The 288,358-nt window shown below is 36.6% G+C and overlaps 1 protein-coding gene and 1 long non-coding RNA gene across 4 annotated transcripts; both read right to left on the bottom strand.

The window, feature by feature from the left end:
* Positions 1 to 39,121: 39,121 nt before the first annotated feature.
* LOC145690715 (uncharacterized) lies at positions 39,122 to 49,423 on the bottom strand. The gene is made up of 3 exons (XR_014132263.1): positions 49,274 to 49,423; positions 44,500 to 44,631; positions 39,122 to 40,032 (listed from the first exon to the last, which is right to left on the bottom strand). It is a non-coding gene; the product is annotated as an uncharacterized LOC145690715 (long non-coding RNA).
* A 303-nt stretch (positions 49,424 to 49,726) lies between these two features.
* Positions 49,727 to 213,191, bottom strand: LOC145690714 (uncharacterized). 3 transcript variants are annotated; one of them, XM_081765882.1, is made up of 22 exons: positions 213,108 to 213,191; positions 194,513 to 194,683; positions 191,737 to 191,891; positions 188,194 to 188,282; positions 169,981 to 170,066; positions 165,866 to 166,117; positions 157,828 to 158,173; positions 134,377 to 134,523; positions 129,427 to 129,566; positions 126,292 to 126,464; positions 119,757 to 119,851; positions 112,153 to 112,294; positions 100,347 to 100,425; positions 95,085 to 95,205; positions 91,603 to 91,779; positions 87,713 to 87,819; positions 82,299 to 82,926; positions 77,666 to 77,829; positions 72,665 to 72,830; positions 59,436 to 59,626; positions 51,978 to 52,260; positions 49,727 to 50,364 (listed from the first exon to the last, which is right to left on the bottom strand). In XM_081765882.1, exons 2-22 carry the CDS (start codon positions 194,630 to 194,632, stop codon positions 49,742 to 49,744), a joined length of 4,284 nt encoding a protein of 1,427 aa, XP_081622008.1. In that variant the 5' UTR covers positions 194,633 to 194,683; positions 213,108 to 213,191; the 3' UTR covers positions 49,727 to 49,741. The 3 variants fall into 3 exon arrangements, with proteins under 3 accessions (XP_081622008.1, XP_081622009.1, XP_081622011.1); XM_081765883.1 differs by having other exon boundaries at positions 213,012 to 213,148; XM_081765885.1 differs by lacking the exon at positions 213,108 to 213,191 and adding an exon at positions 212,295 to 212,696.
* Between the last annotated feature and the right edge of the window lie 75,167 nt (positions 213,192 to 288,358).

Genomic DNA, 288,358 nt, shown 5'->3' on the forward strand with positions numbered 1-288,358 from the left:
ACTGGATTTACGGGCTACTGACTTCTGGTTCCTTCTCCTACGCTGTGCTCGTTATCAGCTCTGTAAACCACCTTGGGTGAACTGACCTGTAGTATATGAAGGACTCAATGGGAGGGGTTACAAACCCCCCCTCTTCGGTACGCCACTGCCTAGGTATATGACATATTTAAACGGGATGTGTTGAGTAATAGAAAAGATCTTTTCGCAAACTCTCTCTAGTGCATTTTCTATTTACAAATTGTGGTTAGGTCATTATTAGGTAAGTAAATGTAGGCTCAGAAATATGTCTCCATCATGAGACATAACAAAATGGAACGAAACTTTATTCGGCAGGCCTGTACACGGCATTGGACCAGAAAACAGAAAGTCAGCACCAATATCGAATGGTAATATTTAAACTAAACACATGTGAGCATTGACATTCATTTATGAAATACTAGCTGAAATGCCCGGTGTGCACAGGGAAATATAGTTATAGGAAGGTCTCAAGGTATACTTGAACTTAATTTCTCCTTCCTGAAATATTTTATTTTTGACAAAGTTTAAACCACTCCCCATTGAACCCCGCCCTAGGATCCGCACCCAATAAAATTAAATATAGGCCTACTACAGTCTTTTCCAGACTATTATGTCCTTGATGAATTTACCTAGAAGGAACTTATATATTAAGTTTAATCTTCCTAACATAAGTGTCTCGACAGATATTCTCCCGAGTTCGATTTCCGGTGGGGTAGATCCACGTCTTACATAGAGTCGCTGCTGAAAGAGACAGTATTCTATACACCACCCCACCTCGTAAGATATAATTTTTCATTACTTCTTACCCCCTTTTCCGTTTTTAACCTTTTCCTTCCCCTCTTTTTCTCCTCCCCGCAAGATGCGCACCAAAAATTCTATATAGTCTACGTTTTCTTCCAGACTACGATATCTTTAATAAAGCTAGTAGAAAGGAGCTTATATATCAAGTTTCATCAACGCCTTAACCTTTGACCTTGAATATCTCAAAATACCCCCTCTTCAATTTATTTGAAAAAAAAAAACATTTTATAAGTCCAATATAGTAGCACCGACATGACAAATATAAAGATGGCACGCCAGGGGCATCGTACAAAAAATATTTATCCACATCGCTGCATCACCGAAAATCACGAAAAAAGCACTTTAATGCATCTTAAGTACCATTTACTCTTATAAGCTTGAAAATTAATTTTACTAACAAGGGATGTATCTGGACTCGGATGGAAGAATCTAAATGAAACCATGTAGGTTATATAAATTATTGGACACAAAAACCGTGGGGTCAGCCATTTCCATGTAAAAGTCTGTGTTTGTCGACAGGCGGCATCTTTGTGTTCGGATATGGGGTGAACTATTCATCTTGATACGCCTTTATAACTTTTAAGCGAATAGATATATAACGCTGGGATTTTGCACATACAAATATCAGCAGGGTGACATTCTCTGCCATACTCTTCAATACCACCAGATTAACAGTGTTGCCAACCCATCACAAAGTTATTTTTTTAATGGCACTACGTCAGGTTATTATAAATTTCAAATCTACATTCAAAGCAAAAACAAACCAAACCAAACTTGTTGTTCATTGTTGCAAACCGAGGACGCTACAGCATCACCAGTATTCAGGAACGTGAAAATTTTGGAGGCCTCTACAATGCTAATAACTGAAGTAAGACGGACGGAACAGTTGCAAGGAATTGAAAATTGCATTTCCAAGGACTATTTCGAAAAAAAAAATAGTGCTTAGATATGTACCATGTCTAATTACGTAGATTCTTTTTAAAGGTTGTGAGGATCATAATACTGTTTACGGCAATTTGATAATTCAAACCGTTCTGGAGGTATAATAATTATTGTTAAAGTTATCAATATTTCCTAAAATAACGTAGTCCTAGTTGCGAGAAATTTTGAAAATAACATTTTTCTTCCCGATCAAAATGTAATGTTGAAAAGCCTGTCAATAATTTTCAAAATGTACAAAATATTCCTTTCACACACAAATTCCACATAAAAGTTGTGCAATTCAAATTTCCTTTTCTCAATTTAAAAAAGCATTACATTCACCACATTAACAAAATATTGTTCACGAAACCAGTCAATTAAAAAAATAATAAAATTTACAATATAATTAACCATATTTGCAGTGTAAAAAAACATATTTACAATATTTACCATAGCCAATTACATTCGGCATCATTGCTCATAATTAGGGATGCGCACGAGACGAGTCGAGACAGGATTTTCCTTACAATATTCGAGTCGAGACACGGCTCTTCTAATAGAGAAATATACATTTTTGAGTCGAGACATCACTTTTACAGCACATTTTCGAGATGAGACAGCCACAAATCTTGTCTCGTGCGCATCCCTACTCATAATTCAAATACGTATTAAAGTAAAATAAATTGAAATGTCCCTTAAATTTTTTAAAAATCCACATAAAATATACATTCACTAACATAATTAAAATGGCAATTTAACATTTCAATCGTAGACTTCAAAGCAGCAAAAGCAATTTTCTTTTGGGTGAATTTAGGCACCCCAAGTTTTGTAAACACGTTTCTTGCAACATGTGTTTTAGCTCCCCTGGATCCTATGACCAAGGGGAGAACCTCAAATCGCTTGTTATCATAGACCTAATGTTTAACCCTTTGGGGATCCTATGGTGCAATTTTGTACCATACGCGTTTTTCATGGTACATTGCGTTATTTCTCTTCTATTAGAGCTTTTTCGTCCGGTTTTTTTTGTTTTTGTTTTCCAAGTCCAGAGGCCTTGTAGAAGACATTACGTATGGTTTCAGACCGTCCTGCGTCCAGACATAGGAGGTGATGACGTCATAAGTCAAAAATTTCTTTTCTTATTTTCTAAGCCTATGTTCAATATTTTTTGGCGGGCTTATTTTTCTACGTAGAAGATTGAAATTTTGCACAAACATTCAGTCCACCGAGTAGTATTTACTAGATTTTTTGTTCCGATGTCAGTGCTAATTCAGGGGGGAACCAGAGGAGCAAAGTGGTAAAAAAAGGGATTTTTTACCCCCAAAATCCCGTTTTTCGTCATTTTCCCGCCTTACATACATGATGGGGACAAGTAAGTCATACCGTCTGAAAGGCAGTTCCATTCTGAAGAGAATGACGGTCGAGTTATTATTCTAGGGTAATTAGGGACGCCTCAGTGATTTTTTGAAAAATATACTTCTATATAGGGAAAAATGGGACATGGTGGGTATATTTATTTTTTGGCGGGCTTACTTTTGCACCTAGAAGATTGAAATTGGGCACAAATATTCAACCCACCTAGTAGTATTTCTCAGATTTTTTTCAGATCTCTGCAATAAAACAAGGGGGGTCCAGAGGGGGAAAAATTGAAAAAAGGTATTTTTAGACAAAAAATCCCGTTTTTCGCGATTTTCCCCCCTTACATACATGATGAAGACACGTGAGTAATACCGTCTGAAAGGCAGTTCCATTCTGAAGAGAATGACGGTCGAATTATTATTCTAGGGTAATTAGGGACGTCTCAGTGAATTTTTTTTCAAAATATACTTCTGTATAGGGTAACATGGGGGAATTTTCTGAATTTTTTTTGGCGGGCTTATTTTTGCACCTAGAAGATTGAAATTATGCACAAACATTCAGTCCACCGAGTAGTATTTAACAGTTTTTTTTTCAGATTTCTGCGTTAAAACAGGGGGGTCCAGAGGGGCTAAAAGTTGAAAAAAGGGAAATTTAGCCCCAAAAATCCCTTTTTTCAGGAATTTCCCGCCTTAGATACATGATGGAGACATGTGAATGGTACCGCCTGAAAGACAGTTCTATTCTGAAGAGAATGATTGGCGGATTATAGTCCTAGGGTAATTAGGGATGTCTCAGGATTTTTTCCCTGAGATCATAGTGTTTTATGGTAATTTGGGGCATTGTGGGAATTTTTGATAAAAATACTCCCGCCCTTACTATTCAAGATAGAAACTTGAAATTTGACACATACATTCAGTATACCAAGTACTATTTCTCAGATGTTTTTTAGATGGCTACGATCACACAGGGGGGTCCAGGGGGGCCAAAGTTCGAGAAAAAATTTTTCCCTCCGAAATTTTCACTTTGACATTTTCCCCCGCTTCTGGTATATGGTATGTGCATGCAAGTGGTACCATTTGAAAGCCAGCTTCATTCTGAAGAGAATGAGGTATGAACCATGATCCTAGGATAAATAGTGACGATACAGTACCTGCTTGTCTGAAAGTCTAAAAAATAGCCCAAAAAGCCAGGATCCGGAAAGGGTTAAGTCTTTCATACTTAGTTATTTTCTCTTCTTTTGCCCTTACATCCATGTCATTTCCTTCAAACGTAATGATAATGTCAATTACATACTAACACAGTTATTCTCAACTATTAGGTCTTGTTTCAATTGTACATTCTCAATATCAAACTCTAGCTCTTTACCCGTCTGATAGCCTCTTAACGCGCAATATCTTTCAATAATTTGAACAATCTGGTTATGCCTGACTATACGTCTGTTGGCATGATAAGTGATTTGGAGATACGCTCAATTTTTTGAAATTCTTAGAACCCCACTTCCTACCCCTCTTCCCCATCGAATTTCCAAAAACCCTTCCTTAGTGGTACCCTACGTCATAAATTATACATACTGTGCACATTTCAAGTTCCTACCTTAAGCGATTTGGCCTGTACGAGGAACAGTCAGTCTGGGGGGGGGGGGAGGTTGTTCATGCAGAACACCAATGTAATGTATTTCTATAAAACTGCATATAAGACAAAACAACTGGAAGTTCCAAACAATAAGTAGAAGAAATTTAAATTCAAACAGATGTACTGATGCCATTAAAAATTAAAACAACATTACACTACTACAATTATCCATATTTACAGTGATCTCCATACATATATATATATATATATATATATATATATATATATATATATATATATATATATATATATATATATATATATATATCAAAGGCGCCGACTCAATGGGGCTTAGGGGGGTCGGAGAGCACCAATGTTAATGATGTGGAGGAAGAGCCCCCTCAATATTAACGGTGTCGGAGTAGGGCTCCTAATAAATTTGCTTAACATATTATTTCTCTTTTATTATAAAGTTTACTTTGAAATGTGCTACATGAATTTAACTTTAAATACGCATTTCAAATGTTATTAGGGATGGTATCGAGACGAGACGAGACGAGACTTTGTACAGTCTCGGTCTCGTCTCGGTTGAAAAATAGCTGTCTCGGTCTCGATCTCGTCTCGAGTCAAAAATCGCCGTCTCGGTCTCGGTCTCGTCTCGGTCAACAAATGCTTGTCTCGATCTCGGTCTCGGTCTCGAGGGCCAAATCTCGGTCTCGTCTCGAAAGTCTCGAAATAAATAGGTGAAATTAAAATTGTAAAAGTATTATTATCGTACAGTCTGTCGTTTCTGCTTCTTATTTTTGGCCTTATTCTTGACTTAGAATTATGGTGTACTTCTTCAGAGCTAATTTGCTAGCGCTGATGCCTTCCATGTGTTGTTCCAGGTTCAATAATCAGTGGGGATATCATATCTGGGATATAATTCTAATAGTAACCCATATTTCACTTTCAGCAAAAGACTTTCTCATATAGCCTCAGGTCAGAAGTGCCTATACAATTAAATTAACTTCAGTACTATACAGTAGCAGGGTTGAAAAAAAAACGATTTAAAAAAAAGATCGTTTTTTATGTTTAAAAAAATGTTGTTTTTGTTTAAAACGTTTTTAACGTTTAAAACAAAGTACTTTGTTTTAAACAAAAAAAAACATGTTTAAAATGTTTATTTTGTTTAAAACTATAATCTAAATAGGCATATATATTACATTTTTACACTCTTAGATATTGCTTGCCATCTATATTCAACCGCTAGATCAAATTTCGGGAACTTCCCTAATCTCGATCCGCCCAAATGTTCAATTCCGGAGAAAAAAATCGGGAATTTCCCGATCTTCGTTCACAGAATATGTAGTTTAGTTTCTTTGTGTTACGTTCTATCAGGACTTTAAACCTCAAATTAAGGCTGGAAGATGGTTTTGATACCAATTCATTCCTGAAAGATGCAGCTTTGCTGATGTGCATTTTATGTATGTGGGAGGAGGGTAAATATCGTGTTTTTTTTCTTGTTTTTGTTTTTTCAACAGTTTTCTGGGGACCATTCCCCCTCTTGGGAGATAGATTCATAAAAATTGTTACGTGAAGCAATGAAGTAGGCCACTACATGGTAACAGGAAGGGGGCAAAGTTAGCCAATTTGTGGAGTTTTTTGACGTAAATTACATTTATTTTTACAACAATCAATAGCTCAGTCCTTAATTAAACTAGAAAGATGATTTGGTACCAAAGAATTTTTGAGGGATGAAGCTTTCCTCAGTTGCATTTTATGTATATAGGGGGTACGTATGTACGGCCGAGTGAGGGAGGATGAATTTTTTTTTTTATTTTTCATCAATTTTTCTTTCATCAGGTTTTGGCGGGTATTTCTTCCCCATTTGTGGTACATCCATAAAAATTGGTATGTGAAACAATGAAGTAGTCCCCTACATGATATTAACCTGTATGTGTACTTGTTGTTTATAGAGGAAGAGATGGTCAAATTTGGTTAATTTACATTGATTTTCGGGACGGTCCCATATAACACAAGATATATTTCACTGAAGTGGTCTAGAAGCATAATTCTTGTTCGTATACATGATGTGTGCAGCAAAAATGATTTTTATAAGGACGTGGTATTTTAGTGGGGGAGGGGAGAGAATGTCTAATTCAATGAATGTTTTTCTGCGTATATTTTCTTTAAATATTTCCTACATAAAACGAATTCATTACGCAATGGCAGCAATGGCTACCATTTCTTATATTATTGTCACAAGTATGTGGCCTACACACTAGCATCATTTTGTCAGCGTAGGGAGACTTCAAGGGTTGCCAGGGCCCCGCAAAGTCAATATTTTCATATTTCATATTTCATTCATAATCTTCACTGTGAAGTAACAATCAATCATACCAAATAACCAAAAACCAACTATTTTCCCTTGAATTCACTTTCCCGCAATGGCATTCAAACGACTCAACGTTTGGTAGATACCACAGAGGATCGAGTAGCTCAACAGTTGTACAAGATTATGTGGTTTGAACGCCATCAATCAGCGCTCAAACAAATACCCCAAAGACATGGTAATAACACTGAGCGAGTTGCCTAGCAAAGTTCGACTTTGATATTTTGGAATGTAATTTAATTCATTTAAATTAAATTATTGATACAATTTTTTTTTATGCTTGTTAATGCCCAAATGTTAATCTTAAAATATCAATCTCTTTAGTAAGGATATTGCATAATAACAGTCTTACAACAACCAAACAATTGCATGGTTACTTTTCTGTCCCGTGCGTAACGGTGAGTCGGAAAAGAAAACTTAATATAAAGGTCATTAAATTCTATTTTCCAATTTAAAAATATAATGCACAGTAAGGAGAATGAATATAGAACATAAGCGATGGTATATAAAATGCTGATGCTGCCAAAAAACGAAGAGAATGTCCAATGAAATTGAGGTTGTCAAATGAGCTTTTTGTCTTAGTCCCGTGCGTAACGCTTAATTTTGGCTTATAACTCAAATTTGCAATTGTTTAGTATGTTTTATTTTATTTAACTATGCAGTAATAATTTCCCCCCTAATTTTGACATACTTTTCATTTTATTTGAAAATAGATTTTGTTAAAAAAGTAGTTTTTGTGTACAAATGTCCCGTGCGTAAGGTTGAGAATCGTGTATGTATATATATATATATATATATATATATATATATATATATATATATATATATATATATATATATATATATATATATATATATATATAATGCCTGCCACACGTCCCGTAAAAAACGGGAGTCCCGATTTTGGACTCAAGTGTCCTGCGTCCCCATCAATTTAGACGGGACAGGCAAGTGTCCCGTATTTTAGTTCCGTCCCATTTCAGCTCTCAATATCAGCTTATCTATATCAATATGAGCAAGATGCAACATTCATTGTTTAAGAAAAGAAAATTATATTTCGTATAATACATGAATAAAATTTCTTGTACTAATATTCTTTGTGAAAATCCATTAACATTTTTTTTTTTTTTTTTTTTGGTAAAGGCAATTAATTTTCTTGAGATCCTAGAATGGGTACTATTGTGTCTATGTAGGACATTGTAGATTGATGATTTTTTCGTCTGCTAGATTCTTAAATAACATTATTTGGGTAGCATTTTCAAATAAAAATCTCATGTAAATGAAAAACACTCTACAGAAGCATAAAGTTTCCTGAGAACGCATTGCGTTAAAGATTGTTCGCTATTTCTTTGTATCCATTTCAAATATTGCAGTGAAAATGTTTCCAAAAAATGTATTGCGTTGTAAAGTTCTTTAAGTGGGGGAAGAGATCGAAGGTTATATATATATATATATATTATGAAGTAGTATTTGAATGAAATTGCGACGTATATTGTAATGTATGAATGAAAAAGGATATTAAAGTAATTTTTATATAGGGGAAAGTGGGGTAGAAACGGGTAACTAAGGTTTGATGTGTTGTCAAAGTCAAGATTGGCAACAAAATGTAATGATGATCAGAACAATTACTCTTGACTTATAATTCGTGAATACTACAAAAATGTGATAGGTTCTGTCTATTGTTTTGCATGTATGTTTTTCACAAAAAAGCGAATCACCCGGAAGTACCCTAATGGTGGGGTAAGACCAGGTGTACATGCTAATCGGGTTTCACCCCACATGTATCGAGTATGAAAAACGTGGCATCGCTAAACTAATACAATTTTATAGTTTATTTTATGTATGTATTAGTATGTTCATTTGTGTTACGTAAGTCCTCATGAAATGTGCAACAAGGAGTAATAATTACCTATTCAGTCACTAACAATCATTGTAATCCCGTCGACCACTGAAAGAAAAACTACAGTAAGCACGATACAAGACGCTGACGGTTGTAGCAGCGGGGCGAAATGGCCGTTCCTTCTTTACGTGTTAAAGGCTGCCGAAAACATGAAAAAATGAATTCTAAAGGTCCATAGCTCCAAAACTATGGGATCTACTGTTGTCGAGTCAAGAGTTCACTAAGGAACTAGTATGTGCTCTATCCAAAAATACATATTTTAGATTCCTAAGGTACTCACGCAACAATTTTTATGGAGGTAGTTGGAGAATACTCTATATCATAGGCCCGTAGTTAAACTCCCTCTATAAAAATTGTTGTGGAAGCACCTCGGGATTCTGACACACGCATTTTTGGATAGGGCACATACTAGTTCCTAAGTTAAGTCTTGACCCGACTGCGGTAGGTCCCATAGTTTTGGAGCTATGGACCTTTAAAATTCATTTTTTCATGTTTTTGGCAGCCTATAACACGTAAACGATGGGGTTTTTGCCCTATGTTTATTGGAACGTTTTTGTTTGTTTTACTCTCAGGAATAACTCCTCTGCTTTTGTACAATGAATTTAGTGCCATACTGTATATATATATATATATATATATATATATATATATATATATATATATATATATATATATATATATATATATATATATATATATATATATATATATATATATATGGGTGCACCGAAAAAAATATTTTTTCTTTTAAATGCTACACTGCGGAAAACTTGCCTGTATGGTAGATAAATAAAATACAAAAGAAATATATTTTCTTGTTTACGTATGACGGTACGCAACGACCCTAAACTTTAAAAAAATATACGATTTTCATAACTTTTTGAATACATTGAGAAAATTCAAATAACTTCTATAACAAGTACCTATAGTAATATCAATAGAGAAAATTGTATAAAAGATAAATAAATGGAAAAGGAATACATTTCACAATTTATTAGTAGTGTATTACACTTATAAAAACACTTTTTTATATACAAAAAATGACATTTTGAAATATATGACTGATCGAAACCTACAAACTGTTTAGTGATTTCATTATATTAACCACTGTGTCGTGGCTGTTTACAAGAAAATTACTCGCAGCCAGTTTTACTGCCCGTTATTTGGCAACCCAAAAGAGTTATCATTGAATAAACTTCCAACTTATGAAGATCTTCTTAAGCGTTTTCTTTCATTAACATTACAACTTAGTAGTGAAAACAAACAGCAGGTCAGTTAGTTTTTCTTAAGTTTCGAATATTGTGGCAGACAAGTTGAATCTGTGTTTGATAAAGCTTCAATACCAACAGCAACGTCTTACAGAACTGTTCAGTTAATAAATGCATACCAGGTAAGTTATCATAATCTTATGAAGTAGTTTAAGCGGGATAACATTTCAAAAGAACATTTAAGTTGAACATTTCAAAAGAAAATGTTTTTTACTGTTTGATGTCTTTGCATGTAAGTGCAAAATAACATTTGACTGCAATAGCCAAAAGGTCACTAATACTGAGGTCTGTGAATTCCCTGTGTCTATTATCTATAATTGTGAAAAACTGAGAAAAAAAATACCCATCATTGAATTAAATTCTTGTACCCCGAAAGAAATATTGGCACAGGTAATATTGGAAGTGTAACGGTACAAAAGAGATTACCCAAAGACATGAAAGGAAGTTGGTTGAACATAAAAGAACTCAGTCCAATGTTAATTTATTTTCACAGCCATCTTGTTCAAAATACACAAATGCAGAAACTCTCCTGTCAAAAGAGGTAGGCAGTGATTTGCCTGAAGACAGTAAGTACGCCAGAAATGTTTACTTGGGGGTGGTGTTCAAAATAAAAGGGGGTGTGCTCTCAGAATAGTGATATAACTTTTAAACAAACTCAAACAAGAAAACAGTATATTTTGTTACGCAACTATTGCAATACTACTACTACTACTACTACTACTACTACTACTACTACTACTACTACTACTACTACTAATAATAATAATAATAATAATAATAATAATAATAATAATATCAACTCTTCGCAGTGGTAGGTTCAATAAAGTAAGTTCACACATTTGAGCATTTATTATTATTATTATTAAACTAAGTAATACAGTGAAACCTCTCAAAACGGACACCGATGGAACCGATTATTTGTCCGTAAATGAGAGGTGTCCCTAAAAGGAAGGGTTCTCTCTTTTTTATAACACAACACCACACATATTTATGGCATGGAAGAATAAGAAAGTTTGTCCTCTTACGAAGATGTCCACTATTGAGAGATGCCCGTTAAGAGAGGTTTCACTGTATTAGGAATTAACCTCCACTATTTTACCCAGTAGTTACATGTGAATTCATTACATACGAATTATTGTAGTCTAATTATTTTGCAAAATTCTGCTATTATTTCAATTTATTCACCCCAGCAAGTTTTAGTGGGTGATTTTTTTTAAAAATATTAATTGGGAAAAAATTCCCTCGTCCCATTCCAATTTCATTATTTTAATATTCTAACCCTGTTATTAACGTTAATTGTTGTATTATTGATCTCTTAATCTCTGTTCCTGCCCCTTCCTAGCTACGTTATTGGCTCTGAATATCTTTCATAAGCAATTATTCATTGATTTAGTTATTTTCCGGATATTCAGTTTTTCAATTTACAAATATGTTGTATCTGTCTGTTTTGTCTTCTTTAATATACCCTAATTTTAATAATCCCAGGGCTCATAGTGGTCTGATCTCTTGTAAATAGTTGAAAAGTGACCAAAAATGGCCAAAAGCACACGAAAAAGTGACTAAAATCTCATCATGCCTCTTTTCCTTTGTCAATTTCTCCAACACCTCTCTCTTTGTTTGTTATTTTGTTTCTTCTTTACTTCTTCTTTTTGAGCTTCCTCCTTTCTTAGGGTTTCAAAGTATGCTTTGTAGTTACGGTAAGCAGACTTAGCAGATGTAAAAAGCTTCTGAGTAAGTGAAACCAGTTCTGGCCTATTTCCGAATTCGTTCATCCCAGACATTATATTTAACTTCGCATTAAGAGTTCTCAAAAACGTGAAGTATTCGAATTCATCACCTACTCTTAAGAAGAACATACAAGAAGCATAACACAAGACGAACATGATGAACCACACAAACACACACGCACAACGTTGAATGGGGCATTAACTATTACGAGAGAAAACTAAAAGATTATTATGATAGAAGGAAGAATAGACACAGAAGAGCTCTCAACCTCACTTTGAGAGCTTAAGCATTCACCAATTGTCCACTGTGCTTTAGAAAGAATAGAAGCTGAAGTGAGAATAAAGCTGACTGTTTCACATGTGGCAGCAAGTACTGAAGCTTTCAGAAGAGTAATGAGTAACAAGTTTCTGCCTTTTTCCATTTGTTTTTATATTTTTTTTCTTAGAAAACTGCCAATGCGAAACATAAATCACACGAAAAAGTCACTTTACCTCTCAAAAAAAATGTAACTGTTAGTGACAAATTTGAAAAAAAAAGTAACTTTTAGTGAGGAACTTGAAAAAAGTAAATTTTAGTTTAAAAAAGTGACTCGCTATGAGCCCTGTTCCGCTCAATGAATTTACATAAATAAAAATATACTTTACAAAAATTAAGCTAGCGCCAAATGCATTCCTGCATAACACTAGACTCAGTCTAAAATATATATAATTCTTACTTCGATCGATCTCTTCATTTCTAAAAACGTTTTGACCACACCCTTCTAACGTCCGCCCGTTGATACACCACTTGAAGAGCAGGCTCGAGACCAGCAACAGAGCTTTGGGGTCCATGAATATGTTAGGAGGGGCTAAGTCATTAAAAATTTTCTTACAAATATCTAAATTGTGCATTTTGTATTGAGGTCTGGAGAAGACATGAAAAATTTAGGGGGGCCAGTCCCTCTTTACCTCCCTCTGTTTGCGAGCCTGTTGCAGAGTAGCACTTACCAACTGAATCTGGTATAGGCTTATTGTCACATTTTTCCTTATTGAGGAGGAGGTAGGTGAATGACCGCTCAAGACGTTGCCAATTTTTGTTTTGTTTTTCAAGTCCTGGGGCATTGTAGAAGACCTTACGTATGGTTTCACACCTTCCTGCGTCCAGACATAGGAGGAGATGACGTCATAATTTTAAAATATATATTTTCTCTTATTAAGCCTATGTTCATTATTTTTTGGCGCGCTTATTTTTGCACGTAGAAGATTGAAATTCTGCACAAACATTCAGTCTACCGAGTAGTATTTACCAGATTTTTTTTTCAGATTTCTGCGTTAAAACAGGGGGAGTAGTATGGGCTGTACTTCAGGAAACTTTTTGGCCCCTGGGTCCCTGCCTCAGGACCCATGGTCCCTGGCCGGGGTCAATGACCTAGGGGTACCTAGGACCACCCCTAAAATTTGGCAGGGGTACATAGGACCACCCCCAGGACCCATGGTCCCTGGCCCGTGTCAATGACCTAGGGGTACTTAGGACCACCCCTCTAGATTTTGGCAGGGGTACATAGGACCACCCCTTAAATTTTGGAAATTGCCAAATCTAAAAATTGGGTGTGGTAGCCTAGGACCACAGTATGTACCTCTATCAGTATTGGGTGTCTATGTCGTTCCCTTTTATGGGTAAAAAATTGCCAAAAATTCAAATTTCGGGGTTTTTTGACCTAATTTATCCCCTTTGATGAGGTATTATTATCCTATATGGTTATATGTGCATATAAATGGATTCATTACCTTTCATAAGACATGGGTATATTAATGCACCCCTTTAAATTTTTTGGGAGGTGTACCTTGGCCCACCCCTTCAATTTTGGAAATTGCCCAATTTCAACATTTTGGTACAATAGTATAGAACCCTAGTATGTATTACTATAAATTTGGGTGGTCCACTTCGTTTCCTTTTAGGGGTACAAAATTGCCAAATTTTTAGTACAACCACATGTTTGGGTTTTTGGCTCATTTTATTCCCTTGGATGAGGTCCTATTACCTTATATGGGTGTATACAGGTGTTTATTTCCTATTGTAAGACATAGGTACATTTGTGCACCCCGGCAGGAGTGCCTTGGCCCACCCCTTAAATTTTGGAAATTGTCCAATTTAAACATTTGGTATAATAGTATAGAACCCTAATATATATTACTACAAAATTTCGGTGGTCTATCTCGTTCCCTTCCAGGGGTACAAAATTGCCAAAATATAAACGTAAGCAATACGTTGTACCACGTGTTTGGGTTTTGACCTAATTCATTTCCTTGGATGAGATCCTATTACCTTATATGGTTATATGGCCATGTATAGGAGTCCATTCCCTATTATGAAACATAAGTACATATGTGCACCCCGGGAATGGTACCTTGGCCCGCCCCTTAAGTTTTAGAAATTGCCAAATTTAAACATTTGGTATCATAGTACTGGACCCTAATATATATTACTACAAAATTTGGGTGGTCCACCTCGTTCCCTTTTAGGGGGCATTTTGTTCCGCTTTAGGAGTGAACCTTGCAATCGTCCCGAGTTTGATTCTTGGAAATGTTGAATTTAACGTCCCCGCGAAAACGGTGAGAGATGATAGGACGAAACATGAACTTACTTGACTGAGGATTGAAGCAGGGACCTCATACAGTAGAGACAAGCACTGAGCCATCGTACACGTGTGTTGATTACTATGCAATGGTCCCGAGTTTGATTCTTGGTGCTAGTTTCAGGAAATGTTAACGTTCCCTTGAAACGATGATGAGAAATGAGAAAACATCATAAACTTACTTGCTTGCGGATTGAAGCAGAGACCTCACACATCAGAAATAAGAGCTGAGTCACCATGGCCCATTGAGAAGTTCAGTTTGTTGATTACTATGTCATGGTCCCGAGTTCGATTTTTTTTTGTGTGTGTTAGTTTAAGAAATGTTGAGTTTAACGTCCCCTTGAAACGATGATGAAAAATGATAGGAGGAAACATGAACTTACTTCGTTGTGGATTGAAGCGCTGAGCCGCCGTACTCCATTCAGTGCGAACAGTTTCGCGTATGAAAAGAAGACGAGCAGATTATGTTACATTACACATTTCAGTGCGAGCAGTTTATACTAGGTTTATGTTTCATATAGAAAGATAGAAGATCTGCGTTGTCATCTTTTTTACTTCGTGTGCAACTTTGACCTTGAAGAAAACCTTGTTGACTCAGTGCAAAGCATTGACGTATACACATAATCTTATTGTTTAGTTGGCTGTATTTAGAGATGAATCAGACATGTAAGGTTGCTGGTTCGAATCTAGTTGTGTTCGCTGTAACTCAGGGTCTGAGCGATACTTACCGAAATTTTTCCAGTGTTGCCAACACTATCAGAATGAATCGATTCATTTAGTCGGAGCAGTTTCGTGACGAAAACTGATTTTTGTTTTGCACACAAAAATTTTTCTGAAACAGAATTTTGTTTGTACATAAAAATTTTTCTGAAACAGAATTTTGTTTGTACATAAAAATTTTTCTGAAACAGTTTTTGTTTTGTACACACAAAAAAATTTCTGAAACAGAATTTTGTTTTCGTACACAAAAAATTTTTCTGAAAACATTTTTTTTTTCGTACACAAAAATTTTCTGAATCAGTTTTTTTTTCGTACACTAAAAATTTTCTGAAACAAAAATTTAGTTTGATTTTTTTCGTAAAACATTGATTTATTTTACCGGTAAACTGATTCAGAAAAAAGAAATTGAAATCGCAGTACAGGAAAAAGAATTTGATTTTAGGATGTGAAATAAAAGACACAGAATCATGTTTTTGTACATTTATTTTTAGCATGTGAAAATGAATACAGAATTTCTTTTTTCTTCAAAGGAAGACGTGTCCGTGACGGGTACAAATTCTGTAAAGAGAAAATAAAACATATCAATATACATGGTAATATTTATTTTGTTTCCTGTGAAAGAAGAAAAACAGATTATTAACATCGAACTAACTGATCAAGAGAGAGTGAGGTGAGAAAAGAAACGCAAATGTGACGTACCTGAATTCCTTTTTTTTTTTCTCCACGGGTTTCTGCAAGGTGATGTCATCTGAGTTTTGTTTCCGCTGTGGCCTCGTTGAAGCATGTCCCGTGCTGCGTTGATTCTTTGCCCCGTCTTTGGGAGGCGTTGATTCTTTGCCCCGTCTTTGGGAGGTGATGTTGGTGGGATTAGGGGAAAATATGGCTGTTATACTGTTCTGGCTTTTTTATACCCATAGGGCAATGTCTCGTATGTGTCTGGTATTAATCGGCGTTTTTTATAGTTGAAACTGTACTTCTTTTCTTCAGGTTTTGTGACAAGATGATGATCGTGGGTTCTGTAAATTTTGTGCGGCGTGCTAATGGAGATTTTTTCACTGGATTGATTTATGATCATTTGCTCCAGACTGTTAAAATTTAGCTTTTGACTTGCAGTATAATTGAGTGAATCCACGAATTTTGCATACATAACTGGTTGATTTCGTGTCGGGGTTGTAGATTTCCAAGGCGTACTGTTTTGGGCCACCAGACACGAATTTTTTAATGTATGCTTTTGGTCCAATTGATTCCAGTTCATTTGACATTGAACCAAGAAATACTTCTGGTTCTATTGTGGGCTGTGATGGTCGCTGCGTGAATATTACGGAATCTGTATCGAAATATAGTACTCTTTCTTGCAGCAGTTCTAAATATTTGTAGAGTTCCAGACGAGCTTGACACGTTGTAAATGCTCCAAGGACAACATTAGCATTGTGATTTTGTACTGGAACATCATCTTCATACTGCCAATAAAGGTATAACATCGAATCGTTAACAGGTAAAATTTGGTTGACTTTTATATCTGGAGCAGTTAATTTCTGATACAGTTCTTTGGGGTCGTTAATGATGGTCGTTTGGCTGAAATTGTCTCTTATAGCGAGTCGTCCCCAGAAGGCATTCAAACAGAGTTTTGCAAGACTACGACGTGCTGAATTTGTCATTATATTTGCTGCATCTAAAGTTATGCCTTCCCGTTGTTGTACCACTTGAATATACTGCTGCTTTTCTTCTTCGGTGACGCAATTGGCAGGCCATCCAGAAGCTTCCAGCTTAGATTTCAAAAATGTGTTAATGTATTCGCTGAATAATCCGCCAGTCTTGGTTTCTGGATCATATACGGTGATGTCGTAATCCCAAATTTCGTAAATTTCAATGACTTGATACCCAAGTTCAATGGCTTTTTGAATTTCATAGGACACCCATGTTCCTGTTAGACTTCGTTCACTGTCCGAATGTGTACAATCAGAATCTTGATTTAATGCTGTGGCACAGGCAGCACAAAGTGGAAACAACAACTTCTTATTTGAGCGAAATGGCAGCACTGGATGAAACACATTTCTGCTAGGCAAAATCTTCAACTTGACCAATCCGTTGACATCTTGAATGTCGGGCATTTCTGGATCCCCCTGTAGATATATTCGTGGATGCCCTATTGGATACCGTCCACATTTATTCACATAAGGATACAGGGAAACGATATCCAAGAATTTTATTTCTTCGCCTTCATTTTCATTTGCGACGTGATACAATTTAATGGCATTAACACGGCCACCATAGAAGCTGTCTCTTGGATTTAATGGTGTCTTATTAGTATAAGGATGTGTGCTTAAAGAAGAGGCCAATGCTGGATTGGATTTTAACACTTGACGAAATTCACATTCCCACATTTCATGTACTTTATATCCCATGGATCGTAATAACTTCATTTTACGCTGTGTTCTCTCGTAGCGATAGTTCATTGTTTCTTCGGAGTTCTCATAAATGGGTTGATCACGGCCTGTAGGGACACATAGAGGACATCCATGGAATCTGCAGCCTTCAAATTCATACACGTGTTCCTCTTTAGTGTCGGGATCTTTGTAGTAGCCGTCCAGATGAAAACCAGCAACATAAACTTCTTTTCCTCTCGCAGCATGTAGAATTGAATGACCCTCTTTTTCTTCCATGTAGGCAAGCCACTGCAAAGCAATCCGTGACTGATTGTTTCTGTGACGGTATCCTCGTGCAGGAAGAATGCTAATAGTATTGGGTTTTAAGAAATTTCGTCGAAATACTAAATTGCACGCACTCGCCAAAGTGATAGTCTCCAGGAAAGGATTGACGTGAGTTTCTTGTTCAAAAGTGGTCATGAAAGATATACAAGCCAATCGAAGTACGTTGACGTCCTGGACACAATAGTTCACCAATTCTTCTTGGAAAATAAACGTATCGTTCTGGTGTTCGTTGTACCATGTCATGAATTTTTCTCGTTCATCCACTTTCATTTCATCTGCACCATAATAATGGATGTCCGGTAATTTTCCCACATACGTTTGATTTGCAGCAGTATTAAAAAAGTGTGGAAAATATCCTTTGGTCGCGGGTAAATGAAATGCCTTGGATAATTTACTTAAAGCCATTGGCATGAAATTTAAGGAGTCAATAAACGATAAGTGATTCACTTTCATGCTTAAAATTTTTGCTCCGTTCAAGATCAAAGTAGGTTTCAATTCATGTTCTTCCACTAAAGATTTAAGAATAAAATGACCATCATAGCCCTTACAGTTATGTGCCAAAGATACAATAAGTTTGATGTTGGGTCGTGGTTGACGTAAATACGCAAGAAAGGCATTGATCGGGTCATCTTGAAAAATATGTTCCCGCTGTCCACAAACTTCACACGGATGATGTATATCTTCATCTTGAACACAGTTGTAACATACTTGTTGGGCCACCAGTAAATTGGGCTTATGAATGAACGTGTCTTCATCGAAGAAAGTATCCTGTGTGGCTTCGATATCATAGAAGACAATCATAGCCTTCTTGGCATGTAACACTGATGGAACTCCAGGTTTTAATTGAGTCGTATCAGGCTTCATGTAGCATTGGTGGGTAGATGTAACGTGTTTACGACACACATTACAAAAATAATCAGTACAATCATGTTGTCTTTCCCCTGTACGGACAAACGAATAAATGCGTAGACATTTGGCACACTGTTTCACCATCTTGCATATTGGCTGGCCCTTATGATATGGTACAGTCAGATGATTTGTATAACATGTTTCACCATAAAATTCACGATTGCACTCTGGGCACTGCTTCTCCGTATTGGTCTTACTGCATGGCGGTTTCTGCAAACATTTCTCACACATGGCCGAACAGTTCTTGACGTGTCTATTAAGATGATCATATTTTTTGTGGCATGCAACACAATAATACACAGTAGAGAAAACGGCTGTTAATGACGTGATGATGTCATAATGTGAATTGATGCACATTAAATTGATTGGAATCTTGTCTTCGCCACCAGGCCCTTCATACAGAATATCTTCTCCGGAAAAGCTGGTGTATACGGTAAGTTTATAATCGGTTAAGTAGCGTTGCAATTGTCGTAATTCTTCCACAGATCCCCCATGGTCTAAATTCACTGATGATCTGGACAAAAGTTCATGTACGTCAGGGAGAACGACACACTTGCTCTGTTTGCGATATTGATCGTAAACTTTTTTATTTGTATCCTTATATTTCTTTAGACCAATAGCAATCACAATTGCATACGCTAAACATTTCTTGTCGGTGTTTTTTACACGTAAAATGCCTTTCTTGCGTTTTAATAATTCGTTGTTTGATAAAAGACCTCGACGCACCAATCCAAATCCACGGGGCACATCCACATGATGAAAATGGACAATGAACGGTTCGTTCATGAGAAAACTATCGTTACTTTGAAGGATGCGATCAAAGGAAGCCCATAAAGTCTCCAGTGTCAAATTACTTGCATGCCGGAAAGATAAATAAAATGGCTTGTTCTTTTCATCGTGGGATAAAATCGACAATCCAACCATCGATGATTCGTCGACGTTTTCCAATAAATAATCCAACATCTGTTGAAAGGAGGCCTGAACCCACTCCACAATATCGGTGCCACTGGCCGGAGCATTAATTTGAATTTCCAGCATTCGTCCTTCAAGATTAAAACGCCGATAATGTCTATTGATTTCTCGCAAGACAGTAAAGCCAGAAGTAGCCATATTCAAATAGGAAAAAAGGTAAGGTAAGCAAAAAGGAATAGGCAAAGAAAACAAATATCTAAAACGAGAAAAAAGCACGAATTAAAATTGAATTCAGAGATCACTACATTATCAAAATGACTACACGATCAATCCTAAAAGAATGATCATATCTCAAATAGTTTTACTGTTAAAATTTTTATTGTCGTCATACTGGAAATCAAACCCGGACCAACATCAACATGTAAATGACCTAAGTTTCTGTAGTGATAAAAAGAATGAATGAAATTGTTTTTCTAACTGTGCTGAAAGAATCATTGTAGTAGTAAGCATTTTTCCTCTGACACTGAACTTTAAAACGTATGACGAACATGAAACGAAAACAACATCTCATGCGCTTGCTTTTTTTTTTTCGAGCTAAGACAAGAAAGACTCGAATTCGTTTCTCGGCGGGAGATCAGATCCCACATTAAACTGTAGGTCCACGTCTCACGTTGTAGGGAACAAAATCGTGCGTAGTTTCTTTGTTTATTTTCAGAAACTGAGCTAAGTGGTTAGCGTTACGTTCCTCTGGCACGGGTTCAACACCCAGTATGCGATCAGATTCAACATTAAGCTGTATTCCTAGCCCCCCACTACTGAAGGGACGCTAAAACCAAAATCAACAATTTTCTCGTGCCTACTTCTAATGTGTGGGATGTGGCCCGGGTTCAACACCCAGTATGCGCTCAAATTCAACATTAAGCTGTATTCCTAGCACCCCACTACTGAAGGGACGCTAAACCAAAATCAACAATTTTCTCGTGCTTACTTCTAATGTGTGGGATTCCTAATTCGATCCCCGGTCAAGTAAGTGAGGGTTATTCTTCCATTTGCTAAATATTTCGTGTTAAAATAAAACAATGATAACAATGTTATCCTCATGCAAAAACACTCCATTGATGTTAAGAAAACGTGGTCGATACTTACCTCAAATTCAAGGAACGGAGTAAAGTCACGCTGTCACTAGAGGTACACCTACGTTCATTCACGATCTTCGTGGAAGTAGGACTTCAAAAATGAAATTAAGAAATTTATTTAGATCTAAAACGTGTTCAACTATAAAGTGACATCACTATCAGCCAATCAGAAACGAGGAAAATGAATCAATGACATCACGGAGAACCAATAAAAACACAGCTTTCATCATGTATCATGAGCCGAAACGTGATGTAAGAAGCAATCTGATTGGTTGTGACATTATTCACGTTTTTTCTCCTTACACATCAATCGTTACGACATCTAGTATCGCAATTTTGATAATGACATCATACCGTTGACTCGTTAGTTTCTTACGACATTCAAATTACCACATCTAAATGTGATTCATTTTTCTTAAACTTGATTGAAAAAATGTAACACTCATCGATATGTTACGAAACTGTCTTTGACATAAATGTAAAGTTGAGCTTTAAAAGTCCGTCAGCTGAGAAAAAATGCTGATGTAGTATAAGCAGATTCTGCAATTTCACAATAACAAGCTTCTATGCGTAACAACGAGCAGAAATGTGTAGTAATGTAACATAATCTGTTCATGTTCTTTTTTCATACGCAAAAATTGCTTGCACTAAAGTTGGCATGGTGCCTCAGCGTTTTTTTTTCTGATGTGTGAGGTCTCTGCTTCAATCCGCAAGCAAGTAAGTTTATGATGTTTTCTCATTTCTCATCATCGTTTCAAGGGGACGTTAACATTTCCTGAAACTAGCACCAAGAATCAAACTCGGGACCATTGCATAGTAATCAACACACGTGTACGATGGCTCAGTGCTTGTCTCTACTGTATGAGGTCCCTGCTTCAATCCTCAGTCAAGTAAGTTCATGTTTCGTCCTATCATCTCTCACCGTTTTCGCGGGGACGTTAAATTCAACATTTCCAAGAATCAAACTCGGGACGATTGCAAGGTTCACTCCTAAAGCGGAACAAAATGCCCCCTAAAAGGGAACGAGGTGGACCACCCAAATTTTGTAGTAATATATATTAGGGTCCAGTACTATGATACCAAATGTTTAAATTTGGCAATTTCTAAAACTTAAGGGGCGGGCCAAGGTACCATTCCCGGGGTGCACATATGTACTTATGTTTCATAATAGGGAATGGACTCCTATACATGGCCATATAACCATATAAGGTAATAGGATCTCATCCAAGGAAATGAATTAGGTCAAAACCCAAACACGTGGTACAACGTATTGCTTACGTTTATATTTTGGCAATTTTGTACCCCTGGAAGGGAACGAGATAGACCACCGAAATTTTGTAGTAATATATATTAGGGTTCTATACTATTATACCAAATGTTTAAATTGGACAATTTCCAAAATTTAAGGGGTGGGCCAAGGCACTCCTGCCGGGGTGCACAAATGTACCTATGTCTTACAATAGGAAATAAACACCTGTATACACCCATATAAGGTAATAGGACCTCATCCAAGGGAATAAAATGAGCCAAAAACCCAAACATGTGGTTGTACTAAAAATTTGGCAATTTTGTACCCCTAAAAGGAAACGAAGTGGACCACCCAAATTTATAGTAATACATACTAGGGTTCTATACTATTGTACCAAAATGTTGAAATTGGGCAATTTCCAAAATTGAAGGGGTGGGCCAAGGTACACCTCCCAAAAAATTTAAAGGGGTGCATTAATATACCCATGTCTTATGAAAGGTAATGAATCCATGTATATGCACATATAACCATATAGGATAATAATACCTCATCAAAGGGGATAAATTAGGTCAAAAAACCCCGAAATTTGAATTTTTGGCAATTTTTTACCTATAAAAGGGAACGACATAGACACTCAATACTGATAGAGGTACATACTGTGGTCCTAGGCTACCACACCCAATTTTTAGATTTGGCAATTTCCAAAATTTAAGGGGTGGTCCTATGTACCCCTGCCAAAATCTAGAGGGGTGGTCCTAAGTACCCCTAGGTCATTGACACGGGCCAGGGACCATGGGTCCTGGGGGTGGTCCTATGTACCCCTGCCAAATTTTAGGGGTGGTCCTAGGTACCCCTAGGTCATTGACCCCGGCCAGGGACCATGGGTCCTGAGGCAGGGACCCAGGGGCCAAAAAGTTTCCTGAAGTACAGCCCATACTACTGGGGGGATCCAGAGGGGCAAAGAGTTGAAAAAAGGGATATTTTTACCAGAAAATCCCTTTCTTCGGGATTTTCCGCCTTAGATACATGATGGTGACACGTGCGTCATACCGTCTATTCTGAAGAGAATGATGAGCGAAATATGACTCTAGAGTAATTAGGGATGTCTCAGGGAATTTTTGTAAAAATATACTTCTGTATAAAGGAATATTGGACATTTTCGGTATTTTTTTTGGCGTGGTAATTTTTGCACGTAGAAGATTGAAATTGTGCACAAACATTCATCCCACAGAGTAGTACTTACCAGATTTTTTTTCAGATTTCTGCGTTAAAACACGGGGGTTAAGAGGGGCTAAATGTTGAAAAAAGGGATAATTAGACCAAAAAATTCCTTTCTTCGGGATTTTCCGCCTTAGATACGCGATGGAGACATGTGAGTCATACCGTCTGAAAGGCAGTTCTATTCTGAAGAGAATGATGGGCGAAACATGTCCCTAGGGTAATTAGGGATGTCTGAGGAAATTTTTTACCTGAGATCATGGTCTTTTGCGGTAATTTGGGCCATTGTGGGGATTCTTGATAAAATTTCTCCCACCCTTAGTATTCAAGATAGAAGCTTAAAATTTGGCACACACATTCAGTCTACCAAGTACTATTTATCAGATTTTTTTGAGATCTCTACGTTCACACAGGGCCGCTCCAGAGGGGCCCAAAGTGTGAAAAATTCTCCCTCCGAAATTTTCCCTTTCGCATCAATTTTCCCTCTTCTGGTATATGATATGGGCATGCAAGTGGTACCATTTGAAAGCCAGCTTCATTCTGAAGAGAATTAGGTATGAACCATGATCCTAGGATAAATAGAGACGATGCAGTAGCTGCTTGACTGAAAGTCTAAAAAATACCCCAAAAACCCCGGATCACGTAAGGGATAACAGACTTAGGGTTCAGAAGAATTACAAAGGCTAGAAACTTAACTTCTAAGAGGAAGTCAATAAGGAATTTCCAACTACCTAAGATCAATTTCCTAGCTAGAGACTACACCGAAATGATTCACTGGAACATTGTTACACTTTCACCTCAGCCTTTGCTGCGGAAATTTACCGATCACGAGATTTGGTCTAAGGTCCAATCAGGTGAAACAGCGGCTGAGTGGAACTTTGATAAATTCCCGTGTCACACCAAAGCATTAGAACGATGCGTGTAGGTGGTAACTGAGGCGTCACAAAAAGTTGTCGGTTTCAATTCCAGGGATGGTTTTATAAGATATTTAATGCCAAGTTTTCAAGCAAATCATTTTTCAAACTAACAAAAGAAACTAAAGACAAGTAAAAGACTGTATTACATTACAAACTTAAGTATTACACAATCAGGAAAAATGTCTATTTCAATGGAAATTTGTCTTTTTTAAGTGTTTTTATAAGTGTAATACGCTGCTAATAAATTGTAAAATGTATTCCTTATACATTTATTTATCTTTTCTATAATTTTCTCTATTGAAATATGACTATAAGAACTTGTTATAGAAGTTATCTGAATTTTCTCCATGTATTGGAAAAGTTACGAAAATCGTATATTTTTTTCAAGGTTTAGGGTCGTTACGCTACAGCCAGACGTAAAAAAAAAGACATATTTCTTTTGCATTTTATTTATCTACCATAGGGGCAAGTTTTCCGCAGTATAGCGTTTCAAACAAAGGAAAAAAATATTTTTTCGGCCCACCCTAATATATGAGGGTCACTACGAAAGTTTTGAGATGTGCAATAACTTACATACTTAAAATCAATTTAACACTTACATTTTCTCAAAGTATTCACCATTACACTGTATACATTTTTGCATCCTTGAAAACCACTCTTGGAAGCAATGTTGACAGTATTTTTCTTCAAGTTTTGAAAGTTCATTCTCGTAAGCCACTACAGCTTCTTCAGGGCTGCAAAATCTCTTCCCACGCATGCGATCTTTGGTCCTGGGGAATATAAAAAAAATCACACGGGGCGAGGTCAAAGCTATACGGCGGATGAGTCATAAGTTTGACCTCCGTAGATTCTAAAAACTGAATTGTGATGTTGGCCGTGTGTGCGGACGCGTTGTCATGATGAAGCAGGATCCCACGCAATCCAGTTCTTGGACGCCTTTCCCGAAGCTTCTGGATGGAAGTTCTTGGACACTTTTGTTAGGCAAACAGTGGTGTGCCACTGAACAGTAACAGTCCTTTGTTCTTCAAGTGGAACAGTTGCAACATGGCCAAATTTGGAGAAGAAAGTTGCGACCATCTTCTTCCCCCACATCGCGGTCGCTTCACTTTCATGGGTGGATTTTCGTCTGGAAATATCAAACTGTAGACTGGCGTATATTTTCAGGGTGAAATTGATAGATCCAAGTCTCATCACCAGTAACTATGTCAGAGACGTGTCGAGAATTGCCTCCATCAAATCTTGCAAGCATTTCTTCACACCATTCCACACGCATGCGTTTCTGCTGTTCAGTCAAAGTGTGAGGCACCCAACGAGATGAAACCTTCCTGAGCCGAAGATGATCATGAAGAATTTTTGTTCTGGCTGGCAATCCAACGTTCACTGTAGATTCAATATCCTTGAAAGTTGTTCGAGGATTTTCTCGAATCATTTGTTTCACATCGGCAATGTTTTCATCTGACACAGCTGTTGCCGGACGTCCAGCTCTCTCTTCATCTTTAAGCTATGTCCGGCCTCTTCTGAATTCACCAAGCCACCGAAAAATTGTAGAAGGGAGGGGCAGGGACCACCAACCTTTCAATTACTAGCCGCGTGCTCTTCCGACTTGGCCACGGATGCGATGAAGAAACCGTCGCTTGTAGAGGGATAAATTCTTAAGGTCTTTTGAATTTGGCTAATCAGAGTGCTCCTTTAACCCGCGTATATTCGACGATAACCGTTCGGGATAAAATCTGCTCGCCATGTAGACCTAATTTTATAACAAAATGACGACTGTCTATTTACTTTATTTTATAGTTCTTCCATATTCACTTTCAAATGATCGGCGCCAGTTGCCATCTAATAAAGTTGATGCGTTTGTTGCTTCTAGTACACAACCGCTTTGAAAAAGAAGCAATAAATGCATCAAATGTGGGAGATGAATTTAGAACACCTAAATGGTACATGCCTAGCACATCTTGTGCTGTTAGGGTTTCTTCAGAAACATTTTGTAAAACAATTGAAAACACATCGCGCGGTTTATATTTTGAAATTTTGCGTATACTTGTATTTGTTTAAGTATTTCTTTCTACTGTGTTTGCCTGTAGCTTCAGTTCATAAGCCTTTATAATTATATACCCAACATATTTGGCAATCACGCAGAAAACAACACCGAAGATTCTACACTTGTGTTAATTTAACACACAGGCTGTGTGTCATTTCAACTAGCGGCATTTGACACACAACTCCAAACGGAGAGTGAGTTGTTCTAACCACTTGTTTGTGTTATATTTTAACACAATCGTGCTAACACATAGACATGTCGTTGAAATAATACAACGATTTTTTATAGTATAGGCACTTCCAGTAGAACTACAACGATTAAATTTGGCAAAGTTTTTAGCCTCCTGGGACTATATAGAAAATTTCCAAAAGTGAATATTTTCCAATTTTAGCAGCTTTAAAGAGACAAAAAACTGTGTAATTTAAATAGACTTTTTAGATGTACAAAATCTCATATTTTAGGTACCGTAATTGAAATCGGAATAAAAACTAGGAATTTTGGTATGTTAGTAGGTTTATGAGGCGCGAGGCCGTAGGATGAGAAATTTTGTATCTGGCGACAAATTCCCACTTACTTAAAACTAAACTGATTATATAAACATTCAATTGTGCCAATTGCCAAGTTCATAAAGAAATTGAAAATCACAGCAACTGGGTAAGTAAGAAAATGCTAATCCAAATGTCAATTGAAAGAAACGGAAGTCTTTTAAGTAAATATTGGCAACAACGCATTCTAATTTTCCAACTTGGTCAAAAGTTAGCAGGGTTGGAAAAAATACAGTTTTTTTTATAAAAAAAAGAACAAAACGCGTGTTTAAAACATGAAAAAAGTGTTTAAAATGTTTTAAAGATGTTTTAAAACACACACGAAAAAGTACATGTTTTAAACATTTTGAAGTTTAAAATATGATTTTAAACATATTTCAAAATCGTGTAATCACGTATTTATTAAGACTTTTTGCTCTTTCAACCGATCTTTTCATTTATTTTATTCTCTTTAAGACTACACAGTGTTGGGTACAGAACATTTCCGTATAGATTAGTAATTCTCAACTTATTTCATATAACGACCCCTTTTATTACACCCTCTTGCAAGTGACTCTCATACAGTAAGTATTTTCTTGGATATAATAAGCTTTTAAGGTAGATTTTAAAATTTACCAACTATAGAGGTTTCACACAATCTATCAATATACATGGCAAAACAAAAGTCCTCACCATCCTTGTGCGTTGAGAACGGGTTGAGAGAGAATGATGAAACTTGGAAGTGGTCTGACACACCAGATGGTGCTATCAAGCATCATGGCGAACATCTGTGCTTAGCATTCGAAATTTCAAATGCAAATGGTGTCATGTTACATGAGGGCTAGAATTTTACCAGAAATGCTGTTGTGCGGTTATTTTAACCATAAAGAAAATCATTTCGAGTTACCGCTTCTAAAAATTTTGTAGTTATGCCTTTAGGGGCTAAGCTAGCGTTTCGTGGAGACGGGTGAGATTTTTGTTGCAAAATTTGATTACTATTTCATAACACTGGTGCTAATAAAATTATTTTATAATAATAGGGCTACGTTTTCGAAAAGTAATGTTTGAAGCACACTTCATATTGTGCTAACTTTATATTTTCTGCAAGTCTATGTAATTGGTTGGTTTTTGAGTCAAAAATTTATTGACGAAAGGTAATATTTGGGGCGTTCAGAGCACAATATACCCAAATCCATTTTTAATAAACTTCAGTTTTCCTCAGCAAATGAACTCTATTTCAAAAAATAATACTTCGCAGTCAAGAATCCAAAACAAATGTAACTAAAACCATGCGAAAAGGCGTGGGATAGTTTCATATGACAGCCGCTAGTAGAGGCGTCAGTGGAATAGGAGGGCAACCACCCTCATCCGCACCCTGCATTTCAGTTTTTGGGGACAGTAAGACAGTTTTAGAAATCTTTTGATAAGCAAAGTCCAACAGAATAAGCCTGAGGTAATTACACCGAATAAATACGAAGAACATACAGATGATTAAAACTGGGAAGTTGCTTAGGTCCAATTTCCTGAATTTTAAGCAGGCCCGAAACTCGAAAGTAGAGCCACCTTTGAAATCCTTGGGTAAAAAAAATATACAAGAAAGCAATATAGGCCTATAGCTCCTTACAGCCAATGATCAAAATCCGTATTTATTCGGTGCAAGGACTTCAATTTTTAAATGTTGGACTTTGCTAAGCAAAATGTTTCTAAATCTGCATTACTGCCCCAAAAATCTGAAATTCAGGGTAGAAGACGGATGACTTCTAAACGAACGCCCCTATCTAGCGGCAATCATACAAAATTCTAGATTCCTTTTTTTCAGGTAGTTTTTCTTTCTTTCATCTCGGATTCGTGGTTGTGAAAATATGACATTTTACGTCGATGTATTCTTTTGAACACATTCTGCATTTATGTAACGTAATTATGCATCATTGACTATGACATTCGGAGCTTGACTTGTTAATCATTCCAACGCTGCAACATACACAATACAAGTATAATGTTAATATCTTAAATGTATGAGCAAGGAGGGGGAAGGGAAAATTAGCCCTCCTCCCCATTCCGTCGACGCCCTTGTCTAGCGGTTGTCCTATGAAACTCTAGTCCATACGCTTTCCCGTGGTTTTTGTTTCATTTATTTCATACCCTATGCTACGAAGATATTACGTTTGCTGAGCAAAAGTGAACCTTTCTGAAAATGAACTTGGATCCCTTGTGCTCTAAATGTTGAGTTGAAGCCAAATTTATCCTGCAACCCAAGTTTGTTCGAAACATATAAAATTAGTTTGTTTAGTTTGATTGATTACAACTTGCATCAGTAGCAAGGCTATATGAGACAGGGCTTTTTGTTTAAAGTGGGATCTGACCCACTAATTTTGAAATTTTACGTGGGATCGCAGTCAAAATCTATACAGCAAATTCCGACGCCTCGTGTCTCTATCCTCAAAAATTAATGTTAAAAGACTGAATATTGCACCCTGTAGCGTGGTACATACATACAAACAAACAAATTGAGATCAAATTGTCCCAGACCTTGACGTTCAGCACTAACGTTATAATAAGTATCACACTTGGTTAGTTACACGATCGACTGCCATACCTTGCGTTTCTCACCTGGTCTCTTCATACAAGCTATGCCAAGTTGTAAAGTTTCAAAGAAAATTTAGAACTGTGGTAGGGAAGAGGTACGAAATAAAATTTTCATAATATAATGTAAAAGATATTGTTGATACAAAATTAATTGTTACCTGAAGTTTCCAGTTGCATCTCAGCCACACCACTGACGTTAGATTCATCAGAAGCAATTTTCGGATCAACATTTTTACCATTTGTTTGGGTTTCCATTTTTACCAAGCATTGTATTTTTCATAATGATTTTCGTTCTTGGAACTAAACCACCCATTTCTTTCTTACACGTTTTGCAACAAACTCATTTGATCGTTTACTTACCTGATTGAGTTTGAGTTACTCTAATAAATTTGTACCAAATCATGTCCTTTTCTTCACGTATAACCCATGTTAAACGATTCCATGTTGTACGGAGACAGAACTAACATGTACTGTACAAACGAATGCTTGCGATATTTTAATTTCAGAACCTCAACGTCGCAATGAATACAACACAACAGTTTGTTTCCGTGATAATTATTTTATTTATTTTTTAATATCAGTTCTATAAGTAGTCCAACCTTCGACTACTACACTTTCTCGCAAGTTAACTGAGAAGCATTTAAACAATACAATATACGTTAAAAATAAGGAGGAAAAGAGACAAAATAAATTGTAGATCACCACATTGACCTGCTGTAGCCACGAGAAATCAAACCATTCACATGGGAAGAAAATAGTCTTCTGATTGGGGAGCACTTTTGGACAGTTCTCTTGCTCTGGAAGATTTTTTTTTTTACGAACATAAAATAAAATGCAAATAAACATATGTTTAAGACAAGTCTTCAAAATACACGTGTTTAAAACATAAACAAAATTTGTTTTAAACAAAATCAATTGTTTAAAAAAAGTTTTAATCATTTGTTTTAAATATTTTGTTTTAAACAAAACAACCCTGGAAGTTAGTAAATTTGGGACGAAGCCCAAACTAGCAAAAACTTGAACTACATGAACCTTCGATTGTGCCACCTGCAAAGTCTATAAAAGAAGTGACAATTCACAGCAACTAGGTAACTAAGAAAATGTTAAGCTAAGTCAATTGAACTTAACGGCAATCTTCTGAACAAGGAATTTGCCAACTTGATCAGAAGTAGTGGCTTTTGGGGGGAGGCTTCTCCTCTCTCCCTGCTGAGACAAGACTTAGCTTTTTTGGTCCTCCTGAATAAGTCATAGTCCCCCAAGAAAAACTTCCTGGGTACACCCCTGTATGATTATTTAATTATATTTGTCACTATTTTATTTGTCAGTTTCGTTTCTATGCAGTTTCGATCGTACGCAGTTTCGACGCTATGCAGTTTCGGTCGTATACAGTTTTGATCCTACTCCGGTTTTTCCCTATATAACTTCAAAAAATTACTATTACTTAATATTCTGTGATTATAAAATAATTTTTTTATTGCTTGATCATATGACCTTATCTGTTTTCGATCCTACGCCGGTTTTAGTTTCGATCGTACGCAGTTTCGACGCTACGCAGTGTCGATCCTACGCATGTAACCCTGGACGACTACTATAGGTAGGTCGACTATAGTCGCAACCACCCTATATTGGCATTACTCGAGCAGACGGTTTTTACCAAATTTGGACACATTTCTTATATTTTCAGGTTAGGTTAGAGCTTTGTATTTCTTTTAGCAGAGCATGCACTAAATGAGGACCTCCATTACTACTTGTAGATTGACTTCAGGAGGGCTCTGTATAAACACATTGTAAACTTATAGCATAACAATTACAGTGCATAAAACACGAACTTGTGGTAGGTGGCAACCAAAACGCACGAATGCTATGTAACCCAGACAGGTCAGAAGCTCAGCAGAAGGCACGAGCGGAAGCCAAGGGGTGCGCAAGAAGGGAGCAGGCGCGTCAGCGACGGAGGGCGTACGCATAAACGAGGATATACACATACAATAATTAACTAGCCCACCATGTGTACTATGAAAATTTACAGGTAAAATACGATGTGAAATATTTTTCGCGAAGGAATGGAAGTATGAATATAAGTAATTACCATCACTGCACAGCAAATTGAAATGAATTTTGAGTGATAGTGAAAGTATTGTATGTGCGTGCCCTTCCACTATCCTTGTTTATGCGTATACCCTCCGCCACTGACGAGCCTGCTTCCTACGCACGCACCACATCGTATACCGCTCGGGCCACCTGCTGCGCTCCTGCTCTGACTTGGTTGCATAACCTAGAACAAATTTGTTCCGTTTTATGCACTGTAGTGTTTATGTCATACGTCCACTCCGTATTATACAGAGCCGTCCTGAAGTCAATCTGGAAGTAGTAATGGTGCTGCTCATTTCATGCATGCTCTGCTAAAAGTAATACAAAGCTTTAACCTACCCTGAAAATGTAAGAAATATGTCAAAATTTGGTAGAACCGTCTGCTTGAGTAATGTCAATATAAATTTTCAATTTGGTAGAATCGTCTGGTAAAGTAAACGTGAATCCATTTGCAAATATACTTTTTGTACAGAATATCGATAAATAACGTACGATTTGTATAATTGATAGGGCTATTGTTCCTTTAAACAGTGACTGAGGATTATTTTATGTAGTAATTGACATTATTAGCAATTTTTAACGTAGGCAAAGTAGGCCTTCTCCATACAGTTGCGTTGCCAAGGTGCCACAGAACACTTGTAGGTTAGATAATTTTGGCAAAATTACCAACAACTCATAAACATACAGTTTAATAAATAAGCAAATTTAATAATGGTTTGACAATTCTCTAGGTAGTAGTCTTTACGAGCTTTTCGACAGTATAAATACAATGCATATGCCTATTCAGCCAGTATTATTACAAGTACACAACCAAGTTTTATTATCGATTTAAAAGTTAAGGGAAGGAAGAAAAGGACTTAAATTTGAAATAATATGAAATTACAAAGAAATTTCAAAGAAAGCTGATTTCATTCGCCCTTAATTTCTCTTCGCAACACAGATAATCAACAAATAACACAAATATGATTTATTATTCAGCTTTACGTGAAAACGTCTCTTTTTCCCTACGTAATATGGCAGATCGATTCGATATATGCGAGTTCGATACCATCAAAGATCTTGAGTTAGGGCACCTCTAGGTCATTATCTCGATGGGTAGGGCAGACCACTTTTAATTTTTATGGTTAACGTCCCACGATTATACTCCGGGCTAAGGAATAGGGTCATGAGGCAATGAACAAAACGGTGGTATTAAGAATGTGGATGAAAACAGAATAGTCCCAAAAAAAGAAAAAAGAAGAGAGAAAAGAAAGAAAAAAAACCCAATGTTTATCCACCACAACACTCAATTTGGCGGAGCTGTGATTGAACTAGCAACTCAACTCACTACGTGAGCGCTCTACCACTGAACCACCGCGACCCAAGGCCACTCTTAAGTGTTATAACTAAACATAATGCACAGAAACCTTGTCTACAACTCACACCGCCAACGAAATCGCCTTTGAAGAGGGCGTCAGTGAAAATCACAAGAGCTGTGCTAAAGATTGGGGAAATGGCGGCCTCTGAGAATCCATTACAACTGTCTTCAGTGTGTTATGGGCAAACGATCAGATATGGCCCAATCAACAGTTAATCATACAAACTATCCGCAAGGCTACTGTTCATGCGTTATCGCAAAGCGAAATCAAGGGCTGAAGGCTGAGCGAGCGCCACCTAACTGGTGACAACACTGGACGAATGTCCATTGTTGTGACAATGGATGAAGCCTGGATCTACCTGTCTTATGAAAATGTTCCGGCTATAACCTACAGAGATGTTCATAAAAAAGACCGAAAAAGTGCATCAACGCAAAGAGAGTTTCTCCAAAAATTTAGTGGTTGTTACCGCTTTTAGCTACAGAGGTCCGTCAAGTCGAAAAGAAAGAAAAAAAAAACTGTCAATGTTGTTTATCACGAAGAACATGTCCATCCCCAATTTATACAAACTAAATACTAGCATTATATTACAAAACGACACCCAATGACAAAGTTTCAAGCCACACGGGCAAAACATCACTGGCCTTCTACCATTGCAGATGCAATTGAAACTTTAGAACGCTTCCATCCTCTACACATTCTGCAAATGTCGGGTCATCCCGCTACTCCCTTCTTATGTTACATTTTTATTGTCCAGCAGTGTCGTTTACTCGCGCCACTTAGTTGAAACAACAATCATGTCTTTCTTGGTCTTATCTCCAACTGTAATCAATCAACTCTGGTTGGTGGGGGCGTAATTGTCCGACCAATCACCTCTTACTTATGATCTTCTTTCCAAATATCTATTACTTGCCTTTTAAAAACTTTCATAAACTAGATTCGTAATAAGTTGAATTACGTATTGAAAATTTCAAGTATTTAATTTAAAGCGCTCTTGTCTCATAGTCACTCTTAAAGGTAATTGTTAGGAGTGACGATAAAATAATTACTATTAAGTATTTAATTTTTTTTACGTATTTGTTTCTGCTTGCCAAGACTTTAATTATATTAAATTTATTTACTAACACAAGAAAATTTATTCGCTTTTCCCGTAAAACCCCGCGACCGACAAGATCAAGAGAAACAAGCAACTAAGTACAATATATATATATATATATATATATATATATATATATATATATATATATATATATATATATTGACTTACCGTCCAAGGAATTGGGTACTAGAAAACTGGGAAAATGCAAATAAGGTAAATTTCCGGGTAATTGTTTCTTTAGGTCATTATAGCCACGAGTATTTGGATTAGGCGAAATAAATTATACACACAACATTTTCGCAAAATGTATTACAGTAAGGGAATAAATATACAAAAATAGTTTATCTACTATAAATGAAACGAAAGAAAAAGAATTTGGCACATTAAAATATTGTGAAGATCTATCCTACACAACCTGAAGTCCACTTGTGTTTACCAATAATAATGTATACAAATTTACATTTCCAAATTTATGTTTTATTTAAAGGAAATAAAAACACTTAAAAAGAAATCACATGAACTCGAGTGCTTTGAGGTGTTTATTTATTTTTAAACCACAACAGTAGATACATTACAGGTATAAGAAATACGCACTAGCACTCAATATTACGCACTACCAATCTTAAATCCTACTATAGCGCTTTAGTTTTGTCTAATATTTGTATTACTAGCTGCAATAGTGTACTAGTGGTCATAGTCTGTCAAAAAACTGAAAGCAATATTTACATAAACAGAATTCAACAATATTAAGCAAATACGAAAACACTAACAGATTCAAATACCAGGTAAAATACGTAACAGTTCTTAGCACTTAAATTATTCTACACAATACATAAATGAATAAAAAATAAACACAACACAGTTGAGAGATCAAAATTACCCACCAGCTTAAAATAAAAGTCAGTATACCCCGAAGTCAAATGAGAAAGTTCAACTGGGAAAGAGAACAGTTCATGTAAATTTGCGTTAATTTCATGATAATGTTTCTAGTTAATTCAGGGTTACTGCATATAAAATATACATTTGAACATATGTGGTAGCGACGCGTGAAGATGGATGACAGGAATTTAAGTCAGCATCAGCTGTGGCGTCCCATAGACAGTTAAATTTGACGGAACGTTATCCCGAAACGCTTATTATATGACTGAAATAGGGACGGAAAACTAACTGTTGAACATCATTTTAAAGCAAAATTAGGTAAAGTGCGCCTGACTAGCTAACTATTTAACACTGACCAAGGTATTTTAGGATAAGGGACAAACCACTACGCTCCGGTCGGTGCTAATAGATATCGACACGCTCTGACGAGTTGAGTACCGATTGGATTACTCTATTAACATCTATTCAAGTTTTAAATAACGTATCAGTAGTATAATTGTAGCCTGCTGATACGAATGTAACAGATTATCACAAAACAATGTAGAAAAACTTCTAAAACAATAAACTCAAAGATATTCAATTATGCTTGTCCAAATTATTATACATTGATCAAAAAATAATACTGAGCGTCGAATTTTCGCTGATAAATGTCAGCATTTTCAAGACTAAGACAACAACCAATATTTAAGGTTGGTTTTACTTTATTCTCGAAAATGCGAAAATTTGACGCTCAATATTATTTTTTGCACAATCTATAATAATTTGGAGAAGCAAAACTGAGTACCTTTGAGTTCATTGATACGACTGTTCTTAAAAAAGATTTGAAATTCTATGATAGTTTAATTTGTACGCATTTGTAGTTAACTCAGCATAATTCAAATAGCAGTCGTTGAATTCATGACTAGATATACATGCACTCACTCAGAATATTCAAGTGCAGATTTCCATAAAAGGAAGAAGGTCCAATATTTAAGCAACTTCATTGCTAAAATGAAGATCCCAAAACATATGTAACTTTTATTCCAATAGTAGCCAAACAATTTATACGTCAGTTCAACAAACCTATCTAAGATTATTAAAATTCCCAATAAAACTAAAAATTATTAAATAATATCATTTTTTAATATTCTCCTAAGCTAGTAAGTTTAACCAACGGATTTTGTGCATAACAGGATGGAAAAATGTCCGTGTAGAGAAATGTTACTACATATTTGGGTGCACTTACAAATAATAAGTTGTGTTTATAAGCTGACAAGTTGAAACCAAGAAACTTGTAAGTCTATTCTAGGGATTTAATTTCTTTCAAGTTTATAAGTCTGATCAAACATATATCGGTACATTTCTATGAAAATCTAATGAATAAATATTCAAGAAAAATAGAAACATGTAAATTCGCAATCTGTTGCTGCCAGAAGAAGACCGATTAGCCTTTGAAATACTGAGGATGTTCAAAAGTATCAGTCGTCAGGAAACATACAGGTGAACGTTAAGAACATAAATAAGTGTTTCTTACGTTCTTTAGGTGAAAATAATATTACAAAACCAACAGAATAAATACATATACAAATGTGAACAAAATAAATACAACCGAAAAAAATATTCAATGCGATTGGTGCTAATGACTGTAAGTTAACTTCTTCCCAGAAGAATACTTATAATATGTTTTATTTAATTTTACACACACACGAAAAACATTTTATATCTAAGTTCTATAAAGAGGATGTCTTCAGGGTCCATAGGAATCTCTTAATAGCACAAAAATATAAATATCGTTGTAAGGAACCTTTCGATGCAAACTTCATTGCGGTATCTTATTATGTGATGAGATATTGATTTTAAATACCTAAGAAACATTCAAAGCTTTGTTGAAATATTTGTAGCTTATTACCATATGTAAATTCCGTAAAGGACAAGTTTTGATGTACTTCGATGAGTCGTTTCTTAAGTCTTTACTCAATAACTGTGAACAATTAGTTCGCACTAAGTATTACATTTTCTGAAGCATTTATTGAACACGTTCCCTTGTGGTATTATGAAGCTCTTAATGATTACTGTTAAATAGGCTGCTGCCAATGGCACATCACTTGCCATACATTAAGATGTTACCAAGCACCACAATGTTCACTTTTGTTTTTATATTTTTTTAAAAAAATAGATAACATAAAATAATACAAGAATTTTTGAAAGTAGGCTATTTAATACTTATAAAATCCTAATAAGCGAACTAATTATGTCTTTTAAGATCCTTTTCATGCATAAATTAATTTTGGCTTACATCAAAGATCTAGACATATCTATTAGCTTAATAATAATAAAAATGAAATTATACTAACTGAAGCACTCAAATGTTACCGGCAAATTGATTCTACGTTTCAATAATTTCTTGTCATTTTCTTCATCTGTGTACAGGGTTAGCATAAATGATTCATTCATTTTGAAAAGGCTATATTTTCAAAAGTATTACACGTCCACATATGAAAGATGAAAAGTATTACACGTCCACATATGAAAGATATATGAAATCGCAAACTCACCAAGTTTATACTGGTGGCAGGATGAGTCCATTATTTTTTCGATCGGGTGTGACAGTGTGGCAGCACGAAATTAGTATCTGTCGAAAATGGAGGAAAAATAAATAAATAAATAAAAAAGTTTTTGTGTGCTTGAATATACCAGATGTTCGTCTGTTATATAGCTGTGCAACGCACTTTCAAAAGAGAGTATGGAAAAGAACCGCCACGTAAACAAAGCATTTAGCAGTGGTATCGGCAATTCAAGGACACTGGTTGCTTGTGTCAAGGGAAAAGCACCTCGCCTCCCAGATTTCCTGATTTAACGCCCTGTGACTTCTTCTAGTGGCGGTACGTTAAGGACCTTGTTTACGTATCGCTACTGCGGCAATCCTTAGTCGAGTTCAAAGAACGCATCAGTGCTACAGTGGTTCTTTTCATATATTTTTCATGTATGTATGTGTAATATTTTTGAAAATATAGCCTTTTCAAAACGAATGGATCATTTATGCTAACCTTATATTTTGTAAACAATTACACTCCTTGTAAAACTATATATTCTGGCCAGTTTCCTCCACTGTAGAGACAATTTAAAGATTCCTTAGATCACCGCTTTTAAAATTTCCTTATCGAAAATCACTATTTCCTTTTCTAAGTTTCCCAAAACCATGTCGTCAACAATTCATTGTAGTGTTTGTAAATAATGATATTACTTTTCACCAATATTTTCCAAACTGTGTTAAAAGTAGGTAGTTCCTAAACTGCGATACAACATTAAGGATGATTGTAAAACTACAGACTCATTTGCAGGTTCCGAAAGACAACAGGAGTGTGAGTAAATAAATCTGAAGTATGTAAAAACCCTATTTCTTCACCACATGGAGATCGGTTTACAGAGTTGAATAATTTTTACTACAGGAAAACAAAATAGAGAAAGTTTAATTAGGAGTAGAGACTCGGATATGCTAACATTTTAAAACTAAGTTGTGAGGACAAACTGATTCACAGTTCAGTCAGTTTGAACAATATTGCTGAAAAGTAATGCAAATAATTATAAACACTGTAATGAGTTGTTAACATGTTTTTGAAAAATGTTACAAGAAACTTTTAACCGTCTCTACAATGGAGGAATCTGACTAGAATAGTAATGTAATTTCAATTTATAATTATTAATATGCATCCTACTACGTCATTAAATTATTAGTTTAATTAATAAAATTTTGCACATACTACATTACTCACTTCCTAATTTTTGTATATCCTTTATTATCTTTCGGTTATTAATTAAAATAAAAAAAGTAAAATGAAATTAGTGGCGTGTTACCATATTCTCTCCTTCATCTTCCATGTTTTCTTTCTATTATAGTTCTACAACATCCCTCACTTTATATATATATATATATTAAAGTCCGGTTTAACTGAATTTAACAACACCGATGGTGCTTCGGTTGAACGAAAATTCAGGGAAACCAGGTAATGTTTCCTTTAATATAAAGTAAAATCAGCTGCACCAAATTGAATACATATCCCAACTAGCAAGTAAATTTGACCATTATAGTACATCATCATACATGTGCTAAAAATAGGCGGGAATGGGGAGCAGATAAGTGCAGCTAATCCATCGTAACACTGAACTTACTCTTTGCAAAATAACTACTGTACTGTACTCATTGCTAATGATTTTAAGTAAAAGTCGCGCACGAGTAAAGGCTTCGTTGTTGTTTTTTTTAAAGTGATTCAGTTAACCCAGAAATTGGGTTAATCAGGATTTGATTGAACGGGACTCTCGTGTACATGTATTGCAATGTCCTAAATTTTCTCCTATCAACTAAATATTTAGGGAAATGATATTCGAATCCCACCCATCGGAAACAGATGATCTACAAGAAATTTTTCATCTTCACATGCACTCCTACAGCAACGCCACCATTAGAAAAAGCTCTCTCGATTGTTTCCGAATTTGACTTTTCAGTTTACTCAGCTTTTTATCTTATTATGTGAGATCGCGAGTGTATTCAGGAAAAAGTAAATAATTCCTATCGGAGCCTGGACATCCTCTTTAATCCAGGATATTAATACAGGAATACTACCTTGAAATGTAAAAAATACCTCCAATTATACTTTTTCAATTTAAAACAAAATATCCATATATATAAATTAAAAGAAAAAACTCTTTTCCACTAACATAAATTTGTCTTGACGAAGTGTAAGCAAAATTACTCCGTATATGTATCAAATAATAATTACACTAAAAAATTTTAAATAAGGAAACAAAACTATATAGAATGAAAACATTTACTTTTATGAAATAATTATTGAAGTTTCTATGAAACAGAATGATCTGGATTTTTTGTCTAAGGGTTTATAAAGTTATCTTATTTACAGCTGCTTTCATTTCGGAATCTAATTGTCTATTGATGTACGAAGTACACACAACGATCTTCATATAATAACACAAATACCGTTACGCCCACCACATAAACACAATGCAATCTTACTACCACCGGAAGCGATGGGGCGTACATATCCTCGAGATTTGTCCTCGTTATCTACGCATCTCTTTTGCTTCATCCAGTTCCAATTGCATCAATATGTTCCTGACGATGTCTTTCGACCCAATCTTTTACTGCAAAAGTAAAGTGTAAGTACAAGTTAATCCCAATTCTGTATCAAATAATAAAGGTAACTAGTCTTATGGTTTATTTTACACAATGCGTCTACTTTTTAACATATATGATTATACCTTCTTTTCACATACATTAAACACGTCCCCTAATGCAAAAATAGTATTTAAAGCATGATTTAAAATTTCATGTTCACTTAGCAAGCTATCTACTCCCTACATAGATAAAATATAATTTAAAGTAGCGCAAAATATAGCCAGTCAACATAAACGAAAAAGTACAGTAGAGAAAAAAAAGAAAATATTAGTTAAAGTCCGTAGAAAAAAAAAAACTTACTGTGGAGGAATCACGAGGCTTGTATTCATGATGTGTCACTCCTTTCCTTAAGATGTTGGGGGTATATATGATACTAGTATTATTATTACTAAATGTTTAGTATTCTCTGTGTAACTACCCTGGACTTTAAAGTCATACAGCGATTTGGCATACTGTTCACAAAATAGTTACGATATGCCACTGCAGTGTTGCACAAACGCTTCCCATAAAAGCTTCCCATAGAACACGTGCATGACTTCCTAACAAACCCACTCCACACTACGACCCTACTTCTCTCATAACTGTACATACTCGGATATTGGAGGGGCTGTCGCGGGTTTTAGATTCTCTCTAGCTGAGAACACTCCCACAGTCACTTTGCGCAACAGAACCTAGACTCATTTCTCAACAATGTAAAACATATTTTCCTGTGTCCAGTAACGGCGTACGGTATACATGCTTACGCGATTCCTGTGAGCGGTGATCAAGGTACCACATACTGCAGGTTTCTGCATATATAACCCATTTGATGTTACCGTCTATATACTGTATGCTCGGAAACAGTGGTCCCACGGCGGCGAAGAGATACCTAGCAAATGTCGCCGTTGTTTCCCTTGGACGTCCACCATCGAAACGTCGTGGCCCATTTAGTCCCGCTGGAAACACAACCACAATCGAGAAATGATTCATTGTGGCATATTTAGCTCCTCCAACATTGACATTTGTGTTTGGCCTCGCTCTAGTCCTTCAATAATTTTAACTGGTTGGAAGTACACCAAATGCAGTCTTGTACCAGTTTTCAGAGCTAACACACACTCACGTCCACCACCAGAAACTACTCTGCGCTGCCAGCAAGATACAAGTTGGTTTTCGCTGTTCTACAATGTGTACAACTTTGTTTCCGCCGTTTTTTTCCAAAATATGACGTTTTAATGAAACAAATTGCTTACCCAGGCATTATTCAAAGTACTGTCCATCACTGGCCACTACTTTCTCCCATCTTTCGGGCAGCGTACGAATGCCGATTCGAAAAAATGTTTCATCTTTGGAGGCGATCCACGAATCGGTCCACTTTTTGACTTCTTCATAAGATCGGAAGTGCTAGTCAGCCAGGCCATGCGCCATTGATCGAAACAAGTGATAATGAGAGGGAGCGATGTCTGGAGAGTACGGCGGGTGGGGTAGGACTTCCCATCTTAACGTTTCCAAGTACGTTTTGACCACTTTTGCAACGTGGGGTTGAGCGTTGTCGTGCTGTACAATCACTTTGTCGTGCTTCTCGCTGTAATGCGGCCGTTTGTCCTTTAATGCTCGCCTCAAACACATTAATTGCGTTCGATAACGATCACCTGTGATTGTTTCACTTGGTTTTAACAGCTCATAGTACACGACGCCAAGCTGGTCCCACCAAATGCAGAGCATGATCTTGAAGCCATGAATATTCGGTTTGGCCGTCGACGTGGAAGCATGGCCGGGATATCCCCATGATTTTTTGCGTTTAGGATTATCGTAATAAACCCATTTTTCGTCCCCGGTCACAATGCGATGCAGAAATCCCTTCCGGTTTTGCCTCTGAAGCAACTGTTAACAAACACACATACGCCGTTCAACGTCTCTTGGTTTCAACTCATCCAGGACCCAAGTTCCTTCTTTCTGAATCATACCCATGGCTTTGAGCCGTTTTGAAATGGCTTGCTGTGTTCCTCCCAATGATCGTGCCAATTCTTCTTGAGTTTGACGCGGTTCTTCACTCAGCAATGTCTCCAATTCTGCATTTTCGAAAACTTTCTGTCTTCCACCACTATGCCGGTCTTCGACGTTAAAGTCACCGTTCTCTCACTAATAGTGTCCTCACCATTGTGAGAGCATTCGAGAGCACTTGAGAGCATTCGATGAGACTCACCCGCAGTTTTCTTCATATTAAAGCAAAAAAGTAGAACCTCCCGCAAATGGCGAGAATTTGGCTTGTAACCTGACATTTGATATCGAGAACAACTTTACGAGGCACACACAAATCGACTAATGCTTGAATGGGGTTATGTTGACAGAGGTCCAAGCTAACTGCCTGACGTCTGCGATCTGTTTATTTCGACCGCTACTTACCGTTGTAGCCACCTATCGGAAAACGGCGAAGCAAAGTTGTACACCTTGTATATTACCATTGCAACCGCATATATATCATATTCTTCACGAGGGTACATACGATAGTAACTGTGTTATTACCAGGTGTTTCGTATAGTTTGTCTTTGTCTTTTGACATTTCTGTATTCCTAATCTTTAAGTATTAATGTATAAAAGCATTTTATTGACGCTAAACAGCAAGGTGAAGTTTATAAGGTTATCTGTTAACTATGGTAAAATAAACATGGCAATCGAGGAAGACAGACTATGGAAGACTGCAATATTATAATAAAAATACCACAGTTGAATTTTAAATCAAAGATGGAATCAATGACGAGGAAAAACAGAATAAACGAAACAGGATACGGATTCGAAATAATCGACATCGTGAACAGATAGGCACTGCTACTTTAAACTATTAAAACTTCCCTCCTTGGTTGTTTGTTTCCTTTATTAGCAATACTACATTTAGTACTTTATCTGTGGTATAAACTTTTATTGTTTTCTACGTCTTGTGTCTTTCGAAAAGGAGTCCAACAACTGTGACGTCAGAAACTATGCCATCAGACTTCCAGGTTTTCTATTCACATATATATTACCTACTTGCAGCGAACTGGAGATAGAAACAGACACACAAATTATTATTATTTGTTTGAGGATGAAACTGACTAAAGGATTTAGGATTCAGATTTCTAGGCTTTCGGTATCTATGGCCTTGTTAGCCCGTCAGGTTTTGAGGGATGACGTCCCTCGGCGAGCATACTATCCGGGGAAAGGGAGGAAGAGAGGCCTGTGACCTATATGTTAGGTACCGCCCCGGCATTTGTCTGGTGTGAATGGAGAAAACCCAGAAAAACCTTATTCAGGATGGCTGGCCTGAGAAAGCTTTTGACACTTTTTCGACCGAGTGCCCCACCGGGAATCGAACCCGGAAACTGACTCTAATGTGAACAATTAAGTGATGTCTGGTAAAATACAGGGTGTCTCCAAAGTGTTCATCCGATTTTAAAAGAGTTATAATTTGAAAAAGAATAATCATACTCAACTGAAAAGACGAAAGACTGCTCAAATTTATACACATATCATACGGCCCATAAATCCGTTAGCACTAGTAGTTCTTAGGCTATGGTTTGACTAGCATAGTAGCTACCTGACTAGAACAGTAGTTCCCCTATTTCAGTTGACACTATCAAGACGAGACTTTTGTGCGGGGTGAAGCACTTGTTTATGTGAGCCCTGCTTTGTTAGTGCTAGTTAGTTGAAAAGCAATGAATATAAAACTATCTACAGAACAGCGTGTTTCCGCACTGCGAATATAACGGGAACATGGCCATAATTATACTGATGTTGAATTCTTTGTGGAGATTAATTTGTCACTTCCATAAAGATAAGTTAATGTTAAAGTCCCTGGGATCCTCATGATACGAATTATGAAAAAAATATCCGGAAATTTTACAGCACTACTTACATTTCACTAGCCAAACACACACACAATCTTTGCCTCGGAAAATCGAGCTACGTGGAATGATAAGGTTATCATGTACGAAAGAGCGGTGCGTAGAAAAAAATTGTCTCTGCATACACACAGTACAGTCATTAAGGGGATTTACTTGTAGATTTAGAAGACGTTCCACTTTCATGGGAAACAATGTGTATGCATGCCGAAAAATCTGTTAACTGTCATGCGCCTTGGAATGTATATTTTAAAGTATTATCATGTATCGATTGACTGATAAACAACACGCATGTCCCTTCCCTCGTAAAGCAAAATCAATGTACATCAATGTTATCCTGCGGCAAAGAAGATATGCCGAAGAAATAATAGAAATGTACCAGGAGATTTTGCACACGAATGTTCGGGACGTTCCGTTCAAAAGAAAATTTTAACATATAGATTTTCCACTATCCTGAGCAACGAACAGAGTAATTAGTACTTTTTATTTTTATCATAAAAGGCTAAACAATTGCATATAAATGACAATTACCTTAAGTACGAAAAAATATGACTATTAGTACTGAATAATCGAACATACCTTGACAATCCCTTCCACAGTAAATCTTCGGTTTCTCAAACTTCTCCTCTTTACATTTCTGGCACTTCTTATACGCCTTAGGGCGAGGTTCAGGTTTTTGACAGTAAGCGCAAGACCTTGGGGCAGGCACGCCTATGTAATAAATAAATACAATTAACAATGAAATTTATTTAGAATCCATATCGAAATACTTAAATTATACATTCTCTACAGAACTGAAATTACATCAGTTGGAACAGTACAATTGGCACAAATCATTAAAAAATCACGACTATTAAAAAAATCACTCTTAAGATCGTAGACTAGACCATCTTGGAAATTTGCCCACTAGTTGATAGTGAGATTTTTTTCTTGATATATACGTGAAAAGTTTGTTAAATTAATATTATTGATTCTTTTCTTATTTTAACCGCTCTTCCATTGTGAAACATTAAAGGGAAAAGCTTTTAATATGTGTTTTGCGGAAGGAACGTCTCGGAAGTGTTACTGGTTAAGAATATACGAACGTCAGTGTAGAATTGGCAGAGCCACAATGATGTTAACACAGTGCTAACTCCCTCTTCGTTTGTATGGCAGCTGAAGTAGGAAGATGTTTGTAACAGGTACTGTTCAATGCCTGTAGTGTCCACTTAACGCCCTCATAGATCAAAGACCGCATTTACATCAAATAGTGAGCAATTGGTCGAATGGAAACACGCCAGACAAAGGCACAAGTATACAGAGGCATGAATATATCTAACCCAGTAAACAAACGCCCAAAAAGGGGCTCGGGCGGATATGATGATTCGATTTAGATTATCTATTTTTAAAAATGTAGCTTATGAAACGCACAATCAAAAATACACGAACATGTTTTCACGATTTTCTAATGGTTTAGGAGCTTGAGCACAAAATTCTACAGACTGTCTTTCTAAAATGCCGAAATGATCAACTTTGATCACGAATAACCGTTCTGAGTCTGATTTTCTTTAAATGTATAACAGATACCAAAGTATAGTTCCTGCAGAACAAAATGGTGCCTTCTAAATTAGAATATCCTTATTAGTTTGCCAGATAAGGATAAAATAGAAAATCAAGCGCATATCGAATGGCGGCCATCTTTGACCGCCATTTTGAGGATGAAGCTCACATGGGATATTTTGGGAGTTTTGAAGTTTTATTGTATTTGACGTAAGGAGCTAATCCTGAAAATTTCAGTTTTTTAAGAACTTTTTCCGCTCGTCTAACTATTTTCGCTGGGATATCTCGAAAAAGTGCTTGTAACGCTTGTGGAATTTATCTCAAAGGAAAGGTGATGCGTCGCAAGATCCACAAGATGGCCGTTATCTAGTTGTAACTGCCAAGCGCTAATCTACCTTCTCCACGGGTTTCATAGATTGCTGCGATCATTAGGCAGACTGTGTTAACATGTACTGCGTCTCGAAGTTTAGCTCAGGATCTCTCTTTGAAAGACGACCTGTAGTCTGTATGCCATTGGCTACCACGAAGATGATGTCATGTACTCTCTCATCAATATCATGACTGGAACAAAAGGTAGAGGTCATACGCTCTGTTTAGATAAGTCAATGTTCAATTTACACACAGATTAGCAAGTTAGACTTATCTACCGGGAGTTAAACACAAGATGCGATCCGCAGAATATCAGACGACGGAACTACTACGGCGGTGGTAGTTTGCTGGTGAAAACAGAGATGTAAGGGATCGGAATTTTTTTTTGAAACAAAGTTTTTTCCACGTCTTTTTTGCTGGGAAAATTTTGAGCTTTTTCTGAACACTGTAGTAGTCCCCTCACAGAACTCTCCAGGCGATAAACACAGTCACCCGAATGACGTCACACTACAAACTGGCAACGCTGCTATTTAACTGACGACCCTACGAAACAGTTATGACCTACAAGCAACAGGAGCGACTCGTTCACTTGGAACTCGACTACAGAAGGAGCCAGTAGTGGGCTCTTAACGTGAAGAAAGAAGAAGGAGAAAAATGTGCTTCACATCTTGAGATAACTATTTAAGTATCGTTATTTTGAAAGAACAGTGGACGAATATTTAATCAATTTTTTATACTGTAATATACTTTGTAGGTATAAATGAGTAATAGGCCTGAGTCTAATAAATATTGTGATTTTTAATTCCACTTCATTTATTGTCGCATGTCGTTAGTTGTTAGCTTTCGTTGCAGATGGTTTATTTGTGTTTCTGAGCAAGTTACGAGGAAGCGCATTTCTGTTGTTTGCTACCTTGGCCGACAACGAGCGAAATTTTCACTTGTTGTGAGGGTTTGTTGGTCTCCGGATCATTTAATTTCGGATGTTACTTTATGGTTCTTTTAATTAAATGTACCGGCGGCTACAACACTTCAATTTTAATGAAGAAATAGCAGTACGTTCCACTTTTCTTTGCTTATTATAAAACACACACACACACAAAATTAATTACTACATTCTGAAGAGAAAAAATCAAGAATAAAAGAAAATGAGTTACTCGATATGTCAGAAAAGGGACAATTAGGTGGATGTAATAGGTTTTATAGTTTCAGCAAATTATTACTAGAGCTACTAGAGTAATGTACAACAAGAAAAATGATTTAGCAAAAAGTTAGCAGTGGTAATAGTAACTATGTTGAAAATGTAATACTTAGATTTCATGGAACAAAATTCAATTATAATTTATGCTTAAACTAAAACTTCAATCATATTTGTATGTTTCTACATACAGAGTGGCCCAAAAGTAGGTATACAGACCTGCATCCATGAACTATGACAATTTAATTTATTAAGATAATGAATGTAGTTACTTTGATTTGTTCCAAGCTTAAGGTATAAGTGAAAATAAATTATGAACAGATTAGGAAGAAACTAATTCAATACCTGCATGGATAACAATAAGTAAATAATTAAAATGTCATGACTGATCAATATAGGACTGTATACCTACTTTTGGGCCACTCTGTAGTTTTTTTGAGCTCATGTTCCACGTAGTTTATTAAAGCCGTTAAAATTTAACGGGAGGAAGAAGTTAAAAACGCCATCCAGAAGTTTTCTATTTCAAACACATTGCCACAACATCATAATAAAGAAAAGAATAAATTATCTGAATAGTGACAGAAGATCGAGTCACGTTTACGGTATCGATTTCGAACACCAGGGAGCAGCATGTATTCACAGCAAGATCAACTAGAGCTGGTAGTGCTAAATGCTAAAGTATTGTGTATTGATTTGCAAAGACGACGGATCGTGTATACGTAAGTGGTTACACAATCCCAGTCTTCTGGGAAAGGTACATCTGGCCTCTTCCGACACTGGTTATAATTATAGCCAGATAATTAAAAATTGCAAGACGAAGGCTTTCCAGGTGCCAAAGAAGGAAGGCATCAACGCAATGTTGAATCGCCGAAAAGAGTGCACCGTACCTGTTGATGGAACCAGACATTCATGCAATACCCTTTACAGACATCCCTGTTAAAATTCAAAATGGAATTTTGTTGGTTTCCGTTGTGGAAACGAACCTTGAGAAGCACGCGTCCCCGCAAAATTGAGGGTCTTTGGAAAACTTGTCAGGAGGAAAAGGGGTCGTTTTGACAACAGTGTTCTTCAACGCAGTCTTTTGCAATGAAAACTCCGCTCCAGGCCCATTGCTGCAAGACAGGGATATCACGTGGAACACAATCGCTGGTGGCGTCACGGTTTTACATAAAGTGAGGTGAGTTCGAACTTCGTTACTATGGACGTGAAACGACTTTCTGTATTGCCGTGTTCAACTAATATCATGCCCGAAATAGCCGTTTGTAGCTTTAACTTTGTACGCTCCACTCGTATTAGCTTCTAACAAAATACCTAAAGCTCACAATAAAATGTTTCCAAAACAGAGCGAAATGTAAGAGAAATTTTAGATTGTAATATCTTGCACATGGTTCTATTTGTAAACAATAACAAGTCTTCTTATTTACAAACAATACCACGTACATGCACTATAAGTCACTACAAGATGCAGACAACAGACCATCAGCGCCACCCACCCCCCTCCTTAGGGTATGTATTTTAATGAAAATAGCACGATAAAAACTCGGTTCGGGTCAGCTGTTATTCAAAAATTCATTTCAAACAGTTCAACTGTTTTCTCATGATGATTAGAAAGAATAGTGATATATAATAGCCCGTTATACATACTTCACAGTTTGAAATGAGTTTTTGAAGAGAGTTAGTACCTACCTCACGCTGAATTTCTATCATATTGCTTTAATTAAAATGCATATCCTAGAGATATGGATAGATATGTAGACGTTTCAATTACATTGTCAAAAATTCATGGGTTATTAACTTTTATATATATATAGTTTATATGGCAAGTTCCATTTCCCTAAAATGACAGGATAGTGAGAATGGTCAGTTAGTGTCCACGAATGGTCAGAAATACTGCATTTTATTTTTGTTTTAAGGAAATAAATATCATTTAAACCATAAATTAAAAAAGAAAATAATTCAATTTCAATCACTTTGATCAAGTAATCAATCCTAGAAATAATGAAGGCAAGACCAGAGAGATCTGATAGAATTTGATCAGATTTTTGTTTCTCGCACATTTCTTCGTAATATTGGATAGCTGATTTTTTATATCAATGTAACAACTTACATGTTGAATTGGATATCAGCGAAGAACACGTGGAAAACTACCAATTGGACTATACCGTACTATTGGATAATAATAGATGGAAAACAACAATGTTGAGTAAAACTTGTATGATTTAGAAAAAAAAAAAAATATTGCTAACTTACCATGAGATTTTTTCGTAGTTTCATTATTTTGCATAGTTTCATTCTGTGGACCCTTAGGCACATCTGGTGCTGGTTCTTTCTTGGTAGTTTCTCTATGTTTGGTTTTGGGAATAGCTCCGTCCACGAATGGTCAGAAATACTGCATTTTATTTTTGTTTTAAGGAAATAAATATCATTTAAACCATAAATTAAAAAAGAAAATAATTCAATTTCAATCACTTTGATCAATTAATCAATCCTAGAAATAATGAAGGCAAGACCAGAGAGATCTGATAGAATTTGATCAGATTTTTGTTTCTCGCACATTTCTTCGTAATATTGGATAGCTGATTTTTTATATCAATGTAACAACTTACATGTTGAATTGAATATCAGCGAAGAACACGTGGAAAACTACCAATTGGACTATACCGTACTATTGGATAATAATAGATGGAAAACAACAATGTTGAGTAAAACTTGTATGATTTAGAAAAAAAAAAAAAATATTGCTAACTTACCATGAGATTTTTTCGTAGTTTCATTATTTTGCATAGTTTCATTCTGTGGACCCTTAGGCACATCTGGTGCTGGTTCTTTCTTGGTAGTTTCTCTATGTTTGGTTTTGGGAATAGCTCCAGTTGAAGATGGGGTTTTCTTTGGAGTACCTGCATTGGTAGACTCCTGTTCACTGTTGGTCTTTTCTGTATTTACTGAAGCATCTCCTGACTCGTTTACTCCATTCGAAGATTTCGCTTCTTTTGATGGAGTTTCTAGCTTCTTCTTGTCATTCTTTTCATTTTTCGAGTCTCCAGATTGGAGTTCCACTTCTTTTACCTCAGTCTCTTTCTGTTTCTCTTCTTTCTCATCTTTGTTCCTCTTAGTTTCAATCTCTTTCTTGTCTTCACTCTGGTTCTGCTTTATTTTTTCCTCTCTTAGCTCAACTTTCTCCTTGCTTTCTTCTATATTTTCATGGTCTTGACCTCTAACAGAAGACTTCTTCTTCTCGTCGTCATCCTGTTTCTTTTCTGCATTATTTTCTGGAATTGTGGGCTTACTTTTATTCCTCTTGGAATTTTCTAGTCGCTTAGACATGCTCGATTTTCGTAAATCTGTAAAATACAAAGCTCATTATTTTTAAAATGCTTCTATATAAGTTTCAATACTTAAATAATAAGTTTTAAAAACGAAGAGAAAATAATTTAAAAAAAAAAATAAATAAATAAAAAAACTACTCGCTAATACAGACACAGGTGTTATGTTCTGGAAATAGCATGCCTAAATACAGAGTATTGCATGGAAGAGTGCAAATGGAACTCATATTTGATACAAAATTTAAATAGCCGGCTTGAACGGCCGTGGGATCTGAAGCATTTAACTGCCGATCACAGCACCTGTGTGTCGCTCGTTCCAATCCCCTCAAAGCATATATGTTAGATGTTGTTCTTTCATGATTAATTGTATTATCGTCTTTCATTACACGTAGTCTTCTTTGGCTTAGTCCGGAAATCAAGGATAAAATAAATAATACAACATAGTTTAATTTCAATTTATTATTCACCTTTCTACTCTTTTACGGTGCTGTATATACCTAAGTATTACATTTTATGTAAAGACTAGCCTTTGGCGACCTGGGCTACGCCCCAGACCCCTATGTTTGCTCGGCCTAAGGCCTTGCATCTCTTATGTATCAGCCTTTCTATTCTCTTTTTGTATTTCAACTACCTAAAAGGTAAGATTTTGTATCCCAAGAAAACGCCCATTTAAATAACATGGAGATTTTTTATTTTCCCTTTAGACTCCCCAAAAACTAAAAATATTCAGTTTTGACACCCTATGGGTTAGGCCTGGAAGGCTACATCATGCCAAATTTCATCATTCTAATCCTGTCGGAAGTGCCTTGTAGAAGGTATCTCATATAAATAACATTGAAAGATTTTTCACTTCCTCATAAAACCACACTAAAGTTGGAAATTTTTATTTTTGGTAATTTACTTAGGTAACGCTAATGAAAACGTACAAGCATACCGAATTTCAAGTTTTTATTTCAATTCCAAGTACCTAAAATATGAGATTATAGGTCCAAAAACGGTCTATTCAAGTAACTTGGAGAATTTCTTCATCCCCCTTAAGACGAATTAAAAATTAAAAATATTCGTTTTTGGCAATTTTCCTATGGGTTAGTCCCGAAAAGCTACAATCATATTAAATTTAATCATTGTTGCACTACAGGAAATGCCCAATAATTTTTGTAGAAGATGTCTCATATAAATAACACGGGAAAGATTTTTCAGTTCCCTATAAAACCACTCTAAAGTTGGAATGTTTTCATTTTTAGTGATTTACTTAGGTAACGCTAACGATAACCTGCAAGCATACCCCATTTCAAGTTGTTATTTCAATTCCAAGTACCTAAAACATGACATTATACATCAAAAAAAGGTCCATTTAAATAACTTGGAGAATTTCTTCATTCCCCCTTTAGACTCCTTAAAAATTAAAAATATTCACTTTTGCCAATTGTCTTGTGGGTTAGTTCCGGAAAGCTACAATCATGCCAAATTTCAACTTTCCACGTCAACCGGAAGCACCCGTGATTTTAAGTTAGGATTAGGATTTCAAGCATATTTGTTTCTTATTACTTCTTCCAGTGCATTCAATTTCAAAACCTTAAACAATATATTTACAATAATTCAACTTATATACTCTCTAGAATATATTTTACCTGTAGATGCTGGTAATCGCAACACTGTAATTAATTCTTTGTATTTCCCTTCCAGGAAGAGAAGAATAAAATCTAACCACTGGCTATTCTCTGCTATCCAGTCATTTGGCTTTAAACTGAATACACTACGAGATGGCAATAAGCGAAACATCTGTTTGATCATTTTGTGACATCTTTCGAGAACTTCTGGCTGCAAATATTCCCACGGAGGGTAATTTTCTTCCGGAATTCTATGGCCTGCCTTTGTTGCGGTGCACTGTTTCACTAAGCAATCTGCAACCATCTGAAAGGAATTAAGAACAAAGTGTCATACACACATTTGAAAATCTATTAAATTCAAAGCAATACAAAGAAGCAAAATGATGGTTACTTATAACAAACATGGTCACTTCTTTTATAGTACACTATTTTACAATGGTACTAAATATGTGGAAAAGCAAATAATATCTACCAGCATCTTAAACTAAGATAATAACATGTACATGGTTTATACTGGAATTCTGATAATTGATTTCCCTGAATTTCCACGGCTAAGTAAATAAATTCTCCCTGACACCGCGAACACTATCACTTATAGTTAGATTTAGAGAAAAATAATCTTTAATCGGCCTCCATCATTCCCATTATTCACTATGTTCTTTTCCCTTTTCCAACTATCAATATGTTAAAACTTTTACAGTATTGAAAAATTTCATATTCTATGTGTTGTTTATGTGTAAACATAAACTAAGGATTTTCACGCACAGACATCACTGCTGTAAACGCCAGAGTCAAGTTTCATGCAATATTAATTTTACTGCTAATAATTTACATAGAGTAATCATCGCCCTAAATCAAAATTTTACCATATTAAGCTTTTTTTTTTCTTTCTTCAAAAAAACATACTTTTCACACACTCGTCGATTTTACATATTCATATAATATCTCCAGTAATTGCTTTAGCCATTCAATATTAAAAAATAAATAAATAAATCAAAATATGCACTAACAAACAAGTTATCAACGCTGTTCAAAATCTGTCTTTAAAAAGCTTATTTACTTTTTTTCTGGAAAAAATCTGTATTTAAAACTGATTTACCATTAATAGCTGATTATGTTTAGATTGTTTACTCAGAAGAGTATTAAGGAGTTACAAAAGCACATTAAGTACAGAAATATTGACGTCCAGTTGGTACCTATACATGAGTGCATTGAAGGCAATAATACGATTCGTGATCAAATAATGAAATAACCTGGTTGCTGGTTTGAGACTCGAATATCCCAAATTTCACACGATTATTTAGAGAAAACAATTGATGGAATGCAATATTTCAGTTTAACGTCCTACGTCTTTGTCCTTTTTTACGGCTAAGGAAGAAGATAATTAAGACAAGTGAATGATGATGGAATGAGAAAGTGGGAGGAAACGGGAGTACCAAGAGAAAACCCACGGACATGATGATGTCCACCACAAGCTTGGCCAGGGATCGAATTAGGGACCACATGCACCAGAGGTAAACGCTCTACCACTGAGTTACTGTGCCTCCGTAGAGAAAAAAATGACCATTTCACTGGTCATTCAAGAGGTAGAATTATCGGCCTGAGAGTCAGAGGTAAGGGTCAGGTTTTTGCCAATTTAAGTGACCAAACTTAATTTATTCCACTAAAAGAAGTGCCTGTTTTTCGCACTGGAAGTATGTTTCAATAAAATTTTATTAAAGTAAAGGAATGCGTGAAATATATAACAACGAGCAATGCATCCTTATCGATTCTTAGGCCAGTAACTTGGACGACACAGCCAATATGGTTAACTGTCTATATATATATATACAAGGGATAGACAAAAAAATCTAAAAGCACTGCATACAGGACACGTTAGTTTGGCCCTCCACTGTACAACACGTGTTGCGGTTGCCGATCGTTTTTTGTTTTCAATGTGTCATGTGGACCTTCCTCTTCCGTCAGCAGTAACCAGTTTACCTGTGAGTGTCGTGGTGTGAAAGTGGTGCAGTAAAATGGGCGACCTGACAGACTTCCAAAGAGGCATGATCGTTGATGCCCGTCTGGTTGAAGCTTCAGTGGCGAACATTGTGGGAGGTATCGAAAGGCACTGTGTCCTATGTCATGAGGGCATACACAATTCATGGGCAAACGATGTCTGCAAAGCACAACAGTGGTCGAAAGACAATTCTGTCAGATAGGGACCAGAGGGCATTAAAACGAATTGTAGCAGCTAAAAAGAAGACCACTGCAATCAAAATTACGTCTGAACTCAATTCCGGCCTACAGAACCCGGTTTCATCGAAAACAGTGCGACGGGAACTTTATAAAATGAAAATTCATGGCAGGGCCGCTATCTCCAAACCCCTGGTCACAGCAGTAAATACGAAGAGGCGTATCCAGTGGTGCAAGGACCACAAGGCGTGGACCCATGAGCAGTGGAAACACGTAATGTGGTCCGATGAATCGACCTTCACCTTGTTTCCAACAACCGGTCGTGTTTACGTATGGAGAACACCGTCGCAAGCCTATGATACAGACTGTCTGCTTCCAACTATAAAGCACGGGGGTGGTTATGTTACAGTATGGGCAGTGATATCGTAGTTTTCTGCAGGTCCCTGCATGGAATGATGAATGCTAAGGCGTATGAGGCCATTTTGGGGGACCAGGTTCTACCCATGGCCCAAATATTGTTCCCTGATGGTGATGGCATCTTCCAAGATGATTTGGCACCCTGTCACGCTGCAAAAACTGTGAAATCATGGTTTGAGGAGCATGACCAAGAGCTATCACACCTCCCCTGGGTCCCACAATCACCAGATCTGAACATCATTGAGCCATTGTGGTCTGAGTTAGAAAGGCGTGTTCGGTCTCATTACCCTCCACCAGCATCCCTTACGGAACTGGAGCATGTTTTGGAGGAGCAATAGTACAAAATTCCACATACCACGATTCAGGAGCTGTATACGTCCATTCCACGTCGGATCCAAGCTGTTTTGGACGTAAAAGAAGGCCCCACACCACACTAGGTATGATTTTCATACTTTTGCAAACGTTTTAGATTTTTTTGCCCAACCCCTACACACACATATATATACTTTAAATGTTGACTCCCCTAATTCCCCCGCGAGTCGAAAATTTGACTTCGTACGCGATTAGATTTGGTGAAGATTTACTTGTCTACAAAATTTGGTGACTTTAGGTGCTCAAAAGTGGATAGTTTCGGAGTTATAGGGTGCCGTGAAACAAGTGAACTCTTTGCAAGTTTATAGTTGCACTACTATGGAATCTATCATAGTCGGGTCAAGACAGCACTGACGAACTGGTATGTGAACTATCCAAATATCCATGTTTAAGAATGCACAGTAGTTGCACATAAATTTTTCGAGAGATAGATAAAGAATGATCAAATACTCATAAACAGCCTCTCTAAAAATGATTGTACAAGTGCCGGAGGTTCTGAAAGATAGATACTTGGGTAGTTTACATACTAGTTCCTCAGTGATGTCTTGACCTGACTACGACCGGTCCTATAGTAGTGAAACTATGGACCTCTAAAGTTTACAGTATCTTATAACTACGTAACTATGCACTTCCGACCACAGGTCTATATGAACCCTTTTTCTTATTTTAATGTGAGAAATCTATTCCCAAAATATTGTGACAAACTTTTGTAACACCCTGTATATTAAGATAATCGAGGACACCGTAGTCTAGTGGTTAGAGTGTTAGACTCATGTCCGCGTGGTGCCGGGTTTGATTTCCAATTTTTGGTGTCCACTCAATGTCGTGAAGCAATCTGAAGGAGTCACGTGAATAAAAGACGTGACGGCCACCAATTCTAGAAAGCTCCTAATATGACTTAGAGACAGGACGACACAATGCGCTGACCACGTGTTTGTCGCTAGACTGGGCGTAGTTCAGCAGATCGGTTAACAGATGGCGTAGAAGCGGCTTAGGCCCACAAAAAGGGCTGTTACGCCAAGTGGTGTTGGTATTAAGATAATTGATGTAGATGTTGGCATAGCAAAGCTATTCTCTACATTAGTGTTAAGCAGGCACGTAGCCAGGATTTCGTGAAGGGGGGGGGGGGGTCCGTGACATGAAATACTGTGGTCATCACACCAGGGGCTCGATCATTCTAAACAATTTTACTGGAACATATATTGGTTCGTTTAGCCAGGATTTCGTAACGGGGGGTGACATGAAATTCTGAAGGCCCAGGAGTTCGATCAATCTAAACTACTTTACTATCACAGGGTGTCTACTGGAATACCAGAAAGTAAATTCATGACTTTTTCATGACTTTTCATGACTTTTTTGTTCAAATTTTCATGACTATGGCGATAAAAAATTTACCATTAGTAATAATAAACCCCTACCATCAGTGGTGCATCGGAACTATGCGGGTTGCTAGTCTTAAATATCACTTATTGTGAATCTTAAAGAAAGAATCTAAAATTCTGCCTCCTTGTGGTCGAGCACAGAATAGCACTTACCTAAATACGGGCCTGCCCTTACCAGTGAATCACTCTATACTGTATTTGAAGTTTTAATTCTGAGTATAATTATCCATCTAGCAGAAATTTGTCTGAAATTAAGCACTCAGAGAACTGCCCAAAATCAAAACAAATTATAAAAGAAATTCGTTTAAAAAAAATAGATCATCAAATTTAAAATCTGCAAACTCAAACGAATAATATTATTTGCATAAGTCTAAAGGCCCAAAAATACACAATTTACATTTCTTAGAAGTAAAGAAATAGCAGATCAGAAAGTTGGACAGTAAAAAGTTGTTACTATATTACAGAGACTAGAAGATGAAATGGGGAGCAGCTAGGAAGTCAGTAAAGTACCAGTTAGCCAGCACTAACTGGTGGGGGAAATTCTCACAATTACTGACCTGATACAACTGTTTCAGTACATGCAGTATGAGGTATAAAAGTGTGAAGTATAAAAATATACTCTGAGATTTCAGATTTTCATGACCAGTTGGGTAAATAAAGGACTTTTTCATGGCTTTCATGACCACTAAGCAAAATATATGACTTTTTCATGACTTTCATGACTTTCATGACCAGTAGACACCCTGTATCAACATATATTGGTTTGTGAGGATATGTTGGTAAGTATTTTAACAAACTATGAAGATATCTCGAGTAAAATAAAAAATAAAAAACTTATTGAAAAAGATTATAAAATATTTACATCCTTCCTCTGTTTATTCAAATATAACAATGTTCCTTTTATTATGACCTCAACTATTATAAAAAGTACATACTCAATAATGTGTTGTAAAATATTTTGCAATATCTGCGTTCGTTTTCCTGTTGAATCACATGTTAACAGAACTTTCTTTTCACATATATATCTTTGTTTTTAATATTCCGTCAACTACTGTCTGTTTCAAATGACAGGTTACAGGAGCAGTAGAAAATTGTTTTGAAATAAAATGTTTGATATTGAAAGGACGCGATGTCGAAAAATTATGATAGAAAATGTCCACGCTGTTACACAACGGCACTAGGCTTTCGGAAGCTTGAAATCTCCCTGACTGAATGACCCCCCCCCCCCAACCCCTTGGCTACGTGCCTGTGTTAACAGTAACTTATGTATGAATCTCAAATAGCTGAGCACTTAGAATGTGTCTTTTCTGTACGCATGGTCAAGTTCTTTAGTGGGAGCACATGTTAGGATTCACAGTTAAAGCAAGGTTTCCGTCTCATATAGCCTCACTGTTAAAAAAGTATTTTAACAACACTGAGGCTATATGAGTTGAACACCTTGCCCTGACGTACTGTTGAAAAAGTGTGTTAGATAAAAACAGATGGGAGGACAGCAATCCTAAAATTCAACCCCAGCTAATTAAGGAAAAGGCTTAGAAGAGGAAGATATTGAAAAAGTGAGTTCAATTTACGTAAACAAGCAAGTAACTTTGATTTATGTCCTTATAGTGCTTAAGAAGAAATAGAGTTTATTATTAAAACAGAGTTCGATTAGGATTAGGAATTAGATTTCTGGGCTTTCGGCATTTATGACCATGTTAGACCGTCACGTACGAAGGATGACGTCCTCCGGCGATCACCTATCCGAGGAAAGGGAAGGAAGAAAGCGGCCTGTGACCTGAATATTAGGTACCATCCCGTTATTTGCTTGGTGTGAATGAGAAAAACCCGAAAAAACCTCACTCAGAATGGCTGACCTGAAGAAGCTTTCATACTTTCTCGATCGAGTGTCCCCACCAGAAATCGAATCGGGGACCGCTCGAAATTGGAGTTCGAATGGCTGTATTTAGTTTGCATCTAATATGGTATACCTTCAGCAGATTTTCAGTTCAGAACACGCTCACTGGAAGTAAACGGAGCTAGCCATGAGACTATGGAGCTCTCGATACAATCAAAGCATGTAAATAGTAATAGCTACAAAAAATAATACGACACTTATTGTCATATGTAGTAAACATACAAGACTTACACGGATTCTGTACCTTTATCCAAGGAAAAAAAAAAAAAAATAATAACTAACGCAATACGTTATATTTTGATCATTAATAGATAAGCCTGAGAACAAGTAGAAAAGCGGAAAACGTGAACACATCAATTCATGCGTCAGTCTAACTCTCTACCGTGAATCTGCCTTAGTTAGAGAAACACATGATTAGAGAATTAGGAGAACGAAATGAAATTCTCTGTACAGGATGCAGGGTGTCTACTAAAATTCCAAAATGAAATTTCGTGACCTTTACCATACCATAAAAATTCGTAACATTCAAAAACTAATAACAGTACCTACATTCTTTAGCACTTATCTTTATCTTATCTCTACTTTCAAAGGTTCTTCCCTGGAGCGATAAAAACTTGGTGTCTTCTCACAGTTGAATAAACTGGTTAGATGCGTAGGTAGTTTCGGCGATTTGCATCGCCACTGCTCAATAATGCCAGCTGAAGGACAATCTCAAGAGTGAATTTGGGTGCGAATTACGCCAAATTTTCATGCATGCGATAGAAGCGTGCTTTGCTTGCGAATTGGTAGTGTCTAAAGCCGATCACAGATATTTTTAGCAGTAAATGTTGACGTTTTATAGAACAAAATTTTCCAGTCTCTGCTTATATTTGTACAGATAAAGAAATCGTGACCCAAAAGCTAAATTTCTTGACTTTCACGACCGTTTTCTGATTTCGTGACCGATAGACACCCTACTGTATAATAGTTATGCCATCCAAGCTAAAGTAAAAGATTATATGATGAAATTATAAAGTGGGAAAAAATAGGAAACTTGATGGAACCGAGAACTATCTGGCACAAATTCCAATGGTCTGACACAAACCTGCAATCCTTTATCACCAATATTTAGCATTCTGTGCATTGTGTGCAGCCGAATTCAGGATTTCTCGATTGAGAAGAAAGCACATTACTCCATCCCAGTCTTAACTATTAAACACAGGAATGCAGCATAGACTCATAAAGCATTATACTTACTATTTGTTTACTCAACTCGTCGATTGTTGAGTTATGCTTCTCTATGTACGATTTAGGATCCGTTCGATGTAGATAGTAACATAATACTAGGTACATCTTCTTAATAGCAGCCATAATTTGTTGACAATGTTCCACACTTCGGTACTCTGTATCAGGATTTAAATCATCACGACACTGTGGTACTTTCCACACTGAAATAAAATAATTAAATAATGAGTAAGGACTGTCAACAACTCGAGTTTTGCAGTGACATAAAATCAGTATCCATATATAGAGGAGTTAAGAAATACACGTTTCCACAATCTGGAGAATAATTCAATTTAAAATTTGTAAAACATTTCTACTTTTTAAGCATACTACCTAAACGAGTGTTCGCACGCTCTATTTACAATATTAATTACCAGATAAATATGATAGGCAACAGACTTGCAACAAGAAATCTGTCATTAACAGAAAGTTATAATGATACCGATAAGCTGCACATGAAAAGATTGACAACACATAGCGAGTAGTAGCCTTCTTTCAGGAAAGAAAGTACTTGTATGACTTTAATGATAGAAAAATTTATATTTTTAACTATTATGTCATCATTAAATAATACTGTTTTCTTTGTGAGTTTATCATTAATCAGAATTAAATAAATTCAACAATTTAGCTATTGTACATTAATCGACGAATGTTACTTTTATTTCTGACTGAAGCATACTGTTAAACCGAATTACTTATACTGATATATTATTGCGCAGAATAATGTAGACAACTATTTATTTAGTTAATGCCCAAGCCACTCGGTCATAACATACGAAGACATGTTCATCCAGTCACTACTGTAGAAGAAAGAGAAAAAAGGAAGGAGGAGGTGATGCATTATGGATTCAATTTCAGCAACTTCACTCAGGTTTTGGACGTCTTAAATCCGCAATAAATCGTATGGGTTTACTTTTCCAGAAAATGTGAAAGTAGCCTTATACATGGAAGCACGAATTCACCCACAAATTCACGGTTTCCACTGCTTAGTACCACAATGCTAATCCAAAAAGACAGTCTTGCACGATAGTCACTGGGATTTAGAACCTAAAAAATCCAGATTTCAATGGAACTAGTTTATAGAACAGGTTACATTGCTATTTGTGAGATAACCAGTTATCCAGAAACTGTACGTTGATTCTTTTTATTTATTAATATTTTTTAAAAAAATTCTATACGTACACTCATGTCCAAAATGATTGTCGCATATCTATAACTGTCTTTTTGTAAGAATATAGTTTGATAATGATTTTGCAGGGTACTTTTAATATTGATACTATGTGTATAATCCGTAAATGCATATTTGTAGTAAATTTCATAGGAAAAGAATTATAAATACGAAAATTAGAATGAGTAAATCAAAATGTTGCTAAATGGACAATGAAGTTTTATTTTCGTTTTATTGTTCTTATTTACTGCTCTTTTGACATGAAATTTGCCACATACACGTCTTTGCCGATTATACACATACTAACATTATAAGAAATACTGGGCGAATGCATTATCAAATTATATTCCTACAACATATTTATAGTCGTGTTTTTTTTTGCCGTTGTTAAAATTCTATAAACTTAAGCATTCATTTGCATTCATTCCAGCTTTACTACGGCAAATCACGATTACATCCGCACTTATATCTTATTGAAACCGAAGCTGGGCACACAGATCAATAAAACGTAAGTACCGTAAAATAGAAATATGTGTAAATGATTAACTTCAGCATAAATATTAACGAATACTCTACGATATAAATTACAAAAAACCTAGTTAAACAATGTAAGAAATATAAAGTTACTGAATATGAAGTAGACAAAACGAAAGAACATTAAAAGATTACAAGCAAACGAATAACTTTTGTTTGACATTTTTTGGTTGTTTCAACCCTTCATTTTTTCCTTTTTTTTTTCTTTCAACGAAGAGGTGGCTATATGACCTGGTTAACTAATTAAGGTTTCGCTTACTCACAGTCAATCTTCGATCGGTCAGCTGATATCACTCGGGTCCTGGAGTTGAATCCACTGGACAACAAATCCACAAAAGTTTTGTACTGGAACCGGAATAAGCTTGGGGGTGCGTCAATTAAGCCCAAAAAGTTTGCCTTAATCTTCTTCTTGGCGATGTTCAATAATTATCCATACTGGCGCAATTCTTTTACGATTTTTGAGGATCTGACGCTTACTTGTTTAACAAAACTAAGAACTTCACTTTACTAGTAATAAGACATTTCACTATAACTCTCCGTTATATGGTTATGAAATCATTTTTTACGCTCAACCCAAAAGAGTGAGGGGAGCCAACTTTCGGTAATGCAAGCGCGCAACTCAAATAGCACACCCAATTTTGCGTTTAAGGTTGGCAAGCTCAAGAGGTCGTACATCCTGCTCGTTGTTGACACGACTGGAGTTCCCCTTGCCGAAACATGGTTTACATGTTGTTAGCTTTTCTTCAGGAGCAAAGTCATCGTCCAATCAGCACTCATTTGCCACAGTACGTAGGTGGTAATGCGAATGTCCCGAAAGTTAGGGAACAAAGAAGTCTTCAAGCACGTTATTATCACGTGAACAAAAGTCCTGTTTCTCGACCATATATGGCCGTAAAAATCGAAGTGAAGCCTACCAACACAACTGCACGAAATACCAAACTGACGAAGGGCTTCGAGATTGTTCCTTTTATATACGAGGGTTGGTTAATAAAGTTTGAAATTAAGTCTGTTTTTCCAATGTCTTTTTAAATTCGGAAAAATGAGCTTCGGGTCGGTGATAATAGACATGCGACAATAATTTTGGACATGAGTGTACATTTCCATTATAAGTTAGCTTCGAATTTTCCTAGGAATCTGGCGATCGGTCACTGCTTTTTGCCCTATGATATCAGATAGACCACCTGCCTAAAGATTCTTTTCACTACTAGTGGCAATCATTTTTGGTACAACTGAGTTTTGGGGACATTGGTGTCTTACATTTAAGAACGTTAAGCTGAACAAAATCTACACATATACGAGGGTCGTTCAGAAAGTAAAGAACGTTTTGGCATGGTTAAATAAAAACAGAAGATATCAGTACAAAATTTTATTTACAAAACCACAGGACCTTACTCTACTTTTCTCTGTAATCGCCATAGTTGTCAAGACACTTGTTAGAACGTGGAACCAGTTTTTCAACGCCGATGTTATACTCATCTGCCGCTAAAGATCTGCAGCTCATCAGCCAGGCTGTCACTGCTTGCTTGAGTTTCTCATCCTTTATGAACTGTTTTCCACCCAAAAATTCCGTAAGTTTCGGGAATAAGTGACGTTTTCGGGATTTTTTTCTTTGATTCTTCACTTCTTTCGTAATAAGTGATTGCCTCCCACTCCGATCTTTTCATGCACGTTGGTCCTTCCTTGATTAAACATAATGCACCATTTCCTCACTGATGACTTGTTAATTGCACCATCACTATAAACATTCTTTATTTGCCTATAAATTTCAATAGGCTTAACTTTTTGCGCGTTCAGAAAGCGAATGACACTCCGTACTTCACATTTGGCGGGATTTTTGATTGGCACTGCTATTGTGAATCGCTGCAAAAACAAGTAGCGTGACCGCACAACATTGAGACTCGGCTTACACTGAGGTGAAGGAAGGAAATAACTCCTGCGCAGGCGGTGGCAATGGTGAGGGGTCAGCGCCGAGCGCGATGCGCAATCGTTCTTTACTTTCTGAACGGCCCTCGTATTATAAAATTAATCGAAATATTTCAATAAAATACAATTTACCTGATTAACATGGCATTGGACCACATTAAGTTTATACATGTTCGTTTATTTATTGAACTTTAGCATCGCTTTTCAGCACCGACGCTATATAAGACGTAGACCTAGTTTGCGGTGGAATGGGAACCTCCGTAATATATTCAAATTTTTACTGTTCTTTCAACGATAATCAAAAACCCAGACCACACAAGCTAGCCACTAGACCAGCAGGGTACTTACTTTGTAACAGAGCTTGTTAGAAATTAGTAATTACATTTCTGGGCTTTCGACATCTATGGCCACGTCCCTAGGCGATCACACTATACGAGGAAAGGGAAGGAAGGAAGCGGCCTAGGACCTTCATATTAGGTACCATTACGGCATTTACCTGGCATGAGTGAGCAAAACCCAGAAAAACCTTACGATGGCTGACATAAAAAAAAAGCTTTTATACTCTTTTGACCGAATGTCCTCACCGGGACCATTCGCACCGAAGATGAGAGCGTTAGCGATTACATTATCCGGGGGCATTATAGTAGAGCTTATATTTATTCCGGAATTGAAGAATATAAACTTATATTCATTTCTAGAAAAGTAGTAAACTATTCATCTCATGTTGTACTCTCTCGTTAGCAATGATGGAGGAGGAAAACTGCACCGGACTTACTGCTCTAAAAATGTTCACACATGTTGATGTCAGGGAATTCGGTGGGGCAGGAGTCTTAAAGTTCATTCTACCACGCTCCTCAAACCACTTCTAAATAGGTCACGATTGGCTGTGCGTATTGGTGCATTGTAATCTTAAAAGACTGTCGCTGTTAGGAAACTATGTACTTTTTTCTTTTGCCTGGTAATCTAAATTGTTCATATTGTTTGTCCCTTGAGAATAATAATAGGACCATGAAATTATAGTTCATACCAGCATAGCTGCCGCCATGTTTAACAGTAGTAAGGCAGTTCGTCTCTTTGGGTATAGGCCATACATAGAGGTCTGCGCGGATGCGGATATCCGCATCAAAATGGGTATCTGCGGATATATATTTCTTTTCTGTGCGGGTAGTGGATAAAGTTGCGGATATGGTTTCCTACATCTTTTCCCTACCTAAAAAAAGCTATAAAATTTGTGATAATGGTGGAAAAAGCATTAAGAAACGTTTGTTTTGAATTAAAAGTTTTAAAGCCGGTTGCAAAATAACTAAAATCAAAATAGGTGTGTTTGAAGTTTGTGACTCAGTGACAGCAAAAAGACAAGAAATGACACGAGAGAATTGTCGTTTTATTGTTCTTTTCAATATTTTTTTGCAGCCGTTTTTAGGTGAATGACATCTCTGACCTAAACAGAACGAAATGACAGGCTCCTTCGCTACTCCCCAAATACCTCTATTTACTGCACAAAGAAAAATAAGAATTGCAGCCAAAGCCCCTCTGATAAAGCTGAAAATTTTCAGACCATTGGCCTTGGAGATAAAGAAATATGTTTAAATAAAGTTTTTCCAGCCTGAGAAGTCAGGAACCAAAACTCTAAAGATCGTTCATTAATTTCTAATTTGCATATGCAAGGTTTATATTGCATTTTATTCGGCGCAGTTGGTATTTGATCACGAGGAAACTGATATAATGTATCGTCTCGTTTGATTCAGAAAACTACAAAAGATAGCTACTTAAAATGTGTTTAAAATATTTTCGAAATCATGATTATTATAGAATATGTAAATTGTATATATTTGCTACCTCATTATCTGCGGATGCGGGTGTGGATAGAGGTGTTGCGGACGCAGGTGCGAATAAAGATGCTGCGGATGCGATATTTTATATTCGCGCAGACCTCTAGCCATACATAAACCCAGCCTGCTGTTGGAAAGAAACCAAAATGCATCATTAGACATTATCCTTTTCCAATCATCGGTGATCCATTTCTTATGTTCTTGACATCTCCTTTTTCACGTTGTTGCACGGATAAGAAGTTTTGTGCATTGTGACCACTGATATTTTTGTTCATAAGTAGCTTTCTGGGTTATGATACGCCTATCATTTGGTTGACTAGAGTATGCCATCCCTTTCTAGCAAAAAGTCTATATCAGACAGGACCTACTGTTTAAAGTGAGATCGGAATCATTAGTCGAAGTACAACCACCGGAAATCGACCCCGGGACCACGCGTGTTAGCCACTCAGTCACGATACGACATTAATGTGCCTGTTGTCTTTCAATATCCCAATGTTTTCCGGCTTTCTTAACACAGAAAAACATTGATATATATATAGGGTTCGTGAACATTTTCAATGATCAAATTTCACTGTTGCATTGAATGAATTGAAATCTATGGTATATGCAAAACAGCACTGACTATGCACAGTTAGTAATAATAATAGTAATAATAATAATAATAATAATAATAATAATAATAATAATAATAATAATAATAATAATAATAATAATAATAATAATAATAATAATAATAATAAACTCTTCTAATAATCTGCCAAGAAGTAATGTACTTAAAATGGAAGTCACTTTGCTTCGCTGAACTGCTTTACTGATACATTGTATAAGAAAAGCAAAAGCCGATTGTCACCAGTAACCTGTGCAATACGTTGGCCTACTTCTTTGACGAAATTGAGACTTTCGAGGCTCCACGTGCCGCTCCATTCAATGGCTATGGTCACAAATATGTATCCATTGAGTAGTTTTTATATTTTCTTCTTTTCTCGCATTCTCTTCGGGCTGCAATAGCTTATTCTCATGATGAAGAAAGAGTAAGGTTATATGACGCAAAAGTGTCAGAGAAGATGAAATAAATAAATAAGAAAAAAAATCTTCCCGTTCTTCCATGAGGTTTTTTGCCATCGGATCGGTTACATTCCGCTGGTTCAAGAACAGATAGAACTTCGGCCGATGTGAGTGCTCTCCATCTGTTCTTCAAAAATATTGTTCTTTGTATTTTCTGCAGTCTGGTAATTTTTTTTCCTCACTAAAAACTTAATGGTAATCCTTTGATACAACGACCGAGACCAAGTTGTGCCACTCGTAATTAAGCTTCAGATGTATTGTAGGTACCAAGTGATGGTCGGCATTCCAATGTTCTTACTCTGTATCGATACTGTTCTTACCAGTGATACTGTGCGACAAATTTAAGCATCCGGATAACTTCTGAATTCTCTTACACTATACTATCATTGTACAAATCTCCGTGGTAAAATTTTTATACTTCAAATTCGAAACATGATTTGAATACTAAACATACAAACTTATTAAAGAGAAATTGAATAATTGAAAAATGAAATGAAATCTTTACGTCCCACGGTTATGCCGGTTAGGCTAAAGGAGACGGTGATGATGAGTAATGAATGAAATTGTGGAATGAAGAAAGTGAGAGGAAACGGGAGAACCCCGAGAAAACCCACGCACACGGTGTTTGTCCACCACAAAGTTCACTTGGCGGGGGCTGAGATCGAACCCAAGATCCCAAGCACCAGAGGTGAACGCTCTACCACTGAGCCACCGCGGCCCTTGAATAATTGAGTTTCAAATATTTCAGAAGCTATTTTCTTCTCACAAAATGTTCCTGAGTGATTATAAAATTGCTATGCAAATAACAATGAATGAGTACTTACTTTCTATTTACTGAGGAATTATATTCAAAGAACTTACCTTCAAAAACTTAATCACACACCACTCCAGTTTTACTGGAATATATTTCTATAGTAACAATTTAACTATTAGAAATAAGTTTATAACAATGCAACAGCAAAAACCACATACGTATATTCCATATTCTACAATTGTACATTGGTTGATTGATTGATTTTTTATTATTGCAACAAAATGACTGGAATATTGCAAACTTGGTGTTGCATTGCGATAAGAAGGACGGGACTTATTATTTATGAGCCTGAAACCACACCGGACCTCGAGTCCGATGCAGTTTGCGGTTAAATGGAACATCATGCAAGGCCACCACTCATTGAGTAAACCCTTACTTACTACACTATATCGCCTCCAGGAAGCCGGACCAAGTCTCAGATACGTATTTTTATACGATGAATACAACTTATAGAGTAATCAACTTAAGTTTCATGCTGCTAATGTGAGCAGTTTTACAACGGAACCTTTCGGTGAAATCATAGGTACTAAATAGATACAGAACATTATAAATTACAAAGGATTGTAAATTGCTTTTTCAAACAAAACGTAATTTGCCATGTAGGCATTTCTACGTACGGGTCTCGAACGATTAGTAAAGACATTCTCCAGGCTTACAATTACGCTTTGTGAATCGGTGAAGATAAATTCACGACGTACCAAGAGCTGAAGAGCAGCTTAATTCGGCAGTAAATACCGAACATAGGCGATGCAGACTGCACTCCATGACAAAGGCCCGGCCAACGGAATTATTTCTTTCAGAATCGTCCATATACATCACATTAAAATCGGGGTACTGTTCTGGTAACGCACCGAACTTCTGCTAGAATTCCTAGTTGCTTGTGTACTGTTTAGCGCGCAACACAACGGAAGATATTGATTAAAGGGAAAAATAGGACTAACCAAAGATTGGGCACAGCTAATTGCACTGATGAGGTACTAATCTGGGTAGCTAAATTACTACAAGTAATTATCATGAACTCTTATTAATCACTTATTTATTCCGTTAATAAACTTGGACATAATCTAGATACACTTACGAATAATGCTGTACTCTTATCTTAAGTCACAAGCAATCGTAACATGAATCTCACTTCTTATTGCAATTATCCAGGTTTCAACAACCACAGGTTAATACATTTCATTTTCTTCTATTACTCCACGTACATGGCGTAAAGCACTAGTCATTTATTGCCAACTCTGATATTCCCCACTATTCAATACCCAACAGATACAATAAACAACCATGTGGAAGAGAACAAACACGTAGCAATCAAGGCGCAAAGATGACACCTACTCATATTCGTCACAGTAAAAGTTTCGTCAGCACGAATGTACGAAGCGCATGTCAAAAAAGCCGATAAATTTTGCCGCAAGGTTAGCAAAACTCATGAACTTGAGCATGCCCTAGTATTCTGTGCTTACAACAGAGATAGAATCGTCCGACTGAAGTTGCGTACATGCGAGTAGTAGTAAGATGAAATGGCCGCCGTGACCCGAAATCCCACCAATTGTGAAGCGAGATCTGTCATACGATCTCTGAACGCCAAAGGACCGAATGCAGTTGAAATCCATCGGGAATTATATTCCACTTATGAACCAACAGTAATGAGTGAAGGGAAGGTCAAACACTTGTGAAGTGTGTTTCGGGAAGGACGTTCAAATGTTTATTACGGTGAACGTAGCGGAAGGCTTAGTGTTGAGACGGACGATCTATTGGAACCCGTTAACGTGGAAGTCCGATTCAATTGCCGGGTCACAATAACTGAGCCTCGCCAAAGAGTTTCCAGAAGTTTATGCGAAAACAGTATATCAAATTGTGATTGACATTGCTGACACGCTCACAAGAATGACAGTTGTACATGATTTTCTGCCTCGTTGGAGGATGAATGGGAACAATCTTTTTCTCAAATGGTGACGTGACACGGGATGAAACTTGAATATCGTACGCTAATGGGGAGTCGAAGCAGCAGTCAATGAAAGGCAGCACTCTGGTTTCTCCTAAAGCGAAGAAATTCAAACAAACATTGTCAGTTCACAAAATTATGATACCTATGTTGTGAAACCAAAAGGGTGTAATCTTCTGGAATTCTTGGAACTACGACGAACAATTACAGCAGATATGTATTGCCAAACACTAAATAATCTACGACGTGCCATCCAAAATTGGCAGAGTGAAACGCTACGCTCTGGAATATTTCTGATCCATGATAAAGCCCGCCCACACACAGCTGATCGTACTGTCGAGACAATTCGAAGATTTCGATGGGAACTATTGAAAACACCTTCCCTACAACTCCGATCTTGTCCCCAGCAATTTACTTCTTTTTCTTCATCTGAAAGAGTGGCTTTTACCGAAGAGTTTCAATGACAGTGAAGTGCTGAAGACAAGTTTTGGACTGGTTTCAGACTCTCAGGTGGCTTTTTTTTCTTTCTTTCTTTTTTACAAATGGTATACGGAAGGTTTTGCCATGCTACCAGGAATGTCTGGAGGTTCATGGTGACTACGACTAAAAATAGCCAAGATATGTACTTGTACATCAATCACAATAATTTTTTTCTTCTATCATTTTCTTTTTCTTAAAATATAATATCCATGTTTAAAAAATATCAATCACAAATCTGGCCACAACTCAACGGAAAACCAGAGGGTTGGTCAAAAATACAAGACACATGTGTTGTATACTTTTCCAGAAGTCTCTCATAGCGATCGGCTATCGGTGGTTCATTTGCTTCTGCATAAAGACTAGATATACTACATTGACTTGACACCTAGTCTTCCGTTCCAAGCGCTGCTATCGGCTGAAGGAATTCCACGCCCTTTCGCTAAGGCTCTCTCGCTTAGCAAACAACTGAATCCTTATTGCCTCAACGCGTGGGTGTGAGCTTCAGTTCGTATTTTTGCCACGGCTCAAGACATTTTGGCAGTACTATACGAACAGGACTAGTACAAAAGGTACCAGTAGTTAACCGAATTCCCAGCTGATGAACAGTAACAGTATAAAGCTGTTTCCGCAGGAAGGAAGGAGCTAATGAATAAGCAATTTATTCATAGTCTACCTTGGACCGAATTAGCCTACGATATAATCATAACCGAAAAATACGATCAGCACCTCAGGTGTGATGGGAAAGCACGAAGTAAATTCAGAGCTCAAAAACAAGAGTATTTAGGATTATGAATATGTGATGCTTTATGTTTAGCGGCAATCGAAAGTCAAACCCAAAAACCGGGTCGTGTCAACAAATTCAGACAGTACAACCGAGATATAAGTCCAGATCAACAGGTTAAATTTGTTGGCGCCAGAGGAACTATATATTTTTTTTTTTTTTTAAATATATAATTTGCCAACGTAAGGCAGACGACATTATAGACGTTTGGATCTGCGAGAGAATACTGTTGACGGCATCAAAATTTGTATTATGATCCGTTATCCAGCTATCTTAGAGATTAGACAATGTCGAGGGAAGGGGTTTGTTCTGTTCGAGGTGCGTGAACTGTATATTCAGCAATTGAGAAATCCTGCGTGATTCGGAGTTCAAGTACAGAATAGGTCCGCACCTTCATGAACAGTTTTGCACACTTAATGTAAAACATAATCAATAAATCAAACTAATCTTAACGTTATTACGTTCCAAAAGTCTTAGTACCAGGACTACGCAAATTTATTGTGTTTGACAGTTGTACGTATACATATGACGGTTTCTCAAATCTTATCCACAGATCTTTATAAAGAACTGCAAACAGTAACTACATAGTACTTCAATCAACCTAAAAACATAATGTTGTGCCCACATCTTTTAAAATCAGGGTGGAAAAAAATCATGATTTTTTTGAAAAAAATCATTTTTGTTGATTTTTTTGAAAAAAATCATTTTTGTTGATTTTTTTGAAAAAAATCATTTTTGTTGATTTTTTTGATTTAAATCGATTTTTTTGATTTAAATCAAATCTTTTTCTTCGTATAATACAAGTCGCGAACTGAAGAAAAAATATTAAGAATTAGTATTAAATGTTAATTATGTCATTTAAGTGAAAGTACTGGGTTTTAATTTTGAATTAATTCCCAATCGTTAACCTATTTCAATCCCAAACAATGTTTCTTAAGCATTAAGGAAAAAGTACAGCAATGTATATCAACATGACACTTTTCTTTTCACGAAAGTAACTGATATTTGGCAGGGGCATATTTTTAAACAACTGGAACTAGCTAGTGGCACGAAATACATATAAAGTACATAAATTTCGCCTAAAATTAACTAACTCACTCTATGACCTATGGAACCCGAAGGTTCAATGCCATGTTCACAAAAGCTCTCCTGACTTCTATCCTTAGTCAACTGAATCCAGTTTCTATTTTGTATTCTTATTTCTGCGAGATCCATCTTAATATTGTCCTCCCATCTGCGCCTAGGTCTTCCTAATGGTCGTTTTCCGATTGGACTTCCAGTTAAAACTTTGAAAGCGTTCATACTTTCTTCCATCTTGGCTATATGTCCTGCCCACCTGAGCCTCCAAGATTTGATCACCCTAACAATGTTTGGTGAACGGTATAAATTATGCAGATCCTCATCATGAAGTTTTCGCCATTCCTCACTTCCGTTCCTTTTGGTTCCGAATATTCGTTTCAGGATTTTATTCTCAAATACTTTCAGTCTGCGTTCTTCCCTCAGCGTAAGCGACCATGTTTCACAATCATATAGCACAACAGGCATAATTATCGTTTTATATGTTTTAAAGCTTCAAATTCCTCTACACAATTCGCGACGATAAGAGATTTTGAACTGAATAATAACACGAATTCCCTGCTTTTAGTCGATATTTAATTTCTTCGTGAATATCGTTTTCTGATCCTATATATTAGCCGATGACAGAACTTTCTTTGTCTTTATGCGATGAGCTTTTGTAAGTCAAAAATTTTCTGCAGGAATTCCAAAATAAAAAAATCAAGATGATCAGTTCAAGCAGAAGAAACAATTGTGATTGTTAAAAATATGCTTTATGTGACGTCAAAAACAGTTCAAATGCGAGTTGTCCGTGCATTTAAGACCTCTATACATAGCAGGCACGTTTTTATACTTTTCTGTTGGCTATTTTATTTCCTCTGACAATTTTTCCTGCGATCACATCGCAGATCGCGGCATGTTCTGCAATAGGGTCAAGTATCCACTTTATCAAAAGTATTATTCGATATTTTAACGCATCCAAAATTTGTCGTATTACGATCCCAAGGAACTTCTATGTATTTAGTACATACATTTCGCCCAAAATTTTAAAATCTATTTTTTTTTTTTTCGGAGAGGGGATCAGACCCCTATTATTTGGAAACAAACAGACGTGAACACAAAAGAGTTTTCATCTTAAATGTCCATGGTGATTTCCCCGTTGGAATATAAATTTTAAAACCCTGTGTTACAAAGAGAAGAAAGCAGGGTTCACCCGTAACCCGTTCAAACGGGATTTTCCCTGATCGTTCCCTACGTAATACTCGTTTTCATATTGTGCGTACATACATTTGAGTCTCATTGTATTATGATCATTATCTTCCATAATCGAAATAACAGAAGAGAAACGGGATTTTACTTACTTTCACTTTAAATTAATTCATTTCAAAATTTGATTTAAATCAACGATTTTTATTTAAAAAATCAAGTGATTTAAATCTTGATTAAAATCGTGATTTAAATCAGACTGATTTAAATCAATCCACTCTGTTTAAAATGTATGCATCTTTGCACAAAATAACTTACTATTAAAAAAATTAAATAAAAGAAAAGAAAAAGAAGAAAAAAGAAGCTTATTTGGGTTGAAGATGGAAAAGATTTTGTACCTTCCAATATATGCTTTCTCATATTTCCTGCGTATTCTACAGCAGCCTTCTCCATCACTTGACACCAAACGTAAATGAGATCAGAAAGGCCAGTCCAGACGTTTTCATCGATCTGTCCCAGCTTCTCCAGGAAATCCATCCATTCACCAAGCATCTCAATGGACGTCTGAAAAAGAACATAATTTTAGATATATATAATATTTAAATTTAAATTGTTCGTATTAACAACCAAACGCAGGTTAGTTTCCCAGTTTGTACTTCTTAGATAGTATTAAAACACTAATGTACGTAAAGCTCCTTTGTGGCTAAGCGGTTCACGTACGCGCCTTTGCAGTGGGAGACCAAGGTGCGATTCCCAGAAGCTCATGTAATTTGGGTTCTACGTTAATCAGTAGGTCCCGTCTCATATAGCCTCGCTGCTGAAAGGAACGTTAAATTCAAAATCAACTCAACTAATGTACGTAAGCAATGAAGTAGATAATGGCATTTGATATGAGCGTAAGATCATCTTGTTATTACTACAAATTGTTCAATAAATTTACTAAGAAATTATTTGATTAACTAAGCGGCGCCTTTTCGTTTCCTCCAAAGTTGTCTTTAAACATATATTCCCAAAGCTACGATTTACATAAGCCGCTTTTCCACACCTGAAAACAGGCAAGGCAAGAGAAGATACATTTCATAGATTGAATAATACTTACAATTTCTATCTTTTGTATTTTATAGTTTGCAAATATGTTACAGAATAGTAAAAATTATTACCTAAGAACCTGTTTATTTTATCTTTTTGTTTTACATATTTAGTGCTCAGAAAGTTTGAAAAACTAAAAGCGAATAATTGCCCCTCGTTTTTCTTTAATATTTATTTACGCTTCTCCACAATTCTACTTAGTAAGGTAATGGAGGCTTGGAAACCAACAGGAAACACGGGTTCCCATACATGTTATTTTCAGTAAATTACTAACTGTGTGGCTATTAATAATTCTTTGTGTCTCTTTTTAGTATTGAGCCTATATGAGACATGAACATACATGAACATAAATGCTCTCCCATCGGGAAGGGCTGGCTACTCTACTATTCCTCAGAGACATGATTATTAGAGATATGTTTCTTCATAAACCTTGTTAACATTGTGAACTATATATGCGCAAAATTGTCCATATTGACTGAGGATCATGAGATAATTGGGGAGTTTGTTGACGTAAGAGGTAGCGAACTCCGGTCTAGAAACAGAAACAACAGCGATGACAGCAGACGTGCTTACAGGCATTACCCAAAAATTCTTTCTTGAAGTTTAGCGTCCCTTGAAAAGAGGTCATAGCTGTTCCTGCCATGCAATGCTGGATAATATTTTTGTAGTTTAATACTGAAACTATAATGACGTGGATTTCGAGCTAAACAAGGATCAGCACCAAATTACGAGTACAAGAGAAAAAATTTATATCTTCTGTACTCAAGATGCTGATTTTTTCTCTTCGTTCTACCAATGGTTATTATTTTAAGTAATTCAATTTTTGATAGATAAGAGTAAACCTTTCATATACTCTTCTTTTCTTACGATGAATACATTTTTAAAGTAGTATGTTTAATAAGTTATAATTTTACTGTAAGGCTAGAATTCACAAAACGTCCTTGATAAGTTGGAAGTTAACTGTTGTAATTAGTACGAGAGAATCCTGAGAAAAAGACACCGACACAATGTTGTCCACTAGAAACTTGCATGTCCGGAGATTGAACCTGGAAACTTTAGCACTAGAAGTAAATGGTCTATTAGTGACTAACCGTGCTCCCATTGGCAAGTATAGAGTGGTGCTAGACTTTATTTAGTTCAGTCTTAACACCGATCAGTTTTTTTAAACCAGATTTCGATTCCAAAAGTCTTAAAAGATGAGAAGCGTCCTTGACTAAGGTTTGCCAACAGAGAGAATTCTCGTAATAAATTTATCTGTTTCTTTCGTTGTTTTATTTTTAGATATGTAATATGTAATCTGAATCATGTCAAAGATAAGACAACCTTTTCACTGGCAAGCGTGAAAAGATCGAATATTTACAACAAAGAAATCCAGAATGAGTATACTGATGACAAAATATAAAAATGAAATATTTCAGTTCAACATCCCACGATTATGCCCTTTAGGGCTAAGGCAAGTGAACGATGATGGAAGAAATGGTGGAATGAGGAAGTGGGAGGAAATGGGAATACCGCGAGAAAACTCACTGATACGATGTTGTCCACCACAAATTTATTTGGTCGGAATCGAACCAGGAACCCCACGCACCAGAGGTAAGCGCTTTACCACTGAACCATCATACTCCCCGACCAAATATAATATAGGCCTAAGGAAAAATAATCTACTAATCAACGCAAATATGAAATCACAATAGTATTACATTTCTTGAGATATAGATATAATCTTATTCAAGAAGATATTTTGAAAAAAAAATAAACACATATAATACATACATAATTGCGAACGAAGTGAAATTTACGGTTTACAAAATGCTTTTACCAGTATTCTACCCTATTAACATTCCTTCTTTCAGTTGTTTCAAAAATACAATTCCTTTTGCTATTCTGACGAATTTCTTTTAGTTCATGCAGGAAAAACTTTGACACATACACAAAAATTTTCGGCTGCAAGAAATAAAAAGGAATTTATCTGAACAGAGAAAAAAAAACTTTTTTCAAAAAAAATAATAATAATAATAATAATAAAATAAAATAAATAAATAAATAAATGAAAGATGAAATGAGATTAGACAGAAATGCCTATGAAAACATTTTATAAATAGTAAATTTCACATTCTTAGTTATCGGTTACTACAATAATCTATCAGTTTTCATTCTGAATTTTCTGCACCTGAAGAGAATATGGTTGATTCTTCCAGTTTCAGAACGGAAATATCTGTTGAAATGAAACGGGAGAAACTTAAGAAATCCCACAGACACGATGCTGCTCACCACACTCATATGTTCTGGGATCGAACCAAGGATGTCTCGCACCAGAAGTGATGATTCTACCACTGACCCACTGGTACCCAACATAACATTTCTTATAAACTTTTAAGATAAATTTTACTTGTATCATGAACTTCGCTCATTTCTTTATACATTTAGTCTGTATTTCACAAACTGAAACTTATTACAGCAATTTAATTAAATATTCCCTTGCTGAGAATCATTAACTTGCTTCCTTATATTATACTGTACTGATTCTCTTGTGTGTTTCACGAAAATGCACGAAATACATAAAATAACACGAGACTATTTTTTTTTCTATTTACAATCCCTGTATCTAAGTTGTTAAACACATGGTTTGCGTATACCAGTGGTGACCAACCTTTTTAGGATTGAGAGCTACTTGTTATTTCAGAAATTACCTGAAGTCTATTTATCTGCTCCCTAGCCAGTCAGAGAAAGAGAGAATCATAAAGCTATAAGAATGATCAATACAATAATATGGCACAAACAATCACGGGTTGCTGGTCGACGCGCTGGCCACCTCAGGTGTATGCGATGTACCTGGTTTGCATCCCTGTGTTTCGGATCGCATGCTCAACTGTAAATGCACATGTCATTTCATTGTGTTGAGTTTAGAAAAAAAAATCGTCTACTATATGCAGGGTTGGCTGGTTTAATAATAAAAAAAAAAAAAAGTTCGTAAAAGTGTAAGTGTTTGTAAAATCTTGATGAAGACACATTTGTGAGTTATCACGTTTCACTCCCGTATATTATTCGTATTATATTCAGACCTAAATTCCCCATTCATTACTCAAAAAGATTATACTACAAAAGCAACTTCTTTTTATAAGTTTATAAATGTTTGTTTTGTGATATTTTTGTAGTTATTATTGTTATGTAATTGCAATCGAAGAAAAATTCTAAATATTGTTTCGTTTCAATGTTTACTATTGATAAAATACATCGAAATGCCGTACTTTTGTGTGTGCGAGGGAGGGGTCATACAGACCCCACGAGATGCATTTAGTGAAATGAGAAGTATCTTTGGTATCTATTTATGTATAAATGAGTCTGAGCCAAAGTGGACTCAAATAATTCGTATCTTTATTCACTTTTCTTACTGATATGCAAATTAAGTCGTCGTATTTCTATAATTTGGACCAATAAAAGTCGTTGTTAACTAACTTGAACTAAATCAGTTCTTCCGTACTCCGTAGTACTTTGAAATTGTCCATAGGTAATTCTATATAATGGTTTCACTTGTGCAACTGTTTATCTTTTTGTCCTCCTGAAATGACTCTTGACAGTTATATTAAGAAGCATGTAAAGATCAGTACAACGTTTTATTATTATTATTATTATTATTATTATTATTATTATTATTTTAAATCAGGATTTCTTCGTGAGTGAGTCGGCAGACGTATCGCATTTGTGGCCAATTAGTCCTGGTTCCGAGTTCAAATGAAGGACAATTTCTCTCGGATGTAACTCGAGAAGCGGTTTTTATTCCGCTTTAAGCTTATGTGACCTCTTCCATCATAACCCGGTTGTTGCATAATAACATGAAGGCGAAACAAACTTATTTCTGTCCATATATATGATATGAATATATAGAGCAAATTATTTAAACCAAAAAACCTGGTTTAAACAAAAAAAAAAAAAGTTTTTTTGGTTTTTTTAATAGAAACCATGGTTTTTGCCAACCCTGACTATATGTGTAAGTTCCGTGGTGTCTCACTCAATTAACTGAAGTTTGTGTAAGTGGCAACAGGCTTACCGCATCCTTAACTGTTGCTGACCAACCAACATCACTGCTGTTAAAACTCAACAGCAGTTCATAAATTGTTGATAATGGTGGTCTTCAACATAAACTCTACAGTAGGGATGGCCAATTCCGGAATCTTTATTTTCCGGAACCCGGAAAGTAAAATAGGAAAAATTCCGATCCTGGAAAGTTTTGTCCATCCCTACTCTACATAAACCTTGTCGAACTATGAAGCTAATTTAACCACATTGAAATGCTCTTTATAATGACTTACATTTCTGTACGGCCATGTTGAACCCATTTGAGGCACGTAAGCTGCAAAAAGAATCTGAAGATCCATTACATTTGACAGCACCTTCAACCGAAGATCTGTCCATTCACGCCGCAATTGGTCTTCATTCGGTAAATCCTTTGGAGGTTTACTTCGCTTTCCAGGATCTGAAATAAGAGGGAACTTAATTATTAACAAAACATATTTATACACGACATTCAAACATGCTATTCTGTATTTCATATATTCACACTAGTCAGCAGATAAACAGAAGTATAAATATAATGATACGTGCTGTAATACCGTTTGCCGAAATGACATCGTCAAATGTATAAGCCATTCCCAGTTTGAAATCAGATTAATGTATAGTAATACATTATATGAGGGTCTCCGTAATAGGACGAAATTTTGCGATTCTGATTCCATCATCTGTTCTTTGTGTTAGAACATATTAGGGGCCTACCAGTTTATTGTTCTTTAGGTTAACTTACTCAGTATATTTTATGCTTTATAACTTCTTACTCTTTCGATAGAAGGTTGTTCGGATTATATCGTCACTGCTAGTTGTTACATCAGCCCACCAGCATTATGAATTATATAGCCCGACATCGCAATTTCCACTGCAACAAACTACGTTGGAGACAAGCACAGGGATTCCATCTCATTCGTCCCTGCAGGTTTTTCATAAGCCAGTGAGGATAATGTTGTAGATGTGAAATTGGAGGAACGTCAGGAAAGGTTAATAGCACATTCTCGTTTTCTGGTTCGTATCATGATCAAACCGGAGGGTATGGGTGGATGTTTTCATTTGGATCCGCGCCTGGTTTCTGTTGGTTTCGTAACAGAGGTCTTTTTGACAGATTGGGGTTATTATGAAATCCTGGAAGTAGGCAGCTTTCGCCTTCACGTTTCTGTCCATCTCTCGTAAACATATCAGGCGACTATCCCCATTTCCTGCGGGAAACTTTCCTGGCCCTGACGGTAAAAGCTCCATTCTGAAATTGTCACAGTACATAATTGCTGGAATCCTAGCATTACGCGTGAGATAGACACAAGCCTCATCTAAGGCAACTGTCTACCATTTTGACTCCACCAAGTGTCTCTCGTACAGTTTGCACAATTTCTATTATGAAAATTTTTGAGGAAACATGCAATGTTTGTACATGGAACTGCCTGTAAAAGCCTGTCAGATTTTGACAGGCATTATGCAGGCGCCTGTTTCGGCGAAAACACATGTAAAGAAAATATTACAGGCACATTGTCTTCAGGTGATATGAATGTCAAAAAAGTATTAAGCTTCTGTTGGAAATTTTACACGGAAACACGCGTTGTACAGAGCCTGTACATGAAAATGAGAACATACAATGTACACGTAGTCACTCACATGCAAGTAAATGGAGGCAATATGTGCATGTAAAGTATATGGAATGGATTGTTGATAACATTCGCAGTACAGTAAGAATGAAAAGTACAAGGAAGGTGTCTGTTTACCAACATGTAATATACATGTGTGACATTCCCATTACATGTAAATACCATATATTAGCGTATAGCATGGAAAACGCATGATGTAGAATATGTTATTTTGCATTTATCATTTTCGTGTACATGCAAAGTGTGTAACTCCCGTACGTGTAGTATACAGGTGAACGGGAACATGCAATGATCATGACTGCCAATAAATGGATTAAACAGATACGTGTAGTGAGTAAATAGCTTAAACAGGTACATGCAATGGACAAGGTTGATCAGAATGAAACATTCACGTTACAGGCGTAGGGAACATGCAATATCCAGACATCAAGTTTCCACTTGGACATGCACATATGCAAGGTGCTGACACATATATATATACACAGAGGCGTGCGCAGACTCTTGGATTAGATGGATCAAATAGTAGTATTACTCCTTAAAGTATGCAGCCTACATTCTAGTAATCCACCTGTAACATACATCTCCCACATATGTCACAGGTAGAAGTAATTCACCTGTAATACGCAGGTCTCATGTATATTACATGTATATGTGATCAACGTTTAACATGCAAACTGCATGTTACATGTGGCTCCCATTTACATGCTACATACATGTCGTATATATACACGGAACGTACATGTCTTATGCGTGTACAACACCTGTGACACGCAAAGTTTATGTACACTTAATGCGATGTACATTACATGTATATGCCATTAACACGCCTACTAATTCGCTAACACCTGTATTTCTCATGTATTTAACATGTCAATTACATTTTTATCAAATGAAAAGCAGCTGTCGTCATGAGGTAACGTATATGTCAACTACATGGAATATGCCGGTTACGTACATCTCTTTCCACTCTCTACATGTTGTTTACACGCAATTTTCACGTTGCAAGGTTGCAACCCTATCAACATGAAAACTACCTGTTTCAGTGAAATGAACACGCAATGATCTTAAAACAAATCGATACCTATCTCATGCGTTTAAAAGTGTTCCATTTTCAGGCGCCTGTAAAAATATGCCTGTTTATGCATGTTTTACAGGCGCCTGTAAACCACCTGCATTTTCTGTCTGGGTTGTCTTACGTCCAGCAATCTGCCGCAGAAAAAGGTTATGAATCCGGTCTTTATGCGCACACCGTAGGCCAAGACACTGACAAATGACATGGGTGGCAGTGGACTGCATCAGATATAATCTCTGGTGTGTCACATTGAGGTGGTAAACTCTCCTGTTCTGGAAGTCGATTCATTCCACGAAGCACTTCAGGCCACACTTGTGTTGGTAATTCTGAGTAGGCCCCTTTTGTTGGTGAGTGTTTTAGTACGGGATTGTGTTTGTGCCCGGCCATTATCTTTAACTGACGTTACTTTAATGGTTCAATATTTTCCCGACACTGTTTTCCTATTCGATTGTACGAAAAATGAGTATAAAGAGCCATTATGTACCCTTTCATGGTGGAATGGTTCAATTCTGGCGACACTCCGACACCTGCAGGTTTGGACACCACATTGATAACAAGGCCAGTTTCATTGTTCTGGTGCCAACTACACCGCTGAAAGCAGTATTGTCAAACCAGTCGGATATAAATCGATCAATCTGCTATATGTGTAATTCGAACTTGCCTCTTTAAACAACTAATCGAAAGCAAAGAACATATATAAAATATAACATCCAGGTTAGTATTGAGTTATCTCTCTGTGAACTTACTTTTCATATCTTTTTACTATTGAAAGTTAGAGCTATTGAAAATATCGGGAGAAATTTTCCTCTACTCAACGAACTGTTTTTAATTTTATATTATGATTGTGTTTTCTAGGTATACTTTAATTTACTCTCTTGTAAAAATTTCACCAATTCTTTTATACTTCATTCAATAAAATTTCCTGTTTTGGTCTACAGGGCATAAACGAGCGATGTTAACTGAAATCTAGAAACTACATTCAATATGTGGCTTAGTGTTTCCCATTATGTCATGGGAAAACAATGGATGTATGCAAGTGAATATGAACAAACAAAAAGTGATATAATATTAAAGCAGAACATGATGTTCTCATTTACATGTAATGAACTCGAATCTATGGCTCTTTGCATCCAGTGTCAAAGCGCTCCGCGCCTCCAGAATACTGTCAAGATAGTACTTCGAAAATGTAAAAGAAAGATGAAATAGTAATGGGCAGGATCCAAATAAAATACGTCCCACGGCAGAATGAAGGAATGATCTGCACATGGGTCATAATGGAAAAACTGGTGGAATAAAAGAATACAAGGAAACGAGAGAATTCCGAGAAAATCTACGCACGTGACGCTACCTGCTACAAACTTAACACGCTTGGAGTCGAAGCAGCTGGGTACCAGAATAATTTTTTTCAGTTTTATGTCCCACAATTATAGCGTATTTCCTAAAAGAGACTATGATTATGAAAATGAATGAACAAAAAGGGGAGAACTCTGAGGAAACGCACGCATACGGTGTTTGCCCATCACAAAGCCCTACCACTGAGCCACCGTGGCCCCTAGCGAAAATGTGTTGCTACGCACGGTGACTACGAAGAGAAGGACTAATACCCCCTTTGTACACAAAAGTAAAATTTATTTTGTATTATCTTCAACATTGAGCGAAATCAATCCAAATTCCGCAGACATCGCGTAAAATGCGATGGCTTATACATAAGTTTACATTTAATGTCTAAAATTGGCATATATATTAATATATAAGAAATTATAAAAAGATGCAAATTCTTTAATATTTCCATAGTTACATATATGTAACTATGGAAATATTAAAGCAGTTATATCTTATGTTGTATAATTTCTAATTACATAGATATTTCCAAAAATAAATGTAAAAAATCATGCCAGTAATATCTTCACTTTTGAGTTATATACATTGACAAGAGGTAATAGAATAAGTCATAAAGATGGCTGTGAACATGGGAGTGTATTCTACGCGGTGTCAGATGTACAAAAACTATAATTAGTCAATATTGAAAATTCAAATATTTAATTGTCATCTACGTTTTGTTCTGAATGGTAGAAACATGATACTCAATTCTTGGGCATGGAAAACAGTTAAAAAATATATATATATAATAAAAAAATAATAAAAAAAAAGTAAACTATTATGGATTGATATATACATATATACACTCACCATCTTTCCACTTTTCAAAGGACTGTTGCAACCACTGAAGTCTTTTTAGAATAAGCTGAAGATTCTTCACAACGCATTCTCTCAATCCCATTTTCATTACAACTTGAAGAGCTCCTATTTCTTCATAAATGCGATACTGAAGAATATGCCATTGAGGAAACATGCTAATATCACGCGAACTTTCTTTGTCACACAACTGGAAATACTGATCAACAACATTTTTTACAAGAAGTTTATGTCTTCTTGATACCTCATGAACCCAGGGCATGGTTACGTCTTTAACCTTCCACGAAGAAGTAGTGGCAAGCACATCAATTGGAACTCTGTCTTCATTACTTGGTTCTTGTAGAGACGCCAATTCCTTTTCTAACCACGCTTCGTCTTTCTCATCACACATCTTCAGCACAGGGATAATCTTATTTAACATGTCCATCTCTTCACACTTTGTACGTGACATGAACCTTTTTAGTAACTTACTGTCGGGAAGTCGATTGTTGCAGTTTAGAAAGTAGGTACTTGGAGGGCAAGGAGTTAAGCTCACCAATTCCTGAACTGCAACACTAAATTTACACATGGATTCCATCATCACAATTTCACAGCTAAGACGGAAGAGCTGCGTAAATTTTGTCTGAAAAATAAATAAATAAATACATTATTTGAACAAGTTTGTGCATGTACTATACTATTGTTTCTGTAAACTGCAACAAGAAAAACTCGTGTGACTAGAATGAAATTTGTACCACAGATTCGTTACGTGATTATACATACATTATTACTTACAATTTCACAACCGTACAACATTTCTAACAGTTGAGAAATCAGTACGGCGCGAAACGTCCACGTCCTGTAAACTCTATACATCGTGGAGTCGAACCAAACAGACGTCTTCCAGGAGAATTGCCGCCACGGTCGGCATTGTCGGCGGGCGGTATGCTACTCCACTAAACACCAACATTGTTGGCGGATCGTAATGAACAATGTACCGACCACCTATATCACATATATTCAACGAGGGAAACTGAGGCGACTGTGTAGACAGCAGCGGTAACTGTCATTCCTCAAAGAACGCCTGCAGAAACTAGGATGCATATGGTCAGGAACTGTGCTCTTCAAGTGTGGCGTCCAAAGCTATCTGAATGAGGGTTATGAACTCGGAGATCCCGTGTTGTCCCCAATAGCATCCCACATCACCATACCTACCTTTAGACAATTATGACCATCGAGCGTAATTTCATATGCTAGTAGCAACGATTCTTAACTACAACGGAATTCATAACATTTCCCCTAAAATTCAATCATAACCCAATGTATATTTTATTTTCTCACAAAGTTTGAAATGAAAATGAAAGACAGTCTTCAGTTAACAATCTGCAGCTGTACTCTAAGGGAAAAAGTGACTGATGGTTAAAAGAAAGAAAAAAAAAATAATAATAAATAAATAAATAAATAAAAATAAAAATAATGATTATTAAACGGTATGAAGATGAAAAGCAATCTTCAATTTAGCAACCCGTAGTTTTACTCTGGGGGTAAAATCGACTATTGGTAAATATGCAAGTGAATTACTATCAAGAAATTAGTGAAATTAAAATAACAGAGGAAATAAAAGAACCTACAATAAACTCTTACAAAACGCTTCTACTGCAAGTCCACATGCCATGGGACTACATGACGGACCACAGGGACCACGGACCACTGAGTTCGGTTTGATGTGTAAGTTATTAGGAAACATTGACAGCACAAGCACATCATAAGGGAAGGGACTCAAAAATTGGAAGAAGCCGGAAAATTACAGAACAGAAATATAAGCGTACAGTTAGATGTTTTGGAATCCAGGTGATTTTCCAACATGGTGTCACCTACGTGGTTTATAGCTACTTTTCTGTTCATTTTTTATATTTATTTCTTTTCTCTCTCTCTTTCCTACTTCTTTGTCTTCTTGCTGATCAAGCGTTTACCGGAAATGTTTAAATGTATTTTGTAAATGTGCGTGGTTGTTTTTAATATAGGGTTTTCCAAAATGATTGTCGGGGCTTAGTCATGGTTGCATTGTTGCTGACTGAAACATTTAACGGAAACAGATGTTAAATATCGCATAATTAAACAGGTTTTTGTTCGTCATTTGTTTCGATCCCTGTTTCCAGATTCTGCTCCTAAGTGGCAGTTTTGCACTGTGTCAAGAGAAAAGGTTTACGGTCTCTTCTTTTTCATGGAAGAAACGATTACGAGATTCATTTACCTTGATATGTTAACCGAGTAGTTACCTCTTCAACTTAATGAAGATATTAACGCTACATTATGCAATTGAGTCCCACAACATTGTCACACAGAAATGAGATCATTCTTAAGTCCAAATTAAACTACTCACTGAGCAAAACAGTACGTTTATTGTAAAAAATATTAACGTGTAACAGTTTCGTAAACTATCCACTTAGCTTCATCAGACTCTATGTCTAATGATAGTGTTGAAAGTGTCTGATAAAGCCAAGTGGATAGTTTACGAAACTGTTACACGTTAATAATTTTTACAATAAACGTACTGTTTTGCTTAGCGAGTAGTTTAATTTGGAGTTAAATCTACTAAAGCAAAGCTTGAGCAATGGAAAATATTAGAGATCATTCTTGAACAGAAAACTACCACATCGTTGAAATTGGCGCGGAAGTGATCACGATGGCAGATTTCTCTCATCCTACGTTAAAGATGCAGTTTACTACTCTCCATTATCGTGTACAATTGATGAACCAATGTCATCCACATTGTTATACATGACATGCTAGGTCGTGTACGGAAGGAAACAAAATATGGCCCAATTTTGCCACAGGATAGCACATTCAACACTTGTAATAGATCACAACCACACTTGGTAAGCATTCTGACATTTTGTATGTATTTATATACACGTATCTTCATTATATAAAATATAGTGCTTGTTTGTAACCCAGACAATCATTAAAAAACACCTATTTTCTGGTAAGTAATTCATGTTCAATTTCCGCTTCGGGATTCTTTTGTATCTATTACACAAAATCAACTCAGACGAATAAAATGTAATTGTAGATCTCGAAACTTGAAATTTATACTTTAGGCACTGACAAGTACCAATTTATTAGATTTACGAACAATACACTGACTATATAAGAAATTTAAACTACAGAATAACGTTTTCATTACGGAAACGACAAGGTAAATAAAGGTAGCCTGTATTTACCGCTAGCAGATTAACTTTGTCCCTTGGCGGAATAGGAATGGTTTGAACAGCTGTCTGCAAAACATCAATTTAATCGATTTAGGTGCAACTGAATACACATATAAGCGAAATGAAATGGAATTTCTAGATTTACGACTCATGTTTAAGCCCTTTAGGCTAAAGCAGACTGAGAATTAATGAGACTGAATGATTATGAAACAACTGGTGGAATGATAATGCGGGAGGAAACGGGAGAACCCGAGAAAATCCACAGACACAATCTTGCCCACCATAAACTCGCGTGGCCAGAGAATGAACCAGAAACTCCTTGCACCACAGGTGAGAGCCTATTGGCACTTTTGACACAAATATAGAACTTACTGAAGTTTAGTCAAAGACAAAGTCATTAATGTCATAAGAGGCCAAAGATCACGACGCTATTTCAGATACCGATAAGCATACATTTATTTGGCTTACCAAACAATAAATTATTTATGGTTGTTACAATTAAAGAGTACACTTTCCATTAGAGGAGTACGAAACAGATTTTTGACTCATGCACGGTCGCTAGCCTCTACGCCACCAAGCCCAATTACAACTAACAAGATATTTCCCAACTGTAAAACGTGTTTAGAATATCTGAAAAGTGGAACGGATTTCACCGGCTAGCCGTTGAAGGGATGTGCTACTCCACCAAATAACAATGGCAATGGTGACTTTGTAGGAACCAAAGGTTACAGTCTTTCAATTTCCCTAATGGAAATATTATTCTTTAGTATAAACTTTATACAAAATTTATTAGACGGAAGCATTTATCGTAGCAAAAACTGTATCATCGATATCCTACCGAGCAAATGCTATAGCATTTCTCATGCCATGGCATATTCTATGGCATTTCTTGTCGATAGAACCTGCTCTATTTCGTAGCATTTTCCCCAGTGTTTCTGGTCCGATTACAGCGCCGTGGTGTGTTAAAAGGAAGCAAAAGATTTTGTGCCAAATATTAATGCTCTTTGGTTTGTGTGGGAAATTGAATTGTAGTAAAGAAAAATGAGTTGGGGTTGGCATCTTATTGAAATGAAATGAAATCTTTAGTTTTACGTCCCACGATTATGCCGGTTAGGCTAAAGGAAAAAATGAAATGAAATCTTTAAGTTTTACGTCCCACAGTTATGCCGGTTAGGCTAAAGGAGACGGTAATGATGAGAGATGAGTGAATTGGTGGAATGAAGAAAGTGGGAGGAAACGGGAGAACCCGGAGAAAACCCACGAGCACGGTGTTTGTCCACCACAAAGTTCACTTGGCGGAGGCTGGGATTGAACCCGCGGCCCCAAGCACCAGAGGTGAACGCTCTACCACTGAGCTACCGCACTGGCATCTTATTATTATGCTGATTGAAAAGTATGAGGAGCATCCTTGTTTGTACAAAGTTAAAAGTTCTTTGTATCATAATAAGCATATGCGACAAAGGGCTTTAGAAAAAATAGCGACTGAAATCTGTTTTTAGTTTCAGAGCCATAATTGAGCTCTTCTGCAGTCATTTGTTTGCTACATCACGACACGATGCTTATCAAAATGCTACCATGAAAAAGCACCGTACACTTTTGATGCTATAGAATATTGTACGAGATTTTTGGCAGCACATCTGCTACGATAAATACTTCCGCCTAAAACTAGCCTAAAATAGGAAATTAAGATTTCTGCAACCTTTGACCTTCTGTCACATTAACTATTCTTTTCTTTAGTTTTTTAAACGTAACTTTCAGAAGGTTCTTTACAAGTGTATTTAACTGTATCAACTACGTATTATTCGACTGGAATAATTTTACATGGTCAACTGTTGAAAGAGGCGCTATAATTCAACTAAAGACACAGATGACCTGCTAGATGTCACAGTTCAATACAATTTTCATTATCACATATTTTACACGAGAACTTACGCAGACATACCAATTTTTGCCTTAAGAGATGAATATTCAGAACAAAGCCATGTTATTCCACTATTTAACATTGAAGTCATGTACGAAACAAAATCGCATTTTGACCTTTGAGCTTGAAACTCATCGGTCTAACCACCAGCGACCATACTTACACCAAGCAAACATTGGCCTTCTATAATTGTATTTTTCTTGCTTTCGCAATTTCTGCGAATGACGTAAATGAAATATTAATATACATTTACAATTATTTAAGATCTTACTCTGCATTACCAAAACTGAACTTACTTTGGATCCGTCACTGTTGGTCTCATCTCGGGCATCCAAAATGGATTTACTTAACATGTATAAGCACCCCATATGATGGAGATATGTGATTATACTTCTAGTATTTTCTGGAAAATAAAATAAAAGTAATCATAGATAAAATGTTTAAAGACAGTAAACTATTAAATAATACAGTTACCTCATACTTTGCTAAGTCAATAATTAGAACAAAAAAGAAAGAAGGAAGGGGATTGAGTACCATTACATAACATTACATAAAAGACATTCTGTGACGTACTCACAATAAATTGTGCGGCTGAAAGTAATGTTTTATTTTCAGGTACGAGCCATTAGCAGGATTTAATGAACGTATTTTCAAACAAGCTTTGTTTTGAGTGCTTTGTAAGAGCATTACTATAAGTATCTTCATGTTCTGCTGTAGTTACTTAAGTTAATACAGTCATGTTAACTTGATCTCAATTTTGTAGAACCTGCATTTTCCCATAAGATATACATTACTGCTCGCTCGCTACGACAATAACAGTAACATGGTGTATCAGGTGTGTCCGTGCTATCGATTTTGTTGGGTATGAAGAGGCCTTTTAATTTGGAAACCAGATATGCCGTAATGAACATGCTGTTTTCAAAACAGTTTCTGGGTTTCTACATTATGAACAACTGTTAACATTTGGAAGAAATAACAAGCAAATTGCATTACATTTAACAACTTAAAAACATTGAATACATTTTCTGAGTTTCACTGATAGCCAAGAAGTAATTTAAAAAATGACTAGTTCAAGGGTATCTTTCAGCAAATCTCTTCAGAAGGGGAATGTACTTTTATATTCATCGAAAGACTGATCAGTATTACTCATGTTATTTTTATTATTATTTATTCTTGACGGGATAAATCTTACGATTTGGGGTTACCACCTTCGAAGATCCCTGAAAAAATTACTAACTTTTATTTTTATTTCGGTTCTACATTTGCATGGGATACAAAATCACATATAGAAAACTCGAGATTCTGACACTTGTGTCTGTTCGTTCCTCAATTACGATAAAACTATAATAATAATAATAATAATAATAATAATAATAATAATAATAATAATAATAATAATAATAATAATAATAATAATAATAATAATAAAGACAAATGATATTAAATCCTGCAATAGCTAAGTAGCACTGCAAAAACATATTTATCTACTTATTGTTTTAAAACTGTTACATAGTGCTCCCTCGTGCCTAAGCGGTTAACATACGCACCTCTCGCATGGAAAATCCGGGTTCGATTCCCAGCGGGAGCTCATGTGGTTCGGATCCTACGTTAAGATGTAGGTCCACGCCTTATATAGCCACGCTGCTCAAAGTGATGCTAAACTTAAAAATATTAAAAACAAAAAAAAAATATATTTCGATAATTTTCTTACAAATTCGTTAATATGAAATACTACTATTACTAATAATAATAATCTCGTAATATTATCGCAGGATACATTAAAAATGCAGAAGAAACGTTAAAGGATAATCCACAATTACTTAGATTTGACTGCTTCAGACCTACTTCATTAGGTTCCCTATTTGAATTATCGGCTTATCTCAACAATTAAGCTAAACAGAAAAAAAAAAAATCCTAAGCAAAGTTCCTAATGCTCTCTGATTTCCAGGTTAATTACTATTTTTCCAGACATTTTCATATCATTTCTTTCTCCCTGATTTTTCCAAAGTTTTCCTGATTTCCAGATTTGTAAGAACTCTGGAATTGTAACATGGTATTTTTATATTTTTATTCTCTTCATAATTAACTGCATGTTTTAATAGATCGCAGTTTTCGTTCATTTTTATGCCAACATGTGCTTCAACATATAATATTGTTATAATCCTTGAGGCAAAAATTAGTATATTAATTTTTGATATTTAGGACACTCCATGATGTGTTTTAAGTTTAATTGTTGTTAGACAGAATTGTGATTACGCTTAACGTATCTCAATCAATACAGCCTAAATATATGTTCAAATTATTTTATGTATTGCTTGTCGAATGGCAAACCTTCTCCTTCGAAGATACACGCCAATTTAGATAATTTAAATTGTTTTGTTACAAGTAAGTGAGGAATGCGAATCACTGCTACAACAGGTTTTTTTTTTCTTTTCTTACTTAGAAGCATCAGTAAAAATAAATTTATAACTAGTTGGTACCCTATCAACATGAAATTGAAAATCATGATTGTATGTATTATTTCGTCATCATGCTTTGTATATATTTTGGTAATATTACCCTTATATTATAAAATTTGACTTGATTTTGAGTTCAACGTTCCGTTCAGCAGCGAGGCTATATGGGACGTGGAACTACTGATTAATGTGGAATCCGAACCACGTGAGTTCCCGCCAGAAATCGAACTCGGGTCTCCCACGCCAAAGGCGCATAAGCTAACCTCTTAGCCACGAGAAGCCCGTTTATTCTATAAAATTTGTTTCATATTGAAAGAGAAAATACGTGATTTGGAATTTTTTCCTCTAAGTACTTTAAGTTCCCGATAAATCTCTCTCTCTCTCTCTCTCTCTCTCTCTCTCTCTATATATATATATATATATATATATATATGTCCAGGGTAGGATCTTTTGATATTGATCTTATTCCTTTTGATACAAAATTTCTAATTGATCTAAAAGACGTATGAAGAAGTTTTGGCTGATTTTGAAAGTACAAAATTTCCTGTTAATTTGTAGATATATCAATAATATCTAGTTAATATCTTCCAAAATGGAATTTTTAGGGCAAAATGAAGATTGAAGATTTTGAGAGCATTGTATTCTAGAAATTATATTTTGTTCTAGAAATATTTCAATTCTGTTGCAGAAAACATATTTCCATGTAAAATTTTTGCAACAAGATTTTGTTAAATAATTTGAAGTAACGTGTGAGGATTTCCTCCTCAGTTTTTAGAACTCATACTGGATGTTTTGTTTGTTTGGTGAGAATGTTTTGATATCGTTCTGCAATGATGTGAACACACTTTGGGGGAGATGGAAAATAAAATAAAATAAAATAAAATAAATAAATAAATAAATAAAAAAGAAGAAGTCTCCGCATATCTCGAAAATAATAAGGAGATGGCTAATTGAAAGCTTATTGCAAAGACATAATGAAGAACTTAAAAACGATGTATAGCACATAAGGTAAATATGGATAGAACATTGTCAAAAGTCAAGTTGTTTGAGTAAAATCAATAATAATGATAAAGTATATGCATCTTCTTCGAATTACCCAGGGCGCCTCACGCGGAAGTTACGTGCTTGAAATACTCACCTCTGGATTTGGAATCTCCAGACTCGATTTAGCACGCAACGTGACTTTTGACCTGATTACGTGCCACAGTCTGGTCCATACGGCAAACCGGATAGGCCCTTAAGTCCTAAATATTTTAGATGATTTTTTTGTAATAAATTTTGTTCATTTACTGTAATTTTAGGGCGTGTTTTAACATTATCTCAGTAAAAATAGTATATGACAATTTGTCTAATTTATGATTAAAGCATTTTCATGTCTTCAACCGCATGGGAATTTTAATGTTTGTTCTATTTTCTTCTTTGTCTTCTTGAATATCGTTTATTATTTCATACTACATCAAATCATCTTTTACAACTTGCTTGTCTTGTCATTTAAATCAACAAGGTTTAGCGTAAACAAATTAAGTAAGATTGAAGTTAATTTGCTTCCTTGTCAGCGTCCAAAAGATCTTATTCTTGGTAGATTATATGAATGTCTTTAATAAAAATGTACACTGATGCCCTTTGAGATTTTATTTAATGCGTATTGCATAAAAAACATCTAACTCCCCTTCCTTCCACTCACGTCAACTCTTTCATGAACCTGCGATGTTCTATTGACTGATGCTCACCTGGCAATCTGTTCCACTGACTACCATTTCCTTTCTGCTTCAATGATAAATCCAACCACTTGCGGAAAGCCTTGATGGTATCGTCATCCATAAATCCTTCCTTTTTCAACAGCTGAAGGGTTTCCATGATATGGGACAGAACTATCTCGCAATCCGTACAAGACAAGTTCACTTGCTCTGCAAAGATAAGAAAAAAACAGCAATTACTTTTGGACTTACGCCAACAGAGGTGCGCATTCTCTTTACACCTCAACACCAATACATTCAGTCGTACCTGAACTTCGCTCAACCTCAGTTTATGATACCATATGATACCTTAATCTTATAGGACTTTCAAACCTGCAATTTTTTTTTTAATTTAAAAAAAGCACTAATTACTAACTTCTACAAATATATTTCATTATTTCTACCTTCAATCTTATAATTCATTTGATTGATTAACTAAAACTTAACGTCCAGGGATTACATCAATGGGACTACAGTTTAAAGTGGAATCCAAATTATCTTAAGGGTTTTCATCCAAAGCCAATACTCGGGATCACACTACACAGAACGTACCTTATTGCCTCCATAGATATTAATTATAGTTAAAACCATTATGAATTTGGAAACGGGTATGGATTCCAAAACCTATCTTTGCTTAAGAACATATACACGATTCAATTTAAAACACAAGGCTCCTCAACACAGACCTTACTCTTTCTATTGGCCGCTCCTCATTTCAAATCCTCAAGTATTAAAAATGAAGATAAGCGACATTGAAATTGATTCTCGTGACGTTCGGAGTAACAGAAACATCTGACCGCCAGAGAAGTGTGGACTTGAATTTCGATCTCTCACAAGCCAGATGGTGGTTTAACAATTGAGCTGTAAACGACACGACCGACTTCTCAGCCTCTACTTTCTCAAGCCCCGATTCTTATCTGTGGACGCCATACACTGACGTGGATATTTTGAATAAGAATGTTTTAACGGGTCAAGTGACTGACAAACGAATTATTTTTATCTTCTCTAGCATTTCTTTTATTCACTTCTTTCTATACTTGGATCACGAGCTCTTCAGATTCTACAGCTAAATATTTATATTAAATCTCCTCAGTGTTTTTACCCATCATCATCATGAAGTGCCGCTTCAATCTACATTTATATTTCACTCCTCCACCCTAAGCCCCTGGAAGAATTTCTAAATATACGCCTAGCACATAATGGCTCACTTAACGAACTCAGTTCATTCCCATCATGAATGAACTTGCATTCGAAAATAACCATTATCTGGATGCATTGTATGCTTCCTTTTCTTTTCATACGTCAAGTATTCGTGGGACGCCCGAAATCGTAAATTATCTGTGCTTCATCACTCATACCTTGTCATCTATCTTCGACTCAGAGATATTTGAATAATATGAAATGAAAGTTCTAATTTCATGTGACATGTTATTTCCTTAAGGTTAAAGATGACGGATGATTCAATCATTATGAAGTATTTGGTGGAAGGAAATGAGAGAACCTCGAGAAAACCCATCGACATGACGTTAAGAAATTCGTGTGGCCGTAGGTCGAACTACAAATCCTTCACATCTAGAAGAGCGCTCTACCACTGAGCTACCATCTTCTTTTTTCTAATATAGACCACAGTCAACCTGCACTGGAACTATTTAAACAGTAATTAGACAACTGTCCTCTCAAATTCATCTGATCCTTCACCGGACATTCTTCGATGTGCACAAGTCCCTCTTTGTGGTAGTCTGGCTAATATGCGTGACTTCTGTACGTAGGATCCCGTATTTGATATCCGTAGAGGTAACTGTCTAGCATACATATCCGAGCAGTATTAGGAATCTCACTGTAACAGTAGGGACCATCTCATATGCATTCATGCTGGGAAGTTCGCGAAACTTCAACCAATCAATTCAACGTATAATCAATCCAGACTGATGCACTCATCAACCCTACCAACAGTATGCAATATCTTCACTCCAAGAGCTCCCATATCCATGTAAAACGCACCCTACCCTACACCCAACCTACATCGGGAACATCGAACAGCTCCATCAGAGCGTTTCGTAATAACTATGTCAAGTCTAGGGATATCTAAAAGCAATTCATCGTGCAAAACACATTACCATAAACAAAACCTTAATACTATAAAGATTCTCTATTCCGAATTTCCCCAATACCATTCCACCTCCATTCTCTACAGAAACTCATGAAATTTGCTTATCCCATACTCATTACCTCATCCGAAATTGAAACGGATTTCCCATCCTGCCTTCAACATTCGTATCTACCTCCTTGAAACACCTTGCAACTCCAACGAAGTAACACCAGAGATTTAGCCATTAAACTTGCCTTATATTCAACATCAATTTACCTTCCCAATACTCAACTATAACGTTAATATACATTCCATCATGATTATTGCAATATAATTTTCAACTCTACTATCCACCTTTTACGTAGACAAAATTGTCACTTCTCTTTCGAACCAATCGAGAATCCCTGGTACTCAAGCAATGCTCAGATTCGCCAAACTTGCCCCGAAACACGTAACTCATTGCAACAGGCATGCTCGGTCATAGTCTCCGTGAAAATTTTCTCAAAATATTTTTTTCTTGGACTCTACCACGTTCTTCAAACAGAGATGGAAAGGCACTTCACTATCATTCTAAACGCCAACCATACCTTGGGACAATTCAACAGTGTTGGAAGCAGACGTAAGGAGTCAAAGTAGGACAAGTTGCTGTGCAGGACGGGAAAAAGTAACGGGGACGCGCGGTTAAGGAGAAGGATAATGCAACGAAGTGGCAGAGTTTTATCTGGGATTTGTTTAGGATGTATGAAGATGATGATGCTTTCTAAATAAATATTACCAACTGTAGGGGTGACAAGGGTTTTTATCAAAGAGGGATTGGGTTTAAATAAAACGGGATTTGGATATAACGTGAAGGTTTGTAGGTAGGTTGGTTGGTTGAGCTAGAGTTCGTCTTAGCATCGAGGATGTATGAGACTTGGACCTACACGTGGGGTCCGAGTTCTCACAGAAAATCGAACCAGTGTCCCGTAAGCCAAAGGTATACGCTGTTCTTATATCCTCGAAGGAGCTCTGCAGGTTTGCAGGGTTAATTCTTTAAGAATTTCATTAGGTTCACGAAAGACAGATAAGAGAACGAATTGTAACTAGAAATAAACTGTAAAGTGCGACAGCACAGGGCAGATCTTTTTCATCTGTTCGTAATACGAGCAAGCCTGCGGAGTAGATTTTTAAATATCTGTACAAATAAGGGAGAAACAGAATTTTACTGTAGTGGTGGTATTGTGTACAAATGTGGAATACAGGCAATATATATATATATATATATATATATATATATATATATAAACACTAAAACTTAAGATTAAAAGATATTCAATGCAGATATCACATAAATAAACGAAAATTACACATCATAATTAATATACAATATAAATATAATCATACTTACTGATCAACGTTTCTTCAAGTTTCGTGAACTTTCCTACAGTTGGTGCTTTCAACTGGTCGGGTATTTCGCCGCTTTCGGGAACATAGTCATGATGTAGCTCGAAGCGAAAATTTTGCAGAAACTTAAAAAAAAAAAAAAAAAAAAAAAAAAAAAAAAAAAAAAACATAATGAGAAGTAGATAAAAACGGGTACATAACTAATTAGAAGCAACTACACGATTTGCTACATTTTTTTTTATTCTCAATATGTTTATCTAGCAAGCAGACAATAATAAGCATTTTTGCTTTGCAAATGAAGAATCCCTGGCTGGAATTCCGCGGCAGGTAAATGTCGTGATGCTACCTTTAAATATACAAATGCTGGTCAATTTTCCCTTCGTATTGCTTACTGCTTCAGTTTTACGTCTTACGCTTATGTCCTCTAGGGTAAACGTGACGGATGAATGACTCTGGAAGAACTGCTGGAATCAGAAACTGGGAGGAAAAGAAAGAACCAGTGATAAAATCCATGGTCACTAGCTTAACAGAAAATCACACGGCGTGGAACCTAACTAAGAATCCTGTGCAACAGAGGGGACCACTCTGTCACTTAATAACCGTATTCCACAGCGGATATAGGGTATAAGTGAAAATTGTCAGGTGTTGCTACCATGATCAATGTGTTAAAGGCAGCCATCTTGAATTTATGTCAACATTTTAAAGTGGGAAGTACTAATATAACACAAATTAGATTAAAAGGAAATCTCGGTACGGGAGCTTAGAAATTAAAACACAGATTAGAGAAGTAATGTGTTCAACATACCAGGGAGATCAAAAAGTTCCTGGAATTTAGTTATAGCTCTTTATTACCGCAATATAAATACACACTTACTTAATCGCCTTGAAAGTTGGCACCTTCGCAACACATATACACACATTTGCTCCATCGCTCCTGTGATTGTTGGAAACACCAACCCAAGTTCTCTTTTGGTATCTTCCGAAGTTCAGCCGTCATGTTACTTTTGATTTAGGATTTCAATTTCTGGGCTTTCGGCATCTAAGGCCATTTAGCCCTTCACGATTTGAGGGATAACGTCCCTCGGCGAGCACACAATCCGGGGAAAGGAAAGGGAGAAAGGATTGGGGAAGGAAGGAAGCGGCATGGGACCTATAAGTTAGGTACCAGTCTGGCATTTGCCTGGTGTGAATGAGGAAAACACAGGAAAACCTCATTCAGGTGTGGCTGGCCTGAAAAAGCGTGTTACACTGTTTCGACTGAGTGACCCCACCAGGAATCGAACCCGGGACAGCTCGCACCGAAGGCGAGAGCGTTAGCGACTAGCTATGCGGGGTCACGATGTTAGTTTTGATCTCCTCTATGGTGGCAAAACGGGTACCGTTGAGGCCTATTTTTAGCTTTGGAGAGATCCCAACATCTGATGGTGCTAAACTGTTTTTAAGGCTATCAAAGTTTCTGAAGCAGATTTTTTTCCAATTTGCAGATGAACTTGATGTTTGCGCGTTGCTCGATCTGTGACATTGCGCTAACTAATCACCACACACTTCTCCGTTCAGCTACACTTCTCGCACGCCGCCTGTTATGACCTGTTCACATTCGTCAAATTCATAACTAGGTAAGCTAAGGACTGTACTGTAAAAGGTTCATTGTGATGGCATCACAAATGCAAAACCACAACAGCATTCTGGGAACTTTTGGACTGCCCTGGTATCTGTACGTAAAGTATCTTCCGTATACTCAATGTCTGCTGTAAGCTAAATGAAGAAATATTCATCTTGTTGCCGTTAGTAATATTTAAAGCGATGTGTGTGGGTATTACTGTTGTAACACAAGCATAATATTGCAAAATATCCGACTAATATTTGATATTAAAAAATGTAAGTAAATAAATAAAAAATATTTTAGTTTAGCATTCCGTAGTTAAACTTTGCATACTGAAGATGACGAATAATGATAAATGCATCTTAGTACCATTAGAAATACCTAAAGAAATGAGTGCTGGTATTATTGTTATAATACAACCATAATATTAAAAAATATCCTATCTCTATTGGATACTAACAAAAATAAATAAAACAAAGAAAGAAAGAAAGAAAGAAAGAAAGAAAGAAAGAACGTAACATTTCAGTTGAACGCCCCACAGTTATTTCTTAAATATTGAAGAAGATGAATGATAAATGCAAGTTGAATTATGGAAAAGGAAAAACAAAAAGTCCCGAAAAATACCTGATATGATAAATCTACCACAAATTAATACAACCTAGATTTGAAGCAGGAACTCTTCGCATCCAAGGTGAGCGCTCCGCCCTTACTACCATGTTACGTTTGGTGTTAATATGAGATTATTGCGATATTAATTCATGCTTAAAAATCTTGAAAGAGACCTATTTTGAATATACAAGCTTTAATTCTTAATGGCAACACATTAAACTAAACAAGAAAGCGAATGATTTCATCAATGGGTGGGAGTGTGAATAGGGGCTTATCCTTTGGATTTTATTTAAGAATTTTTCCATTATCTTTTTACAAGCCAAGGAATAATTGCATTCGGTACGCAAAACTGAGATCAGCAGAGCTGAGTTAGCGAATGCTGCTTATCATGATCATTATCCAGTTTCCTATCAATGTATTCAAACCGTATCTGTCTTTCCGAATCACGACAGAATAGAGAGAAGTATTCACTCTGATAATGCTAAGTGTATAGGGTAGTTATTCGGACATCATCTCTTAGGGACAGAACAATCATAATCACCTTTGCTTAAACCTGCCTACACCATGGCCATTATTGAAGTTCAGAGTTAGATTATTCTATCGCTATTCCTCAAAGATATGATTCATAACAGCCACCACGCTTTTAAAAAAACTACCTCAGCAAACTATTATTATTATTATTATTATTATTATTATTATTAAGTATTCTGCCTTTTGGCAGGTCCTGCGACTAATCAACATTTTTTCCTTTCCTCCTCCTTAATTTTCAGTTTGGGCGTGGAAATATTTCTTCCATGTTTCTCGATTTTCAGCTTCCACTTTTAATTCCCAATATTTTCTTCTATTTTTCAAATAATCGATCAGTTGTGTTCTTCTCATTATTATTCCTAGCTTTCCTTCTATGGCGGAGTGAAGAAGACAATTTCTTCACAAGATGTCTAATCCAATTAGCCTTCCTACGAACGATGATGGCTAAAAGCGTCCTCTTCTCTCCTATCCGTTTTAAAACATCTTCGTTTGTTACTCTTTCTGTCCATTTCATCTTCTCCATCTTCCTCCAACACCACATTTCGAAGCTCTTTAAATATTTCTTCTCTAACTTCCGTAATTCCAAGTCTCTGAACCATACTGTCCAATGCTCTATATATATAACACTTGAATAATTTCTTCTTTAGTCCAATATTAAGAATGACTGCTGGTTAGGAGTGACCTTTTCTTGTTGAATGCTTCTTTGGCTATGGCAATTCTCGACCTGATCTCTTTGGTGCAGTACGCGTATTTCGCACTCTATTACTGTAGACAATATGCTCAAGTATAGCTGAAACAGTGTCTGACAGGATCGATAAGGAAAGAATGTCCTAAGACTAATAAATTGTCCAGTTTTTCGTCTACTATTCCTCACGAACATGATGGATCACTACAATTTCACTTTAAAGCCATTAATAATACGAATATTATTAACGCGTGAATTTAGTCGTTTTACTTGAAGTCATCTTGGAGAAAAGGGCTTTCGAAAAACGGAGAATACACTAGTTTTGAGTTCTGTGTCCTTATGAAACACCAAGGTTACGAAAGACGGAATTTAATGCTATTAACGTAGACTCCGAAACATGACCAGGCCCTGAATCCGGTGTAACTGGTGGATGGACAGACTATCAAGAAGGATCAACCCTCATAGTATAGGCGACTTCTACAACACTATATCGCTTCTAATATAGCAGGATTACAGAGTCACGCTAAGTCACGGAAAATGTATACACAAGAATTTTGCTCACTAAGTTAAATATTACGAGGGGAGTCCGAAAATAAGTTTCTCCGGGCGACTGTGGAAAGACGTAGGGATGCAAAACTAAAAATAGCATGTGACATTAAAGATCATACGTACCTATATTCTTCCACTTAAGTACCATGTACACTGAGACATCTCTCATATCGGTCTATAAGCTTCAAATACTCTTTCAGGAAAAAATCAGGGCTCTGCATACAGAAGAAGCGTCGAACAGCTTCTGTAACTTCAGCATTGCTTCCAAAGTGCCTGCCGCCGAGAGTCTTCTTCAAAGCCGGAAACATATGGAAGTCATTAGGTGCGAGATCAGGATTGTATGGTGGATGAACAAGGCGCTCGCACCCAAGAGGTTTGCGTTGCCGTCGATGAGTGTGGTCTCGCATTGTCATCCAACAACAGAACACTAGATGTGAGAAGGCCAGCCCGCTTGTTCCGAATCGCCTCCTTCAATTTCGACAGGATGTGACAGCACCACGGAGCAATGATGGTTCCAACCTCCAGAAAGTCTAGCAACAACATCCCTTGGGCGTTCCAAAACACTGTGAGTAGCACCTTGCGCAGGCGCTGCGACGGCGCCATCTGTAGGATAGCGGGTGAACGGTATCCACTTATGCTTAGGTGTGTTGCGAGTGTAACCGTTGTCTTGTTTCGCCCATTGCTGTTGGCTTTCCTGGGAAAACTTATTTTCGGACTCCCCTCGTATTTTCAAATTAACTAATGTTAACGTGTGTAATTTCACATTTCATACTGACATTAAAAGAAACCGTACAATTATAATATCAAATTGAAGAAATAAACCCGATGAGGTAGTATTGGGTCACCATTCCTCAAGGACATAACTGATCATAAAACTCGCTGTACCATTGTACGTGAGTCAAGTCCAAATGCTCATTTCGGAGGATAAGCCCAGGACAGCATTTGACCTTTTCTTCGATTTTTAAAAACTTGTGTACTAGTTATTAATGAGTTAGTTACCATCTCTCTCTAGGGATTTGATTTTTCTCTCCCAGAAAATATGTCCGCAACCACAAGTAGCGTAACCTTAATCCTACTCTGTGAAAAGTAAGTTTTGTAGTGTGTATGAAGGTGGTTGACAGATGAGGAAACAAAAACGCCTTTGATTTTTCAATATACCCTTGCACATCCTGAAAATTCTGATACTGTCACTGTTTTAGCATCGCAATAGAAAACACCCAAATTGAATCTATTTCTGTCTTTTAATTTCATGCAGTGCTTACGATCAAGAATTAAAGCAAATTTTCCCTTACCTCAGTCACGGCTGGAATGAACTTGCTCGTAGCATTAATATCTGGAACTTGATCACTATCCAGCCAGTAGAGAAAATGTCTGAAAGAAAAACAAAAATCTTTTTTATTCATTGTAACACGTGGAAAAAAGAAATCCCGAGGACAGCACAAGGTAAACAAGATAGTTACTAGAACGAAGTTAAGAAGTCTTGCACATAAGCATGCATATATATATATATATATATATAAAGTCGCGTGACAAACTTTTGCTGACCTCATCACACAACAATGAAGTATGAGTAAGAGAAGTAAGCAAGCAAATTTTCCGCTTCATGTCTGAACCAGCGCTTCAATAACACTGCAAGATCGAATATGTGAAGAGTTCAGTGGAGGGTGATGTTGCAATACTGGGAATGGGTAATTGATGAATGGAGAAAAATATAATGCCAGATAAAATGTAAGAAGCACATAACAATATTTAAAAATACCGAAAAATATAAAAATAATAAATACATGAAATATGTCAAAATAGAGGTGAAAGAATATTTGAAAAATAATAAAAGAAAGTAAAACGCATTGAGAGAAGAAACTGTTAATAATAATAATAATAATAATAATCATAATCATAATACTCAGGAGCGTCATTTCAGACTTCGCTTGGGGAGGGCAAGAGCACCACCGACATAAGACTTTCACATTTTGTACTAGTATATTAGTAGCCAACCGATTAAAGTATATCCATTTCTTAAACTCTTGGGGGGGGGGCAATTGCCCCCTCCTGCCCTCCCTAAATGACGCCCCTGCTAATACTACTACTACTAATAATAATAATAACAATAACAACAACTAGCTGAAATGTCCGTTCTTTGTAAGGGAAGAATAATGTTTATACAAAATCTCTGAAAGTAAAGGAATAAGTGAAATACACTGGGTGGTATTTTAATGAACTGACAAACCGAAGAGAGTGATACTAGGCATTAAATTAAGCGCAAAATGTCTGGTGAACATGGGTTGAAAGCGGCACCGTTTTACCGTGAGAGACGTTCAGAAAACGGCAAAGGCTTTGATATAATGCGGAAAAATATTACTGTTGTGTTAAAAGATTACATAGAAAGGAGCATCTGACAAATGCAATTACGTACAAATGCGAGCGGACCGGTCACCGAAATACGGAGATCTCTACAGATGAGGAACACATGTGTGGATTCTACATTTGTCTGCAGGGATCCCTATTGAACAGGATCCTTCATGAGAAGTCGAAAGAAGCGCATATTCATGGAACTGGCAAAGGATGACATTCATGGAATGCTCTGGAGTGGAATAGCTTGGATTTTAGTGACAGCAAATGCCAACCGGTTCCTTACCACTTGAAAGAAATGTCGAATCAGTAGCCCGGCAGATCATGGTCCCAGGCAGTCAAGAAGGACGCAACGAAATCTTTTCAGTTACAAAAGTCATTCTATTTAGTAGGTGGATTCGCCTTATTTAAAGGTTATGTAACTTGATCAAAATAATAGTCTGCAGAAATCACCCAAGATACTTGCCACCGCAGTAACATTTCCCAACTTCCCTTTTATTATCACTTTTTAAATTTCACCTGATGTCATGACGTCATGATGCTCATAGAATCATCTTTTAAAATATCGGACTTTTCAAAGTCACAGAAGTCAAAAGCTACTGAGATCTTTTTCCAACTTTCTTTGCGCATCTTGTCTTCGTCACGCCAACCACAGTTTGGAAGACGTTGGAGACAGTTTGGAAGACGCCAATCACTGTTACAATCTGTCAAACTTCACGCTTGCACCCTCCTCAGGTTTTGGTTGGAGAAGGAGAGGTAAGTGTTAGTGAGTGATAAGAAGTCCATTGTTCTTAATGTACGCTGATAGTAATAACACCTCCTGATTGGTTAAGAAGAGCGCAGCACCCATAATCCGAGTGAAGACGATCCTGATGTTCCGAGTTTGAGCCTATGTGGAACCAAAATAACTCCCTGACTTTTGTATCTTAATTTGAACAGACGATTCGTGGTGATATCTTGTGCATAATAATCCTTTTAATCCCCTCTTCCTACTTCTATCAATTCTCATCTCAGTATTTCTGTACTTGTTAAAATTTAATCACTTGTTTAATTTCGAAACCATAATTCCGATTTACTTTGAATCGCCCACATACGCTTATGAATCAGTTCTACTTACACAAAATTTTACATTTGAGTTATTTGCTCATAACATTTCCCAAGCTATGACAGTTTGATACAAAAAGCGAACTATAGAGTGTGAGATGTACTAAGAACCCCTGTCTTCAAGCATGTCAACAACTACAAGCAATACAAACAGTGAAAACTAAGCTTTCGTTTCGTCAAATACTTTTTCCTCTTCTTCTTTCTTTCATCATTCTTTGAATTCTCAAGCACTAAGATGTTACAACTCAAATGCATTTAAAGATCATCAGAATGTTAAATTCTAATGTTCGTAGTATATTAACCATATTCTTCACTTAAATATATATATGAATAAAATTATTTTTTTAAAACCCGTTTTCCCTTACTTTTGGTAATGAAAACCGAATTTCCTTATTTGCTTGTAGTACAACTATATGTGCACATTGTTAACAACTCACTTGTTTCTCTGTTTTAAAGCAATGACACTTAAAAGGTAGAATCGCGAAGTGTGTCCTCGGGATTCGTGTAAAATTGATTTAAATGCAAAGTTCTCCGCGTCCAATATGTATTGTACTAATTTTAGCGGCCCATACGCATAATTTGCATGTTTATGGTCCTTCATACATCCGAAATTCAATCATACACTGCTAACGCTCGGACACAAATTGCTTTTAGTTTCTTTAGATGTAACTGGACATGAATGTGGGCATATGCAAAACAAATTGGATTAAGTACTGCTTCTCTGACACGTGTTACTCACTCCGGCCGCCATCTTGGATACGCCATATTGGATTCAACTTTCGTTTTTCAAATAGGAATTGGTGCAAGTGATACATCAAATTTATGTACAATTTTATCGGAAATTCACTGGTGTAATTAATTCTACCGTAGCTTGTACCGTGTTAAATCCCACCAGGCACTTCGAGAATAAACATTGCAGAGTAATATCAGTTACGCTTACGTGGTTCTGATGTTTGACAAATCAAACTAATTTCTAACTGGAAAAATATTATAGGTATAAAGAAACTTTTTACAACATTGGTATCATAATCTTATTAAATTTTTGTGAGTGATTGTTATTTACGATCAAAATGTCTAATGTAAATCCAGGTACGACCAGATTTGGGTGAAGACCTACCACTTCCGTATTTACGTCTGTGTGTCTGTGTGCATCTATGTTTAGAGAATATTTCGTCAACGATAAATCATGTAAAAGACTGCATACACACATGGAGCTCTGCACAACTTTCTATTTGGTTCAATGTTCGTGCAGTGCCTGACATTTAACATGCAAAACCTTGCAAACGGTACAAGCAACAGTAAAACTCACTACACCAATGAATTTCCGAAAAAAATTTATATGAATTTGACGTATCATATTCACATATTCCCATTTGAAACACCGAAAGTTGAATCTAATATGGCGGATCCAAGATGGCGGCCAGGGTGGGTAACACGTGTAAGAGAAGCAGTACTTGATCCAATTTGTTTTGCATATGCCCACATTCATGTCCAGTTACACCTAAAGAAACTAAAAGCAATTTTGTGACCGAGCGTAAAATGAAAATGAAATCTTTAAGTTGTTAGGCTAAAGGAGACGATGGGTATGAGAAATGAATGAAAATGGTGGAATGAAGAAAGTGGGAGGAAACGGGAGAACACCGAGAAAACCCACGAGCATGGTGTTTGTCCACCACAAAGTCCACACGGCGCGAGTTGGGATCGAATCAGGGACCCCAAACACGGGAGGTGAACGCTCTACCACTGAGCCACCGCGCCCCCTGGTTATAGTAGTGTATGATAAAATTCCGGATATATGAAGGCCCATAAATATGCGAATTACCCGTATGGGCTTATAAAATTAGTGCAATACACATTAGGCCGCGGAGAACTTTGCATTTGAATCAATTTTATATGAATCCCGAGGGGACACTTCGCGTATGTATCTTGTTAGTACTTGTCACAACATATGTCTCGAGTTACATTGCTATATAATGGTTTTACAGAGCTCTAACGAATCGAAGATCTGATGATATTAGTATACTATGAATAGACAGGGTGTCTACTAAAATTTCAAAATGGAATTCCGTGACTTTTTTGTGACATTTCCTTTCCCAAACAATAGCATTTAAATAACATTCTCAAGAACGAATCTGGGCGCGAATTGGGCCAAATTTTCATGCATGCGATAGAAGGGTGCTTTACTTGTGATTTGGTAGCGTCTAAAGCCGACCATAGACATTTTTGGTAGTGAATTTTGACTTGACGTTTTATAGAACAAAATTTTTCAGTCTCCAGATAAAAAAAAAGGACCTAAAAGTTAAATTTCGTGACTTTTTCTTGACTTTCATGACCGTTTTCTGATTTCGTGACTGATAGACACCCTGATAGAGCAGCATCTGATGTAAAAAATGAAGATAATTACACATACAAATGCTTGATATTTGACAAAAAAAAAAAAAAAAAAAAAAAAAAATAGCAAGATTTTTCATCACTTGAAACAATTAATGAGTGAAGTTGAAAGAAACTCACAAAGCTGATGAGTTGCAACATAATTATTATCTATAATAATACAAGGTGCATTCCGAAAATAAGTTTGCCCTGGAGAATAATAGCATGTGACACTAAGAAGCAGAAGTACCTTTATTTTTCCACATAAGTACCATATACATTGAGACATTCGTCATACCGGTCTATAAGCTTCAAAAATCCTTCCAGGAAAAATTCAGGGCTCTGCATACAGAGGAAGCGTCGAACAGCTTCTGTGACTACGTCATGTTTTATCCCTCGTCACAATCCGGAACAGAAAGTCATTGCCGTTACGGTCACGCACGAGATGTTTCAGGCTGACGACCATACGTTGTTCCATGTGATTCAAGATCAGCTGTCTAGGCACCCATCGTGCTCACACTTTCCGGTAGCTAAGCATGTCGTGGATGATCCTGTGAGCTCGCGCATGTCCGATTTCAAGTTCCTCCGCTACTTCATCGATGGTAATATACTGGTTTGCTTTAATCATGTCATCCACCATCCTAACATTTTCGTCTGTCGAGGCATTGCATGTAGAGATGCAAAAAAGCCGGCTTTTTTGAATCGATGGTTTTTTTCACATAAAAAGCCGGCTTTTTTGGGAAAAAAACGAGAATTTTGGAAATTTTGGCTTTTTTCAACTTCATGATTTTTCTATCTAAATAGCTTTCTTATAGCATATTCTATAGTTAGATAAGAATTCCATGACCTGAATGTGATATTTCGCTCTGAAATTCACCATCAAGATGGATGGAGCACATGTTTTACGAATTAAAGCTAACATGAAGAATGTAGTATTTGAGGGTAATTTTAGAGGCTATTTAACTTTATTTTAACTTTTGAGTTATCGACATCTTTTTTCTTCTCTAGTTTGTCATCCGTGTTTCATTTCTAAGAGCTTTTAGTACTCTAGCTTCTAGCGCAAAAGTTAAACTTGCCCGTTTTTCTATTTATCCGTCAAAGCGTACGTTTTTCAATATATCCGTCAAACCGTACTTCCACATTTCTGTTATACTGTAGCTGTGAAGTGATTTAGCAATAATTTTCCGGACACAACCTTGAATACCAATTTATACAAATAATCAGTAGCGGATTTAGAAAAGTACTTTAGGAGGGTTTTTTCTGATTGTTTCGTTTCCTAAAAAGTCCTAATTTTATTTGGGAAGTGCTTGAAGTTTATGAGTACAGTCATAACTAATATTTCGTTTCGTTTATATGTTTAGCAATAATCTTCCGGATACAACTTTAAAAATCATTTTATACTGAGAATCAGTGGCGGATTTAGAAAAGTATTTTGGGAAGGGTTTCTTACTAATGTTTAGTTTATTTTAAACATTCGTAATTTTTATTTGACGGGAGCTTAAAGTTTATGAGTAAAGGCATAAATAATAGATATTTCGTTTGTTGCAGACATTCCGTAACTTTGGGGAACGGGCTTCAGTCCGAAAGACCGCCCCCCTAACCTTCGCAAAACCGTCACTGCTGGTAATTAGTAATAATAACGATTTAAAAACAATAAAAAAGGAAGTCGCCCAACTCACAGTACACGCACTATTTCTACATTCACAGATGGAATGAAGAAAAGCTTTGACAGAATGGTCGAATGCTGATTGAATCCCGGACTTCCCGATAGAAGCGCAAAAGCTAATCACTCAGTCATGTTTGTTGTGCAGTTGTATTTAGCTTAACTTAAATATATTCCGTAGTCTTTTTTTTGGGGGGAGGGAGTTCCGTAATGATATGTTGAATCCCTCTTGTTAAAAATTCAGAAAACTTGAGGATTGGGTAAACTGTGATGGTGGTTCTATAAAACTTAACTGTAGAATTTCAAGAATATACAGAACCAAAAGCTCTAGATGTGCAGTCTTTAAGTGTATCATATAAATCTAAGTATTTCTCTTATGTTTTATTTTAATTTTATTTTGTTTCAAAAAGAGGGTATGGAATATTTTGAAGTAAAAATACTACATACTATTTTGCTAGTTATTTGTGTATTCTTTAAAAAGAAGTTTTTACTTTTAGGGTTGGCTGATTTACACCAACTTTTTTTTTTTTAATAACTGGTTTAAACCATAAAAATAAAAAGAATGAAAAATGCGAATCGTGTGAACTTCATGGTAACGTTTCCAGATATCAAACCACCTGCAATAGTTTTATTTCCCTTTCACCTTTTAATCAAGGTGTCCCATGTTCAATTCTCGGTCGAACCACAATCCTTCTTTCATGCGTAACCCAAGTAGCGGTTCGGATGTCAGTTTAAGCGAAAGTCTTCTCCTTGATAACCTCGGTATTTCGTAAGAATGTTAAGCCTAAATATACGAAACAAACCAAATTGTATATTTCTACATGCCTAAATGCGTGTTGTTTTATAAAGAAGCCAATATTGCTTAAATATATTGATAGAAATTGGCAAAATTTATCGATTGCCTACGTAGCTTCCAACATTAGCTTGGATTGGACTTTCAATGATATCTACGTACCGGTACTAAATTTGTAATTTAATACCTCAGTTTTAGCGTACTGATTATGGTACGTTGACCTTTAAATTTTACATGCAAAGCAATAACAGGATTTTCCCGTTATTGTCTTACATTTCAAGTAATGACGGGATTTTCCCAATGGCTAGGGCGGGAGATTCTCAACTTAAGAAATTTACTGACCGCACTTCTTTAAGCTTATGGGAGTTCTTCCGGCATAACCCCGCTGTTGCATAATAACATCAAGGCGAAACAAACTTAGGCTATTTCTGTGAATATGTAATATAAATACATAAAGCAAAAAATCTAAGTCAAAAAAGCCTGGTTTAAACATTCCCCAAAAAACGGGTTTTTGGCATTTTCAAAAACAACCATGGTTCTTGCCAATTCTGCTTACTTTTGTATATAGGAGGTTAAAAATTATTATTATATACATTGGTTAATCCTGTGGAATTCATAATGTAAATATGTTGAAGAAAAATTGTTTGAAATATTTTTTCGAAATTCATAGTTTATTTTCGATGTTTTATATTATTATCAGCATCAACCACTAATTAAATGATTTTTTGTGTTATAGAGAAGCGATACAAAGTCTGTTTTATCAATTTAAAGCAGTATTTTGAAAAAAGCCCAAAATTTCCGAAGCAAAAAAGCAAAGCAGAAAAAACCGAGTTTTTTTCCAAAAAAGCCGGTTTTTTTCCGAGCCCTTGCATCTCTAATTGCATGTCCTTCCAGATCTCGGTGTGTTTAGCACTTGCTGCCGCTCCTCACTGAATTGAGGACACCATTTGTTTCGACATCACTTCAGGCCCATAGTCTTCCACGAGGCAGTTATGGATTTCTGCTCCTGATACGCTATTGCCGATTCATAGCGGACAACCGCTCGCACCTCCTCCTTTGAATACGACGTCGAAACGCGCCTTCTCTCCATAGCTACCACGCTTAGACTGAGAGACTTCTCTCTGCTTTGTGCAGATACTGCGACGGCGCCATCTGCAGGATCGCGGGTGAATGATACCCGCTTGTATATGCGTCTGTTACGCGTGCAACCGATGTCTTGTCCATAATGTCATATTGCTGTTCGCTTTCCTGGGGAAAACGAGAGGGGGAAATTTATTTTCGGACCTCCCCTTGTAACGGCATTGTGTAATTTTTATATAATAACTTGTATTTAGGGCAAAATGTGCTTTTAAAATATGCACAAGCTGTTCAAAAGGAAGAAGAAGAAAATATAAAGAGAAATAGATGTAATTTCTTTTCTGTTATGATAGTGATATGACATGTTTTGTAAGTCATCATAGCAACGGAAAACATATAATATATATAGAGAATCCATCTTGTGATATATACATGTACAATATTTAAACGTGTGTAAATGTTTAATTTATTACGTACTACAATAAAAAAAAAAAGTAATATCTAAATGAAGTGTTTAGATGGATTTTGATAAAACAGTAACCTAGATTATATAAATACACGGACTGAGGGCTATAACGACATATAAACTATGCAAAACAAGCATTAAGCTAATTACAAACTGGTGTTTTTCATAGTAATACACATTTAGTGGTCGTTATACCCTTGTACTGTACTAGTGTCAGTTTAAAAATTAAATATCGATACAAGATAGCAGTTGCAGATTTTCGATCTGAAGAATACAATTCTTGTGGCGCATCGTTTAAATCATGCACCGAGGCTAGGGACTATCTACTCACAACCTGATATTTGAGAATTATAGTGTCATTTACCAGGAATATTCAAATACATGGGTGCGCCTCTCAGGCTCAATAACTGAGAACAAGTGCAAACCGCAATGAGGCTAATGAGCGCTAATCTTATTGAGGACAGCGAGTGCAGTCTCGATCGAGTTCAAGTCTAAGGAAGGTGTGAGCCTCATAAGGTGAAATTACTGAACGCGAGACCCACTGAATATAAAAAGACTGAACCCGCTCAAGTTCGAGTAAACCTTGAATGCAAAACGGTCATCTCTGCATTATACAGATCTCATGAGATGATCTTAGCGTGCGGGACTCCGGTTCGATTCCCGGAGGAAGCTTATGTAGTTCGAATTCCAGGTTAAGCTGTAGGTCTACGTCTCACATAGCCTCAGTGCTGAAAAGAGCACTAAACTCCAAATAATGAGAAGATCATTCCCGTTACATACGTTTAAACCATCATAAAACTCAGAATTAACGTAACACAACGGAAAATGATCATAAAATAATCTAAGGTAACATATCAGTACGAAAAGGTATTACATTTTCATGTATTATAATACTGATTAACATTTTAAATCACTAAGGCGTCTTGTAACGTTAAATTAAGAAGCGTTTACTCAAATAGGTAATCTCCACTAAAACGATCTTATTAAAATTCGTGTTTTTTTTTAAAAGTTTCTATTACATTTTCTCACACAATACCAAAAGTAGGCCTTTTTTCTTCTTCTTTCTTCCTACTCCCATGTTTAACTACTATCTCAAACCAACTAAACTCATGCGTTCGAAATAAAAAGAATTTAAAGATCATATCTTCTGTATCTCAGTCCTCACTGGATTGGATCTCTTTCGTCGCTTAAGAACATTGCTTTTGTTCTTCACTGCTTTTGTTGAAGATGCATTTATCAGTCAGTTCTCTGCCGACGGTGAAAACTTTCAAGTTGTTTTAGAAGCAACAGCAACTATCGAAAATATAGCTCACACGGAAAAAAATATGGTATTTATCCTAGGATAACTCCTATTTTATAAACTGACACATGGAAATACATAAAAGTTGGTTATAATAAGACAGAGATTATTTTTTTCCTAAATATTTTGAAACTATGTTTTCCACGATTAATAAAATGTCCGAACCAGAGATGGAGTTCACTCTCACTAATCTACTTGATGTTTGCGCTTACTCGGATAAGGGCTCGCTACCGTAATAGAGCTTGGCCTCATGTTCAATTATAAACTCTGAGACCGGTTCAGAGCAAATCTTAAGACTCGCGAGCACTGGGCTCGTTAGCTTAAACATGTGTGGTTTGAACATACAGGATAGTTAAGAAAAAGATCTCCAAATTAAAATCAGCTAACGGAAGATTACAAGAATTTAGTACAAGAGTTTCCCAATTTTCCGGGCTGAGCCGTTTTTCAATGTTTTGTTTGAGATGTATTCAAAACAGTCAAGATTAGATTAAGTGGTAAAAACGAAGTAGTGGTAATATAAGTTATTAGTTTGAATTGTTGTTTATAAAATGTAAATATACAACATTTAGATAAGAATAAGAAACCAGTAAGATAGTAATATGTCAAAAATAGATAAGAGTTCGGAACTCTATGAAGAATTTTCACAATGAGAACAATGGTATTTTATTTTGTTCGTCATTTTTAACACATATATTGAATATTTGAATCCCGCGTTTCACAATAAATCAAATTTTCCTTATAGTCACAGGTCCAGAAAGGAGCTTCCTGATCTAGCTTTTTGTTGTTGTTGTTGTTGTTGTTGATGATGATGATGATGGTGGTGGTATTATCTGACCAGGACAGCTGTGCGGTTTTGGGAGGATGGCGCTGCTGTTGTGTTTACATCAGTTTCTAAGCAAGCGCGGTGGGACAAGGGAGCGGAGAGTTTCACTCTGCAGTGTATCCAATGGTTTTTAAAACTTGCAGTTTAGATGTAATGCATACCCGAATCTCTTTACGCTTAGTAAAGAACGCCGTAAGTTATGTGGTCGTAGTGAACCATTCCTGCAGTAATATAGATGTATTGTGAATAGTGATATCTGAATGAAAATTACTAGAGACGGTCACCAGAAAATAATGAGTACACATTCTACATATCCTCTCGTCTAAAACTTCGGAACGAGTCGAATCGTCCAGTTTTAATTCGTTTTTTCTTTGCCACAGAGAGCGTCTGATCCTTTGTACAATACTGAGGTTAGTTTGTTCGCAAGTTAATATGGAGTTTTTATTTATTTATTTTGCTTGTTACTTAAAATGTTCTGCAAATAACTTCAATAAGTTTTGAAACTGTTTGTCTTAACTTGAGCCAGAGGTTGATCCAGGGTGAATGTTTGGGGAAGGCGGTCGTTCGAATTCAAATCAAGGTAAGAGTGTATTGCAAAAATAATAATAAAACAACAAATTTAGAAAAGGAGAAGTAGCTATTGTTTGCAATTTCTAGAACAGAAATGGCCACCTGCGATTTCGAAAGTGGACATTTTTTTGAACAAGAACGCCAAGGTAAGTAATTTCTTTCTATTTATTGCTTCATTTGGCTTCTGCAACGTAAAACAAAAAAGTAAGGTCTTCCTATTTTAGGTTTTATTTTACATCTATAATACAAAGGTGAAAATTCTTAGGTTTTATTTTTAAAATAAAAAATTTCCTATTCTGGGGGACGGACAATCACTTCACTGGATCTGCCCATGACTTGAGCATATGCATGAAGTGGTTTATTACGAACAGGACAAAAAAAACTGTGATAGATTGATTACAAGTAATCCGGTTAGAAACACTGCTGCTTGCATTTTAGTTCCAAAACCGGCCGCCCGCACTCGTTCGCTGGTCAGATAATAATAATAATAATAATAATAATAATAATAATAATAATAATAATAATAATAATAATAATAATAATAATAATAATAATAATAAAAAGAATAAAAAGAACTATTTACCTGTGACTGTGACTGAAGAAGTACTCTATTTCTTGCAACTGCTTTGTGGGCTCATGTTTAAGGTACAGTCTCTCTATTGTTTCATCATCTTCACATTTGCCATCCTCGCACTCTACATCAGACCAGCAACATTTCAAGATAACTGTAATAAAATGAATATTTTTTTAAATAAATATTTGCAAATAACTATTTGATAACAAATAACAAAAACGTAACACTCTATTTACTCACACTTATACAAGCGATAATTATAATTCAGTAACCGAATCATACTCTGTGCCAAAAATCTGGATTCTTGACATACGATACAGTGCTACATCGGAAGAGTATTGATTGAAATGTCTGAAAATATCTTGTAATGAAACCACAATTACTTAAAATTGCTACTTGATTCAATAGGATGCATATTAAATACTTATTAGAACTGTACATACTGTGAAACATCTTTTCATTATTTCACTGTGTACGTTTCGGCAAATGATTATTGCCATCCTCAGCACAGGTTCTTTCAGAAAATTACTATTGCTTGATGAACTACACCAGCATTGACCATAACTCATGCATTTCTCAGTGGCCATAACTCATGCATTTCCATTAGTCTTTTCAACTAAATCTCGCTTGTACCTTTATGACTTTTCTTTCTTTACACTAGCCGGGACCTTGTAAAGCTGTCGATTCGTAATTAATGAAACGATGCTTTGAAATTCTCGTATTTTATATGTATATATTATTTCCCTTCACTGATAAACGTAATAGGACAAAATTTAAACTCTGTGCCCTTACTTAGTTCGGCAACATACTCAGACTCAGGGGGAAAAAAAGTTCAAACTTAGTCTTGAAAACCTACACAGTTGTAATAAAAGATAAATTTTAAATCTGCCACTTTACCACCTTGGATCATGGAAAATTATTGCTTCAATTCTATTCCTTAATTAGATCATGTTAACTACACTAAAACAAACGGTGATGTAATTGGTCACGCAATAGCAGTGTTTCAAAGGACCTGTGCTGAGGATACCAATAACCATTTGTCGAAATGCACATCGTGAAATAAACAAAAGCGTGATTTTGGGTAAGTAAAACTTTAACAATCCATAATAACAAATCTTAATGAAAGAGAAAACAACCGATTTTTTTCTAACACATCAGATCCTCTTTAGATATGAATTCTCTGAATTCTATATTCTGTGATAAAGAATGAAAAACTACTGACTGGACCGGGACTCGAAACTAGTGGTCTGTGGTACAACCCACGTGGTCCAAGTGGAGAGCACCGATCTCGAGAGTGCGAGGTTGTTCTGGGAAGTGGATTGAGTGGCGCAGTAGTTAACGCATCGGCACGATATGCTGGAGATCCCAAGTTCGAGTTCAGGTCCAGTCAGTGATTTTTTCACTCTTTCTGTGTTATAGAATTCACATCTACAGAAAATCTGGTGTGTTAAAAAATCGGTTGTTTCTTTCTTCATTAATATCTATACGACATTAGAACCGTTACAGGTGCTCGGTATATGGACACTAGGGATATGACTTTTTAACTTTTTACAAAATTTTAATTTTCCTGATGTTGTATTTAATGAAGTTTTGCCTATACGTTAGTTCTCTGGTGTTATTTTCGTTCGGGGTTGGAAAAACGTCCCACACCTAATCTACTTTCATATGCGAGGTAAGTGAAAAAAACAATATATGATAAGAATTTTTGATTCGCAAAACATGACAATGGAAAGAAGTCTGGCATCTAGGAAAGGTTTAATAGACATTGGTATAACATAAATTGTGGTAACGTAATCTATTTATCGTATATTTACAATCAAAATGTACAGATCTTTGTCTGCACATCAACTCATCAGGCACATAAAAATTCAAAAATTCCTAGGTAAATAACACATTGTGTTCTGTTCTAAGTTATAAGTAAGCAACATAGATACAACTTATTTTTTAAATTTTAATTGATACTATGCACATTAAACATTTTTACAAATCAGTTTTATGTGTATTACAAGTTTACTAGGTTGATTTGCCGGTGATAAAACTTTAGTATTCTTTGCTTTTATATGTATTTGCAACAGTGCTTCCCTCAATTGTCTTTCTAATTGCGATCTCTTCTATTTCTAGATTTAAAAATGTCATTCAAAACCAAAAGATCAAAATCAGCAGTTGAATCAGCTGGAAAAAAGTGGACACAGAATTTAGCGACATGTAGAAAACGCCGTCCCAGCATACCAGAAATGAAAGCGGACGTGAGTGAAATGTATAAAATGCCTACAAACAGACATAGTTGATAGATATTTGGGGTTGTACGATTAACTGAAAGGGCAGTCGGATAGAATAAATATAATCTCTTAAGAACTGTGTAGACTTTGGGAGAAGCTGAATTTTCTTTTGCTAACTATGCAGCAAATTTCAGCAAAAGTTGCCAAGCTGATACAGTTGTTCGTAAAATATAGAAAAAGAAGGAATGAGGTACTTGAAAAATCTCTCGCTAGTGTCTTCGATATTACAAAAGAAAAAGAAAACTGGCTTTGCAGTGAAGACAAAGAATTGTATAGAAAACAACTTGAATCTGGTAGCCGAATCGGATACAGTACCAAGAAAGTTGCCTCTATATCAACGATCCATCCTTCAAAAAGGCGAAGTAGCTCAATTGGTCCGTGTACAAGCCAAGTGCAACATGTGAGTACCAGTGATACTCAAGAACGTAAGGTCAGCAGTGACTGAATTTTCAGAAGAGCCTTCCCATATGAAACGTAAGTATCAAACAACAAAATCTGCAGCCAAACTCGTGTCAAAACTGTATCTGTCTACAAGATAACTAGTGAAAGTTCTTCAGAACTTGGCTGAAGTAGAAACAAATTTACCCACACCTTCACAATCGGGGATTTTGCGTAGAGTGATCAAGGAAGATGAAACAATGAAGAACCGGCTTAAAGAAATTTTCGGTGAACAGGAATTCTGCTTGCATTTTGATGGGACCAGAATAGGAAGAAAATATTATCAAGTGCAGATTTGTGAAAGAAGTCTTCGCCTTGGAGTTTTGGTTTGTGAAACCAGATCCGCCGAGAGCATCTATATCATACTGCGAGCCTTGTTGGATGAGTATAATGCATGGAGGAATATTAAAATGATCATTTCTGACATCACAGCATTGAATATAGGGCACAAAAGTGGTGTTGTTGTTACACTCCAGAGATATTTTAAACAAATGGGTTTCGATGAGCCTCAGTTTATAGGATGTCAGCACCATATTCTTGACCTGGTTCTGCGACACTAGATGGATTCAGTAATCCCAATAAACTCACGGTCATCCAGCTTCAACTATCAATTCATTGAAGATGTTTTGGCTGGGTGTGAGAACTTACAAGAGAACTATTCTGGCACAGGAAAGGTACCACCACGTGAAAACCTAGGATGGAGAAATGATTTCCGGTTTTTATTTGAAGTTTATGAATGATATAATTTCTAACGGAAGGAGAACAATTGGTCTCAGTTGAACTGGCAGAACTACCTTCCCTCAACAATGCTAGGTGGAATTCACGTGCAATCTATGCATGATTGCCTTTTTTTCTTTTTCCAACATGGAGAGATCAGCTACAACGTAATTGCGACTTCATCGCAACTAGATGGACAAAGGTATGGTTTTCAATCCAGACTATACAGAGGACATATACAATGAATTGCATGCTGCTATCTCCGACCTAAAGTGTCATAAAGCTTTAAAGGGTTTTTCCGCTCACTGGGTAAAAGAACGTTCTATGCTGGATGTGCCTCGCTCAAATATGGTGGCAGAGCGAGCTGTGAAAGTGATGCAAGAGCATCACAACACTTGCAAAAGTAACAAATATCTCAACAGCAAGTTCATTAACAGTAATTCACAAATTTAAAACCATTTTACTAATGTATTGTATAGAATATTCAGTGCCAAATGCAGACTGTGTAAGTAGACGAATTTTCTTTTAATGCTAAAACAGAATCAATGTAGGTGCGGGAGCTTTTTTTACAATTAAACAAAATCAAATACATTTTCGAGGTTTGCAACCAAATGTTCATTGTTTGCCATATTCTTTTTGCCCCAGGCTTTTCAATTTGAAAAATGTCATATGCCTATTGGACACGGGGATGGTCCAAGCACAGCAGTGGTCTGTGCTACAACCTACGTGGTTCGAGATGAGAGAACCGACCTCGAGAGTGGGTAGCTGTTTTGCGGAGCGGACTGGATGAAGCAGTGGCTAACGTATTGGCACGGTATGCTGGAGGTCCCGGGTGTGAGTCTCAGTGCAGTCAGTCACTTTTTCACTCATTGTGCGTTATATAATCCATAATTATTCAGTTCTTTTACATGAGGAATCCTTAGAATCAAGGTCTGTTCTCTCACTTCAAGTTCCTGCTTTCTAGTTCTCGTACGCTTTTAAACCCAGGGTTTATATGTGAAACAGATAATCATATCTTCAATTTTAATATAATTCAAAGTAACAAATTGAGATACAATGCATTCTGCATTGCACTTCTGTTAGAATGGATTGAGAAATCCAAATTGAAGAAACAGTTTGAGCAGTGTTGACAACATTAAGTTGCTTTCTACTTCTTGAATTTTTTGTGTCAAGTAAAATATTTAAAATTATTTTCAATAATTTCGCACACAAGAGATGTAGAGCCATGTTCAGAGGTGTTCTTATGTGTTATTATCGTCACACTAACAGTTTGACTAACGTGACTATAATTTCTGTATTTAGAACCACGGTCATGATGTTATCCACGGATTATATCCAAAAAGGCCAGCCACAACTTCTCCGAAAAGTCGTCCAAACACATTTAGGAGAAAACTGGGTAAAAACAGTTTTAAACAAATATAACACTAGTGATTAATATTTCAAATTAAAAGCAGAAAAGTAATTATATTAAATAATGAAATGTAAATATGTAATTACTTCATATTCGATACCATTTTTACAACAAATTATTCAAGGAAAGTAAAGTTGTGCCAACATCACCTTTAACTCTAGAAAATCTTATATGAAATTCCACCTGTTATCTGTATCGTTCTTGCTAACCAAACCTAGAAGGATGCAAGATTACTATTAAACGAGTGTTAGGACACTTGCTTGAATAATTCCTTGTAAAAATGATATCGAATAGGGAAGTAGTTTTGATTGCAGTTAAGTTCAAATTTTTACGAAGGCTGTCCAGAAAGTACAAGACGTTTTGGTCCATCGCGGCAGTGGGCGGGGCTACAGTCGCCATCTTGGAGTCAGAACGCTGCCACACTCAGTACGCATCCAGATGTGGTAACGTCAGGACTGTTACGTTTTTATTGTGCTTTCTCTGATATGTTACAATTTGCGCTACAACAGAAAATCCCGCCTGTTGTAAGCTGAGATCTGTGATTAGGTTTTTGTTAAGTCGCGCGATTCAAAATATGCGCTGGAGAAAACTGCGAAGGTATTGTTTTTCCACAACAATGCATGTCCACATACGACCGAGCGTACCCGCGAGCTCTTGGATAGGAGGTGTTCGATCACCCACTATACAGCCCGGATTTGGCGCCGAGCGACTACCATCTCTTCCCAGCGATGAAGACATGGCTCGCTACCCAACGCTTTGATACTGACGCCGATCTGCATGTCGGTGTATGGCAGTGGTTGAAATCGCAGGAGGTAGATTTCTACCGCAACGATATTGAAAAACTTGTGCCACGGTACGATAAGTGCCTTAATTTGCATGGCGATTATGTAGTAAAATAGCTTACGAGTGTACCTTTCAAATGTATATAATGCAATTTGGTTTGTTCATTCTGTTACTTTTTTTATTTTAAAACGTCTGTTACTTTATGGACAGCCCTCGTAGTACTAAATAAGAGCTCATTTTTATTAGGTACGTGCTAGCGTTTCATTTAAATGTTTCCTTCTAATGTGTTTGGACAACCCTGCGGAAAAGTCGTTGTTTAGACTCTTTCCGCATAAGTCGTGGGTATCATCCCACGAACGTGTTTCTGAATAGGGAAAATTTAATCATACGTAAGTCAAATCCTTTAGTATAACGCTAATCATGCAAAATGACTCTTGAATACAGCTCATCCTGTTTATATGATAGTGCAAAGACAAAGTTGTTATATTTCCTGTAATACTTATGCCACATATTAGAATTAAAAGAATGCCTTCAACAAGAAAAATCACAGTAGACACAAAGCAGACTTCGCAGAAAATGCCGATGTGGCTTCCAACCTGCAGAGCTCTGGAGCCGCCACCCATGAAAGTCATTAGTAACATATGAAAAAAAAGAAAGAAAAAAAAAAGAAAGAAAGAGAGAAAGAATGAATTGGTAATGACTGGTAGAGACTGATTTCGCTGGACACTACTCAAAACAATTTACCCTATTCCGAAAAGATTATGGGCGGACCATAAAATTTAGCGTTTTGTAACATGGATTTCAATCTCTTGAACCTGATAATAATAATAATAATAATAATAATAATAATAATAATGAAGTACGTAAATAATGTTACCTAATAAAATTCTATGTAGTTTACAATATAGTAAAATTTCACAGTCCACTGTTGGAGCATAAAGAATGAACTGGAAAAGGGCACTTTAGAACAAAAAATCTGGCGAAAAGAATATGACCTTGAACACAAGGAAAATTTACAATATATATTCAATGGAGTCCTTCTTAAGCATGAACAAGGCGGACAAACAAACGAAATGTAATATTTATATATGAAATTTTAAACACTAATTCTTCTATAGGTGTGAATTCAATGAGAGTGAAAAAAATTCACGATTGGATCGGGGTCTTCGGCATACCGTGCCGATGCGTTAACCTCTACGTTACTCAGTCCGCACCCTGAACAGGCATACATCCCTCACTCCTCAAGTCAGTGCTCATTCACTCAGACCACATAGTTCATACTACAACTCCTGTTGTGATTGGACACTCTAGTGTTTACTCTGAATTCGCACCTCTAGAGGAATTGGTGTGTTAAAAAAAAATCAGTTGTTTTCTCCATTTATAAATATAATGCATAATTTAACTATCAGAGGTGTTCTAAACGTAGAGACTGGATTGTCCAAGCACCACAGACGCTGTACTACAAACCACGTGGTATTAGTGAAATGAACACGGACTTCATGAGTGAGGGAATGTATGGCTGTTCGGGGAGCGGACTGGGTAGCGTAGCGGTTAACACATCGGTACGGGTCTGAGTTCCGGTCCAGTCGTGCATTTTTCCACTCTTTGCGTATCATTAAAGGAAATGTTACTATTGCAATTAGTCTATCCTTTACATTTGATGATGGAATCAGGCACAAGATCTGGAAATACAGCGTACTATAATCGACCAAATTTCCTGAAGATTAAAAATATATCTATATAGTAATTTTACAAATTTCTTACGTATTAGCACACGCCAGAAATGAAAATTTTCATATCATATTCTTATATACTTACAATGACATACTTGTCTTGCTTAAGTAAGTATGTAATGTATTTTCCTGCAACTCTTACCGGAAATTAAGAATAATCTTGTATCTATGGAATTTAAGTGTGAGACAAAATTTTATTTTTACTACTGGAATAATGTAAGAAAATACTTATGTGATGAATATTTGACTTACCGCTCAGAACTTCAAAGGCTCTCTTTTCCAAGAAGTCCATCATTGGTGATAGTTTAATTACATAAATTCTTATTAATCTTCGCCATTCTCCAGTTCTGGAAGATAAGCAAAAACTAGTAATTAATCTATCAAAATAATCCATCATATTAACATTCAATAATGTTGAGGTACAGGGAGTAAACAAAAATATAGAAACAAACGACAAAAAGATACATATTACTTAGACTAACATGACGTATAACAACCTTTGGTTTGCAGTCTTATCGTAACGAATAAATAAAAGGTTTCAAGAAGAATCTTGAACTCAAGATACAAAATCATAATAGTCGAAGTTGGGGGAAGTAGGAGGGACAGAAATGTAAAAAATGGAAGAACTCTTCGCACTGAAATATCTCGATGCAGAGAATTAATATATTTGAACATTCATAATTATTAACCTAAGAGGAATACCGCAAACACTACTTCATCCATTAATTATGTATATACGAAATATCGATGCTAAATACATACGAATTACTGCATTAATTTGCACTCTTGATAATACTGTTGCTTGATTCATCCCCAGGTAAGCTATTAGTGAGTGGAAATTTTCTTCCAAAAATACTGTGAAGGGTGGTCTCCACCCAATAACACCCAGGATTTCGCGCACTGTTTGTATCATTCTTGTAAAGCACTGACAAGTTCCGTTAACGACGATAGCATGGGACAGCAAACTAGTAGGTCTCTTTGTTTACTGAACCTTAGCATTCCTTTTCAGCACTGAGGCTGTATGAGACGTGGACCTACAGTTTAAAGTGAAAAATGAGCCACCATAATGCGTTCAAATTTTTCAAGGCTCTGGCGCACCAAAGGCGTGCAGGCTATCTATCCCACACTGGCTATAAGGATTCAATAATATTGAGATCAACCGATTTTCGAGACGATTGTAGATTAGCATTTCACCTTCGTGCTCAGAAAAATCAGACTTGGACGATGTGACCTGTGTGAATAGGGAATCTTGTCACCTTGGTAAACGGTATCGCCACTGGGAACGAAGTCTGACCACTGGATAGAAATAATCACTCAAAATGGTCACGTAGTCGCTGGCAGTTACAACCTTACAGATTCATAACTGATTCAACGGAATATTACGATATGGTTTCCCAAGCCACGAACCAACCTCCGACATGTTGCACTCTTGGCAGCAAATAATCCGGATTGTATACATTGAATGGTGCTTCCCACACGTAAATTCGCCCAAAAATCGCAAATAGTCTGGGGGTTGTTTATCCGACAAAATTCCCATCTTCTCTTAGTAGCATTTCAATCACTGGTGAGTCATTTGGGATGCTCACGCTCACGTTTGAGATGTGAAATTGGAGGAAGTAACTATGTCTACGGCTTGTCCATAAATATCCTCCTTGAAAAAGTTCTTTTTGTACTGTTTTAGTGTTGACACGGTTTGTGAGCGTGGCCTTCACTTCAATAGCAACCTATACAACTGAAGTCTTCTTATGTTTCGCCATAATTGTACGAAATGTTCGCCTGTTTCTATCAGTCAACGCTGGTGATTCGCGGATACAGTTTGTATAGCCTTATTCTATGTGACTGAAATCCTGGTTATAGTGCTTCGTGATACAAAAACACTTCCACTACCTTGGTTACAGAGGCACTACAGACCGCAACACTTTGTCCTAGTTCGAATTCTGTCAGCAATAACATGGTCAACTGACAACAACACAGAACGCTATATGGACGCTGTTTGGACTACGTGCTGTGTTTGTACCACTGGTTGAATTGGAGAAAACAGCAGCGCCAACTACAAACTAACCTATAATAATAATAATAATAATAATAATAATAATAATAATAATAATAATAATAATAATAATAATAATAATAATAATAATAATAATAATAATAATATCAAATCAGTCATGCGTTTCCCGAGATATTTCCGCTTTTTTATCCACACCCTATATAAAAGAGCATAATTCAGTAAGTTAAGTAATAGGGCTCTGAGATAGATTTTAGAATTTTAATAAATATTGCAGGCTAATGAAATTTTTATTGATGTTTGTAAGAAACGTTGTCTTTTTAATTGTCCAATATCTCAGTGTTACAGTGCTCTCCTTTTACGTGCATGACACTGATTTGCGATTCTGGACATAAAAAAAGTCTGGACGCTAAAAAAAAAAAAAAAAAAAAAAAAAAAAAAAAAGTTTTTCTTATAGAGATTCTATTTTCCTATCTGAAGATATGGCTAAAGCAAACGTAAATATAAATCCGTTCTCTCTTTGGAGCATTTCTTGCAGATCAGTCAATTAAATCATATTATCTATCGATACGAATAGGAAACTTTCAAAAGGAAAATGAGATTTCAAGTCAGCACAGTCTAGTTCATATAAATATAAAAGCTGTGAATTCACTTTCATACAATAACAAGCATACCAAATTTCGAATTTTTATTCCAATTCTAAGTACCTAAAACATGAGATTATAGGTTAAAAAAGGCCCATTTAAATAACATGGGGAAATTATTCATTCTCTCTTTAGACCCCCTAAAAATTAAAAATACTGAGCTTTGGGAATTTTCCTGTGGGTTTGGTCCGAAAAGCTCCAATCATGACAAATTTAATGATTATAGCCCTACAGGAAGTGCTCAATAATTAGGGAGTGTAAAAGGTGTTCCATATAAATAACATGGGAAAAATTTTTCAGTTCCCTATAAAACCACTCCACAGTTGGATTTTTTTTTTTATTTTTACTGATTTACTTAGGTAGTACTAACGAAAACGTACAAGCGTACCGAATTTCAAGTTTTTATTCCAATTCTAAGTACCTAAAATATGAGGTTAAAAGTTAAAAAAAAAAGGGCCATTTAAATAACATGGGGAAATTCTTCATTCTCTCTTTAGACCCCCTAAGAATTAAAAATATTCACTTTTGGTAATTTTCCTGTCGGTTAGTTCCGGAAAGCTACAATCATGCCAAGTTTAATCATTGTAGTCCTATAGGAAGTGCTCAATAATTTATGTCAGCTCATGTAGTTTTATATATAGTTAAGATTTGTACTAAACGAAGGTTTATCTTCTTTCTTTCTTTCTTTTATTTTCAGATTCTTGTTGCAGGATTCAACAATAAAACATTGTGACTACAGTTAACAGTAGAAAGCCTCTCAAAAGAAGCGGATGAGATGAATGGTGAAAAACTTGTAGACGTGGAAATTGTATACAATATTCCGCCTTATATGGTTATCAACAAATCAGAATTATATACCATATGAACACATCAGATAAAATATATTATTTATTTTTATTCTCTTGAGTCGAAGAGTGTATTTATCGATAAAAGAAGGTATTACATATATCGTTTCGCTACCGTAATAATGCCTTCTTCAGACGGTCAGAGAAAAAAGGGACAAAAGGACAATCTAGGGAAGGTAGTATTCTTCGGTAAGGTACTGAATCTTATATATAATAATTGTATTTATTAATATACGATTCAAAAGTTACATTACATTTTTACGCATATACATACACACAAATACATTATACGTTTACTCATATAACAAAATAGCAAAGCTATTGCTTTGACATTGAGTTGATTTTAGTTTAGCGTCCCTTTCAGCAGCGAGGCTATATGAGACGTGGACCTACTGATTAACGTGGAATCCGAACCACATGAGCTCCCGCCGGGAACCGAATGCTTTGACATTATTTGATAATAGTATTTAACGGTCTCTTGCATGCGTATGATGTTTTATACTGTTTTCATCGAATGACAAAACTAAACGTAAAAGAAAAATAATTCGGGGTGCGGTAAGATTCGAAACCTACATGAGGAGTACTGGTAAACAGAAATAATGATTTCCACGTCACACTCTTTCTGGTCTGATACTTTGATGATTATTTTGTTTAATCCACTGTTATATTCTTAGCTTGCTATGCTTGATGTGTTTCGATATAAGAAATGGTCGTATTAAACTGGAAATTATTTCCTTCGGAATATTGCGTACAAAATTACTGAAGGATAATTTTATATTCTGACAACACTGTTCAAGAAATGAAATAATTCAGTTTTACTCCCACAGTTTAGCCAACCGTGTAGGTTAAAGGAAATGATGATGATGATGATGAATGAATGAACTGGCGAAATGAAGAAGGTGGGAGGAAACGAGAAAATGCACAGAAAATTCATGCACATGGCATCTGTCCACCACAAAGTCCACTTGGTACGAGGTGATATCGAACCAGAGATCTCACGCAGCAAACGTGAACGCTCTACCCATCGAAGGCGCGAGAGCGTTAGCTACTACGCTACGCGGGGCCCACACCCATTTTACAGTTAGGACACTTGTCAAGATAGTATTACTAACGCGACTACATTTATGGACTGGTATGACGGAGCGGCTAAATGCAGTAGGTTGGCAATTACAACACCTCATGGCTTTCCCTCTAGTCTAAGTGACTAGTACGCGCTCCGTTGGTGCACTGGACCTGGAATTCGATTCATAGTGGGAGGACATTGAAATTTGAACGCATTACGATGACTCGGATTCCACTTTAAACTGCATATCCACGTTTCATATAGATTTGGTGCTGAAAAAGAGACGTTACGAGGATTGTTACATAAAATCTAAGCCTACCAAAATACATCAGAACTAGACATATAATACTTTTAGGTTGTAGGTATTGAACCTTCCTATGAGGTAATACAAAATTTGGTATTAATATCGATTTTTATTCTGTTGTTACAGGCCCAGAAAGACAGAAAAGTGAGCAAAGTAAAGACGCAGGAAAGCCATGTCGACATAGTTGCTACTTTAGGTGACAGTGCCCCTTCATATGCCACAATGAAGAAATGGGGAGCCGAATTAAGAGGGGGAGAACCTCCATTGAAGATGACACTCGATCAGGAAAGCCCGTGGAAGCACTAACTCAGGAGAACATGGACAAAGTGCATGAAATCGTCATGAATGATCGGCGAATAGCCATCAGACAAATTGCTGAGACAGTGGACTTATCTACTGCAACCGTTGACCGAATTATCACCCAGCATCCCGGAATGAGAAAGGTTTCTGCGAGATGAGTGCCAAACTTCTGACACCTGATCAAAAGCTCAGCAGACGCAACACAAGGGAAAATCTTTATTCTTTCCGGACAAATCCAGATGCCTTTTGAACTCGATTCGTAACAGAAGATAAGCCTGAGTCCACCATTACCAACCAGAATTCAAACAAAGTTCCAAGCAGTGGAAACACCTCTCATTCTTCCTCCGAAGAACGCCAAGTCAGTACCATGGCTACAGTTTTCTGGGATTCGGAACGGATAGTGATTGTGGATTACTTTTCAAAGGGGCAAACAGTGACTGGGGAGCACTATGCAGGTCTTCTATGACAGCTGCGTGATAATATTCGGCAGAAGCGTCGTGGGAAACTGACGGCAGGTGTGCTTCTCCATCAAGACAACGCCTCTAGCCACAAGTCAGTCTTCGCAATGGCAGCAATTCACGACTGCAACTGTGGATTGATTCTCCATCCATCTTATTCGCTTGATTTGGTATCTTCTGCCTCTCATCTCTTTTTAAATGTCAAAAAGAGGTTGGAAGGTACTCGTTTTGGCATGATTATGACATCATGCATGCCGTAGATGAAATTTTACACGCCTTCGACAAATCAATTTTTAACAGCGGTATTAACGCACTTGAGCATCGATGAGCAATATGAGTTTCTTGTCAGGGGACTATGTTGAGAAGTAACACCATCCATAAACTCTTTGCTGCTCCGTTCATAGGTAGGCTTAGAACTTTTGTAACAACTCCCCGTAAATTCCAACCAACCAAATCTGTCTGTTGTAGATTCGAATCCTGGTAAGACTATAAGTTTTATGACTGTCTTTTCACCATTCATTTCAATATCATGATCCACTTCTAATTGTCTTCCTTAGCCTCAGATCCATGGGACGTACACTCATGTCCAAAATTATTGTCGCATGTCTATAAATGTGTTGTTCTAGGAATATAATATGATAACGAATTCGTCCGGTATTTCTTATAACGTTAGTATGTGTATAATTGGCAAAGACATGTATGTGGCAAATTTCATGTCAAAAGAGCAGTAAATAAGAACAATTAAACGAAAATAAAACTTTCCTGTCAATTTAGCATTTTGTTTTACTCATTCTAATTTTCGTATTTATAATTCTTTTCCTATGAAATTTACCACAAATATACATTTCTCGATTATACAAATAGTATCAGTATTAAAAGTACTCTGCAAAATCATTATCAAATTATATTCTTACCAGAAGACAGTTATAGACATGCGACAATCATTTTGGACTGAGTGTACACCTCACAATACAATAAACTGAACACATTTGTAACTTAAATATAACCTCTAATTACTAAGAACAACTTTTCAAAAAAGAAAATCTCACAAAAATGTTTTATGTACACTACAAAACGTTTTTATATGGGTTCACTCAGAGTCTGGATAACTTAATACATTTTTCTACTGTTGAATATGAAAACAGAAAAAAAGGAGCTTGCTTACTTTTCCCATGGTGATTCGTTTTTCCCTTCAATAAGTTTTAATTGTTCTAACAGCAATGTTAATCCTTGGACCAAACCTTTGGTCTGTCTCATAAGTAATGCCAGGGCTTTAATACTTGCATATCCGTGAATTCGAACAGGAAAATAGTAAAAGGGTATTGCAAGTTGTTCAAACTGCAATTAGTAAAACAAAACGAATTATTTTATAAAATATCTGCAATACACATACAGAAGGTGCTCAATAAACTTTGAAGTTCATTTGTTAACGGACTCTACAGGATTCATATTGCCACAGTTGATTAGGTGCCTTTCATAATTGCCTTATGAATATAATGAACTGACGCTTACTCAAGAAATTATTTACACAACAAAATGATTAAAAAAAAAATAAAAAAAATCAACAAAATTCTCGCAGTGGGCTATCTAACCGCTGAATAACCTCGTACGTAATGAACATAATGCGATCGCCTTCTATTCACTATGCACCGTGGGTACAATACGTCTGGGATGATAAAAAAATTAACTTTACAGCATATAACTCGCAACAAGCTAAAATAGCAATTATTCTTCTCTGGACACGTTCAGCATTGGCAAATGATACCTTCCATACTGCAAAGAAAACACAGAAAGTTGTAAATAAAGGCAATTACCGAACGAAAATGTCAATTAAACGTTCCAGTCCTTAATATTTTCAACTTATAGTAGCATAAGTACCATATATATATATATATATATATATTACAAATTCATTGAATTGACTTTATATATGCCGACTTGTGTGAAAAACAACAATCGTTACTCTTTTAATATAATGATTCGAGCGGCCTAATATGTAATCTTTGCTCTATTTTCAGAACTTCAACGAAATGCCATCTTTACTCTTTTTTAGTACTTACTTGAAAGATCTCTGGGGAATAACTTCCAACGAAGATTGATACTCACGATTTCCCAGTAAGAAGTCCAATGGTTACTTTCCACAATCCTTGAAAAGTAGGCTGAGGCCAAGCAAAATCCACTGACAAGGTACATTCGCGAAGTGTCCTCTCGGGATTCTTGTAAAATTGATTTGAATGCAAAGTTCTCCGCAGCTCAATGTGTATTGTACTAGCTTTAGCGGCCCATACGGGTAATTTGCTTATTTATTGACCTTCATGTATCCGGAATTCAATCATACACTACTATAACTCTCGGACACGAAATTGCTTTTGGTTTGTTTAGATGTAATTGAGCATGAATGTGAGCATATCCAAAACAAATTGGATCAAGTACTGCTTCTCTGACACATGTTATCCACCCCAACCGCCATCTTGGATTTAACTTTCGATTTTTCAAATGGGAATAGGTACAAGTGATAACATCAAATTCATGTACACTTTTCTCGGAAATTCATTGGTAGTAACTTTTACCGTAGATTGTACCGTTTGCAAGGTATTGCACATTAAACATTAGGGACTTCACGAATATTGAATCAAACAGAAAGTTGTGCAGGACCCCGTGTGTATACGCAATCTTTTACGTGATTTATCGTTGACGAAATATTTTCTGAACGCACATACATACAAACACATAGATGTCAATACGGGAATAGTAGGTCTTCACCCAAATTTAGTGATATCTGCATTTACATTAAGCATTTTGACCGTAATACAATACTTCCTTGTTATAGTACAACATGGAAGTAATCACAATCACTCACAGGAATGTAATAAGATTATGATACCAATGTTGTAAAGAGTTTGTTTATACCTGCAGTATTTTTTAGTTAGAAATTGTTTTGATTTGTCAAACATCAAAAACATAAGCGCAACTAATATTACTCTGCAATGTCTGTTCGCGAAGTGACTGGAGGGATTTAACATGCAATACCTTCCAAACGGTATAAGCTAGAGTAAAATTCACTACACCAGTAAATTTTCGAGAAAATTGTACATGAATTTGATGTATTACATACACTTATTCTCATTTGAAAACGAAAGTTGAATCCAATATTGTGGCTGGGGTGGGTAACATCTGTCAGAGAAGCAGTACTTGGTCCAATTTGTTTTGAATATGCCCACAAACCAAAAGCAATGTTGTGTCCGAGCGTTATAGTAGTGTATGATTGAATTCCGGATATATGAAGGACTATAAATATACAAATTACCGGTATTGGCCGCTAAAATTAGCACAACACATATTGGGCCGCGGAGAACTTTGCATTTAAATCAATTTTACACGAATCATGAGAGGACACTTCGCGAATGTACTCTGTGAGATAAAACAGTCTCTGAAAGCTATATGAAGCGAGTGGTTAAAGCTCACTTTGACAACAGGCACAAGTACAAGATATTTTATATTCACACATTAGAATTTAGTAGTGATCACTTTGGAATAACTATGCAATTATTATATTGTGAATGTTAATATAGCGGCATTGTTTACACTTGCTCAATAACACTTAGCTCCCACATTTCGTTTTCACAGCGTATTATGACGTTTCACTAATGCGTACTTTCAAGAAGTATTTAATTAAAGACTTAACTCGTCATACTTCAGTTCCATAAATTATTATTTGAAATATTGGCACTGTTCACAATATGAACTTCGCAACTAGCGTTTCAAAATGCGTAAATACTTAGACTGAAAAATGTTTCAATTGTGCGTGCCATTAAGACCACTGGCAAAATATACGTGGACTTCGAGAAGAATTGAAGTCGACTGCCACGAGGAAGTAAAGTGCTACCCCGTGATTGAGCTTCTGCTTCTAGAAAAAGGGTAGAAAATGTATCAATTTCATTGGTTTTGCAAGGTCATATGACCAATGCGCTACAACTAAAACTACCGTAGCTTGAAGAACAATGTTTAAAATTATACACAACATTATCATGTGTACTGTAACTGCGCTGCCTATGATCATTAGAATAACAATACAGTATTGGATACGAGAATGGACAAAGCTATATGTAGGTTAATCTGTCTACCTTCAGTAAATATGTACTAAAGAAACTACTGGATCAATTTCAATACAGATTTTTCTTAACTTACAGAAGAAAGGACTACTACAGCAGTGTTTATAAATTAACTCCTTAACTAGAAGTTGTTAACTAAAGAAATACCATCAGAGTGTAGCTACTTTTAAGGTACAAATACTACTAACCTGCAGAAGTCTAAGCAACAAGGTATCCAACCAATGTTGAAGAAGGCTTAAATTCCACGGTAACTGAAGAAGATGAAAGGGATCTGTCAACTTATAATCTAGCTTCAAATCTTTTGAAGCTTCAGAACTCGATTTCAAAGCTGTAAACAAAAAGAAAATCACCAAATAAGACTGTTTCGTTCACCAAAGTTTTCATTCATTCGGGTTTTGTCTTTTTAACCACATAAAAACGAACTACATCTCTCTGCTCTTCAAAATAAGTGACTGTAACACACGCGTCATCTTTCCTCAGTAGTTCATGCTTCTCCTGCTAGAGGTACACCTTATCGAACAACTGCTGACTATAGTGCAAACTTCAAAGTAATTCTCTTTCAATTTTCACGTCTCATGTCAGTACAATATCGCATGAGATAGTGATTGTGCGTCATTTCCTCATCTGGCCTCGTGTAATGTGGGTACTAAATTTATGAACATGTTTCTGTCTGTTATCGGTTTTGTATAAGTATGGCTCCAAGATAAACGTACTTAACATACGAACTGTTCGTATAGTTTAATTTCGTCTCTTTGCTATTCAATATTGATGTATCGACAAAAGCAAATATATATCGGGAAATAAACCAATAGCAAAAAAGAATATTCTATATGTTTGATGCCAAATAATTACTGAAATCGATTAAAGAACGGTTACAAAAAGTAAATTTACAGTTCAGTAAGTCAATAAAAGAACAATATTGTACTTTCATTAAGAATGATAAGAGAGAGAGAGAGAGAGAGAAAAGAAAAAAAGAAGTTAAATTGGTTATAAAATGCCAAGAGGTAGTACTAAAGGATTCACTATAGGAATACGCACAAAGTAGCTAAACGTTCCTGGATTCTCCATTGATTTTATATATAGCCAAACCAGTCTCTCTCTCTCTCTCTCTCTCTCTATATATATATATATATATATAGAGAGAGAGAGAGAGAAACTATATGTTCTTCCTATTTTTTAATGCTAAGAACAATTTCTTCTATCGTGTGTTTGTTTAATCTTACCTTGTTCATAAAAGTCCGTTTTCTGAATAAATTCGGACCTGTAAACACAGCTTGAACTACTTCAGCCATCAAATTTCTAACAGTTTACAAATCGTTTTAAAGCACCAAAGAGGCGAAAATCTGAAGGAGATAGGTTAGGCGCTTGTATAACGGAACATCTCCCACCGAAATTGTGCAATTTTGGTCCAAGCGTGTTGAGTGACATAAGAACGTGCGATGTCGTAAAGGAGTTTGACATTTAAAGCATGTTTTTCGGGGAAGTTTTTACGAAGGGTACACGCACTTTGTGCATGTGTTACGTAGATGGTTGCATGTGGGCAGAACGAAATAAAGAGATTGTCTTGTAGCTCTCAAAACACTGTCAGTAGTTTTCATGGTGGGTGGATTTCTTAGTAGGATGTCGGAATGTGTTCATACAATACTGAACTGCTTTGCTCTGGGAGTGTAAAAGAAAATCCTGATTCAGCGCCTGTCACTATACCAAGTCATACCCTTCTTAAGGATGACCTTCTGCTCGTCTATAATGTTCTCTGTTACTACCATGAACATCTATGAGACTCAGTCGGAGTCTTCCGTTTAGCGCATACAAACATGGTGGCAGTAACAGATTTCTCCTCGTTTCTCCTTTGTGGACGTTATTAAAAACGGTATTTTTGTAACACTGACTACACTTCTTTCACCAAAATTAAAGACAATGTCTAACGTGACGAATGTGAACTTTAATCAAACTGCCTGCCAATTTCCAACCTAATACCATATTTGCTCGCGTAATTTACGTACTTTTTAAATCTATTTTGGCCACTAACAAATCGGGATGTGTAAATTATGCGGATTATTTTAAATAGAGGTTTTAACCTGCATTTTATTTTAGCATATGATAATTAAGCATACCATTTTAATCCTATCACCATTTTATTGTAATTCTGTAACATAAGACTAATCTTGAATTAACAACAGGGTTGGATTGTTTAGACCATTTCAAAAAATAATAAACCTAATTGGTTCAAACCAAAAATAAATAAACAAATGAATTAGAAGCAAGAATTCCACAAATCGTGTGAACTTCATAGTGACGTATCTCAAATTATCTAGGAGATCTTTTCTCATACATTGCAAACCCACGAAACATGAACGCAAGTATTTTCTGTGTACATACAGGTTCAGAGCCACAGTGAACTCAAATGATTCATAACTTGATTTACTTCTTTTATTGATATGCAAATTAAATTAAGTCGCAGCATTTCTCATTCAGTGAACTAATTTGGACTAAATCACATCTTCTGTCCTCTGAAGTCTTTTGAAATTGTCCATTTCTTTTAATGATATGTATAACTCTACAGTGATTTCACGAATGCACTTGTATAACTTTCTGTTCTTATGAGGCGACTGTTAAAATATTCGTAAGCATGCAAGATCAATACAACGTATTTCTATCGGTTATCCTCTGTGGATAAGTCGGTAGACTCTTCGCCTTTGTAATCAAAGAGTCCAGACTTCGGATAGAGAACAATTTCTCTGAAATCGAAGGCACGAGCCACATCACTAAACTTTCCAGCTCCAATTTCTTAAACTAAATTACGTTGTGCTACAGTTATTAATGAAACATTTTCTTGTGAAATACGAACAAAATTATAAGGCATTTTGTTTCGCCCAAAGAAACCACATCCACAACAGTAAACTACCAGTTATAGATTTATCCGTAAGAAAATAACGTATGCCATTTGTTAGGGTTATTAATGAATTATTTGTATATAAAATAACAAAATCGCACAAGCCGTATCTCACAAAACCGTGAAGAAAAGTACCCCATAAGGATATTCTTATGGAAGTTATTTATTATTGGAATACTAATGAAATATTTATTTATGAAATATGAACAAAATTGCCCGAGTTGTTTTATTACCCCTTGTGAATTTTTTTCGTAAGGAGTATTTTAAGCAAAATTAAAGTTGTTAATGCAATATTTATTTATAAAAATTAGCAAAATCACCTGAATCGTTTTTAATAAAATTGTCCGGAAAAACTCACCCTAAAGAGTAAACTACCCTTTGTATATTTTTTCAGGACAAATAAAAAAATGGTATCTTTAAGTTTAACGTCCCATGATAATGTCGGCTAGGCTAAAGGAGACGGTGATGATGAGAAATGAACGAAATGGTGGGATGCAGAAAATGGGAAAACCCTTAAAAAAACCACGAACATGGTGTTTCTCCACCACAAAGTTCACTTGGCGCGAACTGAGATCGAAAAATGAAATGAAATCTTTGAGTTTTACGTCCCACAGTTATGCCGGTTAGGCTAAAGGAGACGGTGATGATGAGTGATGAATGAAATGGTGGAATGAAGAAAGTGGGAGGAAACGGGAGAACCCCGAGAAAACCCACGCACACGGAACTGAGATCGAACCAAGGATCCCATGCACCAGAGTTGAATACTCTACCACTGAGCCACCGCGGTCTACTCAGGACGAGTTATGCCAAATCAAGTAGGTTGTAAATGAAGTATTTATTTATAATATTCCTGTGTTGTTTCTAAGAAAATCCTCGGAAAAAACACCCCTCTATACACTATTCCTCATATATTTTTTCAACACAAATGAGTTATGTCCTATTGTCAGGTTATTAATAAAAAAAAATTACGAAATATGAACAAAATCTCCTGAGTCATTTTCGAAAAAAATGTCCAAAAACACACTCCCAAGTAAACTACCCCTTGTCGATTTTTCCCACATAAACGACTTATACCACACCGTTTCAGCAAATATCGGTTCAGTTTTCAAATCTTTACGAACTACAATTGTAGTCTTTTCTTCTCCCCTTCATGGCGTGGGAGACCCGGGTTCGATTCCCAGCCGAAGCTCATGTGGTTCGGATTCCGCGTTAATGAGTAGGTCCCGTCTCATATAGCCTCGCTGCTGAAAAGGACGTTAAACTCAAATCAACTCTTCTCCCGTTCATCATCAAAAGTATCTACTTTATTATTATTATTATTATTATTATTATTATTATTATTATTATTATTATTATTATTATTATTTCTACTATTTGCAGAGTACTGATCCTCTGAACTGTTCAAAAATCCTTGCTGAGGGAGTGGGAAAAAACATACAAAATCCCAAAACATAATGTCCTTCCAAACTTAGCAAGTCTGTTAGTTTCTGGTGCCTCTGCGACTAAGTTCCTATCCTCACAGGTAAGACTATAGGATATTTGAAAAAGAACTCCCTAGTTTTAAGTATAAATTTAATTGGGAAATGAATGAAAACCTTCACCAATGAGTACATATCATGAGAGAGAATTCCTTCAAGTTTTGTTTAATGTTGATAGACTTCAACGTAGGATCCATTTGTGGCCCTGCACGCGCCGAGACGATATTCCACTTTTCGCCAAGTATTTACCAACATTTCAGGTGTAACTGTCCCAACTGTCGCGACGATTCTTTCCCGTAAACGATTGATGTCTCTGATCTTTTCACTGTACACAACATTTTTTATGTGGCCCCAAAAGAAAAAGTCCAGTGGGGTTAAGTTTAGGCTTCGTGGTGGCCAAGGTATGACCACGCCTGCCTGGACTGAACTGGGGAAACAGAGGGGAAACAAACAGCACTGGTGCCGTCTCAAGGTCAAGCAGACCTGCCAACTGCAGAGGAGCCAAACTTGGAGAGTTGATGAATCAAACACCACAAATAGAATAGTGTATGTCACTTTGTACAGATTCTAGGACACATTAAAACTAGGGAGTTCTTTTTCAAACACACTATATTATAGTTAATCTTTAGTCGAAGACTGCTTATTTCAGTAAAGTACATCAACTCATTGCCACTCAATTAATACGATTAAAAAAAAATGTCCTTATATATATATATATATATATATATATATATATATATATATATATATATATAGAAAACACTTACCAACAACTGTAATTGCGGTTCTGTTTTCAAATATTGAAATTTTCTTCTCCACAGCTTCATTCAAATCTCGAATTGTCTTCTTCTTCAATCTTTTAATTCTTTTTGATTTAGAGGAAAGATCTAACTCTGATAGCTTCGCCACAAATTCTGAAACGAAGAAAAAAATATATACATAAAAATAAAGTTCGCTTCAATAAACTCAAAGGTACTCACTTTCACTTCTTTAAATTCTTATAGATCGTTTAAAAAAATTTATTAAACGTTGAATTACAGGAACTAACTGCTGTCGGTATTATCAAGACGTAGATAACGAACATTGTTTCATATGGACAGGGTGTATAGAAATCACATGTTTACACTCATAAATAAAAACATCTAGCTGCTCAAGAAAATATATTTATGATGTGTGTTCTGCACATAAGTCAAGAAGAATACAAGCTTTTAGCCACACCCAGTGAGTTTGTCTATTGCTTCCACTATTTTTGAAAAACCAGGCTTGGAGTGCACCGATGTAGTAATAATGGAAAGTGAAATTCCTTGTCTTCAAATCTTCACGTCACGCCACCGCTACTCTTCATAGCACTCACTCGCTTTATCACACCTGATTAATTACAGGTCACTCCTCCACATTTCTCACCAAAACTTCTCACTTTGTCTGATGGTGGAAACAAAGCTTTTACAACAAACTTCTGGAATTTATGTTTGGGCAATGTAGATTGAAATTTCAACATTTGATAAAGGTAAATGTCAACTGAGCTGGCCTGTTGCACGAAAGATTGAAGTATCAGTTGAACATGGTGTAGATGCAGGTATCTTTCTTCTTCTCTCTGCTTTCACTAGCATTCGCACAATCTCAATCGTATCGATGTATTGAGTCCAATAAAATGTAGCCATCAAATATTCACATATTTCAATATATAAATTAAAGTTAACTCTCTTATGTTCAATGATAAAGAAATACTTTTGGTGATATTTTAAAGTTTTTAAATAAACTGTTACCACAACGTCAAAATTTGTAATAGAACACTTCATTCTACACATCGTGCAATTAATTCCTTTGGATTTGGTACATCAATCATGTTTCTATTGCTACTCTGTGTAAAGTTATATTAATTAGCTCAAAGATTATCCTATAATTGCTGACAACAGCCACATTGATGACGTCAATTTCCGAAAGCTCCAACTGGATTCTCTGAGTTTTTCTTTTTTTTTTTTTTTTTTTTTTTTTTTTTTTTTTTTTTTGTTAGTTTGTTTGTTTGTGAGAAATACATCACAAGTAAGTACTGCACATTCCAGCAAGTTTCGTTTTGTTCTTTTTTATATCTAGGATGACCTCTATTTCACTGTACTAACAGGTAAAGTAGTAGGTAACATTACTTGCATTATATCACATATGCAAAATAAGAAGAGGAAGAAAACTGACGTATTTCAGAAATAATATTTAATATGCTTTGAACACAGGTGAATCAATCACTTCAACAACGAGAAGACATGAATAATTTTCAATGTATAAAAAGCATAGCATATTTTATTATTATAATTCTAAGAATGTCATTTTCATTTTTATCGTAATTTCATTTGTATATATATATATATATCATAGTATACTTCTTTATTTAATATTTATAATGTAATTATTTATTTCACGAGGGAGAGAGGGCTGTTAAGTTCTTGATTCGACCTCTTTCCGCACATGCTATCCTGAAATCATGCATTGCATTTGGAACACTGCTCTTTTGTTTAAGTGCCAACTGGGATGATCGTAACATTAATGGTTTCTTCTTTATAGGCCATTGATTGCAGACATTCTTTACAGGAGTTGTGAGGTGCGATGAAATTCTTCATGCGGCAGAAATCGCCGAAGGATATCCAGGCTGCATGCTAGACACTGGGTGTACTGTCCTTTATACTCCACTGTGAAGAAATGATGTTCAAACTTGAAGCGAGGTGATATTTTAGTAGGATGATGAAAGATGTGACAGGCCTGTGTCAGTGTCAACTCTGGAAAAGGTGGATCAGATTCATGACCTGATTCTGAGCAACAAATTTCACTTCAAGCAACAGGTGAGACCTTGCACATATTCAAAGACATGTCTGGTCAATAATCCATGATCAAATACACATACACAAGCTTGTTGCAAAATGGGTGTACAAACATTTGAACGCCATGAGAAACGCAAATGAGTGACGTCTCTTCAGTTGATTTTGCGGCATTTTACGAACTGTACAGGTGACTCTTGAATCGGTTTGTTACCCAGGATGAAAATTGGTTCCACTACTTTGATCCTGAGATCAAATAGCAGTCATGCGAATGGCGCTACTTAGGATCTCCAGGGCCATAGATATTTTAGAGCAAACGTTATCGCAGGCAGGATGCTTGCTTCAATATCCAATGATAAGGATGGTGTTTTGTGATCACACTAACTTTCAAAGAAACAAACCATGACGTCAGAGTGTTACTACAGTCTTCTAGCTAAGTTGAAGACCACTATTAAAGAAAAGCGTCAGTGAAAGTTGAAAAGAGGCGTTCTTTCTCCACAATACTCCCGTTCACAAGGCTGGAAGAATGGCTTTTCTGAAGGACTTAGGGTTTCAGTGCATTGACCACCATCTTCGCAAAGACTTCACGCCCTTTGATTATTATATCTTCCCTAGTCTTTAAAAAAAAAAAAAAAAAAAAAAAAAAAAAAAAAAAAAAAAAAAAAAAAAAAAGACAGAAATTTACCAGCGATAACAAGCAGCTCGTTATATATATATATATATATATATATATATATCTAAAGGGGTTAGAGAAATTGAAGCAATGATATCCCAAGTGTATTGACTTTCGAGAAGAATACGTTGAATAGCCTGAATCTTCCGTATCTGGAGCCAAAGTTGTTCTCGGTCAGGCTAAGTATTTATCGGCCTCCTTCCCCTCGTATATACGGCTTCACTTATTTTCATACTGATTTACTTCATATTGTTTTGTTTTCCTTCAAAATATTACAAAGTATATTTCGCTTTAGTGTTATTTTGTCATTGGTTATGTATTTTCAGCAGGGGTAAAAGTGAATCTAAAAAGGTAGGGGGAAGCATGGCGTCACGCCGTTCTCCTTGCCTATCTTTGCTATTGTAGTATTTTTAGGAAGTGGGGTAACGGCCGCCACCCGCGTACCCCCTCACTTTTACCCCTGATTTTGAATCATATATTCACAAACAACACATTCATATCATGCATTGGATAAGTGTAGATGCAGACGGAATTCCTAGTAAATTATCTGATTATTATGCATGTTTATTATTGAAATAACAAATAAAATATTAAAACGTCAGTAACTGCCGTTAAAATAGAGTATGTTAAGCAAATATTGTTAGATTAACCAGATGTCTGTCACTGTGAATCTGCGCCGAGATCATCAAATATACACTTGCCCGCAACTCATTTTGATTTGCATTTTCCCTATGCTACTATATCCTGGGCTATGATAAGACAAACGATAACTTAAATGTTCATATTATTTCGCAAAACAACCTGTAATTTTGAACAGAATCTCATCCCAATATTTTATAGTTTAACAATGAACTACGATTTAGAAACCATGTCACAAAAGGAATACCATCTTAGTTAATCTGTATTTAAAACTGTACTGTGTCAAGAAGCTGTTGTTTGTCAAAACGAAAATTATTATTCCTGATAGAATAATGAAATGATTATGTTATCTTAAAAAGATCTCCAATCTGTTGATGCTATTTTGTAATTATTTACGAATCATCAGCCAATTTCTGCTACAGACTAATTGAATACAGAATTACAATGAGTAATATCTATTTTCGTGTAATTTTTAAGAATTTGATGGGATAACAACTTAAGAAACTAAACTGATGCATGATTACGAATACTCATTTGGACTAATTTTAGTATACGTCTGTCATATAGTGATTCCCAAAATTTTCAATGAAAACTCATCTTCATCCGGGTGCAATAATGTGAACAGACTTTGGGGAAGAACGCTGAAATTCACCTTAAATATAGAAGAGACTATGTACATTTTATATTCCAAAAGCAAATTGCCCTAAAATGGAAGAAACATTAACATTAATGTCAATGAAAAAAAAAAAGTGATAATAATAATAATAATAATAATAATAATAATAATAATAATAATAATAATAACAACAACAATTCCTTCACTTATCTAAAAAACCAAATGAGGGAGATGGCTGAAATTCAGCTCAAATGCAGAAGAGACTATAAATTCTATATTCCAAAAGAAAATTGTCGTAAAATGGATGGAACATAGTAACAAACCACGAAGCATGAACAATAACCTCAATGGAAAATAAATGAGAAAAATGAACTCATCCACATATCTCAAAAACTATAATAAGAAGATGGCTAATTGAAAGCTGATTGCAAAGACATAATGACGAGCTTAAAAACGATGTATAGCACATAAGGTAAATATGGATAGAACAAGTCAAGGGGTTTGAGTAAAATTAATAATAATGATAAAGTATATGCATCTTCTGCGAATTACCCAGCGCGCCCTACGCAAGGGTTAGTACTTGGTTAAGTACTTGAAATATCTCACATCTGGATTTGGAATCTCCACACTCGATTTAGCATGCAACGTGATTTTTGACTTGATCACGTGACACAGTCTGGTCGGTATGGCAAACCGGATGGATCCTTTACGACATCGTTGAAGTTTCTGAGGTATCGAATAAAAAAAAAAAAAAGTTTCTTCTACTAATATGTACAATAGGGTGTACCGAAAAAACCTTTTTTTCGAAATGTTAAGGTGGGTAGTGCGGAAAAGTGGCCATTTGTGACCAAAAAGACGCCGGATTTTTTAAAGATTTTTTTTTTAGGTTGTTTAGGTGGCGCGCATCGACTTTGAAGTTTTGGTTACGCAACCACGCACAACAATTTCACAAAATTCTTAATAATTGATTATTTTATGTGATTATTTGTTGGTTAAAGTAATTTCTCATTTTTCCTGGCAAATATATTAAATTTGTGCTTCAAGGGAGGGTCCTATGCTATTTACGTATTATTTTTGGTTAGAAAAGTGATTTTCGGCTAAAATTCCTTTCTTTCTATGGATTTTTTCTAATTTCTTTTCAGTTGGAATTTTTTCGATAATTGTTTGATATAAAACACTAAAACACGGTCTTTCAGAGTTCAAAAAATAACCCAGAGCTCACCACGAGGAGGGCGAGCTCCACCCACCCACCCACTCCAAATTATCATAGTAAACAGAAGTTTACTAAGAGGTTAGCCAGGATTTTCTTTTAGTTTTCTCCTTTAACTTCATAGTCACTTTTTGTTTGAAATGTCGGCATATGCCCTCTAGATTTCAATTTTGCTTTGATGTAGCCCTCACGTGCACTGGCGCCGAAAACGGAAGAAGCAGCCTCTGTAACAATTTTCACAAGTCGTTCTACAGGGAAAGTCTTGAAATTCTAACTTTTTTTTTAATGTATTCATCTACTACTTCATTTGTCATCTTCTTGGTCAGCGGAAGCTCGTGGAGGGAGCATGAAGCCCAATCAATCATCTCATAGTATTGCTCTGCATTAAAATTGATGACTGGTAAAACAAAAGTTCGTATTCTCTTGCCTTTTGTCAATCCTCTTGCTTCCTTAATTCTTCAGCCAAGACTTCTGATGTCTTGATTCTGATCCGTTACTAAAGCCAGCAGAAGATTTTCAGGGTGAGCAAAAAATGCATTTTGTTGAATGACGCTATCAGTCAGATTTCTCAAGTGGTCTGGAAGAAATAGGGACAAGTGGATCATATTCCAGAGGTGTCGGGCTCCATCAGTTATCAATGGTTTCTTCTTGATCTCAAACCACACGGGTGCGTGCACGTTCATTATATATCTTGCAAGAAATTGCAGCTGTTCAGAGGGGTGGGGTGTGCTTACATACAGCCGAAGAACACGGCATGCTGTCGTTAACCTTCGTGACTGGACAAGTGGCCCAGGCTTTTTCCTCGCTAGACTGCGAGGACAAACGCCGCTCGAAACAGCTGAAGAGATATCCAACAGATATTGTTGATCTGTGCTTAAATATGTTATACCTGACATTTCTTTCACCCAGGGGATTGTGATAGGTTCAAACTTACAAATTGGAAGATTTTCACAGGTTTGTATGGCTGTTCCAATTGGTCCTGAGAGTTTTGACGGACCTTTAGTGGCGCCATCTAATGTTGTAAATAAGTGGCGAAACGGCAATTCGTTCAAATGAAGAAGACAAACTGCGTGTTGGAGTGGTTTGCCGACTTTTTCTTCAATCAAACCACTCCAACACGCAGTTTGTCTTCTTCATTTGAACGAATTGCCGTTTCGCCACTTATTTACAACATTAGATGGCGCCACTAAAGGAGGAATGGAATGGCTCCACCTTTCCATTCTGTATTTACCGGTGTGCCGTCACATCCGTTCACTTGTATATCACACAAATCAATGTTGTTATCTACAATGAAATGAAAAATACTATTTTTAATCTCCTCGGCAGTTCCAGATGAGGGCGTTGTGTGCCCTAAATAAACACACCCTGGTTCTTCTACTAGACACACATGTTCTTCAAAGACATCTTTTCGGTAAAAACGATCTCCTTTTTGCTCCTTTGCTAAAGTTTTATCTTTACGCCCATCAAAGTAAAGTCCACTGATAGGTTTTTGATCTGGTTTTGATGTAGACTCAATTTCAGCTCGAAGTTTTTTCATTTCTCGCGCCACTTTATTTTTATCAACAACATTATCTTTGTTGTCATGTGAAATCATTCCCACATCTTCCAAAGTAGCAGATACTATAAGAGCAACTTGTGTCCTCGAAGCCCCTGTTCTATAAGCAGCTGAAGCAACGGCTTTTAGACCTAGACGTTTCTGTGGTTTTCCTGCCTTTGAGGCTGATGCCACTGGCTCAAACTCCGAACCACTTGCTCCAAAATATCAGTTGCACTTGAAGAGTCTTCTTTTACCGGAGATCCGGTCCTCCTCCTCTTTATACTAGTATCTGAAATACTTCTTTCTGATGCAGACCTCTTCTTCCTTCTTTCAGCCTTTTTTAAAAAAATTATTTTCGTCATTTCAGGATCCACTTTTCCAATTATCATTTTTCTATTCGTTCGTTGGTCCATAAGAAATAGTATCTCTGCTTCTGGCACTTTTTTCACTCTTTTCACAGTTACACAACTTTTCTGGGTCGGTACACTTGCACGAATAAATATCAAAGAGTTTGTGTCCATTATCCCTAAAACGTTGTAGTTTTTCTTGAGTCGAAGCACGTTTTGCAGATTTACGCAAATTCACTGAAGATTTGTTATAATCCAAAATCATGTCCACCACTAGTTTTTAAGAAACTGTAGGAATCGAAGCATTTGTCCAGATTTGTATCGTCTTATTCGCGGTAGCCTTCGTCAAATCTGTGAGGGAAGGATTTTCACCAAATACATTTTTCTGTGGTTTCTTTCCCAGAGGAAATGTTTCATAACATCACGGTAACTTGGAAGTCTATTGTCGGGAAGCTCTTCTGGCCAACCAAATAGCAAATCCTTGTCCGTCTGACGCAACACTTTCTTCTTACTCATTGGAAAACCACTTTATAAGAATTACAAAATTGTAGTAAGTGCGCAGTGAACACTGAACAACGACAAAAGGTAACGCAATTCAATTATCGACACACGCGGAACACTAGCAGTCGACAGCCGCAAAGCTCAAGTCAGACTAAGCGTCTCTTATTGAAAACATACAAACTTCTCTGCCCACCCCCTTGTAACCCCTACGAAAGCACCAAAGTTTGCTTCCCACTACCAACCCCTTCTACTCTCTCTCTGCCCAACAACGATAACACAATACATTCCCCGCCTAAATCTGTTGCTGTATTTTTTTTTTTTTTCTACATTAAAGTCGCTTTACTTTTTTTATTTTCTTCACGCTTCACCGATATAAACAACATAGAACCCTTTCCCTGAGACACAAATTTAATATATTTACCACGAACTAAAGAAACACGATTTTAAAGTAGAAATAAATACATAAAAAAAGGCAAAATGATAATTTTGTGAAATTGTTGTGCGTGGTTGCATAACCAAAACTTCAAAGTCGATGCGCGCCACCTAAACGATCACCAAAAAATCTGAAAAAAATCTGGCGTCTTTTTGGTCACAAATGGCCACTTTTCCGCACTACCCACCTTAACATTTCGAGAAAAAGTTTTTTTCGGTACACCCTAATGTACAATTAACTCAGTAATAGCAACTAGTGTTGTAAAATTTCCGGAAATTTTGAAACGGCTGGTAAAAAACAGTTTTTGCCGGTTTCTTTCCGGAAAAATTAAAAAAAAATCTTTGTATTAGGTTAAATTTACTAGTAATGGGACTTTTTTTTTTTTGTCGAAGGCGAAAAATGTAAATTGAGAAATTTCAATATTGTGAATATTTAAAAAAGGAGCATTCGAAAATAAAACAGTTGTAACTATTTTTGAAATTTAAGTCTGCTCTCATTTCCTTTGTGTGCCTTTTAATCGTTTACTTCTGGCTGTGCATTAATTACAGAAATTTTACAATTGCATACACATCTACCATCATGAAGCGTTTCTGTTGCAACAAAGAGGGTCTTGAATGAAACTGAGTTCTTAATGTGCTCTTTGATCTGGTGAAATTTTGTTAATTTTAACCAAATTACTTCTTAAAAGAAAGAACAGTAGGCAAATTTCATTAATACTCATGCACTAACAATATTACATGTTGTAAGACATATAATTACTATTATTTAATATTCAAATACAGATTTTAATATAAACTTTATGTATAAATTTTGTATGTAAACAAATACCTGTTTTCTGATGCGACAATTTATCTACATATATAAAATGAAAGTGACTATATTTGTAGCTTAACAACTCTTGAGCCACCAGATTGATCTCGATAAAAATTTTCAACATAAATGAGGTTCGGGCCTGGGATGGATTTTACCATTTCACTTTGAAGGTGCAACTTGGAGGAAGGAAGTGTCGATATATATTGAAAATTACTGATCTTAGTATCGAACTCATGGTTTTCGGAGTTGCTGAGATGAACAGTGACATTTCCTTCTTTAAAAGCTTAAAGCTTAAATTCAAATTCAGCACTGCAACTTGGGAGAAGAGGAGGGAGATACATAAAATGATCAAAAATGACCGATATTAGTGTCAAATCCATAGTTTTCGTGTTTGCTGAGATAAACAGTAGAATAACACTTTCGATGCTGTTTAAATAAAAATGCAGGCCCGCAACTTGGGGGAGGTAGAAGAACAGATATATAAAAATAATTGAAAATAGCCGATATCAGTGTCGACTCCATAGTTTTCGGGATCGCTAAGGTGAAGTGACACTTTTCGATGCCGTTTAAATACAAATTCAACGCCGAAATTTTAGGGATGGGGAAGGAGGTGATATATAGAAAAATGATCGAAAAAGACTGATATTAGTGTCGAATCCAAAGTTTTCGGGGTCGCTGAGATGAACAGTGACACTTCTAATGCCGTTTAAATCCACATTCAGAGCCGTGAGCTAGGGGCGGGGGCGCTCAAACTTATTAAAAATGATCGAAAATCACCAATAGTAGTGTCGAATTCACAATTTTTGGGGTTGCTGTGATGAACAGTAATATTTCCGATGCCGCTTAAATCCAAATGCAAGCCCGCAACTTGGAAAGGAAGAGATATATAAAAATGACTGAAAATGGCCGATATTAATGTCAAATCTATAGTTTCCGGGGTTGCTGAGATGAACAGTGACATTTCCTATTCTGTTTAAATCCAAATTCACCTACGCAACTTGGGGGCGGGGAGATATATAAATGTGATCGAAAATGACCGATATTAGTGTCGAATCCATAGTTTTTGAGGTCCCTGAAATGAATAGTACCACTTTCGATGCCGTTTTAATAAAAGTTCATCCTCGTAACTTGGGGGCGGGGGAGAGGGGAAATATATTTTAAAAAATGACCAATATTAGTACCAAATCCATGGTTTTGGGGTCCTGAGATGAACATTTAACACTTCCCATGCTGTTTAAATCCAAATTCAGTACCGCAACTTGGGGGAAGGAGGAGTGGTAGATGTATAAGAATGATCGAAAATGGCCGATATTAGTATCGAACCCATAGTTTTCGGGGTGGTTGAAATGAATAGTGACATTTCCGATGCCGCTTATATCCAAATTCAGCCCCCATTAGTTACTCCTAAAAGGAGATAGTGACATGTAAAAGTAAATAAAAATGACTGATACTAGTGTCGAATTCATAGTTTTGGGGGTCCATAAGTTCATTGGTGAGTTTTGGTGCCCTTTATACCCAAAATGAAACGTATTCTCAACGTGCGAAGAACGGGTATTCTGTTAGTCTTTAACAGTAACGAAAGAAATTTTACATGTTAAATTCTTTAATATATTTGGCGCTGCTCAAACTTACAGACTTGTGCGGTGCATGTGTGTAGTGTATGCAGATTCGTGAATTCCTTTTTTGCGAATATTTTTATTTATTTATTTTTTTATTTATTTTTTTTCTGCATTTTTAAAACTGCAACAGAATTCGTATTTCATTTACTTCTTTTAAAATACAAATTCGTGTTGAGTGTTGTTCTTTTTCTGTTAGTTAGAACGAGACTTTCTCCCGTCTGAGCATCTAATCTCCCCCTTCTTGACCTCCGAGGTCAACCGTCTGGTAGATAACCACATTCCCTCTGTAAAGGGAGATGTCTGGCTCTGTGCCCGACATATATGTATTCTTGTATTAGTTATATTATTATTATTATTATTATTATTATTATTAGTGGTAGAAGACTTTTAACGGTCTATATAATCTGTATGTTTAAAAATCTTTTCATTTTTGCTTCTAAAAAGGAAGATTATTTTTCTGTCCTCAAACTGCAGATGTTTATATATGTTATCTTAGAAGGGTCTACATATAAATTATTGTAAGAAGATCCTTGGTTCAAACATATATAAATCTTTGTTTTTTATTATTTAAAACCATTTATATTATATATTTTAAGTGCTTCAATATATGAATATTAAGTGATTCAATGTATGAATATTTGCACATTTCGATGTATACTATTCTGCCAGAGTTTGGGGATAACACATCCAAGAACACGGAGTACATATACACGCATGCGCACCAACATAATCTTCTCTTTTCATTTAGCGCTGCCCAGGCAACCTATTGTAAACCAATCTTGGTGTTAGGATCATGACGTGTTCCAATGGCTTTTCTCTCCGCCCCTCGGAGAAGCACTTTTCTCAGCTGACTTTGCCCTTAGTGTCGTGTGCACACCAATCAGCCTTCTTTTCAGGCTGCTGGCTACTCTCGGGTTCCTCCCCAGGGAACTTGTGGACTACCACGCATGTCCAACCTCTGACCTCACGGTCCGAGTGCAATGTCTGCACGCGTTACAATCATGCACACGAGATGTAAATTGGTGCCGTGTGCACAGCTGATCAAGGCCCTTAAAAACTCAGGTTTTTGGCTCGATCGTCGGACAACGTCCCTCTCCTGAGGCCCCTCAGAGTCGTGCTATCTAGACGGAGTCCGCAATGTCTTAGGCACGATTCAGCCCAGGATTTCCGAGTAAGTTCCTTGTTGTCCAAGCCGTCATTCTGCCTCTTACTCTCTCGGCTTCTCCGGAGGCCTACCTACTCTCTTGGTTCCATCCATACCTTATCCTAGTGGCTAACTTGGCACTCTGTTTCTGAAAGCTTGACGACAACCAGGGGTCTGCCCATAATTGCTGGTCGGCTTAGGAAACTGACGGTCAAAGTTACTTCCTTCAAACTTGGCAATCTACTTCTGAAAGCTAGCTCCAGCCGGGACCTGTGCGCCCAGAAACTGCTGGCGAGCTTAGGAAGTTGACGGTCGAAGTTCTGTCACTCCTCTATTTGATGTTTGTTTTGACAGACTCTAGGTTCATTGCCTAGCTGGCCTAAAACAGACAAAAATCAAATAGTTACACCTTTTGCACCTAACCTTCTACTAGGACTGACTCGTGCCCTCCCAGTCTAGTGAAGTTTTATTTTATTTTGTGTTCCTCTGTGCAGTGAGTAACGATTGGAACCCGTCACGTAAGTTACACTTTTTATACCAACACATAATCACACTTAGCGCCCCAAGCTCGTGGACTTGTAAACATTAGGAACAATAAACTGCAGGCTTACTGCAAGGAACTTTACTTCTGAGTTTTGCTTTCAAGTGATATCCCCAGGGGTTGGTAACTATAAAGTTTTCGTCGAGATAACGACTCCACCGTTCTCTAGTTAGAAGTTCAAGTCTTGGCCGAGGCCATCGCTACCTTGTAAGAGCTAAGATCTTCAGATTGGTTGTTAGCTGAGTTCCTTTATCAGTATAACTTTGCCGCTCGAGTTATAATTGGTAATTTGCAGAAACTTTGGTGACCAATTAGGAGTATTTTGGTTAATTACTAAACTCTCTTGTGTGGGTGCCGGTCTACGCAAACGCATACCGCCGGCCCGCCACATGTGTGTATATGTAAATAAGATCATCTCTCTTTTTGAGCTGTTCGAAAAATATACAAACAATAAAGAGGGATTTTGCCAGAAATCAGAAACTAAAAAGTAAAATTAAAACCTGTTGCTTTTACTTTTCCTGCTAATGAAATACGTTATATATATGCTGGGGACACGTTACAGCAAATAAGATTAGTATCAGGCGAAGAAATAGTTCTTAAATTATATTTTCCGGGTTTTGCCAATATTTCCAAACAAAACTTCTTCTAATGGGTTCAAAATTTCCGGAAATTTTACACAGCACAAGAACAATACGTATCTCCATAAAATATATACTATATTTGATTTTAACATACTGGATTAACTAAAATGATTCTGGCCCTGTTGTTTAACACTTCCCTGCCATAAAACGGTAACTTTATAAGATTACTTAAGATTATTTAAATGCATCTATATTAATTAATCTAACTAGGATTATATTTTAGATCTTTTGTAGTCATAACTCCATTCTATCACGGTGCTAACGTTAAAGGAGTGGTAGAAATATATTTGTTGCCACAAAATTTGCCTATTCTAATAGAAGAAACATATACTACTCAATTATCTATACTGTAAACTAGTAAATATAAATAATAGTTTTCATTTTAAAAGCATAATGTAGTAAAATATTGGAAAATTTCAATTTTTCCCAATATTTCAGTTTTTTTCCAAGCTCGAGAAAAAAACGGTAAAAAACTTTTTTTTTTCTACCCAAAATTTCCGGCCTTTACACCACTAATAGCAACAATAAAAGTTGCACTTTAATAGTTTTTCTTTCCTTCAAAATAATAATAATAAATTTTCACAAAATTGATACCATGGAACTTCTCTTGATATTCCATATTTTCTTGTGAATAATGAGCTACGTTCAATTGATTTTCCACAGCTTATTGGGTCATCATAATTATCTACAAAATAATCCTTCATTCACCCATTTTTCTCATGATATAATCGTTTGCCCTAGGAAGGATGAATTACTGTATAGGAATTCCAATTAGTGCTTTACCAAAAACAACTATCGGAAGTATGTTGAAAAATTGTTTCATACGAAAAATGGAAAAATTATGTCTTAGTTGGTGGATACTTATGACCAGCTATTGTTACAGGTAATAATAAGTTACTTGTACATATTTTTATTGCTAGAAGTAACTTTTTGTTTTGATATCTTAATAATGGATGCCATGTGATGTGATAAATTTGTTGTTGATGTTTTACGAAAAAACCGCTGAGGAAGATGGGAAACTCTTTAAAAATTTCGCCAATTACTAAATATCAGACATATACCGTAGATGCGGGCTACTTGGACCCAATTTTGCAATAAATTCGTTCTTTCGGCCTGTTTTCATCCACGAATTCATAACCCATATTAAGTGGAACTGCAGGTTTTGTTGTACATATCGAGGACAGTTTTAGTTACATATATTGAAAACAAAACACAGGCGATTATTGTAAAGAATGGGTCCTAGTAAGACTCACGTTCGGGCTACTTGAACCCACCCCCAGATTTTCCTACAGAAAACCATTGAAATCTGCTCTGAGACTAAGTAGGACGTAGGTGTTCCAAGAACAACACTTTTTATTTACTGCAAACCACAAAGAGAACATGTTAAGAGGTACTATCAAATATAATGACTGTAATACCTTATTACGTTTTCTTCTACAGCTGCACGAGCCCTATCTATATTAGCAGCGAATCTAGTCGTTGACTGGAGGTGCAGTTTCTAAAATAACTGCACCCAATCTCGACTGGGAAGATTGTCTTAGAAAGCAATCACAGTTCTCCCATGCATGGCTAAATAGGACTTCACAATAAATCTGAAATCAAGTTAATTAACGAGGAATCCGAAATCACAAACTTTATCAAGATGACTAGCGAAGGCTAATTCTTCTTCTTCTTCAGTGAACACTTTCAGATGGCCCGGATTCTGCCTTGACCTGTTCTTTAATCTTCTTTCTATGGTGGAACGACTTATCTTGAAGTAAGCTTCTGTTTCTTTTTGCGACATTTTCCCCGACTGAATTGCTGGTAAACATTCTTCAAGCTGTTATGAAAAATCAGCATATTTTCGACCTGCAGGTAATCTTTTATATTGATGTACCATTTTGTATCGGTATCCTTAAGGAAATAATGAAGTCCTTACTTGTGTGACACGTGACAACAGACCTTTATTTCTCATTAATAAGGATAACAAAGGATGGGGTGGGATAAAGATAACAAAAGATGCGGTGGGACAAAATATCCATGTTTTTCAGGTCATATGTACACACTTCATACATAATGCAATTACGCACACATCTTACTGTATATAAGAAAGTTTACCATGTCAGTTTCATTAACCTATATGTAACTACTTATGTGTTTACTTAGCATTGGTTCCACTTCCTTGCAAATAGTGTCCACACATAAAAGTTTGGCGGTCAATAAATACACTCTTTTCGTCAACGACCTTTCTCACTGATGCTGCTCAATCGTAGCCTACCATAGAACTAGTTTCAATGTGTATACGCCTACATTGTGATCCCATGTAACGGATCTAACTCTGAACTCACTCATTATTGCATTGCATATGGAACTTTAAACGAATTTTTGCTATGGGTCCAAGTAGCCCCTTAAGGGTCCAAGTAGCCCGCAATTACGGTACCAAGATTAATTCAAGTAAATAATTCGATACGTTGTTATTCCCTAGTTACTTCATAAAACTTTGTAGTGTAGCCACCAGGCATTTCATTTCTTTTAATTTGAATTTATGTTAATTTCATTTATTCTGTAATACGTCATACATATAGCGTTAATTACGGTTACGAAAATCACTATATAACACAAAAATAACGTGGAGATAGAGAAAACATATGCACAGTTTACAAATAATCAAGGCAATACGACAAACATAATTACATATATAAAATTGAAAAATATACAACATGAAATTAAAGAAATAAGACATAAGGAAAGGGATAAAGAATAGAACTTGGAAGGCAATGAAAAGCGGAGGATTACACTATTACTTACTATGGCAAAGCCGGATCATTAATTGCATGAAACATTGTTTAATAATAATAGTGAATCAAGCATTCTACTTGCTTCCCGGCGGGAGCTCATGTAGTTTGGATCCCATGTTAAGCTGTACGTTCACGTTTCATATAGCCTCGCTACTGAAAGGGAAGTTAAACTTAACTCAAAATCAAAAGATTTTATTTTCCACTGGTCTAGTGGCTAGCGCGCGAACTTTTGGTGCACGTAGTCCTAGGTTCGATTTCCCGTGGGAGAACCCATTGAATGCATTATGACGGTTCGGATAACATCCTTAACTGTACATCCACGTCTCATACAGCCTCGGTGCTGAAAAGAGACGTTAAACTCAAAAGAAAGAACGAAGGAATTTTCTGGAACAATAAAATGCTAAAATACTATTTGAGATGACCACATTCAAAGTGGGATTTCCTCAGATAAATATTCTTTTGACAAAATTTTCCCACAAATTACACAATTTGCATACAATTTATTGTAAACTAACAAGTGCTTTGTTTCAAAAATAAAGCGGTTTACTTCCATTGGTAAGGTTAGAAAACAAACAGTAAGAAGCTTAACTGTCCTGAGATCAAAATGCGATCCTTTTGAATAGGCTAAAAATGATAAATCTTTCATTCCACTGTTATTATGACTCGCATATTTAATACTATATTCAGTTCTTATATAAAACCTACAAGTCTTCGCAAATGAATAGGGTTCACTCCAATGTTATTATATTATGTATCAATTGAGTCCTAACTAAATGCAGAATGATCTTAATAGTTACCAATTTAGGGTTCTCTCTACAATAAATGAACTTTCACTTATGTCTACAAATCCCATCTACAGACAATCCCACTAACTACAATTAATACCTATAATTTTCCTTCGAACAAATTTAACATTAAGGGACGTTCTACCTTACTAAGTTTATTTCAATATACAATACCCTGATATAAGTATGTTCATACACACCAAACGAATCCAAACGGCCGATTAATATGACGTAGGTCGTGCTGTGAACTTACGGTAGAACAAATGACCCATGGTGTGCGTGCGTGGCTACGAGAAACTAACCCAGTTTACCTTGTCACACAATTTGGTATTTGGAAGTGTGACAAATCAGCGTACCATCACTGCTGTGTTATAATACCGTTAGCAAGTGTTAATAGGATTTATAATGGGACGGAAAGAAAAGTGTAGGTACAATATCGAGTCGAAATGCTACCCCTGAAACATGCGGTCAACCAAAGTGCAAGGAACAACCACTTTCAAATAAGTATATTAATGATGTCGCAGCTGAAATTTATAAATCAGGACGAATCGCCCATCTATGTTTACACAAAAATGCACGAAGGTATCGACGTGTCACCAAAAAGAATTGTCTGCTTATAAAACCACAAATGACAATTGGGCCATCGCCACGCGCAACAAGCCACAACACTTTTGCATTCTCCGATGAAAGCCGGTTCTGTCAGTGCTCGGACAGCAATCAACAGTAGATGTGGAAGTGGACAGATCAAGATTCACAATTCCATCATCCTACGACGAAATACAGAGCGAGTCATGGTATCATGGTGTCTAGCAAATTTCTCTCAGCAATTTCCCGACTTTTTCCAGACTTTTCCCGATCATTTCCAAATTTTTCCCGACTCATTCTAAAAAAATGTTTTCGTAAAATTAGGAAAGATTGAATGTAATGAAAAAGTGTACAAGTTTTTACCTGATCATAGAATGTCTCCTTCTTCATATATACAATGAAACAACCTAATCGTGCAATTTTTTGATCTCCTCCTCTATGGTAGCAACCTGTTCTGACAACTGACTGTTTCTTTGCTTCAAATTCCTTTCGTCTCTGTTCTGCTCTTCTTTTCTCAGCGGCCCTGCGATCTTTTTTCTGACATCACTTTTCTGCGGTGTTCTTCGGCTTCCTTGAATCTCGCGTATGCGTTTCTCATTGATAGAATCATCTGCTTTAGGATAGGAATGGCTTGTATGCCACCAGCCTCATTGAGAGCATCATACACTACACGCTGCGCTACTAAAGAATCCTCTGACAAATTTTCAACTACTAATTTCTTGTTTACCGAAAAACCCCTTTCTAATGCTACATTACCGTGGGAAAGAATTAGGCATATCTTTACTACTTTGCACAGATATACATCATTTGGTGGTAACACACTCATCCAGAAGTCATCAAGTCTGTGTTCATTTCTTTTGTACGACTCCATTTTCTCCCGCACATGTGTCTGATCTACTAGAGCATTGTATTCTCTGTCTGCCTTTTCTGCATCAGACGCTGAGGCAATATCACTCTGCACTAAAATTTCGAACGTTGCTCTCATTTGTTTAACAGCTTCTTCCTGTGAATGACCAACGGTTAAGGGATTAAGAAACGTCAGCGCTTTTGTAAGGGAATATTTTAGCGGGGACCTCTCCCGCAGCTTGGACACTAAATGTTGATAACATTCACGTACTTGCTTTCGGAAACATATTTCCTTTTCACTAACTTCTGTACATCTCCTCAGTGCTGACCTAGTTGCATACCCAAGGTCAATTTTCTTGATACGAATTAAATTAATATATAAGTTTTCACTTTTCTCCATAACATCAATAGCACTGATACTCTTCCTGGCCATTATTTCTTTTTTAACGAAGCGAGACAATACTTTCAATAACTGAGTAAGGCTACCATGCAAAAATGGAGTCATAGGAGTGTCTGACTTATATTCAGTCAGGAAAGGCTCACAGTCCTCAGCAAGAGATTTGAAAAACGCTAATTTTGCATAGAGCAACTTGTCGTTCAAATTTCTAGCTACTATTCTGAAACTGTTACAGTTGGGTTCTTTGTCTGTTACCTTAACCGTTTCAACATACTTTCTCACATGCGGTAATATTTCTTGGCTTCGCTTGGCTACCTTCGCATTTTCTACCCAACGAATATGGCAAAATGGAAGTGGAAACAATGACGGACCTGTTATTTCAGAATGCTGGGCACGCCTTGCTGGTACCATTTCGTACAAGTTATACAAGGCTCTAAGAGAAGAAATCAAATCCCATCCAGTTTTTTGTATGCCAGTCTTAAAACCACCGTGAACAACGTGAAGACCACACGAGCCAAGTTCAAGGAGCTGTGGAGCGTCTGTACCAAGGGAGGCACAACGTTCCTCTTTCATTAGCCGTAAAAGCGCCCAATTTACATTTGGCCCATCCACTGAAACTTGCAAAAACGGATCAAGCGATTGCAATACATTCTGCAAACCTTGTAGTAGATCTGTAGCTGTACTATGATCCATAAAAACAGAATTCAAATACCGTGTTCTGACTCTGTTCGTGTTATCGTCCCAGAAGCGAACACTTACATCCATTTGAGTTCTTTGCGCAACACTATTTACTTCATCAAATCCAATGACATAATGTTCGCACTCTTGTAATACGGATTTAAGTTCACGTTGAAAGTATGGACACAATCCGTACACGATGCTATATGACATTTTATCCTTGTGCAATTTCATCTCGCTAGCAATTGTAGTGTCTGGAAACATCCTAGTGAAAAGAAGAACACTACTTTCAGCACTGCGTAAAGAGTTGTGATTCATCACCTCGTTTATACACCACAAAATCTCCGCCTGTGTGACTCTATCTTTTAGTTTATATTTGTCCAGGGTCGAAGTAGACCTACGAGTGGGAGAGCATGTTTCGCTGGATGAGCATGGAACAGGACCAGTGCTGGTGCCAGGTTGATCTACATTTAATGAAGACGCAGGAACATCTAAAATTTCTTTAGGTTTTGTTGGGAAATGATATGTCATTGCGAAAGTCTTCTGTCGAGTCGCTGCAAGGTTTTGATGCTTCTTGCTCTTTGAATGACTGGTAAGGGCTGTACGTCCCATGGTGCCAAACAAAAATGTGTCATGACACCACACACATTCTGCAGTTAACTTCGTCTTCCCTTCTTTTACCCAGGGAAATTCATCTTTCCACCTTACTTGAAAATTCGTTGACTGCATGATGTGCGTCAGACTCTGAAAACACAAAAGATAAATCATGGCAAAACTACGCGAATATGTTCGGTGCTGAGCTAATTCGTGGCGTAATCGACGATTACGTAAATAAACGTTAACCTAACGTTAGGAAAACTTTGCTTAGGTTTTTTTTTTTTTTTTTTTTTTTTTTTTTTTTGTAATAGATGGTAAAAAGTGTTGAATTATTTACGAAATCATTCCCCAGATAAACTTACCTGTACGTGAAAAACAATCCAACATTTAATTTATACTAAATATTATATACGCATAGTACGATGCAACGCCCAATTAACCACCCGTTACTCTTGAAACGCAAAAACCTTTCTGCTGTCAGCAAACACTGTTGCCAACCACTCGCTCACCACTCTTCTTCCCCCAGCACCACAGCAGGAGACAAACCGCGCGCCTCACATAAATCGCAGAAAATCCACGGTGTACGAGATGCAACGCGTACCACGTGACCACTTCTACGTAGAAAATAAAAAAAACGGTTGAGATGGATCGCGATGTATTTAGGAACACTTTTTAAAAAAATACGATGTAAACGTACTACATCGCGATGCATTTGGGAACGCGAGGTTTATCGAAGTCGCTCCGACAAGCGTCAGCATCATTTCCAACATGTGGAATTTAATTCCATTTTTCCCGACTTTTTTCCGCAAATTCCAGACAAATCCCCGAATTCCCGACCATTTTTTAAATTTAAGACAAATTCCCGACTTTCCCGATTTTCCCGACTGCTAGACACCCTGTGGTATGGAATACAATTTACAGGATGTCCAGCGATCATGATTTTTCAAATTCCCGCATAATTCCCAAACATTTTACGATTTTTTCCCGAATAAATATATCCAGATTTTTGACAAAGATAATATAATAATACATTAATAATTCTGTATGACATGGTTTTCATATCACTGAGTTATTGTTTATGCACCCATAAGACCAAGACTTACTGTTACACTTGTACTTACTGTTTGTTCTTTTGCACTATTTATTTTACATTTAAATTAATGCAAGGGGCCAACAGTTACTTGTATAATTCCCGTTTCAGAACGAAATTCCCGCATATTTCTAGTCCTTTTCGCGACACACTCGTATTTTTGTAAAATTCCCAATTTCCCCGTATGCTGAATTTAGGAAAATAGTATTTACTTGATACGATGAACACATCAATGCTAGACAATAGATCGCAAGATGGATTCCTACCCTTCTTTTTAAAACAGGCTAACTATCGTAGGACTCCACACGATTAATGGACGGAGGGTAAAGATTCCACGAGACAAGAATCGTACAGAAAATGTTTAACATCTCCTGCGGCTATAATTGCACAGTCGGCAACACAGACCCAAAACAAAACAACCGCCTCTTGAGGAACTCTGTAACGAATGGTATCATGCGTCACAGGATATCATTGATGACTTACTGGACGCCATACCACGCAGGATGGAAGTTCTACGTGCTACAGAAGACAACTCCACCAAGTACTAACCCCAACATCAAGAATGGTTCTTTCTATACACTGATACGTAAGAATGCCCACATGTTAATTTTTCGAGTGTCCTTAAATACTCTTTTGAAGTCACAATTCATTTATGTTGATATCGTTTGAGTAATTTCCTCTTTTACAGTACAGTGACGATTACAGGATACCTATGTCCTGTATGAGTTGGTCTCTTGAGACAGTGCTAGTGCTGCGTATGTTAACAGGTTGACTGTCATGAGACTAAAAACTATGTTTCAAGTGAAACTGCGATACTCAGTATGGGTCTCACCACCGCAACTAGTTAAGGCCTTGATGCCCCTATGCGGGTTTCACAAGATGTGTCAACTTGTTAACGTGTGCAAACCGGCTGTTTAGGCTCTTGAATGTTGCCTTGTACTTGTAGCCTAGCCTTGCAAACCAGTTGCTCATACTTTCAGAACATGGAATCCTGATGGCCACTTGGCACCATTATGTTGCACACACATTTTGACCATGAAAGTCAATCTGTTCTAAAGAACACTAACAAATTAAGACACCTAAATTCTACCGTTCCGAGACAAAAAACCGTACCTGCAGGAAACCGTTTTGGGAAAGTTAAGGTTTTCTAGTTAGCTGTTTTATGGACAAGTTAAAGTTTACAGTTATGTTCACGCCGTCATTATTATACAGTTGAGTTGATTTTAAGTTTAACGTCCCTTTCAGCAGCGAGGCTATATGAGACGGGACCTACCCCATGAGCTCCCGCCGGGAATCGAACCTGGGTCTCCCACGCCTACGCTAACCGCTTAGCCACGAAGGAGCTGTCAATATTACAGATACAACTTTATGTTATAATCAGTAGATACCACATAATCGCACAACTTGCCTGTTATCAATAACTTAATTTCGGCTAAAGCTGTGGATATGGTTTGATTTAGTTTAACCTGCTAGGCGAAAGGAGACGTGGGCCTACTGACTATAATGAAATCCGAACCACTTTTGTCGTTCAACTTTACCCTCACCGGGACCATGCGAACCGAAGTCAAGCGTGCTAGCCACTAGACCAAACGGGGGTTCTAGCTACAGATATGGTTTCTTGAATTGTTTAATACAAAAGATCGTGGCGTTTATTGAAAACTGTACTCTGATTTATTTATCCAGTAGAGTTCCTAAAACTCGGCTCTCGATAACCCGGCAGTCCGGATAACTCGCCATACCCTGGCTGGCAGGGTAAGTAGTAGCTAGTTTTTGCAAAGTCGGCTAGTTAATTTTCATTATAGAAAGCTTTATGCCTTAATTTTCATTACAGAAAGCTTTATGCCTTAATTTTCATTATAGAAAGCTTTATGCCTTAATTTTCATTATAGAAATCTTTATGCCTTAATTTTCATTATAGAAAGCTTTATGCCTTAATTTTCATTATAGAAAGCTTTATGCCTTCATAAAGTATTATTCTGAGGTCTGTCTTATCAGGTAAATTACTGCGCAGTGTGTATTCTCTAATTTTCATTTACATGTATAGTAAAGACCTTATGCCTTCATAAAGTACGTACTTTTTCTTTGTTTAAGAGTAATTGGGCCGTTTATTTTTTGTTGTATTCTGAACCAACCAATACATACAATTAACGGCTGTTTAGGCCGTTACAGTACTATATTTTCTGAGAAAACACTCGTACTTATTCTTTTTTAACCCCAATCCCGATAACCCGGCATATTCACAAACTCGGCCACTCTTAGGCCGATTTTTCGGGACTCTACAGTATTTGCATCCTTGTAGAATAGGACCTACATTTTTAAGCAAGGCCTAAACCACTGTAATGCATTTGATACTCTCCCACCGAGCACACAACTCAAAACCTCATACACCGAAGGAACGTGCGCTGGACTGTAGGCCAGTAAAAAGAACTGCAAACTGTACCTTGTTTCATGGTATACTGACAGAGCATTATTTTGAAAAAATACAAAAACAAAAACAAACAAACAAAAAAATCAGTTACTTGGGTTTGTGTCAACAAAGAGTGATGTTGCAAACTAAAACATCTTAAAATGCATTCTAAGCAAAATTTTGAACCATTTCACTGTCTTCTTCTTCAAAGTAAGTATAAAACAAATGATGTAATTAAAAATTGAAGAACACGACACCTACAACAATCGCATAGAAAGAACTACAAAACCAGCAATAAGAATTTCTTGATCACCCTTTACAACGGAGAATTAAGCAGTAAACATGTTGTGATGACGTAACAGTCCCACAACGTATTTCTCTTCTTCAATAAGTTTAAAACTGATACTGTTTTACTTCATAGTACGCCTATTTCTAAGTTCTACGAACTATATCCTCCAAATATTAATAAGTGCTAATTTTAACTAAAATGACTCTTGAATCTTAAAGCTTTCCTTTCCTACAACAATTATCTTACCTTCTGATATTAATTTCTGAAGTTTAGAAAATTTATCAACAATTGATAGAACAAATGGAGGTCCAAATATTTCTTCCCATATACTTTGCACTGCTTGTGTATGAGGATGAAATCTTACACTATCTTCTATTGGCATGGGGTATTGGTTCAATAACCTCCACATGGCTTTTGACAGCATAAGCCCCAACGTCGACTCGATCTTCTCACTTGCAGTCGAAAAGCGAACCCCATCGGGAGATCCGTGACTGTCGCCAGACGCATTATTTCCAACGCCTACACACACTGAAATCTCGACTTCAGTTTTCGATATTACAACATGTTTTTTACGTCTTTCGTCAGGTTTATTCTGAAAAATTAGATACAATAAAAATGCATAATATTACATGAAATACAAGGGCGAAATCAAACTGAATTACACTTTATTTTCTACAAAGATCACTTGCGATTCAGAGGGCAAATTCGTCTTTTCTATGTAATTTCAGTTTCTTTATCTATGCACATTTGCCGGAGTAGTCATTCCAGGTACTCTCGAAACTATTTATCGGTATGTGTAGCATCTATTACTGATCAGTTACATGAAACTAACTATACAAAGTTTATGAAATTATGTCTGCGCAAGGGGTACCTCCAGACTGGACCTGAACTGATGATACTCAGGCGAAGGCCTCGTTGGAGAAGTGCAATAGTTGTGGGAGCACCTACAACTCCACCTCGCCAATATCGATGCTAGTTTCGCGATTAGTGTGAAAAAGTGCGTTTAATTGTTGCAAAAACAAGACCTTTCTTCTTTATCAGGGTGCTTCTTTTGAATTGCACAACATAATCTTCGCTGTGTCGCTACATATACGATGATGTTAATAGAAGTCTCAATCTCACACTAGTGAGGGGTTGTGTTTATGCCCCCACTATATTCATTGGGCTTGGATTTCCTGTTTATGGCAATACAGTTTTGTATCGTGATTGGTCACTAGCTTCGACATGAAGCTCACTGGATCCTATTCGTGAGCAGATCGCCATTCGTCAATGTATGCTTTTGTTTTTGTCATGCAATAATGGCTTTTGCAACCCACCAGGCAGAGATCTTCGTTCTCTTAAGGCACTAAAGCACAATGCGCTACAGGATGAATATGACGATGTTACCACCTACATTTTCGAAACCCTGATTCATATGTTGTAAAGAATGTAAATTTTGTTGAGGCTGATGACACTGTTGTTTCCTTTTTCTTCTCAGTTGTGACCATCTTTATTCTCCACACAGCCATCAAGCACCTGTAAATTCATGCGGTGGTCGTATCTTCTTTCCAGAAATCAGTCGTTTACTGTTACCCTTGAAATCACATCACGCTCTTTCCTCTCGAATGTTAAAATCAACTGATCAAATGATGTACAGTGATTGTACAGTGATTTCATCCCTCTGGTCAGAGACAAGATGTCACTGCACGTATGCGTCAAATGGGCAGATTGTGGATCATGGGATATTCAAAACTGTAGATCAATGTAATAAAAATAAAAAATAAAGAGTTTGTGTGTGTGTGTCTGTGTGCAGCCTGGGGACCAGATGAGTGGACCGAGAGTTACCAAATTTTGGTCACGGGAAACTTGGTCCAGGCCCCAGACCAAGATGAAGCATTTTTTTTTTTTTTAATTCGAACCAGCGGACGTCTCGGGGGGAAGGGGGGAGGTACCGGGACATGTAAAAGTAGTAGAAAATGACCGATATTAGTGTCGAATTCATAGTTTGCGCGGTCGCTGAGATCAATGGTGAAACTTCCATTAGCGATGACTTTCAAATTCAGTTACCATTGTATGCGGGCCGGAGGTAACCTTGGGGGGGGGGGGGGAGTACCGAGACATGTAAAGATAATCCAAAATGACCAATATTTTTTTCTCTCGTTGTTCAATAATAGATATTTCAGCTACTCTGATAATAAATCTCACAAGTATTTTATTCACAAGGTAAGGAACCTTTTCTGCTGGCATCAGTAACATTAATAAGAAATGAAATGAAATGAAATCTTTGAGTTTTACGTCCCACAGTTATGCCGGTTAGGCTAAAGGAGACGGTGATTATGAGAAATGAGTGAAATGGTGGAATGAAGAAAGTGGGAGGAAACGGGAGAACCCCGAGAAAACCCACGAGCACGGTGTTTGTCCACCACAAAGTTCACTTGGCGGGGGCTGGGATCGAACCCGGGACCCCAAGCACCAGAGGTGAACGCTCTACCACTGAGCCACCGCGCCCCCCTAACATTAATAAGAGTCTCTATGCTATGATAAATAAACCCACTATTTTTGTATTTCGCTACGTATTAAAACGAAGTTAAGTTACGAGTTCGTATTATTGTCAAACAGAGATTTAATTCTAAGCCTAATATACGTTAAGACTCCTACTGATAATTTGATTTCGTTGATACACTTACAGCAAAGTGTAAACTCACCTCATACATGTTAGTTTCCCAATAATTTTCAATTTAGCGAACAGGCCAATTTGAATAATGTTTTCTGTGATGCAAAGAAAGTGTAGTTTTGCATGAGTTACTAAATACCGTACTCAAACCGGTCAATTGATTGGGTAGTTAATACATAACATGTATGAAATGATTTAGGATTTAGATTTCTGGGCATCTAAGGCCATTTAGCCTTTCACGTTTTGAGGGATGACGTTCCTCGGTGAGCACACAATCCGGGGAAAAGGAAGGAATAAAGGATGGGGAAAGGAAGGAAGCGGCCTGGGACCTATAAGTTAGGTACCACCCCGACATTTGCCTGGTGTGAATCAGAAAAACAAAGGAAAGTCTCATTCAGGGTGGTTGGCCTGAAAAAGCGTTTTACACTTTTTCGACCGAGTGCCCCAATCGGGAATCGAACCCGGGACCGCTCGTACCAAAGGCGAGAGCGTTAGCGACTACGCTACGCGGGACCACAACATGTATGAAATGAGTATCACTTCTGCTAATGACTTAACAATGAATTTCACAGTACAACTACACATATGTGGACATATGCTGTGGTTCGAAATCTATATATTACTCATCAAGACTCCAAATAAAATAACTGAACTTAATGAATTAAATCCTAAGCAATTAAAATACTTGTAGAATTCCTATATTAGTTTTGCTTTTTTTAAGCTTGGGATTTATACCTAAAAAATAGAAATACCTTTAAAAATAAAATAAAGTGCAACTTACTAGACTAATATAGTGTTGGGCCACCTTTCGCCTTCACAGTAACTCTAATGCGATGTGAAGTCATAGAAATCGTAAATGGTAACAAGTTGATTGTTATATCTTTTCGTGTGCAGTGCATTATTTAGTACTGTGAGAGATAATGATGGCGGAAATCATCGTCGGATTTGTGTTTTCAAAATGGGCCACAGATGTACAATTATGGTCATGTCGGGGATTAATCTTTTAACTACCATGGAGATGTATGTGTCCCACGATAGGTATTCAGAGAACCAGTGGTAATTTACAGCATGTTATTGCTATGTATCAATGTCCCACTAGTAAAGGAAAGCCTGCTAATGGTTTACAGAATTCTTATAATTATAGATTACACTTGTAGGTCGCATTGTTGTGAAGTTTCATTGTTAACCCTCTGCTCACTAGAACGCCGCTGTTGATTATTCAATGTGGTAACTGTCTCGTTTTATTTTATGTATTTTTAGTGATTTTTTCATTTGAATGTTTTCAAACTATTTAATTTTTACATAAATCATGCACTTGCGAGGGACATAACACGTTTGTAGCTACTGTTTTAATCCTGAACAGTTGCATCCCACTGCTATTTTTACGTGGAACTTATTTATCCCAGTGGCTGTGAAAACCAAAGAGAGGGCGTAACCCTCTGATGGCTGGGAGTTGAAGTCTCTTCCCTAAACGTATATGCTCTGAAACTGATGAATAAAGGTATATTATATACCTTTAAGGCATGTATCGAATTAAATCTGCCATTTTTAAATTGATATAGTACCTTTATTACGCATTGTACAAGTTTCTGTTTCACATTTATTGAGAGCAAGTACATTGACTTAAAGTATGCTCAAAGAAACAATGCAAAGAGTTAATGGATTGTATTCATGGTGCAGCTTCTTGCGGATTCCCTTCATGAGGATTTCGACACACACTTTCTTGATCGTCCTGGCAGCAGCAATCCACTTTCACTAAAACTCCTGAATGGTTTTCGTAGCCTCACCTGTCTTCCTCAAAACGCCTTTCACTCGCGTCCAATAACGCTCGATAGGCCGGCACTGCGGGACATTAGGTGGGTTCATGTCTTTTTGACAAATTCGATTCCGTTGTTCTTCATGAATTTTATCGTCACTTTGGCGCAGTGGATTGGGACGAGATCAGGCCAGAATATAGTGGGGACATCGTGCTTTCGAATTAGTGACAGCAGTCGCTTCTGTAAGCACTCTTGGACATAGACCTGTGCGTTCACCGTACCCTTCGTGACAAAAACCGAACTCCTTTCTCGGCACTCGCAGATCGCCTGCCACACAAGATATTTCTCGTCGAATTTCCCCACTGCGACTGTTGTTTCGGATCGTGGGATATGCTGTCCAGGTGAGACAGTATAGAATTGTTGGCCAGGAAGCGCTGAAAAGTCGGCCTTGACGTAGGTTTCGTCGTCCATAATGATGTGGCGATTTTCGCGTCCGAGGTAGTCATAGAGTTTGAGAGCACGTGATGTGACGACGGTGCGCTGATTTTCTGAAACTCTTGGCACCTTCTGTTTTTTGTATGTCCTCATACTTTCGCGTTGCATCGATCTCTGCATTATGCTGACGTTTGTGTTGCACTTCCTGGAAACATTCCTGACCGAAGCACTAGGATTCTTCTTTATGGCACTCACGACCCTTTTGTGAAGTCGAGGGTCACGTGGGCCGTAAGGATTTCGATTGTGTGGTTGTCGTTCGATCGACTGAGTCGTAATGTACTGTGTCAGTATGGTTTGGACAGTTCAGTGCGGCATTTTCAAGTCCTTCGCAATCAAACTCCACGGGCGACAAGGATTTTGGAGCCATTTGTCGACGACTCGTTGACGGGGATCTCTTTCATTCATTGCTGTATCTGTACCCTTCAACATAAAACAATGAAAAGTATATCAATTTCTAAGTTAATGTATGTGCTGTCAATACAGGTAAAACATAAACTTGTACAATGCGTAACAAAGGTGCTACATCAATTTAAAAATGGCACATTTAATTCGGTACATGCCTTACTCCCTCATCTCAAATTTAAAAACATAGGTACTCACAAAATGATTTTTCGCTCGCCAAGAAAAAAAAAAAAAAATTCAGAAGTCAGTGATGTACGAAGTCGTAAACGCAAGTACAATGCAGATGAAATTCGCAGATGTCTTGAGGACTCTGACGTTGACTGTGTAAGTGATAATTCCATAGCTGATGAAGATTATCAAATAGACGGTAGTGGAAATGAAAGTGGGGATAATGAAACCGATCAAAGTGATGAACCAAGGTGCTATTGATAAAGCACTGGTTGCATGTACTAATAAAGAGCTTGTTATTTGGAATAAGCTACCGAATGTAAAATATACCGAATGTGTAATCATAAATACGATCCGGATGTTCTTCTGACAATATATATCATAACTGAAAATAAAGGATGATCATTTATTTCACTACCACTTGGATATATAGGTCCTACGTAAAAATACCAGTGGGACACATACCTCCCAACGTTGAAAAATGAAATATTTCTTTATACTTTTGACAAGAACTTTAATTAAAATGACCATATATTAATGTAATTCACTCCGAAAAAAAATGGTAGTGAAAGGGTTGAGTCCAGGGAAGTTTTCAACTTATGTCCTGTTCATTATGGCGAATGTTATATGTTCGTGGCACAAATGGCGTCGTGCTAAAGCCTGGGGCATGGATTGATCGACGTTTACAAGGTGAATGGCCTGCCCGATTACCAGACCTCACTCCAATGCACTTCTACCTTTGGAGGACACATTAAGGCTATGGTTATGGTATGAAAATTTGTGATCTTCGTCATCTTGAGCAACGTATCATGACTACCTGTGAGCAGATTTCCCCAGTTACCCTGCTCCGTACTCATAGCAATTGGGAGAGGCGTCTGTACACGTGCATTGCCCAGCATAGAGCACGTTGTGTTGACAGGTAAATATCAATTGTCGTTGTCGATAACTTCTTACCAAATATACATGAAATCTGATTTTGGATTTGACATCCTGAGCAAATTCTAGCCTAAGGTCATGTATCACATGACACCTATTATTTTAAATTAAAAAAAAAAATGAAATTCAAGATGGAGGCCGTCCGCGAATCATCATCCGAAAGGTTTGTCCCTAGTCCTATCGTACATTTTCCTACATCAAGTTCAATATAAATATATCCGTACGGATTTTAAAAGGGGTGGTAAGAGATTTTTGAAACACCCTGTATATATACACTGCAAGTTCTATGAAGATATTTTTAAATCTCAAACAATTTCGTTTGATTGGTTTATTGGAGCGTAACACCCTTTTTTGAAACATAAATATAAGACATAAGTTAGCGTATATGTGTTAGCGTTGGGCACCGAACCAGGAATCCCGCTACCAAGGACGAGAACGTTAACCGCTCAGTCACACGGAAACTCTAAACCTAAAATGGCCTGTCCACACAATGCAGAGTTACAAGCTCGTTTGTGTACCATTGTAAACTATTTCAATGTTCTACGTTCACTGATTTACGATTTCGTCTTTAAATTTTATCTATCTTATTTATTGTATTATTTTACTTTGTTGGGTCTTACTTTCTATCTCTGCACGCAGCATACACTCAATAATAAGAAATGTGCGGTTCTTTGCTAAAACTCACACCAACAAGCGAGTGTCACATCAAATTTCTTCTCATGTATCTGGAACAACTTTACATAAAATACTTCCCAAACAGTTCTTGAATTTCCGCAACTATTATTCAGACATGATTTCATATAATTTATCTTAGTTTACACCCAGTACGTTGCTTATATCTCAATATATAACTATGTGACTGACTTCCTCCCATCACATATTATTTACCTTAGTTCTTTAGTTATGAAAATAAATTTTTCAACGTCAATACTATGGTTGGAATATAATAATTTAAAATTTGAGCGAATATGTATGAAAATTAACTTAATCGCACGAATATATATATATTGTCGGCGTTCAGGCAGAAGTTACTAACTCCAAAAACATACGAACGGAGTTAGGTACTTCTTGCAGTACGATAACGATACACAAGGTGAAACACACGACGTTCAAACATTATCAGGCTAGATGTAGCAGATGGCATTGTTATGCTAAGAACAACCACGCTTAGCAGCACAATTTCACCTGCTACATCTAGTCTCACAATGTTAGAATGTCGTATATTTCACCTTGTATATCGTTACCGTACTGGAAGAAGTACCCAACTCCATTCGTACGTTTTTGGAGTTAGTGATTCTACCCGGACGCTAACGATATATATAAAATTGAATATATTATCAAAGTTCGCTTATTCGTGATTTGATTTTTCTCACTTTTTGTGATATTTTTTATAGCAAAAACTTTTCAGAACATGACCATTCGCATCATGTCTTGATGTTGTTAACAGTAACGAAACCATCTTTTATATTCTACTTGAAACAATTTCAGTTACGACCACTGTTAATGTCATTATTATATGAACATGGTAATTTATCGTCTGTAGAGTATGCAACTTGCACATATATCCTATATAATTATTATTACTATTATTGAAACTTCAGTAAAATAATATTCTTTATATTTAAGATTATATATAATTATACACATAAATTTCACAATATATATATCACTTTCAAATGATTACTTCTTAATTCTAAACAAAAGGTACATACTATACGTATACTTATTCAGTAAATTTACAATAAAACAGCAGTAATCAAGAACTAAATAAAGATTTCTAGATGTCCGAGGTCACCATTACTTAGATCGCTCTCTGATGGTAATTGAAAATGAATGCCAACGGACAGGGAAAAATAACATTTGAAGACCTTACCTTTAAAGGTTTATTCCACCAATGTATGTCATCCATTTTAAGGTTCAACATTTCCAAGAGCTTTTCACCCCACTGCTGTTTAAGAAACTCTTCAAAATAGTTTGGAACTTCAGTATTATCAGGGTCTGTCCACGAAGCAGGTGGCTTCCATTCAAATTCGTGATTCTCAACTGGGTAAGCATCAAGCCATAGTTTCAATGTATTGCATAACGAGCCACCAAACCTCATGTAAATTGGAAGAAGATCACACATCTAGAAACGAAATATGTATATATTAATATTAAAACTTGTTCTTACCCCATGCTTAACCACTAAATGTGGGATACTTAATTCATTAAACTAAACTAGTATGGTCGTAAATAATGTGCTGGTACTTAATCTTATCTAAGTATCCAAAGAATCATATGGATTACCCAAGTTATTAAATGACTTGAAAGACACAGGAGAATCACGAAGTACGGAGAATTTAACTGTACAATTCACTGTTCCACGTGTGTAATTATGATTTTTGTATGGTGTAGGTCGAGGTGTAATAGGTTTAACAGCCATTAGAGTGCGAGGCACTTTTCCGTTGATTACGCCAGTCGAGACATGACGCAGCAACTGGAATATAACACAAAAACAGAGGTACATAATGTCATTTGATTCCTGTGTCCCACGGAGAAGAAACATAGATATTCATCAAAAACTGGTAGAAGTTTATGGAAAAAAACGTGACTGCTTATAAGCAAGTGTACGTGTGGTGTAATAACGCGTTTACCAGCGGCAGAACTGATGTGTCGGATGAGCAAAGAAATGGAGGACTATCGACAGCAACAAATGAAAGGTCTGTTTGTCACGTAGATACGATTCGTGAGGACAGAAGTCAGGTAACTTGCAGATCTACTTAACATTTCGTATAGTTCTGTGAGCAGTATTGTGCATGTCCAACTCGGCTTATAGTAAAGAGGCTACCGTTACCTGGCTCCACAAGTTTGGAACAAAATGAAATGAAATGAAATGAAATCTTTAACTTTTACGTCCCACGGTTATGCCGGCTAGGCTATGAAAGGAAGTGGGAGAATCCTGAGAAAACTCATGCACACGATGTTTGTCCACCACAAAGTTCACTTGGAGCGAGCTGGGATCGAACCAAGGACCCCATGCACCAGAGCTACCGCTAAGCCACCGCGGTCCCTTACACGGGTGTAAGTTTGGAACAAGATTTTTTTTTTTCAACCAGGATGGACGATTTGATCTCACACTGGAATAAATATTTGGATCCCAGGGGCGAATATGTGCTACTATATGCTTAACATACTACTGTTTCATATTTGACGTTCTTTACGCTCAGGGATTAATACAATATTGACCTTTCTTTTTTGATTCTTCCTTGTATAAGCAGGGACATAAGCAATTACAGACGATATAAAACGAATTTAAATACCTAGGTTCCCTTCAGAGTAAAGATGAAGTCTGGATGTGGAAACAGAGCACAGAACTAACGTGGGATGGATGAACTGGAAGGTGATCTCAGGTATTCTCCGTGACATAAGGATAAGGTCAAAGTGAAAAGAAGAGGCTGTAAAGGTCGTAGTGAAACGTGCCATCTTATCGTACTGTACGAAGCAAAAACTTGGGGAATCAAGAAGGCGAAAAAGAAACTAGATGTGGTCTAAATGAAAATGCTCAGATGGATGTGTAGTGTTAGCAGATGTAATAAGATCAAAAACGAAAGAATAAGATGCAGCGTTAAAGAAAGTGAGACGTCGCAAAAAGTCCAAGAGAGAAGATTACAGTGATGTGATCGTGTTATGAGAAGAAATGATGATTATGTCAGCAAGAGTGAGGAAGATGGAAGTAGAACGCAAAAAAGGAAGACCAAACAGAAAATGAATAGAATTGCACGACCATGAACTTAGAAGAAAAGGAGTTAATAGAGAACGATATTTGAGAAAGAGCAAGATGAAAGAGAACAATAAAAAATATAGACCCCACGTTAAGTGGGAAAAAACGGAGTAAAACAAGAAACAATTTTAGGAAAGATCAAAAAAAAAAAAAAAAAAAAATGCAACAAAAGATTACGATCTTGGCCAATAATTAATTTTTGGATCAGGGGCCACAAAATGTTTGAACGGCCCCTAAATCGAGTTTTCTCACTTTTCATGGAATAAGCACATCATACTGAGTTAAGTGATAGTTTGACTTTGGCTACACTATATGTAGTTCTCCAGATATAAGGTGCACAAGAAAGTGTTTGATTGAAATATATTGGATCTTTTGATCCAAAAAGGACAAAATGAAAGATAAGAAAAGAAATCACTGCACAGGTCTTAGCAAACGTATGTCTGAAAACCAACAACCACACGGAATGCGCCGAAGCTTTTAACAAATTGAAGTTACAAACTGAAACAAAATGCTTTGGAAGTTCATTTAATTTGAATTAAACAGGCGCTCAAGGTGATGGCGTACAGAACCCGTAGTAAGAAATCGTCAGAGAAGAGAAATAGTCTAGGTGAGGAAGGGGAAGGAGTTACCGAAGAATGATTGTCATAAAGAACTGAAGGATAATTAACCGTAGAATTCAACCTGTATCTGGAACTACCTGTTGCCACATTTACATTCGGACATGACCTACATAACTCGAACATTCACCGTTGAGCTATAATTTCAAGACCTTCTTATCTCCATCAGCGCGGTAGTGAAAAAGATTACGCCAGAAAATACATTACATGTACCGTCGATGATTGGAAGAATAACATAATCTGATGAGTTACCTTCCTTCTTGTTTCGAGCAACAGAGACCGGATTGATATACAAGAGGTCGCGAGACGCCCGAAGAGGTATATACTCTGGATTGTCTACTTTCAACCGTTAAATATAACGGCGGCTCTGTGCTGCTGTGGGTCGGTGAATTGCATTCCCTTGGTCCTATTAGTGCTCTCAAACGCGAAATAACTAACAGTATGTGGAATTATAGATTGCCAGGTGCATCCTATGGTTCTTGGCAATTATGCACTCTTTCATGATAACAATACGCCAACATGCAAACTAGACCCCTTTAGGTGTGGTTTGACGAATATCAAAATAAATTTCAACGCCTTCCCTCGCCCGCTCAATTCCCCAAATTGTACATTATTGAACATCTATGATTAGTTCTGGGGTAAACACAACTGAGTGTAGCACTGAATAAAAAATGGTTTACTAGTCATCGAATTATATGCCCCAATTCTGCGACTAAGTTGCATTTTGTTAATGTGTTCCCATTAGTTTGCCAACTACATATGAAAGGAAAATCTGACTAAGTAGGTGCAGTGCAATCAATTACATTACTGTTTCATGCCTTTCAAGGATATGGCAATCGTATGAAGTACTACGAGCAAGCACTGAGCATAGGACAATAAAACGTTGACTGGCATTGTATAGAAGTGAAAGAAAGTATTCTTTAGAGTGAGAGAGAGAGAGAGAGAGAGAGAGAGAGACGTCCAACACTACCTGGAAGATATTTAGACACATTTCGAAAGCTCTCATTCAGATATATTTGCCTCCACAATTACAGCTGATCGAGTGTATATCAAATTTATTTCACGAAAAAAACAGAATAAGATATTTATTAAGCTTTTCACATCTCAAAACAATTATTTTGGAACATCTACTGCTTAATTTCCATACAAGAATAAAGGATATTGTGTAATGTTTACTTCATAGAGAGAGCAATATATCATTCTCATTCTCTAACCCTACAATGAAAGAACTGCTTGTAAATGATTTGAATGACTCCACTGTGTAAAATATAAATATTTTCATACGTAAATTCAATATAAGTTGCAAGGGACAGGCAACACACTTTGTACAAATTCTTTCGCTTGTTTTCCTCTTTTCTTAAAGAATAAATTGAAGGTTTACTTCCTCTTCCTATCTGAAAGCACTAAGCTTAGAATCGAAAACATGATTGTTTTCCAGCGATCACTGCACTGCTTAAGACAGACATCTACCTGCAGAGCACAAGTGTAAATCGCAGGTCTTTCCATTGAGTTGAAACAACGTGAATAGTGTTGGACGTAATTCTGCTCTTACGTACGACTTGAGCGAAAGAATAACAGCACTATTAGTAGCCGAAACATATATACACTTACTGTCATCAATGTCTCCTTGGAATGGGGATCACCAAACAGGGTGCGGAATGCTGACCGCGTTCCAGGAGCGAAAAATGGGTCATGGGCTGAAAGAAAAACGGAATAATCAGTCTTATAGAAATATACAGATATTGTTAAAACACTTTACTTTTTTTTTTTTGTTTTGTTTTTGGTGACAGTGGCAATTTCTAACTAAATTAATATGTACTTATTTATTATGCATTTACTTAATCAGTTCAATGCAGTTAAGATCATTATACAATAATAATATACATAAACCAACTGAAAGCATAAAGGATAACAAATTATAAAAATAACTAAAAATCTACTAATAATTGTTAGTAAATCAATAGTCCAAAATTCTGCATTGAACTGATGACTTCAGCAGCGCTTAATAATATCATATTTATCCTCCTCCTAGAAAACTAAGTCTAACAGTATTTATAACAATTGGACTACTGAAATATTCACCGTTAGGCTGTCCCAAAGTAGATCAATCAAATTTCACTGTATCATTTTCTCCATACATGCAATGAAGAAATGAATGAATACGTTGAAAAGAACGCAAAAATGCACCGCTCTAAATCTTAACTACGATTTTATTTATTTCCGTTCATTTCTGTTATAGAAGATCAGAAGGAAGCAAGAATAAGTGAAGGCGTAAGGCAAGGAGGTGGACTTTCACCTCCCCTCTTCAATGTCTATATACAAGAGGCTATGAAAGATTCTTTGATAAAAACGAGAAACGCGTGAAAGTAAATGGTCAGGTTTTTAGCACAATAAGGTTTGCTGATGATTGCACTGATAGCAGAAAAAGGAAAGGGCTTGCAGGAGGCACTTTCAAACTTGAACGACCAACTGGAAAAGAACATGCATAAGAAAAAAAATTATAAGGTGCACAAGAGCAGGACAGGAAGGGGCAAACGTATGGCTAGAGGCAGAGAAAATCGAAGACGTTACGACACTTCCCTATTTAGGAAGCCTAATATCCTCGGGAGGAAGAAGCGAGAAAGACGTAAGTTCCAGAATAGCGCAGACTAAACAAGCATTCAATAGGAAAAGTGGACTGCTAACATCAAGAAATGTGTTGTTGGACGTTCGGAAACAATTTAAGACTCTGGTATGAAGCGTGGCGCTTTACGGATCAGAGACATCGAGGAAAGTTGAAATAATTAAGCTGGAAGCATCTGAAATGAAGTGTTGGCGCAGAATGCTGCGCATATCATGGACCGAAAGGAAAAGGAATGAAAACGTACTAACGGAAGCTAATGAAGAAAGACAGATCATAAAGATAATAGGAAAAAGAAGAAACAGCACGCTTAGCCATCTTATTCGGCACTCCGATTGGATCACCGTGTTGACAGTGGGAAAGGCAGAAGGAAAACAAAGGAGAGAGTATCTAGATGCAGTTACGAACAAAAAACCTTATCAAAATATAAAACAGCTCTCCCACGGGAGAGCTGCTTTAGAATACCCGATTAGAAAAATGAAAAGTAACAGCCAACCATTGAATAATGTTAACTAGCTGCTTATATCTGCAGATGACCCAGACTGGATAGAGATGGCTACAGTTAGTTCAACTAAGGTCCCTAGCGGTGTGTCCACAAATCGGGCAGAAATTGGCTTCAGACAAGATAAAATAAATACTGAAAACAAGCGAGAAACAACCCAATGATAAAGTACTTACTTCTAGCCGAGTAAAATGTGCACGCTGATTGTGTTTTTAATGGACTATCTCGTATATACTCAATTAATGGCACAATAAATATTTGCTACTCAGTATAAACCCGTTTATAGTCATGTCAAGACTTATCTCTCCAATATCAGAAATCCATAAATACGTAATTTATCTTGTATTACATCGATACGAATGTACGATACCACCTAGCAAAGGCTTTCGGGAGCAAAGCTTCGGGAAAAAATATTTAAAAGAAAAATACGCTGATGTAGAAAACGTAATTTCCGTTTCAGGTTTGGGTAGCTGGATGTAAACAAAGTAGAGCTCGGCAGCTTATCCAAATGTAATATTTGTAATTTTTACATTGTTAATGATACGTTAAATTTACATTATTACATATATAAGAAAAAATAAATGATACGTTAAATTTACATTATTAATACAGCTGTCCAGGAATAACTGAGAAGTGTAAGTAAACTATTAAAATTACTAATACTAATATCAGAAATAATGTATGTTTTCTGCTATTAGTGCACAATATCCATGTTTGGCATTTGAATGTATTCATAATAGTTTACGAGAAACTTGTACATACAACTTCCTTCCATATTAAACCTACTCTCTTGTCTCTGAAACTAAACAACAATATGATAAAAATATATAACTTACTTTACTGTCACAGAAAGTTCTAATCTATAACACTGATAAACAGAATTTGACTTCAGCTTATTGATCTCACTAAGATTGTACAATATTAATGAATAGAAGGAAAATAAGGGATTTAGAATAATACTTGTATTCCATTATTTGTTGAAAAAATAAATTTAAAATAAAGCATACTGTGGGTTGCTCTAACAACACAATTAAAATATGTTTTATTTCAATCTGTTTTCATGAGTGTCTGAAATTATGTATTATACTTGATATTTTTTATTGATTGGATGTATAAACAAAAGTATTTCGTACGAAGTATTTATTGTTTGAATGTTCCGGCTACAAAAACACAAAGGGAAAGGCCCAGTATCTTTTAGGGAAAACGAACATAAAATATAAAAGAATACAGTAAAACGTTCTTCCTTTGTAGACACGACATTTAAGCCCAACACATAATTCACTGTCAAAATACTGAATATAAAATGTCTAAACATAAGAGATACCGGCACTAGTGTTCCATTTTCACACCAGACAAAAGACTGTCTCTTGGCGAGTTTACTTTCTCACAATATCAAAAAACGACAATACAGCATATTGCGCTTAAGCAAATTTATGGTGAAATTTATAATGTAGCAAACTAACTGTTTACATAATTAAAATAAGAATACATACAAAAGTAATACATATCTGTGACAGTATCTCTGAATTTATACCTGACGCTAAAGCATTTCGAAGAACGATGTCTGACTACACAGCACATATTCAATTAAGTAACGGGGGGGCGCGGTGGCTCAGTGGTAGAGCGTTAACCTCTGGTTATTAGGGTGCCGGGTTCGATCCCAGCCCCCGCCAAGTGAACTTTGTGGTGGACAAACACCGTGCTCGTGGGTTTTCTCGGGGTTCTCCCGTTTCCTCACACTTTCTTCATTCCACCATTTCACTCATCTCTCATAATCACCGTCTCCTTTAGCCTAACCGGCATAACCGTGGGACGTAAAACTCAAAGATTTCATTTCATTTTCAATTAAGTAACGCCAGACCATCCCATTATTTCCGGTATTTTAGGTTGAATTTTTATACCTCTAAATACATAATGATCTCCAATTGGGATAACATCGAAAATGCTATGCGGAACCATGTGAACCAAACGGGCTAACATTCGACTATACAGACCCGAGCAATAACAAAATTACGCTCTTTTTCTTCTCTTCTTTTTCTTTACAAATAGTTGTATCGTTTGTCCGAATAGTCACTACTTTGACGTGTGTAGGTCCAGCTCGATTCCTGATAACAACAGAATTTTGGTGCTGAAGCGATATCAATTAACTCGGAACATTTCACCTCAACAATGTACGTCCTAACAGTTGAAAGTTTTACTTACACTCCTTTCAATAATGTTGGAGAGTCCGAGATTCATTTCCTGTTATCTTGGGACGTTAAGCATTTTGGTTAGTCAGTGATCTAACCGTAAACAAAGCTGCTGACACAACTATAACCTAATACAAGGAGGCAATTGAAGAGTTACTACAATGAAGTAGTAGCGAAGTCCTGGCGTGAAGAATTAGCATGGAAAGAAGCGTTTTACTTTTGAACTATGGTGACTTCCTCGATATGGAATAGATAAGAAGACGAACTAAATCAGTCTCTAGGATATAATACTGAAAATATTTGCGAAATATGAAACATGATACAATGAAATGTTGATTGATTAATAATTATATGCCACTATTTAAATACAACAGAAACTACATATTGTTACCAATTTTTAAAGCACCATTATTATAACTTTTCACGCTGTCTTCGATATAGTAGAAATTTCTTCGAATCTTTAAAAGTAACATGTTGTATTTCACACTGCTACATGACACTTAAAAAACATACACGGAAAAACATGGAAATCATTTAGCTACACGTATGTTAACGTTATTATTGAAGTTGAGCGCGATAAACTACCTACATGAGTTCCGGTATTTGATACCTTAATTCTTACAGAACATGGTGAATAATAAATAAACAAACAAATATAAATTAATTATTTCCACGTTTAAATGCAATATACACAATGAAATACAACATAGTATACCTGTTTTACGTAATTGATAGTTAGTATGTATACCAAATACTTACCTAGAACCTACCTGATAAGCACATATTTAAACTTGATACAATTAAAAACAAACAAACAAGCGTACTTGCAGAATATCATACAATAACAATATCTATCATTAATATTTTAATAAATACCAATATACGAATTAAGCGATCCTTTTACTTCTAGACATCTAAACAGAAAACTAATTCACTATTTCTACAGTACAGTGAAAACCAAACAAAACTAATAATTTGAGAAACTTATGGTTCTTGTACGGACACAGTTCTAACACTATTGCATGAAGGCATTTAATCGGTAAATGTGCCGTAGAACACAACTGTATAAGTATTGCCTCCTGTAAACTACACGTAATTCATTCATATTGTACTTTTTCCACGTAAACTATGAGATGCTCGAATGAAATTGTTTTATTACAAAAGTAAAATACGTTCACGAAAAGAAACTGTAGGACTATTCCCGCTACAACGAAATTGATATCTCGGAGTATTTAAGAAGTAAATGAAGTGTAAACACGATATAGCCAGAAGTAAACTATATCGAAAACTGATAACACTACGCACTGTACATACAGCAGATTTTACGTGACGAGGTTCCAGTGTAACTTTGCTGATGAAAGAGACATCGGTAGATTTTACAGTCATACTTAACCGTTCTGTGGGATACAGTATGAATATACGGGTAAACATGGTTCCTTAGACAAAGCTGAAGAATGTCTAATTTCAAAAGAAGCGGTTTAATATAAAACCTTTGGAGCTTCCATTAATCTCATTTAAAGAATATTTCCAAAAAGTAATCTAGCGCGATCCAGAATCTCGCGGTACCATTCAGCTGAATATTATTGGACTGTGCTATTTTCAATTGCTTGAGTGCAATGTCTGTTGACTTTGTGGGTCGACATGAAGGACTTCTGATATCAAAGTCACGTCGAAGGTATGCATATTTGCACGAGGATAATTTTATAATCACAATAAATAAATGCCGCAGTTCAGGAATGGCATTTATATTAATTTTCCACGATTTTCGGTATATTTTACACTGCCGGCCATACTGTATTTCTCCATTAAAAAAAAAATCAATTTAAAGAACGTAATTTGATTGTTTCATAATACTACGCATTTTTAATAAGCGCGATAAACATTTCATATATATATGACCTCTGTCCATAAAGTTCGGTGAATGTGTCTAGATTTCGAATGAATTTGTTGTCTTTTCTGAAACAGGAGTTACTAACCTTCGAAGTAATCTCCGTTGATGGTAATGCACTTCTCGGAAGAGCTGTGCAAGTCTCGGTCTCATCTTTAGGGATGACCTTCAGCTGGGTCGTAACATTACACTGGATGTTCTAAATGTCTGAAAACCTCTAGCCCTTTAGGGTTGATTTCAGTTTGAAGAACAAGAAAAAGTCCGGGGAGTAGGGTGGGTGATTGAGTGGCACAACTCCCCTGCTGATCACGTAATGCTGTGTGGCCATGCATTGTTGAGGAGCAGGATTCAGTCGACTTGCTCGGCGTACTGGAGGCGGGGTACCCGCTTGATCCGTAGAATTTCAGGATTTCCACGTACGTAGCGGTATTTAACGTGGTGCCCTCAGGGATTAATTCTTTAGGATGAGACCTTCAGAGCCGAAGAACACCACTAGCATTGTCTTGATGCAGGATCTCTTACTTCGCATTTTCTTGCTTATTGGAAACCCTGGACCCCGCCACTCCATACTGTGTTGCTTGCCTTTGGGGACGTACCTCAGGCACAGGTTTTATCGCCAGTGACGGTGGTTTTCAAGAAATTTAGAACTCGATCCGCCAGGTCGATAAGGTCTCTACAGGTGTCAAGCTGAAGTTGTATTTGTTCCCACGTCAAAGTGTGGGGCACGAGTCAGGAGTAAAGCTTGTGTTTACCCACTATGAGCTGGACTACCTGACGACCAGTTCTCACTTCCTCTGCTATCATTCAAGGGATCACACGACAATCCTGGGTAAAAAAAAAAATTCCTTCACTTTCTGTGCGTTGCTCAGGATGTGCAGTTAGGGGCCGCCCAGTTTGGGAAGGAAGGGGGGGGGGTTCAACGGTGCCCCACCCTTCTCGGAAACTTTTAAACAACTCCTAAACACATTTCAAGGTGACAGCATGTTCTTCGTAAACTGTTGTCAGCATTTAATGAGGCTCTTTCGCTGACATTTCAAGTTCGAAACAGAACAGCATATTCGTTCGTTGCTTCATTTTCGTATCCATTTTTGGTTTAGATCACGCACAGTACACCTTCACTCTACACTGTGCTGTTTACACACAATAAGCACACTCCCAGTGCCGCCGCTCAGGAACTCGTTCAGTGCAGGATGCGACAGTGATGCACTCTTACGATCGTGAGCAGTATGACGTCATTCATATTTACAATGAGGTTGTAGTATATGAAGTGAAGAAAAATATCAACAAAAGGATTGTATCACAAATTACATGTTGTCAGCGACATATTAGGTACCCAAAGAAGTTATGTTGGATTTTTCATGTATTGGCACTCGTTTCGAGGTGAAAACATGTTGGTGAGTTCCTTTTGTAGCTTGCTAGTTCTTAGACCTAAGTAAGAATAGGTCAAACATGAGAACATTGATATAGAGCCAGTATGTTTTTCGAGTTTACACTTAAATCAAATACTAATGAAACGGTAAGAAAAATATAGCACGTATTTAATAGGATGCTCATGAGAGGACAGTTTAGTTGTGGTTTAACAAATTAATTAACGGTAATACTTTCGCGATGAACCACGTCGGGAAGTTCACAAGTCTTAAAACTTTTTTTCAAGTAAATATTTTTACCGACTTCACAGACGTAACCTACTTGTTGTATAATGTTACAAACAATAGAGACATACAGTGTATTCTGAAAGTGTTCCGAAACTGTGTAGTAATATATACAACCAGAATTACATGAAAGCCCGTACGGTTTCCTATAGGCATGTTACTTCCCGTAATTAACTCAGCATCTGCTGAGGTGTTTCATTCATTGTCTAGCTCCAAAGATTGCCATTAGATCTTAAAGAAAATCATACGAGACCACAAGGATAGTATAATCTTTCAAGAAAAATCGGAGCACCTTTATCGAAATTACGCACAAACACAGCCAGAACATGGAAGCAGCATTCAATTCCAGTGCAGAAACTTCACCGCTGCCCTAATGGTTAGTGTGTGTGGTTTGATGCATGTGGTCCTGGGATCGACTCCCGGTAAAAGAGCTTGGTTGGTTAGATTGGAGTTTAGTGTTCCTTTCAGCACCGAGACTATATGAGATGTGGACGTAAAGCTTAATGTGGGATCCAAATGAGCTTCCGCTAGGAACTGAACCCAGGATTCTCGCTCCCTAAGCGTGTATGCTAACCATATAGACATGAGGGAGTTTCCTGGTGGGAAAGCAATAGAACATGAACATATTACAGGGTTCGGATTCTAGGTGCATGCTTCATGTAGTCTCGTTGCTGAAAAGGGAGACTACACTTCAATAACTAAATAAAAAGAACCAGTTCAGAAACTATTCGCAAGCACCTCTATAAGCTTAAGTACACACATGTTTTGGCTAAGGCCCAGATAGAGATTCAAGCGAATGCCTGTATTTCTTTCAGGTCCCATCAGAAGAAGAATCTGCTTCTGAATGATAATTACAAATGCAATGAAAAGTGACTTTACTGAGACCACTAATGCAGCGTTATAATTGATTGATACTACATCCACTCCCAAACGAAAGAAACCAGTAGTCATCAAAAACGGATATGCTCTTGTCTTTCAGGACTGCTGTGGGAATCGTACAACCAGGCCAGATGATCAACCTAAGTGTGTATTCTCAACAGTGTGTGTGTATGTGTGTGCATGGAAAACTGAAAACCGTAAAACAATTGATGATTCGCAGAGGTGTTAATCTGCTTCAGGCCAACGTGAAGCTGTGTTGCTAAGATCACTTGTGACAACATTACGTAATGAATTCCCCATATTACCCGGACAGAGACCGGGATTAACACTTAAGCTGAGTAGGCTGGAGCCTGTTTGCATATTTTGCTCCCTCTTCCTCTCCTTACATATTACAGAATAAACTAATTTAGCGTATTAGAAGGTACTTATGCATTACAAATTACAACATGCTTTTCCTTTTCTGATTGAACATGTATAAACGTAGCTAAAGCGCAATGGTAAACCGCTCCTGCCCAGACACTGCTAGATTATCATTTGCTTTACACGTCAGATACGCAAGGACGACGTTCTGAATCCTACACGAGGCGACCCACATAGACTGGTTCAAGTTTCGCTGAATTCTATCACAGTGAGATCTATACTCTGCCAAACAGTTTGAGACAGGTGACTGTTGCCGATAGGGATTGTTTTCGTTTTTAAACGTAGCTTTTACTTCATTTTATCGCGTTTCCTTTACAGGAACATAATCTTGACATAACTTTTTTGGGAACCTAATAGTTTACAATGCTTCCTGTTCTCTACAACTGATTTACATATAGAAGTAGATTAAGAATAAACACATCCATTGCCATTAATCAAGAACCTAAAACAAAAACTTAACAGTATCTATCGAATTACTTATCCTTTAGCCACAAATTATAAATACATAGTTTGTAGCGTTTTTTATTATGATGATTATTATTATTTTGGTGTTTCATATCTCACCACACCATACAATTGTAAAACTGTAAATTTTTGATTGGTGATGTCTGCCATGGCTGTGTACAGATCATTCATCAAACTTGGAGAGTAGAAATTTTGAAGCTTTGCGCGTTTCCTTGAAAACCTTTTCCCATACCCACCTTTACTTTATTAGCGATGTATTATAATGATGGTCAGAATGTACTCCCTGCAGAGAGGAAAGGAAAGTGAATGAAATACATCTACATAGTTCATTTACATCTAAAAGCATGCACAAACCCAACTACAAATACTTTGCGGTGTGTGTAAATAACTGCAACATAAAAGTTGTTGCGTGACTTTTAACTGTACAAATATTAGTATATACAAAATTAATATACGAGCAGACAGACGACACACTATGAATAGTGGTGAGGTTTATTTTAAGTCTTACTGAGACACACAACTTATTGATCCCTCAACCGGACACTAATTATTTACCTATGAATTACAGTACTAAAAATGAAGTGAGTTTTAAATTTAGCTTCAACTTCATGTAGTCTTCCCCTCCCCCCTCCCCAAATATATATCATGGATTCAAGACCGAATATGATTTCAAGAGTCTGGATTTTACAATTTATCCTCCCATTGCTTATACATACGGTTATCAACATCTGGAACCTTTACCTATCTTAACAACTGTCTTTCTAAGATAACCTCCTCCCATTTTCTGAGATATATAAGTTGCAGTATTTAGATTTTATTTCATAATGTATCTGATGAAGGCAATGATTGATTGCCGAACTGTAACAGTATTATTTATTAAAAGAGATTTACTTTGGTCAGATTTTATTCTTTAATTAAGGAAAAGAAATTCCAAAGCTAGAATGAACGGTATTGATTGTATGTGACAGATTTTACTTTTCAGGAAGCTCCATTCGAGAGTCACCAAAGGATACGATCTTAATTATGTTTGATAAAGTGAGAAAATAAACTGATTTTATGTCACATCAATTCCTCTATAAGTCAAAGAGTAAAAAAATACACCAACATTCTACTCAGACGAAAACACTATCGCTTGATAACAGTCCATTCAAAAAGTCCATAGGATGATACAGAGATGGCGTTTCTAGACTTTTTTCCATACGATTTTTATTTAGTACTAACCTTCAAACGATACGTGTATACATTTGACAGTGATTCGTGAGTTATAGCTTTTTGTGTGAAGCAACTTGTGTTAGTGCAAAAACAATGGACAAACGTGAATTTCGAGTTTTAATAAAGCATTGCTTTTTGATGAAAAAAACTACAGTGGAAACCAAACAATGGCTTGATAAACATTATCCGAACTCTGCTCCATCGAGACAAATGGTTGAGAAGTGGATTGCTGAATTTAAACGTGGTCGTACCAGCACAAATGATGCAGAGCGTAGTGGACGCCCAAATGAGGCTGTTATTCCAGAAAACCTAAAAAAAAAATCCACAAATTGGTTATGAACGATCGCAAATTGAAGGTGCGCGAGCTAGCTGACATTGTAAAGATATCAGATGGTAGCGTTTTTACCATTTTACACGAACATTTGGGTATGTGAAAGCTCTGTGCAAAGTGGGTGCCGCGTGAGCTCACAGTCGACCAAAAACAACAACGAATCGATGTTTCAGAGGAGTGTTTGGCGCTGTTAAACCGCAATAAAAGGGAATTCTATCGTCGGTATGTGACAATGGATGAAACATGGCTTCACTATTACACACCAGAATCCAAAAGACAGTCAGCTGAGTGGACAGCAGTCGACAAACCGAATCCAAAGCGAGCAAAGACTCAACAGTCGGCCAGTAAGATGATGGCGTTTGTATTTTAGGATGCGAACGGAATAATATTCATCGACTATCTCCAAAAAGGAACCACCATCAACAGCGACTATTACTGTGTACTTTTGGATCGATTGAAGGCTGAAATCGCAAAGAAACGGCCACATTTGCAAAAGAAAAAGGTGTTGTTTCACCAAGACAATGCACCGTGTCACAGATCGATGAAAACGATGGCAAAATTGAATGAATTGGGCTTTGAATTGCTCACCTACCCACCATATTCTCCAGATTTAGCCCCCAGCGACTTTTTCCTGTTTTCAAATCTCAGAATGCTTGCTGGAAAGAAATTTAAGTCCAATGATGAAGTCATCGCTGAAACTGAGGCCTATTTTGACGAGAAAGAGAAATCGTACTATAAAAGTGGTATCGAAAAGTTGGAAAATCGCTATACTTGTTGTATCGCTCTCGAAGGCAACTATGTTGAATAATGAAATCGAGTTTTGTCAAAATTTTGTTTTTTTTTTTTCTTACTTATCTTACGGACTTATTGAATGACCTGTTAGATAGGAGTTCTAAACTTCAAGAGCAATAATGTTATCTTTCCAAAGACAACATGACACGTTGTAGAATCATAATTTCTTACATCCGTATAAATTAATGCTGGCAACCAGCAGCAGTGTTGCCACATTGGCCTACAAGTAGCAGATTAGGAGATTTTTAAAATGCCCTCGCTACTAAAATTTCAAATTAGGCGACACGTTACTTTTAATTATCTGAAGGCTACAATCTACTACTTTCTTAATTTCATACATGAAATCACAAATTATTTGTTTTATATAATACAATAAAAGTTTTGTCCGTTGAGTATTCTAGTCACAAAGAACAATAGCTTTACTAAAACTAACATGTTCGATATTAGTTCAATTTTTGTTACAATACGTTTGATCTCCAGAGCTGATACTACTAGACTTTTGTTGAATTTGTGCTGTTTCAGTTAATGCCTAGCCCTAATAATTGAATGGAGCTGTGTAAACGTGAAAACGCTAATTTAATTGTGTTACTGTATTGTCTATATTAAAATAATGACTAAGTGAAGTAAGTATAATGTTTTTCATGATATTCCAAAATTCATGGATCCCGAACAAAGAAAGATTGCCCATTTCATATTATCACCGTCTGTCCAGTTCATGATTAGTAGAATTGTTTAGTTACAAAATAATTCATTTTTACGTCTAGACTACAAATGGTTCAATGGAGTACAACCTCACTACTTTTTAATCTGAAGATATGGCAACACTGGCCACAAGAGGTCCCCATCGCTCAGTATTATCCGTCAGGCGTAGACGAGAGATCACACGAAGCGTGTTCCAGCTTACGTACACCTGTTGCATTGATTTGTGTCATTATCCGGTGTGGTTTAAGGATTCGACTATATAAAATGAAATGAAATAAAATCTTCGTCCTTCGTTTTACGTCCTACGGTTATGCCGGCTAGGCTAAAGGAGACGATGACGATGAGAAATGAATGAATAGTGGAATTAAGAAAGTGGAAGGAAAGGGGAGAACCCAAAGAAAACAAACGCACATGGGATTCGATTACATAATACAAATACGCAGAACAAATTTATATAAAGGAGAAAAGAAGTAGAGGAGCAAGTACTGCAAAATTTGAATACAGTACCAATCGGGTGTTTCTAATCTTATTACGTATGTTTAAGACAATTAATTACTTTCGTATGATTGTTACGACTGTAAATACTGAAGGAAAACTACACTTCAGACAGGAGTCTCAACGGCTCAAATCTATACCTCGGACCGATAAAGAGGTATTAGAAGAAATGTCGCTACAATTCCATTCAGAAAGTGAAAAAAGTGATGAAACGAATTTAAAGTCTTAACAGACTGTTGCCTGAATGCTGGAGAAGATTATTCTCCACTGCGAATCTGTACAGATTTGGTATGTGCTTAAGAATACGATATTATATTATTATGCACTTTGATATTGATTGTTTGCAGGAACCGTATTTTTACTTCAAATATGCGATTTACATTATTCATTGATACAGCATTTACGATCACTGAGAGCACTCAAAATCTTTCTGTGTTTAATAATGAACTACCGTGCCCAATTTTCAAGAATGAAAGAAAGAATAAAAATAATAATACTAAAACTTCGTTATGATCTCTACAAGAAGTGCACACCCACATAAATCAATCAATATTTTTTGACAATAAAGAACGTGGTCTCTAGTAACTGCAGTATATTAACATAGAAGTTGTACACAATGAACAATACTCCACATATTTCAGTCACTGACAACAATGCACTTTTCAAACGAAGTTATTTTTTACACACCACGCTTCCCCAACAAAAAATACACAATGATACAGTTTTACCATATACGTAATTTACATACTGAGATACCTAGCTACGGGAAAAGGAATGTGTACAGTACAACTATTCCAAACTAACAATGATTACCCAACCTATTACAGCTATTCCAAATTAACAGTGACTACACAACATATTACAAGTGTATTTAGTGATCTACGTACAAAATAAACTAATAAGTTTCCTTCCTATGGAAAAATTCATAGGATTTTTTTTTTCTTTTAAGTAAATCTCTAGATATTAAAGAAGTCTTGCCTGACTGATCAACACTTAGGCCAAAGTTGCTGAAGCTAGAAACCTGAAATTTTGATAATGCATAGGAATTGTGACTTATATTACCACTAAGGAAGGACTTTTTTTTTTAGAAATTCACTGGGGAAGGGGGGGGGGGGAACGGAGGATGGCAATTATTATAGCAAAATATCCATATCTCCGAATTTCTGAAGAGTAGAGACATGAAATTTTGGTATATGGATTTCCCATATAAAATAATTACGTGTTTTACCGGTTTCTTATATTTTTCTTACAAGGGAAGAAAATAAAAGGTGGGGTTATAATTGTTATAAAAGGGTGACTATATTTTTGAATTCCTTTAAAATTAGGCGCCCAATAACTATATCGTCTTTGCTGCGCAGAATATTTACCGTGTACTAGACGTAAGGTTAAGGAAAATTATAGACTATAATATAGTTCAAAAAAGTTTTATCGCTTGCCGTTCTACCCTCATGACTTGCTGTATACTACATACTGTAAACAAACACGATATTAAGAAACAGAAGAAGAAAGAAAACCTATATTTGATTGAGCTATAAACATTTCCAAGACGTTTGACATGGTGCTATTATTGAATCACAAAGAAATAGAGGTATACTCATTAATTATATTAGAAAAAAATTAATAACTGCAACAACTGCACAGATTTTATTGAAATTGGAGTTACGATCAAAGTTATGACTTGGGCAAGGGGACTCTTTGATGAGACATCGCGCTATTTTCTTCCCTCATTTCTGTATAATCTTATTCTTTCTGTGCATGTTAGCTGGCTTGGAAATCAACAAGGGCAGTAAGACCTAAGACGCTGCTCTTTGTTATTTTATTTTACTCATTTCCTTACTTTTAGCAAAGGGATAATGACAGAACAACGAAGGCAAGTGTGAGGAGAGTGAGTGGAAAGGAGGTGATTCATTACATTTCATTACACTGAAATGCGTACTCTAAGTAGGGAAGCGGTTCACACACTTTCCATAAATCTATTTTTCCACTGTGAAGACTTGGAATTTCAGTTAGTTAACAGTATATAAAATACTTGCACGCCAATCTCTCGCTACTCCAGCAATAACACAGATATCTGTCTTTCTCTTGCTTTGCTTCATATCAACTAGTATTACGTGTACAGGGTGTCTACTAAAATTCCAAAATGAAATTTCGTTACCTTTTTTTTTTTTTCCAAACCATAAAGTTTAGCAACATTCTGAAGAGCGAATTTTGGTACGAATTGGGCCAAATTTCCATGCATGCGATAGAAGCGTGCTTTGCTTGCGATTTGATAGGGTCTAAAGCCGAAAATAGACATTTTTGTGGTGAATTTTGATATTTTATAGAAAAAAAATTCCAGTCTATATCATATTTCTCCACATAAAAAAAAATCGTGACCTAAAAGTTAAATTTCGTGACTTTTTCATGACTTTGCGACTTTCGTGACCGATAGATACCCTGGTGTAAATAATATCGAAGTACTCACGAACAAGTTGATTACATCGTTGAAAAGTGTCAATTAACATTGCATTACTAGTTTTATGTCGCAGAAAAATAAGATTTTCAATATGCTATCAGAAAAAAGAATCTAATAGATATCTACCTCTATTTACAATTCTGGGAAATAGATCTATTCCTACATGAGTTTAACTGATTTTGAGTTTAACGTCCAGTTTAGCAGCGAGGCTATATGAGACGTGGACCTACTGATTAATGTGGAATCCAAACCCGCCGAGAATCGAATCCGGGCCTCCCACTATTCCTACACGAGTCTGACACTGTGTTAAATAATCATTTATGTACAAATTATTTAGACTGTTAAATAAATTAGTTATACATTCAACTCAAAGAATGTTTAGTTCATTCTCAACCTCGAAGCGAGAGTGAATCAAGCTTAAAGAAAACAACATCTGTAACGATAACACAATTTCATTCAACAGAACTCCCCAGATACAAATAATAGTGGTTCCTGCTTACAAACTTATTCGACGCCTGTTTTGTTGAATTAAAAATTTTGGGGCACGTGGAAAATTAATAGTATTTTTAAATGATGCGAAGATCACTAAATATTCTTGTAAAGTTTCTTGAATCCCACACAACAATCTATATTCCTCTCTGCTCTAAATTATTGTGCACACATCGATTAACACAATTATTTCACAAACTTTACCTTTGTCCATACGAAAATCTTCAAACACCAGCATTCTTCAATCTTTGTGATAGTTTAACAGATCATTACTTACACATAGCAGTTACATTAAATAGTGATTATTCTGCTTTTAACGAATTTACAATTGTTCCTGTCCTTCCTCAGAAATCTAACGTTACAGTTTCATCATTCACTGCACATCAACGCAGAGAGAAAGCTAAATATATAATTTTAGGAAATTTCTGCAATAATTCACTTCCAACATAACATTATTAAAGTCACTAAGGGTATAAATTGTTCATGAGTTTAAAAGCCATTACAGAAGCAGTCGGGAACTTCCCATCTTTGGGGTTAGTGCATTCATTTCGCTGCGAGTGTTTGCAGGTTCAAACCTTGTCGAGAGTATAAAGCCTTGGATAAAAGACAGAATGGTGTCTCAGATCCTACTTTAAAAGTTATTCTGCCTTTCATAATCTCAGGTGTTATTATCACGTAAAACCAAAGTGACCAATACAATGACGACAGTACTCAACGACGCAATGATTACAACTCACTGTCATTTGAACTTCCAAAACAAACAAACAAACAAAGTTATATTTATTTTCTGCAACCTACACTCCATTAATAATGAAAAAACGACGTGGAAGCTATAAAGTCTAAAATACGGGCAGGCTAAATTACTAGGTAATAAGTGCAAGCGGGATGATGATGTAAGAACTAATAGAATGAAAATAATACTAAAAAATCCCAGACACGAAACTATAAACATGACGACATCAGAGTGAAGCATTCGCACTCCAAATAAACACTCTACTATAAATCATTAGCTTTACAATAATGATATTATAAGCATGGATGATCAAAAATACGTCAATATACCTCGGATTGAATTTTCAATACTCTTTCTGTTTTTGACGTGACCCAGTATTACCGCTGTGCTAACCCGTACAGAAAAGATTTGGAAAAGCTATGCTAGGACATTTGGATAACAACTCATCAATATTTCACAGTCTCAAATTCTACCGGATCCATGTTCTACTACTAATATTAATTTCTGGCGGACAATAGACAACAAATAACCGTTTAATCATTCGACTGATCTCAGGTATCAACTATATGTTTAGCACAATTTATACCCAAAGACGTCCAGAGAAAAATCTTAAATTTCATACTGAGACCGAATTATTATTTAAAACTGAATTGGAAGGACAGGATATATGTTTAATCTTCGTAAGAGTTCACTAGTTTCATCCTAATTTTAACATTTTCCAAAAAGATTGCAAACTACAAAGAGTAATACCACAATTTCTTTATTTTCTATTATTCATAAGTAATATAAGTGGGTCCAAACATGTAAACGCACTTCAATAGCCGTTATCCCTAAATCCAAACTGAATTTTCACGGCAACGTGTAGTATTATGGTCTCTTTTAAAATATCAATACTTACACGATTACTATAGCTACAATGGAGTTGTAAGGTAAGTTAAACTGGTAGAGGCAAGATCATGGGTAGGATGAAAAGGAGATACTGAATTCCCTCCATATTCCTGTTTCTACTTGTTAAAACCATAAAAGATGTGGTACGTATAGTGTACAAGATCACATACACTAGCTGACTAATAGGAAAAAAGAACGCTCTAATCAAGATTATTCGTGCAGAATTTCCCCGAAATCAGTAGGTTGGATGGTTGTACAGTAGTTTAGCGTTTCTTTCGGGCTATACGAGACGTAGACCTACACTTTAATATAAAACTCATACCACCATAATGCGTTCAAATTTTTCAGGGTGCTCCCATAAGGAATCAAACCTGGGACTCTGTGAAACAAAGGCCAGCATTAGCCACTAGACCAGTCGGAGGGCTCGAAATAGGTAAGTGACTAAATGCTAATATCATTGCAGTACTATACTTTGAGATTAACACGTAAATCTAGCAATAAAACCTTCATGTAGATATTTCTCATATTGAAGTGTATATACATTTTTGTGCCTCTCTCCATATAGTAAAAATAGTGCTTTCAATGTGTTCTTGATTTCTTCGCTAGTCTAATAGCCTCGAAATCCTGGCTTCGATTTTTGTTGAGAGAGAGAGCATTAAACGCAGTACAGTAGTTCGGTCTCTCTTTAATCTATAGATCCCTTCTACACAGCTCCGTTGCAGACAAAGGATAAATACAAATCAACCATTCAATCAACATATCCGTGCAAAGTCAAAGAATTAATCGAAACAAATGATGACATACATCGACGAACTTCCCAACAATACAGAGCGTTTTGAAATCACTACTTTTACTAAATATTCTATTTGTAAATATTAGATAATAAAAGAAAGAAATGCTAATATTATTAATCGTATTTGCAACATTTTGGAAAATGTTAGAAAATTAGGACAGGACTAGTGAAACGCTTCGAAGAATAATACAATGAAAATTTCATAGTAATGAAACCAATTCACACCACTTCTTCTTGTCTGCCACGATTAGTTGCGTTTTACATGTCCAGTTAACGTTCGAAGAGACTAGATTAGAAATAGCTTTACTTGAATACTTACCATGGGATACTGAAGTTATATTTGCAATTAAATTTCGATTCTGAGCAACTGTTGCTACATCTTCCAGGAAGTTGCAGACTGTATTTCCTCTGTAAATAAAATAACACGATATTAGAAGAACAAAAAAACGGTATTACATTATTTATTTATTTAATATTTAATCTACAGTTGTAGGGTAAGGGGAAAAAACAAGGAATGTCTATGTGTGTGCTTTAATGAGTGCTTTGGCCTATCTGTTGGTGACTAATGGTACTATTTCACTGCGTACAATAACGAATTGACAATAACCTTTTAACTCTTATTAAGTGATCGTTCGTGTAATCCAACACTATTCATTTTGTACACGGTTTTCAATATTAAAAATCCGTTTTCTTGAAAATATAGTTTTGTGACATTCCTTGTTTTTTCCCCTACTCTTTAGTTATGATAATAATAACGCAGAAATGCGAACTAGTTGCAAATCAGTAACTTCTGATTATATATTCCTTAATAGTGCTTTAAAAAAAAATAATAAGGGTATTGATACTCATCATGCATTTCATTTGGACCCAAGTAACAAGGACGTATTAGCCAGTACCTAAAATGTATGTCTGTACTTCAACTTAATTTACATACTTGCTACGCAAGTACCAGGAGATTGTGAAACATTGATATTTCGATAGAACACACACTAGGTTTCTGGATAATTCTTTGAATCGCTTACGATAAATTCAAAGTTTTCAGGCCAGGGCAATTTTAAAACTTGATGTTTCTCAGTTTGGGTAGTTTATAATTCTGAAAGGTGTTTTGTAGCCCATATTTATTAACTTTTTTTTATTTTATATCATTTTATTTTATTTGATACTAGCCTTCGCCTAGCTGGGGACTTCGCTCCCAGACCCCAGGCTTGGATCGGTCAACAGTCTCACGCCTATGCTTCCGCTTTTCGCACGACAAGAATACATGGCATTATTCTTTGCGAAAAATTTTAAATCCCTTTCTTCTTTATTCAAATTACAAAACCTATATCGGCCCTAGTGTTGACTGTATTCAAAAATTCATTTCAAAGTTTCATCCGTTTCCCCTGATGGTAAGGCTGACAACCTCTAAGTAATTTTTATATGTTGAAAAAAATAATCGAAATTGCTCCGCTTTTCTCGTTAAAAGCGGAATTTCCGGTAACGCTGCGGCATATTCCCGCTTGTTTTGAATAAGTAGTAGTTTATTTACCCAGTTTTATATCCCTAACATTTCTCTAATCTTAAGGGACTTCAAAGATATGGCCATCTTATTATAGCAAATGCAACCTATTTACATTGTAAAATATACATCAAATGTAAAATATTCAGAAATTGAATCTTGAGTCTAATAATTTGAACACGTCTGTAAAACTAAATAATCCTTCGCTTAAATATATCAGTACCACATTCATTTGGACATGCCTTATACATGTCCAGATTTTTTTTTTCTCGGAAATTTTAGCTCCAGCATTGGACTAGTATGTATTCCAATAAACCAGCTTTAATGGGTTTACATAAATCACAAGTGAACGGGAATTTCATTCAAACAGAAACCTATTTTTAAGAATACCTAAACAGACTCACTTAATTCGTGATTATATGGATTCACCGAATATATACCAACAATAGAAGCTGAGCTCGACCCAGTTATGAATATAATTTTCTTCTTGACAGTCAATGAATTACTAGTATACTTTTAACATACTTAATAAAATATTTTTATAGACAAATGGATAGAGAAAATACTCGATATTTCTCATACCATATCCTCTGTAGGTACGGAATTCAATGAAATCTAATCGTGGAGAATATACAACGGATCGGAAATTGAACCTTGGTCTCTAGTTTACCATGCTGGTGTGCTAACCACTAACTCGACCTTAAAGCAGCTCCACACTTTTCATTTTGCGAACGGTGCTTACTTATTCACACTGTATTACAACTACTGTTGTGATCGCACAACCCACTCTCCTATCTCCTTGTGGCAATGATGCATTTTTTGCATTACAATCTTATAGGACGATTCTGCATGATGGTGCAAATTTTGCATCATTCTGATAGACGTTCTGCTGATTCTTTCACAGTGATTCATTTTTTGAATTACTTAGTCGAAGTAGTTTAGGTGTTTCTTCCTACATCTCACACCAAATTATTTTCTGTCATTCGTCGTATAATCATGTGTGAGGTCCAGAAATTCATTCAGTTAATTTTAATAAAAAATAATACGTCCCGTGCAACATAGCGGTCAAAATAAGTATTTCGCTGTGCCACAAAGAGCTATATCACAGAACACATATGATGGTTGAATAACATATTGGTTCAGTTAATTCACATTTAATCGCAATTCAGTTTGCTTCCTTAATATTAGTAAGTATTAGAAGGTTATTTTATGAATAAAATCCATTTGTGTATGCAGTTTGAAATTTTGCATAACCGTGAAAATGAATACGCTCCCAGCGACCTTTGCATACATTCTTAAACCATTTGCATTTACAGCGTCTGTTTGCTTCGTTGTGTGAGGTTAACATGTTTAAAAAAAAAATAAATAAATAAAAATAAAAATAAATAAAAATAAAAAAAAAAAAAAAAAAAACAGCGGCTCACCGACTGTGGAATACGATCTATCACCTGCGTATCCGACTCCTAACAGGCAGATACATGACTGCTGCAAATATATATCGCCAGTAGTATAAAGATGGTTCGGAAAATATCCATAATGTGAAACTAAAGATCTAATTAAATCTTTTTTGGCTGGCAGGAATTCGATAATTGGCTATACAGAAGAAACTACCGGCACTTTCGCCAACTAAAGATCTTCCTAAGAGACAAGGGTTTAGACATTGATGAACTAGTGAAAATGACCGTAAATAACAAGTTATTACAAGCCGCAGAGTTCTATGAGAAGAGTATTCAAAAACTCGTTCATTAATGTAACACACACATTTACATAATGAAATACTGCGGCCCCAGTTCGATTAAAATTAATTTATTAATCACCAAAACTTATCACAATAATTATTTCAATAAATTAAACTACTTTTGTCAATTTAAACTTTGTATTACCTTAATGTTTATCATTCATTTTGCAGAAATTTAAAATACACTTCAATCAATTATGGCTTCTTCACTTATTATATCGAACAGCATAAATAAAACAAGTTTAAACAAGTCTGCCCACAAGATTTGTTATCATAACGTACCAGACTATTGTCCTTGCTGCCCTATACCTAAATATACGTAAACATTATCGCTGCATTATGATGTGTAAACCGGCAAGGAAATTACGTAGAAAAACATAGAACTATATGCAAATACAAAAAAGTACATGTTTTTTGCTAAACTTTGTTTACTTGTTTTGTTTTCATTCAAAAACACATCTTATTTTAAAAAGTAACGCTCGATATACCTTTCTTATATACTTTACTGTCTACTATAACTAGACAATTAAAAATGTTAGGGTAAAATGAAAAAAAAAATAATGCTGGATACTATGGTAAATAATACATACAACTGCTACACTGATGAGGTGATTAATTTAACTTACTTCTTTCCCGTCAAATTCTTTAATATCATTATAAAGGCTTCCTCTGCTTTGCGGATTATTAAGCTTTTGCGGATGGCGTCATGGGTTCTTATCATCTCAAGGTTGTACGTGAAACTTCTAAATGAAATAACATAACGTATCCAAAATCCATGGCCCTAGAATAAAAATAAATAAATAAATAAATAAATAAATAAATAAATAAATAAAACGAGCTTAATATAACAATAATCTTAAACTGAAAATGAACAAATAGAACATTAAACCGAACTAATCAACTAGTAGAGTTCTCTCCGATATTTTTTCTTCCCTATATTTCGAACCAATTACTCGATCATTCTTCCTCGAGAACATACAAAAACTTAAGTATTTTTGAGAACATGTTCTTACATGGTATTCTTTCGCCTCAATACTGGTAACTTAACACTTATGTTTTACATATATACAGTGAAACCTCTGAATAACGGACACCAATGGGACATGAATTTTTGTCCGTTACTGAGAGGTGTCCGTTAGAGAGAGGTTACAGAAATTTAATTTCTCACAACAGTAATTGTATGCAGTTATTGTGTATGAGCGTAAATATGTAAAATTCAATATGGAAATATTCTATTTAGTACATATTTGAATTACTGTGAGGGTTGAAGGAGAAATTCATTTTTGTTAAATAATGTTATTGCTGGGGGATATGTTAATATATTCGTATACTACAAAAGATAATGTATGTATGGTAATTTTCTTAACTACATGTCATCACCCTGTAAAAAATCCATCCATAAATCATATAGACCCTACCGCATATCATCTGATGAAGAATAATATACCAAAGATATTTGTATGGGGAAAGCGGGAGGGAAAGTGATTTTCTTTTAAATCAAATAAGAATAATTTCAAGTTCAGCTTCAAGCTGTTCTGTTTGATGGTTCACTACGTCTAGACTAATGATATATACACTTGTGGGGAAAACTTTTCTGTCTAGTGTAATATATCGCAGACCTGAGAATAATTCCTGTCCGTTATGAAGAGGTTATTGAAGCGTTTAGGGAAGAAAAGGACTGTCCGCGTCCTTATCTCAGTGTGTCCGTAAAAGGGAGGGTTTTGTTCCGTAAGAGAACCTATATTTTTGCCGGAACAAAAAAATCTGTCCGTATTACAGAGGTGTCCGTTAAGGGAGGTTTCACTGTACAGTAAAACCTGTCAACTTGGCCACCTGCTCATCTTGGCCTGCATTGAACCTGCATTTTCCCATAAGACATTCGTTACTCATTACTCTGTAAGTTGATCGGCCACCTGTCTATCTTGGAAGTTGGCCAAATTGAAGCAATGTATACCCTATGATGATAATGATAAATTTACCTGCGTATCTTGGCCACGCAAAAGACCGTCTTGTTATTTTTCTTAACTCTTTCGTATTCCCATATGAGAGGCAGATGTTCTGTATTTTTAACAGGAGCCAAAGAAGCATGGATTCCCATGATTTGTTCTTGGAGGTCAATGGCCAGATTGACAAATAGTCATGATGCGGTACTTGGAACATCTCAACAAACATAAATAAACATAAATTACACTCATTAAAAATATTCTCCGCAATTTAATTCATTTCACTATAAACAAAATGTTCATAAAGATAATTGTAGAAATTATCGAACTCTTTCTTTTAAGAGTTGGTTATTGCTATAATACCTCTCGCATAGGTCCCTTAATATCTTAATCATAAATAACTCATAGCATAACTGTATTACAGTTGCTACCTTTCCCAACAGTATAGCTATTTCTTAGTTTCAATATATAACAGTATGCGTATATTTCTTAAAGTTAGTGCATTAAAAGAATTTACTAACACGTTCTTATTTTTATTTGTATTTCAGGTGCTATTTTCTGTGAATTGTTTAATAGAATGCCTAGTCAAGGTGTCTATTAAAATTCGAAAATGAAATTTGGTGACCTTTTCTTCACCAAACCATAAAATTTCGTTACATTCAAAAACTAGTAACAATAACTATATTCTTTAGCACTTATCTTTATCTTATTTCTACTTTCAAATGCTGTTCCCTGGAGCGATAAAAACTTGGGTGTCTTCTCACACCATTTTCAGTATATTTACTGTATACAGACAGTTCTGTTCGGTAACCAACCAACCAACAGTAAACACTCACAATTCCACTAATCTTAAAATTACATATCTAAATACACATGATGTACATATATTGACAAATCCTTAGCAATCCTTTAAAAATGTCACACTGATTGGAAACAGTTTTACTGATGGATTCTCTCTCTCCCCTTTAAGTTGACATTTTATAGAACAAAATTTTTCAGATTCCACTTATATTTGTACAGATTAATGAAAGAAGAAAGAAAAAAAAAAGGGTACCAAAAGCTAAATTTCTTTACTTTCATGGCCGTTTTCTGATTTCGTAACCGACAGACACCCTGCTAGTTGTATTTTATTACAATAATTACTGCTGTTTTATGTAAAACTTGAAATGCGGTGTTCCATATATACTGCAATGTATTGGTGTATGTACTTAACAAGCAGAGAGTAAATTACAGTCCAGCGCGGGGCTTTATGTGGAGCAGTTGGTCCAACCGACTTAAGCCCGGAACTGCTTGCATGCGTATTTACTTGTATGTGATCACGAGTTTGATGTCTTAATACCAGTACGCTAAAACAGTGGTTGGGAAAAGTAGGTTTCCTATATTGGATGTTCAAAAAGTAGAAAACAATCTAACTGGTAAGATAATGGTAAAATACCTATCAAAATTTAAGTGATCGTACCTGATCTTTCCACATTCTTCCTAGTGCTTCTTTATGCTGCATATAGAATTTGTAATGCGACGACGTCAATTCCTGGTCAAATATGAAACCATTGCGGTCGTGAATGTCTACGAACCTCATCTTGGAATCAAGTTAATTTGTCTTTTTCACTTCAAAATCTTTGGTACTCAGCTGTAATAGAGAAAGCAATTATCTTTTTAGTAATTCAATTTAAAAATTATTTGAAATTACACTTTGAATTTCAGACAACATACCCCTAAAACTCACTTATAAGCCTTTCTTACTGGTTTCATTTGTCACAGTGATCCATCATCTAACCTATTACACTAAGCAGCCTATCTACAGTAACCTAGGATGCGAATACCTCTCAATACCCACCTTTACCTTGGAAGATGGGTTTCCTTAGTCGTGAGCTTGCAGTGACACTAAGTGATGTGACATTTTATAACGTTACCAATCTTACGACAATGCACAGAATATATAGGGATGGTAACTTTTAGATGGCCAGGGGCGGCTCCCTCGTTGCTACATGATTACGCGTCTTTGGCGCAGGAGACACGGCTTCGATTTCAGGCTGGAGCTCACGTGGTTCGGATTCTACGTTAAGCTGCAGGTCCACGTCTCATATAGCCCTCAATGCTGAAAGGGGCGTTAAAATTCCATCTAATCCAATCTATAGGATCAGTCCATGCTTGAAAAAGGCCAGTTGGGAGTTAGAAGGTGGAAGAGGAATGGTGGGTTAGGACCAATTCGGCGTACGTCAATGAAGGTTAATGCCAGACTAAGGCCGGAGAATAAAAGTGAAGAAGAATCATACACACACTGACACCAATGATTAGATCGGCATTTCTAAGGAATCAACGTCTGTAAACTGCTGTTGCAACTACTGTTTTCTTTCTGAAAACTAAAGGATTTTTTTAAAAGGTAGCTTTTCTTTATACTGTATATAGAGAAAAGTTAATATTCGTTTTTGTTCTTCTCTGGTTAACCCTTAACCCATTTAGAATCAAGTTTCTATCTAGCAAAACCGCGTAAGAACTAATTTCTCGTACACAGTGCAACTATTTTTCAATTGGAGAAGTAGTGTCAACCTACAATCTTTTCTATAGTACAGATACAAACTGACACATTTTGTTAAAATTAACTACGATTTATCCTCTGCTCCGGGAATCCTAAAAAAGATTTTACATTTATAATACAGTACAATTTCGGAAACTAATCCTGTCGCTTTCGACAGCTAGAGAGTAATGAAGAGCTTCGGTTTCACGAACATTCTATATAACTTAGTCCTTTTATACCTGAATTTCTTTTTAAGAATATATATAGATTAGTATCCGCTAAAGAAGACATTAATGATCAACTGGAGATCATATTTGAATTCGTTGATAAAAATGAATACCTTAGGGAAACTTTGATGGTTCTATGTAGTATAGTCGATACCGTTCTCGCCTTTGGTGCGCGCGTTCCCGGGAACAATCGTAAAAATAATGTAAAAGATTTTTCAGGCCAGCAATCCTGAGTGAATTTTCCTCATTCACATCACGCAAATGCCGGGATGATACCCCACATGAGTGAGTTGAGTTGATTTTGAGCTTAGCATCCTTTACAGCAGTGAGGCTATATGAGACGTGGACCTGCTGATGAACGTGGAACCCGAACCACATGGCTCCAGCCGGGAATCGAACCCAGGTCTCCCACACCAAAGGCGAGTACACCTCACAAAATGGTCCCAGGCCAATTCCTTCCTTCCCAATTCCCCAGGTAGTGAATTGATGATGGTCGAAGAATGTCATTCCTCATACGTGCCGAAACGTGAAACGAAAGCCCTGCTCATACCCTTATCATCTTAGGGTCATACTAGTTCACACTTCATAATTTTTAGAATGAAGCAAGCGTTGAACGATACGACAGGCATGCGTCATGATCAATAAATTCCATAGCTCCCTGGAAAAGTTTTTATTAATATTCTGGCGCCCCAATAGTTTCAGGTACTTACACGAAATGTGCTTCAAAAAACACTATTAGGTAGAAATGAAAACAAACCAAGAATAACAATTTTCGTAGGTAATATGGCTTGGAAAGAGAGGGAAGATTGTAATTGTATTTTCCTATGTAAACTCAAGCACATTGTTGAGTAAAATGGAGACTGAAAAAGCCTTAAATTTAACTAGTACGCGTAAATATTAGATAAAAACAAGAATTTTACGAATCATAAAAAAAGGATCAAAAGATTGCGATCTTGGTCAAGAATTAGTTTTTGGATCAGGGGCCACAAAATTTTTGAATGGCTCCTAAATCGAGTTTTCGTATTTTTTACGGAATAAGCAGATCATACTCAGTTAAGTGATAGTTTGGGTTTGGCTACACTATATGTAGTTTTCCAGATATAAGGCGTACGAGAAAACTTTTGATTGAATGAATGAATCATGACTTTTTGATCCAAAAACAACAACTCGCCATGAATAATACGGTGATTCAAGGATTCTAAAGGGCTTAAGTGGCCCCCGAAAGTAGTTCTTCAGCATTAACAGTTGTATGAACGTATGTAATCTATATATTAGAATACTACGTTTAAATGTTTGTGGCTAAGTTCGTTCGACAATGAGATCTCGGAAACCGCAAGCTATAATGGTCAATTACATTTTTTGTGCAGATTTGCCAGTTCTTATTAAAATTTTCAACAAAAAATGTCGTTATTCTGTTCAACGTTTTAGGGGTGTTTTAGAGCCCATAGGATTAACATTATCGCCAAAGGCGTTGCTAAGGTAAACAAATACTAACCCAGATAATTACTACTATTTACAAACCGTTTCTCTCATTTAAAGGATCATAAAATAAAAAAAGGAACGATTGATTCCGCTTCTGATCACGAAGAAAATGCGAATTCCCCGAAAACGTACAGTGAAACAGGAAAAATCGATGCTGTTCTAGAGCAGTTCTGTAATCACTTAATCCCTATTGTGGCGAATTTTTTTTATTTATTTATTTATTTATTTATTTTACAGATAATAAAGAACTGTCAGCGGAAAAGTTTTAGTTTCAGAATACTGAACTTCATTACAGTAAAAACAAATTTCCGATACCTTTCTTAATTTAGGAGTTCTTTGCTTGAAATCTCAACCAAGCTACGGGAGAAAGAAAGTAAATGATACCAATGTAAATAATAATTTTACAATGTTATAATTGAAAATAGAGATGCAAAAAAGCCGGCTTTTTTGAATCGATGGTTTTTTCCCATAAAAAGCCGGCTTTTTTGGAAAAAAAAACGAGAATTTTGGAAATTTTGGCTTTTTTCATTTTCATGATTTTTCTATCTAAATAACTTTCTTATAGTATATTCTATAGTTAGATAAGAATTCCATGACCTAAGTGCGATATTTCGCTCTGAAATTCAGCATCAAGATGGATGGAGCACATGTTTTACGAATTAAAGCTAACATGAAGAATGTAGCATTTGAGGGCAATTTTAGAGGCTACTCATCGAAAAATCCGTTCTCTGGACAGCGGTATATTGTACAAATATGCGGTATCCTCTTGCTTACTGTAGAAATCAGTACGGAGCATACGTTATCCGTATGCTACATAGGCACTGCCCTTCGATGTTACATCATGCCGTTGCAAGATGTCTGACATCTTACAGTTTTCCGTATATCACATGCATATACTTATGTTACCTTCGTCAGCTATATGTTATATACGTCCATTTGTATGAGATATCCTGACCGCCTATATTGTTTCATACGGAAAGTACGTATTGATGGAACACTTATACAGAAAATATTATAAAACATGCGTTTCCAGTTATACGTCTGCTATACGTTAAGTCCAAAAACTACAGGAATTACGCATGTAACCTATCTTTTTAAGTATGCCACCTACATTTTTTTCTCAGTGTATTTAACTTTATTTTAACTTTTGAGTTATCGACATCTTTTTTCTTCTCTAGATCATTTTAGTTTGACATCCGTGTCTCATTTCTAAGAGCTTTTAGTACTCTAGCTTCTAGTGCAAATGTTAAACTTGCCCGTTTTTCTATTTATCCGTCAAAGCGTACGTTTTACAATATATCCGTCAAACCGTACTTCCACATTTCTGTTATACTGTAGCTGTGAAGTGATTTAGCAATAATTTTCCGGACACAACCTTGAATACCAATTTATACAAATAATCAGTAGCGGATTTAGAAAAGTACTTTAGGAGGGTTTTTTCTGATTGTTTCGTTTCCTAAAAAGTCCTAATTTTATTTGGGAGGTGTTTGAAGTTTATGAGTACAGGCATAACTAATATTTCGTTTCGTTTATATATTTAGCAATAATCTTCCGGATACAACCTTAAAAATCACTTTATACTGAGAATCAGTGGCGGATTTACAAAAGTATTTTGGGAAGGTTTTTTCTTACTAATGTTTAGTTTTTCTAAACATTCGTAATTTTTATTTGACGGGAGCTTAAAGTTTATGAGTAAATGCATAACTAATAGATATTTCGTTTGTTGCAGACATTCCGTAACTTTGGGGAACAGGCTTCAGTCCGAAAGACCGCTCCCCTAACCTTCGCAAAACCGTCACTGCTGGTAATTAGTAATAATAACGATTTAAAAACAATAAGAAAGGAAGTCGGCCAACTCACAGTGCACGCACTATTTTTACATTCACAGGTAGAATGAAGAAAATCTTTGTCAGAATGGTCGAATGCTGGTTGAATCCCGGACTTCCCGATAGAAGCGCCAAAGCTAATCACTCAGTCATGTTTGTTGTGCAGTTGTATTTAGCTTAACTTAAATATATTCCGTAGTCTTTTTTTGCGGGGGGGGGAGTTCCGTAATGATATGTTGAATCCCTCTTGTTAAAAATTCAGAAAACTTGAGGATTGGGTAAACCGTGATGGTGGTTATATAAAACATAACTGTAGAATTTCACGAATATACAGAACCAAAAGCCCTAGATGTGCAGCCTTTAAGTGTATCATATAAATCTAAGTATTTCTCTTATGTTTTATTTTAATTTTATTTTGTTTCAAAAAGAGGGTATGGAATATTTTGGAGTATTGAAGTAAAAATACTACACACTATTCTGCTAGTTATTTTTTTTTTTTTTTTTTTTTTTTTTTTTTTTTTTTTTAAAGAAGTGTTTACTTTTAGGGTTGGCTGGTTTACACCAACTTTTTTTTTTAATAACTGGTTTAAACCAAAAAAATAAAAAGAATGAAAATTGCGAATAGTGTTAACTTCATGACGTTTCCAGATATCAAACCATCTGCAATAGTTTTATTTCCTTTTCAACTTTTAATCAAGGTGTCCCATGTTCAATTCTCGGTCGAACCACAACCCTTCTTTCATGCGTAAACCAAGTAGCGGTTGGGATGTCAGTTTAAGCGAAAGTCTTCTCCTTGATAACCTCGGTATTTCGTAAGGATGTTAAGCCTAAACATACGAAACGAAACCAAATTGTATATTTCTGCATGCCTAAATGCCTGTTGTTTTATAAAGAAGCAAAGATTGCTTAAATATATTGATAGAAATTGGCAAAATTTATCGATTGTCTACGTAGCTTCCAACATTAGCTTGGATTGGACTTTCAATGATATCTACGTACTAAATTTGTAATTTAATACCTCAGTTTTAGCGTACTGATTATGATACGTTGACCTTTAAATTTTACATGCAAAGCAATAACAATATTTTCCCGTTATTGTCTTACATTTCAAGTAATGACGGGATTTTCCCGATGGCTAGGGCGGGAGATTCTCAATTTAAGAAATTTATTGACCGGACTTCTTTAAGCTTATGGGAGTTCTTCCGGCATAACCCCGCTGTTCCATAATAACACCAAGGCGAAACAAACTTATTTCTGTGAATATGTAATATAAATACATAAAGCAAAAAATTTAAATCAAAAAAGCCTGGTTTAAACATCCCCAAAAAACGGGTTCTTGCCAACTCTGCTTACTTTTGTAGATAGGAGGTTAAAAAATTCTTATTATATACATTGGTTAATTCTGTGGAATTCGTAATGTAAATATGTTGAAGAAAAATTGTTCGAAATATCTCTTCAAAATTCATAGTTTACTTTCGAGGTTTTATATTATTATCAGCATCAACCACTAATTAAATGGCTTTTTGTGTTATAGAGAAGCGAAACAAAGGCTGCTTTATCAATTTAAAGCAGAATTTTGAAAAAAAAAAAGCCCAAAATTTCCCAAGCAAAAAAGCGAAGCAGAGAAAACCGAGTTTTTTCCAAAAAAGCCGGTTTCTTTCCGAGCCCTTGCATCTCTAATTGAAAATCCCTTTTTGTATAGCAATTCTCTCCCTTTAGGAATCCTCGCGTCATTCACTGGTGTCTGAAAAGGAACATTTACATGCCAAGGAGATTCATGCTCATATTAGAATGATGCAGTATTACTCCCATAATAATAACTTTCTTAGCAACCATTAAAATTATTACAGCATTTTTTCTTATTTTTGCTTTGAATATTTAACATTTATTTTTCAATCAGAAAACAAAAATATAAATATATTAACAGAAATGCTCTTCCTTCGTACGAAAAGAAACAGGATTAATATAAAATAATCTATTTACTGATTGGAGCTATAGTCCTTTTTCAGCACAGAGGCTATATGCGACAAAACGTATTACTTAAGAGTGTGATCTGAATCACTATTTAGAAACATATCTAGGGAAGAACCCCCACCGAACACGGAACTACACGCACAGAAATAGGCGTTAGTCACTTGGCCACGAAGTAGCGCGGTATTTTAAAAGTATACATAGAAATAGTTATTTTTTTTTAAATTTTAATTTACATAACATCAATTTAATGCTCATTAATCGAAATTCGATTTCAATGAACTTTCACAAACCTACCACAAAATCATCCCAAATAACAATAATTTCAACCTTAGCTAAGTTCCTTGCTCTCCACCAGAAAACAGTAGACGTACCCAATTCCATGCAAGTTATTAGCATCTCCCTCTGCATTCACTAATTTCAAGATCGATCGAAATCGCCTTTTTCAAACTTAAAAGGATAAAACTATTCAATTTCGTAAAAATCGCTAGGCCAAATGCTATGACGCAGCTACGTCACATTCGAAAATGGGCGGTTCTTCCAATTTCTGAAGAACTATTAGAGTAAATGCATACTGAAGATACTTGCGATCGAGGTCGAGGTTTATGTCGCGGTCGCTACCTCGATACTGGCACAAACACATGGATTCAAATCGGTAAGCACATGCCGAAGATGTAAGCTATATCCCGACCTCGAGGGTGAATTAGTGGTCGCGATGATAAACAACCGAGTTTGTTTTTACATCGATTTTCAGCGGAAGCATCGCTGTAGCTCGTGTTCTTATTGGTTCTCCCTGAGGCGCTGCACGGAATAGTGTTCATTTGTTTAGAATTTCGTCTGCACAGGATTGTGTGTTTCTAAGCTCGAGAGGTTTTGCTGCACTATTAAATTTGATTATAAAAGACATATTAATAGAACTAGTGAGGAATGTTCAAGCAATATGGGATAAGAAACACAATCATCATAATAGGCACGTTATAAATAGAGAATAGAAGAAAATAGCAACTGAAATGGTAATATCAGATAAGTTATTCATATTTGTTTGAGATTTATACTGTAGCTTATTATTATATAAGGTAGTGGCGGTTACAGGGAGGGGGCTTTCGGGCTTAAGTCCATAAGTTGTGACATTTCTAAAGAAAAAAAGAAGCTACTGTTAATTATATCTATGCTTACAAACTCCTCCACGTCCCTTTCCTCCAATTCCGAGAATATAAAAAGGGTTTCTTTTAAATTCGTTACTGATATAAGGTAAAGAAATATCTGTAAAGACAGGCACGTGTCCATAGGGAAGAAATGTCGAATAATGAAGTTGCAGTGACGAAACTTCATTTTTTGAAGTTAATATCCCCTCTACTTCGAAATCTGAGAACATACTTTTTTTTTTTTTTTTTTTTTTTAATTTTACTTTGAAATGATTTCTCGCCTGAGTGCTGTAAAAGGGCATTTCTTCACAGAAAATTGAAAAAATGTAAAAGTCTTTGATTTATTGATAAAGATGGACAGAGATGAGACTCAAATATTTTTGTGAAACAAGAGACGAGACTTTAGCATTTATATCTCGTCTTGCGTCCATCCCTATTTATAAACTGTTTGGTCCTTTCAATTTAAAAATGTGTTTTCGCAGTGATTTTTATGCACTGACGGAATAATTTCACACGCGTCACAGTAATGTTTCTCCTCAAACTGAGAACTTACAGCGAGGGTGCGACCTCCTCGCTATGTGCGCCCTTTATCCATCGCGATCTAGACATCAAGGTAGCGGCCGCGACTTAAACCTCGACCTCGATCGCGAGGTATCTTTGGTATGCATTTACCCTTAGACGAGCTTCTTCGAAATGTATCATCATAAATAACTAATCCAAGACAGGCCGAGGCTCAGTTATTTACTTTTCTGCACCCAAAAATGCGAACAATCACTCCCATTTTTCACTAACTCTTTACAGAAATATCAAGAAAACTATTTGGTCTAGGAATTAATTCGTGCGGTTGGTACGCACACATTGAAGCTGTAGTACAAACACAAAATACATAAATACCTTAAGAAAAATATTGTCCATCGCTAGCCACCACTTTCGCCCATCTGTCAGGTAATGTACGGATTCCGTGGCGAAAGAAGTCCTCATCCTTGGAAGCGATCCAGTCAGAGACCCACGTTTCGATATCTTCTGAAGAAGTAAACCGCTGTCCAATCAAATCGTTGTTCATGCAATCGAACAAGTAGTAGTCCGAAGGAGCAACGTCTGGTGAATACGGCGGGTGGGGTAAAACTTCCCATCCGACATTTTCTAAATAGGTTTTGACCGGTTTTGCGACAGTGGGCGAGCGTTATCATGTTGAACAATAAGTTTCTCATGTCTGTTCTCCCATTCTGGTCGTGTTCTGGCCAGAGCTTGCTTCAAACGCATTAATTGTCGTCGATAACGTTCTCCATTCATAGTTTCACCCGGTTGCAGCAGCTCATAGTACACCACACCTTTCATATCCCACCATATGCACAGCATAACCTTTGCACAGTGAATATCTCGTTTTGGTTGTGATGGACCTGGTTCACCTGGTTTCACCCAGGCCCGTAATAATTCGATGCAGAAACCCCTTTCTGCTCTGTCGTTGAAGCAGCAATTCGCAAATGGTTTTTCGTCTTTCAACGTCTCTGTCTTTCAATTCATGTGGAACCCAATGTGACATCTTTTGAATCATTCCCATGGCTTTCAAGCGTTTGGAGACTATTGTTTGATCAACGCCTAATGCTGCTGCAAGTTGTTCCTGCGTTTGACACGAATCCTGCTCGAGCAATGCTGTCAATTCTTCGTCTTGAAATTTTTTTGGCTGTCCAGCTCGCTCTTGATCTGCCAAGCCGAAATCACCATTTCTAAACCGTGCAAACCACTTCTGACACGTTCGCTCAGCTAGAGCATGGTCACCATACACTTCCACCAAAATACGATGACTTTCAGTCGCACTTTTCTGCATGTTAAAGTAATGCAGCAGGATACCCCGCAAAAACACTTTATCAGCCACAAATTGAGCCATGTTCACTTAACTACAAACTGGTGTTGTTGACGCTTTAATCCACTGCCCTATACTACGAACGATACGCGATGACAGGAGTTTGCAACACATGTGTGGATACACGGAACTGTGGGACGCTCCGTTCGTTGCGCCATCTCTTGTCCACCCGCACGAATTAATTCCTAGACCAAATATTAGCTCTCCGGAAATGAACTTTTCCGAATTCTCATTTTTTTAAATATATAAGTCGAGATCTTGGAAAAAACACCTTCTTTCACCCATAAACAGTAGTTTCATCAATACAAAGAAAATTGTCAATCAATATCTCTCTTCCTCTACGTGACTCCTATGTTGCCCATACTGAATTCATGTTTTACAGAAGGAAAAGTTTTCGGCGATTCGGAAGTTATTCTCCGAGCTCGGAACAAGCGCTGCATAATACTATCGTAGTGCAATAGCAGAGTACTCATCTCTGGTGCTAGAGGGTCCCTGGTTCGATCCCACGCTGTTAGTTTGTGGTGGACAACGTCCGTGACGTATTCTCATGCCACCAATTCTTCCACAATCATTCACTGTCATCTATCATCCGTCTCTTTTGGCCTATCGGGTGATTAAACTAGAAATTCCATCTAATTTCCAAGCTGCCCATAAAAAGGTTAAATAAAAACAAACCTATACCTAGTCTTACCAAAAATACTATCCCAAATTTTGATGGTGGCTGTACTTCAGCCCGCACAAACGAGCGACGTAAAGATTTAAGTGTTCAAGGTGGAATGGGGCGATACGAAAATCAGGTAGCCGTGGTAGCGTTGCAAAAGATAGGTAAATTTTCACCAGGGGAAATTTTCAAAAGACTCCAGGAGCTGCAAATTTGTAAAAATATTCGTTTACAACACTATTCAGCACTTTATTGAGACTGGAACTGTGGAAGATCGCCCGCAACAAGGAAGACCACGCACAGTAACAACACTGGAACTTGTGAAAGTAGTGGCGGCGCGTGATCGACGAAATCCAGTAGGATACAGTCGGTTATAGCTTGTGAGCTAAAGATACTGAAAATTTCAATGTCTCGCACGTTAAGCAGTGACGTGAGATTCCATACTTACAAACAAAGCAACGGACATTTAATGACAACTTAACTAAAGTATCAGAAGCCCCTAAAATCAGAGCGCTTACTTGAGCGTTACGCACAAATGAGCACCGTCGAATCCTTTTCACTGATGAAAAGATTTTCGTTGTTAAAGAGACTTTCAATACCCAAAATGACAGGATATATGCCTAATCCTCTAGAGAAGTTGGTGAAATGCCTAGGAGGATCCAGAGGGGTAGCATCCTTACTCAATCATGGTATGGTGGGGTGAGAGCTACGAAAGCAGAACGGAGCTCCATTTCTGTGAGAAGAGGGGTGGGGGTCAAAACGTCAACCAAAGTGCACTAGGAGACAGTGCTTGAGAGACTAGTCAAGAATCTCATCTCCAACACAGAAGGCAAGGACAACCCAGCAGTAGCTGTAGGCAAATGAAGGGTAAGGGGTAAAAAGAAGGAATGTCACAAAACTGCATTTTCGAGAAAACTGCGATTTAATATTGAAAACCGAGTAAGAAGAACAGGGTTAGTTACATCTTTTGCCCCTTTTTACATGGATATTTTTATATCTACGTATGCATGGCATATACAGTCAAATAGTACCAAGAGTCACCAACAGATAGGACAAAGCACCCGAAAAAGCACATACATGGACATTCCTTGTTTTTTCCTCTTACCCTTCAAATGTCCCGAACTTCATTTCCACTTCAGATTCGCCTTCTGCAAGTCCGGATGGACTACATATTGTGATCTAAGCTTCAAGAGGCTTGCAAGAAAAGCCATCCCACTACTGTAAGTTTAAAGCCGTCTCCTCGCTATGCAGCTGCAGATTTTCCAGTTGATGTGTTGCGTAATGCAATTAATGAATAGCCACAAAGTCTTAAGGACTGTGTGCATACTAATGGGGGCCATTTTGAACAATTATTTGTGATTTTGGTTTCTTAACGCATCCATATAACTCATGTTATTAGGATATTAAAATATCTCTAACCATTTTGTATCAGCGCAATTAAAACTTTGGGGCAGTATTTACGGTAAGACTAAGTAGTAACAAATCAGCGTTAAATTGTCTTTTAATCTATGACAGTTGAAGAGACCTCTCTTTCAGCACAAAGGCTATATAAGACGTGAACCTACACTTTCAGGTGAATTCCGAACCAGTAATGCCTTCAAATTTTGATGCTCTCCTGCAGGGATTCTATCCACCAAAGGCGCACGCACTAACCACTAGGCGAGAAAGGATTGCGACTTTCAAGTTATTGTAGTTAAAATATAGATAGTATCTTAGCAACTGGAATTCAACTCTGAACCTGGCGATACTGAGAACGACAAACGGTTCCTTCGTATATCTAACAGTTCTATACTTCGGAAAAGCAAGAAAAAGGTCAGGAAAATGCTACTTTTACTACGGTATTAACCTATTTCCAGTCTTTGAAAAGTACAATACAACACGTCTCGAAAGGGCAAGTGAAGAAGATATAATTTGTGAGTGTACTCTTTTATTTACTGGGTCTAATATTATTATTATTATTTTTTTTCATTCTAATAGTTCCTTGTGAGCAAGACCTGCTGATAATATGCTAATATATAAAAAACTGTATATAGATCACTCCTGTTCATCAGTCTGGTAAAAATAAAAATGATGTGTCCTCCTATCGACCTATTTCCTTATTATCTCCACTCTCACTTGTTTGTGAAAATATAATCAAAAACAGGGTCTTTCAATTTGTTGCTCCATCAGTTCTTCTGTCCGATACTGTGGACAGTATCTCAGAAATTTCAAAACTCGACATTTTGTGTTTGGACCTGTCTAAGGCTTTCGATTCTCTTCCACACCTCTTCTTCTATACAAACTCAGTTCTAGATTCAATATACATGGTAAATTACTTAGTCTTCTAGAAACATATCTTAGTAACAGGACACAACGAGTTTCAGTTTCACGTTACTTTTCTGACTTTATTCCCGTAACTTCTGGAGTTCCTCAAGGCAGTGTTCTTAGTCCCCTTCTATTTTTATTATACATGGACGATCTGCCTTCTTTGTTCATAAACAGCTCTACCAATATTCTTCTATTTGCTGATGATTGCAAACTCTACAGACAAGTTAAATCAGAGTACGATGCTCTTGCTCTTCAGCATGATGCTTCTATTCTTCTCAACTGGTGTAACTCTTGGAAACTTAGTTTAAACATCGAAAAATGTGCTTCTCTTACGATTTCTCTAAAAAAGGAACCCATAAACCACATCTACAAAATTGGTAATCAGAACATAAATCCTGTCACCTCTTTCAGAGATCTTGGTGTTATCATTGACAGTAAGCTTACTTTTGCGGATCATATAAGCACAATATCTTGTACTGCTATGAGAAAACTAGGACTCCTTTATCGCTCCACTGACATAAAAAATCCTAATTCCTTAAGCTTGTTCTATAAGTCATATGTTGCTCCCACTATTGAGTACTGTTCTCCTATCTGGTCTATGGCCTGCCCTACTCATCTGAAAAATTAAATTCTGTAATTAATTTCTTTTTAGCCATTGTATCCTACCGAGTACCTCACTTCCGAACACTTCCAAAAAATGACGTTTTAACATTTCTCAATATCAAACCTTCCCTAGTGGGAAACAAAATTTCTGACCTAATTTTTTTGCATAAAATTGTAAATGGCCATATATCATGTGAACAGTTAAGTCAGATCAATTTTCGCGTACCCGCTAGAACAACACGGTTTAGCGATCTCTTTTACACTCGGGCGGCGGGAGTTAATATTGTCCAAAGGTCACTTCTAAATCGAATAGTTAGCACGTTTAATCAGTTACCAGAAATTGTAAACGCTTTTTCAAATGAGCATACCTTCAGATCATCTACAAATAAACTATCTTTGTAATGTTGCCATTGTACTGTACCATCTTGATTTCAAATTGTTGTTCTATTGTTATGTTACAAATTGTTAAAATGTTTCAGTGTAAAATGGCCTAGTGCTGTATCCGAAACCTATTATAAATAAATAAATAAAATAAAAACTCTTATTGTGTCTTCTTGTTCTTCTTCTTTTCTTTTTTACATTATCTATATTTTTATTATTGGAACTTACCCTAAGTAAAATTGAAGTAAAATATTTTATTTAATATCCCACGGTTATACCCTTTAGGCTAAACGTATGGTTAATGAGAGTGAATGTTTGTGAAAGTACATTATTAGTGCTTTCCCACTGGAAATCGAGCCCGGGACCATGTACAAAAAAGGCGTACGCGCTAGCCACTAGACCAGCGAGAATTGTTGCAGGATAGGTTAGTGCTCGTACGAATCATTTACAACTATGTTAATGTATATTTCGCAGTCATACGAGTTTCTATAGCATTTGCAATGGTTTTAACATAGTAACGCTACAGTTGTAAACTGCTTTTGTACACTACGCAGAAATATTTCGCCGGCGCAAAATAACATCTAATTCTTCTTTCAAATGAACTGACTTATTTTAGCCGTCTTATAGCACCTGTAATGGTTTCAGAATACTAATCCTACATTATGTATTTATGAATATAAAACACAGTTGAATTAACAGTGTGCCAAAACACTAACCAAACATAAACTACCCTGAAGCACTTTGCAAGTGGTACCGGTAGAACAACACTATCACTAATAAAACTCCAACTGACCAAAGCAGTATATACATTTTAAGATTATATATTTGTGTTACAGTTTCGGCTATGGAAAATAACCTTCTTCAGACGCATTATCTGTGGAAGGTTATGTTACATAGCAGAAACTGTAACATAAATATATAATCTTAAAATATATATAGTGCTTTGGTCAGTTAGAGTTTTATTAGTAATCTTGAATTTTCCAAAGCTACAATGAATAATTTACAACAACACTATCAATTTACTTTCACAATCATAAACTAAATAAAAACAACGGCCTTTGTTTAGCGATGGGGAGTCAGCTTTTTCACCTACTTTTTTTTTTTTGCGATATTCTAGTCAGATTCAGTCGTTTTATAGTTTCATACGTTACATTAAGTTACCAATATTTAATTCACATAATACGTGTCGAGCGAGTGTTTACGAGTAAAGGCGTGTTACAGCCCCGCAAGGCACGTTGTTTTCTGTCGTCGTTACTAATAGTTCACTTCCATGTAAGTTACTATAAAGTTCACGTTCGGTAATTTAGAGCTAAATTAATTAAAATTTTATTCACTCTTTACTCAAACGTCAATTGCCAGTCACCATTATCAACTCACTTCTTCTGAAAATCATCTTGTTTTTTGCCAGTTTTGCCTCCTCCCTCACCTCTAAACTGCCACAAAAATAACACGTATTTATTGCATAGAAAGCAGCTTCATCATCAGTTAGAAAGCATATTTTCAATCTGTACGTAATTATTTCGGCATGCTCCAGGAAAATAACAATCCAGAATTTCTTAAAGAATCATTTGGGGGAAAAAACTTTTTGTTTATCATATGACAAGCTATTGTAAACCTGCACGATATCTAATAAGTATTCTTTTACATTCACTAACTCACATAACAGTTTTGAACTCATATTAAGCGCAAAATTACAATTTTTGCGACGAACTATTGTAAACCTGCACTTTAATTTTGTAAAGGTAAGTTTCTTCCGGGCGAAGCTATAGCAAGCAATGTAAATTCTACAAAACAGTTGATGCAACCAACTACATTACTATTCTATTCACGTCACATCGAGGTTATTACAGGAGATACACAGTACATTTCTCTCACTGGAGTTCGAACCACGAAATACCAAACTGCATTTTAATTACTTTCCTAGAGAGGAGAGAGAGTTACTGCTCTAAAGATAAGATATCTTCGTCTTATTTCGTGAGTTCGAAAGTTACTTTTCGCGCAGATTTACATTACATTCTCTTAAAAATTATAATTTTATGGTTAAAAGGACTGAATGGATATGAAACAGAACAGTCTACATTGATATCCCCTCATGGAGTATTTCTGCCAGGGTTGGCAAAAACCATGGTTTTTATGGTTTAAACCAGGTTTTTATGGTTTAAATAATTTGCTCTATATATTCATATCATATATGGACAGAAATAAGTTTGTTTCGCCTTGATGTTATTATGCAACAACCGGGTTATGCTGGAAGGGATCACATAAGCTTAAAGCGGAATAAAAACTGCTTCTCGAGTTACATCCGAGAGAAATTGTCCTCCATTTGAACTCGGAACCAGGACTAATTGGCCACAAATGCGATATGTATGCCGACTCACTCACGAAGGAATCCTGATAAAAAATACGTTGTACTGATCTTTACATGCTTCTTAATATAACTGTCAAGACTAATTTCAGAAGAACAAAAAAATAAACAGTTGCACAAGTGAAACCATTATACAGAATTACATATGAACAATTTCAAAGTACTACGGAGTACAGAAGAACTAATTTAGTTCAAGTTAGTTAACAACGACTTTTATTGGTCCAAATTAAAGAAATACGCCCTACAACGACTTAATCTGCATATCAATAAGAAAAGTGAATAAAGATACGAATTATTTGAGTCCACTTTGGCTCAGACTCATTTATACATAAATAGATACCAAAAATACATATTTCACTAAATGCCTCTCGTGGGGTCTGTATGACCCCCCCCCCCCCACACACACACACACATACACACAAAGTACGGCATTTTCGATGTATTTTATCAATAGTAAACATTGAAACAAAACAATATTCAGAATTTTTCTTCGATTGCAATTACATAACAATTCACAAAATAAACATTTATAAACTTATAAAAAAAAAAGTTGCTTTTGTAGTATAATCTTTTTGAGTAATGAATGGGAAATTTAAGTCTGAATATAATACGAATAATATACGGAAGTGAAACGTGATAAGCCACAAATGTGTGTTCATCAAGATTTTACAAACACTTACACTTTTACGAACATTTTTTTGTTTTTTGGTTTAAACCAGCCAACCCTGATTTCTGCACAATGTAGGAAACCAGTATATTATGTTTGCAAGTACTATACTACTGTTAAAATGAGGGAATGTATCTGAAAGACGATTGTATAACATTAATTTCCACTGATGGAATGTTTTTGCACAACGTAGGGAACACATATTTAATGTTTACAAGTACAGTTACCAGTGTGAAACCCCATGTGCTCTAACCTATACAAGCGCGCTAATTTTTATGGGATGTAGGGTCTTTTCGACTATTCTCGTCTGTGCACATATCCTTTGTCGCTGACGTGCTGTTCCCAACGGACGTATTCCGTGCCCCCACCCCACTATGCTCCTGGCCTGACCCGGTTAGACAGCGTACTTCCTATTTAGTAGACAACTATTAGTACCAAGGAAATAAGGATGTAGAAGGTCTTAGAAAAACATTTACAGCTCAGAAGTTATTTAAAAAAATTGACACTACAATTTAAAATCTTTTGAGTTTTACGTCCCACGGTTATGCTGGTTAGGCTAACGGAGACGGTGATGATCAGTAATGAATGAAATGGTGGAATGAAGAAAGTGGGAGGAAACGGGAGAACCCCGAGAAAACCCACGCACACGGTGTTTGTCCACCACAAAGTTCACTTGGCGGGGGCTGGGATCGAACCCGGGACCCCGAGCACCAGAGGTGAACGCTCTAGCACTGAGCCACCGCGGCCCCTAACACTACAATTTAAATATACCGCTATAGGAGAATTTTAATTTTTTCGGCATTACTACTGTATCGCCGGATCAATTTGAAAATCGAAAAAAAAAAAAAAAAAAAAAACTACCTAAATGTACTGCACCCTGTTATATTTGGTTGGCATACATTAAGTTACGTTAAACTGTTACATTAGGCGTGTAGTTTTACTATACGGATCCATAGTATAAGTAATAGTAGTAGTAGGAACGGGTTAGAAGCCGCGCAGGGGTTGGGTGGGTCCTGTTTTCGACATGAAATGGGCAAATTAAAGACTCGCCCAATTTTTTTTTTTTTTTTTTTTTTTTTGTACATTTTACAATCTATGGATCCGTATAGTAAAACAAGTATACCTCTCCGCGAAACAGTCCATTCGCTTCCACACACAGTGCTGCTTACATCAAAAACAAGCAGCGAATACAACGACTTTTTTAACTTTTACTATTCCCCTTACCTGACTTTTACTCCTTATTCGTCAGAAACTTGAACAAATTCTCCAATTGTCCCGGTAAATTTCCTAAAACTGATCTCCGGCGATACAGCAGTTCTTTCTAAAGGTACAATTCTCACGTATACTCACGATGACACTATCATGATATACGGCAGACTATAATATGAAATAGTGGTACACTTATTGGTTGCCACAATAGACTTGAGATATGCTGAATAACGATCCACGTTATTATTTAAATGACATGAACATGAGTGACTCACAGGTTTGCACCACATTGCAATAAGCAGACCTGCGCGTGAACACGAAACTCCTTAACATTATACTATGATGTCGTGTTTCAACAGACAGTACTCCTCATTTCTATTAAATAAAAGCAGTAGTCTTTAAAACTGTTTCAAGGAATAGCCATAATCAACTTTACATTAAATTTAACGAGAAGCCAACTGTACGTGTTCGTTACAATCTAACCTTGTACTCGAAATAAGTAGTCTTCCCCCTTTATGCGCTAGTTCCATTCCCATTAGCCTATGATAACGTTACTCACTGTACCCTCTACTCGTAACAATAAATCCAAAATTAATAAATATGAAATTAAATATTGAATTGGGCAAAATTACTGAACTATTTAAAATCGTCAAAGCGTAACGGTAAATAATACCACGTAACCACTTCCACTAAATTCATTTTACATAAAACTTGGCGATTATAAATTCCCACTTTGTATGTCAGTTTTCTTTCAGAAGCGTTTAAAAACAATAATCACAGAGGAAACATGAATTTACTGTTTTCCCTGTGGTTTAATAATAATAATACCTTTACTGTTTCGCCATTTCATAACAATGTTTTTACGGTTTTTACGAACATGCGGAAACAATCGAAATTCGCGCTCAATGTTGCCAGAAAATGAAGAAAAAGGATATTTTAGCTTTACGCAAAAATTTTAGAAATTATGAAACAGGAATCGAAGAAATTAAAAGCGTTATGAGAAAATCAATGCACAAATCAAAATGTACGTCATTTGTAATTTTATGGCATTCATTACTGTAAGAAGAAAAAAGAGAGAGAAACATGTAAAAAAGTAATATGTAGGGTGATCATTCGGCCTAATTAATTGGCACCGTCCAGTTTTCAGAACACAAAATACAATCCCGATTCTACAGTGTAAAATAATACCGTACTTCAGTAGAGTCTTCGAGTAAACTTTACAATAAACGCTTCAGCCTAGTATCGGTAAGCAGGACCTCTTTAAAAGGATAAAGTACGAACTAGGGTAAGGAAAAGTAAAGTAGAGGAGTCGGGTTGGTTTAAGGCTAGGAAATAGGGTGGCCAGAAGGTAGTGATTAAAAAGCCGGACACATTGACTTAGAAAGCCAGACTTCATGAATTTGTAAACCTTTTCCCCACGGGCGTCTCTGGCGGGAACAAGGGGGACGCGCCCCCAATATTTTGAAGTACTCTAATTTAATTTATTTACTAACGAGAGAATAACATATAAGCAGGAAGGTAACAAATGGAATCAAAGGTAATAAACAGGTTAGGCTAAGTACTGCAATTTAAATCACTTTCTTGAATCCCTCCCCCCCAAGAAAATCACATGCCAGAGACGCTAGCGCTTTTTCCCACATATGACAATTCATTTCATTAATTGCATTTAAGCATCTTTTTCTCAAGCAAACTCGGAAGGCTACACTTACAAATAGTTACATTTACATGTTAAAATTATTACCTCATTGATAGCCCTATTTCTCCGTCCTCGAGCGGTTTTCGCTAGACGCTTGTTCTGCAAGAATTCTTTACATATGTCACTGCATGTTCCATTCTCACTTTTTTCCTTCAAAATTGAAATGAACTTGAAGTTTGGACGTAACTCTGGAGATATTAAGTCGGTTGCGTTCTTTTGTCCAAATAGCATTCATTAATGAAAATACCCGTTCGCAGTAAGCATTACTACTTTGTGTGAAAAGAATATATGAACCGACTTTCTTCAAAATTTCAAAACATTTTTCGTTTGGTGTTTTCGCGCGTTAGGAAAGTTTGGATACTTTTCTGCAACAATTGTACAGTTCTTGAACATATCTGAGGTTGCTACTTCTTGAAACACCTTGAATTCTTCACAAAGTACACCCGTGTGAATGGATTTAATATTACATGTCTCAACAGAACTAAATTCTGAAAGGTCTGAGACTGACGTCATCGAGCCACCAGAATAATGGAAAGTTAAACATTTATAATAAGACAACTGAAAAACAGGATAAATGGGCGACCACTAAACCGGACACGGGACAGCACCTCCAAAAACCGAACTGTCCGGGCAAAATCAGGACATCTAATCACCCCACTAGGGAAGTCTGAAACCATTTTGTTAAAATAAATCGAGTGTAATTTCTTCCCCATGTCGTAAACGTCGCCAACACCTGGGTGGCCAACTTGCCGGTAGTTGTCGATCATATATATAGCGACGTGTCGAAGGATTGCCGCTAGTGTGCCACTGGTAGTAGTGTTTCGTCGACTCGAAACAGATATGTAGAGTCGGAGTGTTGAAGTTACCACAGCGTAGCAGCGAGAACTTCATTTAGGTCCGAGCTCCTTCGATTCGTCGCGGGGAATCGCGAAGGGACCAACACGAACTATCGCTAGTCATGTACATGCGGCTATTATTATATATTATTTCTTCCTGATGAATTGTTCCTAAAGTTTGCTCCAGGGCTCAAGAGTAACCCCTGCCTCTACAGCATGAAGTGAAAAATCTTGAGATGAGTGTGTATAATTGTATTAATTTAGATGGCAACTGTCGCCGATCATTAGAAAGTGAATATTGGAGAACTGTGAAATAAAGTAAATAGATGCGCATTATTTTGTTATACTCGTACAATTGAATGGCAAACGCATTTTATCTGATCCCAAACGGTTATCGTCGAATATACGTGGTTAAAGGAGCACTCTTATTAGCCGAATTAAAAAGACCTCCACGATTTCTCTGCAAGCCAAGTTCTATGCACCGCCTCCGTCGGAAGAACACGCGTCTGATAATGATAAGGTTGGTGGTTAGCGCCCACCCTTGGGTACTTTTTTCTTTTTTATAGTGCTTTTTAGACTCGCCTGAATGTAAAAAAATCACGCATATAGGCAATTTAACATATTTCGAGCTAATAACTTTGTGGTTGATTGGAGTTTCGTATCGTCTCTGCTGTTGGTGGGCCAGTGGTTTTATAATTTTCAAAACGGAAGTGGTGCCACCACGAATCGTCGCTGTGTCTTATGTAATATTTGGCGAGATTTCGCTAGTTGTCCCCGTATGATCAGTTACTATGATCAGTTGCCTCCGTATGAATTGTGTGCATGATCATGCATAAATTCGACAAAGGTGCATCGACTTCTTTTATTTTTATTTTTCATTTTTTTTTATTTTTTGGGTTTATTTGAAGAGTATTCTTTTCATGAGGTCTCAAGTAAACTTCGTAAGGATCTTGCAATAGTCTTTTGAGTTAGACCATGAAACTTTCCAATGGCTGACAGTATTCATACTATAATTCTGTGTATGATCACACATCCCTAAGATATCAACCGTGAAGTAGCATTTCGACGCATCCTTACGAATGCCAGAAACATACTAAGGCGAAGAACTTATTTTTGCGGAATGGGAAAAGTCAGGAATTAAAGATATTTGGAGCTTTTTTTTTTTTTTTTTTTTTTTTTTTTTTTTTTGAAAAATGAGAATGCTAATGGGTAGTTTGTGTAGGAATGTATCGTTCTGAAACAACGACACATTGATATCAAGTGTAGACATCCCGGCCGTGATAATGACGTGTCGTAAAACAAACAAACAAACAAACAAAAAGTTACATGTATTCGGTAATATAAATACATTGACGGAACTAGACGGTGTCTACACATGTAGATGGCTATTAACTACCCTACAGATAGATTGTTACAAACAAGAAACTTGCAAGTCATGTGGTAAACATAATATCTATGTCTGCCCATGACTTCCTGAACTTCATAAGCATTTAACAATAATATTTATAGCGAGACAATGAAATTCCTAAATGACTGACATTAATATCATAATTAACTGTCATTAATATGTACATGTTCACGCATGACTTCAAAATAGATGTGCCAATTTTAATTATTCTTTTTTAGTATGCCTTCACACAAGATCCTGTGAGCCGCTCACGTGAGCTGCAGCTGCTAGCATTACATTGTCTTAAATGTACGTCTTCACACACGCGCTTTGGTGCAAGTGAGCAGCGGCTCTGAGCTGCTATGAAGATCATGCTGCCAGTAGCCGGCTTGAGTGGACTGCTGGCGGGGAAGAAAATAACACGCAGTCTTATGAGAGCCCTTCACACGTAAGCGTAAACTGAATTGCAATGAAGAAAAGTGTATTTATATATATATTGAATATTGAAAATTTTCTCATTTTGGTGTTACTTTGATGAAATGCACAGTTTATACTATTATACAGTTCATTAAACGCAGATATAGGCCTCCTGAAGTAATTGATTTTTTTTTTCATCTTTTCTCAGTTTAGGAAACAGACTGTTACAATGATAACCTGTATTTAAGTTGCTTATTTCATTTAATATGTAGGGCAAAAGTGCTTTTAGCGTATGCACTCGCTATATAATAGAAAAAGAAGAAGAAAATGATATAATGTCATAATCAAGGATCTTATAAAATAGAGGATATGCCCTTATATCAAAATCTTGAAGCCATACGTCACAGTTTCGTCACCACTACTCTGCCCACTATGCCCAATAGGATCGCAATGTTTTGAGCCAACAATCATGGCGGAAACGAAAGTAGCCAATCAAACAATGGCAGAAACGAGAGTAGCCAATCAGATGTGCCGATGCTCGGTTGTTTTTTGGATTCATAGATTTAATAGGATGAAGATACAAATGGGCAGATCCTCAATTTTTAACGTCCTTGGTCATAATCTTATTTTGTACAGTCGATAGATATCAATGTCCGTTGATTCGTTGTTTCGCTTCCTTCTCTCTTTGGTGTAATGTAGGGTATCAGGAGATTTGCGGTACAACCAGAAAACCAGTTTTCTGGGACATTTGCGGTACCGTTCAAAACTTTCCCACCTAAAATTTTCACGGTAGGCTTGCAAATGAACTATAATATGGTGATAAGCTATAATATGGTTGGATCGGGCCCCCCTAACTTTAGCCAGGCCTTTTGCGCCAAAATGATCCATTTCAGCCCCGTTAATCTAAACTAGAATGAATACATTAATAAAGGGAATAGGTATGCAGATTCTGATTGGCTGATTTTAGTAGGTTATGGATATATAAGAGATCACACGGGCCGCCTAATGGAAACTATCACAGTAATCGAAACCTTTGAGAAGAAACCATGCGCTTTTCATCAGGGTTTTCAGTACAGACAGTATCGAGATTTCAAGAACGGGAACGTAACTTGGAGAAAACAAGTATTGTCCCTTTGATCTTCGGCTCTTGGAGCAAGAGATACTTATAGAAAGACATATAAGAGTGTTTTTCAGTTTGATGAAGGCTAATTATGATTGGAATCTGAAATTAAGCAAATTATACAAACTGCAATAACATCTCTAAGAACACTGTTCCAGGAAACGCACATTAGTGGGTTTAATTTCCATTTTAATCAGTGTATGTGGAGGAATGTTCAGGAATTAGGACTCATAAATGACTAGAAGTCAGTTCCAGAAGTGAGGCTCTGCCTCAGAATGTGTTTTGCCCTAACATATCTCCTCCTTAGATGATATCGATATTGGCTGGCTTTCATTATCGAAGATGCATCACTTTACGAAATACTTGAGAGGTTTTTAGAGTATATTATAGAACAGTGGTTAAGTAATAATACCAGCTAAATAATACCAGTATTGACATCTCCATGTGGAATTGCTCGAATCAAGAGCACAGAACGAATAATGCTGTTGAAGGTGGAACTACAGACTCAAATCATTAATAGGTAAGTGAACTCCTAATGTGTACTGCTTGGTGAAGTATCTAAAAAATGAGACTGTGTACAGCGACTACCTGTATCGGAGGGATAAGAGATGGCGCTGTAAACACTAAGTATTGTGGAGCTTTGTTCTCAATTTTTATTCAATTTTTACTATTTACATTTCACTATTTTTGACAATTTTGTTATTTGATACAATTTGAATATACTGTTATTCAATTTCAATATGTACATGCGCCGCTTACCCTTCCTTATTACATTAACAGTGTGATAAACAATTATAATTAAAACAGGTTAAGTCGGCCATTTTGGCACGAGTCATCTTAATACATACGGTAATCTTATTTCAAACAATTTTCAATTAAAACATTAGTGAAGCAGTCCACAGGGCTCTAAGGCCGGGACTTCATTTATATAAATCTCCCGTAAGGGAGATAACTGGAACTGAATTATCTGTATCAAAGAAGACCTTTAAACATTGAAGGGAAACGTAGACAACGTCAGTACATAAAATTGGACAGAAGAATAGAAAAGGCATTAACTGATTATGTAGACTCAAAAGATGTCAATAAATTCTTGAGGAAAATGGCACACATTCAAAACTCGGAGTAATTTTTGTTTGTTCCAGAAGAGAAGCTACGTTGTTTATTGTTTTCATTATTGTGATTGTAAGTTGTCTCAATCTATCCATTAGAATTATCTATAGTTAATGGAAAACTGCTAATGAAAGCTATAAAAGAAAACAAAACTATGAATATTTCTAGAAATTCCTTTTAAATATTATGGATAGACGTTTGACCAACGAGAGATAAAGATTTGTTTACATTTTCATGTTTTGGCCAATCACAAACAAGCATTTGTTTACATCTTTCGGATGTATCTGCTATGTATCCTAGTATCTTTTCACGTTTTTGTATATTTGATCCTTATATTTGGGTTTATATGTTCTTAGTGTTCTGAGAAAAGTCTGTATATACGCATGGAGAGTTAATCGTAGTTTCATATTCTGAAAGATTTTAAGCCTGCTTTTACTATGTAAAAAAGTCCGAGTCCCCTAAAAAACAAAGTTATTTCCTCCTAGAACAACGTGCTGGCTACACCAATGTTATAAAATTTGGCCTTTATGTAGCAGTTGATACTGCGTGCTTATCCTCTAACTGAACACCCGAAAATATTCTCTCTTAGTTTGGAGAATAAGAAGTTATTTCGAATAGTAGCGCAAATGTCCCAGTATCACAAACGTCAATACTCGAAGTACCGAAAATGTCGCAGTATCGCAAATGTCAATACCGCAAGTGTTGCGCTTTCGTAATTTAGGGACGAGAAAACTAGTTATTTCCAAACCAATAAGAGTGAGGGATCTTCACTCACACTCTACAACTACAGCTGTTAAGGACAACCTACTATGACAACAGTTTCGTTGCCAGACTTGTTTATCTATGCTTGTCACAAATATAATGTAAGAGGACGCCATATTGTTATGCAGAAGTGTACTGAATCGCTGTGAAACAAATAACAAGTACTCTAAAATATAATGCATTTAAATGATTGCAAATAGTGCGTAATCAATCTATACTTATCATAGCTAGTAGCAGTCATATATTTATATGTGAGTTATGCTACAAAATAAAACCGAACTCATGCAAAATGTTAATGCTGTAAAATGAACATTCTTCCAGTTTTGATTGATTTATAGGATGAATCCACTTTGTTCTGTACCTTCTTTTCCTTTTCTTCTTGCAATTTATCGCTAAGATTAAGCTGCAGCTTCTTCTGACTCTAACATGGCTGAAATTTTGGTATCACGATCTTCTGAGCGGCTCAGAAGTATTCAATGCCTTCACACTGTAGGTTCACATGACCGGCTCAAAAGATCTAGTGTGAAGGTGTCCTTAGTTTCAAAGAGTATACTTTCCCGTAGATTCTATACAAATTTTATCATGATTTAACAAAAGTGTTTGGAGTTACACCATGAAACTTCTCAATATATGATAGTATTAATACTGTATCTATGTTCATGTATAATTCCGTAACACCTAGACCGATATATATATATATATATATATATATATATATATATATATATATATATATATATATATATATATATATAGAGAGAGAGAGAGAGAGAGAGAGAGATGTTGAGGCTTCCAGAAATTATCTGCACAATTTTGAACGTTAATAGCTTTGAAATGAAAAAAAAATATATTTTATTTTATTTTTATTTATTTATTTATTTTTGCGGTGAATGGGGTAACTCATATAAAGTTTTTCAATGTTTTACCGTTTTAGGTTAGACAGTTGAAAGTAAGCATGTGGACCCTCCAGGAGAAATCACAGAATGTGGCATGGCACATAGAGACCGAATCGGACACACAAGTCCAACGGAACTTCCGTACACAATTTCACAGGGAGCCACCATCCGTGGGTAGCACACCAGCTTGTTGACAACTGGTTCTGTGTTGCGTAAGAAAGAAGCCCAAGTGATGAACGAGTTAAGCAGGTACGTACACCATTCGTGGGCAGTCCGAGAAAATCAATCCGTTCGGCCTCTAGACTACTGCAAATATCCACAGTACACATGGTGCTTCACAAACGTCTGCGTCTCTATGCGTATAAGGTACATTTGTTGTAAGAACTGTTACCAACAGACAAACCAAAATGGGCTGAGTTTGCAACAGACATCCATGAAGATGCAGGGTTTTTGAAACGGGTGTGATTCAATGATGAGGCAACATTTAATGTGTCGGGCAAGTTAAACCGTCATGACATAGAAATCTGGGGTCCAGAAAACCCACAAGAAACACGGGAACTACAGAGAAACAGCCCAGAGATTAACGTCTGATGTGGTCTAATGCACAACCGAATCATTGAGCCTTTTTTCTTCGCCGAACCAACAGTTACTGGTGTCACCTATTTCGACATGCTTCAACTCTTCACCATTCCGCAGTTGGAGGATTTGCACACGAATGTTGTGTTCCAGCAGGATGGTGTTCCACTACTCTGGTTAGCAGCAGTCTGTGATCACCTGGACAATACCTTTCCCAACCGATGGATTGGACGGGGTGGCCCTATTCTATGGCCACCGAGATCGCCAAACATTACATACCTCTACTTTCTTCTGTGGGCTTTTGTGAAGGATAGTGTTTACCTTACGCCGGTTACTGACATAGCTTACATAAAAACCGCTTTATAGCCGCTTTTAACACTGTCACACACGAGATGTTAGAGCGTATGTGGCAGGAAATTGAGTACAGACTGGATGTGCTTAGGGCCACGGATGATGCACATATTGAGGTGTAGTAATGAACTTTGTATATAAGCTTTATGAGTTTCACTATTTGCTGCAAAGGGCAGAATGTAAAAATCTTTGTCCATTAAAGAGGTGTGAACGTTTGATATTGTAAAGGAAGTTTCTGGACACCCTTGGTCACGTATGTTTCGTATTTCGTAGTCTAACTACTTCATAGAAAGTTAGTGTCGTGTCTTTAGTTTAGATATCTAACTTAAAGAAACTAGGTAACGAAAAAGTGGAAAAATTATATAAAATTTAAAGAAAAATAACCTACTTCAAAAATGAATTTAAAAACCATTATGGATCACTCACCATAGACCATCTGTAGTGAATGGAATTTTTGCATGAAAATGTTTGCTTTCTTACTGCAATCACTTGAAGAATTATTGTCATTTTATTCTTTTCATATAAGGTGACGATGATTGCTAACATTGAATTAACATTCAGTCACTCTCATTAGAATTACAATATTCTATTGTGGGTTAACGTTTCTTATGTTTTTAAAGAAATAGAAATCATGGTATTTTAAAGCTATCTGTAAGACGGGAAAGATCTTTGCATCGTTCTGCCGCATTTCATCTGTGTTGCCTAGTCCAGCTGAGGCGCATAAACAATCGACTGACAAGTTAAATATCTGAATTGAATGAAGGAAACATTATCACTTTTCATTCATTGGATATAGGCCCGCAACCGGCCACAGAGGTTCGGGGGGCCATGAATATGTTAGGAGGGGGCAAGTTATTAAAAATTTTCTTACAAATAGCTAAATTGTGTTTTTAGTATTAATAATAGCATTTTGTGTTAAGGTCTAGAGGGGTCACGAAAAGTTTAGGGGGAGCAGGTCCCCTAGCCCCCCTCTGGTTGCCGGCCTGCTTGGATACAAGAGACACAAGAGTTTCTTTTTCTTCTTGGTAAAAAGATATAACTTCACCTTGTATCTTCAGTAATGAACTAAAAATTTGATTTCATCTAATAAATTGTATTAGTACCTATAATGATAGGACATCCAAATATAAATTTAATTTCATTTATGTCGTTTGATAATTATCCGAAGAGAACTATCAAATTTATTTAAATTTAAAAATATTTCTTGATTTTTTTAAAAATCCGTTGTGTTGATAACAGGAAGCATTAATTGTTATTTTCCATAAGTAGAAGCGTTGCTTTGTATAGAATTAAATACACACTAATTAAGATCGCCATTTTGTGTTATTAGCAACAATAGCATTTATATAAGAATTCTCAAATAAGTATATTTAAAGGTGATTTGCTGCTACTATGAAGGGGATGAGCTATCGTTTAAAAAAAGAGCGTTAAAATTCGATAATTAGGAGCCGAGATATTGCCAATTTTATAAATCGACTCGGGCGCCATCTTTGATTCGACGCCATCTTGAAAAGCTACCGTTCCGAGACGGCCATCATAGTTTTTCGTGTTTCTTAGGTACTAATACAATTATGGTTTGAAGGAAATCTGGTACCTCCAAATTATACTCAAATCTTGTCTGGCCCATAGGCTACAAGTTACGGGGCTGAATTTGGTCTTAAACGGTATCAAAAGTGTCAGTATTCAACTCAGCGACGTTGAAATCTATTAATTCGACGCTAATATTCGTCATTTTCAATCATTTTTTGACCTATATATATCCCCTCTCCTCCGCCAAGCTACGGGGTTGAATTTGGATTTACACAGCATCAAAAGTGTCACTGTTTATTTCAGCGATTCCCAAAACTATAGAATCCACTCCTATCGATCATTTTCGATCATCGTAGCTAAAAATCTCCGCTAAGCTGCACTGTCAAAGTGATATGACAGAAACCATCTCAGTCCCGAATCTCATCTATGTTGAAAATGTGATCGATATCGGTCGGGTGGTTCAAGAGTTATTAAGTTTTATTTATTTTCTGTACATTTCACCTCCCTCCTCCAACATTGTTTTACCGTCAAAGTGATATGATAAAAAAAAAAAACCCTAAGTCCGAACCTCACCTATGTTGAAAATTTGAGATCAATCGTCTAGTTCAAGAATGACGAAATCACAAAAACAGTCACTTATATTTTTATTTCTTACATCTATCTCCCTCCTCCCCCTCTCCTACGTTGCACCGTCAAAGTAAAATGATAAACATTGTTCCAGGCCTGAACTTTACCTATGTTGAAAATTTGATCGAGATCGGTCGGGTGTTTCAAGAGTTATTTTTATTTATTTTTATATATACACCTCCCCTCCCTCCTCCTCCACTAGGTTCTACCATCAAAGTGAAACTATAAAAAACTTTCCAGTCCCAAACCTCATACACTTTAAAAATTTGATTAAGATCGGCTAGGTGGTAGAGACCTGCACTGGCCGAGTTTTTCGGACCGAGCCCAATCCAGCCCGGTCCGGCCCGAGCCCGATAAATTTTAAAAGTTTCATTTTGTAACATTTTTCACGGGCACACTTCTTCAATGTTTGCCTTTATTCTAATTATCGTTTAACGAAAGTCAATAATTATTAAAGAATTGCAATTAATCGGACCCAGCCCGGCCCGACCCAAAGAAATAACAGAGGCGGCCTGCACAAGCCCGGCCCGTGCAGGTCTCTACTAGGTGGTTAAAGAGTTGTTAAGGCACAAACTTAGTCACTTCTATTTTTATTTATATTGATTTTTGCTGCGTCAAAGTCAATTGACAAATAACATTCCAGGCTTGAACCTCATCTATATTAAAAATTTGATTTAGATTGGTCATTTGGTTCAAGAGTTATCAAGTTTTATTTATTATTTTATAACTTCCCTCCTCCCTCTCCTCTAAGTTTTATCGTCAAAGTGAAATGATGAAAACACTCGCAGGCTCAATACTACATTTATCTTTAGTTTTGGAAGAAGAACACCACTAATATGCTTTGAAATGAAATAAAGTATCTAGTTTAACGTCCCACGTTTACGCACCAAGGCTAAGGTAGACGGTGATGATTAGTGACTGAAATGATGGAGTGAAGAAAGTAGAAGGAAACGGAAAACTCCCGAGAAAACACAAGCACACGCTATTTGTCCACCAAAATAGCTCACATGGCGCAAGATGACACCTGTGTGGCTTGAAAACGAGCAATATCTACAGAAAACGCGAACAACCAATTCAGAATATGACATACTGTAGCTGTATGCTACAGGGGCAGATCGACTCACACGGATTACATAAACTACTGGGAACACATTGACTCCAGCGGTATTTTTATTGAAGCCAAGAAGTTGAAGTAAAAGATGTAATGATTTTTCCTTTTTTTTTTACATCCTATAAGAAAATTCAAGTAGTACCGGTACTTGTGCAAGACTCTTGCGCAAGAGTCTTGGTCTTGGTCTTGCACCCCTTGGTCTTGCATGCAAGACTCTTGCAAAAACTGCAAGACCAAGACTCTTGCGCTCATCACTAGTCATTTAGGGGTGTAGCCTGCAAACTTTTCTAGGAAAGTATGCTTTTTAACATATTAAAAGCAAACCAAAGGTATATTTCCAAGTTACGAAAGCTTCAATAAGACAATAAATATATACATATTACACACGTACATAAATACTATATTATTATTATTATTATTATTATTATTATTATTATTATTATTATTATTCCAACGGTAACAGCTATGTTAGTAATACTAATACTATTGTTAATAATGGTAACGAGTAAAGAGTAGTTAATTACGATTATGACAATGTATTTGCCACGCAAAAAGTGGAATACATATGTGTAAAAATAATTTACTTCAAATCAGCACAAAGAAAGCAAAATTTATGACGTATATAACTAAAACACAACATTATGTTACTAATACGAGGTCAATGGTGTGGGAATAGGAAAAAAAAACAGACATTATGAAAGATCGTGGAATCACATTTGATAAGTTGTTACTATTATGTCACCACAGAAACGCTATCATGTGAACAGAAAGAAAGAACAATAGGCTTTATTTATTTCAAAACGATAGAATATGTATTTATACAAATTACTTGTAACAGCCAAGTTAGAATCTCGTTCTGTAATATGAAACAGTGTATCTAAAATTTGGACTAACAGATTGACAGTATTCTTGGCACGGACGCGATGGTAGCGCCACAAGGGATTTTTAGGTTTCGGTGCCGTTTAGGACTAGTGTCGTTTAGGACCAGTGCCTTTTAGGACTTGTGCCGCGAAATGATTTTTAGGTCTTGTGCCGTTCAGGTCTTATGCCGTTTAGGACTTGTGAAGCGAAATGATTTTTTTTGTCTTGTGTCGTTTAGGTCTTATGCCGTTTAGGACTTGTGCCGCGAAATGATTTTTGTCTTGTGCCGTTTAGGTCTTATGCCGTTTAGGACTTGTGCCGCGAAATGATTTTTATGTCTTGTGCCGTTTAGGACTAGTGCCCCGTCCCCGCTGGAGAGAGCTGGCACCACATGTGCACACACACCTCACCTAATTCCCGTAAATTCCGGGGAGAGGGGCGATGCGCTCTGACGTCACGTTTAATCACATGCCACATGTATTGGATTGGGTTCAGATCCGGTGAGTTGGGGGGGCAGCATGTCACTTGCAACTCGCTTTATTGCCCTATGTAGCCCTTTTGCGTTCATGGGAATGAAAACACAATAATCATAACTATGCTAAATTACTATAGACTTCCAATTGCTCATTCAGTGAATTTATAAAGTCCACTTTATCGCAATAGTTCTATATAAACTAGATAATCAAATATTATTATTATTATTATTATTATTATTATTATTATTATTATTATTATTATTATTATTATTATTATTATTATTATTATTATTATTATTATTATTATTGAGGTACAATCAAATATCACGATATTAGTTATTACTTTTAATTAACTGAATTGAGCTGAAAATTAAATCTTGATCTCGAAAGATTAACTATTAAGTTTATGTCGTTTATGCTGGAATTGGTTTCAAGGCTGTATCTGAGTGAATACTTTCTTCAAAATAATATTAAATATTGTAGAATGATTTTCGAGACAGAGTCGAGTTGAGATTTTTACGAGCAGTCTCGACTCGACTCGTCTCTCGACGTGAAAATTCTCGGACTTGACAAAGTGTGTTTCGACTCGTGCGTATCCCTAGTCTTCAACTGAACTTGACATCGCTGAAGTAAATGAAATGGAGACTGAAAATCTTCGTTTAAGTCTGAGAGAGATAACCGCTGAAATTTTTTCGTCTCACGAATCAATTCGTACCATTTTAAACGATTGTTTGGACGTGAAACGTGTTGCCGCTCTGTTAGTGCCGAAAGACCTGAATTTTCTGCAAAAACTCAATCGCTTAAGGGTTGCTGAAGATATGCTAGAGGAGTGAATTCCGACCTCACATTCTGAAAAAGCATTATAGCTGGTGATGAGACATGAGTGTACTAGTTTGACATGGAAACCAGTCAACAAGCTTCGGAATGGCGCGTTCCAACTGAGCCGAAACCGAAAAGAATGTCAAAGTTGATCAAAAGTGAAGGCTATGTTGACAATTTTACCGATTATTGCCGTGTTGTGCGCTTGGAATTCTTGCCAGGAGGTGGGACAGTATCTAAGAGTTATGCGGCGTTTGAGAGCGCAAATTCGTGGAAAACGACCAGATTTGTAGAAAGAAAACTCACGGATTTTGCACCACGATAACGCACCATCTTACAAGTCTATCATTGTAAACGAATTTCTAGCCAAAACTCAACAAATCTTATCGAATAACCACAGTATTCCTCTGATCTGATTCCGGCCTACTTTTTTCTTTTCTCTTTTTTTCTTTTTTTTTTCCAAAACTCAAGTTATCACTTTGAGGCACTCGTTTTTAGTCGATGGAAGACATCAAAGAGAATTCGCGGCGAGTGCTGAAATCGATTCCGGATAATGCGTTACAAAAACGTTTTGATGGTTGAATTATTCATTTGCATAAGTGTATTATTTTGGAAGGGGCCTACTTTGAAGGCGATACAATAAATTTGGATGAATAATGCATATTTTGTGTTCTATTGACCAATTTCCAGCACCGGTCCCGGTACATTAAAAAAGAATGTGCACCGACATATATATATAATGTTAACAATGTACATATCAAACGCGTTTCAACTCAAAAAGATCTAGGTGTTGTCTTTGATGAAAAACTCTCTTTGCAAATCATATCAGTTGGATCTTATCTAGAGCTATGAAACTACTTGGTCTACTCTATAGACATCCGGAAATACAAAGTCTCCCTGCCCTTACAATGTTTTATAAGGCGTATATTTCTCCGATCATTGAGTAATGTTCACCTGTATGGAACATGGCAGTACCTACTAATATATCTCGCATTGATTCTGTATTAAACTTCTTTCTTGCCATAGTTAGATTCAGAAGTCCCGAGTTACGTAATTACTCGAAACAAGAACTAATGTCTCTAATGAACTTATGTTTTCCTGACAAACGATGTCGCGGAACTGATTTACTTTATCTGTATAAGATCATCAATGGCAAAATTGACTCTGAATTTTTACTGTCGTAAATTAACTTCCGTGTTCCTCAGCAGCGAATTCGCTCTCTCAACTTACTAACTTATGAGACACCTAGGTTATCGATTGTAAAGCGCTCCTTGTTTTACAGGCTAGCGTACGATTATAATACATTGTCAACAGGATGTAACATTTTTAACTCGGAAAGAAATTTTAGAACTCAATTGATGAGAACTTTGTATATTAAGAGTTGATTTTCTTTTATTTTATTCTTTTGTATTGAGAGTTGAACCATTTTTGTGTTTTATTCTTTATGTTTTTGTTGTTGTTTTCTTTTTGCCTTTACGTTGTACAGTTTCAGCTAATTGGCCTAGTGCTGTATGCAACTTTGTAAATAAATAAATAAAAATATAATTCGAATGGTGTTCATAAAAACAAGCTCACTTTCAAACCCCATGTAATTGTAATCTCCATGTGGGAAATCTCCGCCACTGCTTCATGCTTTCACTGTGTCAGTCAGCACTTTAACCGTGACCGGCTGTTGGACTAAGAATATTTTCTTCAGTTTCTCGTATAGATGGATCTCTGCTATAGGTATAAGGTGCTACTATTATGCTGGTTGTAGTCGCATTTTCCTACCAAGCACCGCACTTAGCCCAGCATTATCCTAGCGCCGACGTGGTGTAGTCGAGTGGTTGAGGCATAAGGCTGGAGAACTTGTGGTAAAACACATTGAAGATTCGAGTCCCTCTCAAGATAATTGGCATTATCTAACTAAACTTAAAATTTCTGAGGTCGTGCTCCTATCGTATCCAATTACGTAGAAAACTATTAGATAGAAGAAGACCATGAGGACACGTTCAGGTCGGGGCTATTTCTTTCTTTTTAGAAATTGGCTAGCGTACGGCTTTGGTGAACGGGGTCCTGGGTTATATTCCGGTGGGAAAAATCTTGAAATTTGAACGAATTTCGGTTGTTCGAATTCCACCCTAAAGAGCATGTTCACATTTCATGTAGCCTCAGTGCTGAAAAGGAGCGCTACAGTGGCACAATGGTAGAGCGCTTACCTCTGGTGCGTGGGCTTCCTGGTTCGATTCCGGTCCAGATGAGTTTGTATTGTACAGCATCGTGTCCATGGATTTCCTCGGAGTACTGCTCTTTCCTTCCACATTCTCATTCCGATAATTCTTCCGTCATCATTCACTTACCTTAGTCATCGTCTTCCTTAGCCTGAAGGGCATAATCGTGGGACGTAAAACTGAAAGATTTCATTTCATTTTGTAATTTTCTTCTTCCTCTTCCCCTTTCCAAATTTACTATACCTTCATTGAGTCTCTTACAAGCAAGGTTTTCCAAGTATCACACTCCAATTTGCTTAAAACTCCTGCAATGAATAAAGGAATCAAAAGTAGGATATACGGGTATTCTTATATCGGCTAACGTAGTGGATGAAGAGGGTAAACATCCCCTATACTTCGAACCAAGGGCAATATGACACTTTGTAGGAAGGCCATAACGAGCAAAGCGCTTTGTCGATTCGCTAGACGCTTTTAAAATACGTAGAGGAAGAAACAACATGGTAATAGCAGTCGATACGTCTGGCAGGTGGCGAATTAATTTTGAATATCTGCATCTGCAATCTAAGAAGTGCTATTAAGTCATGAACGGTAAATGCACACGTCTGTCTTGAAACTGTTGCTATGGAGAGATTTAAGAAAGACAATAAATGGATCTCTTGTAAATATTGGCCAAGGTGAGAAATAAGATTGGAACTTGTGGGCCCACGTAGGGTAGTTACTAACGAGCTCGTCTTTGATGCAACCAGTCCCAGGTTCGATTCCCGGTGGAGGCACTCGTTCCGAAAGTGTAAAAGCTTTTTCAGGCCAACAATCCTGAGTAAGGTTTTCCTGGGTTTTCCTCATTCACATCAGGCCGGAATGGTATCTAGCATACAGGCTGCTTCTTTCCCTCCCCAATTCTTTCTTCCTTCCCTTTCCTCGAATAGTGTGCTTGCCGAGGGACGGAATCTCTCATACGTGATAGGCTAACATGACAGATGCTGAAAACCCAGAAATCTAATTTCTAATTCCTGAAGATTGCAATTCGTTACTACAGTTTGAATTGTCGTTTGTAACTGTTTTAGAAAGCAATATCTTGAGTGTTTAGAGCATGGTTATATCACACGATATTAGAAATTGAATTATAATTACGAACGTTTCATAACACAATTGGAAACTCAATTTTAATTCGGGGGGCCTTACTAAAAGGTGTCATATTGCTTTATGTTCGCAGTTTAGGGGGTGTTTACCCCCTTCATCCCCCAAGTTGGAGAATATAAAAGAATCGCATATCCTACTTTTGATTCCTTTATTCATTGTAGGAGTTTCAAGCAAATCCGCATTGTACATACGTTACTAGTTATGGTCTTGCTCAAATGTGTCATATTGCCCTATATAAACAGTTTAAGGGAGTGTTTATCCCCCTTCATCCATCACGTTGGCTGATATATAAAAAAAACTTATGTCCTATTTTGATTCCTTTATTTACTGCAGCAGTTTCAAGCAAATCCGCATTGTGTATTGTTGGTTATGGCCTTGCTAAAAGGTGTCATATTGCCCTATGTTCACAGTTTAGGGGGTGTTTATCTCTTTCATCCTCCACGTTGGCCGATATAAAAAGAAACCCTTGTGCCATACTTTTGATTCCTTTATTCACTGCAGGAGTTTCAAGTAATTTGGAGTGTGACATTTGGAAAATCTTGCTTGTAAGAATACAAGTTCTCAAATATAGGGGTCGCGGTGGCTCAGTGGTAGACCATTCACCTCTTGTGTATATAGATCCCAGGATCGGTCTCAGCTCGAGTTAAATGGTCCTTGTGGTGGACAAACACCATGTGGTTTTTTCGGGGTCCTCGCATTTCCTCCTACTTTGTACATTCCATTATTTCATTAATTCTTATCACTACCGTCTCCTTTATCCTACATGACAAAGAAGTGAAACGTAAAACAGTGAGATCTCGTTTCACTTCTTAAATAATGTACTAATCGGTATATTATTTCTAATAATATAATTCTCTCTCCAACTGTTGTTGGTACTTCTCTACTCTTCGGCACCAGCTAATTACCTTCATTCTTCTCCATACCAACAGTTCAAATCAATCCAGAGGTTCCCATCGCTTCTTACTATTGTTTATATTTCTGTCCCGCACACCAAAGTACTCCACACAGGACACGTGATAAGTCCATTTTGTAATCTTTTTTTTTTTTTGTTTTTTTATTCAGAGACATTCAAAGAGTTATTTCTTCTTCCTGAAGACTTTTCCCCACTATTCCTACTCTCATTTATGCTTCTTTACTTTGATGCAGCTAAAGAACACTATAATTTTACTCGCGTTCATACTAAACTCATTAGAGAGTTAGCAACTCTGAAGAAATGCGATAGTTAGATTTCTTATCAATCCATCTATTCCTTGGAGAAAATAAAAAGGCAAGAGGTGAGAAGAAGTAATCAAGCCCCGGTTGTAAAGTTCCAAAGTTTCTTCTGTTAACTTCGTTCCATCTTGCGCCTAACTTCGTTCCATCATTCCTAGAGGGCGCAAGAATCGCGTTAAGGAAACTTTAAACTTTACAACGGGGCTTGATTCTTCTTCTCACCTCTTGCTTTCTGTTTAAATTTTCCTCCAAGGAATAGATGAGATTGATAAGAAATAGGAAATGACAACTTTCCAACTGCTGTATAATTAATCGAAAGGAATGAAATACAAAAATGGTCACCCAAGGTAATAAATTATATAAGGGATAGTTTAGAATGGACTCAGAAGGCATATAAAAATTGAAATTTTCTTAATTTTTCCTTATTCTGTATAGTTTTCAATATCGACGATGTCAAAAATATATTTTGTATTAATACAGAACGTTGCAGTTTTTTTGACTAGGATCTATGTAATTAAATTAAATACAGTAAAGCATCGATTGTCAGCGAAATTGGAGGCAAGGGCACCATGGATAACCCGAAAAAAGACTTAAAATGATAATGAATGTACGTAATTTAGTACCGCGCAAATCACTTTTCCCAATTCCTGTTTTTCATACCGTACAACAATTGACTTCTGCTTATCAGAGTCGAGTTGCACTTTGCAATGTGCACTATTGTTGAAAATATAGACTTTTACAATGCAATTTATTTTAATTTTAAAATATAAAGTGCGGAGTGTCAGTCCGCATAGACTGCAAAGTAGCTTATGAAAAGTAATTAAGCGCGACTGCAGCAAGGTTAAAAAATTTTGCGGCCACTGTGGATAATCGGGGCTTTACTGTCTTTAATTTGATGTCCTACATTATACCTTTTAGAATGAAGGAAACCCACGAATTCGGTCTACTGAAAACTCTCATAGCCACTCTAAACAGGAATCCATCGTACATACCGTTCTAGAACTTTTTTTTCTAACTGAGTTGCTGAATATAGGCTACTCCAATTTTCTTATAAGGGTCACAGGGACCTTGGTTCGATTCCACCTCGCGCCAAGTGAGCTCTGTGGTGGACAAACACCATGTGCGTGAAAAATGAAATCTTTGAGTTTTACGTCCTGCATTTTGATGATCAGAAATGAGTGAAATGGTGGATGAAGAAAGTGGGAGGAAACAGAAGAACCCCGAGGAAATCCACGCACACGGTGTTTGTCCACCACAAAGTTCACTTGGCGTGAGCTGGGATCGAACCAGGGACCTCAAGCATCATAGGTGAACACTCTACCACTGAGCAACCGTGGCCCCAACCATGTGCGAGAGTTTTCTCATGGTTCTCCCGTTTCCTGCCACTTTCTTCATTAAACCATTTTCTTCATTTCTCATCATCACGGTAACCTTTAGCCTAGCCGGCATAACTGTGGGGCGTAAAATTTAAAGATTTCATTTCATTTCATCTTTTACGAGGGTCACGCTAGTGGCTATTGTATGATTATTATGGTAGTATTTACGAACGTTTCTCCACACAATAATTCTTGACAGAAAGTTAATTTTTAAATTCTGTTCTTTGCAATAGAATATCTCGTTCTAATTCGTTAATGGACCCAATCCGTTAACATCTTCACGGGTAACGGCGATTTTAACATCCACATTCATTCAAAATGTACTTTTCCCATAGCATTAATACGCAACCATCACAACATATAAGAGATAAGTATTGCATAAATATCTAAGCGAAATATTTATTTGCTATCAATTAAGGATTTCCAAAATTTTCCGGAATCCGGATTCGGGAAAATTAGTTTTCCGGAATCAGAAATTCCGCTTTCCGGAATTCGGAAAAATTCCGATGTCGGAAAAATTCAGAATTCCAGGATTCTCCCGATTTTACTTTCCGATTTCCGGAAAGTAAAAATTCCGGAATTGGCCATCCCTATTACCGTTATTATAAACCCATTCATTCATAAATGAACGTTTCGCGTGATTCTCTTTGCAGGTCTTAGCAGAGTTTTGTTTGTAAATCTGTCTTATATTTTTAATTCCTACAAGACTGGACAGGGACACAAACACGGAAACATCCAGGAAAATTAAGAAATTCCAAAGCTCTTCATTGTGACTTGAATTTACGATGGCTTTCGCGTAACAATCATCATCCTAACATCAGCCACACGGATAGGTACTGAGCCACCCCGCCTTTGACAGAGATCTAACAGATAGAGATTCTGCTAGGAATCAATAGGAATTTCGAGCTTTTTCTGAAGTCACCATAGCTTTGAGATGTTTCAACAGTTTCGACTGTTTAAACTGCTAAGCGTTACTTGACCGGTGTTTCGAGTTGTAAGGTAGTTCGATCACGTGGCAAGGTGTTGCGAGCTATCGAAGGAGAAACACGTTAAGTCGCAAATCGTGTTTGCACAACATACGGAAGACGTGTTTAATAATGATTTTTACTTTATAATATTGAGCTTCATAATTACATTTGCTTATATTTGAGTTACTTTTTTTTTAACTTTCATTTTTCGCTGGAAATGTATATAAAATTTATAAGTGGAAAATGAAATGAAATAAAATGGAAGAGAAGCTTTTAAAAAATTGAAATATATTTTAGTTTAACGCACGAAAGGATACACGATAAGTCTTAACATTAGAAGGTGAATCAGAAGTCTTACAATATTCTGGTACATAATATACATGTATTTATTACAGTACAATGAAAAATGAAAGCAGGTTAACATAGACCCTAGTGTTGGACTCTCTGCAGCTACCTTTTGTACCAGATTCTCGATTCCACGTCGATAACACGTCTTGTTTTTGTAGGTAAAGGAATCGCCACTGCTGTTTCCACCTCATGCTTGTTAGTGAAGCATCGTGAAGTACGCCAAGAGCCGAAACAGGTAATAATCCGAAGGGACAATGTCAGGATTATATGTCTGTGTGACATCATTTTGATGTCATCGAGTTGCTGCATTTTTTTGTTGCGTTTCTTGAGACAAGTGTGATTTTGCGTTATCCTGTTGTAGTGAGGTGAGCTTTTGGCTCACCAATGTGGGATATTTTTGGCGTAGTGCAGCATTTATCCGCTCCAACTTTTCGGAATAAAGGATGGAATTCATGGTACGATCTTTAGGAACGAACTGTAGAGGAATTACACCCTCGTAGTAATGACTTTATGCTAGAAATGACTCTGTTTGGTGACCGGTTCTTGAAGTTAGTCACTCCTCAATCATTGTTTTTGCATATTCTGACTTCGGAAAATACTCACTTTTCGTCGCATGTGACAATCTGTTTCAGAAATGCACATCACGCAGATTTTGCAACAGTTGTCGGTACATATTCACTCTCCTCTGGGCCCAAACTGAGGTCAACTCCTGTAGCACAATGCTGCAAATCCTGATGATTTTCCAGAATTCGTGAAGGTCACGCACTACAGTGGACTGGGATGTGCCAAGTTCGCTCGACAATTGTGAGTTGGTAGATGGATTTTCGTCAATGTCGTGTTGAATGACCTCAGAATCTGTTACCATTGAGCGGCCGGATATTGGTTGATCTTCGACATTATTACAACATTCACAAAATTTCTGGAACCAACGAGTTGCTGTGCTGTGGTTAATTGTACTTTCCCTTTTTGCTTGACATATGTTTTGGGTTGCTGCCGTAACATTATGAACGAGTTCGGGCTCACATTGTAACAGGTCACTTATCAGACTCATCGTTATTGTCACTAAAAACTAACGGAAGGGCAGCCTACGTGTTGAATAGTCCGCTTGTCACACTTTTTTTTCGTCCTATTTGACCTTATACTTACGGTTGACCACGGCGTACACACGCACCTGCTGTTCGTGTTGTGGAAATATTGCAAGGTTTATGACTTACTCTTGTATGTAGCAGGTGCACTTGTGGATTACATTTCTAGTGTGGATACATTTTATACATCTTCTAAATGTGACTGAACACTTACCATTTTCAGTATCGTTCACCCGAAACTGTGTTGTGGATCATCTGTGGCCCGTGGATTACTTTTCCAAAAACACAATTTGATGCCATTGAAAGTAAAGTTAGAAATTGTCTAACGTATTACGATATTACCAGTCACGTAGCCAGGATTTCGTAATAAGGGGAGGGGGTCCGTGAAGAAATACTGCGATTATCACACTAATGTCTTAATCATTCTAAACTATATTACTGCCAACATATATTGGTTTGTTTAGCCAGGATTTTGTAATGGGGGGGGGGGTGCGTAACATGAAATACTGTGATTATCACACCAGGGGCTTAATCATTCTAAACTATATTACTGCCAACATATATTGGTTCGTTTAGCCAGGATTTTGTAATGGGGGGGGGGGAAGTGCGTGACATGAAATACTGTGGTTACACACAAGGGGCTCGATCAATCTAAACTATTTTACTGACAACATACCCATGTTGGTTTGTTAGGACAACAGTTTGTTAATAAGTATTTTAATAACAAACAATGAAGAAATTTCGAGTAAAAAATATTTAAAAAGTATTGAAAAAGATATGATCTTCCGAGGTCATTCGAACTCGGTTCTTGTTCTGTTCTTTTTTTCTCATCTTCTTTTAATGCCGTCAAGGATAGCAGTAAAGACATCCTTAAAATGGATTAATGTTGCCGCGAAATTGATAATTTCTTTAACAAGTGTAACTGGAACCTATGTTGCCAGGCTCATATTACTAGTGATTGTGGGCATTTCTTAAGTCCTACCTGAGAGTTTATCTGACTGAACCGGTTTATCGATCGTCATTTGTAGTCCATAGGATTAACATGGAACTAGATGGAATTCGGAATGCTCCGTTACAATAATATCCATTTTTAGCTTGGCCTCCCACATTTCATCCACACAGAGCTCCTCATAAGAAAGCAGGGTGGAAAAAAATCATGATTTAAAAAAAAAATCATTTTTGTTGATTTTTTTTATTTAAATCGATTTTTCTAATTAATACAAGTCGCGAACTGAAGAAAAAGCATTAGTAATTAGTATTAAATGCTAACTACGCCATTTAAGTGAAAGTATTGGGGTTGAATTTTGAATTATCCCCAATCGTTAATCTATATCAATCCCAAACAATGATTCTTAACCCTTTTAAATTATGGCTCTTTTTAAAGGTAAATTATAGACTTTCAGTCAAGCAGCTACAGCATCATCCCTATTTATCCTAGGATCATGGTACATACATCACTCTCTTTAGAATAGAACAGCTTTTGAAACGGTGACATTCACATTTCCTTATCATGTCCCTGAAGCGGGAAATTTTGAGGGTAATTGGCATTTTTCTTTTCTTTCTTTCTTTCTTTTCTTCTTTTTCTTTTTTTTTTGTAAAAATTCTTTTTGATTCCCTCTGGATTCCTCTGTGTTAACGCACAGATCTCAAAATGAACTGGGAAATACTAAGGGGTGTACTAAATGTGTGTACAAAATTTCAAGCTTCTATCTTGAGTAGTAAGGGTGAGGAAACTATTTAACAATGAGCTAAGAATATCCCACAATGCCCCAGATGACCCGGATGTAATATAAAAATTTCCTCAGACATCCCTATTTATCCTAGGATCATGATTTGTATATTATTCTCTTCAGAATAAAACAAATTTTCAAACGGTACCCTTCAAATGTCTCCATCATGTATCTGGGGCGGGTAAATCACGAAAAAAGGAAATTTCTGTTAAAAATTTCTTTTTTAAATTTACCTCTGTGGATCCCTCTTCCTGCTTTAAGGCAGAGATCTGAAATAAATCTGAAAAATATGAGGGGTTCACTGAGTAAATGTGCAAAATTTCAATCTTGTACGTGCAAACGTAAGCCCGAGGAAAATAATATTCCCCAAATACCCCAGATTCCCGTATAAAACAGGATCTCAGGTAACAGTTTCCTGAGACATCCCTATTTATCCTAGGAGCATAGTACGTATATAATTTTCTTCAGAATAGAACAACCTTTCAAACGGTATCATTCATATGTCTCCATCTGAGGTGGGAAAATCACGAAAAAAGCTATTTTTGTTAAAAAATGTCCTTTTTGAAAACATTTTTGCCCCTCTGGACCCCGATGTTTCCACGCAGAGATCTGAAAACATCTGAAAATTATTAAGTGGTGCACTGAACGAGTGTGCAAAATTTCAGTCTTCTGAATGCAAAATGTAACCCGCCAAAATATAATAATAATACGCATAACAAAAAATATATTTTTAAATTTATGACATCATCACACACTATGCCTCAACAAAGAAAGGCGTGAAAGCATATGTAACGTTCTAAAATGCCTCCAGTCTTGAAGAAAACGAAGTAAAAAGCCTTATTGGTACTTTTTTAATCGAATAACGAAGATTCTACCCTGTCACCTAAAAATAAGTGATATCATTTAAAAGGTAAGCATTAAGGAAAAAGTACAGCAACATTTATCAAAATGACATTTTTTTTTTATTCACAAAAGTTACTGATATTTGGCAGGGGCCTACTTTTAAAAACTCAGAACTAGCTTGCGGCATGAAATACATAAATTTCGCCTAAAGATATAAAATTAACAAAAAAATTGGAGAGGGGAAGGGCCCTTCTAAATACGCCCTTTATTTGGGAACAAACAAACAGACACACACAAAAAAGAATTTTCGCCTTAAATGTCGATGGTGATTTCTCTGCTGGAATAGTTAACGATTTTAAAACCCAAACCCAATGTTGCGAAAAGAAGAAATGCTCCGTTACCTGTTCAAAACGGGATTTTCCTTAATCATCCTCTGCATGACACTTGTTTTCATACTATACTGTACATTTGAGTCTCATTGTATTATGATTATTAACTTCCATAATCGAAATAACAGAGCAGAAACGGGATTTTACTTATTTTCACTTTAAATTAATTTATTTCGGAATTCGATTTAAATCGACGATTTTTATTTTAAAAATCAAGTGATTTAAATCTTGATTTAAATCGTGATTTAAATCAGACTGATTTAAATCAATCCACGCTGTAAGAAAGAGTAACCAAACTCTTGCTGTAGCTTTTTATTCTTAACGCTGATTCTTCTTTTTCTCGTTTCTTTTTCTTTCATTCTTCCTTAAGATTTTTTCATTTATGGTTTCGAAGGGGGGACCACCCCTTGGCTACGTGCCTAGATGTTACCTATATCCATCAATTATCAGGATAATTTTAATAACAATAGTTACAATTTATAATAATAATAATATTAATAGTAATAGTTGATACTTGCATTTGTTCACATTTTTTTTATTTCTGCAGCAACTTGAGATCTCTCCTTATATTACTTATCAATCTTATCCTTCTCATTGTCCTGATAAGTTGAATAAATCGCTTGACATTAAACTTCATTGAGCAACTCCTTAGTGCTTTTAGATATACTAAACATCAAATACTACTTCTGTCTTTATAAAATAATACAAATCCTCCCAATAGGGATGGGATGTGCTTGAGATTCATGACTTGCGTTTTACAGGGAGTCTACTAAAATTCCAAAATGAAATTTCGTGACTTTTTCGTAACCTTTTCTTTACCAAATCATAAAATTTCTTAACATTTTCAAGAGCGAATTTGGGTGCGAATTAGGCCAAATTTTCATCCATGCGATAGAAACGTACTTTGCTTGCGATTTGGTAGCGTTTAAAGCCGATCATAGACATTTTTGGTGGTGAATTCTGACGCTTTATAGATCAAAACTTTCCTATCTGTACTTACATTTGTACAGTTACAAAAAAAAAAAAAATCGTGACCCAAAAGCTAAATTTCATGACCTTTTCGTGACTTTCGTGACCGTTTTCTGATTTCGTGACTTTTTCGTGACATTCGTGACTTTCGTGACCGATAGACACCCTGTAAGCAGTCCACTCCACTTAAACTACTCGATATGGTGTCACATGTATAGAAGTAGAAACACTGTCGTTACTTCGCAGGTTAGCTTATAACAACTTCTGGCTGCTTGCATAAGCAAAGCGGTTCACCGGATTTTCGCGAACGAACAGAAATCTGCAAAAGCATGTTTTATTGGATCATTGGGTAATACTTTTAGTAATATAGTCCTCAAAATAACTATTATGATGAACAGATGAAGGGGTATTAAAGGACGTAAACCAACAGAGTCCAAACATTTAAAGAATACATATTGGTATCACTGCATGCTTCTCTTTAAGACCTTTGAACATGAAATCAGAACTTGAGAGAAACTAATATTGTCCAAGTTATCAAGTGAAAAAGTAATTATCATTCATTAACGAGTTTCGTTTACAAAAACTCATAAATATATTTATTCTGTCTGTTTGTAAGTGGAGCAATACGTCTGGGTGACAAAAAAAAGTCTCAAGAAGTAGGATAACCATCAATTTTATATAAAATGTAGAGAGTCAAAAATTAGGAATCGAAAAATGAAATGAAATCTTTGAGTTTTACGTCTCACGGATATGCCGGCAAGGCTAAAGGAGTTGATTTGATTTTTAGTTTCACGTCCCGTTCAGCAGCGAGGCTATGTGAGAAGTGGACCTACTGATTAACATGGAATCCGAACCACATGAGCTCCCGCCGGGAATCGAACCCGGGTCTCCCACGCTAAAGACGCGTACGCTAACCGCTTAGTCACGGTGGAGCTCGCAAGGCTAAAGGGAGACGGTGAGGATGAGAAATGAATGAAATGGTGGAATGAAGAAAGTGCAAGGAAACCAGAGAACCCCGAGGAAACCCACGCACACGGTGTTTGTCCACCACAAAGTTCACTTAAGCACCAGAGATGAACACTCTACTACTGAGCCACCGCGGCCTTAGAATTTAGGAATCGAGTTTGTTGATGGAACTAATGTTCAAACCAAAAGGGATAGAAATCAACCATTTCCAGTTTTAACATTGATCACTATAGAACTCAAACAGTAATAGGTAGGAGAAGAGAATTCCTGCAATTGATTAAGCATCCCAACAATACATTTCATATCCATCCGTAACTCTCTACTAAACCGGAAGTGAAAGAAATTCACTGCAACTTCTGGTTTCAATATTCATTTACATAGGGTAAAAATGATAAGAGATAGTGAGAAGATATCCTCTCCAATCAATTAGGCGTCACAAGAGTATAGTCCATCTTTACTCTAATATCTCTACTGAAACTGGAAGGAGTATAAATTAGGGATGGGCAAAACCGTTTTTTTTAGAAAAAGGAAACCGGTTTCTAGAAAAACAGATATTTCAGTTTTCTGCAAAAATCGGTTCGGCTTTTAACGGAAACCGGTTTTGGTTTTCACCGAAACTGGTTTCGGTGAAAAATTTTGGAAAAAACATAAAACTATTTCTGTGGAAACGGAATCGGTATCCGGAGAACAACAAAACACTATTCTGGTCAGAAATAGAAATTTTTGGGAAAAACTAGAACCGGTTTTGGAGCAAACCGAAACCGGATCCGGTGAAAACTGATAACCGGTTTTTGGAGAAAACCGAAACTGGTTACGGTGAAAAACCTTTTTTGAAAATTTTCAAAAACTGGTTTCGTTTTTTCTAAAAACCGAAAAACATGATTTTGTGCCCACCACTAGTATAAATTTTACTTAATTTCCAATTTTAGTATTAATTCAGAAAATATGACCCCATGCAAACCAAACTACTTCACATAGTGTACAGTAACACTGCTACATATTTTAATGTTATAAGCATGTGATATGTGAACTTTCAGTTCCTGAAACTATGCTAGAATAAACGTTTTTGCTTTGCACTCTTCAAAGCGTATTGTTCTCTGTGTAAATATTATCTGAATTTGAAAACATAACAAAGTTGTTCACGCCTATATTAACTATTGATACACCAAGATCAGGTCATTCTTAATCCATGTATACTTTCCCGCAATAAATAATGTTTTACTTAGAATACACGTAATATCACTACAATTCACTATATTCTAGACAACACAACACACGATTACATCGAGTTGAGTAGAGTTGGCAAGTTAATGCGGCTAAGTGAATACTGGCATTTCAGTTTGGTGAAACAATGTTTGATGCGTTGTTCTAAATTAACTACATTGAAAGTTGTGAATTCTTAAATAAAAGCAAGCAAAAATCTTCAAAAATCAAAAATGTAAAATTTTTTAGTGTTATATATATATATATATATATATATATATATATATATATATATATATATATATATATATATATAGGGAGATTCGTGTGTTTAAGTCAGCCAGGAAGTAAATAAGGTCTGCGAAAAACAATAATCACATTGAAATGAGGCTTAAACATAAAGCATGCAGTGGAAGACTTTTCTTTTTTGTAAATTTGCTGGCGTAAGTGCGTCAGTGGAAAAATGATAATGCTAGACGCATTCAGAAAGTAAGTTCCGTTGGACTGTAAAATAAAAGAGGAACATCAGAAGAAAATGATTTTATTACTGTAGTGTTAGTGATACATAACGTATTTTCAGCATATGCATCACCTTAGTTGGGACATTATCCGTAATGCGGCACCAGTTTTTGTATGTCTGTGTCATAGAATTATGACGCCATGGACTAGAACCACGATATCAGAACCGTCTGCAACTTAATTGTGATGTCGAATCTCCAATCATAAATAGCTTTGTTTGAATTTAGTCGTAACAGGTGTACAGGTGTATGGACTGTTGCTTGGTTACTAGCGTCACGCAGGGCACCCATGTTTCTCCCCAGTGACGATGCAATCAAGAACTGTACACCTTCCTGTGGTAACATAGCAGGAAGATGAAAGGGAACGCTAGGTGCCTCTTCTCATGTTCCACTCTAATTTGTTTTGGAACTCATCATGCGCACAATTTTCAAAACTGCAGTCACTGGATGACGATCTCATGCAGCAGGGGACGATAGATCTACGGAAACTGACATTAGAGTTTGGACATTGTGGACTTCTAGTTTTGTTAAAATTTCACTCATTATATTCAGTCCGTAATGACCTCACACAACTGCCAGGGAATCTCTGACACCGATAGTTTCTTAGAGTGGAAAATTCTGACTGCCATGCGTTCTTTGAACTCGACGGGTGTGCAGCCATGTTTATCGTACAACAGTTCTCTCATCATTGACTCCACGCAAATGCGTTTGCGCCATATAATGGCTATGTGTTCTTCTTCTTCCACTCCTGCGCAAGGCGTCTCACTTTGATTTATCATGCGATATTTTCTTGGGGCGCATTCGGAATTTACTTTGTGCATATGCCTCGTACAATATATATATATATATATATATATATATATATATATATATATATATATATATATATATGTGTGTGTGTGTGTGTGTGTGTGTGTGGATGTGTGGATGTAGAATACCTTAAGCTACCAGATCACAGCTAAATTTTTAAAAAGTATGAATATAATTGTTATATGATATACTGAATGCCTAAAGTTGGTTTGAATTGCACAGAACATTGAATAAATATTTGCTGCTTTATCTGTATAGGGGATGCAACATTTCAAACAGTCAAAGCACCAGACCATCGTTCACTCTGCTGAACTAAACCAAAATTTCATGAATAAGGAAAAATTAGAAGAAAAATATTAACCTTTAACTGCAGTAACTCTCACGCAGTAATTCTATAGATGTGAGGATGAATAACATTTCAATATGTCCTTGGACTCATATGAGTATTAAAATGGTACTGGTTCTTTCATTCGATGAAAGTAAACGTAAACGCCGCTGCCATTTTTCTTTCCATCAGTCTGAAAGAACTAAATTTAATGAAAGTAGAAAACCAGAAAAATGCGTTGGATTCGGGAAATTGGCTAGCGTCTATTTTTTCTAAATGCTAATCTTTGTGAATATGTAAAACGACAAGATCACTTTACTCACGTCCTTCATTCTTCCATGAAAGACACACTCTTTTCATACATTTTCTCCCCCACTCTGACCTGACTTTTTCTTTTGCTTATCTACAAGCTAGAAAGTTGGACTGGCAAAAATTTAGTTTGGTTAGCAGACACTATGCGGCGCCTCATTCTCGCATAAAAGAATCAAATTTCATTAACAGTGACTTATATTGCTCATCACTGCTCCGGAACAGGAACCGTCGCATTTGCTGACTTACCAAGTGAGTAAGATAAGACGAAATCTCTTCACTTCTTTTTGCTCATGGCAGAAAACTACAGCTTTTTTGCTGTCTGAATATGATGACACACACATTTATACGGGATGTTTTTGTGACACATACAAGATACAGATAGAATCTTCTCATCAATGTAGCTATATTTCGGTTTACTGGAAAGTGCTTGGCTGCACATTTACAATAAAAAGGCTTCAGTTCGAGCAAAAAGTCGTACTTGGTTTAGTAGTACAAATGAAGAAAATAAGTATAAATTCTAATTCTTCTTATCCCCTCCTATCCTAACTATATATAAAACTACATGAACTGACATTTAAAAAAATAAGTAAATAAAAACGGGTACTTTTGGTTAACGTAGAAAGTTGAAATTTGGCTTGATTGTAGCTTTCCGGGACTAATTCACAGAAAAATTGCCAAAAGTGAATATTTTTCATTTTAGAGGGTCCAAAGGGTGAGTCAAGAAATTCCACATGTTATTTAAGTGGGCTTTTTTTTTTTTTTTTTTTTTTTTTACCTATAATCTCATCTAGTAGGTACTTGGAATTGGAAGAAAAACTTGAAATTTGGTATGCTTGTATGTTTTCCATAGTATTGTTTAACAAAATCACTAAATATAAAATTTATCAACTTTAGTGTGGTTTTATGGGGAAGTGAAAAATCTTTATCAGGTTATTTATAAGGGACATCTACAGCCCAAAATGTTTAGGCACTTCCGGCAGGATTAGAATGATGAAATTTGGCTTGATTGTAGCCTTATGGAACTAACCAACCGAAAAATTGCCAAAAGTGAATACTTTTAGTTTTTATGGGTCATGAAGGGAAATGAAAATTTTCCCATGTTATTTAAATGGGCGTTTTCTTGGGATACAAAATCTTATCTTATCTTTTAGATAGTTGAAATAGGAGAGGAAACTTGAAATTCGATAGAATTGTGGGTTAAGATGTGCGAGCCTGTAGGCCAAGCAAACGCGGGGGTTTGTGACCGAAGTGCCCAACTAACCAAAGGCTAGTCATTTATGTAATGTTGATCATTTTAGATTCATTGAAATAAATATTCAGCCAATACTAACAGGCTCTTACTGCAAAACAAGTGGCTTCTAAATACAGTAAACTGTGTCTATGTTGGTCACTAAGAATGCAGTCGAAAGTTAGGTAACTCACAGAGAAAAGTACATTTTGAGACGCAAACATTATATTTGTGTTTACTGCGTAAAAGTTCAAAATCGTACCTTTGAGAAAAATTGAATTGAAAAATATGGTAAAAACTGTTAAAGTTTGCAACGGCTGATAACATTACGTAATTTCCTTGTAATTACACCAACCTAATAAGTATTGTTATAACGTTATAGAAACAGAATAAATCGAAAATTATTTTAAATAGTTCACAGAAATACGCCATTTTAAGCAATACGTAAAATTTTACGATTTTTTTTTCATGTCTCCGATTGGTTTGAAATACCGAATTGCTGTAAACGACATTACGATCTTCATGTCTATCGAAAACTATGTTCATAATTGGATGTGATAAGCAATTTCTCCGAATAAAATCATTTTAAAAAGTCATATTTCTTGTAATTTTGTTTCTACTCGTTCGAAACACGTACTTCATATGATGACTTGACGTTAAGGTACTCTGAATGTATATTACTCCGTCCGTCTTCCTTCCTTTATTACTGTTGTAGCATGCTCCAAAATTAGGATATTTTTCAAAGTTTGTGATAGTATAGCGTCCTCTGCATGATAAGTGTGGTATCGTAAGTTTTCGTTTTACATGTAGATTTCAAATATGCCTAATAACCTATCGTATTGCCAATTAAGAAAATATAACTTTATGTTTGGTTGGCAACACTGTTGTTTTTGTGATTCCACAAATTATGTGAAACAATGTTCTTCTGCAGATATCGGCAAGGTACAAGGTTCTGTCGTCTCTTGTTCATTAGTTTAAAAGTTATAAGGGCATATATATATATATATATATATATATATATATATATATATATATATATATATATATATATATATATATATATATATATATATATATATATATATATATATATATATATGTGTGTGTGTGTGTGTGTGTGTATTGCTCATTTGCCGCCTACTAACAAAGGTCAGATCCGGAATAAGAAATTGGGTGTATCAACATGACAGAGCATCCGTTGATACCAAACAGTCAGTGTTGAAACTAAACGACAAAAATATATGCCGGTAATAGATTGTTTTGATCTTGAACCCGTTCAGCATGTATGAGATGTTTTGGAATGATGACTCTGCATCAGACTACGAGGACCAATATTGATACCTGTCCCCATAAATGTTCGATTCAAAACAAATAGGAAAGAAGTTTACAAATGCCAGATTAAGCTATGTAGCTACTTCGTCCAGATCAGGAAGCATTGGAGTTCTGTTTTGGTCTTTATGTTAATTACCCAAACGAAAAGATAATATAAGAATAGATTGTCACGAGAAATTCGTTACCTTAATTCTAATAAAACATATTCGAACATTTTTACTTTTTTAATATTCCATCTTCAGGTTTAGATTCTCATATCTTTGATTTATTTTGGTTACAGAAATCAAGCATGTTTTCCAGTACTCTCTGCCTCATTTTGCAGGATTAGTAATCTTTTACAGTGGAGGGTTCTTTAAGGTTATTATACAATACGTTCTGGTCTTTCTATTTCGATAAAAGTTTTTTGGTATTTATTAAAATTTTGCATTGTTTGTTGTCATCAATTACCAAGAGGGCCTAGGGGGTTGCAGCCTCGATCCTCCAGGTGGACGCGGGTCTCCACTTTGATACCACCTGTCACCACAAATAAACAATTCTTTGTCTGGGTCTTGAATGACCCAGTCTTCGCTGTTTATGTGAAGGATATTTTAGTTGTCTTGTCTACCTCACACCGTCCGATTTGTTGCCATTTTACTCACTCTGCATGATCACTTCTACTCTTTGTTCATTTCCTTAGCATGCTCCAACATGTCAGCAGTGTTGCCAGGTGGAAAAAATCCCACAAAACGAGAAATTGATATCAATAGCGGGAATGCGGATATTTTCTTCCAAATATGTAGTATATGAGATAATTTTCTTCAAAATATGTACCAATGGAAACTCATGGTAATATACATATCTGGGTGTGTTTGTATGCGTTATATATTTGCGGGAAACATTGAATACTATTGGAAAATTTCATGTTTACGGACGGGAAATTTCCCTTCATGAACTAGTAACACTGCCTGTCAGAGTAAATACCAAACATTTTAGTCCAATTTCACTCATGCAGACGAAGAATGTAAATAAACTGTACGAGTCTGTTCTCTGTACGGTAACAATGTCTGAGCAAAGGTTTTGAAAACTTCAGATGAGAAACTTCGTGAACTAATTAGACTGCAAGATGAAAGTGCTGAAGCTATCACAGTTTGGGTTCTGGCTGGCCCCTCCCCAATTTTTACCTTCTAGATCCCTCACTGAAGACCAATAAGCTCATCACTAATATCAAATTTTAAATTAGTTGGAAATCTAGTAATAATACTATGTTCTCCTTAAAAAAAATATATATATATTCATGGGTCAAAAATGATCCTATGTTCGTTGGATACGTTATTTCTAGTATTTTCGCTGGCCGAGTATTAATGCATGGCATGGTTGATGTCCTAAAACTACATATAGTTCCTTAACTTTTGTACTATACTTTCCACAGAAATATATTAGACGAAGTCAGTAGGGGCCACATATATTTTCTAGTCCCGGAACTACAGATGGGTTAATCCGGCCCTAGGGCTACTCAATGTGGTGACAATATTTCTTGTGTACATTTTTACGTCTTACACAAAATAATAGATTAAAATGATTCATTCAATTAGGTACTTTAAAATTGTCTTTAAATTCCATCTGAAATTTAGTATACAAATATTTGTGTTTGATAATTCAAAGTCCATTTTACCTTGAAACAATAACAACGTTAACAAGAGAAAAATACAGGAGCCGACAAATATGTGTGAAATCATACCGACATTTAGCTAGTGGGACAGAAAAATCCAGAAGAAACCCACTGAAGGTAGCTGACCTCGTACCTCTAACATTAGGACTTTCAAAATGTTAAATATGAATATTTACCACTACTGTATTCACTTACTAAATTTATTTCAAGGAACGTTTACTATTTCTCATGAATATTTCATATTATCTTGAGACTGCGATAACTAGCATATTTACTGTAACTCATGATAATAAATCATTAATAAATATTAACAACAACAACAACAATAACACAGGAACTAAATTGGAGCCGTGTGGTATACCAGAGGAAGCAATGTACTTAAAAGACTTAAATTGTTTGTAAACCGTGGTGCACAAACATACACTTCCCACAAAAGATTAACTTCCATTATTCGCAGCAAAATTAGCTGTAAGTTTCATTAAAGCAAAGCAAACTACAACACAATAGAGGAATGAGAGATTGCAACCCCTGAAACAGGAAAACCAGCCACGTGGAGAAAGAGAGTTGTATCTTGCCAGTATTTGATTTCATTGCTCTTTTACATATATAAAACGGACGAAGTAACCAGAGTGGTAGCTAAGGGGGAGCGGGACAGTTGCCCCGGGCTCTGATAGAAAGAGGGCGCCGAAAAAGCAAGAACAAAGAAAAAGTGTTGAAAATGAGTAAACGTACGTCGCCCCGAAAAAATATCGGCACCCTATTAAATCAATATTGTAAAATAGATTTGTTAAAAAAATCCTTGCTCGCTCCGCTCCCTACCCAAATATTTCATTAAGAGTCACAATAAGTTTTTAGTTATTACTCTAGAAAGTTATTATATCTGATTTGTTTATGACGATGTGAAATACAAGGTGCCGAGTAATGACTTATAGTCTACGCAGAGGTGTTTTCAAAAATCAGAAACGGTCAAAGTCTGAAATGCGTGTTCGACGTTTTGATGGTGATGAGTTTGTTTAGATAATCACACCTTTCTACGCAATTGGATTAATCATGATGGTAAGAATGAAGGCTTTGAGAAATTCGCAAAGAACGCTGCTTCTTAATTTGTGTTACATTTTACAAAATATTTTTTTCCCATAAAAGAATCGAAATTAAAATGCTATTTTTGTGATCACACACAGAATAAAATTACAGAAATTTACAATTATTCTTACTGGAAGTTAATACTATCATCCATTTTGAACGTTTTGAAAGCACATAGTTTCTAATGTATTGAAATTTCATTTCTTATCGATAGTATGAAACATTGTAAATTTCCATAAGTGTCCTCCAAGTAGATTTGCGACCCAAAGATAGTTTTGTCAAGTTTAACAAAAAGTCCAAATAAGCCTCTTATTTGTGAAAGAATATCTTATTATCGCTTTCGGCTATTGCAGTGATCTGTCCAAGCAGCTTGACGCAGCATGAGTTTCTAAGGAACCCACTTTGAAAGCCAAATATGGTTAAATATCAAGTGCTAATTTCCAAGCAAACACTCAAACTCATTCTTAATCCCTTTTCGTTAATCTTTCCTCTTTTAAGTACAAGAAACTGATAATTACGAACAAAGATTGCCTCCACTGCAATTTGTTTCTTTCCCAATTATCTTGATCTTTATGTTTGTCGGAGGGGGCACGGTGGCTTACTGGTAGAGCGCTTACCTCTGGTGCGTAGGGTCCCTAGTTCAATTCCCGCCCAAGTAATTTTAGTGGACTGCATCCTGACCGTGTGTTTTCTCGGGGTACTCCCGTTTCCTCATACATTCTCATTCCACCAATTTTTCCATCATCTGTCTCCCTTAGTCATTAATTTGCTTCAATCATGAGCTCCTTCGTGGCTAAGCGGTTAGCGTACGGGCCTTTGGCGTGGGAGATTCGGGTTCGATTTCTGGCGGGAGTTCATGTGGTTCTTATTCCACGTTAATCAGTAGGTCCATGTCTCATATAGCCTTGCTGCTGAAAGAGACGTTAAACGCAAAATCAACTCATTGCCTTAATCATCTGTCTTCCTTAGTCTAAAGGTTATAATCGTGAGACGTTAAACTGAAAGAAAGATTTTCATTATTTTTGTCTTTTGGTCCGTCATGAACACCAATTTTAAGAAAGAGCTCCTTCGTGGGTAAATAGTTAGCATACGCGCCTTCAATTTGGGAGAGTTAGATTTGATTCCCGATAGGAGCTCATGTCGTTTGGATCCCACCTTAAGCTGTAGGTCCACGTCTTATAGAGCCTTGGTACTGAAAAGAGATGCTAAACTCAAAACAAACAAACCAGCTGAGGTTATCAGGGACATTATCCTCCACTGTATTTATCTAGGATCTTAACTACGAACGGGACTTAAATCCAATCCATTTGGTTGGTGCTGTAAGACGGGCTCTCACAGCATATTCCATTCCGCACTACAGTATCTGTCCTCTAAGAGAGTTGGATTACAGGACCATGCCAGCGTCTTTAGCTCTAATTGTGCTCTTTCATTTTCTGGTCATTAGAATATTAAATATTCTATGTTAAAACTACTATGTTAACTTTGGCCATACGCAAACTAATGGTAGTACGAGGTGCATCCAGAAGTAAATTTCCCACGCGTTCCATAGCTAAAAATCGTATGTTGAACGAAGAAACTGCATGCACGTGAGAGAGTAAGGTCTTAGCATGGCGCATGCCCGTGCGGAACTTCCTTAGTGCTCTCAGATGCGTCGTGGCAGTGGTTGAAGATGGACGTTCCTATTCCAGCTCCCGCCACGTGTGAAATGCGAACAATGATAAAGCTTTTGAATGCATAGGACAGAGCACCGATTGAAATCCATCGTCAGCTGGGCCTAACGTCATGAGCTAGCAAATTGTGACAAACTATCATATCACTACAAATACTACTCGCCACGTAAACCAAGCAACAACAAGAGGAAATTCTTGGAAAGAACTCGTGACGTACGCAGGTGTGTCATTGGTATTAGCTGGCACAAGTATCATGGTGTGCGCAGGTACGCCATTGGTACTAGGTGGCACAAGCATCATGACGTACGCATGTACGTCACTAGTACGGAAGGGGTTAAAATTTGCATTGAAGTCTAAAAGAAGTAAAAAAGGAAATTACTGTTAGAGTTGATTTAATAATAAATGTTGTTCTGTTAATATTACTTTTATCCATATGTCATATTTTACGACAGTATAATGTAAGAATAGCTTAAATCATAATAAAGTACTCAAAAATGAGTTTGCAAGTATGCTTTTGAGTATTACAAATAAAGTCAACGATCCTAGTATATAATACAACGATTGTGAAGATAATATAAAAATACATTTATCATTGTAAGGTGCGTATTTTTACCAATTAGATTGGCTGGTTTGTTGATTTGTAGGTTAGCGTGGATTGTATCATCAGAGAAACACTATTAGATGCTAGAACCGAGATTCAGGATAACCGGCCTGCAAGAGTTTATCACTGCAGAAGCAGCCCATAAACGAAGCCCAGTCCATCATCCAGATATCATCATTAAGCTGAGTTACGACAATCTATTCGTCGACTCTGGCAGATTTGACGAATTATAAAATCCAATCGTCAAGTTTAGCATTAGTTTCATTGCATCTATGCTAGGAACTTACACAGCAACTTCAGAGACTTATCAATTGGAACAGTTATAACATCGTCGAGAACAAAGGATAATTAAGGAAATTCTAGTAGTTAAATCCCTTCTCTCCCCTCTTTTACCTTCCACCTAATCTAGGTGCCATCTCAGCATTTCAAATTGGTGAGTTTCATTTATACATTGAACAGAAGCGTCATTTCAGATGTTGCTTGGGGGTGGCAAAACTCCTTAATATAAGTAAAATTTCGCGTTTGTCACTGATTTACTACTATTCTATTAATAAAATCTATATACATCTCAAACTCAGGGGTCAATTGCCCCTCCCTGCCCCCCTAAACGACGCCCCTGGCATTGAAATATAACTTCTCATGGTGTTAGTTGCGTGTGAAGTGTAAGCTCTCCTCACCATTTACATTTGCTTCTTTGAATGATTTATGGTGAATTACGAGTAACCAGGGGTAAAAGTGAGGGGGAACGCGAGGGGACACCGTCCCCTCACTTCCCGATAATGTCTGTGGCGTCCGCCCACTTTCTAAAAAAATGCAATGAGCAAAGATAGGCATGCGGGACGGCGGGACGTCATGCGTTCCCCCACCTTATCAGATCCACTTTTACCCCTGCGAGTAACTGATGAATCAATTTTTCGGCTAATTTAACTGATACTCCACACCTACACAAGAGCAATACATAGGGTGTAAGTCTAGAGATTAAAATAAAAAAATCAACAATCTTAAAGAGTGTGGTATAACTGGCCAAAAAGTCGAAAGAATACACCGTCTTGATTGTAGTATTTCTATTCTAAGCCGATCCCCAAATTTCAAACTGACAATGTGTTGATATGATCTGGAGATTCTGCATTCTACTATTAGATATAGCTCTGGATTCTCTCTAGCTCTTACTATATATTGTTTAATGTGTCAAGTCGATATAATGTTTTCTTTTGCTTCGATTCTTCCTGTATTTTCTCTATATTTTCACTTCACCGATATTGATATGGAAACTTGCATAGTTATTTGTTTTACTACTGTTGTTTTCCATCTTTTCTATTGTTTTCATGTTCACCATTCCAATATTCCCTTCTCTACATTTTTCTTCATTATATACATATTTTAGTGAACTATGTGTTTGGTCATTGCTTATTTTTATTTTCATCTGTCTGTGTTGTTTTTCCATTGTTGGCTACGACTTTTTCAATCTTATTTCATATCATTTATTTTTCTTCATTATCTTACTTTTCTATATCTACCTTCATAGTTTTTTTCTATACTTATATATGCTTTCCTGTTGTTTGCTTCAAAATTTTGTTGTAATTCCTTTCTATATGTATTTACATTCAAATTATTTACATCCCCATTTCTTCTTGTCCTTGTTATTCTATCTCACTTTCTTTTCCGATCATATTTTGAGTTTCAAAATTTCATTTTATGTTTCGAGAGTCGCCTTGAATATATTTACTTCTTTATATAATACAGGGTGTTTGAAAAAGAACTTCCTAGTTTTAAGTATAATTTTAAGTATAATTGGGAAATGAATGAAAACTTACATCAATAAGTACATATCATGAAGGAGAATTCCTTCAAGTTTTATTTAATGTCGGTATACTTCAACGTGGGATCCGTTTGTGGCCCTGCACACGTCGAGACTATATTCTACTTTTCGCCATGTATTCACCAACATTTCAGGTGTAACTGTCCCAACCGCCGCGGCAATTCTTTCCCGTAAATGATTGATGTCTCTGATCTTTTTACTGTACACAACATTTTTTATGTGGCCCCAAAAGAAAAAGTCCAGTGGGTTAAGCCTGGGTTTCGTGGTGTCCAAGGTATTGGACTAGCTCTGCACTGCGCGCCTGGCTGGACTGAACTGAGGAAACAGAGGAAAAAACAGCACTGGTGCCGTCTTAAGGTCAAGCAGATCTTCCAACTCCAGGGGAGCCAAACTTGGAGAGTTGATGAATCAAACACCACAAACTAGAATAATGTATGTCACTTTGTACAGATTCTAGGACACATTAAAACTAGGGAGTTCTTTTTCAAACACCTGTATATTACATAGTCATTCCATTAATTCTTCGCCGCTTTTTAAATGCTTCTCACGGTGATGCTTTTGATCCATGTTCCTATTTTTTTCTTAAATTCACGTCTGTTAGCACCTTCAGTTTGTTGCTGTATCTTTAGAACTCTGTAGTATTTGTTTGAATTTATAATTTTTAACTTTAGTTCTATATTTTGGAATTATAATTGATTGAAATAAAATACTCGTTTGAGTTATCCAAGTTAATATATAAATATGAATAATATACGTAAAGAATTCTTGGTTCGATTGTGATTGAATAAATTTTCCGTGAGCAACATTGTACAGTTCTCTCATCCCCTTGCACTCTCTTTGTTTTGCCGACTCTTCTATCACAGCCGATATGAGTTCACTATATGCCTCCTTTTGCCGTAGGGACATTAACAGAAAACACAAGTGGTCCTGGGTAGCTCAGTCGCTAATGCTCTCGTGTTTGGTCCGAGCGGTCCAGGGTTCGATTCCTGTGGAGACACTCGGTTGAAAAGGTGTAACATCTTTCTCAGGCCAATCATCCTGAGTGAGGGTTTTCCTCATTCACACCAGACAAATAATAGTCCCAACTCGCGTCCCTCTTTCCCCATTCCTCTCTTCCTCATCAATTCCCCAGGCAGTGTGATCACCGAGGGACGTCATCCATTATATGTGTGATGGGCTAACATGGCCATAGTTGCTGCAAGCCCAGAAATCTAATTCGTAATTCATGATCTTAGAACACACAAGATTTTATTTGAAGTACTAATGCTTTTGCGAACATTGTTCTGGATTTTAGAAACCTTTCCCGTTATGCAACCCACATATCATAGTAGCCATGTTGGTTGCCTAAACACTCGCATTAAATACAATATCTTGCCCAAAATCATACGAGCAGTACTGTAGACATAACGAACATTGAAACTTCAACGTTGGCTAAAGGTTAGCGCGTATTTCCTTGGTGCATGACGTCCAGAGTGCTTCAGATACCACTTTAAACTTCAAGTCTCGCTGCTGACAAAAAACATAAGTACAAGTCATACAAAGCTCATTAGTTGGATTAGACGTTAGCGTCCCTTCTAGCGCCAAGGCTATATAAAATGTGGACCTGCAGCTTAACGTGGGGGTTTGAACACATAAGTTTCCACTGTGAATCAAACCCGGTACGTTAGCTATGGAGGGTACTCTCAAGCAAACAATGAACAATACATACATTAAAATATTTCATGAAACACTTTGAACACTAAAAGAATGCAAACACTTCGAACACAAACAAGAAAGCAAACAGCAATACTTATGTGATTTATTAATCAGATTTGATTTTAGGCCTTAAGCTGATCATTTTTAACAGTAACCTCCTGCTCGGTTCATAACGAGAATTACAATGATCTTATCGCATCACTTCTCCCCGCACTTAACTCACGAAGTGGGGATCTTAAGTAATTACGTCAAAGATACACATTTCCGCAGAGCAGCGCATATGATGAATTTGATTTCCAGCTTTCTTGTTCCAAGGATACTCATCCACGTGCTGTAGTCACAGCGATATAGTTATTGGTATTGACTCTCACACCAGAAGACAATGCTTTAAAAGGACACAGTTAAATTGTGGTATGGAACTCTAATTCTTTACTAAGTAGGTAGTCTCCTTGGGCGTGTATACATTTTTCTTTCTTGGGATCTCCAAATTGTTGGAAACATTTCTGGATGACTATTTCGGAGTGGAGTACAGCTTATACATCTCTTTTTCTAATTCAAGTCAGATTTCTTTCAGTACACTTCTTACCTCTAAGAGCAGCGAGAAATCTAATAGAACAAATAGACTTAATTAAGATGAATAGAAGGCTTAATTAACCAGAGGAATTTTGTACTGGTCAAGAAAGTTTGGATAAAATATGAAGAATAGGTAGGCAATTTCCAAATTTTCGATGTCTACGAGTTTGGTCCTTTACGCAGCACAGCACGTTTTAATAAAGAGTTGCCTTCTATGTGAGTCCGTGATGCATCACCATTGGCACTCAAAGAACACAGTCAACAGTCAAAGAACAGTCAGAACACATTCCGCTTTGTATAATATGTCAGGTCTCACTGCTGTTTTGTAAACTTTTTCTTTAAGGCGTATTGGTACCTTATGGTTACACAGTACTCCTGCCGCTTCTCTCCTGCGCGGTCGCTTGTCGAACCTCTGCTAATGCTGCTGTTTGCATCTTCCTCTATTCCTGCAATTTCCTGCAGTATTGATCCCAAGTACGGTACCACCTCTCCTTCGTCCAGTCGTATTCTTGTATTCTTGATTACATTTTCCCTGAAATACAATGTAAATATAAGCCCTTTACCCTCCAATCCTCTTCACCAGGCATCTAATTTCTCTAACTTATATATTTAAATGGAAGTGTGGATCATATGTAACAAATCGAAATTTTTTAGGAAAACATAATTTTGTAGATATGTATGTATCTTTCTTTGTATACTGTAACCAAGTATAAAGATGTTATGAGCACGTTAATGACTTAGAAGGTGAGCTATGTCTTGTTGATATGCTCTAACGTAGGCTGTAGGGTAATGTCCGAATAATAATGATTTCTATGAAAATGAGAATAAAGAGCATGATCTGAAAAGTTGTTGACTAAATATTATAAATAGCTAGCTATTTTCGTAGAAGTATAGTTCAAGCATGTGGCATGTAGAAAATCGACACATTTTACTTAGGTTACAGATGATGCTATTGCTATGTTCATGTAAAGATAAAATAGTAACCTTAATTTGAGTATATTAAGTTTTAATAACTATCATAATCCAATAAAGATACATGCCAGTTATATTAGGAAAAACATTAATCGTTTGTAATGTTCTGTACGATCTTCTGTACAGTTATACACCAAGTACATTGAGAAACACTGTCCGAGAACCTCAAATATGTTGTATCATAAATGAAATCGACTTAGAAAGTTGTAGGTGATGATATATAAACTCTTTTTTTTATATTTCTCACACTGGAAACACATTTTAGAGTCAAATACGGAAGAGGCACACATTTTTGTTTAACGTACCGCTTTCACAAAAGAAAAAAATATTCCAAACCAATTGTACGAACAATTCCTGAAAAAGAAGAATCGTTCTGAAGTTCCGTAAAAGAAAATCAAGTTCTTTTGTCACAGTGACACCAGTGACCTCCGTCTGTTTACATAAATTACGTGATGGAAATTCGATTTTCCTTTTCGTTTCGAATCACACGGAATCTTCTTTCTTTCAAAAGGAGACAGAAATTCTTTTTCTTAACCAATGAACCAAATTCCATCAAGCGAAATGGATCAGGAACTTCAACTAAAACCTTCTCTCAGAATTTCTCTGCATTTTAGCTTCACAAAGCCTTTTTCTTTCAGTAAAATAAAAAAAGTAGCAAATGAAACACACAGCTCGTTTTGCAGTTTCAACGAATAAGAAATCTTCCTATTTAGTTTTCCATTACCCACAATTCACTACAGCGTAGAGACAAAATTTTTTTGTCGACGAAAGCAGAAATGTAACCAATTCGTATTAGAAGACAGTTTGTGAGCTGTGTAGTATTAAATAAATGTTTAACTCTTATCGGTTATGGTCAGCATTAGAGGAAGTGTATACTTTTAGTGTACATTCACATGTTAACTTTTCGTATTAGGAGCATGACCAACTCATAGCAAGTGACAAACTAGCTGAATTAAATGTACTGAATAATAATGACTCTGAAGTTCTAAACCAATGAACAAAGTGATCATCTATAAGAAGAAAAATTGTCAGCCGTTTAAGGGCTAGCTATGCTTTTGGCAGAATCGAGACAGAGAAAGTTAAATTTTTAACACAGTTTTTGGTAACAATAAAGTAAAAACATTTTGATTTCAGTTTGAGAGTTCGTGTTTTGCAACACCGAGGTCATAATGGGCGGAAACTACTAAGAGGATAATTCAAAAGGTAAGGTACATATCATTATGAAAATGTAAACTTATTGAGTGAAGCACTACAATACAAAGTGACACATATAAGACTCACTATTTTCGACTGGTCAATAAGTGTGTAAACCAGCGTTTCCCAACCGATGTGCCGCGGCACACTGGTGTGCCGCGAATGGTCCGCTGGTGTGCCGCGAGGAAATTGAAATAAAATTATTAATTCATGACAATCAAATTGCAAACATAGGGGAAAATGTATATTTGTATTTCACATTACTATGAACCTCTACTATGAATCTACAATTTTAATTTTCATACTCGGTTACTTTTCTGTACATTTTTAATGTTGAAAAAGTATTCGTTATCATTGTTATGACCATTATTGCTTCTTTATTGTTGCAGACTATTTCGTAATATTATTCAATCTTTTCGACAAAGCAAACATGCATACAAATGTGTTTAAAAAGTAAAAGAGATTAGTTCGTTCGTTAGTTATTTAGTGATCTTCCTTCTTAGTGAAAGGTTGGATACAGTTTTCGAAAAAGAAAATGAATTTCTAAAAACCTGAGTCTAATATATCATTGCAATTGTTTTCTGTTTTTAAATTAGAATGAAAAATAAGTAATAATTTACCGAAAACCAGTCATCGAGCTTTCTTCTCTGTGAGAAGGTCAGTAATCACAGAAATAATTTACCACGGTATTTTATATTTACAAATAATAATAATAATAATAATAATAATAATAATAATAATAATAATAATAATAATAATAATAATAATAATAATAATAATAATATGTACATGAGTGTGCCGCAAGTTGAAAAAGGTTGGGAAACGCTGGTGTAAACAATGATCCGAATATTCTACTAATTGTTCAGTTTCATGTCGCTAGAGGTCAACTGACAAACTGCCGTTTGAGATCGTTCATCGTTAGGAAACTGTCGCCCACCAAAATGTACTCTACAGTAAGCTGGCCGAAAACATGAAAATCGCATGATACCAAGTCTGGACTGTAGAGTAAATACTGAAATACATCCCACCACAAGCGTTGAATCAAGGTTTTTTTGCACATGTCATGTGTAGTATTACATTGTAGTGATAGGGAACAAGGCACTTGCTCAGCTACTCATGCCCCTTGTGCTTAATGGTATTGCGGAATTATTACAATATTTGACAATACGGGCCAGAATTAAAGGTTCAACATCCTCGGAACTCAATAAATGCATATATTTCGATACTGCAGATAGTCTTGGATAATGAATGATACAAAAACTGAGATGCGCATCTATTACATACCTACGACATATGTCTTGCAATTAGTGTGAATTGCTTATTCCACCTTCTAAATGTTCTCATCTGTGCCCGACGAGGACAGACTTATTATCGATCAGCATTTTCCAGTTCTATGTAGCCTTGTTCAAATTGTTGGCATTATTTCACTATAGCTTTACGCGTCATTGCAATTAGTCCTAACACTAGTGATAGTTCTCGTGCCTACAGTCATATTTTGTAAGCAACAAAATATTGTTCCACGTTCTTCCATTGCAAAGCACTTTTCAATGACTGAATTGTCTCATTCTCGTTTTACGGTGCACCTTTAGCGAGCACCGAGAGCAGATCATGACTTCTCTTCCGACAATGCGCCAAGCGCATTGAGCAATGCATTCCGCACATGTGTAACGTTTTTAGAACCCTGTTGTATTAACGTGGAGTCTGAACCACAACTGACGCTCGAATCCTCTGCAGATGATAAGTACACAGACTATTATGAAAGATAAATCGTCATAATACCCAAGTACCCAAATAAGCTTTTGTCAATGGTTAATGTTTTGTATAATCATCATTTTTCAACGATTGCTAATATGTCAAATTATGTTCGTTTTGCCGTAATAGTTTCCAACAAACCAATTTTCATCGAAAAAGCAACCAAATTGGTAACTGGTTTTCAAGTTAACTATCAAAAAATTAACGTTGGTCATATGGTAAATATTGGTTGGTTGAATTCAATGAAATTACCAACCATAAATTTTACTTCATGTAAAAGTAAAAATTTGTTGATTAAAATCAACGGTTTTGATGATCATAAAATGCTTGAGTTTCAAAGTTATTTTACTCATGATAAGTGAACTCTACCACCTAGCAACGCCATACCGATCGTTGCGGTTACTTGAGTATATGCCGTTTGCTACCACTCTATGGTATCTTCGTTAGAGAACGCGCCTTTGGCGTGGGAGACCCTGATTTTATTCCGGGAGGTAGCTCATGTGGTTCGGATTCCACGTTAATCAATAGGTCCACGTCTCATATAGCCTCGCTGCTAAAAAGGACATTAAACTCAAAATCAACTCAACTCTATGATATCTCCAAGAGACTACAATTACAGAGAAAGATCAATTGAAGAGCTCAATTCCAAAAGAGCCTAAGTCAAAAAAATATTTTTTTCCAGGAGACGATTTTTTGTGTATGTGTTTTCATCATTTTATTTCTGTGAAATGAAAGTAATCTACATAAAATAAAATTATAATTGCTTATTTTTCGTAAGATAACGGTGAAATTATCTATAGCAAACGTTTTATAAGTGTTTTTAGGCGTGAGTCAGAAAATAACTTCAGAGAATACTGTTGACTAAGGACATTTTCGAAAACAACGCTGTTGTCTTTTGCCTACAATTAATTTGATTTATGGAGTTTTGGCATAAAACCCAGTTCAGTATACGGAGATACTAAAATGGAACTTAACAAAACCAGTATCTCAAAATTGACAAAAAATGACTCAGGCTCTTTTGGAATCCACCCCTTCAATTTCTACGAAGGGCTAAACAAAGACTCATATTTCACACATCTTCTAGGGAATTACATAATTCAAGAATGAAGTTAGATTATTTCCAAAATAGGAAATCTCTTGAGTACTTTTTAATATTAGTGTTGCGAGTAAATATTTCTCCTCTCGTGTGGAAAATTTTATAGTGGTTTGGTCTCGTCTCGATTCTCGTAGAATTCGTTCTGGTCTTCTATCGATTCTCGAAAAGGTTTTCTCGTCCCGTTTTGGAAATTTATATACACAATTTATGCCCTGATTTTCTCCCTTAGTTTCATCTAGAAGTTATCAGAATTCTTCCGCGTTACGTTAGATCCATGGTGAATGTGATATAACTACATTCAAACCATATTTATTATTGGAGTATTTGTATAATGATATGTATATCTTAAAATAACAAATGCTCTTCACTGTGTAGGTACAATAATTTTACACATTTATTGTTTTAAAGTATAAACACGCAAAACTAAAAGATCAGATCTAAGATTTGGATAAAGTACTGTTGCCGACGAGACTCAAAATTTCTTGTCTTGAAAATGAGACGATAATTATCATTATTTTATAAAGATAACTAAGAAAGTTCAGTTACTTTTTCACCAGCACCTTCGAACATCGATATCTCACCTAAACATACCTGGAAGATCAAACATATTCCCTATCAGCATGGACGACCTTTTGCTAACGATCTGGAAGACTATAGATTCCATCTCAGTAGTCCATGCATCGCGTCCATCGCAGTGGGCCGTGAAGCGAAGAAGGTATCAACTGTATTTTGCACCTCTAGTAGGGATTTGAACTGGCGTCCTCTAAGGTTATTGTCCAAGGAATGAAACAGGTAATAATCGAACAGTGCAATGTCCGGGGAGTATGGCGGATGCAATATTGTTTCCCATCCAAGGAGTAGAATGGTGTCCCGGGCTATCCTAGCCACGTCGGGCTTAGTGTTGTCCTGTAACAAGAGGAACCCTTTACCATTCAGAAGTGCTGGCTTCAGAGATTTGAATTTTTTCTTGAACATGGCTCAACTTCTGACAGCACACAGTTGCATTGAAGTTCTGACCAGATGGTAACAGTTTCCGATGCACGATGCCGCGAGCAGTCTACCAAACACACAGGAGGACCTTCTTCTGGTGCAGTGCTCGTTTCGGCTGTTTTGGAACCAGTTTATGGGATCTAACAAATACTGACGGCACCGTGGAACTTAGTACAGGACCCATTTCTCATCACGTGTCAACACCCTGTTCAGAAATGGCTCCTTCCTCAGACGAGACAGCACAGAAACACAGGTGTCGGCTCACATTGCCATCTGGCCCGGAGTCAAATCATGTGGGAACCATCGATCGAACTTGTAGTGCTTCCCAAGTTGATGGAGGTGCTACCTAATGGTTTCTCCACTCACACTGAATTGTAGTCAAAGCTCCTCACATGTCTGGCCAGTGTTCGGCTGAATTGCCGCTTGAAGATCTTCATTTTGTACATGTGTTGGTCGTCCGGTACGTGGTGCGTCTTTGAGTGTTTCGTCACCGTCCTTAAACTTGTTAAACCACCACTGCACTGTCCGCGTAGTCACGACACCCTCACCAAAGGCCTGGCATACCCTACGCCCCGCTGCAGCGGCATTTGACCCGTTTGAACTCGCACAGCATACATATCCTTATGATGCTATGGGGAGGTCCCATGTTCACTCTGTCCTTACGCAAGTTCACGATGTAACTGAACTGCTACAACCAGAAGTATGTTGGATATACCCACACCAACAACTGACGTTCGCATTATCTCCATTCCCATTCAACTCACGGTGTGAGGGCCAATGGAACACAGAGCTCCACAAAACGACAGAACTTTCTTGGTTACCTTTATATTTTAGGATTTTTGTCCAAAATTTGAAGAAAATAGTGTAAAATCTTGGATTAACGGTCAATTGTTTGTAGCTTAACAGATCCCTTTTTTTGTCGAGGCTACATAAGACGGGTCCTACCGTTCACTACTTCTTAGAATCCGAACTATTTCTTGGATGTGTGTCCTAGATAATGATTACCTCTAACATGAGTGATTCCTGGGACCATGTTCATAGAAAACACGCGCATTACCCACTTGACTAATAAGGCACCACACATTAAAGAATTTAAGACACACACACACACACACACACACACACACACACACACATGCACACACACACACACACACACACACATATATATATATATATATATATATATATATATATATATATATATATATATATATATATATATATATATATATATATGTAGGGTATTAATGAACTATACCGACAAACTGTAAGAAGTGATTCCTCACATCAAGATAAGTCAAAAAGTTCCTATGGACCTGTGAGGAAAAGTGTATAGTTTCAGAGCTAGGGCTGTCAAAAATCAGGAAACCGACAAATTTCAAGAGGCCCTATTACAAATTCGAGAAAGCGTGGAGTGGTGGTCCTTATCAGCGTAAAGGAAGTTACGTATACCCAATTCAAAAGTGCATAATGTTCAAGCGATGTACAGAGTATTTCCTGCAGAGTGAAATTCTCAGACATGCCATCAACGGAATTTTCAGATATGCTCTGACTTTATGATTGGTCTAAAGTAAGCAAACGATAAGCCTTGACAGTAGTGAACACGGAATCTTTCGGCGCGATGTCGGGAGTGTTAAGGATCGTCAACAGCACGGTCTCTCGTACTCGCGAAAAAACATGCTGCGATGTTTTCTTTTACGCTTATAAGTGAAGAAAACGTGAAATATGCCATGACGAAATACATCGCATCACATGTTATTCCGAACACAAAAATACATGGATCTGCCGGTTTTTAATACTTCCGCCTTCCCTCCGAAGCATTGGATGTCGATTGTTGTCAAGGCTTACATCCTGCCTATTTTGGATCCTCCTTGAAATCAAGGTATATCTGAAAACTCTGTTGAGAGCACATTTGAGAATTATACCCTGCACATCCACTGAAAATTGATGTAATATGCATTTTTTGATTGTGTATACGTGACTTCCTTTAGGTTGATAAGGATCGTCATCTAGAGTTTCTGAAATTCGAAATAGGGCCTGTTCAAATGTAGTTTTTTTGTGCGATTTTGGGCAGCCCAAGCTTTCCAAAGTGTTCACTGGTGTCTTGTATACAAGGTAATTTACGTACTGCCACAGGAAAGAAGACTAAGGAAGACAAGTCTGGAAAGCACGGAGACTGAGAAACAGGGCACCCCCTTCCAATCACTCGCTGCCAGAGAAACGTGCAGACTTAGCAATCGACGTGTGGGGAAGCATTGTCCTGTTGGAGCCATATACTACCGTGCACTTGCAGAAGAATGTTCAAAGCTTGTGTTACGGCATTTTGTAAAACCTTTAGATACGCTGAACCACTTAAATGTAGCGGTAAGATATGAGGGCCGAGAAGATAATTCTTGACAACTCCTACCCAAATATATACGGAGAGTTCCTATTTGTATCTTCGTTGCTGGACATTGTGTGGATTATCCATGGCTAGCACATGGTTATTGCGGGACTTAAAAATATCCTCAAGTGTGAAGTTGCCTCATCGTAAATGGCATAAGCTTGGGAAGCGTTGGGCTAATCACATACTGGTGAAGAAATCGCTAGATAAATTCTTTTGTAGTGCAAAATCAGCTGTACCCATAACCTGAATTTGTTGCAAATGTGAAGGATAGAGACGAGCATCATCTAGTATCTTCCCTACAACTTCCATACCCTCACATGATCCAATTCAATTGTTGTGCAATATCCCGTGTGCATGTTTGGGGATTATTGATGAAATGTTCGAGAACTTCTCCAAATTCAGGAGACTACCTGGACCTTGTTATATTTACACCATTCCTGCTTACCACCACTGTTTCAGGTTCTTGTAAACGACTTCAACGGCGGTAATTGTGCTTTGTTTAGGTAGTCTTCTGTTTGGGTACTTTTCACCATATAACTGTCGAGCGGCAACCATATTCATTTATGCTTCCCCATAACACAAATATAAGTCATCAAGTTCAGCGGATGTCTTCAAATAGAGGAGCGTAAACTTTTCCAATTTTGAGTAGAAAATGGTGTACAATAGTTTCTGGATGTTTCCTTTCCTTAAACAAATACTCCGGTAAATAATCCTCGGAATGCTCTTCTTTCCTTCCCAACGCTGGAATACTATACTTGATCTGTCGTCATCTGCTTTTCACTCTTTGTGTATGAACAAACAGTTGTTCTCGACCTAAAATTTCTGATTCTTCCTGTAAACATCACTACCAGCTTCTGCACAAACAAATTCGATGCTGTGATTAATACGCACATGTCTAAAATCTTCGAAATTCAAACAGTCACATAATTTGAAATAATCTTACACCACTGATGACCCGGGTAATGTACGGCCTTTTTTTTTTTTTTTTTTTTTTTAGCTGGAGTAACGTTCTTTGTCGCGTTTCGGTACAGTTAGTACAAAAACACTTCGTGTTCTTGCATCGTTCAACACTTCCGAATAACCCCTGCCCTTCCACACGCTTTCCTCTTTGTATTTCCTTTTCACTACTTTGCTTTCGTCGACCTCAACTATTTACTTTACCAGGCCCGCCAACTTTCATATCCTTCCTGAAAGCCCAGTACAGACAAACGTCTGTGCAGAAGCTGCTCCAGCCCACTAGTGTGTGTGAGTTTGACTTCGAAACACCAACAAACAAAAAAAGCAGTAAAACTTTACCCAAAATTATCATACTTCCTTTGAAAAAAAAAAACAGCTTTTCGTAGCAGCTTTTTGCCACTTACGTTGAATCCCATGTACCTTTTTCCACCACTGAAAATAATATGATCCTTTTCTTTTCTGTAGTTTCAATTCGTTTCCACACTTACGACAAAATGTTCGCATGTTCAGTAGACTGTGTCTTTAACACAATTTAACAACCGATGCTCGTTATTTCTGTATAATTCAATAAAACTTACACACGATATGTCACAACCTTGACATATATGCACCATTTCCACACTATCCTTCCCACCACTAAATCACAAAAAGTGTATTTCTCCGCCGAGTAGTCCCTTCCGCCTCCATACAGAACCGCTTACAAAATCAAAAGCAACCACCACCAATAACCACCTTCTTAACTTCAACTATTCCCCTCATCCTACTTCCACTCACTCTTCCTCACAAACCAATATAAATTCTCCAATTTTCCGGTAAAATTCCTAAAACTTGATCCGGCGATACAGCAGTTAACCCAGTTACACAATTCTATTGTGAAATAAAGTCATACATTTCTTCGTTGGATTTTCCAAATGTATGCCCTCCTAAACAGCGAAATCACCAAAAATATGGGTTTAATCTTAAGCAGAGCAGTTATTTTTGCTTAGTCTTGCCATAAATACTGTCCTAACTTTTGAAGGTAGCTGTATTTCCTCCCATGTAAGAGAGCAACGTTAAAAGCGGAGTCGCGAAGCGTGAGTCATTGTTGGATGAGCTGAAGAAGTGTAAAGGTGTCAGTTGTAAGCGTTCAAGAGAGAATGGGGCGAGTATGAGAATCGTGTGGTCGTAATAGCGTTGCACAAAGTAGGAATATCACCAGGGGAGATTTTTAAAACCTTCCAGAAGCTGTATATTTGTAAGATATTCGTTTGCAGAACTACCCAGTGCTTTGTTGAGACTATAACTGTGAAACATCGCCCGCTGTAAGGAAGACAATGCACAGTACGAAGACTGGGACTTGTGAAAGCAGTGAAGACGCGTGTCAGAAGAAACCCAGTTAGGAAATAGTCTGTTATGGTTCCTGAACTAAAGATATCGAAAATGTCTATCTTTAGCACGTTAAGCAGTGACCTGGGACTCCATACTTACAATAACGCAAAGAAAGTCTCCTGACAAATGAACTGAAGCGCCAGAGGATCCTAAAAACAAAGCGCTTACTTACGCGTTAGTCGAACCCTTTTCACTGATGAAAAGATTTTCAGTCTTGAGGAGACTTTCAATGCCCAAAATGACAGGATATATGTCACATCCTTTAGAAGAAGTGGTGAAAAGGCTCCCAGGATCCAGAGGGGTCAGCATTCTACTTCAGTCATGGTGTGAGGGGTGTGAGCTACGACAGCACAACGCAACAGAACTGGAGCTTCAAGCAGGACTGAGCCCCAGCTCACAAGGCAGGGACAACCCAGCAGTGGCTGAAGGCCTTTGCACTACGAATTGTGGTCCAAGCTTCAGGAGATGGCAAGAAGAGACTTCCAATACTTAAAGTTTAAAGCGGTCTTTTCGGAAGGCGGTTGCAGATTTTCCAGTTGATGTATTGCGTAATGCAATTGATGAGTGGCCATAAAAACTTAAAGACTGTGTGCATGCTAATACTGGCCTTTTTGAATAATTATTTGTGGTTTTGGTTCATAATGCACCTATGTAACTCATGTCATTAGGATATTAAAATATCTCTAACCACTTTGTGTCAATATACGTACGTAAAACTTTGGGACAGTATTTATGGTAAGACTAGATATAGTATCTTCTGAAATAGACGTAATTCTAAAAACAATTATAATAAACACTAAATTCCTTCTTTAAAAAATAAGCACCATTCGGATGTGGAAAGTCTAAAATCAGTGGTTATTTCTAATGAAAGTTTGCTTTCAACCTTCAAAACAGAAATTGCGCTCCAAATGTTTCGGTAACACAGCACGTGCTTTTGTTCTCATTTAAGAGCGGAGATAATATGGAAGAATGATTTCTGATTTGGAATTAATCTAATTTATCGAGCAAGCACAATGATGTATGTGAGTAATGAAAACTGCGATAATTCTCGCATATGAGCAACATAGGTATGAGCAACATAATTTATTGTTTAATGTACATATTACACATGCACATACATAGATCTCTTCCCACCCACATATTCATAAAAAACAACTGCATCGTGTAGCGATTTTGTTTAAGCATGTGCTAACATTGCACGGTACAGTTATAGATAGACTTTCTCCCATATTGTTTTTATTTCATTGAATTTGACTTCTCTTTCAACTTGAATGAATATAATAGTGATTGCAAATTGTTACAGCACAACAATGGAGTAGGTGTGTGCGAATGTACAAAAGGGAAGCAACAGAGATAGACACAGTAGGATGGAACACAGCAAATTTAACCGGTAAAGTTTAACGGCCCGGTTAAGCTGAAAAAGCATCATCGCAAGCCATTTGGCAGGAATCCAATTTTCTCTAATGAAAAAGGCCGCGCATATGAGCCTCTGTTCGCATCACAGAACAATCTTTCTGTCCTTTGCTTCTTCCTCTTCTCCTATCATGTTCAATGGTACCAGTTATCTTCCCTTTTTGAAAAAAAAATATAAAAGAATCACACGGAAATTGCGTTAAAATTCCAGGTGAGTCACAGGAAGATTGTCCAGTGGTTATGTAACTTTAAAAGCAAATTCATGTGACTAGTAGCAATTAAGTGTTCACTCAAGGCTAGGGAAATCAAAATTATGTATCTTTCTTCTCCAGGATTTGGTTAAAATGCTAAGTGGGAGATTGTAAAACGGGAAGTTATGACGTTCACTTAATGCAACTGTTGCCAGAAACATTTGAAAGAAATTCAAAAGTAAATATCATGTAGCTGTTCTGTAACATAACTGCTGTGTGATACGTTATAGAATATTTTTTATTTAATGTATATGCAATCGAGTTGATTTTGAGTTTAACGTCTCTTTCAGCAGCGAGGTTATATCAGACGGGACCTACTGATTAACTTGCAATCCGAATCACATGGACTCAGGCCAGGAATCGAACCCCTGTCTCCCGCGCCAAAGGCGCGTACGCTAACCGCTTAGCCACGAAGGAGCTCTTTAATGTATATGTAATTATTATACCGACAAAGATATTTGGCCATGGTGGCTCAGTGGTAGAGCGTTTACCTCTAGCGCGTTGGGTCCTTAGTTCGAACCTTGCCTAAGTAAGTTTGTGGTAAACAACATCGTGTTCCTTTGATTTTCTCGGGGTATTCCCGTTTCCCCCCACTTTTCTTTCCACCAATTCTTCCATCTTCATTGCGGGAGCTCATGTAGTTCGGATTCCATGTTAGTCAGTAGGTCCACATCTCATATAGCTTTGCTGCTGAAAGGGACGTTAAACTCAAATCAACTCAATTCTTCTATTATCATTCCTTTGCTTTAATCATCGTTTCATTTAGCTTTAAAGTCATAATCGTGGGACGTTAAACCCAAAGATTTCATTTTTGCCAACGTATATATGCTTTATTTTTTGATAATAATTAGTTGTATTATAAAAAATATGTTTTATTATTTTTTTAAAAAAATTGTTTTAAACATAAGTAATGGAAGTCAAATAATGTTCTGAACACATTACTTTCTGACTTTTATTAATATTTTATACGGAAGTTTCTTTCATACGAATAAACCAAAAGTCATCCTAATTGGTCTAGTGGCTAACATGAGCGTCTTTTGCGTACGTGATCCTTGGTTCGATTTCCAATGGTAGAGTCTTGAAATTCGAACGCGTTACAGTGGTTGGGATTCCGGATTCCACCTCAAATTCTGTTTCATGTGGACCACTTGCATGCCAAGTGGTATAACTCCAAAATTGAAATTGGCTATTATCGTTTCTTTATAAAACATTTTGATGGTACGGATTGGAAATACCAGGTGTCTATGATATTATTTCATTACACTATAAGACATCTAATTCCAGTCGGTTTAATTCATCAACGAGTCGGCCTGTATAAGAATAAATAGGTTTGGTTCACCAGTGTTATTAATCGATAAATAAAAGTAGCGCATAAGTCTCATGAAACAGATTAAAAGATTGTTGAGCATAGTGTAATAATGTGATCGCTCATGCATCTTATTATTAGGATTATGCGAATGAAATTTTCATTTTGACTTCTGGTGGAAAACTCACATCAGGAACCCAACACAGGGATGCATCAAGCTTACGCGTCTAACGTTTCAAGCTCAGTATACGTCCTACAAACAAGATAGTAAGGAGGAGTATATTGTTCAACCTGATCGTATGAAAGTGCAACATGAAGAACGTACAATTGAAGGTACTTTTTCAAAATTTTCGAATTCAAACAAGGACATTTTGCATTCTTCCGTGTACACATGGAAGAATGCAAAATGTGTTCAAATAAGCTTGTTAGGAACCTGTCGATGTGGACCCTTGGAAAAGCGTTCCTAACACTCCAGAGAATTGAGGCATATACTTCACCACTGATGTTCGGTGGATCCATACATTCGGTAGGGTGAATAAAATGGACTCATTGGTGTCACATTAATTAATAACACTGTCTTTATGTATACGTCCTACAAACAAGATAGTAAGGAGGAGTATATTGTTCAACCTGATCGTATGAAAGTGCATCATGAAGAACGTATAATTGAAGGTACTTTTTCAAAATTTTCGAATTCAAACAAGGACATTTTGCATTCTTCCGTGTACACATGGAAGAATGCAAAATGTGTTCAAATAAGCTTGTTAGGAACCTGTCGATGTGGACCCTTGGAAAAGCGTTCCTAACACTCCAGAGAATTGAGGCATATACTTCACCACTGATGTTCGGTGGATCCATACATTCGGTAGGGTGAATAACATGGACTCATTGGTGTCACATTAATTAATACTGGCCAATAAGAATCATCGTCTGGAGGTGTGCAGTTTTCTGAATGTAAAGAATAACGGACATTTTCCTGCATATGGTTGTCTCTTCAGATGAACAATGAATCTAGTATGACAGTCATAGACGATCAGAACAATCAATGGTTGCATTGTCATCAGCATCTAGGACGGTAACCTAAACCATCTTTTCTCCCAACCACAAATGCCATTCTAGGTGGTATTGTGGTCTATTGTGGAAGTAATAATCATGTCTATCTCAGGAGAGATGAAACCATCCATGCTTATCGACATACTACTGAACTCCATGAAATATATCACAAACTAATCCACAAGCACCAGGCAATGTTGAACAGACATGGTGTCTTTATGTGCTCAAAGGACGGCAAAAGCACTCGATGATTTGCGTTATGAAATCTTCCCTCACCAAGCATATTCCCTTGGTATCTCCCATAGTGAGTACTGCTGCCACCACCTTCATCATCTCTCAGGAGGGCAGATTCTAAGACGATTCGGTGCCGTAACGTGCGGTTGAAGATTTCTTCGCACCGTATGCTCCATATTTCTTTCGCCACGGAATCGTTGGCATAGCAACGGTAAGGACTGTGTTTGCAAACGGTGACTACTTTGATTAAACAGATATTGGAGTTTTCTTCATTTTTACTTTTGAAAATGAGACTGGGGCGAACATTTCATTCGTACAATCCTAATATTTCAACAGATATCATTTAACCAGCTGAATTATGAAATATTGATAATCATCTTAAGTGACGAAATAGACGTAGCCAATAACAAAAAACCGTTCTCAAATAAGCTTTAAGTTTATTTCAATGAATAGTTACTTCCTCCGCAATAATAATGTCTTTTTTATTTCAACTATACAGGGTGTCTCTATGCTCTTAGGTCATATTTATACTGATGGTTGAGGGATTCAATAGAAGTATTTTGTAATAGGGAACCTAAGGTCGGAAACTCCTATTTCAAGTGACATGTGATTAAGAATAAGTAAGAAGTTGCAGTAATTGTTTTGTTTCCCCGTATCGATGTTACATGCTGTATTTAGGATAACATTATTTCGGATTCTTTAATTTCTGTAACAACTAAACCACTGCAACATTGTACGTAAAGACCAGCACACAGTAACTGGTCAAAGTGGCGACCAATCATCATCAACACACATAGCACAATGCCTTATAAAATTTTGTTGCACTCTCTCAAATATCCTTGGTGGATGTTGCACAATGAAGTAGGTCGCTAGCACGGACAAAGAATATATTGTAACGTTCTCCCTGTGTAGGGGTCGGTAGAGCATTGGTAGAGTAAATTATAGTCCGGAGTCATCTCCCACTACAGGTTTTTATTATAAAATCCTCTATAAACTGTATTCTACAAGAATAGTACAATAACGTACTTTCTCTAACACAAGGTAGAGAGGTCACCCAAAGCCTGAGGAACCTAGGGCAAGATCTCCACAGAGCACCGCAGCAAGCTAACCTTATGGATTAGAGATCCTGAATGTTCCGAAACAAGCAGAGAGGAGGTTTGAAAAGCCACAGAACTCTGAAGCAAGTTAAGTGACTGAGGTTAGGAATTCCCAAAGAGCTCCGAAGCAAGCTACGCGGGAGGAAGAAAAGCCTAGAATTTCGAAGTCTTGGAATGGGTATCTTCTAGAGCTCCGGGCAAGCTAAAGGAGGGATTGACCAGTCGAGACTGATAGCTGAACATGGAATCCTGTCAGTTGTATAGGCGCTCCAATGCGGCGGTGGAGCTGCTGTTCCCTAGTCGTCATGTGACTGGTGGTGTCGATTTGGTCTCCATTGTCTGCAATCTTAGTATTCCATACTAAAATGCACATGAACAACAGTACGTGTAGAATGATTGTAAACACAAGCACATGTTAAGTGTTTGTAAACACAAGCACGTGGTACATTACAATATGTATTCTTGTCTGTGGTCACTATGATCCTAGCGAGTAGAACTTCCACAGATTCTACTAGTATGGCTTTAAGTGACAACACAATTCAATTGTATATTGTTTGATATGTCAGCACTACTAAGCGTTGAGATGCGGTTATTTCTAGTAAGACATATTACGTAATTAAACTGCAATGAATCTGTAATAATTAATGTCGATAATCTAATGAATAATTTCAATAACATTCTGCAAAATAAAGCAGGTTACATCGACACGATGCAACTTCTTACTTGTTGAAAGTGGCGTGGCGTTTGAAATAGGACTTTCCTATCTTATATTCCCGATCTTGAAATACTTCTATCGGACCCGTCTACTATCTGTATAAATTTGACGCAAGATGTTACAAACACTCTGTAAAAACTTTAAAATATCTTATTTATCCATATTTGAAGCATATTATTTAACTTTGTTATGGCCTCCAATAAGTCATCTAATTACGTTGGTAAATAATTCAATCTCAAGTAAACAACAGAGAGTAAGAATATTTTACAAGTTTTGAACAACTTTCTTCTATAAATTACAGAAACCTTTTTCTCTTATACAAACATGGCTTTGGAAACGATATCTGGTACTTCATGAATATCATCATCATTAGGTATTGTACCGTTATTGGCAGCTCACTTGCTGCAAATGAGGAGCTTCCATGCTGCACGGTCTTCAGCTAACCTCTTCTTCTTCACGTACGATTTTTCTGTTTTGATAATTGTCCATTATTTGTAGTCTTCTTCGCCCCATCCCTCTCTTTCGCGCTACCATACCCTCTAAAACGTAACTCATGATACAGTTCCTTCTTAGTCAATGTCCCAACCAGCTTCTCTTCCTCTTCTTAATAATATCAAAAATTGTTCTCTTCTCCCTTACCATTTCTAACAACCTGTACTTCGTTTTCTGCTAGACCCAGGTAATTCGCTAGGACCCGCTCGGGAGAGTAATACTCCCGGAAGTACGTTTTTTCGCGCGCTACTCTAGCCAGCTGTTTTACGCGCTATCATAGTCAGTTGTTTTAAGTTGGTCACAAAATCTATATCATTTAGTACAAGAGGGACAAAACGAGCCTTATATCATGGAGTACAAGGGCAACAAAACGAGCCCTGCGGAGCTTCTAACCCGTTCCTACTACTACTACTACTTATCTGCACAAAAGTAAGTAAATCACATTTTTTAGTATTATTTTCGTATTATTTTAATTTAAAAAGTGTTATAAAAATGTAAAAAAAATGTTTAAAAAAGTTTCCTCGGGCCGGGTTTGAACTCACGCCAAAAGAGGTTTTTGTTAGTAGCATATAGCGCTAGCCCACTCGGCCACGAGGACCGACAACAACAATCGCCTGAATTCTGCTATTTGAATGCAACGTGGCAAGACATAGACAACGCCAACCAATCAGAAGTGTGTTTTCCGTTCCTACTTCCGGGAGCATTACTCTCCTGAGCTAGTCCCAATTCGCTTCATTCTTCTCCACACCCACATTTCGAAAGCTTCCTCATCATTTTTACGTAATGTTCATGAATATAATAAGTTTAATAACGTCTAACTACCAAACTATTCCGTTTCATGGCTTAATATCTTTATTAAAGTACAGTAAAATGTTTTGTTTTATTGTTGGTTAAAGAATCACAACTTGGTTTGGTGTAGGGTCTATCAGCACTACAACATTGCAGAGAACGTGTCGATCAAACTACATTGTAATAGTTTTCTTTTCCTGGCGTGTCTTAGAGTTTATATTTTCAAAAGGGCAGCCTTGAGTTCTTATCCATTTTCTTTTGTGGTAAGAGATACCATTTTAAAGCCATTACGACTTTCTATTTCGGACGCTAAATGGTTGAGAAGATACTCAAAGGATGTTCTTTCTGTTTGATTTTGTCTTTTCCTTTAGCGTTGGTTGAGCTACTTCATCCCTTTCTTTGTCGGTTTCAAATTTATTCCATCTCTTCTCGCTTATTCGTACTCCCGTCATATGGCGTATCCCCTCCCTCATCTTCATTCTCCAGGATAACTTTCGAGGCCTTCCAATCTTTCGCATAAACTGGAGCCGAATCAATTTCGCTGGCTCCCTGATTGCCCAGTGAAAGCCTTTCTCTTCCTTTCTCCTCCTGTTCTATCTACCGTCAAATGTCTGTTCCCTTCCACTGCACCAGGAATTGAAGTTTTATTATGAAGATTCCGGAAATATCGAGGATTCTTTAGCAGCCAGTGGAGGAAAAAGAGAGAAAGAAAAAAGATTACCTAAGACGTAGTCAAGTAGTCAGTCAGATCTGGATGTGAAATGGTTATCTAGAGGGAAAGACGCTGGTTGCGATTGCGGTCCCCCGGAAGGTCACATATTTTACTACACATTTTTATCCCTATATAGGGCGTTCCGAAATTCACTTTTGCTTCTGTCTGCAATGTTTTGCACCACTACTTCTCCTCAGTCGCATTCAGAAATAATCCTTTGTCTTCATATTAAGAACTTAAAGGAAATACGAACACAAGATGGGTTGGTTCTGGTCTTTTTATTCATACTTTTTAAAATTGGTATGTACCTTACTTTTAGAAATATGTGCGTTACTTTTAGGATTATGTGCGTTATTTTATTTACGAATATGTGCGTTACTTTTATGGTTATATGTGTTATTTTTAGGATTATGTGAGTTACGTTTGGGAATATATGCGTTACTTTTAGGATTATGTGCATTACTTTTAGGATAATGTGCGTTACTTTCAGGAATATGAGCGTTTCAGTTAGGATTATGTGCATTACTTTTAGGAAATTTTGTGTTATTTTTATGGTTATTTGCGTTACTTTTAGGATTATATGCGTTACTGTTAGCAATATGTGCGTTACTTTTAGGATTATGTGTATCACTTTTAGGATTACGTATGTTTGTTACGTTTAGGATTATGTACGTTACTCTTAGGATTATGTGCGTTACTTATAAGAATATATTGTAGGATTATGTGCGTTACTTTTAGGATGACATACGTTACTTTTAGGAATATATGTGTTACTTTTAGGATTGTGAAAATGAAATGAAATTTTTGAGTTTTACGTCCCACGGTTATGCCGGTTAGGCAAAAGGAGACGGTGATGATGAGAGATGAATGAAATGGTGGAATGAAGAAAATGGGAGGAAACGGGAGAACGCCGAGAACGCCGTGTTTGTCCACCACAAAGTTTACGTGGCGGTAGCAGGATTTGAACCGGGGACCCCAAACACCAGAGGTGAACGATCTACCACTTTTTTTAACAGTCAGTTTAATTGCGAGAAATTACATTACATATATTTATATATAATAAGAATAAAAGAGTAATCACAAATTACAAAAAGGATACCACTGCAATACAATTGAAAATCAATCACATGAAGTATATACACAAACACACACACGAAAAAAATTAGTAAACAGCAGTCGGGTAGTGGGCAAAATGACGCAAGCGTAGATCTGAAGGCATTGTTTTTAAAGAGCACTGTAGTCTAAAAATGTACATTTCTTGTGTCACCAGCTCATTTTCGGTAAGTAGGATAGCCGCTGTGTGAATAGTTAACCACACTATGATATTATGTTTAGGACGTGGGAAGTATTTGAAATCAGGCAAAAGAAAAAACGGCTCACTATTAATAATCCGTTGATCAACACGAAGTATTCGTGCTATAATATGTGTATAGCTACGCCACAAATGCTGGATGGATGGACATGTTTGCAAGCGATGGATGAGTGTGTCAGCTTGTCCACATCGGATACATTGTGCATCTGGTCGAAAACCGAGTTCCCGTGCTCGATGGTTAGTAAGAAATACATTATGCACTAACCTATACCATAACTCTCTCATTCCAGAGGGTAAAAAAGAGGAATTAATATTATGCCAAATTTGCGCCCAAGAACAATTGGGATGGCGAGTAACACATTTAGGGGGGTATAGAGATAATTTGCATAGTCATATCTTCAATAGCTGTGTGACTGATAAGAGCATACGAAATGTCTAGAATGACAGTGCGCAGGTAATGGTAAGGTTGGGACCGGTTCAGAATAGAAACAGGTGAACTGAGAGTCATGTGCCGAAGGCAACGCATGATATGGCACGCGGAGAAAGACTCAGAAAAGGAAGTTAACAGCTCACACGTGCGTTGTAGTAGTAGACAACGGCCTTGAAGAGCCACGTCTTTAATACCTAACCCTCCTACTTGCTTGGTCGTACACACAGTTCGACGATGTACTCGCAGTGTCGATTGATACCACAAAAAGGCAAACAGATGTTTGTTAAGTGTGTTAGCGTCTGAGACAGAAAGCTGAAAAATCTGCATTATATAGTACAATAGACTGAAGGCAAAAATATTTAAGAAGGTCGCTCGCTCATGAAATGTAAGATTACGAGCTTTGTGTTTATAAAGCAAGTTAATGACCTTAGGAACAGCCACTCCATATGTTGCCTGAATAGATGCTTTTATATTGGTATGCCAAGTAATGCCGAGAATTTTATGAGTGTTAACAACAGGGAAGGGGGAGACAAAAGGGCAAGAACACGTATCATTCAAAACAAGTAATTTGGGTTTCGTGGGATGTAATTCCGCACTAGACAGTTGACTAAATATCTGGAGATTAGTAAGGATAGTATCTAAATCGCGCTGGGAGCGAAAGAAAAAGCAAATATCATCTATGAAACTCTGAACTTTAATAGTAGCCGGAGGAACACACAATCCCGTCATTTCATTCCGGATCTTATGCAGAACCGGCATAACGGCAATGCTGTAAAGCATGGGGGACAAGGGACAGCCCTGAATAAGCCCCCGGTTAATTGGAAAGACCCGCGTTAAGGCTCCATTCAGTTTAAGTTGGGCAGTACGCTGGGAGTATAACGTCTTAACCATATTTAAAAATACTGGCCCGAAATGAAGTTTCTCAAGAACTGTGAATAAGCACTGATGGCTTAGTTTATCGAAGGCCTGAGAAAAGTCAGTACTCAAAAGCGCTGCAGTTAATTTTGGACGACTTTCAAAATAAGCGATCGTGTCCCTAATATTCGATAAAGCTAGATATGTAGGATGCTGCTGATCGTGACCAAATTGTTCCGGTAACAGAATGGAACTTAAAGTATTACGTAACCGAGCTGCTAGAACTTTTGCGAGAAGTTTATAATCACAACAGGCGAGACTGATAGGTCTAAATTGGTTGATGCGGGTGCTCTTGGGCTGCTTAGGAATGATCACTATAATACTGTGTGTAAATGTTTTGCCGACTTGTAAATTAGAACGAAAGGCATTAAAAAGTTCAGTAAAAAAAGGAATGAAAAGATCTGGGAATGTCTGTTAAATTCGTAACGTAGGGAGTCAATGCCACTAGATTTATTCCTTTTTGCCTGGTGGAGGGCATGCTGAATTTCTGCTTCAGTAAAGGGAGCATCAAGCTCTGCTGGGAGAGGGATCTGGGAGAGGGTTCAAGGTATCGAAAACACCGTCATTACTAGCTGCAACATCATGGTTGCGATATAAATCAGCAAAATAGCGCACAAAGTATGGAATAATATTACTTCCTTCATATAAAACACCTTTATCATCCAGTATATTATGAATAATCTGTTGCTTGCCTCTGCGACGTACAGCACTGATATGTACAAGACTCGGAGGCTCAGTGGGTGACATTGATGAGATTTTGCTGCGAACAGTAATACCGTGGAGTCTTTTGCGGTGTAATGTTAACAAGAAAGCCTTTAATTGTTTAATTTGTGGAAGTACAGGTTCACCGTTAAGGAATGCCGTATGATAGTCGCGTAGAAGCTGAGAGTAGTAATTATATTGTTCATGGAATCGCTGTGACCGTTCTCTGCTGTATTCTTTACAGATTTGTTTCAAAGCTGGTTTGCCCCGTTGTTCCCACCATTGGATAATATTGTTCCGTCGCAAAAGTTGCTGATTAATTTCTCTCCAGCGTTGGCGTAGCAACTGCTGGAATTCTGGCTCAGAAAGGATGCCGGTATTGAGGTGTCATAAGCTATTATGGTTCAGAAGCTTTTGCGGTAGCTGGATAGTCAGAACTAGCCCCATGTGATCCGAAAAACAAACAGGAATCCTTTCCACAGTTTGCACATGTGGAAGTAATGATCGTGAGATATAAAAAGAATCGAGGCGTGAAGATCCAGTGGCGTAGAAAAAGGTGTGTCCAGGATTGTGGGGATGAAAATGACGCCAGACATCACATAAATTAAATTGGTTAATCACCTGTAATAAAGTAGGGCAGAAGTCCGAAGTAGAAGTGGAATCTTGAGCGGAAACTATACTGTTATGATCTCCACCTCATATAATCAAACGAGAACTGTCATGTAAGGCGGTGGCTACCTCGGAATTAAAGAAATTATGACGTTCACGCCGTCTTTGTGAACCTGCAGGGGCATACGAGTTGCAAAACCGGATATTGGCCACATTTCCAGTAATAATCCGGCCGGTGGGATGTTTGTATAACTGTTCAAATTCTATATCATTACGAAATATAAGTGCAGTACCCGTGCCGTTAACAGTTTCGTTAGAAAAAAGGTGTGCTGATAAAGGCCTTGAAGGTCGGTCAAGGTCACTTCCTGAGCAAACAGTATATCAAGAGAATAACATTTAATGAAATCCAAAACAGCACTTTGCTTGGTAGGAGATGTTAGACCATTAAAATTGATCGTTCCTATTTTAAAAGAGTACATTAAGAGCTGCAAGGAAAGGCTTGGTATGGAGGAAAAGGCACACACAAAAAAACCGGCAGGCCCAAGGAAAGCAGCAAAAAGATGCAATATTAACAAAAACAAAAGTCCCAAACAGACCACTAGCATATTCTCACTGCGTAGCAGGTCTGTCCAGTCTCGGGGACAACCTCCCCATCATTACATGTAGTAGCATCTAATTGAGACATCTGACGTAATCTAGTGCGGGTTAATCTACTGGTCGAATCATAGGTCTTCCCGGTCACTTTCAGAACTTTCCCAGTATTCACCTCGTGACTGGAACGTTTCTTCTTTTTCAGTTGTTCACTAATAGGGGGTTCAGGAGTGTCATCAACACTGGATGTAGGCGTAACTGGGGAACCACTACCAGTCGAGTCGAGCACATCGGAGAGAGGAGGCACCGTGTCAAGGAAATCACTAACAACAGGTTCAGGCCGAGCAGGTGCTGAAGTATCGAAAGTCATTGGCTGGGGTCCGGGACACTCAGTCTTATCAGATAAGTCACCTACCTTATTTGCGTCGGGGTTAACCTCAGGAAGAATTTGGCTGGTCATACTCTCTTCATGAAACGGGACCTGTGAGGATGTATCACTTGGTCGGGACACAGAAGCTGCCTCGCAAGGGACTGGCGGGGTAGAGTCATCCAGAGTTGTCGGTATGGCAGTAGTAGCGGGCCCGCTTTCTGTCAGCAAAACCGGAAACACACTATAGTTGTGAATAGCAGGCGCATCCTTTAGTTGTAGGATAGGTCGAGCAATTCGGCTACTCAAAGTAGAAATTCCAGAAGGATCACTGGACCGATGATCTAAACGGGCACTAAATGTTCGGCGATCACACTGGGACACCAAATGCGTTTCACTGTCACACCTCGCACATGTTTTTGTCTGTCCGGGATACGTCACCCAACAACGAAGAGAACTGAGAGTAATATAGGAAGGGATATTCTTTTTTAAAATCATTTTCACAACTTTGCGGCCAGTACGTACTTTATAATAATGACCATCAGTATAAAGTTCGTCACTAACACTAAGAATTTCACCATAAACTTGAAGCACTTGTTTCACTTGGTTATCAGAAATTTCCATAGGTACCGCGTGGATACGTACCAATTTAATTGTATGAGAAGCCGAGTCAAGCGGAAAGTTGTACGTACCTTCTGCATCTTCATACGTTACTTTATTGTCAAATTTAGTAATGATCTGTTCACAGAGCTGTTGAGTAATTAATTTGATATATAGAAGTTTACGTGGAAAGTCTAGTTCAATACTTAATACTGTATCTTGTGCAAGCTCAAAGGTGGTTCGTATCCACTCATGGAGCGAAATCGAATTGGGAACTTTGGAGACAGGTTGAAAACTAATGCGAAGAGTGTTAAGCCTAATATTGGCCATCGTAATCAGTCGTAATCTTGCACTTCACTTAACAAAAACGGGGAGAAATCACCCAAATCAAGTGGTAAGCTCACTCTGCTCAAGTCCAAAAAGCACAGCAAAAACTCGCACACACACACAAAAAAAAACTATCACTACTGGCAGAATTAGCACCAAGGCGCGAGCAACACAGGACGTGTTGCCTCGACGAAAACTCAGGCGCAACTTGAACCACTGAGCCACTGCGGCCCCACTTTTATGATTGTGTGTGTTACTTTTAAGATTATGTGATTTTAAGAATTATGTGCTTTACTTTTAGGAATATGTTCGTTACTATTAGGAATATATGTGTGTTACTTTTATGAATATGTGTGTCACTTTTAGCAGAAGATAAAAAATATATACAACGTACTACCTAATAGTGCATTTTTACATATATAGTCTCGTATATAAAAATCCTGTTTCATCAGAATAAATATTATCCGTTATTATTGACAATAAATAAAATACTTTTTATCGTCATACAAATTCTCTTTTATCAAAATTAATCGAAATTTAAGAACGAGAATTTAATTTCGAGCGTTTCATTTGGTTTGGAGAAGAATGCAGAGAATTAGGTGGGTCGAGCGGAAAACGAATGGTAGGGTGTTAGAAATGATCGAAAAGTAAAGCACAATTATACCTATTATTGAAAAGAGAAATAGAAACTGGTTAGGACATTGGCTGAGAAGGAATTGTGCCATGAGGGACGTACTAGAGGTATGGTGGCAGGAAAGAGAATGAGAGGACAAAAAAGGCTAAAATTGATGGACGATATCAAAACAGAAAAAAATCGTGCCTGAAGGCGAAAAGGTCAGCTGAAGTCATGAAGGATAGAAGCTTCTCAGTTGCAGCAAGTGACCTGCCAATATTGACAGAATAACTATGATGATGATGATGATTTGGTTTATCTCGATATAGCCTTTCAATATGTATTTGCCTTACGTATCTTTGGAGAATATCATAATTACACAAAAACTGGAGTTTAAGAGTTAGTCATATTTTTGGGTTATATTTCATCTACCATGTTGCGCACTGCCGTCCTTCTAGTGTCGTAATAAAAAAGGTTGCTTAGTGTATACTTCAGCTTCATCTTAATACATGGCGTGGTTATTGGTTATGTTTAAAAAATTGTTTTTCGCTTTTTCGATACCAACGCTTAAGATATGTCGATCCAATAAATATTATAAATGACGTAATAATGTACAAAAGATATTGTTAGGGAGAGTGAAGTGTTTTCTCCATTCGGAAATGATAAGTTCGCTCTTGTAGATGAATTTAAGAAAATGCAAATTGCATGAATAAGGTAAGAATAGCTGACTTCATGAATCTTAAGGAAGAATGTTTAGTTGTAACCTTCATTATTTATGTAATATTAATACTTTGACTACTGATAGTGCGTATACTGTACACACTTTCTTTGTGAATACAATTTGATGCGGCAACTAATTCACATGCTGTTCCACGGGATAAAAGTATTTAATGGTTTTCTCACTGTAGAGACCTGCACGAGCCGAATTTTTCGGCCCGAGCCCAATCCAGCCCGAACGTACCTAGGCCCGGCCCAGCCCGGGCCCGAAAAGTTTTGGAGATTTTCGGCCCAAGCCCGGCCCGGCCCGATAAGATTTTCAAAATTCTTGGCCCAAGCCCGGCCCGGACCCGATAAATTTAAAATTTTTGGCCCAACCCCGGCCCGATAATTTTTTAAAAAAATTAGCTCGAGCCCGAATCTTTCTCAAAATTTAGTACTAAATTTGACCTAACCCTCAGAAACTTTCTAAACTCTTGTTCACGACCTGACGATTGCCTCTCGAATGGTACCATTGCCTTCTAGAACTTTGCCTGTCATCGAGAAAACAAAAACTCCATTCCCTGTAACAAAAACCTAACTTAATTGATTTTTAGCACAAATTGTGAAGATGGCAATATTGTTTAGCGACAGGCAAAACATTCCCATCTTTTCTTTTTATATTTTGAGTTCAGTGAAGATCAAGTTCAGAGCTCAATTTATCGCATAATGGCTGCAATCCTCTATAGTGAAAGTGGAGCCGCTAAGCAACACAAACTGCAAATAGCTATTACATTCTTTGTAACATTTTCACGGACACACTTCTTCAACGTTTGGCTTTATTCCAATTATCGTTTAACGAAAGTCAATAATTATTAAAGAATTGCAATTAATCGGTCCCAGCCCGGCCCGACCTGAAGAGAAATCAGTGTAGGCCAGCCCAAGCCCGGCCCGGCCCAAAGAAATAACAGTGTCGGCCCGCCCAAGCCCGGCCCGGTCCAAAGAAATAACGGAATCGGCCCGCCCAAGCCCGGCCCGTGCTGCTCTCTATCTCACTGTATCTTACGTTAGTTGCACTTAGTCAGTAAATGCTGGCAGCGCACATTGAACTAACAAGGGAAGTTCGGGAGAAAACACTCGTCTGCAGGGAAACTAAGCATTCCATTTAAAAGACCAACTCATGCTGATTACAACCTAATAAAATTCATGCACGGTTGAGAAATTCAACTTGGAAGTTGATATGAAAAAATGAGTATATGTGTGTTTAAATGCGTTAAGTACATTATTAGCAACGAATATTGACATACACATTGAAATATATCGGAGGTAACAAAAAAAAAAAGGTTTTGCAATAACTAACGGATTTGTTAGTTAAAAATTAGTCATTATACTGTTCACAATAATGATAGGTTAGAGATGAAAATTCATCACTGTTGTTTTTATGTTCTATGAAGAAATAAAGCACGCAAAAGACTTCCTTGCACCATGAACATTTTATATGTGCAATTTTGTTGCATAAGTCAAGGGAACATTTCGCGTAACCAAAGCAAAAAGGAAATTCGACAGGTGATTCAAAAGGTATTTAATCTGTTAGGCAATCTGCTTTGTGGAAAACAAACTGAAACAATCCAATGTATCGCGGTGATCGGAACGGAAAGCATGAACACAAACTTTATTTGATTGTTTCGTTGGTACATCATAACGCCCAGATGAAGAAGTTTCATACTATATACAAATATCCTGCCATAATCTTTGATTGGTCGGAATCCAAACACATCAAAAATGATTGTACAAATCGTAGATTTCACGTTCAATCTCTAAAAAAATGCTAAACCGTATAGTTATTTTATTAGCTTGTTGTAATCAGCATGAATTGATCCTTCAAATGGCATGCTTAGTTTCTCTGTAGGCGAGTGCTTCCTCCCGAACTTCCCTTGAAAGTTCTGGCTGCTTTTCTTGTTTCCTCTTCCTTCCAAGGGGACATTAATTGATATTATTTAATAAAATATATAAATATCCATGGATGTAACCATTCGAGAAAGATGGAATAAAGACAACTCTTGACAGAAGTACTTCGAATATCGCTGTCTCTAACTTGGGTGTTTTACTATTTGTCACACTTGAGTTTCAAAACAATCATAAGTGTTATTAACGTTTAACTTACATCAGGTACTTATAATAGTAATAATAATAATAATAATAATAATAATAATAATAACGGGACACTCAGAAGAGTGCAGAGCTAGTACTTTTTCAATGTTACAGCCAGTATTAATATAGGAAGCTGTAGATATATATAAGCTTCATACAACACATTTCTGCATTAGAAAGATGAATGAATGCAAGATTACACTTATTATTGGGACGCTAAACCCATATCAAAAAGTTTTATCTCATTACCTCTTATTTCTTTTGCTCTGATATCCGTAAATAGACAGATGAACGGACAGACATAGCCGCCATATGAGACTTCCCATATGATTGAATAGCATAGTTTACTAGCCTTAAAATGTTTCTCACTATCCCAGATCTTTCTTCCTCTTCTTCATCTTATGTTATGTTTCTGCCTCTCTACGTTACAAGACGTGGACTACAACCGAGGTTGAATCTATTCTTCGAATACTACATTCACATAAAGGAAAAAAAACTATATATGATTAACATTGAATACAGAGTAGCAGATTTTAAGCATTTCCAGTTAGTACAGAAGTATAACGGTCGACTTGGAACACATTCTTCGGACAAAGAATATATATTTTCAAAAAAAGTTCCACGCTACATTGTTTCTTGTTCCATGGTGATTAACAATGAAACCGGAATGGCGGCTTTTGACCATTTGTGTAGGGTATAATGGAAAAGCGACGAAGGTGACACCTATTGTTTAGACTCTAAAGCCATACCAAAAAAAAAAAAAAAACGTTCCCTATTATATATTATCCTTAATGTACCCAGAGATCTATAATGAAACCGGAAATTCCAACCAGTTTCAACGTCTTTCGGTTTCAGTAGAGTCGGAAGGATTGAAAAGGGGTCTATCCTTGAGACGTTGAATCTATATGAAAAAGAAATGTGTTTAGCTACATTTCTAGGAGGCTCAGGTGAGCAGGTCATGTAGCCAGAACGGAAGAAAATAGAAACGATTTCAAAGTTTTAACTGGAAATTCAATCGGAAAACGACCATTAGGAAGACCTAGGCGCAGGTGGGAGGACAATATTAAGGTGGATCTCGCACAAATAGGAATACAAAGTACAAATTGGATCAAGTTGGCTAAGGATAGAAATCAGTGGAGAACTTTTGTGAACGTGGCATTGAACCTTCGGGTTCCATAGACCATAGAGTTAGTTAGTTAGTTTACCTGCCTTTGGCAGGTTTTGTTCTATGGCGATTAACATTGGAACCGGAAACGGCAAATTTCGACCGTTTCTTGTTGGTGTAGAGAGGTAACGACATAGAGAATGTGTTCTTGGGACGTTACATCCATACCAGAAGACAGTTCATCTCCATTTCTGACCGTTTATGTACTGTTCTGGTCAATATTGAAATCGGAAATTCAGAAGTTGAAGTTAATTTCCAATACTTCGTGTTTTAGTAGAGTAAGGGCAGGGAAGATGCTTTTTCTTGAGATGTTGAATGAACACACACACACACACACACACACACACACACACACACACACACACACACACACACACACACACACACACACACACACACACACACACGTGTCTCATCTCTTACTGTTTCATCTGTGTGGCTATTATTGTGCTGCCAAAATGACTTGAGCCGTGGCAAAAATGCGAACTAAAGCTCACACCCCGACACACCCACGCTTTAAGCCAATAAGGGTTCAGCAGCTGCTAAGCGAGAGAGCCTTAACGAAAGAGAGTGGAATTCCTTCAGCCGATAGCAGCGCCTGAGACTGAAGACTGAGTATCAAGTCAATGTGGCATATGTATAGTATTGAACGGAAGTGACGGATATTTACCACTTCCGGTTCGTATAGAGGGATAACGATGAAAATCAAACTTGGGACATTAAAAATGTATCAGAAAACTGTTTCCGGATATCTCTTCCCAGTTTTTCTGTGATACCAATCGACAGACGGAATGGTTGACGTATTTACTTTTATAAGCCTTGAATTATTTATGCATAGCATAGTTTGTTATACCTATTTCATCAAGATATCATTTTCAGAATTTGTTCACTTAACACTATTATGCAGGTTTCAAACTGCAGAAGCTTGTTTGGTTTTCTATGCTTCTTTTCTATCAAGAGATGCAAGTTCTTTCATTCTTTAATCCATATGCTTTGCAACGACATGATCACAAATCTCATTTCCGTGATGACATATCATAACTTTATATTTGCTTTCCAGAATCACATTAATTCAGTTCACGTCTAATGAATGTCTACAGCAAAACTGTAAAGATAGTATGGACCTTTAATGCCAAGATATGATGTTCATAATTGGGCTCGTGTTTGGAAGAGCAAACTAACACTGATACGTAATCCGTAATTATCATTGATTAGTACATATTAGAATTAATGTTGAAATTTTTAACCTACGTTAAGAGTCCCTACATAATTGAAAATTACCTCCTGTGCTTGGGGTCCCAGGTTCGATCCCAGCTCACGCCGTGTGAACTTTGTGGTGGACAAACACCGTGCTCGTGTGTTTTCTCGGGGTTCTCCCGTTTCCTCCCACTTCTTCATCTCACCATTTTCATTTATTTCTCATCATCACCGTTTCCTTTAGCCTAACCGGCATAACAGTGGGACGTAAAACTAAAGATATTTCATTTTCATTTTTTCATGATTGAAAATTTCGTCGAAAAGAAGAAAAACAAAAAAGAAAAACTGTGCCAATCTGTCAAATTATGCTATATATTTTTAATCTAGCTAAAATTCTAAAACAAAATACATATGCAGATGCGCACCCAAGGGGGATGTCAACGGGATCCCCCTCCGTAAGCTTCATAATTCAACATACATTTCTGGGGGCACGATAGCTCAGTGGTAGAGTCTTAAATGTAGTGCATGGGGTCCCTGGTTCGATCCCAGGCCAATTAAGTTTGTGGTGGACAATATCGTGCCCGTGTATTTCCTGGGGATACTCCCACTTTCTCATTCCACCAATTCTTTTATCATCATTCACTTCCTTTAATCACTGTTTCCAGGACACAATCCTGGGATGTAAAACTGAGAAATTTGATTTCATTTTTCAACATACATTTGTATATTTTCTCAATAAAACTATAATTATTTAACAGGAAAATGATTGATGTAGCATGAATATTTTTATCTTACACTTCATCTGTACTCTTTCTCTTATAAAAATAATCTAGTTCTATCTTTTTTTTCTGAAAATAAAGGTGGAAGTATTTTACACTTACCGGTACTTAACGTCTTTCCGGTGTCACCGTCGCATTTGTGCTGGAGCAAATGTGTGTGTGCATTTTTCCTTGGTTGCGCAGATGGCGCGTGGAGTGATGAGGTGGTTTCTAATTTTTTTGAAATGATAATCAAGATTTTTAAATGTTTCATATATATTTTACAAAATTATATACAGATGACGGATACAGACTATACAGGTACGAAAAAGAAGTTTGAATACTTATCATGAGATCCAGCCGCCCGTTGCACTTCGCACATATAGTTTCCATTAAAAACTGAATCTAGTGTTCTTGGCGCACTCGTTGTTTCACTCTCTTCCATGCGATGCTTCAGCTTCTTCGAGCCTGACCTCCGGTGCGGGTTCTATTTCTGCCGCTGTTGCTGCTGTCTTCTTGGTTCCAACGTGAAGAAGAAGCCTCTCTCCTTGTCTTCACTTCACGTCACTGTTTTTGCGTCAAATATGACGCAGAGATGTTGCCACCGCCTTGAATAAGACCTATCGGCAATTTACAGAGGTAACAATTAAAAAGTAAGATAGGTCAAATAGGGTAGAGAAGAGACTCTTTGAATTGTAAGAGATAAGCGGCTGACAAGAAAGAACGCTATGAACTACAGGGAAACATGCGATTTTTAGAGAGATAAAAGAGAAAACATTTGAGAAGAGAAATCGGCGCCGTGAATAGAATCTCTCCTTGTCTTGAATGTATATAGTGCTTGGCCGGTCCCTGTGCTGCCACCTGCCAGGAAAGCTGGGGGAATATCCAAAGATGTTGCAGAAAGCATGAGGAATGTGGTGGCGCTGCGTACCACATGTGGTGCTCCGGTGAGACTACTTTGAGGCGAACTCACGAAGGCTGAAGATTCACGGAATTGTAGCTGAAAAGAAACAAGGATTAGAAATCTGATTCCTAATGATGGTGGAACACATGGCAAGACCGTGTTATGGCTCTTGATTAATTTTGTTGCGTTCTTTTTTTCTTTTTTTTATACGTAGTCTGAGATACACTTCCACATGCACAAATGGTTTCAGTTCACATACAACTGAAGAACAATAAAGTACAGGATCACACAATATATACACTTAATGGTAATTTCAGTTTTATGTTAATTTCAGTTCAAAGAGGCAGTCCAATGAAGCATTTTGGGACTGGTTAATACATAGTATTTCTATTCACACAATATACACACGTAATAATAATTCCAGTTCAAAGAAATAATGACGTGAAAGCTTCGAAAGTTGTTAACATACACTATTTCATTCACCCAGAGTATACACTGTAAAAGATAATTCCAGTTCAAATAAGGAATTCAGGGGAGCGTTCCTGAACTGGTTAGTATATAGTACTTTTATTTACTCAGAATAGGTACTTAGGAGAGTCACTTCCAGTCCAAAGAGACACTTGCGTGTTTTATTAAAAACAATTACAAGTAGCTTTTTCTGTTTTTAAAATCACTTCTGTGTGCTGGAGGCTGGGTGTTTGGGAAAAGCTAGAGTATAGGAGAACAAGCAGGCGCGTCTGTTCCAGTGTCATCCGGTATCGTGACTTTTTCGGTTGAGGGGAAGAAAAAGGGCCCGCGAGTTTTTAACTGATTCTTATAGTACTCGACAAGAGAAATCGATTAGTGAAGGAATTTTCAAAATTAGCGCAGGCAAACATGGAGAAAATCGCATTTTCATGTACCGGTTCAAAATGGGGAAGAGAGAAGGGCCCGCGAGATTTTAACTGATTCCTGTAGTACTCGACAAGAGAAATCGATTAGTGAAGGAATTTTCAAAATCAGAGCAGGCAAACATGGAGAAAATCGCATTTTCATGTACCAATTCAAATTGGGGAAGGAAATCGCATTTTAATGATCCGGTTCAAAATGGGGAAGAAAAAAGGGCCCGCAAGATTTTAACTGATTCTTGTAGTATCCGGCAAGAGAAATCGATTAGTGAAGGAATTTTCAAAATTAGCGCAGGCAAACATGCAGAAAATTGCATCTTCATAGGGAAGAAAAAAGTGCCCGCGAGTTTTTAACTGATTCTTGTAGTACTCCGCGAAAGAAATCAAATAGTAAAGGAATTTTTAAAATCGGAGCAGGCAAACATGGAGAAAATCGCATTTTCATGT

This window comes from Thermobia domestica, chromosome 7, assembly GCF_964235325.1.
Source record: "Thermobia domestica chromosome 7, izTheDome1.hap1.1, whole genome shotgun sequence".
Taxonomy (NCBI): domain Eukaryota; kingdom Metazoa; phylum Arthropoda; class Insecta; order Zygentoma; family Lepismatidae; genus Thermobia; species Thermobia domestica.

Bases quoted from the DNA above. Each gene is read 5' to 3' on its own strand.
- LOC145690714 (XM_081765882.1), bottom strand. From the start codon at position 194,632: ATGAGGTTCGTAGACATTCACGACCGCAATGGTTTCATATTTGACCAG. The intron at 166,118-169,980 runs GTAAGTGTATAT...TTTCGTTTCTAG, and splicing joins CCAAGGAGACATTGATGACA to ATGTGTGATCTTCTTCCAAT. The intron at 134,524-157,827 runs GTAAGATAATTG...TCTTCGTTTCAG, and splicing joins TCAGAAATTAATATCAGAAG to AATTTGTGGCGAAGCTATCA.